Source organism: Dipodomys merriami, unplaced genomic scaffold (genome assembly GCF_024711535.1).
Source record: "Dipodomys merriami isolate MVZ:Mamm:240054 unplaced genomic scaffold, mDipMer1.0.p SCAF_261, whole genome shotgun sequence".
Lineage (NCBI taxonomy): Eukaryota > Metazoa > Chordata > Mammalia > Rodentia > Heteromyidae > Dipodomys > Dipodomys merriami.
This window is the reverse complement of record NW_027204060.1, coordinates 754,374-1,042,731: the sequence shown is the minus strand read 5'-3', so window position 1 is coordinate 1,042,731 and position 288,358 is coordinate 754,374. Positions and strand designations below refer to the sequence as shown.

The following is a 288,358-nucleotide window of genomic DNA, read 5'->3' as shown; positions in this document are numbered from 1 at the left end:
TGTGTGTGTGTGTGTGTGTGTGTGTGTGTGTGTGTGTGTGTGTGTGTGTGTGTGTTTCAGAGAATTGTAGGAAAGCTGAGTTTACTCTAGTTTGCTATGAAATAAAGAGCTGCAATCCCTGTGGTCAGAACAAACAAAAACAATGAGAAAAGCCGTGAAACTAAAAGCCAATGTCTATCAAAACAAGGGTTTAATAACAGAAAGCTTGCCTACAAAAGAGCGAATCCTCTTCTGACCAGTGATTTCTCTCTGCCTTCCGCAAGGAAACAACTGTGTTGGGAAATCAGAAGCACTAATTGCTGTGTCTAGAAACTGCTGGGATTTGTGAGTGTCAGAGGTGGAGATGCCGGTGCAGGTAGCTGAGGGCTTGTTAGCATGAACTAGCGATTGCTGCAGATACTCTGTATTAAACGAGAGGATGAAATGGGGAAAGAGCCCTGGGGAATGCTGAGTTAAAAGCTGCAGGCAGCAGGAAGCCTAGAGCAAAGCATTCATTAAAAGTCCTTCGGGGCTGACACTTGCTGACAGCCTGCTAGCCCGGTCCAATTTGTTTGTGTTCGTTTGCTTGGATTCTTCTGTAAGACAGTTGTAACTGCCCACTCTGTATGTACCCACAAGAGGAAGTTTTCCACAGGGCCTTGACCTTGAGGCCCAGGGAAGATTGAGACAAGAGATGCCCTGAACAGAAATGGGCTTTCCTCTCTGTGCTCAATGCTTGGTACATTTCTGCAGAAACTCATAGCTGCTTTCCCCTGCATGGCTTTCTTTCTCTCCAGCATGCTCAGTTTCTGCACAATCTCAGCCAGCTCAGTAGGCCCACAGGGTCCCCTGCAGAGAACAAAGCCTGTCACAACTTTCTGCAGGCCTGCTGGCAGCCCTCTAACCTTCCCTCCAGCCCTCCCTCTGTCCTTCCCTCCATGGGGTGCTTTTGTTGCACCCCACTTCCCCCTAGGTTTTCCTTTCTGACCTTGCTCTTCATGAGGGTCACTTTAGTTGTTTTCCCTTGTGACAATCATTTCTCTGCTTGGCTAAGTTGTTAGCATCCTTCAGGTTTCTGCTCAAATGTCATCTCAGCAAAATATCAGCTTCTGGGCTTCCAGCCTGAGTGGGTCCCTTCCAGCATATCTTGGACCCTTCCCCTCACAGCCCTCACTGGCTGCCCGTCTCTCAGGGGGCTGGCATGTTGTCATCTCCTCCCTGGGGAGGGACGTGAGTGCCTGGACTACCACGGCTCTCAGCCAGCAGATTCATTTAGGTTGGGGCGCAGGAGTGGGGTAGGAAGTTGGGTTGGTCCAAGCCCCGCTTCTTCCTTGGCTACAGCCATCGCTCACACAAGCTGAGGAGCAGAAGGAGAACAGATGCAGGAGGAGGATGGATGGCAGAGGCGGGTGGAGCTTACAGAGACTGGTTTCTACAAGGAAAGGGTTGACATTACAAGGTAAGATCTGCCATCCAGGAGCCCAGTGCTGTGCTTCAGAGGAGCGGGCTGCGTACTGCAGTGCTGCGTTCACCCCATGTCAGCTCTGCTTTTCTGTCCATTCCTTGGAGTCGAATTCTATGTCAGTTAAGGGCAGCATTCTACCCCAGAGATCTTGGGGAGAGGCCACTGATCATGGAGAGAACACAGGCAAAGACACAGCCCCCCCAGCACCTGCAGCATTGCACAAGAGCAGACGAAGCTAAGAGCAGGGACTAAGCTAAATCTCCTGCAGCCTCTCCCAGTGAGGGCTCCCTCAGAAGACAGTGCACCTGTCCTGCAGGGAATGGACGCAGCCCAGAGAAGGAGTGTGGGTAGAAGGTACAGAGACAAGAGCATTAATGAAGCTGGAAATGCAAAGTTTCAGAACATCCTTGACTTACTGTACATAAACATGGCAAAGACATGGTCCTTGATGCTGGTTTGACTCCTTGGCGGTTTTCAGGGCTGCTTTTACACGGCCATCACACAAGCTGCGAGCTGGGTAACTACTCCGGCCATGAACCTCAGAGCCTTGAAGCGAACACAGCTGCATCAGGACCTGCCCACCCTGGCCAGTTGCCTCCCAACATCAAGCAACGAGGGCCCCAGGCTTGTTTTCTTACATAGTTGCTAGTTCAGGAGATAATCTTTCAGTTTTTCAAGTTCTTAAGATTTAATTTCTCTTCCAAATGAATGCCTTAAATACACAGTTACTATCCATGCATCTGTGGTCAAAAAAGAGGCCAGATGGGTATAGCAGAACAGTGTGCAGGAAAGAAAGATCTTAACAACGGAGCATCTGTACTCCTGTGTTCACGCTGATGCCCCTCACAAGCCAGGCCCAGCTGCTCTGTCTGTGTTCAGGGGTCCCCAAACCCAGGCACCAGTCCCAGGCTGACCTGGAGGAATGTGCCACTACAGCCCGGAGACGGCCAGCAGAGCACTGAGACACCCCGCCAGCTCTCAGGGACGTCCGCCCGGCCATGCAAACTGGTCTTAGCCAGTCGAGTTCTTCTTCAGGGAAGTTGAGCATGGGTCAGAATCACCATGAGACAGGAAAACCTGACGCAGGTCAGGGACATAAATACTAATAAGTAAGTTGTAGCCAAATACAAAGTCACATGTAGTGAATGGGTGCAAGTAAAAGACAAAAGTGAAGGGATGAATTTTACAGCATTGTAGTCATCCAATCCGAAGAGGATTAGAACTAGAAAAACAAAGTTTAAGTTTATCTGGTGACAGCATGCCAGAACAGGAAGATGGAGTTTCATACGAGACAGGTCACAATCATAGGACTTTGAAGTATTCCTTTCAATTTAGACAGTTGGGCGTGCATGTGTGCGTGCATGCATGCGTGTGTGTGCGTGCCTGTGTGCATATGTGTGTGTGTGTGTGTGTGAATGTGTGTGTGTGTGTGTGGACAAAATCTTGGAATACAGTCTTAAGAAGTTCAGGGCTTAAAAATCGGCAATTTCTGACTCCGTCATGATTTAGGAGCCTGGTATTGTTTTCTACATCTAGATTGCTTTAGGACGAAAATGGAAGGCATCCTGGATAGCATACACATTTTTTACTGTTTTTTTTAAAAACATGTATAGTAGGACTTTTAGTCGCGCACCTATTGGGTGTTGACTTCTCTCTGAGCCTGCTCTGCCGCCCTTGCACATAGATACCGGGCAAGCGCTAAGGCAGGGCCTGGTGCTGGCTGCTTCATCTCCCTCCCGCACTGCTTGCAATGCAAACATCTCCAGGAGAGGAGGAGCTGAGTTCTCATCCCTGGGAGCCCAGCAGAGGGCTTTGTAGGTTTTCTTTTGATAGAATCATAGCATCGTCTGTGGCCAAAGGCAGAGATGGAAGAACGTGTGAGTGAACAGGGAACGTGTGAGTGAACAGGGAACAGAAGCCCCAGTGAGAATTGGGATTCTTTTCTCTCGGTTTCTGTTCTTACTTGGTTAGTGCACACTGGTTTTACAGATGAGATTGTCATGACGCTAGTATTCATGTATACAATGTGTGCCAATAAGCTTCAGCCCTGTCCCCTCTTGCTCTTCCCAAAACAATTTCACCATGTTTTGCTGACCCGTTTTCCTCCATGTGAGCACCTGCCTGTACCATGTTCACCCTCCTCCACCTTCCTGTGGTGGTGAGCCCATCACCCAGCCTGGCTGACCCATAGTTTGTATTGGCATTCTTTATGTTGTGTTCACACAGAGTTGCAATATATTTTAAAATCATCACCCTGTTTCTTTTTCTATTTTCCATTCCTTCTTCTCCTAAAGAGTCCCCTACACTCACATTCAACGCGTATCCATACATGTAATTATGTGTATGGGCATGCATTTGGTTGGTTCCATCACCTGGCTGTTGTGAGTAGTGCTGTGTACATGTGGCCATGCAGGTGTCTTTCTGGGGTATTGAGCTCCTGTCCTTCGGTCCTGTCTTGTCATATGCCCAGTCATGCCGTGGGAAGGTCATAAGGCAGATCTCGTTTTGGTATTCTGAGGAGCACTATACCGTTGCCCACAGTGGGTGCACTCATTTTATTCTCACCACTAGTGTATGAAGGTTCCTTCTACCCGCGTCTTTACGAGCACTTACTGCTGTTTTTGTTGAAGGATAGATTCTGACTGGAGGAACAATCTCAATTCTGCTTGTGGTATAGGATCACTATATCAACCATAGTATTCTGAGCCTTAGGACTGAGTATAAATGCATAAGAAGGAAGCATAGATCGAGAGAAGAGACAGAAGCAAAAAGCCTCATTTAATAAAAGAATAAAGTCATCTGAGGATCTAAAGAGGAAGGCCTCTACCTAGGCCATTCGATACACTCGAGTGGTCTAGAAACAGGAATGTGTAAAGGTGTTGCATGCAGAACAAAGGTGAGAGCTGTGGTAAGATGTTGGGGGGTGGTGTGGGTTCGTGTGCAGGTGTGGTAAAAGCCAGGCAGAGAATGGGTCAGATGCCAGGACCCGTGTGCCAGGTCGACCTGTGTTTTCAAAGGATGTTAGATAGATGACAGAATGCAAGGTGGAAAAAGATTTAGTTGGATATGACTGACAGCCAGGAAGAAGCTAGATGGTATCAGGGAGTAGAAAAATAGGAGTAGAGTGAGCAGACGGAGAGACAGAAGCCAGAGCCTGGAGCAATTCCTTTGGGGATTTCTTCAGTGATTTTGATAAAATATTTATTGAAAAAGTGAATGAATTATCAATAAATCAATGAATAGGTGTGCCCACGCAGGAATGACGGAACTCCCTTCTAAGAACTTATCCGACTAGGAAAGGGAAGGCGGGATCCTGAAAGGAAAGGGTGGTGGGGAGAGTGAACAATTCAGGAATCTTTTTTTTTTTTTGGTTGGTCATGGGTCTGAACTCTGGGCCTGGGCCTGGGCGCTGTCCCTCAGCTCTTCAGATCAAGGCTAGTGCTCTACCACTTGAGCCACCAGCACCACTTCTGGTTTTCTGAGTGGTTTATTGGAGATAAAAGGCTCAGGGACTTTCCTGACTGGGCTGGCTTTGAACCACGATCCTCAGTAGCAAGCATTATGGCCATGGGCCTCCGGCACCTAGCCAATTCAGAAATCTTAAATGGGAGGAAAAAGTATTTCTTTTTGACAATTTCTAATTGTCATACATGAACTTATGACAATTCTAATTGTCATACATGAACTCTAAACCAGCTAATCTTCCTCCTTCCTTCCTTCCTTCCTTCCTTCCTTCCTTCCTTCCTTCCTTCCTTCCTTCCTTCCTTCCTTCCTTCTTTCCTTCCTTCCTGCCTTCCTGCCTGCCTGCCTGCCTGCCTGCCTGCCTGCCTGCCTGCTTTCTTTCCTTCCTTCCTTCTCTTACCTGCACAGAAAATTAGTTAGGGAACACAGGATGACAATATCAATGAAGTTGTTCAAAAGTACTGAAATGATAGAGATCAAGTTCCATCCCATCTTCTTGGAAACCCTTTTCCTGCTATTTGGGAAATGTTCAGCTGATAGACAGAAGATTACTTAATTTCAAACTAGTTATATTTCTAAAATTACATGTAAGCTGAAGTCATAGTTACAATTTTTATTTCTGAATAAAGGTACAGCTTGCCACCGCCGACACTGTCGCTGTTTCAGTGGCCTACCAGGCCACCAAATTTGGAGACAGTCTTTGATTTTGACCTGCTTAGAATCCTTGCTGTGACAGGTGCTGTTTTCCTTGCACTAATAAATTCACCTCTATCCCAATTCACAGCCAGAAAATGAATCCCGCTGTGAGGCTCAGACAAAGGAGATACAGAACCCAAGAGCATGCAGCCAGTGAGCTAAGGAGCCGGGGTAGAAACGCCTCCTGCTGTTACCGTACACTGCCATTATGCCCGTATTGTTTCAGTTGTGAGTAAAATTAGATTAATTTAAAAACGCTTCATTTCTTACCTTTAAAAGCTACTCTGAAATGGGACCTGATTTTAATCGGGAAAATAATTGTCCTTTATTAAAAGTGCATCGTACAGATAAGTATTTAGTATGCAAAATGTTTCATAGCTTTGCTCTTGTGGAAGAAAATTAAACTTGCATTGAGCTTATGTATTTGAGGCAGATAGTATTTTCTGCTCTTTTAATGAGAGGCCTGGCACCTCACTGCTCTAAGATGGATGCATCTATCAAAGACACCTGCAAGACTTTACATTTTGTAAAATAATTTGTGCCTGGTTAATAACTGTTGGTGAACTACTATCAATTGATTCTAAGACAAAGTACATTCTTAAGTAAAGCCAATGAAATAAAATCTGTTGGCCATCAGGCAGAAATAAGCTAAAGGTGAAGCAGACATGGAAGGGTGACTCTGTGTGTGTGTATGTGTGTGTGTGTGTGTGTGTGTGTGTGTGTGTGTGTGTGTGTGTGTGTGTGTTTGAGAGAGAGAGTTTCACAAAAAGCATCCTATAGGTTAAACTTGAATTCAAACTGTGAACCATTGCTCAAAATGGAACGTAGTATTACTGTAATGTATTTTTAAGTATCTGTTGAATGAATAAATTGTGTGCTTATTTCTCTACTGTCACCGAGTTAAGTTCTAATTAGTTTTAATTGGGCTTCAAGTTTTACCCAAGAAGTTCCTGCCCATAAGACATATGACCAATCCTCTACACTGAGTGTTCATTTCCTAGATGACAAGCGTGGGTCCGGCAGGGCTGAGGTAAGGGCTGGAGGGGAGCAGAGTTATTTCTTCACTATCCATTTATTTATTGGCAGAAATGGGTTTTGAACTCAAGGCCTCACACAGGTTGTTTTAGGACGTGAGCCACACAGTCAACCCCTGTTTGCTTTTGCTTGTTTTCATGCTGGTCTGATGTTCACCCCATGGCTGGTCCAGTCTGCAGTGACAGACTTGTGCCCCCACACCCAGATTTACTATTGGAGGTGGAGTCAAGCTAACTTTTCCCCCCTCAGATTGGCCTTGAACCCTGGTCCTCCCTGTCTGTACCTCTTAGTAGTTGGGATGACTGTTATGAGCCACCATATCCAGCTTCAATATTCATTTCAAACTAAGTCTATGTAGGGGATGCACCTGTATCAGTCAACATTAATGTTGGTAATTAGTTTTATGTTTCTACTCCCCTAGGGCATGATGTCCAAATATATATTTGAATGTTATTTTGTATATTTCTGTGAAGGAGGTTTTGGTTGAGATCTACCTTTCCATCAGGACACTTTGGGAAAAGCAATTTGTCCTCCATAATCTGCTTGAACCGCATCCAGTCAGTGGGATAGAACAAAAAGCTGACATCTCCCGGGGAAAGTGAGGCCTACAGCCTGCGGTCTCCCTGCTTTGTCTGTGCTAGGTGTTCTTCAGCTGGGCCTGGGGCTCCTGGGGCAGTGCCTTCCTGACTTTCCACATGTGGCCTCTCCCGTCATATCTAGGGCTCAGCACACGATGGGCTGATTCTTTCAACTAAATCTCTGTTCAGGGACAAAGTCTATTATTCTTTTTTTCCCCCCTGGAGATTCGTGGCAAATACACTCATGTCTTATTTAATTAATAAAAAGCATGTGGAAGCTTGAATGGCCCTGTGAGTTTGGCAGTCTGTTCTTAAAATGGAGCCCACGAGACCCTGGAAGAGTCCTCTGCCCACGGGGCTTCCGGTTGAACCCCAGTTCTCTAAACAAGGACCCCTGCAGGACATTCACGAGGATTATAACCTGGGTCCAAGTTCTCTGATTTCATTGCGCTGGGACATGGCCTGGGCATTGCGGTTTTATGTTAACTCACCCAGTGATTAACCGGAGCACCCAAAGCGTAGCCCTGCTTCGAGCACTGCTTCTGTGTGAGCAAAACGCAAACTGAAGTCCAAACACAGTCAAAACAAATGAGACTCAGGAGGGGAATTTAGGAATGATAACTCATGGTGGCCTCATCCTTTAAAAGTGCCCAGCTGGCAGCTCCCATGTGCCCGCGTCCTCCTGGCTGGCAGTGGTCCCGGAGTATGCTGGCTCAGAACGAAGGAGTCTGGGTTTACACTGCCCATCTCCGTCCACCTCCCAGTGACTGGCGCACATTCCATGAGAGAGGGCCGCACGCGGGGGTCTCACCAAGCAGACCAGAGAGTACATCACCTGCCTCACGTACGGACCTTTGGTCTTGACCTTGGCTCAGTAGATTCACCTAGACATTCACCTTCTTCAATGGATTATTCTTCGCATTGGATTTATCTGCCAAACTGACATCCTCACCAGTCTCAGGGAGAAGAGACGTGCCGAACAACATAATAGCTCACTAATCTGCAATGCAGGAAGAAGAAACATGAAGTCCCACTGGCTCACATAGACAGCCATTCCTTTTCTACCTGAGAAGGTAGGACTTCGTTTATATGGTTCATCTGCTTGCAGGATTCAGTTTTGAGTATCTGGAAGAGCCTAGTTAACAAATGCGTCCTTCTTAGTAGTCAGAGCAGAGCTTGTGAGCCTGAACACCAAGCCCACAGAGGTGGTTTTCCCTCTGGCTTGTTCTCAGATGCCGAAGGCTGCTCTCATTGTGGCCACCTGCTCATCCCCTGTGCACTAGAGTTCAATTAGAAACAACTGACCTAAAGCCAGGAGCATCAAGAAACCACCACAGACATGGAGGGAAGAGCCTTGGAAAGCTACACCTTCCCCTGGACCCCACCCCTTTCTGGGCACAGCAGACCCTGTGTGGCTCAGGGAGATGCCGAAGGGGGAAATGTAGTCGTGTAACTTCCTCACTGTCCCACACACGTGAAGATGAATCTTCTTCCAGGAGACGGAACATTCTCCCCACCAGCTGCACCCATGTGCCACCACCACACCATGCACATGGTGTGATTTCCAGGACCTTCAGGAAAACACCTGATCCACCCAAAAATGAACAGAGCAGTGTGTGTCCACAGAAGGTGTTTATGAAGCATATTAACATCCAAACAGAAGGCCCTTGGGCAAGTTAAACAGGAACTGGCTTGCTAACTCAGAGTGGTCCAATCACTCATCTCCAACGCTGAGATCTTAGTAACTGTTCCCCAATACTAAAGGCCCTTTGGCAACCGACAGCACAGGCTCCACATACAGGACACTAAAGCATTTCCTTATCAAATAAAAAGGCATCAACTTCCATTTCCAAAAGTATGCCGAAGGTAAGAGACAATATTTTAAATGCACAGGTGAGTGCTCAAGAAAAGTAAGAAAAATTTCCACAAGTCGAATGAAAGAATCTTCCTGAAACTTAGGCCTCACAGCTGGGTTTCCACATATAACACCTATATCTGATCAGTAAAAGTGTTTAGGGCCGTTGCTCCTAGCAGAGTTTCAGGCAGAAGCAAAGCCTGGGCGCAGGGATGGCAGCCATTACCCATCTCCAAAGTAAACCTGTCCGTCTTTATGGTGGCGAACATGTGCTGCATGGAGTATCTCTTTTTCTTCTTTTTTTTTTTTTTTTCTGTCAGTCGTGGGGCTTGAACTCTGGGCTTGGGCACTGTCCTTGTGCTCTTCAGCGCAAGGCAAGCACACTCTACCACTTGAGCCACAGCGCCACTTCTGATTTTCTAGTGGTTTATTGGAGATAAGAGTCTCACGGACTTTCCTGCCTGGGCTGGCTTTGAACTCTGATTCTCAGATCTCAACCTCCTGTGTAGCTAGGATTACAGGCGTGAGCCTAGGGCACCCAGCAGAGTCTCCCTTCTTTCACTGACCAGCCCACCCTCAGCAAGCAGCTAATATCCCTTGGGCTCATTTCACTCACTCCTTATCTTGCTCACTGTCCAGACACAATCATTCATATGTTCTTCTGTAGTGTCAGTAGGCCTCATTCTTTCATAGGAAGAAAGTGGGAAGCACAAGAACATGGAAATGTGGCCTTTACTTTTAAAAAAAAGTCCAGGATTGTTCAATAATCTGTCAGCGAGAGCAGCCTTTCAACAAAGACGATAACACATTGGCAGTTTTATATTTCCCCATGGAAAATAATCCGTAAAAGCTTATGGCCTTGATCATTTTGAAAGAAGTTGTGGCAGAGAATTACAGAGTTAATATCCTGAATGTTCTCTATGTATATTTGAGTAAACAGATAAAGAACAAGATGTTTCAGGATTCTGAAGGATACAAAGATCTGAACATTTTCCCTCAGCAATCAGAGGCACGCATCGATTTCTTTGGTTTAAACTCCAGGTGAACTTGATTGTATTCACTTTTCTTAAGCAGAATTCTCTGTGTGGAACTCCATTTATTTCCAGACGCTAACAAATTCACTTTTCTTGTTCAACAATAATTAGATTGGCTATTAGTTCTCTCAGTGATGGTGTGTGAGAATCCTCCAAAAATCTAGCTGCTTTTCTGGTTGTGGGAGATCAGCCTCAATGCCACCTGAAACAAAAAACCTGGGAGCTGTCAGAATGTGGGGACCCCACAGTGAAGCCCCTTTTATTCCCCTAAATGTCACCCCACACAAGACATGCCAGGGAATTCGGAACACAAGTGAAGGAAAGGTTCTGTTGCCATGGGCAACTGGCCTGGAAAAACCCTTTACGGATGGCTAACCTCTTGTCATACCCATGCGAATCCGTGGTGTAGAAATTCATCTTATGATCAGATCCTTTACTCCAGTTTTTACTTTGTCGGATACTGAGAAAGTTAGGAAGAATTTATACATTAATTAAATGTGACAGAAATTTCCATAGAGTTGGCTTCTCTATCTGAGAATCCAACCAACCACAGATCAAAACTATTCTGTTCTCCCAAAGGTATTTATATTGAAGATGAATGCATATTTTGACATCATTATTTTCTAAACAATATGGATGAACAACTGTTTACAAGGCCTTTATATTGTTTATTTTATTTTTTTATTGTGAAAATACTGTATAGAGGGGTTACAATTACATGGGCAAGATGAGTACATTTCTTATCAAGCATCGTAGCCTCCTCCTTTGTTTCCCCTTCCCATCCTCCCCCCCACCCCCCCACCCAATCCTCCCCGCTACTTCCCCTCCCACCCCCTGCCCTGCCCCGCACCAAAGTTGTAAAGTTCATTTTTCGACATAACGACTTGTACATCTCATTGTTGCAATGGGTCCACCTGTATCCCTATTTAAATGATTTGTTTTTTCCCCTTCCCCTCCACAAATTATACTGACATCAAATACAGAGAAAGCAGGGGTTATTCTGTGGGGAAGGGACATACAAAGCAACAAAGAAATAATCTTATAAATGTGTTAGAAACCATCGCATGAAAGAAAAAAACATTTGAATACATATCTTAAGGTTCATTTCCCTAACATCACCTTATCTGACCTTTTCTGCTTGGCTCAGACATATACTAGATATTGCAAATAAGGGAAACCATGGGACCTATGTTTCTTTGGGCCTGGCTTACTTCACTTAATATAATTTTTTCCAAGCCTTTCCATTTCCTAACAAATGGAGTGGGCTAAAGACTTAAAGAGAAACTTCTCTGAAGAAGAAAGAAGGATGGCCAATAGACACATGAAGAAATGCTCAACCTCCCTAGCCATAAAAGAAATGCAAACCAAAACGACATTGAGATACCACCTCACTCCAGTTAGAATGGCTAAAATCAAGAACTCTAAAAACAACAGATGCTGGAGGGGATGTGGACAGAAGGGAACCTTACTGCATTGTTGGTGGGACTGTAAACTTGTTCAACCACTTTGGAAAGTAGTATGGAGGTTCCTCAAAAGACTCCACATAGAGCTCCCCTATGACCCAGCAGTCCCACTTTTGGGCATTTACCCAAATGTTTACAAACAAGACCACACTAAAGCTACCAGCACGACTATGTTTATTGCAGCACTATTTACTATAGCTAAGATATGGAACCAACCCAGATGCCCCTCAGTAGATGAATGGATCAAGAAAATGTGGTATATATACACAATAGAATTCTATGCCTCCATCAGAAGGCCTTTATATTGTATCAGATGTTTTAAGAGAGATGAATTCATGTGTAGAGGGATGTGTGAAGATTTCTATGAAAACACACATGAGACATGGGGCTTGAACGTCTGTGGATTTTTGGTTCTGAGAAGGTCCTGAACTCACACCCCTATACACATACACACACAAACACACACACACACACACACACACACACACACACACACACAGAGAGAGAGAGAGAGAAAGAGAGAGAGAGAGAGAGAGAGAGAGAGAGAGAGAGAGAGAGAGAGAGAGAGAGAGAGAGAGATTGCTAAGCTTCAAATTACATGACAAGAAAGTATCAAAATATAAGTCCATTATTTATTTAGTTAACTAGTCAAAGGACAGGCATTTTGATTTCCTATAGATGCTACACTTTGTTCAGCCTATGTGGATATATGTGTATATAGGAATGTGTGAATGCCTGTCTGTAGTGTTTGTTAGGCACAAAGGGAACAAAGGGTGAGTGAGATTTTTTTCTGATCTGGGAGAATTCAGATATAAATTGTGGGAACATCAAGACACTTTGCTTCAGAATAACCGTGATTGATTTTTTTTTCTGCTGGCTTGCCTCCAGTTTCTGCAAGTAGTGGGCTGCTTGGAGAAATATCTCTATTCTTTGCTCTTCTGTATCTTAGCTGTAGCTTGGGGGGAAAAGTTCTTTTACGTAGTGCTGTTATTAATGGAGGGAGGTCAGGCTAACTCGTGTTCCTAGCTCTAAGGCTCAGGAAAAGTGACAAATGTTCCTGGGAGCACTTTGCAAAGATTCTCTGATGCCAAAACCATTATGTGATTTGTGGACCCCAAAGAAAAGTGTCGTTCGGTGGGAGCTGAGTAGGGTGAGAGCATCGCAAGTTACTTATGACTCACTCGGGCACTTATGTAACCCCGTCTCTACCAGTGCAGGGCAGGGATAGCTTCCTGTTCCCATCCCATGCCACCTCAGAGACGCCTTTTTTTGTGAAGAGGAGCATATCTTTCTAGAGTTGTTTATAAGAATAACCATGGGTTTTTTTTAATGGTTAGATTAAGTGTGTAATCCTCACAACTCAGGAGACAGAAACTAGGCCCAAAGTTATTCAGACTCCATCTCAACCACAATGCTGGGGTTGTGGCGTGTGCCTGTGGGAAGCCAAGCAGGAGGTCTGGACATGGGCATCCTGGCCAGACAAACCTGGGAGAGCCCATTTCAATGATCACTCAAGCATGGAAGGACCGAAGCGACACGGTGCCTACTTCACCATGGTGAAATCTTATGTTGTTTATCTTCAAGATGGTTGGTTTACTTTATGTACTTAGAAAAAAATGGGAAAAAGCCTATTATTTATGTATGTAAACTAGAATTTAAATATATGACAGCATTCTCTCTGCACATTTTTGTGCAATCTTAGGGCTTGAACTCAGAGCCTGGACACTGTCCCTAAGCTTTTATCAAGGCTGATGTGCTAATACTTGAGCCACAGCTTCACTGTTGGCTTTTTAGTGGCTAATTGGAGATGAGTCTCACAGACTTTCCTGCTGGGTAGGCTTTGAACTATGATCTTCATAGCTCAGCCTCCTGACTAACTAGTCTTTCTCCACATTTTAATGCGAGGTTTTCATATTAATCAAAATGACCTTCATATTCCCCTGATATCTAAGGGAAGAAAATTGTTCTATCTTCACCACCTAGTCAGAGCTCAGGAACATTCCAGTTCTTCTCTGAACTGTCGTCTTCTGGACTCATTACACAAACACATAACTGAGTTTTCAAAGACGTAAAAGCATAAGCCTGCACACTTGACCGCACTTCTCAGACTGAAGACGATCGTGATCTTTATGTACTTGGCTCTGCATGGAAGATCTTTGGTGGCCAAAGCAGATGTGAGCAATGGTGGAGGAGGAGAGCAAGCTGCATCTCTAACTTTATGATCCTCCCAAAGACGGTCCCAGCCTGCACCCCATTTCTGACACGGGATGCCCACCTCCAGGCTACAGACACCACACTGAGAAAAGAGAGGCTTTCTTTATTGAAGGCCACACAGAGAGACGAACCCTTCATCACAAAATCAGGGTTCAATCCTCAGTCTCTGCAGAGAGGATCTGACCTATACCCAGGGTTTCTCCAAGGGTCACCACAAAAAAATGGCACTGCGATGTCTTCCATGCTTATCTAACCTAGACTGAGCTCAATTCTCAATAGTGATGGAAACAGGTGGCCAAGTTCTCCAAAGAATCGATTTGGCAGAGCCTGCCTTGGCTGTTGGCAGTGTATGCTGTGATCCTAATTCACATCTCGGATTTCAGGACGCAGCCTCATTTGTTGGGAGAAAAAGGGAGACGACAAAAGATTTGTAGGCACCAATTCATTTTTCAAAGACATAGCTGTGGAAGGCAAATTGCTTTCCTGCCTCCTCACAGCTCTAGTTAATATGCACTGCGCAGTCCCCATGTCGAACACCAGCTGATGCTGCTTTGGGAAGGGAGGGTAAGGGTGGCACTCTGCACTGAGACACCTCTGTGAGCTGAAAATTAAAATGAATGCAAGATAATAGGGGATGGAACGATGCTCTCCAGCCTCTGATTTCAAATCCAGCCCCCAGCCTTCTCGGCAGGCTGAGAGGCAAGGTGCCCAGGCGTCGTCCAGTCATGCCTTCCCCAGTCCTGGGGACAGCGAGCGTGTGCTTGCTCGTTTTCACTCGGTACTCTTGGGTTACATCGTTCCACAAAACACATCCACCACTGGAGACAAGTTCAGTGGGTATTTTTAATAAAGCTAATTAGGCAGCAGGCAGTTTGAAAAGCTTCTCTGCATAGAACATGAGCAGTTAGGTAATTTCTCCAGGGAGGAGTGGGAGGAGAGCTGGGTCTTTCAGATTTATAGACAGATCTTATTGTTGGTGAGTGTTCTTCCTCGCAATGCTCACTCCAGGGCACAGTGAGAAAGCTCGTTTCTCTTGAAAAATGAATGCTGATTCCCTCCATAAGGATCCAGGACTCAGAAATCTGTGGCTAGGCCTACAATCGTCCGTGGCCTGGCCAGTCGCCCTGTCTATGGCCAGTCAGAACATCTGTCCAGCTACTTGACAATGCCTGCCATCATCTGCAAGGGGGAGGTGCCCAGAGTGGAGAGTTCAAGGCCAGGCTCGCACCACAGGACACAGAGTTCAAGTTCTCTGCAGGACAGGCTCCTGTTCCCTTACACCTCCATCTCTCTCACGTGCTAGTGAAGCACATGGACCTAATCGCAGAAGATATCCCATGTCTGACTCCTGAAGATGTGTGCCTGGGTGTTGGAGGCCACTTTATGCCGTGGGGCTGTGTTCCTGGCTCATCGGCTCCATGCCACCCCCTTTCCAAGGTCCCTGAAGCATTGCAGGGGTACTTCGGGTGTCTCTAACAACCCTTCCAATGGAGTCTGCCTTTGCTCTCAGGGCCCCAGGGCCCCATTGGTGCCCCAGCAGGAACTGAAGGCTCAGAACTTCAGAGGTTTACCAAGCTGGAGAATGCATTCCCATGGTACTCCTTTGTGTATCTGTATATGATTTTTTTTAATATTATTACAATGGCTCCTTAATGCAGAGAAGGGCAGTCCAAAATCAGTTTGCTGTAAATGCACCAATTTAAAGTAAATATGACTTTATAAGGTATAGCTATACCAACAGATAGTTTTCAGAATCTTAAACCCAGGCTTTCATGGAGAAATCAGCCTTCAAGCCCCAGTACTGCCACAAGCAAACCAACCAACAAACTCCAGCCATCAGTTCCCAGGGGATCTCCTTTGGTTCTAAATTCTAAAAGTCTCCTGGCAGCTAGAAGGAGGCATAGGACCCTGGAAGACCCTAGGACCTCGGGCAGGCTTAGATTTCTCATTTATAAACTGGCAGGACTGGGCTGGGAAGGTGGCTCAGTGGTACAGCACTTGCCTTGCATGCATGAGGCCCTGGGTTCGATTCCTCAGCACCACATAAGCAGGGGGAAAAAAAGTCAGAAGTGGTGCTATGGCTCAAGTGGTAGAGTGCTAGCCTTGAGCTGAAGAGCTGAGGGATAGCGCCCAGGCCCAGAGTTCAGGCCCCATGACCAGACCAAAAATAAATAAATAAATATAAATAAAAATAAACTGGCAGGACTGAGCTAGGTTGATCTTGATTGGTCTTTCTAGTTTCTTACTCTTTATTCTGACGTAAAAGATTTTAGAGTGCCAATTAAACTGAGTAAGTAGAAGATGTAAAAAGAATAAAAGTTAAAACTTGTAGTGATGAGAGATGTCCTTGTGTTGAGATCTTGATCTCTATGTCTTTAATGGCCAGTACCACTGAAAAGATTATGTACTTCAGTTTTACATTTTTCTTTCAGAAATATCAAGTCCAGTGCTTATTCTTTTTCCACATTTTTATTAGCATCCATTATTTGTACATAGTGTGTGTGTATGTGCGTGCATGCGTGTGTGTGTGTGTGTGTGTGTGTGTGTGTGTGTGTGTGTGTGTGTGTGTATGTGTGTGTGGCTCCTGGGGTTTGAACTCAAGGCCTAAGCGCTGTCCCCAAGCTTTTTGGCTCAAGGCTTGCACTCTTCCACTGGAGCCATAGCTCTACTTCCAGCCACCAACACCTGGCTGGGAGATTTCAGCTTGATGTGTTTATTTATTTATTTATATGTTTATTTGTGTACAAAGAGCACTGGTCCCACTTACCCCTCCTTCGCTCACCACCTCCCTCTCCCCTCCCCAAACCAAGCCCAACAAGCTTTGTTGTTCCATTTTTACACATATACTTACAGCATCACAACTATATCCAGAACTTAAAAAAAATGGGCCCATTGTCTTTTCTGCTGTTGAATTGTAGGAATTTCTTCTATATTCCCTATGATAGACTCTTATGGGATACATCATTTGCAAATGTTTCCTCCTATTCTTGAGTTTGTTTTTAACTTCATTGATTGTGTCCTTTGAGTACCAACTTTTTCAGATATTTGAAACACAATTTATAATTTTTTTGTTATCTATGATTTGGTGTCAAATGATACATTGTCCTTGTGATGTCATGAAGTTTTGCCCCTTTGTTTTCTTCTGGTATTTCTATAGGCTTTTGAATACAATACTCTTTTAATCCGTTGGGAAGTACCATTCATCCATGGAGTGAGATACAAACACATCTTTATTTTTTTTCCTTGTGACTATCCAATTCTCCTGGTCATACTTCTTGAAGACAGTAGAATTTTCCTCCTTTCAAATGGTCTTGGCACTTTTGTTGAAAATCCTTTCTGGGTTTATTTATACACATTTAATTCTATTTCTCTGTTCTGATTAGCATGTTTATCCTTAAGCTTATACCATAGTTTGGAATGTGTAGCTTTTAATTAAGTTTTGAAATAGAGAGGCATGCATCTGAATGCTGTTTTTCTTTGTCTGTGGCACCCAGGGCGGCACAGGAACGGGAGACCGGCCGTGGGACTGTGGTTTGGGGGCACTAGGGGAGCTAAAGCATCCTGCCAGCTTCAGATGCCCAGTGTATTTATTGAGTATAGTACAGGGGAGTAGAGAGTGCAGAACTCAAGGTATCAACTTCTTTGAAGTGACAAACGCCAACATGTGACATGATTTTGATAAATGACTTCCTTGTCTTAGGGAGTGGAGGTAAGCAGGAAACAACTTACCCCCAGGCTCCCAGACAGTTTGGGGCCTGACTAACTCACACCTCAGCTGGAAACTGGAACCTCTGAACAGCCAGGATGACCCCAGTATGCTGAGAGTCTTGCTAGAAAATGGTGGTCCAATTCTCCTTCCCTATCCAGACCTTACAGGTTGGTTTCCAGCAATCCCACATTTGTCAATATTGTTTGGGCAACTGGATTAACCCCCATCCCTTGCGATTCAATATGATTTGAAGTTTGACATTATAGAATTTTGGAAGGGATTTCACTAGATCTGTTGATCATTGGGCGGGTCTTGCCATCTTCACCATACCATCTTCCAGTGAATGAATGCAGGATGTTTCCCATCCAGTGAGATCTTCCTTAGCTTCTCAGTGACATTTTTAGTTCCCAGTACACACATCTCCCACCTCTGTTGTGTCTGAATGTGTCTCCCCAGAGTTGACGTGCTGACACGGAATCACCAATATCTTCGTCTGAATAGAGAGCCACTGGGAGTTGGCTAGAGCCATCATGAATGGTTGTGTGTCCATCAGAGGCTGCAGAGATCTGTCTAGCAAGGGTTCCATCTATCAGGCAGGACACGAACTGTGGTGAAACAGGAAACAGATCTGGTCTTCCCTGATTCCTGCCACAGAGCTCCTGAAAACAGTGGAATTTCCCACGTCCACCATGACCAGTCCCTGTGACATTGCCTGAACTGATGCTGGGGAAGCTAGAAAGGCTCGGGGTAGAGCAGGCACCAGACAGACTTAGGTAGTCAGAGACCTAGAGGACTGGAACCCTCAGTCCTAGCCACTAACCTCCTGAGAGCAAATTCTGTAAGTACTTTTCAACCAAAATGGCTTGCTGGGGTGGCTGGACACATGGATACTTGGAAGGTGGCCTTCCCAGAGCCCTATGTTCCTCGCCACCAAAGCTCACCACCCAGCTCTGTGTCTGGCTACTCACTGGGCCTTTCTGCCATCCTTTCTAATACGTTGACACATGTGGTCTCTTCTTCTCTGAGGTTTGTATGCCATTCATTAACCCATTCAATAGACAGGGATTGCAGGAGCTCTCAGTAGGGCTGGTTAGTGGTCAGGTGACCTCTGACTACCTGTAGCTGTGTCTGCAGCAGCCAATCATGCAAGAGTGGGTGGTCACACTTGTGGGGTCTGATTCTCTCTGGTGGTGGTGACAAAGTTGAATTGGATTGTAGGACACTTGGCTGGTGTGTGGAAACACACGTACACACACACACATATTACACATTCATATAATATGCATAATACATAATACAACACACATAATACATTTATAACATACATAATATATACATAACATACATAATACACACATAACAACACAAAACAATATACACAATATACTCTCATACTTAATACATACATATAAATGCATAATACAGATAACACATAACACACACATAACACACCCACATAACACACATAATACATACACATATACACCCATGTATCTGGTCACAAAGTTTTCTAGGTGAATGTCAGAGTAGAAAGTTTAAAAAATGTAGTTTATTCTTTCCTGCGGCCTCACTTTATAACAGAAGTTGGAAATTCTAGCCTCCATATCCGGGAGAAATAAATCTCTGTTGTTTCTTGTTCATCTAGTCTATGGAATTGTGTTACTGCCACCCAAATGAATGGAGACAGTTTCCCAAATGCAATGATTTTCCTACATTCCTCTTGGTTTCTTGCTTGTATATATGACTGTGTTTTGTGTGTTTGTGCCTTGTAACTTGGCTACATTTATTTATTATCTTTAATAGCTTTGATTAGTGTGTTTTCTTGTTTGTGAGCACTTTGGGATGTTTAGAATCATGCTATCTGTGGACAGAGATGGTTTTACCTCTTCCTTCCAGTAGATGACTTTCCTTGGCTGGTTGCTGTAGCTGTGATTTCCAGTACCATGTGGGGTGAGCATTGATCGGCATCAATGGACTCGTTTGCTTCCTAACCTAAGGGGAAGTTCTTGATGTTTCTTACAAAGGTAGCTGAGAATTTCCAGAGATTTTTGTGCTGAGGAAGTTCCTTTCTGTTCCTAAACCATTTAGTGTTTTGATCATGAAAGGGTGCTGGGTATTGTCAAATGTGCTTTCTATACCAGTGGGACGGTTCTGTTTTTTATGTTTGTGGGTGCCTGCCACTTTTCATCGTTGATATTCCTCTCTTGCTTTCATGCTTGTTTTTCTTCTCCTTTCAAAGATATTGCTCCACAAGTGGCAGATGAATTGCCGTGAAAACCAATTGACCACTGGTTGGGCAGCGAAAGCCTAGAAATCCCCTGGTCAAATGGCTCTGGCATTGCTTTCTTTGTGGTCACAGCTAGCAGCCTGGCTGTGCATCTAGAGCTGTGAGAGGCTGTGGTTTGAAACAGTCCAGAAGATTACCTGCTTTCAGATTAATCTCAGGAACGATGCTCATTGGGACAAGCAAATGACTCCATTTATCTGGGGATAGTTTACTCTTCCATCCTACATGACGCCCTTTGTGACTGGTGAGTTTTCCCTCCAGGAGACCTCTGCCTTCTGCCTCCTCTGAGGCCACATGCTCCACAGGCATGCAGTTTCTCCTCTTTGGAAAGGGAGCCTGAATGAGCAGATGAAGTGTCTGGCGTATTATAAAATAGATGAAATCTCTAACAATATCAAATAATACGAGCATGGGGCTGTGAAGTCTAAGGCAGAGAAATGCTAGCTTTCCTTCTGTGCTCATGTTTGTCAGGTTGAGCATATTCTTCCATGCCTTGTGTATTTTCAGAAAAAAAAACATTGAAAAATTCTCAAATGCAAGGGTAGAAATGCAGAAGATGGCGGATGCGTCCTGTCTATCCAGTTGTAAGTTAAATTATCCCAGAAGCCATAGAATATTGGAGTCTTTACTATACAGTTAACAGGCTTCAGGCTGCCTGTTGTTACAAAGGCCTGCAGCATGTGAATACACGTAACACAGCTAGGAAACATGCTAAAGAGTAAAGAAATAACAAAAACAATACCAACAAACCAATTCAGCTTCAATGGAAAGCTGAACTGGGATGCCATGATGACTGGAGAGGAGCCAGGAGGCAGGACACAGGACACCATCACGGAGACACACATGGCATGGAGTCCCAAGGCTAGGCTGTCAAGGCCTAAATAGGTAGGCACAGGGGGCAGATCCTCAGGAAATTCCCAGTCCCAGGAACTGGACTGACAGATTCAGTAACCTATCAGCCAAGTGCCTGCCCCTGCCTCCAGGGGTCCGGGCATGCCTATTACCTGGGAGGCAGGTGATGGGGGTAGGGTTCCCCTCCCCCAGCATGAAGACAAGATGCCAGACCCTACCATCCACCATGTGGCCAATATGGCGCCAGCCTCCTTACTTCACAGTCACCTGACCTCCTTACTTCACAGTCACTGCTTCCTGCATCTCCCTGTTGTCCCGGCCTCCCATTGTAGACTGTGTCCCACACAGTGGCCGTGGGGTCATGCCCTTTTGTGCTCTTCCGTTTCAATCTTTTAACATGTCTCACAAGCACAGAGGCACATTTATCTTCTTCTCCAGGTTCTTTGTTCTTTGAGAGCAGAGTGTGATGTGAAAAAGAGAGAAGGTGAGATTTCCGAGTTGCACTGAAAGCATGGGGGTTGTGGGACTGCCGGTCACATGGGCCCAGGGAGAGGCTGGGCACCAGTGGAAGAGGGGGCACCCGAGCTGGTGTGCACATTTGCATTTGAATGGGGTAAGTGCTCTGGGAGACTGTGGAAGGGAAGTGGAAGTACTTTTGCTTTACAGAATAGCTTCATAATTACGTGCCCGTTGTTTTAGTGGTTCTGACTAGCTTTGTAGGATTCCTGGGAGCCAGGAGGAGAAATGTGCGGATTAAAAGAGAGGCTATTCAGTCAGTTTATAACAAAATCCATTATCATCACTACCAGAACCTGAGGAGCAAAGGCAGATGTTAGAATGCCTTGCCACTGGCCAGTACTGAATCCTAGGGCTCTTTTTCTACACACAGAGCAGAGCAATTAGACTTAACATTCATCACTCTCTCAAAAAAAATCCCAAGTAATTTCTTGTAACAGACTTAAAACCTATTTTCCTTCCCTAGCTGATTAATATGATAAATGGGAGGACTTTCCAGAACAAGGATGTACAAAAAGCCTTAATAGTTAAAATTGAATTTTTAGCACAGCTTTTCATTTTTACATTTTACATTTTCTCTAAGTGCTCGATAGAATTAAATATGCATCATCCGGAACCAAGAAGCATCTGCAGACCCAGTGCCCTTTCTCCTGTGGTGCTCAGCACAATGTCCCTGCTGACAAGTCCTGCCGCGCGTGTGTCTGTGGTGGGGTCAGCGGCAGGCTGGGCCTCCTGCACCGGATCAAGTCCTGGGGAGAGAGACAGATCTCTGCCGGCTCCTCACGCTGACCTCGCTTCAACCTGTGCCATGGCTCGCATCTCACATCCAGCAAGCAAAGCATAAGGTTAGATTTGGGAGCTTGAAAACACCGCTAGCTAAACTTATAAGCAAGTACGTGGATGCCACAAGTAGCCAGATCCTCAGGACCTGCTCAGTGTGAAAACACTTCACAGGGTCCCACTCCAGTTCTCCTACTGTACATGAAACCTCACTCTAAAACACCCATGTCTATTTTCATTTAATATTATTTTTAAGTATTGAGGTGTGCAAATACAGAATGGTTTCTATCTGATCAATGCTTCAAGTTCTAGCTGGGTGCAGGTGGCTCACGTCTGTCATCCTAGCTACTCAGGAAGCTGAGATCTGAGGATTGCAATTCAAAGCCAGCCCAGGCAGGAAAGTCTGTAAGACTCTTATCTCGAACTAACCACCAGAAAACTGGCACTGTGGCTCAAGTGGTAGAGCTCTAGCCTTGAGCTAAAAGGCTGAGGGACAGTGCCCAGGTCCAGGGTTCAAACCCCAGGACCGACAAAAAAAAAAGCTTCAAGTTCTTAAAATTAATGGATGAATAATATTATGAACCAAAGTGGACACTCCAAGCCAGGCCACCAGGAAAGTTTTCCAGCAGAGAAATTCAAATCATTTTTCCTACACACAGGCCCAATTTTCTTCCTCCATAAGCACTAATGAGCTTTTCATGAATAGGAGAGGTTAATACCACAACATTCTAACTTTTTTAAACGTTTTTGGAAAGAAGTACTTCAAAAATAGAAACCATTCTTAAACTTCCTGCCATGACTGGCCTGTCCCATGGCTTTGGGTGGTTTTGATGAGCAGGCTCTTGGTAAGAAGACAGCAAGTTGACAGAGGCTACAAGACAGGCACTGCTGGATACTGCTGCTCTGCCAGCAGTTCACCGCCACTCTGCCGGCAGTTCACCACATTGGCTGGACTTGGTGCAAACCCAGAGTAGCTAGGAAACCTCATAAGCTGAGTCACACAAGCCTTTTGATACAGCATTTTTGCAAATTTAAGCCTGAGACCCTTTGCCAAGTGATAGTCTTTCCTTTAAAAGAAATCATCTCCTTCCTGTGGTGCAGTGGCATCTTTGCCTTCACAACATTGCAGTGAAAAGGTAACTGGGTTTCAAATGGGCAGCAAACCATCCTGAAACTTGTCAACGAGTGGGAGCTGGGGCTCTTCGAATAGGCAGCGGACCTGGCTTTCTGCTGAGTGGACCTTCTCCAGCTCTGGGGAAGAGTTTCCCTGCACCGTGCAGAGCTGTGGAGCAGGAAGATCTGGAGAAGCTCTTCCGCACTGCCCCTTGCACAGACGCGGAGTGGACAGTCAGGGGGCCTCAGGCCCAGCCATGTCCATCCACCCACTGTCCCCAGAACCTGCTGCCTCACAGAGAGGAAGAGACATGGCAGAAGCCACTGAGGGTTGGAGCTCACCCTAGATTATCCGGGGGAACCCCAGTTATGTTGCACCTATCACCCCCCATCTGGATCTTCTAGAAGCTCCGATAACATTGGCCTACACAAAACATAAGCACCGTCAGCTGCCTTATACTTGCAAAACGACATTTTGAATTAAAACCCTTTTGTACAAGTAGTTAAAGATCATTTTAAAAAATACTGATGAGCATACTTCGTGTATGTTCTGGTCTTGGGGCTGGAACTCAGATCCTGGGTACTGTCCCTAAGCATTTTCACTCAAGGCTGATGCTCTACTACTTGAGCAAGGACTCTACTTTTGGCTTTTTGGTAACTAATTAGAGATAAGAGTCTCACAGACTTTCCTATTGGGCCTGAATTCAAACCATGATCCTCGATCTCAGCCTCCAGAGTAGCTGGGATTCCAGAGGTAAGCAACCAGCACCTGGCCATAGTTTCATAGCCTAAAGTCTCTGTGCAGAACATTTCAAGCAGTCCAGATCTTAGGTTTTGAACAGGTATTTTATATTCATATCTCATATTTGTATTCATGCAGAGATTTAGTATTTCAGGTAGGGTTGAAGCCAGAGAAAAAGAGTTGTATGAGGAATAGTTGATTTGTGACTTCTTTGACATCAGCCTAGCACATTCATGTTTGGAAAGAAATGAGTAGTATGTGGCTTTGGTGCTTGTGTCACCCCACTTTCCGGTGTCTGCTGAGCCGAGGGACATTCACAGGGACCTCTGTTCTTCCTGCAGAAAGCGTTTCCAAGGACATTTCCACCTCTGTATTTCAACATATCATTTTCTATTTAGTCCCACTGTGGAAGCCGTGAACTCAGTGGCTTCTTCATTCATTTAACTGCTGTTTGTTTCATGTTGGCGATGTTCCAGACACCGCTCGAGGCTCAGGAAAACCAGACAAAGCTTCCAAATTCTGCTGTAATCACGTCCAAGTGTTAGTGGAGTGAAATGCCAATGAACACATACCCAATTTATTTTTTCTATAACAGCAAATATGCTCATGACAGAATAGAGAGTAAATAGGAATCTATCCCAAACTGTGTCAGGATCTCATTTTAGAACTCATTGTTCTTCAAAATTATGTTGAGTGGCTGAGTGCTAGTGGCTCACGCCTATAATCCTAGCTACTCAGGAGGCTGAGATCCAGGTTCAAAGTCAATCTGGGCAGAAAGGTTCATGAGACTCTTATCTCCAATAAACTACTCAGAAAAAGCCAGCACCCAGGCCCTGAGTTCAAGGCCCAGAACCTGCAAATATATATATATGTTGAATGAATTAACTGAAGTTCAAAGAGACAAAGACACATGTTTTCCTCATATGTAGCAGATAAGTCTCAAATAGACACACATATGAAGCTGGATGCTGATGGCCTGCCCTTGTAATCCTCACAACTGCTGTGGTTCATATCTGAGGATCGTAGTTTGAAGCCAGCCCAGGCAGAATATCCATGAGATTCGTATCTCCAATGAACCAGCAAAAAGCCAGAAGTGGTGGCATGGTTCAAGTGGTAGAGCACCATCCTTGAGTGAAAAACCCAAGTGAGAGCAAGAGGCCCTGATTTCAAGCCCCAGCACCAGCATAAACAAAGGGAGTCACTGAAAACATAAACATTCATGAAAACACACACAGGACCATATCCATTGACTACTGTGTGGTGCACACAGGGCAGGACCTCAGTGTGCGGGACTTCTCTGAACGATTAACTGTGAGTCTAACAAATGAATGACAGGAAGCGGAAACTCATTTTGTGTGAGGGAGTAGGGCTTCAGGGGTAAAGGGATAGCACATGGAGAGAGGGAGGGTGGGCAAATACACAGGTACATCACTACTCGGATGGATGGACGGGGAGAAGGACTGAAGGCATGACATTGATCAGGACACATCGTTCTCTTAAACTGACATGTTGAATTGAAAGCTGTTAGTAAAACTTCTGAAAAGATATTAATATTAATAGTGAAAGAATTATTCTTTGTATTGTACTTCACTGGCCACAGACTGGCCAACCTTTGCCTGTCCCTCCGTGTTGCTGAAAGCAAAACACGCAGGGTTCCTGTGCAAGGTGTGCTCTTGGCAGTGGCTGGCTATGCTCAGTTCCTCCAAGGTGCAGAGGTAGCTGCGTTCTGCAATCCTTCTTGGGAAAAGTAGATCCAAGGACTAGCACAACTGTGAAGACAAACCTCAGACTATATCTGAAGTGAAGAATATAAGACTACATTTTTAGGAGATAAAAAGCCATTGAAAGTTTAGGAATGAGAAATAGAACCCAGTTTTCTGATAGATTGTTCAGGCTGCAGGGTGGAGGAGACATCTGAAGGAAGGGGCAAGTCTGGGTGGAAAGAAAGCAGAAATGAGTCAGGATGCTTGCTGAATTCCTGCAGCCACTGGTCAGCCACCCTGAGTGGCTTATTTGCTTGATTTTCTCGTGTGTGTGTGTGTGTGTGTGTGTGTGTGTGTGTGTGTGTGTGTGTGTGTGTGTGTGTGTGTGTGTGTGTGTGTGTGTGTGTGTGTGCTGGTTCTGGGGCTTGAATTCAGGGCCACGGCACTGTCCCTGAGCATTTGTGTTGGAGCTAGTGCTCTACCACTTGACCTCCACTTCCACCTTTTTATTCTTCTGATATTTAATTGGAGATAAGAGTCTCTTGGGTTTGTCTGCCCAGTCTGGCTGTGAACCATGACCTCTGGTCCCGTGTAGCTGGGGTAACAGGTGCCCAGCTTCGGCTGGGCGCTCCCAGTGCCCTTTGACGATGCAGGCAGTGAAGCAGCATGGATGAGGGAGATGCAGCCGGACTCTGGGAAATTTAGGAACAGAACACAAATTCTTGACATGCACTGACAACCTGAAATTGTCATTTTAAAGGATTTCAGCAAAACAGCTGACATGACTGATTGAGCTGGAAGCCCTGGCCTGTCGCACTGTGAACTTGTACTTGTTTGTCCAATAGTTTAATACAGAAAGAAATAACAGTATGATATATAGCATGGATTACTGTACATGCAGATATTTCAAGATTTAAAACAGAGAAAACCTAGAAACCATGGCATACATCCAACACCCAGTCCTGTATTTGAGACCCAGACCTCTATAGAAAAGTGGTTGTGGGGGGGGGGGAGGTATGGCTCAGTTGGTAGAGTGCTATCCAGTGAGCAAAAGTGTTAGGTACTGAGTTCAAGTCCGGATCTCAGAGTTAAAAGAAAAGTGGTTGGTTCCAAGACCAAATCAGGAAAACCACAAAATGAGTCTGAATTATCTCATGGCTCCAGAGGTAAGAAAATCCAGCAGAGGCTGTAGCAAAATGTCACAGGCACCAGCCTGGGAGAGCCAGCAGGAAAGCAAAGAATAATGATTGTGATCGTGACTGTAGCCAGAGAATAAAATGAGTCCATGCTGGCCAATATAAATAATTGAATATGTCAGCCTGGGGAAGGATCCCTCTTTCATGCAAAATTCGAATAAATTCACGTGGAAGGGACAAGGGAATACAAAATCACCAGGAGATCCATTCCTGAGTGACAATGGTTTCCAACAAGATCTGCCGATGAATGATGAAATCAGTGAATAACAGCTTCAAGACAAGCAGATTGTCTTTCCCTCCAAGATAGTTATTAATAAATTATAAAGAGAAAAGTGAGAACTTTACATGCAGAAACCTGGCAGACACCACCTGAGCTAAGTTATTAAGGTCAGTATGGAAGAAGGAAAGAGGAAGGAAGGGAAGGAAGGGAGGCAGGAAGAATGGAAGGAAGGAAAGAAGGAAGGAAGGAAGGAAGGAAGGAGGGAGGGAGGGAGGGAGGAAGGGAGGGAGGGAGGGAGGGAGAAGGAAAGAAGTAAAGGAGCCACTACTTGAACTGACACCCTGATTGATCCCTAACAAATTTTATTCAAAGAGTCTTCACAGTCAAAAAGCTCTTAGGCAAAATTGTATCATATATGTACCCTCCCTGTGTAATTGTGAAATGAAGATGAACGAAGCTTCTCATTGACTCCATTTTGTCACTCTGCTAAGTGCTCTCCTTCCATTCCAAGGATTTTTTTTTTGTCAATACCAGGGTTTGAATTCAGGGCTCATACTTGCTCACTTGGTACTCCACTACTTGAGCCATATCTCTAGTCCAGCTTTTTACTGTTGATTTTAAAATTAAGTCTTGTGGACTTCCTACCCTGGCTGGTTTCAAACTGTGATCGCTGATGTCTCAGCCTTTTGCGTAGCTAATATTAGAGCCACTGGTACCCAGCTTGGTCCCAAGTCCCAGACATGCATCTTTCAGGTCTTACTGAAAAAGGCTTTTGTGAGCTTTGGAGAAGATGCCAGTGAGAGGTATTAGGCAGGCAGGGTGATTCAGCCTCTTTCTTAAACGCCCCCTTGCAGGTGGTGAACTGAACTGTTGATGGGGTGTGTGGATTCAGCCGTGGCCTCAAGACACGGGTCGAGGCCTACAGCAATGGCGACAGGCCGTCCATCCACCCATCCGTTCCCAAGCCCGTGACCACTCACAGTGAGCGTTAAATGACCACGCTATTTCTAATAAACATTAAAACACACACAAATGTGCTCTTTGATATCCGTGAAACACAGCATTTGATAAACACTGCAAGTGTTATGCATACACAATGTTTCATATATAAATACAACATTCTGTCAAAGAAATAAGGGTGCATAAGTCCCCTATTGTTTGTAAAACAGCATGGCCAGTAAGTGATCCAGACAAACCTAGGTCTCATTACATACAGTGCTATTGATTGTGCAGTCAGTGTTCAATAGCTCTAACTCTGAGCAGCTGTACCTTTCATCTCAAGAACAGTACTGTCTAGGTAGGAATTACTCTTTTTCCCAATGCTGCCTTGGCTCCTTTCTTCCTCCTAAGATGACATGCATGTTCAATGGTCATTTTCCCCTTGTATTTCCTACTTCTGGCTGCTCTCTTGGCTGGGGGGAGGGGGTTGGTGGGGGTTGGTACCTCTTGTCCCAGGAAGAAGGGTGGTGTTAGCTGGCCTAGCCTTCAGCTGAGGAGGTGGCTTTGGTTTCTCCTTGAGCTTTTGAATGGAGTTTCTTTCATGCTTCTTTGCTTCATTTCCAGCTATTTTCTATGTGCTACAGATGTCCAAATACAGTGAATAAAACCATATTCGTTTTTTGGTTTTGAGTTATTAGCTTATGGTCCTTTCATTTAGATTGCACTGTGTAGACCTCTCCAGCCACTCATGGTCCATGGGAGAGAAGCACTGTTGAGATCTGCACACATCTATCTCTCTTGGAATTCTAACCAACAAAGATGTCTAGGTTAAACTAAATGTCCAGAACTTAATTAAATGTCCAGAATCTGTAAACCTTAAAAGACAGAATTGTAAGTGTCAGGTTATCTTCATGATTTTCTCTGCAAACGAATAAGAATATCATATATCATAATTGTGATATTTTAAAGTTGTTTGGCTCTCAACTTATTGTGGATTTTTCTTTCAAGCTTGTGATGTATGTAATATATATGATTATATTAATTGTATTAAATTGCACATGTAAAACCTTTAAAAGAACTAGAGCGCGTTCCGCTGGCCTTGGAGTTGTTTAACAAGCTACCATAGAGCTTGTAACCAGAGACCACCGAATTTAAAGCGCCATCAGTGTTGTTACTCATATTGAAAAAGAGTATACCCAAAAATGATAAGGCATTTTGTATAGACTCAGAGCTGCCTGTTTACCATGGATATTTCCTGTCTTTCATGTCAGCCCTGCTGCAACAGCCACCTCTATGCCTGTCAGATACTGCTGGTTATTCAGGGGCCTCTAGATGGTTAAATGACTCATTGAGCATGGCCTCTTCTCTACGATTTATTTTTCATCCACCTGCATCATGCGATGGTTGGCATCTCTTGTGAAGCTCTGTCCTTCCTTTCATAATGAGGTTCTTGGAAGTGAGAAGCTGCGCCTGCAGCATCCTTGGGGGTCATTCTCTCCTGTGTGCATGGCGGATCTCTTTGTACACAGAGCAGACACCTGACATGCTCGCCTTGACACGGGTGCTCCCACAGGTGAGGCTTCCCACTTCCTGCCGAGAAAGAAGACCTCGAAGTCGCATCTTGAGTGGTTCTGCTTCTCTTGTTTCCACATCAAACAGGAGTGTGTCAGGGACAAGGCAATAGTCCCATCATTCGGTGGCTGCTCCAGTGCGCTCACACATCAGATCACCTTCTCCTCACAGACTGGGACTGCATGCATGTCCTGATGATCTGTCTGTCTATCTGTCTGTCTCTGTCTAAGGCTCAGGCCTTGAACTGAAGGAATGTGATTTACCTTGTTTCAGTACAGCTTATAGTGCACCCCGCTTACGTTATTCTTTTCTGGTTCATTTAGCATGGAAACCATCAAGGTTACATGCTTGGCAGTCATGCCATCTTCTTTGTGTTTGTCGTTTATGCCGAACTCCAATACTGGCTAACTCATAGGGCCACACAACTCTATTCTAAGCTTGGATAGGGAAGAGTAATTTTTGTTCTAACGATATTCTATTTAGTTTTCTTTCAGTAGTAAAATATTTTTCTCTCACACACATTCTCATACACATCTTTTGTTGTAACATTAACAGCCACAAAGGAAGAAACAGCAGTCTGTTTCTCTAACCAAAGTAACCACACTGCTGAAACAAGGTCTGGGAAAGTGCTACAGTTGATTGTTTCCACTGAACTTTGCTTCTGATCATTCCACGTGATTGGCGCTTTTTTTTTTTTTCTCCAGGTTTCCATTTGCCAGTAGTTGGGGCAAAGGTGGCTTGACACAGTGTCTCCTGCTTCCGAGGCAGTTCTAATGGACAGATCTCAGTCCAGGCAAGGGCTGCTGGCTTCCCCTCCCTCGCCCCCCTCCAGGGGGGCTCTCTCTGGTCTCACATCTCCTGCGACGGAGTCTTTAGTGTGGTCTGGAAAGAGACTCTGTGTGAGGGTTCTCAGGAATCCTCGTGTTTGATCCATGCTGGTGCTCTCTGGGTATGCTCACTGCTCACTTAGTCACACTCTTACATCCACACATGTGCACCATGGAGGGGCATCCACACCTGTCCAGTCCAGCCGTGGCTGGAGCGGGCGCCAGGGAGGGCACTTTTTCTTAGAGCTTTGAAACCTGCAGTTTGATAACATTACAGGCTTATGATCTTTAGTCTCCAGAAAACCTGGAAGGCCACGCAGACACCCTGGACAGCCCACCGCTGGACTTCCTCCCCGTCTCCCGCCCTGGAGCTCACTCTGTCCGGTACCTGCCTGCTGCGGTGCTGCCCACTGGGGTGGCTCTCACCAAGCTGGCCGGAGCCTCCAGACTATAAATTCAATCAGTGCATCTCAGTCCTTGGCTTCTAGCTGTATGAATCATCTCTTCTAATACCTTTTCCTGTTTCTTTAGTGGTTCACTTAAAATCTCATTTGCCTGTTTCTCTCCCTTCGCCCAGTTCCCAGATGCTGGAATTCTCCGTGCGTTCTCTCTGCCTCTGGCTCTGTTTCTGCTCTTCTCACCACTTGCCACATCTCTGGGATCCGTCCATTGACACCAGATTTCTCTGCACTGTCTCATCCATGCTGCCAGCTCCCCGCAGCTTTGCCCCTCCCATGCGTGTACTGACAAGGAGAAGCCCGGCTCCAGCTCGCAGCTCGCTTCATGCTGTTCATGGCCACCACCTACGGCGGTGGGGAGAAGGGGGACACACCAATCACGGACAAAACTTTCAGAAATGGAAATCTTTCTGACATCACTTGGCCACTCTGCACAGCTCCGCGGCTGTCTGGCACACGCTGCTCACCCACGCGGGCCTGGCTACGTCCTTGCATGCGCTGCTCACTCACATCCCAGGCCACCTCCCTCCCTGAGGGCCCTGTGCATAGCAGGTTCACACTAGTTATTGTTGTGTCAGTATTTCCCTCTCTCAATTCTTTAAGGAAAGAAATGTATTCCATTCCTGGTCCCCCCATGCACCAGCACATAGTAGGAACACAGTCTCTGTTGAATGTACATCTGAGTCTAACTAGTTTGGAATTAGAAACGCTCAGTTTATTCGTATTTTGAAGGTCTTCTTTTCTTTGGAAAATGTGGCCGAAAGGAACTCGACTTTTGTTGCCAGTTCAAATGAATTGAGAAGTTGAATAATACAGCTCAAGAATAATGAAAAGGTCAACTTGAACACTGAAGGAGAAGGAATATTCAATGAGGCAATAAACTCATGTTTCCTTTGAGAATAATTTTATTTATTCTCTTTAAAGATGCTTTTAAGTATATTTTATTGATCTATGCCTGGAGGAGATGTTTGATCTTGCAGCTTAATTTAGCATTTTAATATCATAAAGTATGGTCAACTCCGAGCAAGGACAGGACGAAGGTAGCTGTCAACCATTCCATCCATCAACCACCACACAACCTTAGGGATGGCCAAGATGGATGTGGACTTCAATGCCTGAGATTCCAAATCATTGCACAGATAAAGGCAGCAGGGACAGCAGTGTAACTGAATTCCAACACCATCAGAAATTCATGTTTCGCCTTCCCCAGCCACCCACAAATAACGAGATCTGAAGCTGCGATTCTCAGACACGCCAAAAGCACCTTTTATCTCATCTGTGGCTCCTGCAGCCTCGAGGGCTGCTGCTGGAGATGAAATCACCATGTGGGCATGGGGACAATTTCGTTGTTTCATTTTCTTATAAACTGCTGTGTGCTGAGGTTAACGTTTCAGATGAGAGCCAGAATCAAATTTGTAATTATGAGTATATGGCTGCGATAACCAGGAATCCGTGCTTTGATATGCAGAATAGCTCAAAGCTATTTCCATAAGGGAATTATTATGGCACTAAAGAGTAAATTGTGAATTTATTGATGATTATTAGAATTTCTTATTATTAGAATTTATTCCTTATTGTATGTGAAAAATAAGATCATGATTAAATTAGTCCTGGTAGGGTAGGAAGTAAAAGCAATGTACCAAACATTTCAATATGTTAAAAGAAATTATAGACGTACTAATAATTACCAAGGGAGAATCATATAGTATTCACTGGCTGTCAGACAGCCAGTAAAAAGTGAGAGGAATGGTTAAGTCTCTCAGAGCAGCTGAACATAACCTGAGAAGGACATGGATGACATACAATGTATTTACTGAACAAATAAAGTGCTATATACATAGAAAAGAATGAAATGATGACATGAACTGGAGAGCCAGACAAGGAAATCTGCTGCTAGAAATTATGAAAAGGCTTCTGTGCAAAACTAAAACATGAATTCACATAAAATATACAAGTCTGCAACCACAGCAGTTAATTCCTAAGACCTAATCCTAGTTCAGTCTTTGATAAAAATATGTTCAAAGAACGGTTTTCCCATGTATCCTGGAAAGCTGAAACCAACCCCAGGTCCAGTGACAGGAGACTGGAGTGCCATGAGCCATGGAACATCATTCCAGAAGGTAGTTTTATCATCCAAAATACGTTTCTTAGACATTAGTGTGAATTGCCTGGACATGGGTCTCAGGCAAACAAATTAGATTTGGCTAACCTATAATGGAAGCTAAAGATAATTCTCAATGAAAACCCAGGTGTAAAACCAGTATGCATCGTCTCACACCATCATATTTTATTTATCTGGAGAAAACTAACATATGGATAGATTTTTATTTGCTTACATGTATCTGTATGAAAAACTTCTTAAAAATCCGAATACACACTCGCCGTACTGGTGTGTTTTCTGTTAGTGTCTGAATATGTGAGGCCGGTTGGGGCGGGCATGGCGGTGGGTAGGGGGCAGGGCACGGCTCACACTCTGGAGCTGGAAGTCAGGGATCAGGGCTCATTATCCGTTGCGGGGGGCTGCCCAGCATCTCCCACCCAGGTCCGACTTCCTCCATATTCTGCCTGTGACCCGGATTTGGGGAGCTGGAACAGCATGGCACAATCCTGCATGCTGCTCTGAGCCATCTCTGGGAGGATTTTTTTTGTTTTTTTGGCCGGTCATGGGTCTTGAACTGAACGCTGTCCCTGAGCTCAAGGAGAGGGCTCTACCATTTGAGCCACAGCAGCACTTCTGGTTTTCTGGTGGCTTATTAGAGATAAGAGTCTCATGGACTTTCCTGCCCAGGCTGGCTTTGAACTGTGATCCTCAGATCTCAGCCTCCTGAGTAGCTGGGATGACAGGCGTGAGCCACCGGTGCCCAGCTCTGGGATGATTTTTTTTTTTTGTCGGTCATGGGGGCTTGAACTCTGGACCTGAGCGCTGTCCCTCAGCTTTTCAGCTCAAGTGCTCTACAGCTTGAGCTACAGCACCACTTCCAGTTTTCTGGTGGTTTATTGGAGATAAGAGTCTCATGGACTTTCCTGCCCGGGCTGGCTTTGAACCACAATCCTCTTAGATCTCAACCTCCTGAGTAGCTACGATTAGAGGCGTGAGTCACTGGAGCCCAGTAGGATTTTAATTTTGAATACCTATCATTGGATTTCTCCAGTCAACCTGTGTTATTTCTATGAAGAAATAAATCTCCTTAAAATGTTATCTTGCAAGAAATAATCCAAGCTTTAATTTGATGGACAAAGCAGGTGGAAGCATGTGAAATAACGATGACTAGACGTAGTGTTCAGGGACATCACACGGATGGTTCAGGAGCCCGTACTGCCACTCTGGTCTCACCCACAGCCGTAGCAATCTCTGCTCAGCATCAGCTTCCCGCCCCATGTCTGAGGAGCCTTGATTCCCTTAACTATCCCGGAAGCCCCACGGGGACCGGCGGGTGGACATCTGCACACTACACCTGCTCTCTGTCCAGTGAGGCTGAGAGCCTTTCTCCTGACTCCAGCTGACGGCGACCCTCCCCAGGCCTCATGGACGAGTGCTTTCAGGATAGCCCTGGTACTCGCTGGAGCTCAAGGGAAAATGTGCCAATTCCAGACTCTATCCTTGGTGACCCTGCTAACCTATCAGCCTAAGCAGTTGCACAAGCAGGGAAAGCTGTGCAGCTCGGGTTATGTGCTGTCTCCACAGGCTGGACACTCCACCCTTCCAGATCTTTCCTGCAGCCCCCTCTGTCCTGCTTGGAGTTCTAAAGTTGCTTCAGTGCAGCTCCATTGCCTCCAGTTTCTAACTGGGTTCTATTCATGAGAGACCTTTGCAGGAACCAGAGGGCAGAAGGAGCATCCAGGCTCTCAGTGGCTGGGCTGGGCTGGGCTAGGCTGTGGCTGGGCTGGGCTGTGGCTGTGGTTGTGGCCATGGTCTGTGGCCATGGTCATGGCAGGCTGTGGCTGTGGTCTGTGGCTGTGGCTGGTTGTGGCTGGGCCTGTGGCTGTGGTCTGTGGCCATAGTCTGTGCCTGTGGCTGTGGTCTGTGGCCATCGCTGGGCTGTGGCTGTGGTCTGTGGCTGTGGTCTGTGGCCGTGGCTGTGGTCCTGGCTGGCTGTGGCTGTGGTCGTGGCTGGTGTGGGTGTGACTATGGCTGTGGCTGTGGCTGTGACTGGGCAGTGGCAGTGGCTGTGACTATGGCTGTGGCTGGGCAGTGTCTGGGCAATGTCTGGGCAGTGGCTGTGGTCTGTGACAGTGGCTGTGGTCTGTGACAGTGGCTGGGCAGTGGCTGTGGCTGGTCTTGTCTGTGCCTGGTCTGTGGCTGTGGCTGTGGATGGGCTGGGCAGTGCCATGCTATCAGGCCAGAGCTCTCTGGGAACACCAGGGTGGTGAGTTCTCCTCTGTCCAGGCCACAGGATGGCACATGCTTTGGCACTTGAGTGTTCCTGGCTGTTTTGCCAGCGGTGCCTTTGTTTACAAAGATTTTGTGCTTTAGGTTGATGTTGGGGCAAGACTCCTCCCTCTCCGAGGGCTGGGGCAGAGGATGGGCTCCTCTTCCTCCCAGAGCTCCTGCTTCCCCGTGTGGCCAGGCGTCTCCTCATTCTGCCATAGGGCCACGAGGGATAAAGCGGAGGGGAACCTCCCATGGTGCCCTGGCCACTGCAGTTATTCCAGTCTGCCGCAGGGTGCAAAGTCACAATCTCTCCAGGCTCCCGGTGCCTCCCTACGAACGCCAGCCTGCGGAGCAACCTCCCAGGGGAGGAAGATGCCATTTCTGCTTTAACCCAGATCCAGACATACTGTCCTGTACATTCAGATAGTGCACCCAGAGAAATGAGGTTCCGTGTGCTCCAAGTCTGAGAACACCCGGCTCCTGGGTCAACACGTGACACTGGGTATCAAGAAGAAAATGGCTAAAAATGTTTCCCTGACATACTTAAGCTCTCCTCCTATAGCTACAAACCCAAGCCACAAGGATTTGGGGTGACACGTATTTTCCCTCAAGTTGGTAAGTTTAAAAAAAAAGAAGAAAAAAAAAGCATGAATTCTCTCAAGATGTTTCCTTGAGGAAACCAGGGCAAAGTCATTTATGCCAGTGAGAAGAATTCTTGGCAGATGAAGACCATTTTCCCCAGGAAACAGACGCACTATGTTTTCTTTTGCATTTTCTTTAACTTGTATTAATGTATGAAGTTTAATCCACTTTGAAAATGGTCCTAAAATGTATGGAAGCCCATCTTGGGTGAATTTGCTTTCCTAGCCACTTGTTTAATTTCCTCTTTCAAGATGATTGATGCTTCAATTTTCCAGCCCCAATATGAATGAAGAAAGTAAGAAAGTAAAGAAAGAAAGAAAGAAAGAAAGAAAGAAAGAAAGAAAGAAAGAAAGAAAGAAAGAAAAAGAAAGAAAGAAAGAAAGGCCAGTTGGCCAACACTGAGTTTTTTTCCCTGAAAATATTCTTCTAGGAAGAAATAAAGGCATTGAAAGGCACTGTCCTAAAGGCACAGTCACACAGTGTGTGACCCTGGCCTGGGAAGCCCAGCTTTTAGAAGAAAGCCCTGGTGCATGAATTGGGGACACTGTGGTTTCTGTGGAAGGCACCCCACAGGGCTCTTCCAAGTGGCCTCTCTCAGCCATCTTCTCAGCTAGCACCAGAAATAGAGCATCTTCATTTGGAGGCCCCCAAATGGGATTTAATGCTTTGGAATTGGACAGACCCATTTCCCCTGCACAATGCTTTATCTCAGATGAGTCTTTCCAGCCCAGCACTCCATTATCCAAGCTCCATTTAGACCTGGGGAGGTGCAGGGGAACAGCCCAGAGAGGACCGCTACTGGAGCACCTCCTCACAGGCACCATGTGCCAGATGCCCAGCAGTCTAGCTGCGGGGCGCACACATCACCAGAGACCTAGAGGGAAAAGTCCTTTTAAAAAGTTAGTTTACAGATTCATTTTCGTCAACAACCCTGTAAGTAAACAATTGTATGGATACATCTCATTTTTCCTAAATGGTAATTTCAGAAAAGGCACGGGTTTGTGTTCCCATGGAAATGAAATCACCACGGAATAACATTTTCCATCATTTCACCCACCAGGTGCTTCTAGAATTTGTGATTGTGCCTTGTCCCATGACAATGATTAGGTAAGTCACAGGACACATGGGAAATGAGAGGCTGAAAAGAAAAATTATTCGCAGTTTACAATTAGTAGTGACTAAGGCACCCAGACACACGTATAGGTACACACTTCTTGTTATTTATTGCTTCTCCTTCGGCCACTTGCTATGCCAACGGCGGGCCCCTCCCTTGAGATTACTGACACCAGAGTGTAGTCTATCCTGATTCTGCCCAGATGCTGCGTTCAGCTGTCCTTCAAGCCATTGTCCTTGATGCCACTGTTTACCAAAGGCTGAAACATTCATGGGAAAAAAATCCTCGGTGATCATGGTACAGTAAGTCATTTGTTTTGTATTTGAAAGAAAGAGAAGCAAAATGGAATGTACATTTTGCACAGAATTATCAAATATGTGTATATAAATACAAAAATGGGTAATGTCATTCTTGAAGTGTAGAATAGAGAGGGAGAGCTGTTGTGAAACTTGATTAGGAGATGAAAATCAATTCTGTTACTTAATATCTTGTCCAATGGGACATATGACCCTTTCTCCATAGCTAAGACTTGGAACTTGAATTTTCCTTAACACACTAATAAACTCCTTTACCAAAAGGAGAATCTCTACATTCTGTTCCATGCTTTTCCTCTTTTGCTTGCTAGAGTCAGCCTCTATCCGAGTTCCATTCCTCAGCAGGCAGAAGACTTTGCTGTTCAGCCGACTGTTCATGCACAACTCACCAGCCTCTTCACAGAAGTGTGGTGTCATAGAACTTCAAGGGTTAGAAACAACAGCAAAGTCTACCAGAGGTAGAAATCCCTCCTTGTCTTGAGCACCATTTACTGATAGCCATCAAGTCAATTCCAACAACAGGAGCAGGAAACGGGAAGCAGGTTCTAGTTCACGTGAGGGTCTTTGCTTGCCTGCTAACTGCGTAACAGTGCAGCTTGCTAGCCGATGGCTCCATCACTTATTTGTCAGATAGAAATGAAAGCACAGTTACCTAGACACTTATTAAAACTCTTGTGTCAAGTTCTGCACTGTATGCGACATGATTTAGTTCCTTATTATTTCATGGTCCACATCACCCACTTCTCTTAACCTCTACGAATTGTCAGCCTCTCTTCCACTCTCTGAAAGAGCCAACACGTTCTCCCCAAACTTGACCTTGACCGGTACAGACCAGTTCACTGCCACCGTGGCTCTGGCTGGCCTGCAGTGTGTCTTGATGTCAGCAAGAGCAGGCAGCTACAGCTCCACCAGGAGCGACACCTGCCAGAGCGCAGTGAGTTGTGGACCTGTTTCAAAGCTGGGGCGACACATTACAGACTGTGCTAATATGTAGATGTCTTTTGTCTCCTGATTGAACATAGAGGTTTAAAATAAGGAAGGCTACAAACGCGGCAGGAGTTGGGGCCGGATACCCACACCTTTGACCACTGTGTTGTGGATTGTGCCATGATGTTAAGTTTCCCAATACATCAGAACGACCTCTGGAGATACCTCTGCCTATCTCCCATCTGTATTCACTACGATGAACAAGGTTGGAACACTCTCAGTAGCAGATTGGTGGTGGTTCAAATCCTGCCAATCCATCGGCCTACGTGCCAATGCTCCTTCCTCTAGGAGTTCTGCTCCATCCTCCACTCCGGCTTTCTCCAGTGCTGAAGTGAGCCATTGGCTTGCCTGTCTTTCCCAATGAGTCACACACACCCTGGGTCCTTGATGACATCATACATGGCAATGCAAAGAGTACTTCTTCTTTTCTCTCTGCTGGGTCGTATTTCCAACCTTCTGTGCCCTCTGAATGAGATAATATTCCTGATCCTGGCTGGCTCATCAATACATCTAAATTTATTAATACTTATTTTAATTTTAGGGTCAAAATTCAACTCAGGAAATGGTTACACATTTTTTATGTAAGGAAGCATTAGAGACACTCAAAGTTAAAAAATGATTTTTGTTTTCTTCTGGAAATGATCAGTTGTTGAAGAGATATACTTTAGTGCATATTTTTCAGAGTTAAAGAGTATAAAAATTCATAGGATAGGGGCTGGGAAGGTGGCTCAGTGGTAGAGCGCTTGCCTTGCATGCCAGAGGCCCTGAGTTCGATTCCTCAGCACCACATAAGCAAAAAGAAAAAAGCCGGAAGTGGTGCTGTGGCTCTAAGTGGTAGAGCGCTAGCCTTGACCTGAAGAGCTGAGGGACAGTGCCCAGGCCCAGAGTTCAGGCCCCACGACCTGACCCCCCCCAAAAAAAAAAATTCATAGGATAAATACATTGGATATGACTGGGTGATCTATTTACAGACTTCAGAACAATCATGTTTATAATTAAATAAGCATGAAGAAATCACAGGCTAGTGTACTATATATGTTGTGTTTATAATAAAAATGAACAAAAGAAAGGCAGTTTCTTGTTATTTTACAATTACAGAACATACAAAAATCACACCTCTGACCATCACCAAGAACAATCTTTTGGTTTCTGGAAACTCTTGTTCCTTCTTGCCTGCAGTTTGGTAGAAAGTTGTAGGTCTATAAAAACCATTGAAAGTGCAAACAGAAGCTGGTCATTGGCACCCCTAAAGAAGCTAGCTCTCCACGTGTGATTGTTAAGAAGTAACCTTGTCCCTGTCCTCAGCCTTTTGCTTTCCTTCCTGAACTTGAACTTGGGGTTGGTGCACTGAGCAGACAGTGAACACACAGAGATGCCTTCAACATGGCTGCTGGCTGAGCAACCAGGAAGTCATGATGCCCACAGTGGGCAGGCCCAGGAAAGAGCGCTCAGAACCAGGTTCCTGTAGCAAATAGGTATACATTGCACTTTGGGATTTTAAAATTGAAAAATTTGGGGGAAAAAAAACATGAATTCTAAAGTCAGTTCCAGAGAAATCTTGTTCTGAGTTTCCAAACCTGTCTTGTGCAAATATTCAGCAGTTGCTCTGTGGGATGAGGGTTTTGTCAATAAATCTGGAGGTGGCTTCATTTGCATTGTGTTCTGGCAGAAGCAGTAAAGCTCAGAGAGATACTGGCAGCCACTGGACCTGATAAGAGTAGCCCTGGGTTTTCAAACATCCACAGGCCACTGAGAAAATGGATTCAAATTCTGTAGTGCTTATTTTAAGAGCCATAGCAACCACAGAACAATTGGGGAAACAAAATATTTCAAGTTCTCTCCTTATCTCTCTCTGTATATACTGTGTATATTATATATATGTACATAGGTATGTACATATATATAATATATTCACATGGATTTATATTAAATCCAGTGCTGTGGATTTAAGACCTCTTATTAAATACATTACATCAAAAAAAAAAAGAAATACAGCATTAAATTTAAGATTACACTTAGGGTACTAAAAACCCGAAACAAGACCTTTTTTCAAGAGTCACTGGTAACTTCAAATGGAATCGGATTTTTACATGCTTATTGTTTTCAAAGTATTTATAATACTTTCAGGGGAAAAAAAGCCATTAGACATTGAGACATATCAGTTGTTTGTCTAGATTGAGTTCCATAGGTTATGAGGGATAAGAAGATAAATCACATGAATAGACCTCACTAGGAAAAATTACCTGGATTTTTCCTGGATACTCGAATACCACAGACGAAACTCCCCCACAGCCAGAAATACTGCTGATACTCCAGCTTCTGTGGTCTCGTTCAAAGCATGAGCATTATGCTTTCATCATTCAAACTAAAGGTCAAAATAGATTCTCATTCTGAACAATTCTGTAGGATTTAATGCTATAATATTAAATCATTCAGTGTCCTTTTTATTCACATGGGAAGGAAGAAGAGTGAATTCTCAAAATATAATTTAAAAAGGAGGATTCTGCTTTCCTTAAAAACACATACACACACACACACATACACACACAAAGGCTAAATGACATATGGGTAATTATACATTGGCTCACCACTAACAACTACAATGTGTGCGTGCCAGTCAGCTTTTAGTAGAATTGTAGATTACTCAGGGCACTGTGTACATAAATTTGATTATTAATAATTTTGACATCACCAAAATCAATGTACTAGTCCTGGGAAAATGATGGCTTAAAATAAGTTTAGAAAATGATTCAGTTGGAAGATGATTACATCTAAACAAAACCTCTAAGTACTGGTGGAGCATGAGTCACAATACTTTTTCGGTCACAAGTGATCCTTTTCCCTCCCAGCTTGCATGGAAGCAGCAAGATGGAGCCGAGGCCCGAGAAAGTACCAGTCCTGTGCTTGTGCTCTGTGCTGTCCCGCATGCAGGCGGGAGAGTTCCAACGTGGTCTGCGCACAGCGATAACCGCAGCTCATCGGGAGAATCCCCATGCTGCCCCCAGTGCTGCTGGTCTCCCTGGAGGGACCACCTCATTGCGAGTACTGAGGGCCTGCTCCACAGACGGGGCCCACACCACAGCTCCTGCCTTTCCTTCCTCCTCACCAGACAGCGACGCCTCTGTTTACTGTTTTGGTGTGACTATCATTCCAAAACAAAACCAATGTTATTTACACAGGATGCTGCTAGTCATCAACCTTGAAACACAAATCACAAACCCAGAATTGGTGGTCTGTGAGCAGCGGCTCACAAGGCACGGGAGCCAGACAATGAAGCCAGCACTGCCCTTCTTGTTAACTGTACTGAGTATCGGTCCGATAAACAGGTGTTTGTAAAATAAGACTTAACTGTTACTCCGGCATATTGACATAAAACAGGACAGGCACTGAGAAGAACTTACTATCTGTCCTTCCTCCAAGTTCCTACAAAACTCAGCTAAAAGCACAAAGGGAAGTTTGTGCTGCCTAATGGTGCAGACCTGTGATTTATTCTCTTCTCTTCTTTATAATTCAGTTTCTTTTTCCTTTCCTTTTATCTGGTGGTGCTGGGATGTGAGCCCATGCTTTGCCCTTGCTAGGCAGACTCTCTGGCTCTGAGCTTGGCCTCTGTCTTTTAATGGGGCCAGAAACCTAAAGAGAGCAACGTTTCTGACAGATGTTTCCAGACAACTACGAAATCAATAAGTCAGCTCAGGTGAGGGCATAGCGTCGCAACACCACGTCTGTCTGACTGTCTGACCTGGTCAAGGCCCTGGGTTTGATCTCCAGCACTAGAAGAAAAAATAAGAAGAGCAAATGCCCAGTAAATAAATCCAGGTTGATATGTGATAGTCTATTCCCAAAGTTATTCTTTTATAATCTCCACAGTTCAGTAAGTGAATTTGAAACTTACTATAAAAACAATCTCTTAACTATATAATAGAATATATATCCTATTAAGATTGATCAGACTGTGATTATTTTAAAGGTCTTCAGCATAGAAGGATAACTTTCAAGAGCAGATTCTTGGAGCACAGTGATGTGAATACAATTCCTTTCTCTCCTCTCCCAACTTAAAGCTGTTTGTCTTTGCTGGCCAAAAGCCTCATGGTATCCAGGACTCCAGGGATGTTTGGCCTTCTCCTGGCATGAAGGACGGTGAAGTGCTTTCTCCAAGTCTCAGCCACAAGGTGAGGAATGGACCTGACCAGGAACTGAGGAGGTTTCAGTGCTTAGTTTCCAAGTAGGGCTGCTGAGGGACTCTTACCAGTCCTGGAAGGGCAGAGACAGCATGAACGGTAGAGGAGACTTCCAGGGGCCCCGGGTTTGGAGTGGGCACAGCACAATCACAAAGGGGTCTCATCAGGCGTGTCAGCAGGTGAGGGACAGCCATCCTGCCACAGTGCCACCATGTCACCATGTCACAGAGGGTCACAGTAGGAACCTCTACCTCTGAAATCCAGGAGAGATCTGAAGCCAGACCTAAGTCAACAGAGGGAAACCACAAGCCCCCAAAGGAACCTCAGAAGGAATTTCCAGTGAATGGAGAAAGGGCTCTCCCACAAGACAACAAAGAGAGACCTTAAGGAGACCCCAAGATGTGGTCCCCTCTCCCTAGTCCACGGCATCTACCGTGACCCCCACAGCCCACTTCCCCAAGGCCGGCCATCAGCGTCTGCTGCTCTCCGCTCACCCCTTCTGCGAGGACAAGCCAGATCCTCCTACAGAAAAATGGAAGATTCCGGAAGGTTTGGGCACTCAACATTTAGGTTATAAATCCCTCAAAACCCTCAGAAAAGCAGAGCAATTAGGAGTGTCAACACAAAAGCCCACAGAGAACATCTCTAACAGAGATGCCGGAAGCCGCAGGGATCTCTGCATGGGAGGAGGTGGTGAGGACCACTGAAGCCCGTGGGGCCGGCCCGCGTCAGCCGCAGTTCAGAGAGTGGGGGGGGGCCGAGGCCCCGGGGAGACCAGGGGCTTCTGGGAGCTCTGAGGATCTGACTCAAGAGCCCTTCGGGAGCACTGCAGCTCCATCTAGAAACCATGGGGAAACCAGCACCTGACCACCACTCTGGAGAAGTCTGTGTCTTACAAATGTTGACGCTTAGCACCCAGCGCTTCTCAGGGCCAAGCCCGGCCTAGGGCCTCTCACAGGAAGGACAGGGGTGTGTGGAGAGGAAAAGGTGAGTCGCCCAGCAGCAGAGGGCAAAGTGATGAACACACGTTGAAATCACTGCCCAAAGGAGGGAGACCACACCACACCCTCAGGACTATAGTCCATGTGCTTTTATTTGCTGAACTTGGTTAGAGGTCTGCAAACTATAGCCCAAGGGTCAGTTGTGGGCCTGTGACCTATTTGTAATGGCCATAGGAATGGGGGAGGAGGAGGAAGCAGAAAGAGGAAGAGGAAGAAGAAGAAAGGAAAACTAAAGAGGAGAGACAAGAAGAGGAAAGGATAGAAACAGAGAAGGGCAGAAATAGGGGGAAGGAGAAGATGGAGAACTATGTGGCCAGGAAATATAAAAGATTTACTATGTCACCCTTCACGTGAACATAAACCTATGACTTGCACACAGCAGTTGTGAGCAATTTCCGACCCGAGTTAGTGCAATACTGCCCGCGAGTTCCATTATCAGTCTGCTGGACAGACACATTCTGTGCCTCCATTTGCTACCTGAGAGGAAACTGGATCATTGCCACTACCTGGTTATGAGAATAAAGGTGCCAGGTGCTGGTGGCTCATGCCTGTAATCCTCACTACTCAGGAGGCTGAGATCTGAGGATCATGGTTCAAAGCCAGCCCAGACAGGAAAGTCCATGAGACTCTTATCTCCAATAAACCACCAGAAAACTGGAAGTGGAGGTGTGGTTCAAGCGGTAGAGCACTTGCCTTGAGCTGAAGAGCTGAGGGATAGCGCCCGGGCTGAGTTCAAGCCCCATGACCAACCAAAAAAAAAGATATATAGAGAGAATAAAGGTGAAGTGAGCACTCATGTGCAAGTGGTGTGTGTGTGTGTGTGTGTGTGTGTGTGTGTGTGTGTGTGTGTGTGTGTGTGTGTGTGTGTGTGTGCGTGCGCCCATCTGTGTTGGTCCTGAGACTTGAACTCAGGGCCCAAGCACTGTCTCTGAGCTTCTTTGCTAAAGACTAGTGCTTGAGCCACAGTGTTACTTTTGACTTTTTGGTGGTTCACTAGAGATAAGAGTCTCATGAACCTCCCTGCCTGGACTGGCTTTGAACCACAAACCTCATATCTCAGCCTCCTGAGTAGCTACAATGACAGGTGTGAGCCTCCAGTGCCCAGCTCCAATGTGGTATTTTTAATTTACTTGAATTTATAAGGATGTGATCCCATCATGGGGTGAAGACATCTATATTTGTGAAGAAGAAGCTGAATGAAAAAGTGAGAATTGAATGGTGTTTGAATCAGTAATTACCAAGAAAACAAACAAGAGCGCTTATCACATTGATGAACATTGCAGCGCTTATCACATAGACCTGCACTTTCTACCATCTGTCTTCCACCATTGGCTCCAGAGAAGACAGACAGTGTGAAGGAAGTGTGCAGAAACAGGTCCCATCCTGACTGACTTAGCTGTAACCTGCAGGAGTCCAGCAGCAGGTCCAGCTCACCCTTGTTCTGCACTGTTGTGGGACTGCAAACGCAGCCTGAGGGCAGTCAGATGTGATCCTTGAAAATAACCAGAAAGTTACAGCAGATGCTCAAGACACCATTAGGAAATCTTCTGCCTGGCAGAGAAGAGATTCAAAGGGGCAGAGTTGTGAGCACTCGTTTGGAAAGAATCGCATTCTGGTGTGTCTCTGTTTACCCTGGCTCCTCCACAAACAGTCAGAACTGCTTCAGAGTGGGTTCTGCCAGTTTTGGGAAAGCAGCCCCGGGCATACCCAACTTCCTAGCGTCTGGTCCACTGGCGTCCTCACCAGACACTCGAGACACCACTATTTGCTGCAGCAGTACTTATGAAGTTGTGAAGGCTTAAAAGCAATCTTAGTGCTCGTGGGAGGTGATGGGTAAACATTGTGGGAGGTGATGAGCAACACACTCAAATAAATGGATAGAACGGCAGATCTGCTGGGAAGAAAAAGCGTAAAATATACATCAGTCTATGAAGTCTTATAAATGTCTTAATACTAAGGAAGATGTGTACTCTGCTGTTGCTCAGCATGTATGTTACAACAGAAGCAGAAAAATATGACTGGAGCCATGTACTCCAAAGAGGAGGGAGGGTGAGAAAGGACTGAAACTTTAGTGTGCACCATTAAACACAGCAGCAACAGCAAACGTGAAAATAAACCAATAATGCAAAATCAAGGCTATTTAGGGAAAAGTAAAGCAATTCCTTGCTCTCAGAGATACCTAATGTCCTAACTGCTCAAACAGCATCCCACGCACTTTCCGAACACTATAAGAACATGGGTTCCATCTTGGTCACTGTGAGGCCATCTTCCTAAGACAATGGTTTTCTCCAGCCCACAGCTGCTACGCAACCTTCTGCCTGCCTGTGTGTGATTCAAGGCCAGCTCAATAGAAGGCAACGCATGCGTGTGGCTTCATTACGCAATTATTGTAAGAGACTTGCTTGAGGAGATTCTGATATTCATAATACTCCATGTGACTGGATGGAGGCTTGCCTCTGCTCTCCAAATGGACAGTGTAACTTGACACAACACCAATTTGCTTTCCTTGTGGAGAGACTCTTTCACTGAAGGGTATGTGGATAAGAAATATGCATGGAGGGTTCTGAATTTAGAATTAGGCTCTCAACGTGTCTGCTTCTCCATTGGAATAGCCCAGAAGCCATGGGCTAACACACTAGCCATGGGCCTCTCAGATACTGGCAAAACAGCCATTCGCTGGAACGGAAGGCCAATTACTTCCCAATTTGCACTGGGTCAGATTTCTTAAAGTAGTTTTTAATGTAATTTAAGATTCTCTTAATGAGGGCAAACAACATTTTTGAAAAGTAACATGAGCAAGTTTCTCCACTAGCAAACTCACTGGAAAGTTCCCAGAATTCAATTTCTCTTGGAAATTGCACTGCCAGGAAGGTTTAAAAAAAATCCCTAAACTCGATAGCCCCAAGCATTATAATGGAACATTCATGCCTGTCCTTCTTAAAATGCAGCCACGTACACAAATTTGAAACTCATCTCTTGGGATTATCCAGTCATAAAAGAGAAAACAATCAAAAAAGACAAGAATTAGAGATTAGGAAAATATCCTAAATTAATGCAATTTTAAAGACAAGGGAACTTCAATTTATTTTGTTGATTTTCAAAAATAAAATAGATAAATATTTATTTTGTTAGGTATGAAAATACATTAAGGTGTTCAATTTTTATAAATCATGAAATCTTTATAAAAACAAATACTTATGGCATGATCTCAAGGAAGGAAGGAAGGAAAGAAGGAAGGAAGGAAGGAAAGAAGGAAGGAAGGAAGGAAGAAAGAAAGAAAGAGAAAGAAATGAAGGAAGAAAGAAAGAAAGAAAGAGGAGGGAGGGAGGGAAGAAAGGGAGGAAGGGAGGGAGGGAGGGAAAGAAAATTATTTTTACATAAAGTAATTTGGTGAGATTTTTTTCTCATGATTCCATTTTTTACCTTTGACCAATAGAATTGTTTTATCTTGTTACTAACCAGAAAAGAAGTAAGGAATACATCATTATAATAGAAGTGATTTCCATGCCAGTATACAGAATTGTTGCAAATACATCACAAATTTTTAAAAGCTCTAATGCTTTCAGTACCCAAGGGTTTTATTCATGCACAAAACCTCTCAGGTTACAATATAGAATAAGTGCTTTTAAATTCTGTTTTTCTTAGCTGGTTATGTGTTGGTGAAGGCAATGCAGGATATCATAATACCTAAACTAATGATCACTGATCGCTGAAAGATGATGTGATTGCTTCCACTCTGTCACTTGGGGTCGAATCCAGAGAGGAAAATCAGAGAGAGAAAACACAACATAGAGAATTCCAGAGACTAGAAAGATGATCATTGAGGGCTGCAAAGCAACAGAGAGGGCTGGGGGAGGGGGAGGAAGGAACTCCAGCAAGGCTGTGTCCTGAGCTTGCTGTGGAGTGGCCCTGGCTCACTGTTGGCAAAAGTAACCATACATTTGTGGCAGGAGAGCTGCGGGGCAATGTGATTATCCTAAGAGCGTGAGTCAGGTCCCACAGGGACCAAGCAGCCAAGAACAGGAGCAGAGGAGGAAGCTTGTGCTGCTGTACTCGCAGCTCCTACACCCCAGCTCTCCTCCTGCAGGCTCCTAGGCTCTTCCTGACCCACACTCCTCCCTCTGCCCACACTGCCCTTCCCCATGTCCCCAGGAGTCCTGAGTCCTCCCAAGAACCCTCTTTCCTGGCAGCACATGCACTACCCCACCTTAGACTCTCATCACTACTGTTTTGGATCCCCTCGGCCAAAGGCATAATTGGTTACAAACACATTTTACAAGACACCAGCACTGCCAGTGACCTTTCTCACCTCTTCTGGACCTGACATGATGACATAGTTTTTTTTTGCTCAAGTTGAGCACCTTTTTGGGGGGTGGTGGTTATGGGGCTTGAACTCTGGACCTGAGTGCTGTCCCTCAGCTCTTCAGCTCAAGGCGAGCACTCTACCACTTGAGCTATGGCGCCACTTCCAAGTTGAGTGAATGACTGGTGAATGCAAGGATAAAAATATTTCAAATGACAAATACTAGTGAGCACCACAATATACTTCTGAATACTGTCATCAAGTCCTAGGTGCGTGATCGTATCCATTGTAAAGTGTTTTGAAAAGCATAAAGCAGGACTTGCGTACAGTCAATCTTTAGTCTTTAGTATTTCCTGTTGCTCTCAGAAGATTTCTGCTCTATTTGAGAATGTGGGCTATTGAAATGAATGTATATTGAATTCTCATTCTTTCTCTGATAAATTAATTTTGATCAGTAGAGTTTTCTTTAGAAACTGCAAGCAGTGGTTGTATGATTAATGGTAAATTAGTCACTTCTGTGAATTTCAATGTGATATCCTAATGAATGCATGCCAGAAAAAAAAATGAGTCTTTCTTTCTTACAGGAATCATGGGTCCCATTAAAAATATAACAAAAGAAAATTCTCTCCACATGGTGAAAGCCAACTACATTAGGATGGAAGTCCCAAGTCCATAACAAATGACAGAAGATAGACAGCCATAGGTAGAAATGCACTGGTGTGTTGGTTGAAATCTGATTTGGTGACAGAGAAAAAGTCAAAAGGAAAACCAGACCCATCACTAAGCAAAGTAGAAGACTTTCTACAGCTAAGGAATCAAAGACTGATGGATTTCTTCACACGAGATCTGCCGTTGCGTTCTTGACCCTTCTTTGTTTCACCAGCCTGGGGAAGAAGAGTCTTCTAACTCCACCTATGAATCTGCATCTCTGCAGGGAATGGGGAGGGGGGAAGCTCTGCTCCTCGAATCCATTGTCTCCAGTGGGGTTTTCACTGGTGACTTGGCCCACTCCTGCTGGCGACACTGTGCCCGTGGTCCTGGTGGCTGCTCTTTCCTGTCCCAATGTGCTGTTTTGTCAGATCTCCTAAGATCAAGAGTTTACTAATCCCAGGCCTTTCTAACACACACCTGCTTTTCTTATGTGCCTTTGTTTTAGGTTCTGTTGAGCTAAAGACCAGGCCTTACCCGCAAGGAGTTCATTCCTGCTGTGGCCATCTCTCTTTGGAAATGTTTATCTTTTCAGCCTCTCTACTTGATGACTTTCCACTGCTCTCAGATGAAACCCACTTCTAAGAGCTTGCGGGGCCTCTCCTCCCACTCCCCACCCCACCAGCCTCTGGGCCTTATTAGAGATCGGCCCCTGATGCTGCATAAGCCCAGGCTTTATCTTGGTGATCTGTAATTAAGCACATATTTATTTATAAAATTATCTAGTTTATATTAGCCATGGGATGGGGCATGGTGTGTGGAAAGGACAGGGTGCGGTGCATTGAATGGATGACGGGGCGTGGAATGGGACTGAGAGCTGTGATCAGCCAGATGTCCGCACCCTTTGCCTGTCAGGTGACCATGGAAGATGGGGCTCAGTGACCATGGTGCCATTCAGCCACCCAGGAAGCTGGGGAGGGACTGCGGGCTCCAGGCCCTCATCTTGGGGGCAATTGGGACCCGAGAGATGCAGTGCTCAGACCAGGACGGCTCAAGGCAACGGCATTGGCGCAGGAGTGACCATGGCTGGTGACAGCAACACTGCTCAGCCATTACCCGCATGTGACAGTGTCCCAGTGATAGTGTTCAGGTGACAGTGTACAGGTGACAGTGTCCTGGTGACAGTGTACAAGTGACAGTATTCCGGTGACAGTATACAGGTGACAATGTCCAGTTGACAGTATCCCAGTGACAGTATTCTGGTGACAGTGTACAGGTGACAGTGTCCTGGTGACTGACAGTATACAGATGAACAGTGTACAGGTGAACAGTATACTGGTGAGCAGTGTACAGATGTCAGTGTATAGGTGAACGGTGTTCTGGTGACAGTTTACCAGTGACAGCATCCCAGTCACTGACAGTGTACAGGTGAACAAGCTGTGGCCCAAAGGAGTTATGTAAGACTTTCAGGTCGAGAAGGCCATTGAGACAGCACTAGGCCTCAAGCCAGCCCTGAGGTTTCCCTGCTTGCTACCCCCTGCCCCACTGCCCCAGGCCACACCCATGCTCACAGGGATGACTCCGGGCTAGGCACAGCCGCTGTCTCCCATTTCCTGCATGGCCACCCACTGGCCTGGCCCTCTAGGCCACTTGGCCAGCCTGAACCCTTCACTGACACCAGATGTCTGGAAAGAGCACCCTTGAAACCACACTGGTACCTTTCCCTCCGAAACCTCCATGACTATGTATAGTAATATATATTATATATAATAAAATGTAAATATGTATTTATTTCCAAAGGAAACAGTTTTAAAAAATCCAGAAGAAATCGGCCATCTCCAAATAATTGATCACCCTTAGGCTTTAGCCACTTGCATGACAACATGCCCCGGCATCCGTTTCCTAGCTAAAGGTGAACCACTCTCCACAGGCAGGTTTAATGTTTTATACTGATTTTTTTAATATAAATTATGGTTTCAGCACCCAGGACATTTTCTGAGATCAGTATCAACTCTACTCTGCACATGAAATCCAATGTTCTCCAATTTACAATTTAATAAGAAATCATGGAGACAGTGTTCTCCATCTTTGTTCCCTCTCCTACATTTTTTATTAACACTTGGCATCTGATATAAATCTGTAGCAGAATCGAGCGTGAGGGGACCCTGGGAAGCTGGCAGGGCCAGTGAGCCTGGACAGGACGTGAAGCCAGACTGAATGTCTCCCTAGCATCACCCAGGGTCTGGCCTCCTTAACACAGCCACCTCAGCCAGGTTGTGAGCAGGAAAGACCACAGGGCACCACAGGGCATCACAGGGTGGGGAGTAAGAATAAGTCGTCAACCTCACTGTGGAAAGCATGGGAGGCTAGAACTGGGAGAGGCTGCTCCACTTCCTACTGAAGAGACGGAGGCCATAGGGAAGTGGAGAGTCCCGCAGCTGTAATCCTAGTTAGCTGGGCTGAGATCAGTGGGGTCATGGTTTGAGACTGGGCTGGGCAAAGACCCATGTCGACAGGAAAAGGTAAGCTGAGCTCAGTGAAGGGCATCTGTCATTCCAATGATGGGGTCATAAATAGGAGGATGTGGTACAGGTGAACCTGTCAAAAGTGAGGCCCTGTCACAAAACAACCAGTGCAGAAAGGGCTGAGTGGTACCGCATCTGCCGAGCAAGCATAAGGTCCCACGTTCAAACCCAGTATCACACACAGTGGCTGTGTTGGAAGTGATTTGCTGTGGCTCCCTATCAGAGAGGGGTGCCTTCACAAGGAGCGGCAGGAAGCAGAGCAAGAATCAAGCCAATAGACAGAGAAGAGGGAAAGGACATGCAGGATCCAGAAGTGAAGAAGAGAAAGGACTGGGACGTTTTGAAAGCAAGTCGCCGTGTTTTGGAACACTACCCCAAAATAATGAGGGGATTGGGGGGTGGAACTTCTTCTACTTCACAAAGCCTCCTTCCAAGCCCACAAGAAGATCTCACAAGATTTTTTTAAAGACAAACTGAAGAGTGCTAGAGATAAATTTTTGAGTGGTAGGAAGGCATGCTTGTAAAGCATCCCAAATGACTGGTTTTCTATTTTAAGCAGAGCTAGAACACATTAAGAAAATTATAGAAGAACAGTCAGAGGATAATATAAATTATTATCAGAAAAACCTCAGAAATGAAATCACAGAGCTTGGAAACAACATAAATAAAACCAAGAAGAAACCAGAGAGGAACACAACAGGGACCAAAGATACAAGAATCACTTTATGAGGGAAAGCGGTAATACAAATCGGAATTATGATATACAAAAGAATTTGGGAGAAAGTGATAAATACTGGGTAGATTCAAAAGAATCCAACATTGAAGCTGGGCACTGCTGGCTCATGTCTGCAATCCTAGCTACTGAGAATCACAGTTCAAAGCCAGTCCAGGCAGGAAAGTCTGTGAGACTCTTATCTCCAATGAACCACCAAAGAAGCGGGAAGAGGATGTGTGGCTTGAGTGGTAGAGCACTAGCCTTGAGCAAAAACACTCAGGGAAAGCACTCAGGCCCTGAGTTCAAGACCCAGGACTGGAACAAAAAAAAATCTGAATTTAATGAAGATGAAAAAAATCTCTGTCTACATAGGCAAAAGTAAGTAACAGATGACTTGCAAACATGAAAATATGGGCAGACTTCTTTAGAGTGCCACTTTTTTTTCATAACAAAATGCAAGACATATAAGGAGAGAAAACCTCAGCCAAGGGGTTTGGATACAGACAAATAGTCATCAACATGGAAATTTTCAACCAATACCATCACATAATCCCTTCCTGATGAATGGAGTGGAGAATGACCATCAGATAGCCAAAATGATTGAAGATAATTAAACTCATAGCAGTAACTTTGAGACACACGAGGTGCTAGTGATAAGTTCAGGCAATGCAGATACAACAGCCAAAGCAGTGGAGAGTGAGGTGATCATATACAGAAAGTATTGTAATTATTCTCAGTAACCGTGGCGGTGATGACGGGTAATGTGACGAAGAACAATGAAGAGTAACTGGGGAGGCTGGCTTTCCCACACAAACAGGGAGCTTTTAGAACAGGACCAATGGATGACCCCAACACCAAGGCTGGAAGGGACTGACACTACCGTCTTCTGGTGCTGGACCAGATGGCTCTGCCACTGAGCTGCTTGCCAGCCCTGACCCCTGGTGTGAGGCCCAGCCGAGCTCCCTAGGATGCTGCCCCTGCCGAAGAGTATGGTTTCCTTCTGCACAGGCATCCTGCCTGGGTCACTGCTTAGATGACCACACCACCTGCACCTCAGAACCTGGGAATGAAAATGGGAGTCCTCTGCTTACTCCCGTGACTCTCCAGGGCTTGAGCAGTTTGAGAAACAGTCTCTTCCTGCCTTCCTTTCAACACATGGAGTCAGAATTTAGTCTGGGAGAGGATTTCTTGCGACTGGGAGCACCGTAAATTGTCACTTGAAGCCCTTCCTCCTCAGGGCTGTCACTCTGATGAAGCCCCTCCCACCCCGAGCTGTCACCTGAAGCCTCTCCCACTCTGAGCTGTCAATGAAGTTTCTCCCACTCTGAGCTGGCGGTTACCTTTGCCTCTCCTGCAACATTCAGTATATTCTGGGCCCAGATTATATGGCAAGATTCAGTAAATGTTCTGACCAGGTGGATGGATGCGTGGAGGGGTGAGTATGGTGAACCGAACCACGGGTTTGGTTGTCGTGTTCAACTTCATCTTCACAATACGTGGATTGTATCCAGGCAAGACAAAACCAAAACCATGTGTGTTCTGTTTCATATTACTTAACAGAATTAGAAGACTTCCCAGGAAGCCAACTGCAGCAACTACAGTTAAGTTTGTGCATAAACACAGCCCTGGCAGGATGGTAAAGAGATTCTCTAGAGTGAGAAAACCAAACACTTGTAGTTAGATCTTCAAAATATTTCCAGCTCCACAAGGTGCTGCCTGTATTTCATTAGTCTTGTTAACTTTTCGTTCCAAGATTAGTCTATTCATCTGTCCCTGTCCTATCCTCCCTCTCTCTCATTAATTCCCTGTAGTGTCCATACTCTACCATTCATCCTCCTCCTGAGAACAGGATGTAGGGGCCCTGCCGCTTATTGTACCACCCCTGTGGCTTGTCTCTCTCTCTCGTCTCGATGAGCAGACACCATTCTCCACTAATTCTCTTGCTCCTCTTCCCTTCACCTCCCTTTCAGAAACCCTAATGCTGGCTTGTTCACCTCTTTTTACCCATCAGATGGCCAAAGCAGAAGACAGACACGCCACTGAGGTCTCTTTTTAAATGTGAAAATACAAGTGGGTGTTCACCACATTGCCCTGCAATTTTGCTCCATTCTCCCGGAAAATTAGCTTTCTTCTTCTCTTAGAAAACCAATTTACACCTTCTTTCTTACACTCCAATTTCCATTATCTCCTTGCCCTTTCTCACTCTCGCCTGATGCCTTGCCTTGTATTTTTCTGAGAAAACTATAAGGAAGGGGAGGGGGGACAGAGAGAAAGAGAGAAATGGGGGGGGGAGGCACAGAGACAGAGATAGAGTCAGAGAAATTCTTCAATTTCAAACCAGAATCTGCTGAACTCCCTGCTTCTCACACACACACCATGCCTTCCCGTGTGGTAAAATGTGTACTCTCAGCTTTGGCATGCCGTGAGACCCTGAGCAGTTTGGTGACCTGTGTAGATTTTTCAGGAATATTGTTCTTAATGTATCAAATAATGTATTACAGTATAAGTTGTGAAATCATTTTATCTGATTTATAATAAATTCATAACAAAATGTTAGGTATCAGTTCGTTTAATGTAAGTAAATAATCATTACAAGCAATTATAGTTTCAAATGCAAAGTCAGAAAGGAAGTTTGGAAAACTGAAGGAAAGACGCTTTTGATATAAAAAGAATGAACAAAAATATACTCAAATAAAATAGAAGAAGGATAAGAAAAATCTCCCTAGGACAAGAGCAATCTGTTAAGAGGAACTTCTGATAACTTCCCATTCTAACCACAATTCTAGCTATGAGCCCTGGGATTATGGGGTATTAATGCAAATGAAAGTCAAACAGACAAAATACAGTGCTGACCAAAGACAAATATAGTCAGTGTAACAGGTACCTGAATAAACACTTCAGCATACTAACTCATTTCATTTGCAGCTATTCTAAATGCACATAAATATTCTAATAACTCATTTAAATGAAATGAAACTGTAAAGAAATCTTGAATCTTTAATAGATGATATTTAAACAAAATACTCAGTCCAAGTTTAAGTGGCAATAACCAGCCATCAAATCCAGGAAGATGGCTCTGTTTCCACACATTTAAAAAATCAGAATATAACTTTAGCCTGTAATAGTCAGCACTTTGCATCCTGGAAATGAGACTGGCCTCACTGTGCACCTGTGTACGGAAGCTGATGAATCATAGTACAGTGACATGGGGAATTTGCAGCTCACCTGGCAATGCCTTCCCTTTGTTGTTGGGGAAACTGAGGCCTGGGGAAACCAGAAATCTTCCCAGGATTCCCAAGCTAATTTATGGCTGAGTTGGCAGCAAATTACAGAACTCTCTCCCCTAGAACTATCCTTAATCACCTCAAATAGATACTTCATGGCTGTGTCTGTCATGTCCAACACTGCCTTTCAAAGAGCCCGCAATGCAGAGCCGTTGGGATAGGACGCCTGTCATGTCCCAAATGCTGGCCACTGTACTTCACGTCATGTGACCCCGCATAGCCAGCATCCTTGCACAACCAAAGGCCTGTGAGGGGGTGTGCTGTGAAGCTGTCCTCCTTGAGGAGGGCAGAAGAAACCCCAGCACACCATTACTCTCCCCGAAGACTCCCAGGGAGAGGCGCAAGCATGGTCAGCGGGCACAGAGTAGCGGAAAGACAGTGTCATTCACAGCAAAAGTGGTATAGGCCTGTCAAAGACTTGTGATGTCACATGAAGGCTGGCTGGTGCCGGGGTAAGATCAAGCGTGGAGCTGAGTCACTAGCTCAAGGCCGCCTGAGTCAACAGAGTAGCCTTGATATTTCCAGGTCATGGAATTCAGACATGGACCCCAACAGAATCATTTGGGAACCAGTTAAAGTTGCCCATTTTCAGAGCCTACCCAGGTTACTGGGAGCCTGGTAAGAAGAGGCCTCCGAAATAAATAAAGCTGAGTCAGTAAGCAAGGCAGGATAAATAGAAACTTTTAGGTAAAAGGCATGTACAAAAAAAAAAAAAAAAGGATTTGGCAAGAGAACCAGCTGACCATGGGGTTGTAGGGTATCTTCAGGAGCTGAGCAGAGGGACTGACAGATTTGCTGAAGACACATTGTTTCAATCTGATCCTTCTTATAGCTGCAAGTTGGTAAACCTCTTCTGGAAAGGGAAGATAGTAAATATCTTAAGATTTCTGTAGCCTCCATCACAGTAATGCTCCTATAATGCAAAGTGAAAGATGTGTTTGTGTTCCCATTCAACCTTAAAATCAGGTGACTATGTATGTATGTATATATATATATATATATATATATATATATAAAATTATTTTAGTCATTCAGTGTTTTCATTCTAGTTACCACAGTAAGGGAAACCATGCAGCCTAGGTTTCTTTGGTTCTGGCTTACTTTGTTCAACATAATTTTTCCAAATATATATATATATATATATATATATATATATATATATATTTACACATACATGCACATACCCTGGGACATGATAAATTATACAGAGCTCTAGACATTCACACACTGATGCCAAAGAGGATATACATAGGAGTGGTGGACAAAGACTCAACAGCTATGTGCAGATGATCATATAAAATAATATTCTATGCAATGAACTTGGAGAAAAGGAAACAAGAGACACTCTTTAGTTGCAATTGTTGATGTGTTTGTTTTCTTTTCCTTTTGTTTGTTAGTTTGTTTCTATGGGGAGGGGAAGGAAGGGTACATAAAAGGTAGAACAAGGATGAACAAATACAACAGTGATACTCATAATACACTGTGTGGAAAATGAACTGGATATCTTGTGAGTGGAGACAGGAGGGAAAAACCAGGAGAGATCAAAGGAAGGGAGACATGGTTCAAAAAGATTGTACTTGTTACTCATTGCCTGAATCGTGTGACTATCACCCCTCTGTGAACCAACTCTACAGTAACAATAAATAAAATGAAATATAATCAGGTAATGGTTGGTTCCTAGCATGGAGCTACTACCCTCCTCCCCATCTCTACTCCAGACTCATTCTTCCCAAGGTTTCATCTGCATTCCAGCAGCAGCCACAGTGAAACTAAACATTTGTGAGAAATGTAGACCCTCAGACTCTGCTGCAGATATCCTGGATGTAAATCCACATTTTATTATAACTGGCTCGTTGGTTTGATTGCATGTGCACAACCAAGTCTGAAAATCCACCTGAAAAACTCCAAGGTTTAAAGCACAGAAGCCGCCTGATGGCTTTGTTCCCAGCTGCAGTGCAAGTCTTTGTGACGATTCCCAGTGGGGTGTTCTTCACAACTGCTGTCAACTGGGTGTCAGCGCTAGCTCAGATCTACCTCAACCATGAAGCCAACTGCCACCAACCTAAAATGATCAACTCCTTCTGTGTTTTCATTGCTTTTCCTGACTTTTCATAGGCAAAATAATCTGTACACAGATAAGAACTTTCTGTGCATCCTTTACACAAATCTAAACAATGCAAAGCATGTTTAGAACTTTCCAGCAAAGTGAATGCCTTGGGGAAGGTGAGTCTGGCCCAAAAGCTATAGACTGTGATTCTGGCTGCCTTAGGGGACACAATCTTGTGCCCCACAGAAGCCAATTACGAGGGCTCTTGTTATGGCTTGGATATGAAGTTCCTCCTCTCATGAACAGATCACATATTGAAAAATTGGTCCCCACGTGGGGACATTGGTTGAGGAGATTCTGAGCATGTCTGAAAGGAGGGCCTGGCTGGAGAAGATTCTCTGCTGGGTACTTCACTATGGCAATGGACTCCGAATAGCACACCTGGGCAATTTTCTAACAAGTACCCTGGAGGTTGTATCTTCTCTGGGCACTGTGTGCTCTCCATCTCTTCTGTCTCTGTCTCTCTTGCACTCTTCCCTTTTTCTCCTCCAACCTGGCCTGTTATGTCCCACCCTGTCAGATGCTCTGTCTCACCCTAGCCTAGTGTGAACCTGACCACGGTGGACTGAAACTTCTGAAACGAGGCCAGAAGAAACCTTTCCTCCTGGAGCTGCTGGGTACATTGCCCCAGTAATGAATTTTTAACATACCTGCAGAATTCTCATGGTCTGCCTCTAAGCCGTAAGTCTGTTTTTTATTTTTTGCTTTTTGCTGCAAGACTCTTCCACAGAGCTGCATGACCTGAGACAGACATGTTGACTGCTTGGAGGAAAATCTAAGCAGTAAACTCCCTGATGTGTGTAAGTCTGGCCACCAGACGCATCCTCAACATTTGGTCTCATCTTGTCAAGAGACCTATACATTTCCAAACCAAACCAGAAAGTATAGACTCAGTCTACCTGGGACAATTGTGGGGAGTTTGTTGTACTCCCATTAAGACAAGCCAAAACTCACATCTGGAATCCCAAGTCAGCTCCAGTTCTCTTGACCAGGGGCCGCTGCTGTTTGGGCCTGAAGTGTCCCCCAGAGACCCAGGTGGGCCTGTTCCTAGAACGGCACCACTGCGGAGAGGCGGTGGGACCTGCATGAGTAGTGGGAGGGCTTTGATCATTGGTAACAGGCCCTTCAAGGAGACGGCAGCACCTCTACCTCTGCCTCTTCCTCTCTCAAGGTGAGGCAATTTGTTCAGCATAGTAGACTTAATATGCCACCGCTGACCCAAAGCAAAATGTCCACCTCTAAACAGGAACCCAAATAATCTGTGACTCTATAAGTTTACTGCCTAAAGTATTTGTTACAGCAACAGAAGCTGACTAATACAAGTTCATCCTGGAGGTCTCATTCCTATAACCCCGAGTCACTCTATGTGGAAATAAACAAGAGCTCCTAGTTTTCTAGAAAAAGTCTCCTGATGGGTTTCCCAGTATTTGGGGACAGGCATGTGTCTGGGATGAGTTCCAAAAGCCATAGTTCTAGGAGGCAGAACAAAGCGTTAGGGTGCAGAACCCACAGAAGGAAGAAGTGAAAGAGAAACCATCGGAGGCTGAAACCAGAGGCTGACTAGAAGGTTCTGTACAGGAGATTCTGGTGGCTTCAGGAGTCAGGAAGCAGGGCAGCAGGGCAGGACTGAGGGAGGGTGAGCAGGGGCCAGATGTGTTTCGAGTTGTGAGATGGAGGTGTAGAACTTCTGGGGGAGGAAAAACGGTTACTGTGCTCTACATAATGAACAGAAGGACTGTGTGCTGCATGTAATTCCCAAGTCATTTCAGGGACTGAAGACTGGATGCTCCACACTTTACAGAGAAAACAGCAAAGAGGGTCTCAAAACTTTCCCATGAAGAGCTCTGGGCAGCTTAAACTCATTGCTGTTAAAGGAGGGAATAGTCACTTCTCCTCCTGTCTGCCAGGCTCAGCTAGAAAAGGCCCAGCCCCAGGCCCAGGGGCCTCCCTGTGGGCTGAGGGCTGCCAGGCTCCCTGCCACACACTGCTCCCATACCATCAGAGCTGCTGGACAGAAAGGCCATCGGGGAGGCATTAGGAAGCAACGGGGCTGGCATTGTAGAAACTGCCTGTAAAAATGATACCATAAATTGTGGTAATGGAATAAAAGTGACCTTTGATTGAACACTTAGACCAGGTCTGGGAGCTCAGCGAGAATGACTTCATCGATTACTTACAAACCCCTCTCTAAAGGGAAGTGTCGAAGTGTTTCTCATGTGATAGATGAGGAGATGGAGGCAGCAAATGGAAGGCTCACTGGGATCTTTGCAACACCGCTTCTCTCCTCCACACAGTGCCGTAGGCTCCTGCCTGGCCATCCTGGCTGCTGATACAACCATCTGTCTAATATCAAAGTCATAAGCAACCCTGTGCTAGTAAAATAAAATAGAAAGTATAACACTTTTAGTTAAATTGGCAAACTTTTCAGCTTTCAATGACAGACCATTTTTCTTATTAATCCAACATCCATGATGCAAACTGTTTTGAAACCAGCCAGGGGAGAAAAGTCGGCTAGACTCCATCCCCAAAAATAGAAACCAGCAAAAACACAGATGCCCAGTTACCAACACAGAGTCAGTACAGTTTCCTAATACATGCAATTATCAGGGAAAAGGTAAGTCATTTGCCAAATGTCACGGCTAATAGGTTTTGGAGCCAAAAATTGAGGCCAAAGCTTTCAGATCCCAAAGTCCGTTCTTGAACTCTGCATTCAACATTGATGTTAACATCAGTGCTGGGAGTGGAATGGCGGGCTCCACAAACACAGCTCTGTTTTCTTGACTTTGGAACCTGTGGCTGTGACCACAGTTGGAAAGAGGACTTTGCAACGAAGGTAGTCAAATAAGAATCTCAACATAAGGTGATCCTGGATCAATCAATCAATGGGGTGTTGAATCAATCACTGGGGCGTTGAATCAGTGCCACCTCTCCTTACAGGGGAGCACTGAGGATGGAGGTGCAGAGATGGACACAAGGATGAAAGCAGGGTGATATGGCCCCCAGCCAACCCCGGAACCACCAGAGCCCTGGAGCTCAGCCCAGTGATCTCTTCACATCATCTTCAGCTTCCAGACCTGCTTTAGATGCTGCCAAGTTTGTGGCAATTTTCATGGCAGTCCTGAAAACTAATATAATATAATAGCTCCCTGTCCCCAGGCCCTCCACCTAGGAGCACATTAAAAAAAAAAGAAAGAAAAAAGATCTTCCTGAGAAAATCAACTTAGAGTAATCAGACCAACTATTGTTCATAAAAATTTCTTGATGAATGGTATTTAACGAACTATTACTAAGAACATTTTAGAAGGTTAAAAATGGCATTTTCATTTGAACTCAATATCAAGATCTCATAAATAATGAGCAAGACCTCATAAATAATGATCAAAACAATGGCTTTCAAAGAAAGCATTTGATTACCATTTATAACAAATGCTTTTGCAGAAGCAGTACATTTTCTTCTGAAATTTCAATAGTCTATAGAAGCATTGTCTTCTTCAATTAGCTCTGGTAAAAGTTTTTCAAAAAAGTAATTTTATTCAGTCATATTGAGGGATGTTCTCTCCTCGGGTAAAGCCGACTCTAGTTTGGAAATGTGTTTGTGTTGTGATTCCAGAAGCGTCCTGTGGTTAGCCAGGCACCGGTGGCTCACACCTATAATCCTACTCAGGAGGCTGACATCTGAGGATTGTGTTTCAAAGCCAGCCCAGGCAGGAAAGTCTGTGAGACTCTTATCTCCAATAAATCACTAGGAAACTGGAAGTGACACTGTGGCCCAAGCGGTAGAGTGCTCGCCTTGAGCTGAAGAGCTGAGGGACAGCATCCAGGCCCAGAATTCAAGCCCCATGACCAACAACAACAAAAAAAAGTGTCCTGTGGTGATCCTGACCAGGGCTTCCTCCACGGGTCACATGCAGGCTTTTACACATACCGAGGAAAGACTTGCCATCTTCAATATCTAAAGTTTACTTTTGTGTTCTTTTCGTAGGCCAGGGATATGTTTCTTTGGTGAGACACTGAAGGAAGTACCCATTCCCTCCTGAAGTCTTCCGACAGGCCAACTGCACTGTTCCAGATCATAAAGGGTCCATGATTTCTTGCATTGCATATGTGCTTGTCTTCTCTTTCCTTTTGTGATATTAAATATTATAACTCATGCAGTGTAATTATGCTTGGTTTTGCCATGTTGCAGTGGAAAAGTTGCTATTGTAAACTGAATACACTCACAGTGTGAGGACCTAAGGGGTGAGAAGGTGGAGGAACTTGGGGAGAGGTGGAGAGGTCTGGGGAGAGTCGGAGAGACTTGGGGAAGAGTTGGAGAGCCCCTCAGAGAGTCGGAGAGGCCCAGAGAGAGGCATAAAGCCCTAGGGAAGAGGCAGAAATGCCTGCAGAGAGGTGGAGAGGCCTGTGGGAAGATGGAGAGGCTTGTGGAGAGGTGAGGCCTATAGGAAGGAGGAAAAAAGGAAAAACAATTTGCCCCCCAGGAGGCTGCAGCTACTCCTGGTTCTGAGGTAACCCAGGGCAGGGTTGCATCCAACTAATAAAACTCCTGTGTCACCTTTAACTGTGCCTCCATGGGTTTTCTTGCTTGGGGTTATTATAATACACTGAACATGAACATGTCACCTGGTTAACAATGCTTCAGAAAAAGGATGGATGCGGCTTTTCAGAGGCTTGCATCCATCCATGGGGAAGCCTCCCTCAGCCACCTCCCCATGATGCTGTGGCCACTAGGTGTCCAGGCCTCCTATTCAGGGTCTCTGTGCCTCTTACCCAGGGTCTCTGTCTCTCCTACCTGGCGTCCAGGCCTCCTACATGGGGTCTCTGGGCCTCATACCTGGGATCTCCAGGCCTTGTACCCGGGATCTCCACCTCTCCTATGCAGTGTCCGGGCCTCCTATCAAGCACGTGGCCCTGGGTTCTGGCCCCTAGGAGTCCAGCCTGGACAGCCCTTCCTGAGACTGCTGGGCACGGCCCCGTGGCAGCCTCCTGCCTGGAAGGTGCAGCCCTTCCCCCCCAGGACTGATCCATGGGGGACCTGCCTCAGATGTCACCAGGATGCCACACCCACGGCCACAGAGGCTCCCACTCCACACAGCCCTGGCCAGGCCTCTGCGTCCTCAGCCATCCCGTCTCCTGCCTGGGACCCCTACCCCCCCAAAACCTGCATGGCCCTCACTTGGACTCTCCTCACAGTCAGAGAGGCTTGAAGGAAGCTCAAGGCCTCTGGAAGTTGGAGTTCCTGCATTTGAAAAGAAATGTCTACCACTGAGGAAAACACCTGAAATGCTTTCATGTGAAAAGACAGGGTGTCTGGACTCTGAACCAAGACAGGTTAAAGGGCTGGGCTTGGGGCTCAGCTGTCATCCTGACTACTCAGGGACTAGGTTCTGAGGATCAGGGTTCAATGCCAGCCTGGCCAGGAAAGCCTCTGAGATTCTCATCTCCAATAAACTACCAGAAAACTAGAAATGGTGCTGTGACTCAAGTGGTAGAGTGCTAGCCTTGAGCTGAAGAGCTGAGGGACAGTACCCAGGCCCTGAGTTCAAAGCCTAAGACTGGCATAAATAAATAAATAAATAAATAAATAAATAAATGTTTAAAGGGAATTAGTACAACACAAGAAAACATCTTAGACCAGAATCTGATCATTGTCAAAGTTAGGTAATTCATTTCTACTTGTGAATGTATTTCTAAAATTTTCATAATAAAACTGTTTTTGCTTAAAGTTCTTTTTTTTTTTTTTTTGCTGGTTGTGGGGCCTGAACTCTGGGCCTGGGTGCTGCCCCTCAGCTCTTCAGCTCAAGGCTAGATCTCTACCACATGAGCCACAGCACCACTTCTGGCTTTTTCTGCTTATGTGGTACTGAGGAATCAAACCCAGGGCCTCATGCATGCTAGGCAAGCACTCTACCACTAAGCCACCTTCCCAGCCCCTTATTTAAAGTTCTTAACCTTGTTGACTTCCTTTTGGAAAACCTGTATAGCTGGAAACACAATTCTAAGGATATTAAAAAGGCATTAAAATGAGAAAGTATTTCTATGACCCCTGATTCATAAAACTGACATGGGACTTGAAACAATACACATAAAAATGACTACATCAAGGGCTGGGAAGGTGGCTCAGCGGTACAGCACCTGCCTTGCATGCATGAGGCCCTGGGTTTGATTCCTCAGCACCACATAAGCAGAAAAAAGAAGCTGGAAGTAACACTGTGACTTAAGTGGTAGGGTGCTAGCCTTGAGCTGAAGAGCTGAGGGACAACACCGAGGCCCAGAGTTCAGGCCCCATGACCAGACCCCCCCCCACAAAAAGTGACTACATCAGATCTGTCCAATAAACAGGTATTTTAAAAATCTGCTTAAACTGTGTAGCCCACAATGAGTATAACAGAAAAGCAAAGCGGAATCCTACCGGATGGTGGAAAGTTGAGATACTGCCAGGGTCTCCAGACGTGCCCTCCTACTACATCTTAGCTAGTCAGGAAGGGTTGATGGCCATGACACAGGGACCACTCCAAACACATCGCCTTAGCTCACTGCCTCTCCCACCAGCCCCATGGTATGGATGTAGTCAGGTCCTTTCCAGAGCTGAGGAAACCCAGGAGCTGCTGACAGATACTGAGGGGAGATGTGGAGAGCCAGAGCTCTGTTCTTAACTGTTAACATCATATTGCTTCTCCAGCATGAGAGTAACTAAAGACATGAGAATCAAGTTGAAGTGAAGTTAGAAACAATTTCAAATTGTGCTGCGTTCAGATGTTTTCCTAATGAACAAGATGGGCAGTGGAAATATCGAGGCAATGTTAGTCAAGAATAATGTCAGTCCCTCATAGAAATCTCATCTGTATTGCCCAGAGTTGGTTTAGGAATGAATCTATAAGGCAGTTTTAGTCAATATTTTATGAGAAGACAAATCAATCTTTGATTACATACAAGAGTTTACTCCTGTGCAGGTAGATGGTTGTGTAACAGTTGCATGGTAGTATCTCAAGACCCTACAGCTCTAAGAGACAGGAACACACTGGGAATAGTAGAGCTGAGATGGGAAGGGCCTTGGGTCCAGAATAACGTGTTACAGGATGACGTGGAAGTGGTGACCCCCACCCCCACATGCCCTTAGATGAGTGGCCTTCAACAACTTCACTTCTTATTGTACATGGACCATGTTTCAGGATCCCACCAGCGAGCAGCCATAGTGTTCCATCCGTCTGTGCACTCAGATGTGGAGTAAAGCACTAGAAAAAAATATCAGGTGAACCAAAAGATAGCACAGGCTTCAAGCACTGTCTCAGAGTCTGGATTAGCCTCGTTTTGTTCCTGATTTTAGAGGAAATGATTTTATATTTTCTCTTATTAGTTTGTCAAATAGAGCCTTTAATGTGTTAAAGCATGTTCCTCCTGTTCCTAGTTTCTTCAGGGAAGTTGGATTTTGTCAGAGGCCTTTTTCTGCATCATTTAGATGATCATGTGACTCTTTATTTTTGCTTGTATGCTACATTTATTCTCCATTTATTGATGTGTATATTGAACCATCCTATTTCTGGGGGGGGGGAAACTATGATTCTATATGATCTTTTCAATGCTTTGTTGAGTTCTAAGAAATTTTTGAGGATCTATATACTTATTCTGTTGTGACCTTATACTGGATGTGTAGAAGGAGCTTTGAAGCATTTTTTTCCATTTCTATTTCATATACTAGCTTGAGAAACTTGTTCATTTTTTGAAATCTAGTAGATTTAGCAGTAAAACCTGCTTTGTAAGGTGACCTTATTTCAAACATTGTTTATATTATATCTATTTAAAATTTTTATTTCCTCTTGCCTCAATTTTGGAAAGTCATATATGTCCAGAAACTTATGCATTTTTTTTTACAGATTTTCCAACTTCTTGGTGTGCAATTTTTCAAACCATTCCCTAATGGTGATCTGGATTTCAGTAGTACCCATCATCATATCCCCTTTGTCATCCCGGATTTTTTTTTTATTAATTCTGCTCTTCTTTCTTTGGTTTAATTCAGCTAAAGGTTGTCTTTATCTTTCTTAATTTAGTTGGTTCCCAAGAAACTGACTCTTTGTTTCATTGCTCTTTTGTGTTAGTCCTTTGGTTTCCATTGCACTGATTTTGGCTCCAATCTTTATTATTTCTTTCATTTTACTATTTGGGAGTTGGTTTGCACTTGTCGTATGAAGGCCATGAAGTACATTGTTATTTCACATTGCTCTGATTTTTTAAATGTAAAAACTCATCGTTACAAGCTTCCCTCTTAGAACTCAACTGATTATGATAATTGGTACTTTTACATTTATTTGGTTCTAGAACATTTTTAATTTCTTCCATGATTTCTTTGGTGACCCGCCGATTGTATAAATGTATAATGTTCAGCTTCCAGAGTGTTTTTTTGTATGTCCTGTAGTTTTGCTTGATGTTGACTTCTCGTTTTATCCCATTATGGCTTGATCTTCATTCTTAGGACTTGCTATCATTTTAATCTGTGGCTAAAATGTGATCTATTTTGGAGAGAGTTCATGGGCTGCTAGGAACAGTATGTGCTCTACCGCTGATGGGTGGACAGCCTTAACACTTTCAGTATCTGAGTCTTCTCAACGCAAATCCCAAAAAGCTTTATTGTCCTCCTTCTTTCTTTATCCCCACTACTACTAGAAGTGGAATTATCTGTGCTTTCTTGTCACTCAGGTGGTGGATACTCACCCAGGTCTCCTAAGTTCACACTACCTGTGTTTAGAACCTGATTCTCTCTGTCAGTTTAAACTAAAGAGCTCCCAGCTAGATGACAAGCAAGTCATCTCTGTGTAACTACACCTTATTTTGGATCGGCAAACATTCAGGTAAGTCTGAGCCTGCAGGAGGGTTTACCACAGATTCAGGGTGAGCCAGAGGCAGGGAAATGAGATGTGGAGAGTCACTAGGAAAAGAGGGGCAAAGACATAAAGCATCAGCAAGTGGTTACTGACTTTCCATCAGCTGAGCAGAATAAAGAAATTTCATAAACCTCAAATGTTTGCCAAGAAATTAAAGCATTACTGAAAATCGAAAAACTTGGAAATGAGGCCAGCTCTGCCATTAGCTGGCTCCTGGCCTCTCTGGGCCTTGATGTTTCTCTTCTCCACAATAAAGGCACTGCCTTGTGATTTCACAGGTCCTTCCCGGTGATGCAGTCATTGATTCTAGAGGCAGAGTGAGAAATGAAGCTCTTCAGAGGATAAGTAGAAGCTTCCTTGTTAATTTATTAAGCTATTACAGGAACCCTCTTTCTCACATTATATGCAATAACACTGTCTGACTTCTAAATTCATTCTGTGTTTTAGTCTTTATTCATAATGATAGGCACACGTACATAATGTACCAAGGCAGTTATGCACTACTATTCTGTAGTAGCTACGACAATACTAAGAGTCCTTAAAGGGCTTTTTAAAATTTAATCTAGCCTGAAAATACTATAAGTGCTTATACAATTCCTGAACAATTTACCAGCAAAACCTCCTCTCTCCTCATCCGGGTGCAGTTGCTCTCAAGGCTTAAAAACAAACAATAAACCAATAAAACTGCAAACAAAACTCAGCCACTAACTGATGTAACAGATAATATTGCAGTGTTTTATATATATATATATATATATATATATATATATAGAGAGAGAGAGAGAGAGAGAGAGAGAGAGAGAGAGAGAGATTGGTGTCAAACTAGGTGTCAATGGTGGAAATATGTCTGTTTCACTGTCTCAACCTATCAGTCTCACTCTTTGCAATAACACATTATTTTATCAAAGTGTTTTACTATCAAGCTCACTCAGCCCATCCTGTGCTATGTCTTATTGTCCCTAAATGAAACTGTAATGGGCAGAAAAGTTCCCCACAGGAGGGCCCACACTTAGCTCCAGGGAAGTTTGTCATTGGATTTCAGACTCGAGTAGATCTCCAAACACAGGCAAACCTCCAGGGTCCCCGTCAACAATTAGTCACAGTCCAGCTTCTGCAGAGTCATAAAAGGCACAGTGTCAGAACCACAGGACGAAGGCAGAAACCAATTTTTTATGCTGTTCACTCCTCGAGGAACATTTTTCAAGTTGTCAAGATCTCTAACGCCCTGTAAAATTTCATGCATCTGTCAAAATCAATGATAAATCAATGGTCTGAACATGAAATGAGTTTCCAGAGACTGAAAGTCAGTTTTCTCCCATATGTACTTGGGGTTCATACTCCCAGTGTTGAGTATTTCTCAGAAGTACCAGAAGATCAAGGTCATTCATTAATTCCTTAGCAGCTGGGCCCAGTTGGCATACAACTCACATTAAGTGAATCTAACTCAACACACAGAATCCCAATCTCTACCCAGTTTTATTTGAAAGTATAGCTGAAATATTTTGTTTCTGAAATATCTGTACATGTGTTTTCATGACACCACTGTTCACACAGTAGTAGAAACCTCCCACATATCTGCCAGGGGAGTAAACAAATGTAGCATATATAAATAAAGCAATGGAACAAAAGCCTCGAAAAGGAGTAGACTGTCTCACAGCTACAGTGTGAGACAATGGGTTGAATTATGCAAGGTATCTATAAAAGGATGGAGGCTGTATGATCCCACTGACATGAAGAGTTTGCCTCCTTGGGAACTAGGATTCGGTGTGAGGCACCGTGCCCAGCTTGAAAACCTCTGGATTCAAAGTCTATGCTGACTGGCTAACCCTGTGCCTTTTGGCACCTGCTATTTGCATGGAATGCCTTTTTATAGGCACACAAATTAGTGTATCTGTAATCACAGAGAACTATAATTTGTAAAACTCATTTCTAATAATATACGGATGGGCTTGGTGCTGGTACTGGTACTTGAACTCAGAACCTTGTGCCTTTTCCTTGACTTTTTTTGCTCAAGGCTAGTGCCCTACAGCTTGAACCACACCTATACCTGCACAGAGATGGACTATGATAACAAAAGTTGTGGCACAATTCCCTCAAAATAAAGAGTAACACTAAGATTAAATATTCCTGTCCCAATTCTCTTCCATAACTCCAGAAACACTGGAACCTGTCAACCACAGGGTATTCCTTTGCTTTCTCTCAGAAAAACAAGGAAAACAACAGATCAAATGAATCATTTCTGGAATGAGGATGTAGTGTGTGCACCTAGCATGCGAGGCCTGGCATTCAATCTCAAACACCAAAACAATAGCAATTTCTACTTCAAGTAGTTTCTCCTTCTATGTCTCATCTTTGCTATAGAGCCCAGTAAGAGATTGCTTTGTAAGAACAGCACAGGCTTGCCTTGAGTGTCTTTTAAGAACAAAACATGGCTAATTGTTTGAGGTATGAGGCAGTGTGAGGTAGTGTGTGCAGGCTGTGAATGGGGCACAGACAGGATGGAGACCTGAGTAAGAAGGAGAAGCAGAACTGTCTGCCTGCTGCCAGATCCTGAAGTGCCTGCTCAGCGGCTACAGAAACAATGCCACTTTTCACCTCTGCCAGATTTTTATTTCTCAGCCGACACCTTCTTCTATTCAAGGTTTTAAAGTCCTTCATTCATTACCTTTGCACTTCAAACACGCCCCAAACCCGTGGTGTCTCTCCTGCAGAGACACAGGGCCTGTGAGTAGAAGAGGAGTTAGGACACAGGGCGTTGAGGCGTAGTCCACCGTGGTGGCCGACCTCCAGCTCACTTCCCATGAGTGATTTGCTCTCATATGCTGACTTCTCAGCTTTAGGGAAACTGCACTGCCCCTGGGAGGTGAGAGCTACTGAGGTAATTTCCAGGAAGCCTTTGAAGCTTAGCGGCACTAGACAAACAGAGGGACTGGGGGGTTATCTTCATCATCCGGTGACGGATTTAGGGAGTAGAAATATGTAGAGTCTCGGTTCTCTTCCCCGGCAAGTCTTCTGATTTATTAAGGCAGACAGGATGTTGGCAAAGGGAAGACATCTAGAGAACATACAGAAAAATGAAGTGTGCAGCCTTCTGCCACTGTAATCATGCCTGTCTCTTTATAACCAAGTTCAAACTCTCATCCCTTTGTTAGCTGGCAGGCTGACTGGATGTAGGGTTACTTTCTCTCTGCCTTTGCTGCTTCGTCTATGAACTGGCCTAAACCTGACATACATGCCATGAGATTGTGAGATTAAATCACTTAATCCACATAGGGACAGACTAACTAATAAATGTGAATCTAAGAATGTCAGCCCCATTGTAAGAATTCAATAAATGTTGGATGCTGTGGATATTTTCACCATTGATGTTACTATTCATAATTATTTATCATTTATAGCTAAGCATGTAGGATGTTTCTAGATAGCCTGAACATTCTACCAATGAGAGAAATAAATGTTATTGAAATGCTGCTTTTTAACTCAAATGTCAATATTTTTCTGAAAAAAAGAAGACTAAATAGAAAATCCTTTTGGTTTCCTGGCTCCTGTCTCTTTCATAACGACTCAGAATTCACTTGTTACTGAAACTGAACGCTGCTGTGTGAAGATGTCATGGGCAGGCTATGGCTGTGAGCCCTGAAAACTTCAATCAGACAAGATGGACTTGCAGGTTGCCAGCCCCTAAAATAAAAGCAAGAAACGTCTCAAAGCCAGCATTACTTTTACCTGGTGAGGGAAGCTACGAACTTAGTAAGAAAATGTCTGCGATCACGATGGTCCTGAGGAACGGTGGGCTGGCTTCTCCATGGACAGAGGCTCAGCCAGAAGCAAGACTGTAGCTCTGAGCACAGAGAGAAGAAGCGACACCGGAGCCCATGACTGGCACCCGTTGCAAACAGCAGCCATCTTTGAGACTACAGATGGTGAAGTTTGGGTGCTTACATCCAGCATTGACTAGTAACAGAAGGAGAGACTAAGTCCCCAGTGAGAGCACCAAGAAAAACTTTAAAGGGGACCAGCACCCAAGCCCACAAGGGGCTGGGACAGTGGGAAGAGTGACACCTCAGAGAGGACCATGGTCACATGCCTGGACCACGCAGACTAAGAGAAAGCTGGCATAAGGCAGTAAAAGAACTATTCTCATAGCTTGGTAGGAGATTTCTGGAATCCCCCATGGATTTTAAAAAAAAAAGGACATCTAAAAACGAGTGTCATTTATAGTGATAGAAGTAAGTTGTAACAGTCTTTCATTGTTGAGAGAATGAGGTGTTGGGACTGATTTGTTTTTTCATTTGAACATTAATCATTTCGCCCTTGGGGAGAAAGGTTATTCCCAACTATACAAATGTAAGAAAGACAGTGGGTTCTAATGATTCAGCCGTAAGATTCAGAAGAACAGGAGCTATGCCATTCAGTGTACCCACTTACATACATTTCTGAACTTTAGGCCCTCAGGTGCTGAGTAGATGGGGAAATGTTCATGATACACATCTGTGTTTATGGGAACTCAATAGAAGTTATACTTCATTCTATGGAAAGGGTTCAGCCACTTCCAATCCATACAAGAGCTTCGCATGGTGCTCTCTCTCCATCACCAATTGTCTTAAATCTATGATGGAATGGAAACCACATAGCTACCCATGCTCAGAGATCTGTTTGGAATGAGTAAAATCCAATAAATAGCAACTGCTGCAAACATACCCTTTCATCTCTAGCTGATCTACATTCACACAATTTACACACACACATTACAAGTGCACAAAAATGCCTGATTTTCAATTGGCTTACCCATGGAACAGCCCAAAAATTTGTCTCAAGTCTCCCTCTTGAGACCCTACTGAAAAGATTCCCAGTAATGTCCATGCTGCCTTCGGGTTGGCAGGTTTATCTGTTGGGTCCTAGAGAGTATATTTACCTAATTGGTCTTTCTGGCATAGAGACAAGTTAAATTGTCCCCTTCCTTGTAGTTATTAGACATTGCAAGGAATTATAGGATACTGCAGAGACAATGAAAAACAAGGCAATAAATCAGAGCATCTGAGTTCTTATGACACAAAATCAACAGTCTCTATCTTGGAACCCTATCCACTGATGCAGGGCATGGACACATGCTATTACAGGTTACATACAATTACATGCACTCAATATATACACTGATATATGTATTATGCATATTGTATGTTATCGTTTGTAATATATGTTATACTACATATGGTATTATAAAATTATTGGCTCATTATATACAATTAACTTTAAACCTTTATGTTTTGTAATGTATGTAATACACTGATATATGTGTATAGAATCATGAAGCCTTTGAATTTTAGATGAATATATACTATTTTATAGTACATAATGAATAAAGGATATATGAATAAAATAAATACAAAATAATAAAATGAATAATACTTTTAAAAAATAAATGAATATAAGATCTAGGTTAGCCTGGTGCTGGTGGCTCACCCTGTAATCCTATCTACTCAGGAGGCTGAGATATGAGGATTGCGGTTCAAAGCCAGCCCGGGCAGCAAAGTCTGTGAGACTTTTATCTCCAATAAACCACCAGAAAACTGGAAGTGGTGCTGTGGCTCAAGTGGTAGAGCACTAGCTTTGAGCTGAAGAGCTGAGGGACAGCGCCCAGGCCCAGAGTTCAAGCCCCAGGACTGACCAAAAAAAAAAAAAAAAAAGATCTAGGTGTGATAATGATCTACTCCTGTGCCTTTGACAATCAGGATACTGAGGGTATAAGTTTGGAGCCTGAGAGAGAGATAGTTGATAGCTGGATATTAGATAATACACACTATTAATTATAAAGTCTAGTAAAATAAACTTTAGGCATTTCACAGATGCTGCTCAGAAAAGGAGCAGGAACACCACCTTGTGCACCTTTCTATCCACTGGGAAGAAGCTGAGGATGGAGTGAGTGTGCTGTGACGGAATGCAGATGCAGCTGTGTGTGAAGACCTGGTCTGCCGGAGTGCCCATGAGCCCTGAACAGCTACGCACCCTGCTTGTGTCTGTGTTTCAATCAGTGACCTGTCCGCATCTGTGTTAGCCTAGCATGTGGATGGTTTGAGTCTTACCTCATTTATATATTGACCAAGGTTTCTAGTCCTTCGCAACCAAGAAAGAGCAGCATGGAGTCCACGAGCGCACATACACACGCTGCCACCTGTTATTGGATGATCTTGTTCATTACTGTGAAGTAGTCAGACAAGAAAATCAAAATAAAGTTAATCTGAACCTTTCAAAAAGAATCATGCAATTCAGAATTGGGAAGGTCTCTAAAACCCAGTCAGGGGCTGGGAAGGTGGCTCAGTGGTAGAGTGCTTGCCTTGCATGCATGAAACCCTGAGTTCGATTCCTCAGCACCGCATAAATACAAAAAGCCAGAAGTGGTGCTGTGGCTCAAGCGGTAGAGCACTAGTCTTGAGCTGAAGAGCCAAGGGACAGCACCCAGGCCCAGAGTTAAAAGCCCCATGACCAACCGAAAAACAACAACAACAAAAAAAAAAAAACAGTCAGGCCTCCTTGTAATACAGAAGCAGACATCCAGAGAAGAGATAGAGATTTTCACTTAGGTTAGCTAGCAGCAGGAGTGGAATGGAACTCAGCTGTCTTCTCCCACCCTTCCTGGCTTCTGTTCCACTTCCCACCTTTGGACACCATGGCTCACATATCTGTATGGTGCTGGAGGACAGCGCGGTGGCTGAGTCCCCTTTCCACTCCAAACCTGTGTTCACCAAAAACTCTATAAAGGGTGGCAGCAAGACCCGGAATGTTCCAGGCCAGGGATGCTATTCCTGCAGCTGCTGTTCAATACCCTCCTTCCCCCCCCCTCCCCCCCTCCCCCCCTCCCCACCCCCCCCACCCCCAGCTTGCCGACGTGACTGAAAATCTAAGAGAAGCTACCATGATGAAGAGCATTCTTGCTCGGACCAGAAAGGGTAAGCCTCGTGGAAGAGACACAATGGCATGCTTCTCTAAAGTCATCTTAAAAGCCGGTGTGCTCTGGGGCTCTCTGGATCCATTTGGGGTGAGATTGCACCCGAAGCTCCTGCGCCCGCAGCAGGGCTCTGTATCCGTGACTGTGGGGTAAATGCGGAAGGGGCTCGCGGCACAGCATGGGGTAAAAACGCACCGGGCCTCGCAGCACAGCGTCGGGTGGAAGCCACGGGCCTCCCGGCACAGCCAGGGCCCCTGCAGCACAGGTCTTTTCCGCGGGCTCGAACTCAGGCTCAAAGTGCAGGAGCACTGGCCTTGCTCCACCGGGGCCGGCTCGGGAGAAGTCCCGGCTTCTAGTGTCCTGGGACACGAAAACACCCCACCAAAGGTGGGCCAGGCCGACTTCGAGCCAGACGAAATCCAAGACAAGACTAGCGTCCCACCGCCCAAGCCGGGTAAAAAGGCCTGGCCAACGTTCCCCTCCTCCCCTCCCCTGCCCCGCCCTCCCCGGCCCCGCCCCGTCCTGCCTTTCCCTCCCCTGCGCTCCCCTCCCCGGCCCTTCCGCTCCCTGACCGCCTTGGGTGCTTGCAGATGCCGCGGATGCCCCACTCCGTGGGCGAAGGTCGCTGCTGGGACACCTGGAGGAGCAGCCGCGGAAGCCAGGGGTGTGGGAGCCGCCGGAGCCCTCCGGAGACGTGCGGGGCGGGCCGAGCCGAGCGCCCACGCCGAGGGGAGCAGCGGGCGGGAAGTCGAGCGCCCCATCCTCCCCGGCCCCCTCCGCTCCCCACCCCGGCGCGGCCTGGCTCCTCCCCTCCCCCCCTACCCCCCCCCCCGGCTCCCCGACGCGGCTCGGAGCCGCCGGGGCTGGGACCGCACCCCACCGCCGCTCCCGCCCGCTCTCCGCCCGACCCCGCCCCGGCGCTGCTTGTCTGTCTGCCTCTCTCGCTAGCTAGCTCGCTCTGTAAAGCCCACTTGCCTTTGGCTCTGGACCCCGGCGTCTCTCGCTCTTAAAAGTGAACCCAGTCCAGCCGCCGGGCACCGGGGACGCAGGCCGCCGCCCTCGGGGCGCAGGGGCGCCGGGGCTGCTTCCCGCCGCGGAGGCGCTCCCGGCCGGTGTCCAGCGCGGACCAGTCGGTGCTCGGGCATGGGTTGAGCGGGGTCCGGCGGAGCCGCGCCTGGCGGTCTCAGGGGCGCGCGGGGGCGCGCGGGGTCCGCCACCCGAGGACCATGGCTGCTCCGCACAGCAACTCCAGCAACGGCTCGGACGCATGGCCCGAGGCGCTCAACTCCACGGCGGCGCGCGGCGCGCCGGGCGCCCCGGACGTCGCCCTCTTCTGCGTGACGGGCGCGCTGGCGCTGGCCGCGCTGGCAGGCGGCGTGGGCTCGCTGGCAGCGCTGCTGCCCGTGCCTCGCCGGGGCGCGCTGCCCGCGCTGGTGGCCGCCTGCTCCGTGGACGACCTTGTGGGCGCCGTGGCGGCCGGGCTCTTCCTGCGCCTGCAGTGGCCCCGCGACGCGCCCAGCCACGCGCGGCCCCTGTGCGCCGCCGCCGCGCTGCTCTACACCGGCCAGGGCCTCTCCGGGAACCTCAAGGCCGCCCTCCTGGTGGGGTATAGCTTTGTCAGCCTGCGCCGGGCGGCGGGGACGCCGGCGGGCTGCCGGGGCCGTGGCAGGGCGCTGGGCGCGGCGCTGGGCGCGGGCGCTGCGGGCCTGGGGCTGGCTGCGCTGCCGCTGGGCGGCTGGGGCGCCTTCGAGCGCACGGCCTGGGGCTGCCGCGTGGCGGGGCCCGCCGTGCCGCCGCTCTGCGCGCTCTACGCCGCCGCCCTCGCGCTGCTCGCTGGCCTGGCCGGGCCACTCGCGCCGCCGCTCCTGTGCTCCGAGGCACCGCCGCGAGCCCAGGCCCAGTACCGGGCGATCGCCGGCGGCGCGTCCGCCCCGGACTCCCCTCCGCCCGAGCGCCGCGCGGTCTCTGCCCCAGGGTCCCCGCCCGCGTCTCCGGGACCTGGCCCGCCCGACGCCCCTCAGGCCGGAGCCCGCGAGCGCCAGAACCCGTGGGACAGCCGGAGCTTCGAGCACAGCGTGGCGCAGCGGCGCTTCGCCCTCATCCTGGCGCTGACCAAAGCTGTCCTGTGGCTGCCCATGATGGTAAAGGCTCGGGGAGGGCGCAGGCGGGGGGACCCGCGGCCGGAGCCCTTGGCCTGGGCGGAGGGGCGCGCTCGGGGCCCGAGGAGACTCGGTCTCCCCCGGGGTGCGGCGCTGCGGGGGATCCCATGCCCCTCGGGGGAGTTCCGCGCGCGTGGGGCGGGGAGGGAGCGCGCGGGCGCGGCGGTAACTCGCGGACGGCGCGGGCACGGGATGGCGAGCTCGGCCTCCCCGCCCCACCGAGTCCGCCCAGGCCCCTGTGAGCCCGCGGGCGGCCAGAGCAGAAGCCTGTCACCGCCACATAGGTAAGGGGCGGGCACGTGACTCCACCTGCGATCCCAGCTCCTCGGGAAGCGGGGAGCCGAGTGTTGCACCCGGGCGGGGAGGTCTGAAGCTCCGGAAAGCCGCCCGAATCTGAAGCGGAGCTGTGGGTCAAGTGGTAGAGCGCCAGCCTTGAGCAAAGAAGCTCGGGAATGGTGTCCAGGTCCGGCGTTCAAGCCATAGGACACAGACAGAGACAGACCGACAGACAGATAGACGGACAAAATTAATGGGGAAAGCAAAGGAAAACAAAGATAGAAGGTTTTCCTTCCCGCCTCCTCTTGCCTCTTTCCCTCTGCCTGTTGAAGAAGCCCCAGCCCCCGCCGGAGGAGAGGCAGGGTAGGGGGGAGAAGACGTCCATGCCAGCCTTGGCCAGCCCTGGCCAGCCCGGGAGGGGGCGGCAGCGCCTGCGTGGGGATGAGGGCGGCGTGGGGATGAGGGCCACGTGGGGATGAGGGCCAGGGATGAAGGGGAATTTGGAGACGTGCGCAGTGCCCCTTCCCCGTGACCCCGGCTGGGGGCGGGGTGACCCCATCTGTGGGGGGGATGACCCTGGCTGGGTGGGGTGACCCTGGCTGGGGGCGGGGTGGACCGGCCCCCTTGCTGATGGAGTGACGGTACGGGCCGGGGTCGGGAGCGGAGAGCTCGGGGACCCTGGCACCGGGGCGCTGAGCCCCAGGCCGGCCTGACCGCTACGTGTCCGCAGGCGCACATGCTGGTGCAGCATGCGGCGGGGCTACGCAGCCCCGGCCTGGAGACGCTCGGCTTCCTGCTGACCCTGCTGGCCGCCTCCGTGACGCCGCTGTTCGCGCTGTCCGGGCGCTGGGCACACCTGCCCTGCGGCTGCGCCGTCGACTGCGGACGGAGCCCATACACCGCGGCCTCGGACGGGAGGACGGGTGAGTGCCCCAGCCTGGGGCCGGCCCAGGGGTGAGCACGGGGCGGCGCCACGGGAAACACGGGGTGGTCCCATGGGAAACACGGGGCGACCCCACGGGAAACAGGGAACACGGGGCTGCCCCACAGGAAACACGGAGAACACGGGGTGGCCCCATGGGAAACACGGGGCGACCCCACGGGAAACACGGAGAACATAGGACCCCCACGCGAGGCAGAATGAGAATACAAGTGTCGTTCGCAGCGACTGCGCGTGGCCAGCGGCAGGGTGGGTGGACTCCCCCGCGCGGAGCCCCCAAAGCTGCTCCCACATTAAAAATCTAGAATGTTCTTCGCTATGAGAACGCCATGGCCTAACACCAACCAGCCAAAAAAGTCCGCCTGGGTCTGAGGAAGGCTCGGAGGCCTTCGTTGTTCGGTTCACACGGAACCCAGCCAGGCTCCTCAGTCCGTCGTTTTGCGTTCTCAGGAGCGTGCCTAGCCTAGGACTAGGACAAAGCTCCACAGCGCGGCAGCCCAGGAACCCTAAACCTGGAAACCATTCCGCGAGCTGCGCACTTTTACCTGCTACCAGTCAGACAACCCGACAGAAGTTAGGAATTCCCAGATCTGGTCACTCACTGTGCTGCATTAACTGTCGCCTTCCTAGTCCTTTGCACAGCCGGGCACTGGCGGCTAGCGCCTGTTATCCCAGCTACTCAGGAGGCTGAGACACAAGGATCAAGGTTCAAAGCCAACCTGGGCAGGAAAGATCCAGAGATTCCTAGCTCCAGTTATCCACCAGAAAACCAGAAGTGGAGCTGTGACAGGGTGTCAGCCTTGAGCAAAAGAGCGCGGAGACAAGTGCCCATGCCTTGAGTTCGAGCCCCTCAACCTTTGCTCAGAATAAGCTAGCGCATGATTCTTGCACAAAGAAGATGAGATGAAAGCAGTTCACCCGGGGCCATTTTTCAGTTGTAGAAGTTAATATCCGTGTACAGTCAGCAATCAGCTTCATGGCAGAATTACTTTAGAAATTTTCATGACCCGCTGACCGCGCGGCTTGTTCCCTGTTCCCCCCTAGCCAAGAGGAGAGGCTTCGAGTTCAGCCTGTCCTTCCAGCAGAGCTACGGCATCTATCGGCTAGCGCGGGACGAGGACTGCGCCCAGCACGGCCCGGTCCCGCCCGGCGCCGGCGGCCCCGGGGCTGACTCCAGAACGCACGGCCACGCCGCGGGCCGCGCGAGCCCGGCGGGGATCAGCACCGGACCCGCGGACAGCGCCGCGCGGGAGGAGGTCAGCACCGGGCCCGCGGACAGCGCCGCGCGGGAGGAGGTCAGCACCGGGCCCGCGGACAGCGCCGCGCGGGAGGAGGTCAGCACCGGGCCCGCGGACAGCGCCGGGCCGGGCGGCCGCCCGGCGGACGCGCGGGAGCCCGGCAGCCGCCCGGGGGCAGGCGCGCTTCCCAATGAGGCCCACGGAGACGGCACCCCGCGAGACGGCCCGGAGAGACGACGGTCGCCCGAGGAGAGCCAGAGGCCCGGCCTATCCGACTGGGAGTGGAGCCGGAGCAGATCGGAGAGGACCCCGCGGCAGGTACGGTGCTGTGAGGGCGCGCGTGGCTGTGGCGTGGTGGAGGATATGCACGGCGCGGTGGGGGTGCTCACGGCACGGTAGGGGGCGCGCGGTGGGGGTGCGCACTGCGCTGTGGGCACGGCACGGCCGGAGCACCGCCTGCCCCACTGACCTCCGCCCTTGGTCTGACAATGCACGGCCCTGCGGTGGCGGTCCAGTCTTGGCGCGGCCCCAAGGCAGCAGTCCTGTGTTGCGCGGCCCCTGGGTGGGCCCACTTTTATGGCCGGTGGGACGATTCCCTTCCGGGTGTCGTCTTGTACTTGGCGCCATTAAGGGATCCTGCCGGGCGGACAGGTGCTGGCTTTGGTGTCACGCACCCTCCTGGACCAGACCAGACCCTCGGAACCCAGGCTTCGGGCTCAGCTGTATAGCTCCCAGGCTCTGCTCCTCTCCCGCCACCCTGAACAATCCTGGGAGTCCAGAGAGGGCCACCCTGAGTCATGCGGGGAGTCCAGAGAGAGCCACCACAAACCATCCAGGGAGTCCAGAGAGAAGTTTTCTTTTTAACCCAAAGGGGAATATTCAAAAATCTCTGGTGGGGAGAGCTGGCATGTCCTCAGCCACAGCTCCCAACCCGCCTGTCTGTTGCTTCCAAAGCCAGATTTATTCCAGAATGCACCCTAGGGAGACACAGGTGCCCTGCCACTTAGCCCAACCTCTTAAGTAAGGGGAAAGGGGCTGGTAGTGTTTCTTTCAAAAATGGAAAGGGTTTGCACATAGTTTTATCTCATTCTCCCTCAGATGCCAGCCTGCTGAGAGTGATCATGGTTCTTCCCTTTTTGCATTCAGTTTGCAGGGTGGTATTGATAGTATTTTTCTTTCCTGCTACCTTGGGTCTGGTCATTAAAGTTCCCCCTGTCTTCCTCACTACTGATTTTCTGGGTAAGAGAGGCTTTTAGCACGTGATTGAGTGGCAGTCTGTGTCTCCTTCTACCTGCTCTGCAGGGTCAAGAATGTAATTCCAGAAGTATTAAGATGGGAAGAGGCATTCATTGATGAAGGGGTTGGCCACCCGTTACCAAGTAAGCGGAATGTGAAGAAGCGAAGTGCGCACGCGCGCGCGCGCACACACACACACACACACACACACACACACACACACACACACACACACACACACACACACACACACACACACACACACACACACACACACCACATTATTAGACAAGATGATGGTTATACTATTTAGCAGTTAGGAATTTCAGAAAATAACACTATTTGCCAGGGAAACTAGAAGTCAGATGTTGCATATTTTTAGAACAAGATGATTGGAGGAATTCCACTCCATCATCACCAACGTGGCTGGTGTCCTGATGGTGTCCTTGCCCTGCAAATCAATTGGTATTCACGTGGAAGGGGTTGCTCTTGGCGGGAGGGGGGGCGCGGAAGGAGACTCTCCACCTGCAGCTGTGCGGTGCCCCCTTCCCTCTCCTGATCAGATCACAGTGATGGAAGATCTTGCTTCTCACTGATCAGGAGCACATGCAGTTCTACCCTCCCTTCCCCAAGATGGCGCTGCCCAGAGGCAGCCTCCGGGAATGTTGTTGAACTCAACATTGCTTAAAAATAACTCCATTTCCTAAAATGCATCTTGTCAGAGTATTGAGAATTGTCATTTAAGTTTGAGTTATGTTTGTAAAGTATGAACAATTGAATTTCACTAGAAGAATAAGACAGAATGCGTCAGAGTTCACTTACGTTATTCTGTTCTATGAGAATGGTGAACTATGGTTTGTTCCCATATCCTCCTAAACTAAAAAAGTGACTGTGTGTGGAACACATGAACTGCCCTCAATTGGGGCTTCCCTCCACCATAAATTCACTTTTCTAGTATTCTTCTACTGTAAAGTCTGATGAAACATTAATGTTTTAACCTCTGTGGTAAGCAATAGGTTAGGAAATTTATCCAACATGATAGCTATGAGAAAAATAACAAGTATTTAATATGATGTTTGAGAAAGATAGACTTGTATAAGAAAGTGGTTGAAAATAAATAGTATTTTTTAAGCAGTAGTAAGGAATCATTAAATCATGGAGTGTGTGTGTATGTATGTGAGTGCGTGTATGTGTGTGTGAGTGCATTGTGATTGCGTGCGTGCATGCGTGCGTGCATGCGTGTGTGTGTGTGTGTTATGTGTGTGTGTGTGCTATGTGTGTATGCCTGCCCTGGAGCTTGAACTCAGGGCCTGGCCACTGTTTCTGAGCTTTTTTTGCTCAAGGATAGCAGCTCTATCTCTTGAGCCATAGCTCCATATGTGGCTTTTGGGTGGTTAATTAGAGATAAGTCTCACATATTTTTTCCCCCTGGGCTGGCTTTGAACTGAGATCCTCAGATCTCAGTTTCCTGAGTAGCTGGGATTACAAATGTGACTCACGGCACTCAGCTTAAACCATGCATGTAATGAAGTTGTTGGCCTGATACAGCCCTGGCAAAACTGCTTGTGGTCTTTAAGGGTACCACTAAATAAAATTGCAAAGTATTATTATTTTTGTTTACAATGCAATGACACCTTTAAAATGATCCTAACATGTTAATGGAATGTATTTGGAGTTGACAAGCCTATGAGAGCCTTCCTTTAGCCAAACAGGCCTTCACTGGTAAATATGCCGACTCAGCACAGGCTATATGCAGCAGAAGTGGAGGAAAGTTTTTGCCCCTTTCTTCAAGGAGATGGAAGCCGTATTTTCTTCTGAAAAGTGTCAGCTCGTATAGCGGTAACAGTCCACACTTTAGAATATTGCAGTTGCAGTACGAAAGCCTTAGCTATTGGGTTTCTGTGGCTCTATTTCTAAACATTTAGTCTGTGTTTCTGAGCTTATGTCTAAGGATACTAGGTTGACTACTGTTATTTTTGTTCTTGTGGTGGTGGTTGTTTTGCTAGTACTGACATTTGAACTGAGGGCCTCATTCTTGCTCAGCTTCCTGGCTCAGCCAGCTCTCTACTTCTGCCATGCCTCCAGGTTAGCATTTTGCTGCTTATTTTGAAAATGAAGTCTATTGGACATTTTTTTTGCCTAAACTTCCTTTGAATTATGATCCTCTGGGTCTCAGTCTCTACATAGCTGGTATTACACATGGGAGCCACTAGTACCCAACAAGTAGTTTGTTTTTGTACTGAATATTTAAAAATTAATAGCTTTGATTTTAAGTGTATTTTATGAGCTCTAATTGATTTACACAACATCTTGCTTAATCTTTATTAAAGTTTATATTAGTCAGATTCTTTGTATCTTGACAGAACTTATGGTCAGAGTGAGAATGTCACATCAAAGTTAATGTGTATAAAATGATGTTATTATAATATAATCACTTTCAGAGATTTGAATAATGGCTGGTAGAATGCATGAATTGAGGGTGTTTGTAAGACTGGAATTCAGGACTAAACTTGAATGCATAATTCCTTCTTTAGGAAGAATAAATACTTCATGGTTCACTGTTGAAATGTCTGAACGAATTACTCAGAAATGTTTGTCAGTTTAAAAGGTTTGGTATAGTATGATCACTAATGTATGACTTTGCTTCTAAGAGAAATGATGGTTTCTAGAACCCCATGTGATTAATGATCATCTATGAGTGTGGAAAACTGAACTTAAGATAATTTATTTTTATTTTTGTATTTTTTGTGCATTCTGTGCTTGAACTCAGGTCCTTCGTGTTATTCTTGCACTTTTTTCTCAAGGAGAGCATTCTGCCTCTTGAGCCACAGCTTCACTTCTGTCTTTTTTTGTTTTTCATAGTTAATTAGAGATAAGAGTCTCAAGCGCTTTTCTGATTGGGCTGGCTTCAAATGTTCCTTGGATCTCAGCCTCCTAAGTAGCTAGGATTAACAGGTGTGAGCCACCATTGCCTGGTTGAACTTAAAATAATTTAAAATATTTTTTCCTGTTTCAGTGATAAACTCAAAATTATCCATGAATCTGAGTGAAGTGGTTTATGCCTATAATCTTAGGTACTGAGGAGTCTGAGATGGGAGAATCATGGTTCAAGCCCAGCCTTGGAAAAGTGCCCATGAAACTCCTTCTCAACCAAATAACTGAGTGGGGCATATGCAACGGTCATCCTTGATACAGCAGGAAGCCTAATAGGATGAGAGTCCACAGGGGCCCACGCAGGACATCATACCTTATCGTAAAAGCACCAGTGCAGAAAGGGCTGGGGGTATGGCTCAGAGGTAGAGTGCCGGACTCCCTGAGTTCAGATCTCCGCATCACCCATGTAAGTGCCAGGGGATGCCAATTGATTTTCTTTGGATATCTTCTCCTAGGGTTCTAAAATTCCATGCATCAGGAGCAGATACATTGCATCCCTGCCATGCAGATACATCTATACATGCACGATACATCTATACATGATGATACATGCGTGATTATGCGACCAGAAGTGTGAAAGAACTTCCTTCACCCTGACAGTAGAGTAGAGAACACAAACTCTGAAACGAAGCAGGAGAAAGTGGTTGTGTTTGAGTCTGACCACAGACACTCAGCCTTAGGAGTAAATAAAGCCAAAAGGAACATGCTTTTCACTCACTTGAGAATAAATCTTTTTTTTTAATTTTGAGGAAAATGTTGTCTTTAAAAAAATAAGTTAACAAAGCAATTCATTGTCAGCATCTGTTTCTATAATTGCCTAGAAAGCACTATTATTTTCCTAATGAGTTTTCATGGAATAGTAAGTAAATAGCTTAAAGTTAGCTGGACTTTGTATGTTCATATGAGTTAAATGGTGATTATGAAAATACTTATAATCCTAGCTACTCAGGAGGCTGAGATCTGAGGATCGAGGTTTAAAGCCAGCTTTGGTGGGAAAAATTGGTGAGACTCTTATCTCCAATGAGCCACACAAAAGCTGGAAGTAGAGCTGTGGTTCAAGTGGTAGAGCACTAGCCCTGAGCAAAAAAAGCTCAAGGACAGTACCCAGTTCTTGAGTTCAAGACTCTTGACTGGCACCAAAAAAAACAAAAAACACACACACACACAGAGAAAAAAGAAAATTTGGGTTTTGGTCCTACTGACTATTTAGCTGTAGTATAAGAACAAAATCAATTATTTCAATTATTTATCTTCTCAGATAAAACAGCTTCTTGTGCCTTTCTTTTTACTCTACTGGTACTGCATCTAGAAGAACAATTCTGTGTGCAACATAAAATAAAAATACAAACAGCCGTGCACTTCAGTGTTCATATCCCACTTTCTCCAAGTAGCAAAGCGAATGTGCTTTGTACTGAGACGCTGACACCATGCTTGGTTGTACTAAGGCACTGACACTGTGCTTGTTTATACTGATAAGCTGACACTGCACTTGGTTGTACTGAGATGCTGACACCGTGCTTGATTGTGCTGAGAAGCTGACACGATGCTTGGTTGTACTGAGAAGCAGACATTGTGCTTGGTTGTACTGAGACACTAACACTGTGCTTGGTTGTACTGATAAGCTGACACTGCCCTTGGTTGTACTGAGATGCTGACATTGTGCTTGATTGTACTGAGACACTGACACCATGCTTGGTTGTATTGGGATTCTGACACCGTGCTTGCTTGTGCTGAGAAGCTGACACCGTGCTTGGCTGTACTAAGGCACTGACACTGTGCTTGATTGTACTGAGACGCTGACACCATGCTTGATTGTACTGAGGCACTGACACCGTGCTTGGTTGTACTGAGAAGCAGACACTGTCCTTGGTTGTATTGAGATTCTGACACTGTACATGGTTGTACTGAGATGCTGACACCGTGCTTGGCTATAAGGCACTGACACTGTGCTTGATTGTACTGAGACACTGACACTGTGCTTGATTGTACTGAGGCACTGACACCATGCTTGGTTGTACTGAGATGCTGACACCGTGCTTGGTTGTACTGAGACATTAACACTGTGTTTGGTTGTACTGAGATGCAGACACCGTGCTTGGTTGTACTGAGACGCTGACGCTGTTGGGTGTGTTGAATGGTGGCAGCTCAGTCTTCAGCAGCAGCTGTGTGGTGCACTGGGCACAATGAAATAAGCACCCACCATGGATCACTCAATGGCCATGTCTGGCACCAGAGGCCCACAGATGCCTGGGGCTGCTCCTATTCCTAAGTGTTCCATCTTCCCTATTTTCACTACAAATGAAGCTTTCACTAGCATCACGGGTGTGACTGGCTCTCCTTGTGTGCTTTGAGGGGGTTTATTGTTGCCTAGTACTTTTATACCTAAATTATTTATTGCTAAATTAGTTTTGTACTATCAGTTTTGGAGGCATGGTATAACACTTGCAGAAGTGGAATGGAGACTACTTTTTTTTTTGTCACCAAGTCATACGGCTCCCTTTTCACTTTCCGCCTGACTGTACTGTGTTGGCTACTTCTAGACTGTGTATGCTCTGAGGGAAGCAGGCGGCATCTGTTCCCGGACCTTCGTGGGGAAAAGGCTCGCATGTGCTCCCATTAAGGAAGCTGCTGGCACTCTCTACCTGGGAGACGGCTAACTTAAACTTTTGGTTAAGATGATGCAGATAATCGTGACAATTGGTGATGAGATGGTGATTAGGTAATTACTATGTTTCACCAGAGATTCTAAATGCTCTGTATAATTGCTCATTTAGCATTCATGAGGACTCTGCGAGTTAGGCATGGCAGTTGAGTTTTATATGGGAAAAGCAGACACGGGGAGGTTAAGCCTGTGGTGTGTCAGATCCAAGGAGCAGACACCAGAGACAGTTGTCCTATTCACTAGTCTGTGACTTCAGAGAGAGTTCTGATGGCCAGCAAATCCTTCTACACTGAATTCAAATGCATTCCTGTCTCAGTAGATGAATATCACCTGGGAAACCTTTAAAACGGTCCTGACCCCATCAAAAATTCCTATTTCATTGAGATTTGGTTGTCTATATGTTTAAAATTCCACATGGATGAATATTTGCAACATATATAATCAACCGAGAACTTGGGTTTAGAAGGTGTACTCAAGCACCAGTAAGTAATAAAATGATCAATAAAATACAAGCAGAGCATTCAAATAGTCATGAATATGCAAAACTACACTTTGTCATTAATAATCAGGAGGTATTAATTAAAATAGACACTAAAATAGTTGAAGTTAAAACAGTCTGACAACTGTGGAAAAATGTAGGGGGCCTCCAAATGCTGGGGGCATAGTGCTGGAATCTGTTGTGGCACACAGGTGTTAACCATCCAATCTCCAAAAGTGAACATGAATGTGCCCTGAGCTTCCCAGGGCTGTGCAGAATCGCACTTTGCATTTTAGTAGCAACCTGTCCCACCGGTTATTTAAATCCAAACGGATTAAAGTGTTAATAGCAATTTCCTCAGTTGCAGTCCCTTAAGTCAAGGGCTCAGTCTCTGTCCATGGTGAGCAGAGGGGCTGTGGGGGCTTCTGCTGGGCTGAGCTGCAACACATTCCTGCTTCCGGTGGCGCTGCCCTTAACACCCCGACACTTCGACGTAGTCCAGCAGCGGACAGTGAAGTCACACTCTCGGTCTCCTGCTTCTTCCCACTCGCTCTTGCTGGCTGCTCTCTTGTGATGCATTCTTTGCACACATTTTGTAAAAGTAACCGGACAAAAAGATTTCTGAGTTCTTTTCCCCCCAAAAAACCCACAGTCATGGAAAACATCAAGTGTCTCAAAATCTGGTTCTAACCACGGCTACGAAGAGGCAATGAAGCTTAAACTGAACCCACAGCCCATAAAATGAGTTTCACAAATACAGTGATATATTCGTAACGGGAAATAAACATACCCTGTAATAGTGACTAAAGTATGAAAGCAGACACACTGGAATGGTGTAGGGATGTGAACACAAGTGACAGCGCTGGAGGGGCGGTCGGAGTGGAGAATGGATGAGCAAGCGCAGGGCGGGGAGCCCTGACACAGAGCCATGAAGCCTTCCCCTCCCACGGGGCTCTGGCTGCACCCTCATGACTCTGTGTTCCATTTCTCCATTTTCATCAAGTTAAAAATGAGTGCAAGTTGCCTAGATCATTCTGCAGCACACCGCTTGCCAGGACCGGCTTCTGCCTCCCAGCCCACGGAGACAACTCTGCTGCCGCTGCACCGCCTGCACAACCAGGTCCCAGGTTCCCTGAGACTCCAGGCCCTGGAGGCCCGGGCCCTACTGTCAGGCACGAGGACACATTGCTCTTTGAGCTGTTGCTCCTATACCGTAGGTTGTCATTGACAAATCTAAATTCAGTTTCGGGGCACTATAGGCAAAGTCAGAGACGTGTCAAAACAGCTAGCAAATTAACATCACATACTAACAATTATTACTGACTTGTGATAGGCACCAATTTTAAGCTGTTGGAGGAATTAAAAGGAAGGAAAAGAATTTCTGAGAAGAATGATTTCGCATATCCTTCTCAGTAAAGATAATGCTTGAAGCTGGCCTTTCTTCCCGTGAATCATAGAACCGTAAGTGGTAAACTCATAACACATTTATCTGGCAAGAGAGTCGAAATTCTGTGGTATTTTTCTACCTCTTTATTAGCATCAATTAGTTATACAAGAGGCTTTCATCTGGGCACATCTGATCATACTCAGTCCTACATCACTCTGCCTTCTCCCCCTCTCCCTTCCAGGACAACCCCAGCAAGCTCCACAGTTCCGATCTCATGCTTGTACATGAAGCATTTTGGCCATATTCTCTCTCTCTCTCATTCTCTTTCACACACACACACACACACACACACACACACACACACACACACACCTTCTCTCGCTTCTTCCTCTCCCTTCCCACTAGTACCCAGGGCCAGAGTGGACTGTCATTCACTGTATTTAGGGTCTGTTAATTGTTTAAAGGATTTCACTGTGGCATTGTATGCATGCACATACAGACTTCAGTCCTCCCCTGCTCTCCACCTCCCATCACGCACAACGCCATCATCCAAGGTCTTCCAAGGCATTTCGTTTTGTTGTCCTCACTCACAGACACCTTTCAGTAATGCTCACTGTCTCATACTGTCTTTCTATGGCATTTTACTTTGTTGTTTTACGGAGCACTTTACAGATCTGTGTGCCACCCTTGGGCTGTGCTGATCTTCTCTGTGTGATTCCAATCTTAGTTCACGTTCTGTAGTATTTTCATCTAACATTCCAGTGTATATCTTACCAACCTAGAATGCTTTAGGAATAAACATTAGCCTGGACAAAATGGCAATTAATGACCGTGTTGGGTCTTTTGACACTGTTACAAAATTCCTAAGAGAAGCCAGCGTACTTCCTGGAGGATTGCTGGTGTGGGCCTGCAGCTTCAGAGGGTGCAGTCCATGGCCTGCAGGCTCTGTGGCCTGGGGAAGGGGTGGAGTATTATGGAGGCCACCATGGTGGTGGAGGGCAGCCAGGAAGCAGAGAGAACATGCAGCTAAGGGCAAGATAAGCCTTTCATTTCACAGCGGCTCCCTCATTTCCTCCAGCCTCCTGACTCCACTACCTCTCACTAATGCCATCAGATGATGAGCCTGTGGATGAGTGACTCCATTGATGAGGCAGAGGCCCAGTGGCTTGGATCCGACAGCTGCAGACCGAACCCTACCTGCACACACGCCCAGGAAGAGTCCAAGCGGATTCTAAACACAAAGTAATGTTTATTACCCCAAGTCATGACTGACAGTTTTCAAATACTGGTGAGAAACGAGAGGCCCAATTTAGCCATATTTATCTTTGAAACAGTAGTATCGTACAATAATATAGTTCCTTTTCAGTGTGACTTAAGCTCAACTTTCACATGAGGATCCGTTTTCTTTATAAAAAGAATAATAAAAATCACTGAGGCTCTACTCTTTTGCAAGATCTTCTGATTCTGGATGTGGCCTCTGGTGTATGTCTCATGAGTCTAATCTTGGGAGAAGAGGCTTCTAGAGGAACACATCCCACTATCTGGGCCTGTGAGTCCTGTCCCCTCCTGGACATTAACATTGTATGAGGAGCCTTGAGAAAGTGCACACTTCAGAAGCAGCAAATGAGAATCAGAGCAGGCTGGCGCTGGCATTTGATGGTTTTTAAGTAATTAATTCCAATGGGAAGCTTCAGCTGAGCATCACCAGCCCAGAAACCAAGGTGATAAAGCAGTGGTAAGAGGAGCCCTGGTGCTCCTCACACCACACCTGCTCAGTTCCCAGTGCTGGAGTCTCACTAGCCAGCCATGGGATGGATGAACGCCTTGCCATCCTCGGGTCTGGGCACAGGTGCATACCACAGGGCTGCCCTCAGTCTGCCCAGCATCCTGGGGCCAGGCCAGGAGCACCCCAGAACAGGGTCAGTTCCCACCCCAACGGGGTGCACGTGGCCCTGGTAATTGTGTGAGGTCAGGAACACCACGGAAGAGGCTCGTCACATCCTTTCCACTGGTGACTCCACGTGCTTCATTTCCCCCGTGACGCTCGAGGGGGCCATGTTTTCTTTCCTTAAAAGTTATGCCCGTCGACTGCTGTTCCCAGCTGTACATGTTCGAGACCACACTGGCTTCCGTTATAGGAACAACTGTTCTGATGGTGTTGCTTTGTGCCTGTGAGATGGGAGAATGAATGCTGAAAGCAAGAAAAATACCAGAGACAGGTGCGATTCATACACTGTCACTGACTTCCCCATGGAGCCTTGGAGGAGTCAAGGTTCTTGCCTTTTAAAGTCTTTGAGGAGAGTGCAGACTGGAAGAAATCAAGAGATTAGCATCTCCCCGCCATTGTGCTAACTGCTCTCTCCTTGGTGGTCAGGAGCCAGGTAGACAAACACTGCCACACAGCTGCGAATCACTGAGGACGCTTCCCCCGGCTCTCACCAATTGATGAAAACTCCACAAGTGTGACACTGGCCCTGTGGGAGCACCATTTACAAACAACATGAGACCTCTTTATTGTGATTTCCATATAGTCACTCGAAGTCTCAGTGACACCTGACCCAATTTTGACCAAAATCTTGCATCCTCAGACAACCCTGCAGAGCCAACTCATCACTTCTGTGCACTAATTCCTAAGACAAAACTCACAACCAAGACATGTGAAGTTCCTGCTTCAGGGACATGAGACTTCACTCCCATCAGATAATATCTCTCAAATTTTCATGTTCTATGCTATTCGTGAAGCAGTTCCTAACACGGGGCATGCTTTTACTTTTCACATGTTTTGTTCACATTTTTTTTTTTTGCATGACTTCCGAAACTCTTGGCTACCAGTAAAATGAATCAAGCTCCAATATGTAGCATTTGCTGCCTTTCTTGGTGTGCATGGTCTCCAGGGTTAGTTTCACAATGCCAGTGGGAACAGAGTGGAAAAGAGATATACAGTAACACTATAGACACAGTAGGGCAAAAAAATCCCAAAGTGCCAGACAATAACAGAATAGAATAAAGTGGAAGTTGTAGGTTTTGATTTCTTGTCTTTCTTTTGAATATAGTTTATTAATATAGGTATATATTATATGTATTCTATATTTTAACATACTCATTCGAACTTACAAAATGTAATGTGCAGTCTGTATTATGTTAGTATAATATAATATATAACACATGTTTTATATTATGTATATAATATAACTTTTACAACTGGATTGCAGGATTCCCAAGAATGTTGTAAGCCAGGTGAGGCTCTAGTACCGCTTTCTTTCATGTGGCTGAGCAGCACATTCAGTGTCTGGAGTAAGCACTAGGTGCAGTCCCTCTGTGGGCTGACCTGAGCCTCTCTCCCCTGACTCATCTGACACTTTCTGTGTTCCTGTGTGTTTACTGTCATGAAATGGGAGCGGTTATATTGTCCCTCACTCAACAAATAGGAATAAGAAAGCAAGTCTGGTTCAAATAGAAGTTTTATATGCAATGTATAAATTGGAGTTTATAAATATAAATATAAATGTTTTGCCTGGAATGCAATGATCTAGCGAGTACCCTTCAGCACCTAACTCATCTCAGTACTCGAGATGTACATTCAGAAGTACATTCAGAACTAAACTCCGTCATTCGCATACTTAACACTCTTGTTACTCCTAGCTGAGCCTAAGCAGTTTGGAAAAGTCTTCAGTGGTTCAAGAAGTTACAGATTTAAAATATTGAATAGTTGTGAAGTCCCTGTGTTTGCTTTCCTACCAAGAAATCACTTCTAATGATGCTTGCCTTCCCATGTCTGTTTCTTTTCTTCTCTTTTTGGTACCATCAATGCTCTGGAAACGTTGCCTTTTCTTCTTAGACTGTATACATTTTAGGGTGTCTATGGACAAGGCTTGCTATGGGAATTATTACCAGGCCTGGTCATAAAGGTGTTTCCCTAGCTACTCCTTCAGCAAGTGCCCTGTCTGCCATTTGTCAGCCTGGTGTCTCAATCTTCGAGCCTGCTCGGGCTTCCTGGCAAGTTAATGCTTGCTAACTCGGTAACCTTCCCACTTCAAATCACTTCTTCCTCATTTTTCACATATGTGAACTATAGACTCTTTCCTCTGTGATGGTATATTCCAGCCTTAAAATCTGCAAGGAATCAGTGATTATTCTTACAAAACAAGAAGGGAGGAAGTCCACTTGAATGGTGGAGGATAAACAGAAGCCTTTCAGTGAGTGCCACAGAGAAGATAATTACCATCACATTCTAGTGCTTCATAGCTGTAAAATAGAATTTGTTTAAAGCACTTGTATTTGGGTTTAGGTGTGCTATGTCCAGTTATGTTCTAATATAACTTACTAACTTAGCTAATCCAAACTGGCTCTACCATCTCAGTTTTCTGCGACCAGCCTTATATACTCTAAACATATACTAATAATACAGTCATGAGCCATATATACCTGCTGCAGAATACTATTAAATTCACAAAACTTACCTAAAACATGCTGGACATCAGTGGCTCATGTCTGTAATCCTAGCTGCTCAGGAGGCTGAGATCTGAGGATCATGGTTCAAAGCCAGCCTGGGCAGGAAAATCCATGAGACTTATCTCCAATTAACCACCAGAAAACCAGAAATGACACTGTGGCTCAAAGTAGTAGAGCACTAGCATTGAGTGAAAGAGCTCAGGGACAGCACCCAGGCACGGAGTTCAAGCCCCACGGCTGACAAGAAAAAAAGAAAAAAATTATGCAAAACTTAAAAGTATTTCTTGTTTTATTATTTTAAAAAAAGTGCTTGTTACCTTCCATGAAATTTGATTACAAATGTTCCAGATGGATCGAGATGTAGATGACAAAAACAGACTAGCCGTGATTTAAATTTTGAAAAACAGTTTTGTGATTGACAGAACAACCTTGTCATTTCCCTTACATACCTCATTTTAGGATAATTAAGAATGACGGCATTATGTCAGCACCACCACATTCTTCTTATTACAATTAGCAACTCTAGACACAAGCCTGAAAACCACTAGCATTGCTAGCAACTTGTTCTGGCAAGTTTTTCCCCCTACATTTTGCATTCGGTATTTGGGGAACATGAATACATTTAACACACAAAAAGGTCCGAAACAGCACCACAGCTATAGAAATGTGATTTATTAATTTAGTTTTTAACCTTTGGAGTGAAATTTTGGATTTTTGCACTAGCCACATTTCCAACACTCAGTGTTGCATGAGGCTGGTGGCTGGCAGCTGGGCCGTGAAGTGCATGCTTATCAGTGCAAAACACTCTGTTGACTGGTGTTGACTGGTATTGATTGGTGTTGACTGGTGTTGCTCAGTACCTTCTCTGTGATAAACTTCATTTGATTAGCGGAATTTTTTTCTCAACTCAAATTGTCAAAATTAAGAGGTCATTCAAGAAAATAGAGAGACCCAGGATTGAATTTCCCAGCCCTCCACAGCCCGTCCAGGCTTCACACCAAGGCTTCACACCTGGTGGCATCTTCAGAACTCTTGTTTTGTATGTAGTCATCCAGAGGCATCAGTATCACCTGTGTTTATCTACAGGTCTGTGTTTAACTACATGCCTGTGTTTATCTGCAGGTCTGTGTTTATCTGCATGCCTGTGTTTATCTGCATGCTTGTGTTTATGTGTGTACTTATATTTATCTGCATATATATGTTTATCTCTTAGGAGATAATGTCATTTCCTAAAATCATTTGGGTCCATTTTCCAGAAAACTTTGGTGAGTGTAGATTATCCTTAGCAAAGGCAATTGTTCTTTATGTGTTTATTTCTCAAAGACTAGTTGACCAGATATGTAGGAGTTTTATTTCTTAGCTCTCTGTTTTGTTCTATTGGGGTACATGTTTTTCTTAATTCCAGTGCTATCCAAATTAGGTTATGGTAGAGATTTTAATATATTTTGAAATTAGGAAGCACGATGCATCCAGCTTCCTTATTTCTTTCGAGACTGTTTTGGCTTTGGGGATCCTTTGTGATTCCACATGAATCAGGATTCATTTTTCTATCCACGTATAAAGATACGCCATTGGGACTGGCGGAGGGGTTGCCTTGAATGTGTACCTTGCTTCGTGTAGTGCATAACAATGTAAAGTCTTACCATCCATGAGCATCAGGCATCTTTTCATTTGTTTCTGTATTCCTTCATTTCTTTCAGCTGCATTTTGTAGTGTTCGGTTTACCTTTGAACCTCCTTAGTTAGGTTCATTTGTTAAGACTTCTGTTATGACCTAAAATGTGGTTTATGATGAAGACGCCCACATGCACTTGAGAACGTGCCTTCTGTTGTCGATGTCTGCGGGGCTTTGTGCAGGCCTACAAAGCCCTCATTTTCTACAGTATTCTTTATGTCCTCTGTTTTTCTTTTTTTGTCAGTCGTGGGGCTTGAACTCAGGGCCTGAGCACTGTCCCCGAGCTTCTTTGCTCAAGGCCAGAGTTCTACCACTTTGAGCCACAGCACCACTTCTGGTTTTCTGGTGGTTAAGTGGAGATAGGAGTCTCATGGACTGCGATCCTTAGATTTCAGCCTCCAGTTTAGCTAGGATCACAGGCATGAGCCACTGGTGCCTGGTGACTCTTATTCACATATTGTTCAAATATTTTACCCATTACTTGCTATAGAAATACAAGTCTCCCACTATCATCCCATTGTCCATTTCTCTCTTCAGTTTTCTTAGTTCATGGAGGGCCTGGGATATCCAGTGCATATGTATTTATGATTGTTATTTTGCTCTGATAATTGACCCTCATGGTCATTTCCCTCATTCTAAAGGCAAACACTGCCCAGACTTTTTGTGATAACCATTCACCTCCCAGATCTTTATGATTTTGTTATATTTTCATATGTCTCTAAACTATGTAATTTCATTAAGTCTGTCTCAAGCTTTATTTATATAATCACTGAGCATGTATGCAGCAAAAATAGAGTGAATACCTTCCTGGTTTGGCTTGGTTTTTCTTCTCCGAGTAGATTTTCCAACATTCTGCAGCTTACTTGATGTGATGGTAACAATGTGCTACAAGGAAGTCTGGCTCATTAGGTTCCCATCATTCCTCTGAGGCAGGAAAAGGCACAACCTTTTGAAGTTTAATGAGTCAGCCAGAGATAGTAGACAGTTGAACCTGGGAAATAATTTAGGCTCACTCACTCAAACCCTTCCAAAGGTGTTTAATTTTGTGTTTCCCAGGAGTGATTTTCTCACATCGAATTCACACTCTCTGTCAGGCAAGTCCTGATGGAATCAAAGTGGGAAACGGTCTCTCCTGAGGAATAACACTCGGTGCCTGAGAGAACTGATTACACCACAGTGGCTTTCCTTTGCAATCAGATGAGCACAGGGTTGGCCTTAGAACCCTGGTGTTTTAGAAAATATCTGTGCCTACAGCTCTTTATTATGATTATGAAGTTACACTGTGGGACTGTCCCCTGTTCACCCTCAGCAGGGTGTGCTCGAAAGACCGGGTCTCCGGTGGGGTCTTGTCAGGCTGAGCTCATCCTGGTGTAAGCCAAGGTGCACAGGCACTCCGGATCTGTTGGCTGTTATGAAAGTTGTCATTCTGCACCTCTGGGATCCGACTTGGGTACTTCTAAGATGGTGCTTTGTGCTTCTGATTGACAGCTACTGCCCAACTTCTTTTTTTGTTTTTTGTTTTTTGTTCGTCGTGGGGCCTGAACTCTGGGTCTGGGCACTGTTCCTCAGCTCTTCAGCTCAAGGCTAGCACTCTCCCACTTGAGCCACAGTGCCACTTCCGGCTTTTTCTTCTTATGTGGTGCTGAGGAATTGAACCCAGGGCCTCATGCATGCAAGGCGAGCACTCTTCCACTGAGCCACCTTCCCAGACTCTGCCCGACTTCTTTATTCCGCTTATAGGGTATTGGGGGTCAAACAGGTACCTTTTAGATATTGGGTTTTTGTACTCATTAAATATGTATTTACTCATGCTCAGTATTTTTGTGCTCTATTACTCATTCTCCTTATCTGCATTGGATGAGTCAGAGTTACTAGAATTATTGTATGAGGTATTGCAGTGAAGCTCACTCAAAACTTGACTGTTAGGAGCTGGTCCCTTAACCCAAGTTCACATGTATTCTTGGTGGTAAGCAAACAAACGAAAACAGAGGTCCCCTAAAACAACGCAGCTAGGAAACTGTGTCGTCATGATTCTACCCCAATGCACGCCGGGGCCTAGAACTCACTTGCAACTCTGTTATTACCCCCCTTTGTCACTTTGAAAAGACCAGGCGCTAATTCAGTAGGAGGACCTTGCTCATTGTGTCTAATTCAGATGAAGAGCTTACACCCCAGGGGCACGGCGCCCGGTTACTGGCTCTCTTCTCGGGTTTAAGCTTCTGGTGCTCACACCCATGACAAAAAACATGAAAGCCCACTCTGGATTCTCCATCCCAGGCATCCCCAGGGATTGGAGATGACAATCTGATTAATGGCCTCCAGACTTCACCGTCCTTGGCCCTGCCTTGCAGTAGTCCTCCTGCAAGCTTCTTTCCTGCAAATTCTCTCTCTAGGTCATAATAGGTAAACTCCACATCAACAAGAGACAAACTAGGCCAGATCGAGTTCACATGTCTGAATGTGCTGCACATGTGTATCCGGTAAGGACACACATGTAGTGTAAATGTGGGAAATGTAGTCCATTTCCCACAGTGAGGCATGTGCTCAGCCATAATCACAAAACAAAGGCTATCCCCGTGAAGGCCATGATCGGTTTGCATGTGCATTTGGGATGAGCTCATAGAAATCGCTTAGTGAGCAGGTGAAGAGTGTGTAGCATTACCTTACATATCTTCCTCTTTCACAAGTGGTCATCCTAGTGTGAAATTCCAAGAAGAGATAAAGAATTCGCTCTATTCTGGCATAGAATTAGTGCACAGTTAGGCACAGAAGCCCTCAAGCCTGATACGACTCTCTTGTTACTGTCCAGTAATTGGCCTTGCCACTGATTAGTTATGTGATATGTGGAAAGCTTGGGTTTTTGTTTGTTTGTTTGTTTGTTTTTGGACAGATGAGGCATTTGACATGAAAAGATCCTCCATGAAGGTAGGTCTTTATCATCCCCAAGTGCTGGGGTCTGTAATTCTCTCATGTATCGCACTGGCCTAGATGCCACCGCAGAGAAGCTCCGCTTCTCTGTGAAAACAGAATGAAAAACCTGTTGAAATTATTTTCAGAAAGTGAGGAAGAAGGAATGCTAGAGGGGCTGAGATTGTTTGGGATGTATTGTAAGTATATGTGGAATCCTAACAATGAAAGCCATTCTGTGCAGCTAAGGTCAGAGCATTAAAAAAAGGCTAAAGGATTGTCTCTTCCAGAGTTTCTCTTGCTACTATATCAACCAGCTCCTCACCTCTGTGCTAACTTCTCCAGCTGCCTGCGCTGGCATTTCTTCTGGAGCTGTTTGTATTTGTCATGGAGCTGTATACTCTAAGGTGGTGGCTGATGAAATAAATGGGTATTTGTTTGAAATAATTTTTACATTTGAGATGTTCCTGGTTGCGTTTCAAAGTTACAGCATCTTGGAAATCCAGACTCATAGAAAAATGATGCTGCCATAGCTGGTGGCCTGGCTTACAAACTACACCTCTGACCCTTCACAGTGTTCTAAAATCCCTTGGAACTTTCAGCACGCCAAGGCACTCATCCAGAATCTTGTATGTGACTTTCTTTCTGTTTTACAGTGATTGGACTGCTGTAACAAAATGCCATAAATGAGGCAAATTTAGTTCTCCTGGTTCTGGCATCTGAGTGGTCCAGAAGAGAGACGCTGTATCTGCTGAGAGCCTGCTTGGGCTCCTAGAGACCAGCACCTCTCTTCCTTTGTAGGACGGAGGGCAGAGCTGCTCCTCCTAGCCCACCTGGTGAGGATTTGACTCTCCTGAGGGCAGATCATGCCCCAGGTGCCCCATCTCCCAACACCACCTGGAGAACTGCAGTTCTAGTGTGTCCAGGCAGCAAACGGTCACAGATCCGGGCATGGCTGCGCAATTCACCATGAGAGCAAAAATCAGAACTCTGTCCTTAGAGAGGCCATATCTGATTTAGAGAGAGCCCATGGGTAACTAAGCCATTAGCAGATTTCTTTCTCTCTCTTTTCTTTAAATCTGTTTCACTGTGCCCAACGCTCAACTCCAGAATCACAGTGAAGGACTCAGACAAAATCCAAGTTAGAAATACACTTCCTCCCTAGGGAAGAAATCTGTCAACAAACAGGGGTCAGCCCCAGCCAAAGGCTACTGGAGTTACCTCCTCCCAGGGCTCCTGTCCCACCCAGGACTTCCAGGGAGCCAAGACTACGGGCTGTGGCCAGAGACATGGTCTGCTCTGAGGGAGACCATCCTTGTGTCTACCTCCCTGGCCTCCCAGGCTGGGCTCATTCATGTCATCTCCTGCAGACACAGACTTGCTGTTTTGGGGGCTGTTTAGGACATAAATAAGTAGCCACGGCCCAGTGCTTCCATCTACACAGGCTTTTTATAGCCTCCCTTCTCCTGGCCCCACAAATAGGGCGCAAGCCCTGTGTGTTGAGTCGCCCTGTCTACCGTCCAAACTGAGGCCATTCCTCACTCACTTCAGACCTTGTCACCCATTCCAGAATGAAACTTGGTGTACTCCCACCGCGAGGAGCACAGAACCAACCCATCTAAAGTCTAGTCCCCCAAGGAGCAAATCTTTGGACAGCTAGTTTACTGGATTTAATAAGTGTACCCATCTACCAGCAGTTTGTTTCAAGAAACTGGGGAAATTCCTATCCTTTTGGGTAGGCAAGAAAATAGATAATTTTAACAACCCATTGCATTGATTTGGATCAAGAATAATATTTTCCCTTATTCCTTCTATGAATGAATGTATATTTCTCTTGCTCTATGAAGCAATATTTTTTTTCTTCCTGCCCTAGAGTTTGAACTTTAGGCCTGGGCACTGTCCCTGAGCTTCTGTTGCTTTAGATGAGTGTGCTACCACTTGAGTCACAGCACTACTTCTGTACTTTTCTGAGTAGTTTATTGGAGATAAGAGTTTCATGGACTTAGCTGCCCAGGTTGAAGTGTGATCTTCAGCTCTTAGCCTCCTGAGCAGCTAGAATTACAGATATGACCACCAGCACCCAGCTCTAAAGGAATATTTCTTTTTAAATGATATATAACCCAATATTAAAATTTAATTATATACTTAATGTGACCTTACTGTTGTTCCATAATGTAATTGTAATTATAAGTATTTTTCTTCAATTAGACCTTGGTAAGTTATTAAGATATTTCTACAATGCATCTCAGTCTGTGTGATGTCCTATCTTCCACTTCTACCATCACAAAATGTAATGACTTACAGTAAATACAGTAAAGCAATTAAATATTTCTGTTGTGCTATTGACCATTTCAAAATAATTACTATTTAAGAGAACAGATTAAACCCTAAAAATTAGAAGACCAAAACCAAATTATTAATATGTCAAATCAAATCATAAGATCTTATTTTGTTATCACTCAAGGAGAATATTTGGTGAAAAAGAGATTCATGCCAGGTGCCAGTGGCTCACACCTGTAATCCTAGCTACTCAGGAATATGAACTCAGAATTGTTCAAAGCCAGCCTGGGCAGAAAAGTCTGTGAAACTCCCATCTCCAATTAACACCAAAAATCTAGAAGCAGAGCCGTGGATCAAGTAGTAGAGCACACTAGTTTTGAGAAAAACAAAAACAAAACCTCAGGAACAGTGCCCACCCCTGAGTTCAAGCCCCAGGAGCAGCACAAACACATAGATACAGTCTTCTCTCTCTCTCTCTCTCTCTCTCTCTCTCTCTCTCTCTCTCTCTCTCTCTCTCTCTCTCTCTCTCTCTCTCTCTCTCTCTCTCCCTCCCTCCCTCCCTCCCTCTCTCTCTCTCTCTCTCTCTCTCTCTCTCTCTCTCTCTCTCTCTCTCTCTCTCTCTCACACACACACACACACACACACACACACACTCCCCCTCCTTCCATTTCTCAGATATGAACTTTTATTTGGAAAAATAGTCGCTTAAAATCACTAGTATATGTCTAGGACAAGAAGAAAATGTCAAAAGCTATGTACCTATGACCATATAAGATGATGCTAAGTGAAATGAACCCCAAGATAGAGACACAAGTGGTTTTTTTCTTTCTTGCTATTGTTTTTTATTATTCTTATTTTTTGAGGGGGGGGGTCCGGTTGTGGGGCCTGAACTCTGGGCCTGGGCGCTATCCCTCAGCTCTTCAGCTCAAAGCTAGCACTCTACCACTTGAGCCACAGCGCCACTTCCGGCTTTTTTCTTTTTGCTTATGTGGTGCTGAGGAATCGAACCCAGGGCCTCAGGCATGCAAGGCAAGCGCTCTATCACCGAGCCACCTTCCCAGCCCCTCTTGCTATTGTTTTTAACTTACTTATAATGTACTATGTGATTTTTTGTTTCTTTTATATGTTCTTCCCCCACGGTATAACCTCTGTTTAAACTGTATTTGATGTCTGTGCCCTGCATCTTGTATATACATTTTTCTAATTTGGGGAGGGGAAAAGAAATAACAAAATGCTGAAATAAGGATACAGGTTGACTTATTGTAACAAGGAGATGTACAAGACACTATGTTGAAAATGAACTTTACAACTTGGGGGGGGGTAGGGAAGAGTTGGAGAGGTGAGGAGGGAAGGGAGGGTAGGAGAAAAACAAAGGAGGAGGTAACAATGCTCAATAGGAAATGTATTCATTACTTTACTCATGTAACTGTAACCCTACTGTACAGTATTAAAAAAAAAAAAGAAGTGGCTTATGTTGACTGCAGGTTTAGAATTACCTGGAGCATCCAGTCCATACCAGCACTGATTATAGACACTCCCAGGATGGAATCCTGAAGTTCATAGGTTCAGGGATCCAGGAAAACTATTCATCATATTTGAAAACAAGGATTTATAACATAAGCTCTGTGACATCAAAAAAATCTACAGTTCTCCCTCAGCTCTCCCCCTGTCTCCTGAGCTCAGCCATTAGCTTTGATGCTCTTGTTTTTAAGATTCTGTCATTCGCTTATTATTCAGAAAAGCAGAGCTCATGTTTCCTTGAGATGTTGACACCTAACCTAATTGCAAGTGATGGACTTTGCATAACATACACACATACACACTACATACACACACATTACACACATACATCCACAGAAATACACAAACACACATACACATACATATATGCATGCACACACAAACACATGCACATATATGCACTACTCATACACACAGATACCCCCATCACACACATGTGCATAAGCACACATGCACACTCACAAACACACATACACATCTATACATAAGCATGCATCAAGGTTTACTCCATGTTTAAGCTTTGAATTTCTTTTCCTGGAAAGGAAGTTATAAGCCTACAAAAGGAAGAACAAGAGAACTTCAGGATTTAAGTCACCTGATTTTGAAAACTTACTACAGATAGAGTATCTACACACATACATACATGGATGGACAGAGAGAAACAAAAACAAGCAGGGACCTGGACAGAAGGCTGGATAGAGAGATGACTCACTACAAGAACCTGCCTGCACTGTTACATCAGGCTGAGAAGTCCCATGCTGTGCCATTGTATTGTGGAGAGCCTGGAAAACCTTTGGTGTAATTCAGTCCACGTCAAAAATCCCGACAACTACAGAAGACAAGAGTTTGGGTCCCATCCCGAGTCCAAAAGGCCTCAGAGCTGGACAGTCTGCGTACGTCCTGGTTCAAGTTCAAAGTTCCAAGACACAGGAATATAAAAGTGTAAAGGTAGTGGAAGGTGAATGTCACAGCAAAAGCAGGAGACAAATTGGTTCTTTCTTAGCTTCCTTGTTCTGCAGAAACACCCTGGTAGGTACCCCGACAAATAATGTTTTATGAGCTATGTGGGAAGTCCTTCATCAAGCGATAGATACTCGTCACATAAACATGAACATGCATCTGCTTTTAGCATCCATCGATAATGAGCTTTGTTAAGGCTGACAGCCACCGAGAAACATGAGTTATGACAAAATAAGATTTAATTCATGATACATTTCATTGTTAGGATTGGCTCATCATCTTAAAAGCTAATATTCTGATTAGTCCCATGGCAAAAATCGTGTTCTGATTTCAAGTTAAAACAAAATGACCAAAAAGCACTTTGGGCCACATTCTAAACAGATTTAATATTGAGGAGACCGTCCTGTGGCAGGCCGTGCTGACGGGCTTCACTTGGGAGAGTGCATACTCATAAGACGAGGAACATCATTTGGAAGATGACAACATTCACGAAGACAATGCTCTTGGCAGGGAGTTAAGGACAAAACACTCTCCAATCGTTTGTTCAATGTTTTAGGCTCATATTTCCTAGTTAACTCAAATAAAATTGCCTATTAAGACAGTATGCCTTGGTAGGAAAAAAAGGGGGGAGGAACAATATTAAAAAGTAGTTCTGAGGTGAACATTTGGATTAAAGTTTTATTACAAACATTTCCTAAGGAGCGCCTGATATTTGAATTTCAAAATGAACATCAAAAGCTGCTAAACGGCTAGTTTTAAATATTCAACTTTTCTCCAAGTGCACTGCACGATCGTGCTTGGAAAGCCATCCAGAGAACGCCGTGGCTGAGGCTATGGCAGGGTGGACTGTTGGGAAGCAGGGCTGACAGGCAGACATGCCCACGTGTGCCCATCCAGGGCCTCTCATGCTCAGAGCCTGCCGTCTAAGGCTGGTACCACGAAGACACCTTGCAGCTGGCAGTTGGCTGCCCATGTCTTCCCTTGCTCACTCACGCTTGTTAGGAATGACTTCTATAATATTCCCTCCCGCCTTTATATTTCTAATCCAAGTAATTCAACCAGTCAGCCTCCCTCTTGTTTGTTATTAATAGACTGAGATGTGACTCTTTGGCCAGCCCACCCTTGTCTGAGAGTGCAGAACAGCCCTCTGTCCTTAAGTGTCATGAGTCCTGGAGGCTTCCGCCACAGCCTGACCTGTGGCCGGGCTCTGGGAGTTATTAAGATTGTGACTAGTGCTTAGGAAACGGACAACACTGGCGCTTGTCAGGAATCCTGTTCTCATACCTGACTGGCATGTCTGTGAATGAACCAGGAGAGCATTCCCTCTGTGACATCTCAGCTTTGACCCTCTGCAGTGCTGGTTCTCAGATCCATGTTAGAAACATCTGGAGAGAGATCTTCACTAATATGCATTCGTAGTTCTAATACTAAACCTACGAAATTTGAATCTTCCCAGAGTGATGACGGTGAACCTACATTTTACCCAGCTCAGCTCATAATCCTGTGGTTAGTTAAGCATCAATTCCAAGACTAGTGTTTAGAAACTGACTTAAAGAAGATGAGCTGTAAGCCTGGGTCCCTGAAGGAGGAAGTTGAACTCTATGCATTTAATTTTCTTCAAATACCTTTATCATCTACAAACCATTAGCTCTGAGAGCCTAGCTGCTCTGCTCCAGTTGCCTGAACTGCTTGCTCAAGAGAGTCACTGTACCCTGTCACCCTAACAATTTCTGATGAGAAAAGTCTGCTGCCATGGACTGGCCCAAATTTGAAACAACCAACAAAGCAGAATAAAACCACAGACTGCATAATACCAGTAGTTCCCCCCCACTGTGAAATTATTAACTGCATTTGCACATGGGGGTTTCTGTCCGTTATGCAAGTAACTAATGTGAATTTTTTTTAAAAACATAGAAATTTTAAGTTACATATTCTAGAAATACCATCAGTTTACAAAACAAATGAATAACAACATCAGCAAACCACCACTATCAGTCGTACTATGAGGAGTCAATATTTCAGCCCAAGGACTTTATCCTAATGCTGTATTAAGTGTGCTTGATTCCTTTTTGCACAAATTTGCTTTCCAGAGTTTTCATGTTCTGCAGAAACCTCAGTGCAGAACATTCAGTGGAAATTGTAGAAAGAAACAGATGATACCAAGACGATTTAAATTGAGTGTTCCTCTGCGGAGTGATGAGGTCTGGGCCTCCCCTCCCGCCCTGTGTCCAGAACCCAAGCCACCTGGCCACCCAGTCCCTTAGGAGCCCTCTCCTCCTCAGGCCCCATGTCCATATCAAACTCATTTTATGTAGGAATGGCCCAAAGCACCCGGGTAGAGATACTGGTGATGGACGAGAAGCCCCACAGCACGCCCTTCAAAGGAAAAGGAGAATGTTCTCAAGGTAATGATGCAGAAATGCTGTGGTCCCTAAGGTCTGTGATAGGAGCAAATTGTGCAATTGAAACAAGGAAGACATCAGTGCTGGTTTTGCTCTCACACTTCAGCCTGCGAATATTAATGCCATAGGGAGCACTTGTGCTTTGGTAAAGATGGAAAAGCATTTGAGGTGTATAAATCTGAATAGGAAAAGCATGACAGAGGTTCAGGGTCCAGTACTTTCTGTAGGAGTCATGGGATGGGGCGAGGAGGGGCTTGGTTGGGAGACAGCTGCAGGCATCAGCTATGGTGGTTTTCAGAGCACTTGTTCTCGGCAGGCAAGCGCTTAATTTCTGAACACTGTGCATATGAATGATGGATAATTTTACCATTAGCATTTTTCTTTTTGAGATTTAATAATGTGAGTAAGCCTTGGAGTTCATTGTTTTTCCAAAAGTTATTTGTTCCCATGTATTTTAAAATAGGAATGCTTTAATATTTGCTGAGTAGTAAGGGAAGATTCTGAAGCCCTTGACTTGTAAATGAGTTTTAGAAAACAGTTCTCCACACGTCCTGTTTCTTGGGTGTGTAAGGAGTGGGAGGAATAGCGTTTAAGAGTCAGAAGAAAGGGAGGAGGCAGCCTTTTCATCTTCTTTGAAGACCTGAAATTTTACTTCGCATTTTCTTCATAAGCGAAATGAGTTGCATTCAGTTTTGTCTTGACTTAATTGTTTTTATATGAAACAATGACTTAATTGTTTTATCTAAAAATAATGACATAATTGTTTTTATATAAAAATAGCCTATCTTATTAACATCCAAACAGTACAAAAAGGTACTGAGAGAGACAATTGAACAAAAATTATGCTGCCAGAGACTCACACATCATTCTGCATGTAGCAGTGGGTGATGGATAGACAGAGGGACGGTCTCCTCTGCCAGCTCCTAGAACAGGGCCTGGCTTACAGTAGGAACTCAGTTAAAATGAATGTGTCACATTGTTACTTTTTTTTTCTTTGGTTCCTGGGGTTTGAACTCAGGGCTTGGGTACTGTTTGAGCTTTTGTGCTGAAGGCTGGTGCTCTACCACTTGAGCAACAAGGCTACTCCTGGCTTTTTGTTGTCATTGTTTTGGTTTAGTTAGTTTGTTTGGTAGTTAACTGGAGATAAGAATTTCATGGGCTTTCCTGCCAGGATGACTTTGCACCATGATCCTCAGATCTCAGCCTCCTGAGTAGCTAGGATTACAGGCGTGAGCCACCAGCACCCAGCTTCTTGTAATCATTTTAAATAAGATTTTCCAAAGTGATTCAACATTCCATGATGTGTGTCTGTGATTATGTATGAAAAATGTGTGCCCTTGGAGATTAGCCCTGGGCCTTGCACACACTGGGCAAGTGTGCCAACACTAAACACTAGACAAGTACTCTACCACAGCACAGCTGAGCTACACCCCAGTCCTGAAGAAAATGATTTCAATCCTTGGGATTCACTTACTTCTTGTGAAATCTTATTTTTCTAATTAGTGCATGTTTCCTTTCAAATTAATTTATTCTCTTTTATCTTGTTAGAAAAGCAGGAAAATGGATAATCCATGGAAATAAACTTGGGTATGCACACTAGCTAAGTTGTAATGTCACTTTAGAGGTGAGATTTAGTATTTTACTAGAGCAGCTTGCCTAATGAAAGAACAGACTTAAATTCAAACTTCCCATATGACTTCTCATACCCTCATATTGTGAGGTATGAGCTCATGCACCCAGTGTTATGAACTGAAAATGTAAGAAAGTGAATTTCCATCTAAAAAGTAATTTTAACAAAGTGATACATTTATTCCAGAGGTCCTATTTTAGCTGTGAGTCAGTGAAAATGAGGTTTCATGCTTTAAACTTGAACTTTTTTTATCTGAATGGTTTATCTCTTGCAACATAAGTGAAATTTTAATTAAGTTTTGGAATATATTGAAAATATTTGAAATATAAGATTTTTGGTTGCATTCCATTGAGCTTTAAGGTTGCTTCATGGATGATTTCTATATTCTTGCAATAAACATCTGTCTTTGTCTTCTCTAAATTATTAACACTATAAAATGTATTTATTTATGTACCTATGTGATTTTGGTACTGAGAAGAGTCAAACAGATTCTATATCTCTGGCTTTCATTCTTTAACCAGCCACCTTAGCATCACTGGAGAGCTTTGAGTAATTGCAGAATTTTTAGGTCCCATCATAAGCTACTATGGAGTCAGGTTTCGTATTGGTGCCTAATAAAGGTACTGGTTGTGCAGTCTTGCTTAGATCAGTCATTAGTTCAGAGGGGTTTTTTTGTAGAGTCTTTGAGATTGATTTTATATGGACATGTCATCTGTACTTAGCTGCAGCTTTATTTCTCCATTGTGACTGATATTACTTGCTTCCTCTTCCAGGTTCTTTTTTTTTTTTTTTGCACTGGCCATAAACGTCCAGTACTATGTGGAATAAAAATGATAAGTTATGACATCATTACCTTGCTTGACTTGGGGAGAAAGAGTTTTTACAGATGTTTGTTATGAACCTGAGGAAATATCCTTCTACTCCTACTTTTCTAAGTTTATTAAAAAATCATGAATGGATGTGGAATTTTGTTAAATACATTTTTGTGTCAATTGACATAACCATGCAGTTAGTTCTTTTGTTTATTCACATGAGGGATTATATCAATCACTGTTTGAATTATAAACAACCTTACATTTCTAGAGTAAATTTCACTTGGTTCCAGTGCATATTTATTTATTTATTTAGTTAGTTAGTTATTTAGGGTCCGGTCGTGGGGCCTGAACTCTGGGCCTGGGTGCTGTCCCTCAGCTCTTCAGCTCAAGGCTAGCACTACCACTTGAGCCACAGCACCACTTCCGGCTTTTTTCTTTTTGCTTATGTGGTGCTGAGGAATCGAACCCAGGGCCTCATGCATGCAAGGCAAGTGCTCTACCACTGAGCCACCTTCCCAGCCACATATTTATTTTTATAAATTGCTAAATTCCATTTGTTCAAGGTGCTTGCATCTATATTCATGGGTTATTCAATCTGTAGTTTTTTGTTTGTACTCTGTGTAGCTTTAGTACTAAGATCAAATCAAGTCTGTAACATGAAGAAGGGTGTTTCCTCTTGTATTTTCTATAAGAGATTATATAGAATTGAAACTTTTGTTCACTAAATATTTGATAGATTTCTTCATCCTAAAGATACCTTTCTCTTTTTTTTTTCATTTTAAAATCATGATTTTAATTGTGCTAATAGTGACAGGGCTGTTTAAAATTTTTTTCATTTTGGATGCATTCTGGTAGCATTTGTGTTTTTCAGGGAGTCAGTCCATTTTGTCTAAATTGTCAGATTTCTACTCCGATTACTGAGGTTTGTGATTCTAAAATGCACTTCTCTCCCTGCTCCACTCTCTCCTAATTCCTCTTTTACATGATCTCCAGTTGTCTCTTGCACGGTAGGAAGATGATAGAAGGTGCGTTTAGATGAGGGTCCAGCCCTGACCTTCCCATGCAACCTGGGCAGGTTGTCTCACCTCTTCACACCTACCTGACAAATTACGTGTAAATGACTTCATACTCTCAGAATGCTCTTACACTAGACTTGCTATGCAATGTGCAGAGTGTGGACTGTGCACAAGGTGGAAGTCCACATGGCTTCCCTTCCTTCTCTTCTGTATCTGTGGAAGTGAACAACAGAGGCCTGCTGGTCTTCTGACATGCAAACACAACGTTTCCTACTGTTCTGGGCTCTCCGAGGAGTCTACCCTCTGTTTCTAGCTCCCTTTAGCTGCCTCTGGATTTCTCCAAACCCCCATTTACCTTTGCACTTCCTTATCCTGAAACACATTCTTCCCATCCTTCTCCCTACTGAGATTATCTTCTAGGGTTGTCTTAAGATTTTCTTTAACTACTTTCTTCTTCATGTAAATATGTCCCTTTTCTGGCCTTGTTTCCACAGGACCCTGCAAGGTTCTCACTGAAGTACAAGAGTGAAATGCTCTTCACCTTGGCTTCGGGCTTCTGGTTGGGTCTGGAGAGTCAAGTGTCATCCACATTTTTACTGTGCTGTAAGCTAGCATCATTCCTCAGACCAGTGGGTTTGAGACAGAGAAGCTTGGGTTTGGAATCGGCTCTGACGTGTACTGACTTCTGTCACCTCCTGCAACTCGATCAAACTGTCTATACACTTTGGATAACTTAGGTCTCCATTTATAAAATTAGTGTGATGTTAAATAGGAAACTCAGAAAGCCTAGTAAGAAATCTGAAACATGGCTCCTGCTCAGTAGTCTCAGTAAAGTCTTAGGAGGTCAGTCAAACCACAGGTTAGGCTTTGCACTGCTGGAAAACAGGCTTCATATACAGGCCTGAGTTCTGAGGAGCTTCAGTGTGACACACACCACACCCTTGTTCTCTTTGCCCACTATTGTCTCCTGTCTGGAGCAATTCTTGTGTCATCTGATTTTACCTCAGTAAACATTTAAATGAGAATGATCATACAAGGAATATCTTGGGAACTGGACGTAGGCAAATGTAGCAACCCCGTCATTTAATATATTGAGCAAAATTCTCCAGAATAAATTATTTTAAATCTACTTTTGCTTTATTCAGTGTTCTGTCTTTTTTAGTGTCATTTTCCAATCAAACCATTTTTAAGATGTTTTTCTTTGACTTAAGTTCTTCAATGTGTATACTTTTCAAGGCCTCGTTCTCAAAAAATCTACTAGAGGTCACCTGTATGCGTTTTACTAGTGCTTAAATTGCTGGTCACTGGTATTATACATGACTTAATGATAAAATTCTAGCTTTCAGCACAGAAAACCTTGACCTGCTCCACCGTCTCTGATAAAGGCTCTGATCCTAAGAGCTGTAATGTTGTTTTTCCTGAGTGATTTAAATAATCAACAGAATAGCTAACCTTGTTAGGAGACAAAATTAGAGAGGCTCTTTATAATTTCACCCTGAATTCACCTTCAGACTTACACTGAAGAACTATAAAAAGCATTTGGTATGCCCAAGGCCAATGAGTTTGAATCAATTATCATAGCAGCTTATTTGTGCTAATGTGTTTATATGGTGAGCTCTCTTTCCCTGAAGTATTTGTGTGATCTAGAGACTGCTTTTCATTTCCAGATAGAAAAGCTCCTAGCCACCCACACTCAGGAATGCAGCAATAATGGATTATCATTATTCCTGGCAGCATATGCTAATTCATTGACTTTTAAATGGAAAGAAAACACACATTGAAATGGTTTTATGCTCTAAATACATCATTCTGACCATGCAGTAAACTTTCAGGTCCAATTAAGTCTCTTAGACTTTATATAAAAAGATTGTTTTAATATGACTTTAATGTACTTATAACTCTCATTACTTATTATATAGGGTTGTTAAAATATAAACATCAAAGCTGGGTGCTGGTGACCCAGGCCTGTAATCCTAGCTACTCAGGAGACTGAGATCTGAGGATTGTGGTTCAAAGGCAGCCCAGGCAGGCAAATCTGTAAGACTCTTTTTTTTTTGTGATTCACTAGTAATTTATTTTTATTTTATTTTATTTGTGAACATACTGTACAGAGGAGTTACAAAATCTGTAAGACTCTTATCTTCAAATACCACCAGAACACTGGAATTATGTGGCTCAAACTGGTAGGGTGCTAGCCTTGAGCAAAAGAATTCAGGGACAGTGCCCAGGACCTGAAGTCAAACCGCAGGACCAAAAAAAAATCGAATGAAAATATTTTCAGAAGTAAAATATAGAATCTAAAAATATATAAGGTCAGTGATATGTATTCATTGATTCATATACACTGATCATTTAATGAATATTTTTGAGGTGCTTTTGAAAGTAAAATATAGAATCTAAAAATATATAAGGGTCAATTATATGGATTCATTGATTCATATATAATGATCATTTAATGAATATTTTTGTGGGCCTGTCATGTTAGGCACTTAAAAGTGGCAAGGAAAATAATTATCCACAAGAACTATTATCCTCCTTTAAGATTATATTTTCTGTGTATTTGGCAAAACTGACCATAGACCTAGTCTCTGGTAGCAAATAGACACTTATAAGAATTTACAAAAATTCACTTTCATGTATATTTTTGTACTGTTTGCAGAAAACAGTGTACTGTGTTTGTCCCCTAGAGCTACTACTGCAAATTACTGTAAACATGGCTGTCATGCCACTGAATCTGTTCCAATGAAATCTATTTCCAATGAAATAAAGGTATCAGAGGGATGGGACAGGCTGGGTCAGGGCAGTCTCTCCAGGTTCTCGGGGTCTGATACTTCCTTGATTCTCAGGGATATCCTAGCAGTTCTGGAAACGGAGGCCTGACTACAGCCCTTGCTCCTTCCACCACAGATCAAACCCCCTCCACCTATGCCTGTCCAAACCATTCCCTCAGAAGGACACAGCAGGCAGTGAATTATGAACTAGGGAGTAGAATCTCATCTTAGTGTGACTGTACCTGTGAAAACTACTTCCATATGAGCAAACATTCATGTCTGAATTTATATGGGTGACACTACTCAGTCAGTACAAATGTGAACCCAAACAAAACCAGTATTAGCATATGTTATATTATCTGCTTTTTTCTTATAAAAACTTTTTAAAAAAATAGATCTTGAACTTTTGTATGATTTACACATCCATGTTACCATGTAGTTTGTGACTTAGCTTGTTTAACATTTCTTCCTCTATTTTCCCCCATGAGGGAAGACTCTAAATGATAAGTTCAGGTTTATATTGACTGTTGCTAGAACCATTTTTTTTTCCTGAGGAGCCTGCCTTGGAGACTCGGACCACTTTGATAGTGCTACAAATCTTTGTCTGACTAGAACTAGAGGACTATTTGAATACCTTTCCCTTTTGGATAATTTAAAAAAATGTACTAACATTTTCTAGTTTTGCACAATACAAACAAGAAATTAAATTGTATACCAAACTGAAACTGTCATTCTGATCAACCAAGGTATGGAGGCCAAGTTTCTAGAATGCTCTTCTCTGCTCCATTTAGAAAAATGATATATCCCAAATATGGGATGAACTCCAGTATAGAACCCTGGAGCTCCGGACACAGGCGGTGCATGGCAGGTCCCCACGTCCCGGGGGCTTTCCTGGCAACACTGGGCCCTATCTCCCTACTACCAAATAAATATCTGCTGGCAAAATCCTGACAATAGGAAGAAAGCAGTAATAACAGTCATATGTCCAAACTGTTATTTTTTTTAATTTACTGTAGAGGTGATGAACACAGGGGTTATTACAGTTACATAAGGTAATGAGTACATTTCTTTTTGAACAGTGTTACCCTCTCCTTCATTTTCTCCCACTTTCTCCTCTCTGACTCCTCTTCCCCCCAAGTTGTATAGTTCATTTCCAATGTAGTGTCTAGTGAGAACCACTGTTACATTGGTTCACCCTTTGTCCCACCATTTCTGTAATTCCCTTTCCATTCCCCAAATCGGATGAACCTATATACAAGACAAAGGGTACAGGAAAAAAAAAAACCAGAAACAAAAACAGGGACAACAGGAAACCAAAAAAAGAAAGAACTGCAAACAGTATACTAATAAAAGCCTCAATTCCATTTCTTGGATTTCATGTTAATAAGCATCATTTTATAAAATGCAAACTGTATTTTCCATGGTCCCTCATTCAAGGCAGGAGTATAATGCAAAGACACTCTAGGGAAGTGCCTGGTTCACTTCTCTCCAAGACTCATTTGCACAAAAGAGAGCTCCACTGCCCTGGTCCCAAGCCTTCCTCACATCTGGTAGGTCCAGATCTGAAATTCCCATGACAAACAGGGTGCTCAGCCTTTGAACCTTCATCTCTATGATCACCTGCTTGGGATTTGAGCATTTCAGTTCTCAACCTCAGAAACAGTCACTGGGAAATTGGGAAGGTTAATTACCCAATTAGTAACTAGAAATCCAGTAAGCAGCCCCAGGATTTCCAGGGAGGGGGGACATGTGTCTGTTAAAGCAACCCACTTCCCCACTTTTTCTGGACTACAACTTCTTTTTAAAATGAGAATAGCGTGTCTCAAATTTTATCACGTAACAGATTCACCCAGAGGGCTTTTATTTGAAATAAACTGTTGGCCATTGGGTCCAGAGTGTAAGTTTAAGTTGGGCTTAAAAAAATCTGCATTTGTAACAAATTACCAAGTGACAGTACTCTAGTTGTTGGACTTGGTTTTGAGAACCACTACTGGGAGAAATTTTGCATTCTTTCTTCTGAGACCAGCAGGTTGGGGTCAGGGGACTGTATGAAGGCACAAACAGCAATACAGAGAGACAAGGCATGAAACTCCACCTGCTTTTAAGGGTCTCCTGGTGGTGACTGTAGTTCTTAAATACAATCTACAGTGTGTGGTCAAGGCTCAAGGCTGGCAGCGGCGGCAGGGGTGTGGTGTTTCTGTCTGCTGTGGGGATTACTTTAATGTCTGATTCTCATGGGGAGGACAAGGGCACTGCAGTGCAGCTCCACTGGCCTTTTGTCCCCGTGTATGCTCAAATCTAACAGCTGAGATTTCCTTTGTACTTCATTTGAGTTACTTTCACACTATTATACTTTCTTGGAAGCAAAGTGTGTGCTGTGAATATAGGCTGCAGTTCTTTCCATCCATCCAAGCTTTTAAATTAAACTGGATAGGTGACAAAAATATAAAACCAATTTCAGATTGGGACAAAGAACTTCATTTTAGGCCCACATTCTGCCCTCGGAATCATCTGTTGCTTCCCCTCAGTACACACATTTTGGCTTTACCTGTGGAAATACTTCTCTTATTTTCGATGAATTGCTCTTCTTTTAGGTGTTGGATTTGATCTTGGAGAAACGGAGCTGTGGGGCTTTGGTGTCTGGATTTAAATCCATCTGAAAAGTTGCTGGGGAAACGGATCTGAGAAGTTTACCATTCTAAGGGGTAACAGACTTCCCTGTCCCCCTCTCAGAACTGTCCATAACTATTTTGTTTTGTTCTAGCGTTCGGGCGGCAGCCTTGCCACACCCCTGTGTGCATTCCAGGGGATGGTGTCTCTCCAGGCACCCACCGGAAAAACCCTGTCCCTTTCTACCTATGAGGTCAGCGCAGAAGGGCAGAAAATAACCCCTGCCTCTAAGAAAATAGAAGTCTATCGATCTAAAAGTGTTGGCCACGAACCAAATACCGAGGATTCTCCTTCTACGTTTGCAGACACCAGTGTCAAAATACACTTGGAGGTTCTTGAAATTTGTGACAACGATGAGGCCTTGGACACTGTGTCGATTATCAGCAACATCAGCCAGTCCTCTACCCAAGTGAGATCACCATCGCTGCGCTACTCACGCAAAGAAAACAGGTTTGTGTCCTGTGACTTGGGGGAAACGGCCTCCTACTCCCTCTTTTTACCCACGAGTAACCCAGATGGGGACATCAGCATCTCCATCCCAGATACCGTGGAGGCACACAGACAGAACAGCAAGAGACAGCGTCAGGAGAAGGACGGCTACCAGGAGGAAATCCAGCTGTTAAATAAAGTTTACAGGAAGAAAGAGGAAGAGAGGAAGGGCAGCGAGGGGTCTGCTGGTCCAGGCGGAGCAAGAGAGGCCACACAGCCTTGACCTGGGAAAGGAGCGCCTTTGTGTTAAGACCATTTCCTTTTCTCTGTTGTTCACATGCCCTGCAGTGGTTTACTAGTTAGCTGTTTTCAGTGTGGATGGCTGGCCTTGTGTGGACACCAAGTGCATTCTATGTGTTACCTGAAGATCACACACTGGTAATTGAAAGATTTTATGTCTTGTCCAATTTCTAAAAAAAAAAAAAAAACCTTTCTAAAATGGATCTTGTCCTAGTTCACTCCCATTTCTGCCTGCAATTGTCAAATGAATATAAGCTTGCCATACACATTTCTACACAGTGTTGGCCTGCAAGGGGGAAACAAGTAGCAATGCTTGAACTATATTTAAAAAGGCTTGCCTACGTGTGGCTAGCAGTGAGTTCCTCCCAGCTGCTGCTTTAGCGTTACAAGTCTGCCTAGAGAACATTCTAGAAAAGGCAAATTCATTTCTCTAACTTGGAACACACATACCCCTAAGTCTTAGACACTCACTTCATTTGTAAAATATGCGATTTAACAAGTGGCTCTTCATTTCCTTAAGTATATCAACAATGCTGCTATCTCATCCTGACACCATGGCTCTTAAACATGCTGGGTGTTCCAAATGAGAAAGTTTCATTGCTAGCTTTCCTCCACGATAACCAACATCCAAGATAGTCAACTTGGCTCCTCCCATGGTGATCCAGGGAGTAGAAGAAAGTGGGGGATAGGGCAGGAGAGTGGGTGAGAGTCCCACCGGCCCTTCAGCAGTATACCCTAATGACCTGAAGAATTCCCAGCAAGCCACATCTCCAGAGGTCCTGACTTCTGGGGACCAAAACTTCACTAAGTGAACCTTTTGAGATCCAAACTACTGCAAGCCACATGGTACCCTGAACTCCCCCTAGGATTGTTTTACTTGAATAGAAATTTGGAGAAAGACCACCAGAGAAAGCCCTGAGAGGGGCACAACCCTGAGGAGCAAGCTTTGGCAACACAGAGTAAAATCCTGAGACTAAAACAAAAGTGCCAAGATTCTGGTCTCTCCTCAGATCTTATCTTTCTTCTTTTCAAAGAAGAAGTGTCTTTCCTAAGGCTGCACTGGGCAGACTTTCTTATCCATTCTTGAGACACAGAAAAATTTATTTCACAAAGGATTTCATGAGTCAGTGTGCTTTGCTTCTTCCCCATGGGCACCTATGGGGAAGATGAATACGCAGTTCCATGTGCACTTTGTTAAACGACTGTGAGGTAATCATTTCAAGATTAATTTTAGAATGCATTGCATTGAAAACATGCAGGAATCACCTTGTAAGAATATTAGTCATGTATACTTGAAATTTTATTATTTTTCTTCAAACTGGTTCATTCTAATATTTCTGTACAGATATATTAAATATGTTACTTAAATGTTCAATGTTCATTTTCCAAAGTTATTGTTTTGTATGGTCTTAGACTTTGTATATCCCAACTCACACACCTTATTTAGTTAGTTATACATTGAGTGATTTTTAGAATAGTTGTTTTTCATTTCTAGTTCAATATACTGAATGAAAAGTCTAAGTCATTTTCAGATTGTTTCATCCTTAAAGTGTTTTTGCCACCAAGAAAAATCATTTTAAAACAATTATCTCAATGAACTTTCTTCATCTGTCATAACTCCTCAAATACCTCATCAATTTAGGAGATACATGTAATGTCATTCAGGATGTTGTGAAAGTAAGCCTCAAATAATGCATAATATGTAAACTCAAATTCATGCATTCTCTTTACAATATAGTTCATTCTAAAATATTATGTGTCACCAAAATTAAGAGATTTTAACACAATGATAAGCAAATCTGTTTGATGGTGAAAATCATTATGTACTAAATGTGTACATGTACAAAAGAAAATGGAAAGTAAATATTCTAATAATTCTTGTAAAATGTTTTGACAAATCTGGATCCATGATATTCTGAAAAGGAAGGTGACTGACACTGCAGCTTTTCTGGCAACAAAGGAAACAGGAACATAGCAAAACTAAGAGAACAGGAAAGAACTGGATGTAAGAAGTCTTAACCACACAGCCCTCTGGATCAGAGTAAGATGATAGAAACCAGGGTGCAAAGCGCATAGGATTACAACGCTCACAGCTGTAATCCTAGTTACTCAGGAGGCTGAGATCTGAGGATCATGGTTCTAAGCCATCCGGGCAGGAAAGTCCGTGCGACTCTTATCTCCAATAAAGCACTGAAAAAACTGGAAGTGGCACTGTGGCTCAAGTGGTAGAGCACTAGCCTTGAGCTGAAGAGCTCAGTACTGTACTGCCTAGCAATGCCTATCTTCCTGCTTGTCTTCATTTCTTTTCAGCAGATGTGGGCTAGGCTCAGGGAACTGGAAAATGACGCTCTATGTGCCCACTTCAAGCCCTGGCTTGCTGAACTACATAATAGACCTACTTTAAAATTCCACTGCATTGAAGCATTGCAGGGTTTCTTAGTCCAGAGATGTGGGTTGAGAGGTTAATCAGTATCATGCTACTAACTTAACACTTCAAACTCCATGCCTGAACATGAGTGTGTAACAAGAACTTGTGTGGGCAGTGTGTGCATGTGAATGGCTGCTTCAGTTCCTTGTAAAGAGAGGGAACGCTAACTGCAAGTTCATTTAGGTTTACTCCTTAGTGTGCTCCTAATGCTCAAATAGGAAATGGCCCTATATACACTTCATGCTATATCCGTATTTCTAACGGATATAGTTACACAGCTCTTTTTAATATAAACATTGCAGTTTTTTTCTTTATAGATTGATGTCTGAAGATAACATCTTGTTAAATTAAAAGATGTCACCATCTGGTGGTGACTCATGCAAACTGCAAACACAAAAGGCTCTCATAAGAAAAATAATCCTTAAAACCTCCCAATTTGTTTTAAGACAGCAAGCAAAGATGTTTACTCAGACTTTAGTTAAACAAACAAACAAACTTGCCAGGTGCCAGTGGCTCACACCTGTAATCCTAGTTACTCAGGAGGCTGAGATCTGAGGATCACGGTTCTAAGCCAGCCCGGGCAGGAAAGTCTGTGCATGCTTATCTCCAATAAAGCACTGAAAAAACTGGAAGTGGCGCTGTGGCTCAAGTGGTAGACCGCTAGCCTTGAGCTGAAGAGCTCAGGGGCAGCACCCAGACCCAGAGTTCAAGCTCCACAACCAACAAAAAAACAACAACTTGATTTTACATTATCTATAGGCTCTCAACAAACTTCTGTAGTAGTTAATCTTATGAGCACATTTTCTCTTAATTTCTTATGCTTTTGATGATTTTCCTCTTGGTAGTACCAGGGCTTGAACTCAGGGCCTTAGACTCATGTAGCATGCTCATCTGGCACATTATCACTTGAACCATGAATCCAGTTTCCTTTTGCTCATTATTTTGGAGATGGAGTTGTACACTTTTCTACCAGGTTGACTTCAAACCATAATTCTCCAAGTCTTAGCCTCCTGAGCAGATAGGATTATAAACATGAGCTATCACATCTAGCCCTAGTCACTCATTCATTACTATTTTATTTTAAATGACTAATTGTTTTAATTACTCCAAATTATAACTGAGAATGGAAGATAACACACCTATAAATATATACATCTTATGAGTTCAAGCAAACTACAAGGTTAGTTTAACATAGTCCACTCAAGATTTCCTCACTCCTGGCACCAATTGCAATCAACTAGATGGGTTCAGGTACCTCGTGGAAAGCTGTGAACACATGGTTACACTTATACCAGGGGAAATAAACAGGATAATGCCAGCCAAGGGAAGCTCAGTAGAAAAGGGAGTTTTCTCAATGTGGAGTTTGTGCTATGAGTCCAGGCAGTGTTACTTTCCTGGCGTAAGCGTGTGCCAGCTGGGAGATATTATGGGATCAGCTGGGGGAAATCACAGCCCAGCAAAGAAAGCATACATTTCCTGAAATAGAAACAGCCTGCTGAATGCTCCATTATCAAGGAAGTTGTAGGAAGGCAAAGGAGGGAAGAAGTAGCTGGAGACTCAAACACTCAAAATTATTGCTGCTGTACAGCAACAATTGCAACAGCACTCCAGAACTCTGTCAGTTATCACATAGCTGGGATGTAGAAACTTCTGTGTATTGCATCGGAGATAAGGATGTAAGTGATGAGTCTAGTGAGCATTCTTGGCACTGTTTATTACTGGGATGAAGCAAGGTGAGCCAGTATCTGACACCTTCGGGTGCCAATAAACCAACTGGGAATAATAGCTAACTAAAATGAGATCCCAAACACCAACTGCTGAGCTGAGCGGGATTGGCCATGGACATCTGCAAAGCTCTGATGGTCATAAGTTGAGTAGCATAGACTATTAAATCCATGCAACTCTAAAGTAGAAATAACTTCCCTCAATCTCCTACATCAAACTTCATCTTAGGGAAATAGGAAGAGATAGGAAAAGGCTAAGAGAGAATGGAACTTCATGATTAACTCAAACAAGACTGTCTTGAAGTGAACAAGAAAAAATTGCTGGCAATTTTAAGATATTTCTATTCCCTTGCCTAGCAAGGAGAGGACTTAAGAGATGTATCAGGGATGATACTAAACTTGAAAACCATACATTTTCCTTGTAAGCAAATGGAGACTTCACTATAACAATTATAGTCTGGGAAAGTTGTCCTTTATAACTCAAATTCACTTTCAAGATAACTAAAATTTTCCAGTTTGTTTCAAAATGGCATGATAGGACAGTAAGCGTTTCCATAATCTTCCTTATGTATATTTTACCATTCCTCCTTTTCTGTTCCTCTCCCACAAACAGCTTGACTTTGACATTCCAGACAGGTTCCGGATCACCCTTAGAACCCTTCCTAGGTCTGATCCCCACTTCCAGAGGAAGTCAAGTCAATTAAGTTCCAGTGTCCACAGGGAGCACTAAAGATACTCAACACTCCGGGGCTTAGAAAATATTAACCCTCAAATAATTACTATTGTTAGGAAAATGGAGAATGGAAAAGGAATAGACTGGACTCCATCGTCAACAGGTTAGGACTGTTTATTGCCAGGAAGGGGCACAGACCTTTCCGCGGGTTTGTGGGTTGTGGGAGGACCTGGATCTGGGGCCAGGTTTATCTGGGGCTTTAACAAGGAAGCAGAAAATAAAAACTAGGCTAAGGTCTCCCGGGGTCCCAGGATGGTGTCCTTGGCTGGGCCCAGAGTAGAATGCTCTGCCTAGAGGGAGGGGCCTTTCGGCTGAGCCCCAGATGAGCGCCTACCTGGTACTTCGCTTGACCTGGGTGAATAAGGCAGGAGTCAGTCCTTCCATACGGTTATGTCTTGTCCTGAGAGGAAGAGTATGGAAAGCAGGCCAGGTGCTGGGGCTGATGCCTGTAATCCCCACTACTCAGCAGGCTGAGACCCAGCACATCCAAATATATACTTGTTGGGTCTTCATCAGTCCCGGAAGACAGACAGGGTCGAGGAGAGAGGTAAGTGCCCCACTTGCCCGTTCCCCAGCCTCCCTTAGCCTCGGAGACAGACACAGCGGGGAGTCAAGTCAAGCAGGAACTCGTTTATTACCACACAGCAAGCACTTTTTTAAAGCAAAAAACCACGCCTCATGGAAGGAGAGGAAAAGGAACCAACCAATCACTGCAGAGGTCACCCTATCGGTGCCTAAACTTTCTATACTTTCCCTGCTGTCCATGAGGTGTTCAGCACTGACTTGCCTGGTTGTGGTATCCAGTCAGTTTAACATAAACAACTGGCGCACTGCCCACTCAACTCCCTCTCAGCGCCATCTTTGCTGCCCAAGTGCCCCACATATACTTGCGTAGACGTATATACAAATAGACATATGTATATATGATATCACAATTACGCGTGCATGTACCTCATTGTGTATATATGCACATATGTATGTATATATAATACTTGATTGTACATGAGGACGAGGCAGGAGAGGAACGAGTTCACCGCCGTGGACCCCGCGCCGAGGCACGGCCTCGGTGAAGTTGGTACCGACTGCCCTGCGCCGCCGCGTCCCGCGTCCCGCGTCGGACCCACAAGCTCCGACGGCCTGCGCCCAGCCCACCGCCCGCCCCGAAGGAGAAGCCACGAGCACCGCATTCCGGACCGCTTCCGTCCCCGGCGTGTGACGTCACCGGAAAGCGCGCGGGTGACGCCGAGCGGACCCGCCCCCTTGCGCTGGGCGCCGGAAGCGAGGCGGAAGTGGCCGCGCACCCGCTTCCGGGCCCAGACGCCATTTCCAGCGGCGGCGGCGGCTTCTCACAGCTTGCGGCGCGCGGGGACCATGAGCTTCGACTACCACCAGAGCTGGGGCCGCGAAGGGGGCACCCGCGGCTCGGGCGGCGGCCACGGAGGCGGCCGCGGCCCGGGCGGAGGGCGGGGCGGCGGCGGGAGAGGCGGCCGCGGCCCGCACCCCGGGCACCTGAAAGGCCGCGAGATCGGCCTGTGGTACGCGAAGAAGCAGATGCAGAGGAACCGGGAAGCCGAGCGGCAGGAGGTAACGGGGGCGGCGCGGGGTGGGGCCCGCGGGCCGCGGCCTCGGTCCCGGCCCGCTGCCTTGGCCGTGCCCGTGCTTTGTGAGGCGCGAGCCGGCGCGCGCGGCGCGAGTGCCCGGATGTGCGCGGGCCCGGAAGTGCGCGCTCCTCCGCTCAGTGCTTGTGGGAGCCGGGAGCGAAGGCGGTACTCGGGTTCCCGCCGCCGGCTCCGCCCTCCCCGCGGGGTGCGGTCGGGTTGGTTTTGATCTCCGCGTTGACCCGGGTTCGCGCCGCTGGCCCCCCGAATTCCGAGTCCGCTTCACCCTTCGCCTTTGGACCAGGCCCCGTGGGATGGGAGGTTCCCCCAGACACCGCGCACCAGGAGAGGAAGCGGCGATGGGACGCGACTCGGGGAGTCTGCGGGGCCTGGTCGGGCTGACCCGCGTCTTGCAAATCCGTAGTAGAGGACGCAGCAGTCCGAGGCCCATGCGGACCAATGATAGCATTAAACAGGCCCTCGGTGCGGCCTTATGCCGCTCTGAAGCCACCCGGAGAGCACTCGGGACAGTGGAGACCAAGCGCAGTTTTCTAGTTTAACTCTCCTTAAACCATGTGATTTTCGGTCACGTCTCCATGTTCATGGAAGCCATTGGAGACCTTTTTAAGTTTGTTTTCAGTTGGTCACATTCTCTTTGCAAAGCAGGGGAGACGGGGGTGCGGGGGGGGGGTGCCGAGGCGTGGGGAGGAAGCATTTCCCCCGCCCGGCTGTGAGGTCCCTCTTCAGTACCCCTGTGCAAATAGATATCTGACAGCAACCAAATAAATTGTCCTATAAAAAAACATGGCTTGAAAGTCTGGGTAGGCACATCTAAATGTTACTGAAGGGGCTGGGGAAGGTGGCTCAGTGGTAGAGCGCTTGCCTTGCATGCATGAGGCTCTGCGTTCGATTCCTCAGCATCCCATAAGCAAAAAGAAAAAACCGGACGTGGCGCTGTGGCTCAAGTGGTAGAGCGCTAGCCTTGAGCTAAAGAGCTGAGGGACAGAGTTCAGGCCCCACGACCGGACCAAAAAAAAAAATGTTATTGAAATTAGAGGAGTATTTGTGTCATAGCTGAAAGGATGTAGACCGTAATCTTATCCACGTCTTTCCTTGCCCTGTTTTTAAGCAGTGCTGTGTGCAGGTCGCTGTAGGAATCTGAAGTGGGATATTCGGAGTGTACAGTCCAGTTGGGAAAAGACTGGAACAGATGGAGCGTTAAGTCAAGATGCTCATTGCTTTCACATAATAAGCCCTAGATAGTATGAACACAGCAAGATCTCAGCCTGCATCACCAAACCTCCATTTCAGTAAACGTTGCTACCATCTATTCACTTGGCCACATGTGATAAAAATCTTGACTACTTTTTCATTTAAGTAAATCTGTTCGACTTTCTGAATACTTCCCATATCCAAACATTTATCTCTGCGGAAATTTTCACAGAACAAGCTAGTGTTGTTTTGTGTTTAACAGCCTTTCTGACTAGTTTTTAACTTCCACTCCTGCATTCATTCCATTTTCTCTGTCAGTTATATAGAGCTACCCACATTGTAATCTTTTAAAAGGAGAAATTAGATCATTTGATTCTTGACCTCACTACTTGAGATTTGGAACTATGTCATTTCTTTTTATCACTTTACCTGTTTACTTATCTATTATTTATTTAGCTTGTCCTGGGCCTTGAACTCAGGGTCTGGGCACTATCCCTGAGCTTCTTTGTGCCCAAGGCTAGTGCTCTATCACTTGAGCCACAGTGCCACTTTTAGCTTTTTCTGAGTAGTTTATTGGAGATAAGAGTCTTATGTATTTTTCTGCCTGGACTGGCTTCAAACCACTATCCTCAGATCTCAGCCTCCTGAGTAACTATGATTATAGAACACTGGTTCCCAGCTCTTATTTTTATTGGAAGTGACATTTGAACTTAGGGCCTTTTGCTGGTTTGGCAAGGTACTGTGCCTCTGAGCCGCCATATTTTTTGCATTACTTATTTTTGAGATAGGTTCTAGCATCCTACAAGGATGTGCACAGTCCACCTTCTTTAGACTTCCTATTATAGCTGCCATGAAGAGGGCACCTCCAGGCCTACCTTTTCCCTTTGAAGTGGAGTCCTGAATTTTTTTTCACCTGGGCTCCTCTGGAACTGACGTTCTCCCGATCTCAGAATCTTATGACCTTTGGATGGCTGGTATGTGTCACCATACTTAGCTGTTAGTTGAAGGGGGTCTCATGTGCTTTGTCTTAGATGGCTTCTACTCTGATCCTTTAAATCTCGCCCCTGAGTAGCAGCTAGATGACCACTGTGAGCCACCCCTTCCTGGCTCATGTCTCATCTTAACACATTATGGTGTCACATTGCCTTGTTTTGGGGGAGTTTTGGTAATCTGGTTTCAGCACAGAAGGTTTTCCTTTATGGACTTATTTTTCCCAAATCTGATGTCACCTTTGTAAACATACTTTATTTTTGCTTTTGATTGAGTCACATCATTTGGCTGTCTGACATGAATCTATCCATCATTAAATAGGAAAAATTTTCTTTGTCTTATTCTCTTATCTCTTCCCTTGACTCCTTTTTAGCTTTGTAGGCTTATGTCTCAATCCATTTCCATAGATTTTACTTTAGAAATAATCTTGGTCTTTACAAAATCAATTCCAATGATAGCATTCTTTCAGCAAATAATTTATGGAGAATAGTATCTTATGCATTGTAAGATAGCTAGGTACCCACTTTACAGAGACATTGGATGTTTGGGTCTGTATCCAGAATGCAATGTTAAAACAGGATAAAGGGAATAAAGACTGCCACTAATTAAGTGATTTTTTTTCTTTTTGTCAGTTGTGGGGCTTGAACTCAGGTCCTCGGTGCTGTCCCTGAGCATTTTTGCTGAAGGCTAGCACTCTACCACTTTGAGCTACAGCTCTACTTTGGGTTTTCCGGTAGTTAAATTGGAGATAAGAGTTTCATGGACCTTCCTGCCCAGCTAGGCTTTGAACTGAGATCCTTAGATCTCAGCCTCCTGAATAGATACCATTACAGGCATGAGCCACCAGTACCCAGCAGATGAAGAGATTTTTTTGAAAAGGATTTTGGAGAGGCCTTCTTGTTAAAACTGAAGCTTGAAAAACAGTAAAATAACATTTTGGTCTGCGTATGTTGGAATTCTGGGGTTTGGGCTTTTTTTTTTCAGGCAAGCAGAAGCCCATGACACCACAGATATGGAAGAGTAGATTCTAGGGACTGGAAGATGAAAGCAGGTATGGAGTTTTGTGAGACCAGAGTAGTAGACCACTTTGGACATAAAGGGATATATTGTTTTCTTTGCATCCTATTTACCAAACAATACATAACTGCCTGTACATTACTGTGAGGTGGGTTATTTGTTTTCTTGTTATTTTTCTTTTCTATTCTTTTGTTAATGCAGGCTGTGAATCCTGTATTTTCACAATAACAATAGCTCTGGTAGAAAAATAATTACAGCCTTGAAATTAACAACTTTCCCCAAGAAACTTAGCAAGCCATTGAAGCATAGACAAAGAGTGAAAAGACTGGATTTTTAACTTAAGACTTATTTAGGTAGCAATGTAGAAAGTATATTGAAGAGAGGCAGTCGTGGGACAGCCCAGTTCCAAAGAGTCCTGTTAAGATGAGAAATGGCAGCTTGTGTTGAGTTGCTGGCAGTAGAGATGGCGAAAGTAGGCAGATAAAAGTAGACTCAAAGTAATTTAAGGATTGGTTTTGTCTGGGGATTTGAGGCTAGCAGGTCTTAAGAGGTGACACTTTGATGGGCATATAAAGATCATGTTTGTCAGGGGAGGATGCTGGGTTCAGCAAAGAACACTGAGTTCAGTAGTGTTACTGGGCATGCACGTGAGGATTTCAGGATGGATCTGATATCCAGAGAAAGGTACACAAGAGCTGAGCATTTGGCAGTATGGGCCCTGGTTTGTCTCTTCTGAGAATGGACTCAGGCCTGAGCTCTGTAGAACATTGCTGTTCTAAATAGAATATGTATAGGAGCCTCCAGCCCAAGGTAAAACATAGAGCTGGGATTTTCAAGTACTGGGCCTAGCAACCTCATTTGCCCTCTACTACTACCACTCACGTACACAGATGCACAGGGATACATGGCTTCTACCGCTGCCACTCATGTACTCAGACACAGGGACATGCACATGCACAGCCTCCTACACTACCACTCACGTACACAGATGCACAGGGACATGCACAACCTCCACTGCTACCACTCATGAACACAGACACACAGGGACATGCATGGTCTCTACCATTACCACTCATGTACACAGATGCACAGGAACATGCACAACGTCTACCACTGCCACTCATGTACACAGATGCACAGGGACATGCACAGCCTCCACTGCTACCACTCATGTACACAGACACAGGGACACGCATGGCCTCCTCCTGGTGACCTTTCTGGTCTTCTCTCAGCCTGCCAGGTACTGTGTTCAGGACAACTGTTTTGCTTTGGTCTTTTTTTTTTTTTTTTTACTGCTTTCACCTTTCTCCCTCTGCATTTCTTTAATCTGTAGACTTAATTGTTACCATTCCCCTTGTGCCTCTCATTGCCTGTGGATTCAAACAAACATTAAGTCTGGATCATAAAGAGCCAGAGAATTTTATTGGCCCTTCGTGTTGGAACAATATTTTTAAACTTTCTGTATCTAAAAAAAAAACAAAAGTCTCTAAGAAGTGGTTTTGTCATTCTTTTTTTTTAACCTTGGCCTGTAGTTGTATCTTGTAGGTACATATGATTTAAAGTTCCTAAAAGTTTTCCTGGCTCCCTAAGGATCTTGAAGTGGTATCTGAGGGTGTTGGCCTGTTCCGTGGTCACATGTTTAGTGGATGCCTCACTTGCTGTCTGGTGGCCTGCTTTGTGATCAATCGTCTTCCCAACTGCTACTTGCAGTGTAAGACTTTCAAATGATCATGGCCACCAAGTGTCCACTCAAGGCTAGTGGCTCACCCCTGTAATCCTAACTACTCAGGAGGCTGAGATCTGAAGATTGCAGTTCAAAGCCAAGCAGTCCAAGCAGGAAAGGCTGTGAGACTCTTATCTCAAATTAGCTACCAGAAGTGGAGCCGTGGCTCAAAGTGATAGAGTGGTAGCCTGGTAGCCTTGAGTGAAAGAGTTCAGGGGCAGTGCCCAGGCTCTGAATTCAAGCCCCCCTTCTACCCCCCTTCCCCCCTGCCTTCCTCCTCCCCCTCCAAAAAAAAAACCTTAGAAGTCTTACAGGAGAACATATATAGTAGTACCTGAGAGCAGCAATAATGGAAGTTGTAAGAGGCAAATAAGCTTTACTGTCTTTATAGATCCCTGATGGGAAAAAAAATCTAGAAGGATATATACAAATGGTAATGTTAATTAGGTTTAGAATGTGGAACTGGGATAATGGGAAATTTTATCTTTTATACATGTACAGTCAAGATATATCTCTTTGCCTTTATTTTTCCTTGTAGTTATCAGATACTTTTATGGATGCTTATGAAGATCCTTTTTCTTTTGTATTATAGAGAGCTGTAGTGCATATGGATGAAAGACGAGAAGAGCAAATTGTGCAGCTGCTGAACTCTGTCCAAGCTAAGAGTGATAAAGACCCTGAAGCTCAGATTTCCTGGTTTGCTCCTGAGGATCATGGGTAAAACAGCAACAAAAACTGTTCTTTTAAGGAATAGGCAAAGAATAATACCTCTTATAGCATTGGCAAGAAAAATAGTTATAAGAAAAATACCATGATTAGGTTTTCCAGGGAATGAAAGTCAGTCTTGCCGGAGAAAAAATAAGAAGAATTTAGACTGCATGCAGTCTGTGTAGGTATGAGATGTATGTTACTTGTATTTTGTATTCACAATTTTTGGTATTTCTGAAATTCTGGTGGGAAGGGTTTCATAGTTAAATTGTGCTGTTTTAGTAAGGTTACTAGAACTATATCTTGTATAGGAAAAAATTAGCAGTATTTCAGGCACTATATAATGTGGTATCTTATTTATAGCTAAGAAAAGAATATCTGGAAGAAAAGATGTGAAATCCCACAAAATCAGAAAAAGAGAAAACATTAGATAGCTGCAATAGGGGAATGACTGTTGGATTTTTATTTTTTAAACCAACCCAAGGGTGTATGGCAATATTTGTGTATGAGGAGGGAAAAATTTGGCTCTCTTCTAAGAATATACATGCTTCATAGCTGCTTGGAGGAGCAGAGAATATAAGCTCTCCCTGGGCTGGTTTTCAGATACTTAGACAGGTAGTGGTTTGTTTTGGGCTTGAGTGGCTCTCACCTTTTTTCACTTTTAATATTGTCAAACTAGATATGGTGCTGAAGTTTCTGCTGCGAAAAAAACAAACTCAGAGAAGAAAGTTGACAAACAGGAAAAGAAATTGATGAGCCAAGAAAAAAAGATACTTAGAATTAGGGATAAATCCACCTTTGAACGAGATTCTGAGTATCTTTTGCAAGAAAATGAACCAGATTCAACCTTAGACCAAAAATTACTGGAAGATTTACAAAAGAAGAAAAGTGACGCTCGGTATATTGAGATGCAGGTAACAGAAAACTAGATCATTCACTACTTGTATGTGAGGGCTGAGCAGGTATATTGATGTATAGAGTTCCATTAAAATTTTCAAAATTAGTAGAAATCTGTTATAGAAATAAAGGAGTTAGTCCCTTTGTAATATTCTAGTTTAACCCATTGTAATGTCAATTGCTTAGTATCTGGTTTATGTCATAAAGTGTTACATGCTTTTTAGATGAAGGTTTTTTCATTGATGGAAGAATCTTTGAAGCCTTTTTGCTTGAGTCTGGCTTCCTTGACATTGCAGTTGTGAAATGAGTTCTGGGTATTGAGCTTTCCCTTACTCTCCCAGGCAAGCACCCTAAAATTGTCTTCAGTCTTGATCCTGTGCCTGCTGCACCAGGAAATGGTACACTGATGAGTGGGGAGAGGAATATGATGAAGACCAAGTCTAGGGGACATACAAAACACATTCAAGAGTGATAAAGTAGTGAGTGGTGTATCACTGTTAGATGATAGTTCAGATTTAACTTTGAAGAAGAGTTTCTATTAGATATGATGGAACTGTATAAATATTTCAAAAATGTGATTGTTTTTTGTAAGGTTTTTTAAAAGTCTGATATGTTACATATTCCTTATGGTAATGAAAATACTTTTGGATTCTAGTACATCTAATATATCCTTTGATTGTCATTATTATAATCTGATTCCATTTATTTTGTGAAAGTTGAAAACTTCCTTTTAAATTTCAGCGTTTCAGAGAAAAGCTGCCTTCCTATGGAATGCAGAAGGTAAGTTGCTTTGTACTTGTTAGCTTGATGTGCAAAATAGAGCACTTTCTAGGAGAGCTCTGTGCCAGGAAAAAAAAGTGGATGTTAATGAACCTTAAACGGAAGTCAGTCTAATTTTAGTGGTTTTGGGGTAAAATGGAAAAAAAAAAAAAAAACAGTCATAAAACAGTTACCTGGAAGATTTCCGTAATTTTAAATCTTTAGAGTTTAGAAATAGAACTTTCTTACATGATAACATGAATACTTTGCTCTTAATTCACAACTGAACACTTGATGAAAATCAAAATGCTGCTAAGCTGTAGCACTTGAATTTATTAGTGACCCTTCATCATAGCTATTATATAGAATAATGTCCTCTGTGCTGCTCGGTCCTCCCAGTCTTATTTATTTTATTTTTCTTTGCTTTTCATAGCCCACTTATTGCCACCTGACATCTGTGTCTTCCCCTCATAGTCCAGTGTAAGTTCTTGCGGACAGGGTGTTTTGTTCTTTTTCTGTCTCTTGAATCAGCAGTACCTGGTGTTACGTAGACATCAGTAAATATTTGTGAGTGAATGCATTCTGCTTTGTAGCACAGCCATGCCCTGGTGTCCTTGCAGGCTGGCTCTAAAATCTCTTAAGTGAAATGAGAGTGTTTGTGTGACGCCCAGAATAGCCTCTTGCAGTCTTCAGGTCTTCGTTATTTTATTTGTACAGAAGTGCTTAGGAAATGATAACAAAAAGGGGTTGTACCCTACAGGTATTGGTTCATTGCTTCAAACTTGGTATGGAGGGCCAACTGCATGTACTGGCCATAGTGTCCGTGTTCCCACTGAAACTTCCTGGCACATACTTTGTTAAATGGATGAGAATTTTCTTTGTGTGTGTGCCAGTCCTGAGGCTTAAACTAAGAGCCTGGCCACTGTCCCTGAGCTTCTTTTGCTTAAGGCTAGCACTCTACCACTTGAGCCACAGCACCACTGAGGAAATGAACCCAGGGCTTCATGCATGCTAGGCAAGCACTCTACTGCTAAGCCACCTTCCCAGCCCTGAAGTAATCTTGAAAGCAGGTAGCAGTTGGTTGAGTTTCTCCTTGTTGAAACAGTTCAAAACTTGTCCAGCAGCAAAGCCGAATCTATGAAATATGTAATGACTAGTGACATGCGCAGAAGCTGCTCAGGCTGAGGATTTGTCTTCTGTCCCAGCATCTCAGGTCTCAACATATTTTCTAGTTTTGCATTAATATGATTGACAGAACTCAGGTTTTAACACTGTTGTTTTGAGTTAATACAACTGACTGCACAGGGGGTATCATCCTGGTCTTTTCAGGGCATTTTTCTTCAGCAGTATCTTAGTTCTGTGTTTCATAACTTCCTTATGTGAAGTAAATACTTAACTATTGAAAAGTGGTAGAGCTAGATATACAGCTGCCACCTATCATTGGATAGAACTCTGATTAGCACCTTTTATGACATAGTCAACGTGATATCTTTTGCTTATTTTAGGAGTTGGTGACTTTGATTGATAAGCATCAGGTAACCGTGATAAGTGGTGAAACTGGTTGTGGCAAAACCACCCAGGTCACTCAGTTCATCTTGGACAGCTACATTGAGCGGGGCATGGGCTCTGCATGCAGGATTGTCTGTACCCAGCCACGGAGGATCAGCGCCATCTCTGTGAGTAAGCCTGCACTCTCCATGTCCCCTCCCTGGAAGGGGTTTCACTAGAGCATACTCACTTTTAACATTTGGAACAAGTCTTAATGAGGGTTCGGATTTGTTCCTGTGTGAGCAAATAATTTGATAGTAAAGATCAAAAGATTGGAGTGTCATCTCTCACAGATTAACTTGAAAAATGTCAATGTAAATTCAAAAACAATGAAAAGTTAATATAAAAATGCTCATATTATTAATGACAAGCTCTAAATAATCTTAATCAGTAGATGCTTTAAATTCTGCTACCTTAGACTGAATGTGGTGGTGCATGCTTGAAATCCCAACTCACAGAGATTGGAAAGATTGTGGTTTGAAACCAGCCTGGCCATATGGTTAGTGATACTAGTTCTCAGCACAACAAGCGGGGCATGGTGGTGCGTGTCTATACTCCCAGCTGCGTGGGACTCATAGGTACGATGCTGACCAGGGCTGGGCCAGGGAATAAGCTGAAACAACCTGAAAAATAGTAAAGCACAAAGGATGAGGAGTTTAGAGAGCATGCTTTGAAAGCAGGGCTTCCTAGGTTCTAACCCCAGTACCACCAAACAGGAAAAAATGTTTTGCCATTTGGCTTATTGTTTTCATGTCTTTGATTTTCAACACATAATATACTGGGAGGAGCTAAAGTGAGAATCCTTTCTTTATTTATGAAAGGTACATTTTTATCCCCAGCAATAATTAAAAAAAAACTCCAACTGTGCAATAAGATTGCTTTTTTTTTTTTTCCCCTCTAACACCAGGGCTTGAACTCCAATTTTTACACTCACTTGACTTGCTTGCTCACAGCTGGCATACCTTCTGTTGGTTAATTGGAAATGAAGTCTCAGGACTTCTATACTAACTAGCTCTGAACTTCAGTCTTCCATATCTCAGCCTCCTAAACAGCTGGGATTACAGGTGTGAGCCACTAGATCTTGATTTCAGAAGTCTATTATAACAAAAACTAGACCATTGTTTATTTAAAATGATCAGCATCGCTGATCAGTGTTAATCCAAAATTTCAAAAGAAAGGCATAAGTTATAAGTACATGTTACACAAATAACCTTTTGATGGCCTTTTTGATACTTTAAAGTCTTCTAGTTTAATTGTAAGTTTTATACTGTAAAAATGTTTGAGGTTTTTTTAGGATACTCAGTGAATTTATAAGTCTTTCATAATTCCATGTGCATATAAATTATGAAGATTTTTGGTTGTTCTTATTTTTATTTTTTGCTGGTCCTGGGGCTTGAACTCAGGACCTGGGCACTCTCCCTGAGCTTTGTGCCCAAGGCTAGCACTCTACCACTTAAACCACAGTGCCACTTCCAGCTTTTTCTCAGTAGTTTATTGGAGATAAGAGTCTCACAGACTTTATTGTCCAGGCTGGCTTCAAACTGTGATCCTCAGATCTCAGCCCCCTGAGTAGCTAGGAGTATAGACCTAAGCCACCTGGCTAGTTATTTTATTCTAGTAATTGAGTATAGAATTTGTGGCTAGGAACTCCATTACTGATTATGGCAATAGACAGTATGCATATGCACAGTGTACATTAAGTAAACTAACAATCTAAGCATTGTTTGGGGGAGTCATGTACCTATAAAACACACAAGACCACAGAAACGTGAAAATTGTCAATAAGCAACTATATAGCTACATAAATATTTTCATTGGTGGTATGTGTGTGTCAATCATGTATTGATAGTGAAAAAATGCTACATAGATTGTTGTGATAATTTTTATGATGAGGTGGAGTATAATGGTACATACTTGTCCTTCCAGGTTTCAGGAGAGTATGTCAGCCCACGCAGAGTTAGGTAGAGCCTGTCTCCAGAGCAGAATGTGATCTAAAGGGCTAGGGCTGGTTCCAGTGGTAGCTAATGTGAGGCTCTGGGTTCAATTGACAGTATTTCCAGGAGGGAAAAAAATGAAAGAAGAAAATTCACACAGTTTGAGATATCTTAGATTTTAATAAGTATCTCTTTTTAAACTCTGAAAATCAGAACTTGCATTTCAGCAATTCAGGATTTTCATGAATACTCAGAATATTTGGCCTAAACAAGTTTATATTCATGTTTCACTGGAATTTCAGGTTGCAGAGCGAGTGGCTGCTGAGAGGGCAGAGTCCTGTGGCAATGGTAATAGCACTGGATACCAGATTCGTCTCCAGAGGTAAAGAACACCAGCTCCTGTAGACTGCACAGTCTATAGTTTCTGCACAGGAACACCACCTGTTCTCACTTTGATTGTTGATCTACAGTTAACCCTTACAAAAGCTGTACTGTAGGGAGAGAACTTGCTTCCACAAATGCATACCATAAGCTTTGCCCTTTTGATGACTAGAAAGGTTTCCTCTTTTTTGGGGGGCGGGGGTCTGGTCATGGGGCCTGAACTCTGGGCCTGGGCACTGTCCCTCAGCATTTCAGCTCAAGGCTAGAGCTCTACCACTCGAGCCACAGCGCCACTTCCGGCCTTTTCTTTTTTGTTTATGTGGTGCTGAGGAATCAAACTCAGGGCCTCATGCATGTAAGGCAAGCGCTCTACCACTGAGCCACCTTCTCACCCCAAGGTTTCCTCTTATAGAAGGTGGTGTTCAGGATTTCTTGTTACCACCCTGATTGGTTTTGTTGTCTTTCTCCCTCCATCCAGAAATAACATTCCCAAACGTATTTGTACTTCTTCAGTAAATACTACCTTTTTTTTTCTGTGTTTGTGCTGGTCCTGGGGTTGATTTCAGGGACTAGATGTTGTCCTTGAGCTTTTGTACTCAAGACTAGAGCTCCACCTCTTGAGTCACAGCCCACTTCTGGATTTTTTTGATAGTTATTTGGAGATGAGAGTCTCACAGGCTTTCCTGCAAAGGCTGGATTTGAACTGCCATCCTCAGATTTTTAAGCCTACTGAGTAGCTAGGATTGTAAGCATGAACCATCAGTGCCCAACAATATTATTGTTTTGTGTGTTTTAATGACACTGTCTAAATTCTTTTGTGACATGGTCCCTCAAAATCATGTGTTAAAGAGCTAGCCACACTGGGTTATGACATTCATGTAGGAGGAGGAAATTTCTGGGTCATAGGGAAGGCAGTTCTAAGAGAGTACAGTACAGAAACAGTCAGTGTTCTGAGAACAAAAAGATTCTTGCAACTTGTGAGGTCTCTTGTATAATTCCTTAGTTCTTGAGCTCAAGATCCTTCTTACTTAAACTAGCAGACTTCGCAGTCACCAAACCAGAAGGTTAGAGCTTAGAAGTAGTGTTATGTTTTCTCTGAATGTTCTTGGTTGTACCTTCCAGAAGAAACCATTGTCCTTGTGTCGTGATGGAATGAATGCAGTATATAAAGAAACATCCCATCACTCCATTCTGTAGGTGGATGGTGTTGCAACTTAAAAAGAAAGTGTGAAGGTTCTTCAGTAAATTATTAGGAAAGAAAACTAAAAACCTATCTTTCATTCACAGTCGGTTGCCGAGAAAGCAGGGTTCCATCTTGTATTGTACCACAGGAATCATCCTGCAGTGGCTCCAGTCAGACTCGTGAGTATGTTTCAACTGAAGAATTCCCACACTATCCAGAGATGCGATGCCATTATTAAACAGAATCCTGCTAGTTTCAGGTTTATATTCTGGCTTAAAAACTTCACACTTCTCTTTCAGGCTTTTGTCCAGTGTTAGTCATATTGTACTTGATGAAATTCATGAAAGAAATCTGCAGTCAGACGTTTTAATGACTGTTGTTAAAGACGTTCTTAATTACCGATCTGACCTAAAAGTCATTTTGATGAGTGCAACATTGAATGCTGAGAAGTTCTCAGAATATTTTGGTAAGTAAAAACTGCACTATAGGGACTGGGAAGCGGGGCTCAGTGGTAGAGTGCTTGCCTCGCATGCATGAGGCCCTGGGTTCGATTCCTCAGCACCACATAAACAGAAAAGGCTGGAAGGGGTGCTGTGGCTCTAGTGGTAGAGCACTAGCCTTGATCTGAAGAGCTGAGGGACAGTGCCCAGGCCCAGAGGTCAGGCCCCATGATCGACAAAAACAAAAACAAAGCATGGTACTACTCAGAAAAAGCAAAAGAAAACTTTCTGGAAAACTGATAGGATACTCAGCGTAGGTGAGTCCAAAGAAGTGATTAGTAGTTGATTTTACTTCAACAGTACCTTGCCCACTAGTTTCCAGGGTTAGAGAACTGGGTTTTTTAATGGCTTCACCTTTGTCTCACAGTAGATAGGGGAGTGAGGTTATTCTTGGTGAAGCCATGAGGTAGTGAAGTGGTGCCACAGAAGTCAGAGTGACCTTGGATGAACCCCTGAGATTCCCTGTGGTTTTTTGTACTGTGGTCACAAGCAAGGCTGGCAGTGTGCTGCCAGTACTGCTGGTGATCAGGTAGGAAACTGCCAACTGTGCTGGGGAAGGGTGTTTGCCACTGTCTGCATTCGTTCTTGGAATGCCTGGCCAGGGAAGTCTTCTCCTTACCTGTCACCATGAGAAAGCAGCCTGGTGACTTACCCAGGAGGAGAGATGATTCCTGTCTTCGTGGTTCTAGTTTCAGTGATATAAGTGGGGAAAGAGGAAGGAAAGTATTAACATAGAATACACCTATGTTAATGATCTGATTTTTGGCTTTTCAAAAGTGTCTCAGTTAATCCTTAGAGATTATGAGATGAGTTGAGGCAGGTGTCCCATCCTTTTTAATGAGCCCTCCAGAACTAGCATGGAGATTTATACCAGATCAGTTTTATACAGATCATCATATTTATGCAGAGGCAAAGTTGTGGTAGTAGCTCAGGCATTTTGACCCAATGCTGTATTGTGTTTGTGTTGTGTGCTGCTTAAAAAAGTTTAAGGTAAAGTTAAAGTTTAAATAAAAGATGCTGAGACAGCCATATTTAGTTACTTTAAAGTAGTAGTAATTTAAGATTTGTTTGGGTCTTGTTTTGACCCGTTTTCCCCTGTGGGCTATGCACGAATGACACGCTTGATTCAGGTGTGCATTGTCATGGCAGCAGAAGGAAAGAAGGAGACTTGTGATGGTTTTCTGAGTTTAACTTAAAGTGGCTGCATTCTTTGACGTTCTGTGCTGTGTAAAACTATGAGATGTGTGTGTGGTTCAGAAGCAAAATCCTAAGTTAGGCAAGGCTGCTGATTTGTATTGCACTAGATAAGGAACAGTAGAGATAATGCTGCTGTTCATTATGCTGTTGATGGTGTGTTGATTTCTCCTTTGTCACCAGAGGTAACTGCAATGATTTCTTCTTTATCACCATAGGAAACTGTCCAATGATACACATTCCTGGTTTCACTTTCCCGGTTGTGGAATACCTTCTGGAGGATATCATTGAAAAAATAAGGTAAAAAGATTGGGAAATTAAAGAAATGAGGAAGTAATGGCATGTCACCTTTCTCGTCAGAAAGTCCCAACCTGAGTGTTAATCTTTTCCTTCATTATTTTTCTATGTATTGGCTTTGTGTTAAAGTTACCTCCAGTTTCAAAATTCCATTTCTTCACTTATACTCTATATTTTAACTGCTTTACAAAGTTGTATGAGTAACCAAGAATCAGGTTTTTGTTGTTTGTTTGCTAGTTTGTTTTGGATGAATGTTTGAGATTAAACTTAGGACCTTAATAGCCACAGTTCCAGTCTTTCTGTTTTTCACATAGGGTTTTGTGCTTGAGTCCAAGCTAGCCTAAGACCCAACATCCCTCTACCTCTACCTGCCGAGTAGCTAAGATTTCAGGGTACACGGCTATTTCCAGCTTCTTACCCAGGCCATCTTCAAACCTTATTTCTCCTCTTTCTGTCTCTCGAGTAGCTAGGATTATAAGTGTAAACAACCATGCCTGGCAGAAGAGAGTTTTTTTTTTTTTAAGGATATTTGAATAGGAAAGTTTGGGATCTGTCTTGGGTGCTCATACTTCTCGTTTGGCTGTCCTGCCTCATCTTCATTCTCTCTTGTTGGCTTTCATTGCCCACCCTAGAATTTTCATTCTTTTCTCCATTTTCACTGTTTTATGTTTTTCCTGTGACCTTGGTTCTGTTTCACAGCTCCTTAGTGCTGTGGCTTTAAGATGAATTCTGCTGAGTAGGGTGGCTCAGTCCTCTAATTCATAGTTAATTGGGAGATGGTGATGAGGTTAGTGAGTTAGGATTTGAGGCCAACCAAGAAGTGCTCATCTTCCAAGTTTACAAAACTTCATCTCAGCCAGTGGCCGAGCCTGTCATCCCTGGGACAATGAGCCATCTAGTGACAGGTACAGTGATGTGAGCCTGTCATCCCAGGGAAAATGAGCCATGGAGTGACAGGTACAGTGGTGTGAGCCTGTCATCCCAGGGAGAATGAGCTGTGCAGTGACAGGCACAATGGTGTGAGCCTGTCATCCTAGGGACAGTTGAGCCGTGCAGTGAAGGGTACAGTGTTGTGAACCTGTCATTCCAGGGACAGTGAGCCGCGTAGTGACAGGCACAGTGGTGAGAGAAGTACTCAGGCACGGTGGGCCTAGCGTGCACTCCCCCACTCTACCACCCTGCCTGACTGCTATAACAACCCTTCCCTTCCACTGTGAGGTCTGAGAAGCTAGGGCGAGGAAGACAGTGGGGCAGAGGAGAGGCAAAGGGAAAGGAAGCTGCTTGAACCGTGAAGCTTCTCGGTATCTGGGAGACCGGGCAGAGAACAGGCAAAGAATAGGCAGAGGGCGGGAGTATAAGGCAGGATGGTCTGGAGAATGGGCAGAGGGCAGGAGTATAGTACAGGATGGTCTGGAGAATGGGCAGAAGGCGGGAGTGTAGGGCAGGATGGTCTGGAGAATGGGCAGAGAATGGGCAGAGGGGTTTTGGGCAGGATGGTCTGGCAGGTGTGCCTAGGGCTGAGGTGATGGAGGTTACTTCTGGTGTATGGTGATGTGTGAGCTCTCTTGCTCGCTTGCTCTCTCTCACTCTCTCTCTCCCTCTCTCTCTCTCTCCTCTCTATCTCTTACTCCTGAGCTTGGTACCTTAGTGCTAGGGGAATGAGTAAGAGGGACTGACACTTTGTGATGTCTTCTGTGTATCAGGCACTGTTGCTGCTGCTTGTTATTGCTAGAAGAGCATTAATCACTCAATCACCAAAGGCTAGAAGTTGAATATTCATGTGGGTCGCACAGCCAGCCACTGGTATAGCTTGGGACATCTATCTGGCTCCAAAGCTCATGCTCCACCCCCACTGCCCATTCTCTGCCTGTTTCCTGCCCAGTCTCCCAGATGTTGAGGGGCTTCACGGTTCAAGCAGCTTCCTTTTCCTTTGCCTCTCCTCTGCCCACCTCTGTCTCCCCTGCCCCAGCTTCGCAGACCTCACTGTGGAAGGGAAGGGTTCTTATAGCAGTCAGGGAGGGTTGTGGAGTGAGGGAGTACGCACTAGGCCCACCATGCCTGAGATTAGGGTGCTGATTGTGATCTCCATTTGCTCTGATGGATGGACCTGTGAGCAGAAGGATGGTGCTTCAGCCTATGTCTCTAGGTCTGCAGTAGCACTGCATCTCCTGTATTGCTAGTAAGCAATCAAAAGCGAGCGAGAAATGCTGCCTCAGAGATTCTCATCTGCATTAAAATGCAGGTTTGGACAACTCCTGTTTGTAAAGTGTGAGTCTTTCTAGTAGGCAGGCATTAACTATCACTTTGGACCTAAATTAATACTTTTGCTTTTGAGCCTAAAGATGAAAATTACTATTTTTTAAATTTTTGCTGCCAAAGATGTTCTAAAAATTATCATATATTTCAGTAGAGAAATTATCTGAAATGTCAAGTTTTATGTACTAACAGAAACTTAGAAATAAGTTATTTTAACTACCATTCACTGGAAAGTATAGTAAAAGTATTCTTTATAATCTTTTCTTCAAAATTCTTAAGGTGAACATTTTTTAAGAACCTTGCTGGACAGGCTGGCACGTGCTGTGGCTCTAATCACTGCACTCAGGAGTGGAGGAAGCAATTTCGAGCAAAGTACTTTCTCAGGTTTTTTTTCTTTTGCTTTATTTTAGATATGTGCCAGAACAGAAAGAGCACAGATCCCAGTTTAAGAGGGGTTTCCTGCAAGGCCATGTAAATAGAAGAGAAAAAGAAGAAAAGGAAGCAATCTATAAGGAGCGCTGGCCAGACTATATACGAGAACTGAGAGGAAGGTAAGGCCACATTCCAGGTGAGAAAACCATGGTTGAAATAGACACTGTTGCCTTCCCAGTTCTGAATGTTCTCAATAGTGTTGTGCATCTGATTTCACCCTAATACACCACATTATCCCTGTAATCCTTCCCTCTGTAGATTCTATTTCTTGGTTTAAACTCTCATAGAGACTTAAGCAAAATTACAGAGTATTTGCTGGTTTTCTGATTAACTTGGCAGGTATTCTCCAAGTACTATCAGTGCTTTGGAAATGATGGATGATGATAAAGTTGATCTGAATTTGATTGCTGCTCTGATTCGACACATTGTTTTGAAAGAAGAGGTGGGTTGTTGCTTTGCTTTCTTTAGATAACGCAATTTTACTTTTATTACTGTATTAAAGTTGTGGAAAAAATGTTTTTTAAACTTTTTTAAAAAACACATTAAAAAAAGCGGTGGGCTTGAGCCTGAGCTGGCCCATCTTTCTTAAAGTCTGCCTGATCACTTTCTGGCATGGCCACTTAAAAAAAAAACAAAACAGGAATAGATTGTGAAAGAATGGTTTTTGTTTTAATACTGAAGTAGCCTCACGATATTATTGTTATTTAGGCATTTTATATATTAACAAAAAAAAGACTAAACAGATGGAATCTCTGTGCTAAAACCTTACCTTTTTTAAAGTGCTCTGTACTCTCTTAGGTGATATCCAAAATTAGCAGAGTTGGAGTGCCCCTTCATGAGTCTGGTGTCTATTATGTGGCCATCTGAGCTGTTGTGACCCTCGGTTATATGGGCCTCTGAGCTGTTATGGCCCTTCATTACGTGATCTTCAGAGCCGTTGTGACCCTCTTATGTCATCCTCTGAGTTGGCCTGGCCCTCTGTATATGGTTCTCTGAGCTGGTGTGTCCCTCCATGAGTATTGTCCTTGGTGATAGTTATTTCCTCCCACGCAGGATGGAGCGATTCTAGTCTTCCTGCCTGGCTGGGACAACATCAGCAGTCTACATGATCTCCTGATGTCCCAGGTGATGTTTAAGTCAGGTACGTGTGAAGGTCTTGTACTGCAACCTTGGTGAGCAGTAACTGAACCATATGTAGTACATGCTGCTCCTCTTCCTGCTCCCATCATTTAAAATGATGAAGTGTTACTTCTGCGGCTGCCTCAGTATAGGAATTGGGTGGGCTAAGCCCAGCTATGGCTTTTCTGGAGGAGGGGTCTTCTGTGAGCTCTGAGTCCTAAATGAACATGGGAGGTAGGTTCTAGAGTGTTTACTTAGCAGTGTGAAGCTACCATATTACAGTGTACCTCTTACCTTTGAAAACTTGCCTAGTAAAATTGAGCCTTGTTGGCCTTTGTGATTTTTTTCATGTTTTTTACCCTGTAGTAGTTTAATAATGAGGATAGAGTAAGTGATTCTGCTGATGTGATCTTAAAAGATGGCCTGTTACTTGAGCACTCCTTAAGAATTTGGAGGAATTTGTAAAACAAAACTTGTTTTTTTTTAGAAAACCAAAACAATTTTAAGTTGTTGTTCTGATTGGGTATAGAAATGCAAATGAATGACTAGGGAGTTTAGCGAGTGTATTTATTGTCCATACCTGGTTAGGGAACTTTTCTCATCTATATCTTAAACGTTGTTTTTAATTTTCAGATAAGTTTATTATTATCCCTCTACATTCACTAATGCCAACGGTAAACCAGACACAGGTATGTATTAGATTTGTTTTTTTTTTCCCAAATGAGCCTAAATTTAAGGATTGTTTATTGTATTTTTCTTTGTTTCCTTTTATTTCTTAATGAATATTTCAAATAGGCATATAAAATATACTTCTTGGAAAATCCTTGTGAGGCTATAGGATGATTGTATAAAAACTTAACTAGCAAATACTCCACAAGTCATGTTAGTTTTGTTAGCATTAGGGAAATGCATGAATAATTGCTTAGAGATATTGAATTAAAGAGAAAGATATGTGACTATCACTAAAACAGTGTAATCCAGATTTTTTCTGTGACATTGGAATTTGATGTTAGAGATTGTGATTTACCACAATTAGTATATTATCAGCTGGTATTTGCTGCTTCATCGCTGATGCATTGTAAATATTTGGTTCTGTCAGTACATGATTTTCCTAATTAGCACAAGCATTTCAAGAAGGACAAAACGTATCAGAAAATCCACATTTCTTCTCTTTCAGTTTCTTCACTTTCGTTCCTATAAAAAAAGTTAGACGTTGTAATACTTATTTTGCTGCACCTTGTTCCTAACAAAGACCCAGTCAGTTGAAAAAGATACAGAGTATGTTTGTAGGGGACCTTGTATCTTTGACCTAAACCCATATAGAAAGAGAGAGAGAGTCTTGAAACTTGAACTCAGGGCATGGGCACTGTCCCTGAGTTTTTGGTGCAAGACTAGCACTCTACCATGTGAGCCCTAGCTCTACTTCTGGCTTTTTGGTGGTAAATTGGAGAGACGAGTCAAGATTTGCTACATAATCAGTTTGTATGAATCTCATTTATGTTATTTATGTTAAAATTGTGCTGTGTCATCTTGGGAGATGCTTTATCCAAAGGCAATGTTGAAATTGATGTATACTTTATAACTAGTAATTAACAGATACGTATGTCAACAAGTAAACACAGAATGCTAAAAGTGAATATTATCTGAAGTAATCAATAATTGTAATTGGGGACTTTGATGTATTTATTCTTACTACAGGTGTTTAAAAGAACTCCTCCTGGTGTTCGGAAAATAGTAATTGCTACCAATATTGCAGAGACTAGGTAAAAATGGTTATAAATATCAACTATTAATGATTACCCATTCATTAAAATATGACAGTCTTCTCTATGAGATGCTTCGTAATTTCTTAAAAATATTTTCTTTTTTTTTAACTAGCCATGATAGTAAACTTTTGTCTTTTTTTTTTTTTTTTAAACTGCTTTGGCCCACTTTGTCAATATGCCCTTTTAAATGCTTTCCAGAGCGTTCCTAACTTATGTGGAAGCTGGGGTGTCTGCTAGTAGGGTGGAGTGATGTGCCTAGCTACTTATGAATCACAGTTTCCTTCCCTCGATAGTGCCAATATGCGGTGCAATGTAGTCCCTGAAAGATTTTCTGGAAGCTGACAGTAAGCCATGGCCCTTGGGTCCTGCAGGGCTAGATACCAAAAGGCATCAGGAGAACAAAGCATTTTGGCTTGTAGGCAAATGATCCTTTAGTAGGAGATTTTTGTTGAGCACCATACTTCTGCCCTTTGGGGTATAGGAAAACCTCTGAATTGCACAGATGCTGTGATCAGTAACAGTGTACTAGAACCCCACTGTGGGCCCACTGTAAGTGAGGAGTGCTTTTTATGTGTATTTAGTATTTTTTTTGTCTACTTTCTCAACAGCATCACCATTGATGACGTAGTGTATGTGATAGATGGAGGAAAAATTAAAGAAACACATTTTGACACTCAGAACAACATCAGCACGATGGCTGCCGAGTGGGTCAGTAAAGCAAATGCCAAACAGAGGAAAGGCCGCGCTGGCAGGTAGGGTGGGGACTGCACAGAGCCTGCAGAACACCTCAGGGGGGGGGGGGGGGGAGTAGCAAACCTGTCGCTATGACCTAATGATATTGTTTATTGGGAGCATTATTTTTCATACTTTGGTGAGCTTACCACACATTTTTAAATGGGAATTTAAAAAAATTATGGGACTGAAATTAGAATGTAGTAGGACTTGCTAGGCAAGTCTACCCCTTGAGCCATTCTTCCAGCTTGTTTGTTTTAGCCCTGGCTGGGCTGGATCAGAATCCTTCTATTTGTTTCCTTTGTAGCTGACTAACTGACTGAGATGGGAGCTCACTCATTGTTTTCCTGACCACTTTGAATGGTGGTCTTTTTCATCTCCTCCACCACCTGATTAGCTGGGATCACAGGTGCGAGCTACTGCATTGGGCTTCAGGTTTTGGTTTTTTTTTTTTTTGAGACAAGAGTCTCACTTTGTAACTCCAGCTTCCTTCAACTCTTGACCTCATGGTCCTCTGGCCTCAGCCTCCCAAGCACTAAGATGATAGATGTGTGGGACCACCGGGCTTGTCATTAATCTATCTGCCAAGCTTTCTACTTCACCAGTGCTTGCTTCACCTGTTCATTAGGGCCAGCGTTTTTGGTTTCTTACATTACTATTCCTTCTTTGAAAATATGTATTGCCTAACAGTATTTGAGCATTGGCTTGTCTCCTGAAACTGTGAATTATCTTTGCTTAAGCCTTAGCACATGCTGTGAAGGGACCATGTTATCTCATTTAGGAGTCAGGAAACTAAGACATAAAGAAATGGTAAGCAGGGTGCCGGTGGCTCACGCCTGTAATCCTAGCTGCTCAGGAGGCTGAGATCTGAGGATCACGGTTCAAAGCCAGCCCGGGCAGGAAAGTCCGTGAGACTCTTATCTCCAATAAACCACTAGAAAACTGGAAGTGGTGGCTGTGGCTCAAGCAGTAGAGCACTCGCCTTGAGCTGACAAGCTGAGGGACAGCACCCAAGCCCAGAGTTCAAGCCCCATGGCTGACCAAAAAAAAAAAAAAAGCAATGGTAATATATCACATTTTATGGAAAGCTAAGAGTTTGCACACAAAGTGAGCAGATGGAAATGTTTGTTATCATTACACAGTACTTACATATATTACAATATCACACTGTGCTCTGTTATGTGCAATTATTATAAATTAATTGAACAAAAAGTTGAAAAACTGGGTCACAAAAAGCAAAGTAATTTTGAAGACATTGAGGTGGGATGTTCCTTTTCAAACAGGAAGAGAAGGAAATAGAATTATTTCGTTAAATCTCATAGAAATGAAGTGAATATATGTGATCATCATGTGGCTTGTGAGACTAGATGCTCTTTAATTTCCTGTGCTACTTGTTTTCTGAGTTTCTGCACCATGGGTCTTGGTGCTCATTGTTTCTGTCCTTTCATCTTGAAGAGTCCAGCCTGGTCACTGCTATCATCTGTATAATGGCCTTAGAGCCAGTCTTCTAGATGACTATCAGCTGCCAGAGATTCTAAGAACGCCTCTGGAAGAACTTTGTTTGCAAATAAAGGTAAATTAGGTGGGGAGGTTTAAAATCAGCATGGAATGGTGTTCTTATTTCTAACCTGTAGCCCTCTTACCACCAAAAATATCTGTTAATTTAAACATCTGTATATGTCTTGGTATAATTAATCCCATTTTGAAGACAATCAGTAATCAATTTTGTTGAGATTTTAACTAGCTACTTGTATTACCAGTAGAGTTGTTGGTTTAAAAAAAAAAAAGTAGGAAGTGGCGCTGTAGCTCAAGTGGTAGAGCGCTCGCCTTGAGCTGAAGAGCTGAGGGACAGTGCCCAGGCCCAGAGTTCAAGCCCCGCGACCGACAAAAAAAAAAAAAAAAGTATATGGGAGTTAGGAGCCTGTGGCTCACACCTGTAATCCTAACTATTTAGCAGGCCAAAATTTGAGGATTGCCATTCAAAGCCATCCCAGGCAAGAAAGTTTGTGAAATTCTTATCTCCAATTAATCACAGAAAAAGCCAGAAGTGGCACTGTGGCTCAAGTGGTAGAGTGCTAACCTTGAGCAAAAGGAGCTAAGGGCCAGTACACAGGCCCAGGGTTCCAGCCCCAGGACCAGCCAAAAAAAAGCATATAAGCCTTTAAACGTGTTTTTATGAAATTACAAATATAATGTGGACTTACTTGTATAAGAGAACTAACTTGAAAATGCTGCGTTTAGGTGATGAGCACAGAGAGCCTGATGTTACTTTATTCTTAAGTATAGTTTGATTAACTATGTTTGTCTTCCCCAGATCTTAAGGCTTGGTGGAATTGCTCATTTTCTGAGTCGGTTAATGGACCCTCCGTCCAGCGAGGCAGTGCTGCTCTCCATAAAACACCTCATGGAGCTGGTAACTGATCCCTTCAAGTTCTGACTTGGACTAAGAGTGGTCAGGCGTGCAAAGCTGCACTACTTCATAGGAGGCCAGGGAGATGCTGTGTAGGATTTTATTCTTATTTGACCTCCAGCATAATGCATAAAAAGTGGTGACGATTCTTTTGTCATGTGCGAATTCTTTATATATCTATATCTATCTATAGATATCTATAGTTATCTAGAGATAGATAGAGATAGATATAGAAATTTTTCTTGAAATGAACTGAGTTGATTTATTCTCTTCTAATTGCGTACCATAGTATTTTTTGATAAAAGCAAGAAATTTAATGATGGCATGGACATTTAAAGGCCATATTTACACTTTATTTTTTGAGTGAATGCTAACAGGTATCCTCCCTCTGGAATGCTGTAATTCCTCAGGCTGTTATTCACTCTTGGCTTACTTCCTTAGGATGAGGTTTTTTACCTCAGAGCATCCTAGAAGTGGCGGCATGGTGGCAGTCATTTCTGCACAAGAATTTGAGAGAAGCAACTGAATTCTTGCATAGAGTAGGGAGAAAGGCACAGGGATGAGCTTAGTGCAGCAAACATGTACCATTTAAATTAGAAATTAAAAATTCAGGGTCTCAGTTCCATTCATATTTCAGCTAGCAGGAAAGACTAAGATCCATGTTGGTTTTTAAAAATCTTTTCTTGGAAATAGGGCATATACATCCAGGAAGACTGAGCAGAGTGAAAGTGTGTAGCATCTGGACTTAGCCAACAGCAACTAGTGTCAGCCCCTCTTTGCCGCCTCCCCCTTTCCTAGTTTTGCAGTTGCTCCAGCTCCCCAGGTGCAAATGTGGCCTTGGTCACTACTTCCTCATAATCGCCTGCTGTGTTTGGGGTAATTTGCATCTCCCGGAGGCTTGAGTGGTTTGAGCTTTGCTTTGGGTAGACACACCCAGGCTGCAGTAGAGCATGCTCTGGTTTCTTTCACTAACTGGGATAGGCTCTGCATTGTTGCTTTTAGCTTCATTTATCACATTTTCTTTTGCAACTATTAAAAACATTTGTACCTGTTTGAGGCTGTTGAATATAATTCAGGTGTAAATATCTTTTACTGTTGCATGTTTCCTGGTGCACACAGTCAAGCATCTGGATGTGTGCTTGGTTGTGAATTGGCTGGGTCCAGAGGAGCATGTGTGATGGTTGGGGAGCCCGCCTGACAGTGCGAGGTGGCGAGTGTGGCAAGAGGACTCTCCCTGTCCTGTACCTGACCCACCTCGCTTGCATCTGTAGTTTCACCCACATTTCCAGGACTGCCATTGAATGTGTGAGCAGCTTTTTTTCCTCTCAATTGTTCATTTGTAAGGTTTCTTCCGTGCTTGTTTCTGTGAGATTGTAAATCATTACTCATTTCTTGAGTACTCTTCATCTGAGACCTCTGTCACTTGTAGATTACACATAACTATTTTTTCCTTTTTTCTTTTTGTTTCTTTTTGCACAGTCCTGGGGCTTGAACTCAGGATCTGGTTGCTGTCCCTTGAGCTTTTGTGCTCAAGGCTAGTGCTCTGCCACTTGAGCCACAGGTCTTCTGGCTTTGGGGGTAGTTAATTGGAGATTAGAGTCTCACAGGTTTTCTTGCTTGGGTTGCCTTCAAACCTTGATCCTCAGAGGATCTCAACTCAGGTATGAGCCACCAGCACTTGGTTCCTTTACTCTTTTTAGATTATTTTTTTAAACTATATTTTTTTGGTCTTCTTTCCCTTTTTTGGTGTAGATGATCAAACCTAGGGCATTACACTTACTAGGCACACACTTTTCCATTGAATTGCATCCCAGCAACTTTACTCTTTGTAAATGTCTCGAGAGAAATTTCCAATTTCATTGTCAGATATGTGGGTGTGAAAGGTTACTGCTCTTGCCCCTTATAAATCTATGCTAGTATCATAAAGGTTTTTTAAACTTGTTTTATTTTCCACACTTAACATGTATAATCTATCTGCATTTTGTTTTATGTGCATGTGTGTTGAGATCTACTAAGTAGATCTCTTCATGGAGTACAATTCTAGAAAAAAGTCACCTTGTTTCATTCTTCAGCCCTGTCACGTGTTTATATCACAGATTATGTGGTTCTGGATTTGGGTACATGAGGTTTGCTGTCCTGTCTTGGTCTGTCACAATACATCATCCTTTAGTTAGGTATTTTCTTGTAAGTCTAATACAGAAATGGGATCAGTTTTGAATACTGCCCTTATGTTCATTGATGTTGTAAAAGTGATTTACTCTAATAAGTGTACAGTTTTTCATTATACTTTTTTTTTGCTTATGTGGTGCTGGGGAATCGAACCCAGGGCCTCATGCATGCAAGGCAAGCGCTCTACCACTGAGCTACCTTCCCAGCCCCAGTTTTTCATTATAAATGTATCACATTGCATTGATGTTTCATATGTTAAGATATTTTAACTTTTGAAGTTGGGTGGTGGTGGCTCATACCTGTAATCCTAGCTACTCAGGAGGCTGAGTTCTGAGGATCACAGTCAAAGCCAGCCTGGGCAGGAAAGGCTGTGAAACTCATACTCCAATAAACCACTCAGAAAACCCAAAATGGCACTGTGGCTTAAGAGGTAGAGCATTCTTGAGTTGAAGAGCTGAGGGATAGCACCCAGGTCCAGAGTTCAAGCACAACTGACAAATAAATTTAACTTTGGAAATAAACCCAGTAGCAGAGATGTTTTAATTCTTGTTTTACATGTATAAAATAATTTAATAGTGTTTCTCAAATGCTCTTCTCAAAGTTAAATAACAAGATTAGGAAGTCAGAATTTTGTTCTTAAACAAAATAGACTGTGGGCATTTCCTCTATAAATGTTTTGAAACCTGTGTCTAATTGTACGTGCATAGCTCCTTTTGTTGTTATTATTGCTTTTATTGTTTCTTGTTTGGATCTTGGATATCTAGCATAGTTACTTTAATTGTGTACTAAATATTCTATGTACAGAATGACTTGTTGACAGAACCCAAAGCCTTGTCTGGTCTTCTTGCAAACAGCAGTTACCTCAGGTCTGCCAGGAAAAGACCCCTAATCTTGTAGTGGCCACCCACCCCTGAGTGGCTGTCCTTGCCCACATTCTGGTTTGGAGTTCATTGGTTGTTGTCCCTGAACTGCTGTTTTAGCTGTTCTCTGTATTGTAGTTGGACTATATTTCTCATTGTTCAGGGTTCTTAAAAAAGTTTTTAACCTTTGCTCACATTGAACTGGTGTTTTTATGAGGAAAACTAAAGGTAATATTGGGGTGTTTGGGCTTTTTAAAAAAAAAACTAAAATAGCTTCAAATGTAATGCCTTTGTATGCTTGTTTTCAAAAAACTCTACAGAATGCTTTGGACAAACAGGAAGAATTGACCCCTCTTGGTGTCCACTTGGCCCGATTGCCAGTTGAGCCACATATCGGGAAGATGATTCTCTTCGGAGCTCTTTTCTGTTGTTTAGACCCAGTGCTCACTATTGCGGCTAGTCTCAGCTTCAAAGATCCCTTCGTGATTCCATTGGTAAGAAAGACGCTCTCTTTCAGTTTTACGTGCTGAAAGTTGTTGATTTGATACATTTTTCCTGAGGTTTTTATTAGAGTGGTTTTATTTATTATAGTATGGTTCTATTTATTCTAGTGTCACAACAATTCATTTCACTTTCTGTCTTTTAGGGGAAAGAAAAGATTGCAGATGCCAGAAGAAAGGAACTGGCAAAGGAAACTAGAAGTGATCACCTGACAGTTGTAAATGCATTTGAGGTAAAAAAGAAAAGGCTTGTCCTAGATTGTGGCACATTATTATTCAGTTAGAAACCTGATAATAGAAAAAAGGAATGTAGTTGATCTTTTGAAGTACTATAAGGAATAAGTTGCAGGCAATGGTCAAAACAGGTGAGAAAATTCATTATCAGTTTTCTTTTACTTTTAATTTTTATACATGACTCAGACATGAGAGTTTCATTGTGGTAATTACTTTATAAGTTCACCCCTCTACTACAGTCTCTTTGACCTTGTCCCTCCTCCTCCATCTCTACAGTGTTTGTCGTGCTCTCTTCATTTGTTTATACACGTACATGAACACACATGTGTGTGCAGTGTGCCCCTACCACCAATACACTGCACATGTTCGTCTGTATGTCTCCTCATGGTAGGCACAGCCTCCATGTATACAGGTGGAAGCTTGACTTGTCCACTTGTATTTGATCCAGGGCCCCCACTCCATCCATTGTCTGTACAGCAGTTTCATTCTTCCTCTAACGAATGTTTCATGGTGTGATGATATACCATGTCTTTACTCATATATTGGTTACTGGTCACCTTGGCTGATGCCAGCATTTATTGTTGTGTTCAGTTCTGTGAAAGATGTAGTATGCAGGTGTTTTTCTGGTATATTTGCTCATCGTTAGTTTTAAGGTTATAAGGAAGGTTATAAAGAAGATATGTCTTTAGTCTTTTCAGAGACCTCCTTGCTGACTTCCATAAGTAGTCTATATTTCTCATTGAGAACACATGAAGTATCTTCCCTCTCCCCCCCAAAAAAATCTGGTTATTGTCCTGACTTTTCCTATCCTGCTTGTTGTGTATATACCAAAAAGCTATTGAGGTTTTTAAATATGTTAATTTTGTATCCTGCTGCATCACTAAAAATATTAATCAGGTCTAGGGTTTATTTATTTTGGGGTGGGGGCTTAATCTCTAGGTTCTTTTAAGTGTAGAATTATATCATTTGTAAATAGAGATGATTTGACTTCTTCCTTTTCTTTTCCTTCCTTATTGATCTTGCTAGGAATTCCAGTGCTGTATTGAAAAGGAGTGGAGACTCTTGTCTCAGTCCTGGCTTGAGCATATTTCAATTCTGTTTAGCTTAGTGTTAGCTATAAGTTTGTTGTGTGTGTATAAAATTTATTATATTGCAGGCTATCCCCCATCCTAGTTTCTTCAGAGCTTTTATTATGAAATGATACTGAATTTTGTCCAAGCTTTTCCTACATCACTTGGTGTGGTTATGTGATTTTTGTCCTTGATTCCATTTATATGCTGGCCTTATTGATTTGTGATGATGAATCATCCTGGCACCCTTGAATGAGATCAAATTTATTGTGATGTGTCATCTTAAATATATTTTGAATTCAGTTTGCAAGTAAATACTTGCAAATAAATACTTGAGAACTTTTAGTCTAGGATTTTTATTTTTGTGTATGTACTCATCTGGTTAAATATTGGGGTAGTACTGAATCATAATTTCACATTTCTTATTTTCAGAACCCTAGAGATTTGTATAAAACACTTAAGGCTCAAGATGGCAGCTATCTTATCACCTTGTAAGATGTGGAGACCAGCAGAATGTCCCTTAGGATTATAGGCATGAGCTGCGGTGCTCAGCATGATGCCACGTTTTAACATTACTAAAAATGGTTTATATCCAGTCAGGTACCAGTGGCTCATGCCTGTAGCTACTCAGGAGACAGAGCTGAGGATCACAGTTGGAAGCTAGCCCAGGCAGGAGGGCCAGGAGATTCTTTTGTCCACTTAATCACCAAAAAGTTGGGAGAGGACCTGTGGCTCAAGCAGTAGAGTGCTAGCCTTGAGTGAAGCAGCTAAGGGACAGCACCCAGGCCCTGAAATGCAAGCCTTAAGCCTCAGTGTTGGCACATGGACACACAGCACGCACACACACATCCATGTACATAATTCAGATCAGGAAGATATTTTCTGTTTTGAAGTGTAAGTAATTATTTCCATAAAACTGAACTGTAATTTGCAATTTATAGAGGCAGTGTCTTTAACTGTTCCTCTGTGTTTTGTACTTCATGTTGCTCAAAAGATTTTTTTTCCTTGGAATTTATTCAGTTTGTCTATTTTACCCTTTTTGATGCTTTCTGAGAAGAATAGTTATGAAACTGAAGATAACCCCATTGAAATTTAGCAATGTGCTTTGCTTTTTTGACCAATACATATGCAATATGATGTTACTCTGAATAAAATACTGTAGGCATATAATTTGTGCTCACCTATATAGAAATCTTGGGCATCATTCCTCTGTCCCTTTTTGCATTATTTTTATATAGGGTCTTGAGCCCTTTTGCCTAGGCCAGCCTTGGACTATAATCCTACATGCTGCCTCCTATGAAACTGGGTTACAGGCAGACACCATCATACTAGATGCACAGATGGAAAGTGGTACGCAGTCTCAATGGTATAAACAGATTTTCCTTTTTCCCATAGGGCTGGGAAGAAGCTAGGCGGCGTGGGTTCAGATACGAAAAGGATTACTGCTGGGAATATTTCCTCTCTTCAAACACACTGCAGGTACTGTAAAAATATTGAGTAATTTGTATATTGCTAGGTTAGTACAGATATAAATCTTTTCTACATCTGTATATGTCATGTAAAGTGAAAAATACACAAAGTAGATATTATATGAAAAACACAACATCTAATAAATCTCAATGAAAGTACCTGCTCATTAGCAGACTGAAAAGTAAGGTTGCAGCTCTGAAAGATAACTGCAGCCAGAGGAAATGGAAGGGACACAGTTTCTCAGTAGAGGATGCCTTAGCTGCCCAGCAGGAGTGTTCCTTCAGGAACTAGTGGGAAGACAGGACTGCCGAACTCATATTAGCGGGACAACCAGGAGAAAGTGGTGGACATGTGGCAGTAAGTAGAAATGAGAGGAATCACGGAAATTAGGGCTGATCCATCATGGGGATGGTTGGCATCCCTGTGTGGTTTTGAGTAGTGATCCAGAGAGAGACAGAAACCATTCCAGTGATTGATCCAGAGACAGACAGTCCCTTCCAGTGATTGATTCACAGATAGAGACCATTCCAGTGATCCAGAGACAAGATGTCATTTCCCTGAAATGGAAAGGATAAAATGAACCAAAAGTATGAAAATGGCTGAACACAAGTGTCACTTGAGATGATCAATTTAGACAATTTAAGTGTAAAGAAATAGGACAAGTATTAAGAAAACACTTATGAAGCAGAGTTCTGAGTTGAAAAACTCACTGGCAGTGAAAATGCTGCCTATTAGAATATGAGAGGAATCAAAGAGAAAAAAATCTTAGATAGTGCATGATGAATCAATCAACTGATAGTATGCATGGGAATATTTAAATACTGTGCTAATTCAAAATGTGGAATTCACACATGCAGAATAGCATTGAAAATGATAGTAGTCCTAAAAGCAAGCAAAAGACCTCTTGTGGTTATAAAATGGAGATTATGTGGTCATTCACACTCATTTCTGCAACTAGAAATGAATTGACGTGGAGGTACTTTTTTGTATGGATCTCCTTGATAGGATACATTTTTTCTGAACTCATCTTTGTTTTATGTATGTATAAACAGTCTTGTTTAGTTGATGTTATTTCTCAAGATTTGAGGTGAGAGAAGGCTCAAAGGGCTTGTTCAGCAATTTTGAAAATTCTGTTTGTCAGTCTTAAGTATTGTTGCTTCTGACAAGGGGTTAACTTTTTCTGTGAAAGACCATTGATCTCTGGGATAGTGCAGAAGCCGCCATTGATGAATGGGTATAGTTGACAGAACAGTTTTCCAGTTTGCCAAACTTTTCCTTCCAGCATCTTGTGTTTCACAGTTCCCCTAAAGCAGCAAGGTGTGCCAGGTCGCCCTGTCCCCGGGCTTGCCTGTGCGACGCCTTCTCTTCTGCTTGCTCTGTAGATGCTGCATGACATGAAAGGGCAGTTTGCTGAGCACCTGCTTGGAGCTGGGTTTGTAAGCAGCAGGAGCCCCAAAGACCCCAAATCCAATATAAACTCAGGTAAAGCACACCATGGTTCAGAGATGGCCCTCACTGCCCACCCTCTCAGTTTTTTACTTTGTTTTCTCTGCCCACATCCAATAGATAATGAGAAGATAATCAAAGCTGTCATCTGTGCTGGCTTATATCCCAAAGTTGCTAAAATTCGACTAAATCTGGGTAAAAAAAGAAAAATGTAAGCATTGAAGATTATTAATGAATATTTGCATTTCTTTAACTTTGGAAATCCTCTAAGTGTACCAGGGTTCTTGCTGTAAATGTGTTTTTCCATTTAGAATAAGGCTGCCTTTTACCTCAGTGTAGCTGTGGAGTCTCCTCTGCGGTCACCTGTTTGTCCCAGAGTGTTAGTTTAAACATATGACCACCAGTGTTAAGTCAGCCGTTAGAAATCAGTAGAATTGGCTCAGGAGAAATTGATGTAGATTTTTTTTTCTTTCTGTCCTTGCAAAGTGGTTCTTTTGGCAACAGCTCCTTGAATAAATTACGGTAGTTTCATGGTTTTAAAAAGTAAAATATAACTAGTAAGTATGTATGCAAATGGTGTCTGATCATTGGAGACACAGTAGTGAGGTATATTTCTGCCTTGGAAATGAGCCCACACTGTTAAAGCTTATTCTGACAGAGAAGCTGTCAGAAGTAGCTACTCTTCAGAAAGCCATCATATGTTCATGTTATAGGAAAAGTGATTAAAATGGTCTCTGGTTCAGTTGCCTGATGTGTATACATTTGTGTGTAGGTGCGTGTGTGCGTGCATGTGTGTTGGTGGGTCCTAGAGCTTGCACTTGGGGCCTGAGTGCTGTTCCTGAGCTTTTGTGGTCAAGACTAGTGCTCTATTACATGAGCCATAGTTCCACTGCCAGAATTTTGGCTTTACTATCAGGCTAGCTTCGAACTGTGATCCTCAGATCTCAACCTCCTAATTAGCTAGGATTATAGGTGTGAGTCACTGGTGCCCTTCATTAGTGCACATTTTGACTTGAGAAGTTTATCCTAAGGAAGTATTTGCAAACAGTACAGCAGTCATTAGCTGCGGAATCGGTTGTGTAGTAACGTGAAGTATAGTTGGTAGATAGCCTGGGACTAAAAGCACAAGAAACACAGACCCATGGAAGACATCTTTTCCTGGGCACCGGTGTTCAGCTTGGGTTGCCTGGAGATGTTATGGTTGCTGTATGTCAGGATAGACATGTGTTCTCAGAAACCTGGAGTGTCCTGCTACGTGTCATGCAGTGTGCAGGACAGCTCCCCAGGAATGAGGCCCAGACCCGTGTCTGCACTGCTGAGTGGGCCTGTTCCAGGGTGAGAGGTCATGGCTACATGGATGAATTCATTACTGTGGCTGGATTTCCATATCCTAAATGGTACACGTGGTTCACGTGCTTTGCTCTTGTGTCAGTATTTTATCAGGTTCTGTCTTTACATCTAACTTCATACAGATACCTGTTTGAATGCACTGTTGTCTTCCTTTGTCACCCTGGGAGGATGTGTGAAAAACAGGGTGCTTGGTTTTGTCCTAAGTAGAGGGTCACTGAGCCTCGTCTTGCAGACCAAAGCTGTTTTCAGTGGGTTTGTATCACTTGGTCCTGTTGTTGTCTGCCTGTTTCCATCCTACACTCTCAGAAGTGTTTGAGATCACAGGGTCCAGAACCTAAAACCTTGACTGCCCAGGCCTCCACAGTCTGCCACCCACCCATGTGGGCTATAGGATGGCATGGGTTACACTGACCGTGATAAAAAGAGAACTTCTTGTTCTATTATGTGTAATCAGTCTTAACTGGTTTTGGTGTAAGAAGTACAACTGCTTGAAAAACTTGAAAAGCTAATGCCAGTGGTTCATGTCTGTAGTCCTAGCTACTTACTCAGGAGGCTTAAATCTTACCATCGTGGTTTGAAGCTAGCCAAGGCAGTAAAGTCTGGAAACTCTTACCTTGTATTAGCTACAGAAAAGCCTGAAGTAAAGTGTTAGCCTTGAGCAAAAAAAGCTGATGGATAGTGTCCAGACTGAGTTTAAGCCCCAGGAATAGGTGTACTTTCGCACACACACAACCAATTTGGAGGGTTTATGGATTATTAGCATATATGTGCTTTCCTAATAGAAGAAGTTAACACAACTGTATAAAAGATCAGGCTACCAAACATCTCCCTGTTGCATAGTATTGAAGATTTAAAATAGACTGAATCACTTTATTTTGGGCAGTCTTATTTTCCCTTCTGTAGTATAGTTTATGTTAATACTCTGGTATGTTGAGTAACTCCACCTGTAAGAGAATTTGCTATATTGTTATTCAGATGCACTGGCAGTCTTAATGCCATCCTGAGATTTCTACTCTGCTCACATACTAACTTTTAAATTGATACAGTGAGCATACCTGTGAGGCTTTTGTGCTTGTTTGAATTTTATTAAAACCTTCTTAATCTTTGAAGTAGTGGACAAGAGAACCCTTAGGAGACTTCATTTTAAAATCTTGTTTTAACTTGTTTTAAAGGGTGAAAGTTCATACCAAGTCTGATGGTCTGGTTGCGATTCACCCCAAATCAGTGAACGTGGAGCAGACCGACTTCCGCTACAACTGGCTCATGTACCACCTCAAGATGAGGACCAGCAGTGTGAGTGCCTGCCGAGTGCTGCCTGCCCCAAGGCCCCATGTCTCACTCCCCACGTCCCACAGCCCATTGCTCAGTCTGTGGCTTTGGACTTAGAAACTTTGCAGAACGGTGGGCAAGATTTTCCTGTTAGGAATTGCAGCCTTTTGAGCAGATAAGCTGTACTTCAACATTGGTCTTTTACAATTAGCCTTTGTGTTTTTACCAAGTTGGAGGGTCATGAGGTTTGAGTCATATTCTCTTAGTCTCTGAAGAAACCTCAAGGGTGTAGTTGGTTAGCACATTTGTGTTTATGCATTCAAGAAAGTATTTAGTGGGTTCTGTTTGTTTTCTTTGGTAGCTAATTCATGTTTGTAAATTCTGAAAACATGGATAAAAACAGTTTCAGCTATATTAGTGTTTTTGATACTCAAGAAGTACTTTGTTCAAAGAATAGTGCTACACTTTAAATTAAAAACATGAAACCTTTTATGACTTAGCAGAGAATGGTCACATAAAGTATTTCTTGTAAATCAGCCGGTGTAATTTGGCTCACATGCACACACGTCTCAGGAGGAAAGCACTGTGTGTGCTTCCTGTGGTGGGTGCGTAGCCTGCAGTGACCGGGCATCCCCTTTCCCCCCACAGATCTATTTGTATGACTGCACCGAGGTCTCCCCGTACTGCCTCTTGTTCTTCGGTGGCGATATCTCCATCCAGAAGGACAATGACCAGGAAACCATCGCTGTGGACGAATGGATTGTGTTCCAGTCCCCAGCCAGAATTGCCAACCTCGTGAAGGTGAGTCAGGAAGTGTTTCGTGTTCTATTTTGACAGCTGGTTATGTTGGAAAGCTAACGCGATTTTCCAGATTGTTTTTGTGGTGGTGGTAATACACTTTTCAATGGCTCGGTCTGATGAAAGCTTGCTTTCAACTTCCCTTGAGTGGTTTGCTCACCAAATGTGCATGTTGTTATAATAGCTTGTGGCACTCCTCGTACCAGTCAATAATGCATCTGTCCTTGCTGAACGTGTCACTTTTCCAACCTTAGGAGTTAAGGAAGGAACTGGACTTGCTGCTGCAGGAGAAGATCGAGAACCCTCACCCTGTGGACTGGAAGGACAAGGCATCCAGAGACTGTGCCGTGCTCTCTGCTATTCTGGACTTAATCAAAACCCAGGAGAAGGCGGTTCCCCGGAGCCTGCCTCCCCGCCACCAGGACGGATGGAGCAGCTGACAGCTTCGCAGCGCATGGTCTCTTCCTCACACTTTAACTCAGCCCAGAGCCCTGGAGCCTGCGCGTGGCCCTGGTAGGTCAGAACCTCGAGTAGGTAGTAAAGACGTAGTGTGCACGTGTCCTCCCCTCGCCCTCGTGAGTGCACAAACACAGTCTGTCATACTCCTGGCTGGGCTTGTCCATGGGGAGGTGGGGGGGCATCTCTGTGAGTGTTGTGCCCGAGAGGGTGTGTATTCTCTTACAGGAAATGAATCTTCCACCCATAATGATTAAGTGTAGAACTAGGAAAAGCAACGTGGTTAGCACAAAGCAGCATCAAGAATGTGAACACAACCACATTTTTAAGAATAAACTTCTTCTAGAAGTACATTTCTTGTAATTAAAGCCCAGTATTTAATAAAATATGTAAAGCTCAGCTAACTTCTTGGCTTAGTATCCACATGTCCACCTCTCCCTGGTTTCATGTTTTTACTTTTAAAGTATTGTTTCCATTTCTTCTGCAGCAGCATGAGCACCTGAGTCGAGTTAGCACCTGATGACCTGAAGTTCGGTCCCATTCTGATTGTTCCTAAATGTCTTGGGTGTGTTGCTCGTTTTGTGATTTACTTTTCCTTGTCTCTATCCCAGTGGGGACTGTGGGGCTGAAGTGTCAGTAGATGCAGAGCGCACAGGCTGCAGCTTGCTGCCACGTCGTGTCCTCAGTCTCACCAGTCGTCCCTGACAGCATTTTGCTGCATAATAGTCTGTGACATAGGACTTCAGTGCCTCATAGCCTCCGACTCCTCCGTGAGCAGATGTCCTCTGTCCAGTCCCATCCATCGTTGAGGTACTCTTGGTTGCCAGCACCACTTTGTCACTTTTTGTTGCTGTAGCGTCCCAGCCTCTGTCATGTCCTCAGCAGCTGGACCTGCTTCCTAAGAGCAAACCCTTGCATAGGCCGGGGTGCCTGCCCTTGCCTGTGTGATTTACAGGTGGGCTGCAAGGGGCGGGGAAGGTTCTCTCCTGAGTAGACTTCATAGACGGGACTTCACTGCAACGTCCTTCACCAGTACCAGAGTTGGGCTGGTGCTCCTGATCGTGTGGAGATGTACAGAGTGCCCAGGTCTAGTCCTGCCATCCATGTGAGCCTACTGTCATGGTTTAAGCCACCTTAAGTAGGCTTATTTTTACATTGGCAAAAAGCATATTCACTGAAACACACACTCTCCATCATTGAGTGACTCTGAGGCCTCTTTCTGATAATTACTTTATGACAGAACAGCTGGAGCCCTTCTGTGGGTTAAAAGTGATAGAACTGGACACTACTGCAAAAGGAAACACCCATCTGTCTCCTAAAAATGGAGATTTATTGTGCTTTCCAGTAAACGAAAGGGAGCCAAAGGAATGGGATACACGGGTGACAGTGCTGGTTCAGTAGCTCCTGTTTCTGGGGAGGTGTGTTCTGGCCGGCCCACCTGCCTTGCAGTGCTCGCAGCATGTTACGCCTCGTCACAGTGCTGAGGACGTACAGGCCATCTTTAGCAGTTCTCAAAGGTGCCTTTTGTATTTTTCTTGAATTCATTGTTTAATTTTCAGTTCACATCTACCAAACACTCCTGGAAAAACAGATTTAAAGACAAATTTGTAAAAGATGCATGATCCCATGTGGTCATTGTTTGCTTATTTCTCCAGGTGAGTGGAGAAATGCTCCTGCTTTGTTGAATGGCAGTGAAAACATTCTGTCACCTGCTTGCAGCTGATGAGGATGGAAATCTTAGTTGAAGGTGCTGTTTGTTGTTTCTTTAGTTTACAGAACTGGGCATTGCCGAATGACATGCATTCCAAACTAAAAACCCACTGACTCTTCAGTAATTTTAAGAAATAAGACCTTAAGTTAGAAGGGAAATCTAGGCTGGGCACTAGTGGCTCACACCTCCAATCCTATTTTGAGGCATTGGTAGGATCAGGCTTTGCTGGCCAGTACATGGTGGTGTGGTGCCCTCCTGCCTGTCCCCAGCTGTGGGGAGGGGAGATCTGGAGCCTAGTGCTTCCTAGCTAGGTTGGACAGAAAGATCACTGACTCCACATAGACAGGCTGAGTGTGTTAGGGCATGCCTAACTGGTAGCTGGCCAGATGTATCAGGAAGTGTGGCTAGGAAGATGGTGCTCCACACCTACCAGAGTCCCCAGTGCAAAGGGGACTGGAGACGTGGCTCAAGTGGTACAGTGTCTGTTGAGCCCTGAGTTCACACCCCAGTATAACTATTTTTTTAAGGAAATCTACTTGTCTTAAAATGATTCTTGTCAATATAGAGAGTAAATGGGAAGAAATAAATTTAAGGGGGAATTAGAAGGAATAGAGGAACCAAGTAGGCAATGTAGAGTGCATATATAGCAAATACAGTAGAAAGCTGAAGCTGAATTTATCCTACTTAATCATGAGTCTTGGTTTTTGCTGCATTTTTAAAACAAAGTATGCTAAAAGTACTTGTGGAAAACTTTTAGAGAGAATGTATTCTCATTTCCCTAATCAGAATAGTGGCAAATTTCCTTCCATACTTACCTTTGAGCTTGTATTTTTACACAATTGTTATCATTTGTATATTCGTGATTTATGATAATGCTAAAATTATTTTTTATTCTGGACTTACAACATATGGAAAAATACTTGGCAGTTCAGCCTATAAACATGCTACATTTTTGATGTATTTCCATGTTTTTTTGAAAGCTTTTGTTTGTATCTAATGAAGTGATTTTAAGTGTGTCACCTGTGTAGAATCTTGAGCTTTGTTTGTAGAGCATCTCCTGCGGGCAGCTCCTGCTCTCCTTTAGTGCTTTGCTATTTTTCTGGCCCATAGTTTTGCCATATACAATAAATGGAATTGTAGGCAGTCGTCTGTATCCAGTTGCTTTTACTGAAAGCTTTTGACATGAGTTGTGTTACGTGTCTCTTCTGTTTACTATTGTGTAGTGCGGTTTTACTCGTTTATTCTTCCATCAGCTGATAGCTATTGACTTACTAAGTTTTTTTGCGCTGATGAATAAAACTGATGCAAGTGTGTCTGTAGTCTTTGTGTGGCTATGTATTTTCACTTCTCTTAGGAAGTCCCTGAGATTGTGTGATCTGTTTCCAGAGTCTTCAGAAGTGACTAGAGGTGGTGCCCAAGTGTTTGATGCTCTTGGCAGAACTGTATTGTCAGTTTTATTCTGTTCGTGGCTGTGGACTGAGGTATGATTTTGCCTTTAGTTGGTAGTTATTTATGTAGTTGTGATGAACCATCTTGATTTTCATGTGCTTAATGCTGTTGCTTTCTGCCATCTGTATGTTAAATGGAATCTGAAGAGGGAGAATTACCCATTTTATGTTTGCAAAGTTGTTACTTACGTGCATTCCTTGAAGTTCATTGCAAATCTGAGCCACTGAAATCTTGAGCATGAGCTTGCTCCTGGCCTCAACACAAGTTCATTCTGGGGTGAAGAGCTAGGCAGAGAAACCCACTTCCAGATGGGGGAGATCCTCGCTCTTCCCACCAGTGCCAGTGAGTCCTGAGCAGCTTCACACTCAAGGCCGGCAGTCCAGGCCACCTTGTGAGACAGAACTCACCAGAAAGTGTGTTCTGTTGCCCTTCTTCTTTGGTCCCATTGGGGCTAGAGAACATTTTGGTGCATTCCTGTTCCTTTGCATTTCTCCATTTAGGATCTAGAAAACATCTCTTGCAATGAAGACTGACCTGTTGTTGGGTGGAGTGGCTGTTATACAGCTCTTGGGCTCCTTTTTGCATTGTTTTTCAGAGAGGTCTCATGATAACTTCCCCTGTAGCTGGGATTGCCACCCTTGTCCACCACACCCAGCCTTGTAAATTCACTGTAGATCTCACCGGTTGTGGCCCCATTATGCTGCCAGCAAAGAACTTATTACTATTGTTAGTCCTTTAAGAATTGTTTACACTTGGTGCGGTTCAGGAGAGTTAAATGTAAATACCTTATGTGCTTGAAAAGACTATGTTCCATTTTCACTAGGACTGGATTCAGGACCTTAGACTCATACCCAGCTGCCTTGTTCACTACTGCCATGCTAATTACTTGATCTCCACTTCTGGCTTTTTTTTTTTTTTTTTTTGATAGCTAAAGCTGTAGATTGGTTCGGGCTGGCTCAGAACAGTGTTTCTTAGATTTCAGCCTCCTGAATAGCTAGGATTATAGATATGAGCCACCAGTGTCCAATAACTCCAAGTAACTTTCTAATGTGAAGTTAAACCCAGTTCCATACTTTCCTTCTCTGTGTTTCTGCTGCTGTTCTTGTTACTCTTTGTAATTTTGTTGTTCTGTAAAATGTGTTATCTGTTGCTGTCACTCTGGTTTGGATTTCAGTCTGGCTTCTCTGTACTATCCCCTACCCCACTGTCATGTTAGTCCTCTAGAGGGGTTTGTTTCTACCAGGACTTCAGTGAACTAGAATCCTAGAAGGCAGGTTCACACTCCAGTCCCCAGGGTTCAACCCACAACTCCTCTGCCTGTGCTCTTCACTCGTCCAGTGCAGCAAGAGTTGTGCTTGGCTGCTTCCCTGAGGCCTGGGGAGATGAGGGCCCTTCTTCCTTCCTGCTCATTCTCCTGCAGCTTCCCCCTCCAGTTCCCCTCCTCCCAGGATCTCACTTTGATTGATGTCTGCCGACAGACATCTACTGTCATCTACTGTGGCTTCAAAGAGTGTTAAGAAGCTGGGAAACAAATAGCCTCTTAGATTTCAGGTTTCCCTCATCTCCAGAGGTTTTCCAGTTTGCTCTTCCACCCCTTTAAATACAGCTGCAGAAAACCATAAAAGAAAAATAATTTAAAAATAGTAATGACACCAGCATGAAAATACATGTACAAAACCTTCATAAAACTCCCAGACTTTGTTGGAAGTGTACAAGTAGTCTCACTGTATTGGAACAGAAATGACATTTTTGTTTGCTGTGACTGAAGAAACTACAATTTAGAGAAGGTATTTCAACAACCAACTAGTTCTAAAAATACTGTTTTCAGGCACAACTTGGGGCTGTGAATGTGTTAAACACCTGCTACACATTACCTAACAGACTATTAATCTGCTAATGAGGCCCTATCGACACAGGCATTGCATATTTCAACACGTAGTCATCCTACGTATAAATTAACCCACTGACTCCATAAGGTTGCTTTTTAGGTTCAATCTGGTATTAGCAAAGTAATACCCCAATAATCCCGGGGCTGGGAAGGTGGCTCAATGGTAGTGTTCACCTTGCATGCGTGAGGCCCGCGGTTCGATTCCTCAGCACCACCTAAGCAGAAAACCCATGAGTGGTAGAGTGCTCACCTCGAGCCGAGGGACAGCGCTCAAATCCAGAGTTCAAGTCCCACGACCGACACAACAAAAATACGATCCCCTCTGAAGCAAGCGTCCGGCCTTGCTAGCCTTCCCTGCTGCCCGCCCTCGGCCAGAGGCCGACGGGGACTGGCGGGGTCCCTCCCGCGCGCTGGCTCTTCTCACAGGAGCCAGGCGCCTGGGGCGCGCCCCGGTCACCAGGTCCGGCCCCTGCTCGGACCAAAGTCCCGAGTCGCGGCTCCACGTCCGGGGAAGAGGTTTGAAGACACCGCGGCTCCCTCTGCCTCTTGAGTCCGAATCCGGAGGCGCCGGGCCGCTGCAGGCTACACGTGCGTCTCCAGCCCCAGCAGCCGTCCCATCCGCTCCACGTTCCGGTCGATGGTGGCCCGGCATGTGATCTCCCTGGCGCACTCCGCGGGGAACCAGCCCCGCTCCCCGTCGCGGAGCCGCTCGCCCTCGTACCAGCCTGTGCGGAGGAAGACAGCAAGGAAGATGGCTCCACATCGCCGCCACCACAGGCCCGCCACCACTCGCCCGGCTCGGGGCATGCTGGGAGGGAGCGGGGTCACCGCCGGGACGCAGGGGGCGGGGCGGGGTCACGGGCCAGCTGGCTCACCGTCGCCCACGTGCTGGTAAGTGAGCACCACGTCGGCCACCTGCAGGGAGAGCTCGTCGGGCTGCCTGGCGGTGAAGGAGCGCACGACCTCCACCTGCGTGAGCGCTGAGGGACGGACGGTTCTGATGGGGTGACCTCACGGGGTGACGGGGGGGGGGGGTTCTGACGGGGTGAGGAGGGGCAGGGGGCGTCCGGCCCCCCCCGCCTCGCCGAGAGCGTGCTGGAGCTGCGGGGGCTTCAGCTGGGCTCCGCTCACGGCCCGGCCCTGCGGTCACCGGACCAGACGAAGCCGCCCCGGGATCGGCTCGGCGCTCCCGCTGACTCCGCAGAGTCAGGGGCCGCCTGCAGGGCCCGAGGGAGCCGGGACTCACCAGTTCGGTCCAGGTGCCGCCTCCCGCCGCTGCCGCCACAGCCACCACCGCTGCCCAGCGCCGTCACCCAGCGCGCGCGCTCGCTCCTAGACAGGACACGGGGACTGAGGCCACGTCCGCTGGAGACCCGGGACGGAGACGCCGGGGCCTGCCCAGGGCTCCCTGCTCCACCCCTCCCCTCCCAACCACGGCCACGCCCACTGAGCTTCAGCAGCTCTGCGCCTCAGCCCCGCTGCCAGCCCAAGAACCACCAGCTAGTCAGGAGGCTGAGAGAGGAGGATCCGGGTTTGAAGCCGGCCTAAACAGGAAAATCCAATTAATTACCCAAAAGGCAGGAGGAAGGAGACGGGGTTCAGTGGTAGAGTGCTAGCCTTGAGAGAAAAGGCTCTAAGTTCAGGCTGACACACACACACACAAAACAAAGGGGGGGGGGTCTAGAAGTGTGGCTCAGAGGTACAACTGCCTCATGTGCACAAAAACCTGAGTTCAAACCCTTCATGCTGAAAATGAAAAAGCAGAAAGCGTGGGTGAGGATGGGAGGAAGGAGCTCATCTGAAAAATGGGGTGGGCCTGGAAAGCTGGGGTTACACAGATGGTGGACTGTCTTATTTATCAGGCAAAAGGATTCACCATAGCTTTGTAAGGACAAAAAATGGCTTAACTTCCTTTGCAACAGTCGTTCAGCAAACACTGAGCTGGAACGTCTCTGGGTGGGATGAGGGCTCTGTTATATTCAGGTACAGGTGGAAATCTCCAAATACAAATTCTAGCTACTCAGGAGGCTGAGATCTGAGGATTGTGCTTCAAAGCCAGCCTGTGCTTATCTTTAATTAACCACCAGAAAACCAGAAGTGGTGCTTTGGCTCAAAGGAACAGCGCCCTGGCTCTGAGTTCAAGCCCCACAACCAACAATAAAAATTATAAGCTAGTATTTCACTGTCAGAAGAGCTAGTCACCAGGGGAACCTGTGAGGCTTTTTGTGCATCAGTCAACAACGCTCAGCACCGGGTTCCCACAGTGGTGTCTTTACCAGCGGAGGGGGGCAGAGAGGAGGATGCCTTCAAGGAACACTCTGGAACCATCTGGAGCCCAATTCTGCCTGACATGGGCAAAGGTGAGGCCTGGTTTGCTTCTCCCAGTGGGCACTGCCTGGAGCTCACTGCTCTCAGACACATCGGCCCCTGACTGGGCTCCCGTCCACAGCACAGGAGAGTGCTTGTTGCCTGGCTAAAAGGGTGGCCTCTGGACATGCTTGGGTGGTGACCCCACCCCTCTCAGTAATGTGAGCCCTACCACCCCCCCACCCCCAGCCCTGCAAACAGGAGCAGGGAGTCCGGCTGGCTCTCCACAGCAGTGAAGGGGACACAGGCTCAAGAGACAATGTAAGGACAAGAAACACCAGGACACAGACACCATTATTAGCTATACTCTCAGACCCACCATGTGTTCACAGATGTCTGTTTGTAGCAAGGACAGTGTGAAGCAAGATGGATTTCCAGTGTCCTGTATACCCTGTCCAGACTCTTCCCCTGGCCCAGAGCACCAGGCTCAGGCAGCCGGCTGCTCCTCTGGGCATATGGTGAACACCTGTATTCCCAGCACTTGGGAAACTGAGCACTATGGGTTCTAGGACAGAATGGGCTACATACTTTACTAAATCTGTCTCAAAACAATAGACAATGGAGGCCCTGTGCTGCGGTTATTCCTCCTCTCAGCCCTCACTCGCATTGTGTCAGGTTAGTAAGATGAAAGCAAGCAGGATGGGATCACTCGATCCCAGCAGTCAAGACAACAGAGCTGACAGCAGGAAACAAACTGCAAACCCAAGGCATGAGTTCGAGCCATGACTAAGCAGTCTCCTTAAAATACCCGTGACCCAGGAGACTGACAGCTGACAGCACCCAGGCCTTCGCCCCAACAGGCTGGTGAGTCGCAGCTAGGGAAGAGACCTCCTTTATCCTTCTAACCTGGGGCATACAAATTACCTTGTGCTACCTTTAGAAACTTCTCTACCCCCCTGCCCTGGGGTAGGGAGGGCAGATGAAGGCAGACCCAGACAGCCTGAGCAGCAGGACGCAGTCCATGTGTCACGCCAGCCCCACTCACCTAACGTAAAACACCTGACCCACGTACAGCAGTGTTCCCTACGACTATGGTCCAGGGTCTGTGGCATGCCGCACAGCCTGCTCTGGAGACTCAGTCGGTGGGAGCTGCGTGGCCAGGTGCAGGCAGCCTTGGAAGGCCCTGCCACTGCCGTCCTGCTGGTCTGGGTCAGCATGATCCTCACCAGGACACAGAAGCTGCGAGAACAACTTCTGGTGACCAAAGCTGCAGCTGGCTGCACCCGTGCTGCGCCTGGTGCACTGTCACCTTCCCACCAAGAGCGGGGTGGGGGTGGGGGAGGGACAGGGAGGACTGGCCACCAGGCTGACAAGTCCACAAAAGCCCCTGCTGGAGAGAGGAGCACAGGCACAGGGGTGGGGTGGGGTGGGGAGAAGGGGGCAGATAAGGAGGGCAGGTGTGGGGTGGAGGGCAGGGGGAGAGGGAAAGCTGACAGGGCCCAAGGCTGGGACAGGAAGGAGCTGCAGACCCTTGTGACAACATAGCACCGTGGTTCGAGTGTGGAGCTGCATGCTTCTGAGGAGTGTCTGAAATACTTTTATCTAGTTTTATAGACAAGTTATGAAACTTTCATTTTCTTTTTTCCCCAGCTATGTTGTTAGCACACATGTCCAGGAACTCCTGAATTTCCAGACCTCCAAAAAGCAGGGCTTCCTATTCTAGCACGAGCGTCCTCGGGTTGCTAGTTCTGCCATTTTCATTTCATGGCCTGGAAGACAGGCTGGACATGGAGGAGCACGTGTGATGTGCCCGTGAACTCAGAGGAAACCATGCAGATCTTCCCATGAGGACTCCTTGGGCCTTCTCTGGGCACTAGGGTTTTGGCATTCCACCCCAGAAGGCATTTCACACCGCCCCCAACCCTCACCCTGCCATGCCAAGCAGGGGGAAAACCATGTCTTTAATAAGACTGGGTGCAGTGCAGTTTGGCTTGGACAAGAAAGAGGGTATACTCTCAGAGGTACCACCGAAATGTCAAGGATCCTTCTTGACAGTCTAGATTCAACAAAGAAGAAAACTATGACCTCACAAATACATGTTCACATAAACTGTCTTTGATGCATTGTGATGGAGTCTGGGACACTATTTACAACTTTCTTCCATCCCTGACTTCCTGTTCTTAATTGAATCATTAACAGAAGCAGGAAGAGCACAAAGATTCCATCTAAACAAAGCCCCTTTATCAGAGGCCTGGGACCTGGATAATGGCCTCATTCATGAAGCAGGCATGTGGTCTAGACTGTTCTATACTACAGCTACTACATGACAGCTACGCATCACCAGCAAAGGTGGCTTGTGTCCGTCCCTGCACGTGAGCCCATGACATCCAAATTGCACTGGAAACTGGGCTGGCTTGTCGGTGCCAGCTGCAGCTGTGGCACATCATTTTAATGAAGGAGGACAAAGGACGCCTGGGCTCCCACGTTCTTCCTGAAAAGCCCAGAGGGAAAGACAGGACCCAGCAAAGCCTTCTTCCTCATACACTCAGTATTTGCCTGGTATTTTCTAGCAGCACAGTGGGTAAGATCTGAAACAGGCCAGCAGACGGCAGTGTACATGGCTGCATGCTCACCCTCAGCACCACGTATAATGAGCTCCTCTGTAGCCAAGCAGCAAACAGGTGGAACCTGTGGAGATAGGCTCGGGCAGCAACTGGAGCTGAGGAAAAGCAATTTCCTGTAAGTGCCTCTGTCTACCTTGCTGTGGATGTAGAAAAGCTAGTTACACAAATTCAGGGTGAATCTCTGAATTAGTGTCTACCCTCAGACAGGGGTGGGTGTACTGGGGGCAGCGGGCAGGGAGTGACTAGGTCCAGCACCTGCACCTCTGAAAAGCAATGGAGTGGATGCAGATGTAGGAGACCACCGAGGAAAGAGCACAGGAGAGACGCTAGGAGACAATGGCACCACAGGGCCTGTCTACCGGCCAGAGCTTCCCACTCTTAGAGACTAGACTGTCAGTCAGCAGGATGGCTCCTGTCAGCAGACAATGCCTGGTTCTAGATCCAACTTTGACAGCAACTCACTTCCTGGGTGACTTTAGACAAATCATACCTTCCTGACATTCATTTTAGATACTATGTAAATGTATATTGTACATTTCACTTAGTGTTGTGTCACCCTGTCTCGTATTTCATTTCGTAGAACTATATATATTCATAAACTCAGGGTTCACACAGATACTACTGTCTGAACAGGATACCTCAGAAAGTCAGAGTGGCTTTCCTGGTGGGATCCTGGGGAAACCAAGTGACATAGCTGCCTAGCCTGTGTGCTTCCTTCTCTCCAGGCCTCCCTAGGACCCTTGTTTGTGTTCTGTGGCTGGATCTGTGCCTGGCAAGTCCGGGCACCCACTCAGTGTCTGTTGTCCTGCCTTCTCCGAGTCTTCCTGCGGTCTTCATGTCATCAATGCCATTGGTCCTTCTTCCACAACTCACTTCCTTCTGCTGTCCTGTGCCAAACAGCTCCCCATGCTGCTGACCTCACTTCCTGCCAATCCACGTGGGCTACCCCTGCTGCTGACCTCACTTCCTGCCAATCCACGTGGGCTACCCCTGCTGCTGATCTCACTTCCTGTCAATCTACGTGTCCTCCACAGCCACGGTTTCTCAAGGGAAACAGACATTTATGTGTGAACACTGTTCTTTTTATGTCTAAGAATCAGTATTTAAAGGATTAGTCTTCAGTTCTGCAATAACTGAATGTCTCAACTAGACTCTGAATGGATTGTACTGATCAAGACAGAAAATGGAGAAAACCTACAAATGCATAGCAACCCCTATGCATTTTACAAATCTTAAAATAGCAAAAAATGTGTTTTGCATGGACTAAAGGCAACCTACACAACCAAGAATGATACATGCTTGCAATAAATATACTTAACTTGACTTAAACATTACACAATATATGTACTCTGATCACTATAGATACCTGATTAATATGTCCAGCTCTGTATTTTCATGTGTCAGTTTAGTGGTTTTACACACACACACACACACACACACACAGAGGCAGTCCAGTGCTGACAGGCAGATGTTTCATCACATTGCATAATAATTTCCTAGTCTTTTAAACAACCTTTTCTGTTGTTGTTGTTGTTGGTTATGGGGCTTGAACTCGGGGCCTGAGTGCTGTCCCTCAGCTCTTCAGCTCAGGGCAATCACTCTACCAATTGAGCCACAGCGCCATTTCTGGTATTCTGGTGGTTTATTGGAGATAAGAGTCTCATGGATTTTCCTGCCGGGGCTGGCTCTGAACTGCAATCCTCAGATCTCAGCCTCCTGAGTAGCTAGGCATGAGCCACCCACACCTGGCTTAAACACCATTTTTTTCAAGGAGATTAAGTACTGGTGTAATATATTGTTTTGAATGACAGTGGTATTTGGTGTCTTGAAATGTTTGTCAATTTATTTCCCAGAAAAGGGGAGAAGGAAGTAGAATAACAGAGTCCTGCTCCCCTTTCTGGAATGTTCTCTTGCTATTAAAGAATCATGAATATGAGTCATTTGCAAGTGACCCAACTCGTCTGAGAACCATAGACCATTGGTCCACAGCAAGGACATAGCAGGCCTGTGAGCCGGTGCTGCACATCCCAGTAAAGAGTGGGGTTTGGGTGTAAAACCAACTAAAAAACTTGGTCTACTTTCTTGGAATAATCTAAGGAATAAGTGGTGGAGATTTCATAAATTATGAGATGATGGGGAAAAGCTGTGGGCAAGTTCTGAGTAAGGAACAAGCAGCCTTGTGAGGGAAGAGCCAGCTGCAGGCAGGATCGCGCAGTGCCCCTCATTCCCTGCACCAGAAAGCTGGCTGGCTGGCTTCTGAGGTGTCCCCAGAGTCTGTACAAGTACTCATCCTCCACATGCCTCACACCTTTCACTCTGCCGCTGTGTAAAATCTAAAGCTTTCTTGTGTTCGTTGCTCTGATTTCCTTATTTTTTTTAAATTAAATACCATATTGTAAAAACCCGTTTTCATCAAACAAAGCAATGCTGTCAGGAAGGTCAGGAATTGTCTCTCCCAGCTCACTTCCGGTGTGACTTTGGGCACAGTACTTCACACCTTCCTGGAAAGAAGTTCTATCAGAGGGAAGTAAGATGTCACTCCTATCAGAGGGAAATGAAGTAAAATTCCCACCAGAGGGAAATGAAGCAAAATTCCCAGAGAGAAATGAAATTCCCACCAGAGGGAAATGAAGTGAAATTCCTACCAGAGGGAGGGGCCAAGGACTTGCAGGGGGAAAGCACCTTCTTGCCTCAGGCCTGACCCTGGGCCTGTTGCCCCAGGTGACTTCACAGCCTGGAAGAAGTACACCACTACCCTACTCTGGCCTTCCCCCCAGAGCAGTGGACACAGGAGGCCACGCTGGCCTTCCCCCCAGTGCAGTGGACACAGTAGGCCACGCTGGCCTCCCCCAGTGCAGTGGACACAGGAGGCCACGCTAGGATTTCTCAAGGGCTGTCAGTGGCGTCAGTGGAGTATCTGTCTGGGACCTGAAGGATGACTTTTCCTTCTTTTCCCTTTTGTTTTCTTCTGTTAGAAACAAACTATTAAACACTCTGGTATGTCAACCTGTTCTTGGTTTTCTGCAGCCATTGAGAAGTTTCTTCTGCTGCCAGCAAACAGGAGGTGAACCTTGGACATTCTGTATGGATGCCTTGAAATTCTGTTTCTCTTATGTGACCCAGAAACATGGTTAGAAATCACTCCCAGCAGGTGGAGTGTGGGCTTCAGCATCGTTTCTCCACGGTTTACCTGCAGCCCTGGGGCTGTTCACCAATTGCAGATCCATGTTAGCCACGCCACGTGGCAGTGTGGGTAGGCATGAGGCCGGGATGTTCGCAGGACTGAGAGAGGGGAGCTTCTTTTCCCTCTGCTCCACCCCTCCCCAACCCAGCCACCAACAGCCATCTCCGAGGGGAAGCTTCCTGCTTCTGAACATATTAATTGACCAGCTCTCTAGAATCAAATCAAACCTCCGGGCAGACCTCACAGCACAGTCCCTTCCCCTCCTCTAGTGTGGGGACGGACAGCACAGGACCGGCTCTGCCTCTGCACAGCTGCGCTTTTGGTGATTGAGGAAATGACTAGTTCCATTGTCTCTGAGACCTCACAGCCAGATGCAAACTACTATTGAGTACTTTTACTGATGGCTGATGGGGCACATATTTGTCAATAAAAAAAGAAGATACTTCTTTAGAGTTACAGAGGTTTGAACTCAGAACTTTGATCTTGATGGACCAATGACTGGGACAGGCACTAGGGCCCCCCATTTTTTGCTGGGTATTTTTGAGATAGGGTTTGCTTCCTGCCCAGGTGTGTGCTTATTCCTAGTCTGCCTATTTTAGGCTTCTGTTCAGAGCTTCAGCCCATATTCTTTTACTGTGACAGAATCCTGTAGTCCTTCCTGCCCAGGCCTGGCCTCGAATGGCCATCCTCAAAATTCCAGCCTCCTATGAAACTAGGAGGACAGGCATGCGCCAAGCCCAGCTATTCATTAAGAAAGGGTCTCACAAACTTTTCTGCTAGGGTGGCCTACAGCCTTAATCCTCTGCCTCCCAAGTAGGCAGAACTGTAGATGTGAGCCATCCGAGTCCAGCTTAAAATGTTTCCAAACCACTCCAGAAAAATAAAACTCATCAACTCACGCACAATTCATCCATCAGGACTTACAAGAAAAAAAATATGACATGCCTCTCTGTAGCTGCTGGGGTCACGGTAGACAGAGGAGCACCTCCCCATGGACAGAGGAGCACCTCCCCGTGGACAGAGGAGCATCTGACCATGGACAGAGGGCATGTGGTACCCAGAATGCCCTTGCCCACAAAGGAGACAGCAGGGTCTGCAGAGCCAGGGCAGCCTGGCTCTCACCATTACTTACTGCGTCTCAGCCCCCAGCAGCATCTCCACTTTCTCGTTGGCATGGTTACTGAGGATGGTCAGTGTGAAGAGGTGACTGGCTGAGCTCTGTCTGGAGTACAGTGCGGTGGAGCCATTCTTCCCTGGAGAGTTCAGCTCTTCACTGTCACAGGGTTCCACCAACAGCTGTTCTCTCAGGGAGTAGTCGTTGACATTGTAACTTTCTTCACTAAGAGGAAACAACACATGGGATATTCAGTACACTAACGGTGCAGGCTTTTAGGCCACACTTGAGGAGCAGAAGGGGAGGAATGACCTGTGTACACTATGAACGAGAATCAGAATGCACCGACTTACTACGTACTAGTCGCCACCTCCCACTGAGCCTGTCAATCACCATGATGTGTGCAACACACTAAATTGCATCTCAGTGCCAAGAGAAATGCTCTACTTTCACTTGGTTCTGAGGCTGCAGCAGGCATCTGCCAGTTCTCAGACAAGGCCCTCTGCTCCCAGCATGCACAGCGCCATCCACAGAAGGAAGAGGAACGGAGACTATGGGTGCTCTGGGTTCCTCCTGCTCGAGCACAACACCCTGCCATTCTCTGGGTTCCTCCTGCCCATCCACCCACTTCAGAACCGCAGGGCTTAAAATCCCGCCATGCCCCTCTCCTGGCCACCCCAGGCCTCAGCTTCCTCTGTTCCTAAGACCCTCTGGTTTCCCCTTGGCACTGTGAGCATAGCTCACCTTCCTCATTCTCTATGGCTCTAACACCTCCCACCGTGACCTCCCAAGTCCACAGACACCTGGATGTCAGCTGGTCTCTGCACTTTCCCTCTGTGCCTCCTTGCAGGTGAGTTTCTCCTCTTGGGGAGGACAGGGGACCCTGAGTCCTCTGCCTGCCTAAGAGCGATCGCCATGGTGGCCTCAGCCTTGGAGTCCATCCTTCGGTCTCCCACCTCAGGCTTGGGGCACTTCCCCACCCTCAAGAGCTGGCTGATGCTGGTTCCCGGCCTCTCTCCAGGGCTACTTTCCAGAATTTCCACTTGAGGATCCTCCTGTTGCCCTGGTCTCCTAGCCTTGACTTCGTCATCTCCAGTGATCTTCAGTGATGTCCATGATCTCAGTGATATCCAGTGATCTCTGGTAATCTCAGTGATATTCAATGATGTCCAGTGATCTCAGTGCTGTCCAGCCATCTCAATTGATCTCTGGTGATCTCAGTGATCTTCAGTGATGTCCATGATCTCAGTGATGTCCAGTGATCTCTAGTGATCTTAGTGATCTTCAATGATGTCCAGTGATCTCGGTGATATCTGATGATCTCACTGATGTCCAGTCATCTCAATTGATCTCTGGTGATCTCAATGATGTCTGGTGATCTCAGTGGTGTCCAGTGATCTTGCTCTTGGTCTTCTATGGCCACTCATCCATGGACATGCCACAGTTCCAGCAAATGCAACTTCTCTTTCCTCCCAATGCAGACATACCAGGCTCCACGCAGTGGCCCTGCCAGTTCTACCCCAGTTCTGTCCCTCCTGCCTCCTTCATGCACATGAGGTCACAGTAGTGCTGGGGGAGTGTGGGGGAGGAGAGGGGAGCAAAAGCAGAGGAAGGAGGAGGGAGGGTGGGAGGGGGAGGGTTGACAACCGGATGCCTCTATTTACAGCCCTGGATGTGTCTGCTGCTTTCTCACGCATGTCCAGCTGAGTGTGGTGGGCTGGAAAAGAAACCCCTTTCCTGGGGGAAACTGATGCTAATCACACTTCCTCATGTTTGTCTCCACCATCTCACAAACATATGGCCCACAGAGTCTCCGACACAATTTAGATCGAGTAATGAGGAAGCTAAACTGCTCAGAAAGCAGCAAATGGCAAAACCACCTTTCCTCCTGTGGAGGAGTTTACTTGGAGACTTCCGGTCATTGTCCCCCAGGGTCCCAGGTCCCCTCAGGGCTGACAGCAAGCAGGCAAGCCCAGACCTCTGCAGCTGAGTGCTGGGGCCATCTTTGAGCACTTTGTTCTTTCTTTCTACAGACTGAAGAGCCACCATTGGAGAACGGGGTACCACGATCAACCTGCCTCAGGAGGAATTCTCAGTCAGGCAGCTCAACGTGTGGCATCACCGAATAACCTCCTCGTGAGCATCTGGCTTCTTTTTCTGTTAGGTTGCTGATCAACCCCAGGGCCTCGTACACACTGGGGAAAAGCTCTAGCATTGAGTAACACCTGTCATCCTTGCTTTCTCTTTCCACATCTGTATAAGCATCAACTAGTCATACAAGAAGGCTTCATTTTACATGTCCAGATGTGCATGCCATGTACCTTGATTGGACTGCCTTTCCATAACTCTCCCCTATCTCCCTCCCTCCCCACTTCCCAAGCCAATCTCAAACTTCACACAGGTATGGAAAGTATCTTTGGTCCTTGCTTTTTAAAAGAGATTACTACAGAGCAATTTTAACTTCCTCTCTCACAATTTTTATATAAAGACTTGAATCGCTCACACTAGGCATGTATTTATGTGTTATTTATATTTTTAAATCAGAAAAACATTGAAAGGCTTTAAAATACCAAACCCGGGGCTGGGAAGGTGGCTCAGTGGTAGAACACATGCCTGAGGCCCTGGGTTCGATTCCTCAGCACCACATAAGCAAAAAGTAAAAAAAAAAAGCCAGAAGTGGCGCTGTGGCTCAAGTGGTAGAGCGCTAGCCTTGAGCTGAAGAGCTGAGGGACAGTGCCCAGGCCCAGAGTTCAGGCCCCATGACCAGACCCCCCCCCAAAAAAAACCAACCCAAAGTGCTGGTGGGTGCGTGCATGCACATGCATGCGCGTGTGCGTGCGCGTGCATGCGCGTGTGCGTGCGCGTGCACGCACATGCATACACACACACACACACACACTCTCTCTAACAGCAGTGATCATAAGCACCAATAGTTCCTTTACCAAGAGGAAGATATGAAGTAATCCACATTCTTACATCTTTTGTTGTTGTTATTTAAAAATGGGATGCCTGCTGGGCACTGGTGGCTCACACCTATAATCCTAGCTACTCAGGAGGCTGAGATCTGAGGATCACAGTTCAAAGCCAGCCTGGGCTGGAAAGTCTGTGAGACTCTTCTTTTCAATTGACCACCAGAAAACTGCGAGTGGCGCTGTGGCTCAAGTGGTAGAGAGCTAGCCTAGAGCTGAAGAGCTGAGGTACAAACACCCAGGCCCAGAGTTCAAGCCCCATGGCCAAATAAAAAAAAGGGACACCTAACTTTACTATGTAAATCTAGACAACAGGCAGTTTAGTGTTTGATAATCTGCTTTTTGTTTAATCAGTGTTATAAGTAAAAGTGTAAAGAGAACATTTAAAAGTCATCAATGCCCAGCTGTGGGGACTGCTGTCATTCAGGGTGAGTCCTGAGCAGGCGAAGGGTCTTTTCCTTCTGCAAATCACAATCCTCAAATGACAGCAGGTAGCTGGGTAAAAACAAAGCCCTGCTACACACAAACATACATATGTATTTTCTATATAGCTAGAAAATGCAATGCACTTGTTTAGACTACCACAAAACCTGTAATTAGGAACAAACTGAACAAGCTTTATTTTCTATTCTGAAATGACCTTAAAATGTGTCAGAAATAGATGTGAATTAATAGGAAAGCCTAGTATTATCAAGGTACCTATTTTTCCTAAATAAACCTGTAATTTTAATTAAAATAAATATATTTTGGGAGGTGATGGAAAATAAACACAAGGAAATATCTTGAAAATCACGGAAGCACCTAAGGATGAATGAGCTGGTCCTGTGAGAAATCTAGAAATTCCAGGACGGGAACCAGGGCCCATACTGTGGGTGTAAGGGTGCTGGAGTGAGCGCCCGGACTGAGTCGGACATGTGAGAACTCCACATGCAGCACAGGGGCTCTCCCCCGTGTGAGCCACTCAGAGTCACTAAGTCATTTGAGGAGATTTGTGGAAATACCCCATCTTACTAGCATTTAGACGCCAACCTCCCTCCTTCCCAGGACACTTGCCCCGGCTCAGGCTAGCGCACAGAAGGTGGATGAAAGGTAGGTTCAGGCTGTGCTCATGGTCAAAGAGCTCTTCAGAAGGCATGTATCTCCGTGCTAGACGGCACAGGCTTGAACTCTCTTTTAAAAAGCCCAATGTGAAAGATAGAACACTAATCATTCTTTGTTTTGAAAAAGAGGTAAGTTTGAAAGGAAAAAGTACCACCGAGATTTGCCCACACCCGCAGATAGGGACTCAGTGCATCCTCAGGCAGCGCCTCCGGTGTGATTTTAACAGTTTCAGCAGTCCTTTTTCTGTTGGCTGTGTTTAAAACTCCCACACGCCAGATGGCAGGTGCCTAAGTTAGCAGGACACTCTCTCTGGGCCAGTGAAATGTCCTCAGGGTCACTGAAGCCCAGCTCTGACCGACCCCATCCCCGCTCAGACCCAACTTCAGCCCCTGGGCTGGGACATCTGGCTCTCTGTCTTCTAAAGCCATGGGCATTTCTAAGGCCCCCTTCTCGAAAGGTACTCTTGTCTGCTAGGGGCTTCACGGCTTCTTCCTGACACCAGAGGGCGGGGATTCATCAGATTACAGGGGTTCTTCTCATTCAGCTCTTCCAAAACCTGCTTCCCTTCTAAGTCTGCATTTGTGACCTTGTGCTTAACTGGAATGACAATTCTCTAGTCACTGGACTGTCCTGAAATTTTCTCCAAGTTAAAGGACTAAAACACCCGCCAACTGAGACTGGTTTAACTTGTGAGCACGTGTGTGCATGCATGTGCATGTGTGTGCCTACATGATGCTGGGACTCAAACCCAGAGTCCTAGAAATGCTGAGCAAGCACTGTACCACTGATCTGCATCAGCCACTTTTTTCTTTTAACACACTGGAAGTCCACGGGCAGATGGGGGAAGGGGCCACAGAGCCCAAGCTCTGTCCCCTGGAAGTCCATGGGCAGATGGGGGAAGAGGCTATCGTGACTCTCCTCTAGATTCTGACATTGAGCAAGGGATTCTGAACAACTTCAGAGCACTTGAGCACTCGCACCAGTGTTCCTCTCCATCTAGCAACACTGCAAAGTACTTCATAAAATTCTGCACTGAAAGGGTGCTTCTTAAACAACCAAAAAGTTATAAGTTTCTTCCAAATGACAACAGGGAATAGGGAGAAGATGTTCTATCAAGATAAAATAAAAATGAATGAACACAAACTGAGCTTCTGGGTCTTTTTGACTTCAAGCTTTTAGAGGATTTTCTGTAATAGATGCCAGGAGCTTAGAAGAAGCAGACCAGAGGACGATCCCACTGGCAGGTCCTGAAAAGGATGCTGGCTGAGTCAGCCTGGTCCAAAACCTTTGCACCTGAAATGTTTTGGATCTGGGATGTTTTTGGATTTTGGAGTATTTGCATAATGAGGTATCGTGAAGATGAGACCACGTCCTCATCCATGTAGCTCACACTCGTGAGGTATCATGAAGATGAGACCATGTCCTCATCCACGTAGCTGATAGGCAGAGCCTGAAGGACTCACATTGCTTGGTGGCCTGGCCCTGGGTCCCAGCTGGAGGAGGTGTGTGACTGGGTGCACCAGGGGTGCGGCTTAACTGCCCCTCACCTGGGTGCCGTATACCCCCACACCACGTGGTCTGCTCCTGTGGTGGAAAGAAGCTTCTAGTCACCATCCAGCACAAAGAATGCATGTCCTCACAGGGCATGGTCCAAGCACGTGAGTGTCCTTTGACATTTGGTAGAATGTCAAAGTTATTTAAGAATAACTTAAACGCGGCCTAATGGAAGACGCGAATGAAAGCTTCCTTTTAATATGAAGAAAAAGTAAACATTCTTCCCCTAGCTGACCCCATGGACCCAGCCATGCCCTACTCTGTGAACAGCGGTAGTAACAGACACAGTCCCGCTAGGGCCCCACCTGCGAGGCCCAGTGAGACCTGCTGAGCATGGTGCACCTGCACATGCTGGGGAGGAGGGCGGCCACCTCCCAGGACCCCCTCCCATAGCTGTCATGGGCCAAGAAGCCCTGAGCCCCAGCAGCTAAGCCTCTTCCTGGGCCCTAGAATAGGGCAATAGGTGGCTGGCTCCGTCCCACAGAGCTGGCACAAGTCAGGATCTCTTATCTCCACTTGGTAGCAGAGTCTACGTTTCAGCCTCCCTGGAAGCTCCCATCTCCTCTGTTGTGGCCTCTGGTATGCAAAGCATCTGGGGTTATCTCCTCGCATGGTTGGGCTGTGCGCACTGTGCACTCACCCAGCTGGATCAGCAAGGGCTTGGCTCACCTCCACCGTGCGCTAAGACCAGGCCATAAACCTGCGCAGCTGCACGACTCCCTTGTTCAAGAGCACCCTTGAAATATTCTGGACTAACGGGTAAGGCAAGAAACTCCCAGTTTGGGTCAAAGTTAATTAGGTGCTCAGGTGGGTCTCTTCTCTGTCCTGAGTCATATAGGTTCAAGTAAATATGAACTATGATGGTACCCTGGATGGAGGCTCGCACACACCAACTTCTTCCCACACACCAAGCCTGCTCACTGGCTGCTGCCGAGCAAGCTCAGGGTAGGGTGTGTTATCCTGGCTTAAGTATCCTAAGGTCAGCACCAAGTTACCAAAACTCACCATGAAAACATTAATAGTTTACATCGGCTCAATCCTGTTAGTATTTATTTCATTGTTTGCATCAAAAGATCACTTAAAACTTTGACCCACTGAGAAAGGAAAATACTAGAAGTATAGGATTTGGGCATTTGGGCCCAAACAAAACATTTTCAAGAAAGCCAAGGAAACCTGCTGTCATAGGAAACTAACACAGACATAAAAAGAATACAAAAACTTTAATTTTTGTGCAAACCTTATTTATGAAATTTACTGAGTTACTAGAACTATTTAGGTAATCTCAGATAAGAGAAATAACTTCATCTTGGAGATGCAGAGCTAGGATTTTGCTAGGTATAAGTAGAATTAATTGGCACTTGATGTGTATATCCTACACAGTGGAGATCCTGGGGCAGACCACACCAACTTCCACTTCCCAGAGAGCTGCACTGCTGAGTACATCATAGCACAGTCCAATCAGAAAGAAAGTTCCACTGGATTTCATGTTACCTTCAAATCAAGCTACAAAATCAGCAGCTTAGAACTAGCAATAGAATACATTTCCTGTGATACACATAAGCATTTTCCTGGTCTTTCCATCAGGGTCTATGTCTACAGACCCCATTGCTGACACTATAGTATGCAATGCCTTGCCTGTCATGGACCACCAATTCCGACTGTCCCCATTCCCTTCACGTATGGAGATGACACCTGACAAGTGCATGGCTTCCCCCATGACCACATGCCACCAATTCTGACTGTCCCTTCTCCCCTCATGTACAGAGATGACACCCCACAGGTGCACGGCTCACCCACATCCACATGCCAGGAAACATGCAATTAGCACAGGGCTGGCCGAAGTATATTCCTCCTTTCTCCGTGTACTGGGTCATTTAACAGACATGCTCCTTTGGGGAATCCCAGAGGAAGGTGGCACTGAGGACAGGTGTGTGCGTGCACGTGTGTGCATGCATGTGTGCAGGTGCATGTCTTGCAGGTGGGAACAGTTTGAGAGAACAGTACTGTAAAAGGAGGCTCGTGTAGTTTTCTGGGCATCTATCTGGAATGGGACTTGATTACACCAGCAGTCGCCTCCCATAAGAATGAACACTCCAACTGACAGCCTCCATACCCTCAGAGCGAGGAAGGCTCACACCTTCCCGTAGGGGAGCTTTTTAAGAACCACTGCGCGTGAGCTGTAAGCACACACTGCCATCCACATCAAGTGGACCAGCCCATCCGCCACTGCAGCGTCACACAAGCCCCAGGATGGAAATATGGAAAGCACTTACTATAATGGGAGGAGGAGCATGCCGCCCAGTGAAGGCCAGAGGTCTGAACGCTGCACAGCATTCAGCTTTGTGCCTGACACTGTGAGTGCTTCCCAGAAGCTGGTGAGCAGGAGGGAGGCCTTAGGCCCAGGCAGCGGACACCGCACAGGAGGAGGCCATGCTGCGGGCAGACCGCACGCCTAATACTTTGATGGCAGCGCCTGCATGAAGGAGAGCTCGCCCCACCCCAGGCTCACCTCTTCTTCTTGGTGATGATGAGCACATCGTTGAAGAGGAAGAAGTAGACCTGCTGCCTGGACGTGCGCCGGGAGAAGAGCACCGTGTCCTCCACGTAGGCCGTCAGCTCGCCTCTCTTTACCAGCCACCGTGAGGAGGAGACCAGGGGGAAGGGCTGCCAGGAGAGGATGCTCAGTGTGAGGGGCAGTAATTAGTGTTCTTTGATAAGGGGATCAGAAGATGGCTGGGGGCGTGGCTCGTGGTACAGCAACTGCCCACAAGGTGCAAGGTCCTGCCTGAGTTCAAACCCCAGGACCACCAAGAAGATTAGTAGAAGATACAGGAATTACAAACTATGTATTATGGAATGCACCACTATTTTACAGGTATGTAATAAAATAGCAAAATGCAATTAGAGATATTCATACCTTCTTTCAGACAACAAAAAATAATTGAGTTTTCAATATAGTAAACTATTAACTTGACATTATGATGTTAAAGATGAGGAAATGTTACCAAATCAGAAAATCCTAACCATTCTATTAACTTTTTTTTTCTTGTGCCAGTACTGGGGCTTGAACTCAGGGCCTAAGAGCTGTCTTATTCTACCATTTGAGCCGTGGTTTTACTTCCTTTTTTCGGTAGGTTGAAGATAAGAGTTTCATGGATTTTTCTGCTTGGGCTGGGTTTGAACCACAATCCTCAGATCTCAGACTTCTGAGTAGTTAAGATTACAGGCATAAGCCACTGGGGTCCAGCTATTCTATTACCTTTAAAAATGAAAAGAGGAAATGAAAATAAGGAGTCATCTTAAGTTTAAAATAATGAGTCCTGGAATCTAACATACTAACTGCAATTACTTTACATAACTCAAATCAGAATTTAATCATTACCATAGACAACTGTAGTTACCTAGAGAACAAATGTCTGCATTTACTTTCTAAATTAAAAAAGCTATTTAAGAGGACAAAACCCTCACAAATTTATGTTTTTCTGCTTCTTACATTACCATATTCCTCAAAGCACCTATTTTTTTAGGGGAAGGATGGCTATTGGGGTTAGAACCCAAGACCTCTTGCTAGGTAGGTGCTCTACTGCTTGCTTGAGCCATGCGGTCAGCCCTTTTTAGTGTTAGGCTGTTTTCAGATGGCATCTCGTGTTTTTTGCCCTAGCTGGCCTCAGTCACAAGTACTCTCAACCTGGGCCTCCTGGGTGGCTGGGATCATAGGCTTGCTGCCCCACACCCAGCTTGTTTGTGGAGATGCCTGGGCTCATGACGTAAAAAGTGGCTTGTGTGACTTGAGGGTAGGGGTGGAGGGGAAACGGGGAGAACAAAGCTGAAGGAGTGACACTGACCAAGAAGCACTGGACTCATAACCTGACTCATGGAATTGTAACCTCTTCACACACCTACATCGTGATGATGATGATGGTGATGGTGATGATGATGATGATGAAGCCTGGGCTGGCCCTGAACCACAGTCCTCAGGATTTCCACCTCCCGGGTGCCTAATGTTCCAGGCATCTGACCCCATGCCTGGCTCCCCTTCCTAACTTTACGGCCATCTTCTCCTGTCTCCTTCCTCCCTGAAAGCCTCATGTGGAGTTCTTCTGGGATAATCTACAGAACTCATAGGAAAGGCTGTATCTGAGGAAGCACATACTGCTTTTACCTTCACTCAGTTTTATCCAAGCTGACTGGAGAATTCTCAAACTAACCCTGGCCCTTGAGGACTCCTCTCTCTCTCTCTCTCCCTCTCTCCTTCTCTCCCTCCCTCCCTCCCCTCCTCCCCTCCCCTCCCTCTCCTTCTCCCTCTCCCCTCCCCCTCTCTCTCTCTTACCAGAAATGCACAGTGCCAAAAATGTGATCTAAAAACAAAACTCTGTGTCCATCAAGTTCTTGGATACAGAACCCATGAAGGCAGTGATAAGACAAAACGTCATCCTATTCTGGGAATGATTAAATAGGAAACTGAGGGACACTGGGAGAACTGGGGGGCTAAGGAAGGGTTGTGTAGCTGTTTCAGACCGTTTAGAGGGCTTTTATGAAGGTTGTTCGCCAGTTACATGTAAGTCCAAAAAGGAAGATTGAAAATGATGGTCGAGGGTCTAGGAAGGTGGCTCAGTGGTGGAGTGCGTGCCTCGCATACATGAAGCCCTGAGTTTGATTCCTCAGCACCACATAAGCAGAAAAAGTAGGAAGTGGGGCAGAGGCTCAAGTGGTAGAGCTCTAGCCTTGAGCTGAAGAGCTGGGGGACAGCACCTAGGCCCAGAGTTCAGGCCCCATGACCAACCAAAAAAAAAAATGACAGTCGACCCCAGACTTTCCAGAAGTCATTATTCAGTGAACTTGGGGAATTTCTAGCCTCCAATAACTTGGACCAGACTATTAGCTAACAGGAGCAGCCAAGATCTAAAGGGGCAACAGTGAGATGTGAAGAGAGTTGAGAATGAGAGAGGGGAGGAGAAGGGAGGGAGGGAGGGAGGGAGGGAGGGAGAGAGACAGACAGACACAGGAAGAGACCCAGCATGGCTCAGGAGGCCCTGGCACACCTTGCTCATGTGTCAGCCATGTGGCTCTACCACTTCAGTCTCGGCTCCATCTTCAGTTTTTTTGCTCGTTAATTGGAGAGAAGTCTCTCACAGACTTTCCTGCCCAGGCTGACTTCAAAAAGCAATCCCCAGATCTCAGTTTCTTGAATAGTGTGGATTACAGGCGTGAGGTACAAGTTCCTACTTAAGCTCCTCTGTGGCAAATGCAGAAATATATTCCAAAGTCAAGTGAGAGTGGTCCTGATTCAAGTACCAGTGCTGGCACAATACCCAGGAAGCATTTTATTGAGAAAATTTGCTTTATTTCTATCAATCTTCTATGGGTTTTGGTGTCAGGTTTCCTGGAATGAGTTGCGTCTCATTCCTTCCCTGTTTCATGGTGTACCCCAGGAGCACTTCTGTTAGTTCTTGACTCTAGCTACTGCTTCAGTCTCACTACGTGTTCACAGATTTAGTTTGATTTGTCTGTGTTCAATTTTGGTAGAAATGTATCCATTTCTTCTAGAATGCTATCCATTTCTTCTAGTGTTTCAAGCTTGTTAAAATACAGGATTTTAAAATATTTCTCAGTGATTCTCTGAATTTTCTTGTTACTTGTTGTGATATCGTCCTTATAATGTCTAATTTTATTAATTTGGGTCTTCATCATTTCTCTTTTGATTAGTTAGGGGTTTACCAATCTTTTCAAAGAATCAAAATTTTTATTTCATTAATTCTTTGAAATATTTTGAGAGCTCCATTTGATTAATTTAAACTACTTGTTGTATTATTTATTATTTTATTCTGTGTGTGCCGGTACCAGCTATTATTCTACTCTTAATTTTCTATCTGCTAATTTGGATTTTGACTTGTTCTTAGTTTTGAAGGGTGTTCATTAGACCACCTCTGTGAAACCTCTCTGTATCTAATGCAGATATGCATGGCTACAAACTTCCATCTCCACACAGCTTTCGTTTCATCCCAGATGTCTTCTTTCAATTCTAGGAAGCCTATTTCCTCTCTTACTTCTTTGAGGACACACTGTTTACCCAACAATGCATTGTTCAGTCTTGGTGCCTATGAGTATTTCAGCAGTGTTTTGTTGCTCTGACGCAGCATGCTTACCTAGCATCCTCACTTTCCTCCTCCCCCAGTTCCTCTTCACTCCCCCCAATCTGGACCCTGAACATCACAGACGTTATGCTTGCTGCCCTTCTGGTACCCTAATTGTACAACACTAAATGTCTGCAGTTCCTGGGCACAGGGGCACTGTCCTGTCAACCTTCTCAATCTTCCAGACCCCTTCTTCCTTACCTTTCAAGGTTAAGCGCACACACACACACACACACACACACACACACACACACACACACACACACGCACACACACGCACACACACACACACACACACGCACACACACACACACACACGCACACACACACACACGCACGCACGCACACACACACACACACACACACACACACACACACACACACGCACGCACGCTTGCTATGGAGCCATTCCTGAATTCCTGAGTGCTCCTGGCGCTCAGCTCTAGAGTGTGCCCCCTCCTCTCATGGGCATCTCCCTGGGTTCTTCAAGTCTGCTATCTACCTACTCACCAGCTGTGGGCCAGGCTGGCTCCAGAGTTTTAAAGAAATGTTGTAAAATTGTTATTACAAAGCTGATGTACAAAGCTGGGTGCCGGTGGCTCATGCCTGTAATCCTAGCTACTCAGGAGGCTGAGATCTGAGGATCGAGGTTCAAAGCCAGCCCAGGCAGGAAAGTCCATGAGATTCTTACCTCTAATAAACCACTAGAAAACCAGAAGTGGCGCTGTGGCTCAAGTGGTAGAGCGCTCACCTTGAGCTGAAGAGCACAAGGACAGCGCCCAAGCCCAGAGTTCAAGCCCCATGACCGACCAAAAAAAAAGGTGATGTACAGAAGGGTACAATTACATAAGTCAGATAAAGAGTACATTTTTTGGGGGACGATGTCACCCTTTCCTTGCTCTGGGTTTTTCCCTCCCATCCCCACGCACAAGTTGTGTAGTTCATTTTCAACATGGTGTCTAGTGAGTGTCACTGCTGCATTTGTTCACCCCTTGTCCTTCCATCTCTGTGTCCCCCCACCCTCCCAAAGACAGATAAATGGACAAACAAGACAAAAGGGAAAGAAAACAAAACAGCAACCAAGATAAAACCTCTGTTCCCATTTCTTGGAGTTCATTTCGATAAATATTATTTTATATAATCAGATACACATAGTTATTACGCCTTTGTGATCCTTTCCTAAATGTATCCTTCTTTGGTCTCACTATGTGTGAATGCCTAGGATCCTGTATAATTTATATATTTTTATTTTGTTTAAGTATGCAATGTGTTTACTTGTAGATTTGTAGGCACATTCTAGCTACCATAAATGAGGGAAGGCACGCAGCCTTTTTTTCTCTGGGTCTGGCTTACTTCACTTAATATAATTTTTTACATGGCCACACACTAAAGCTACCAGCACAACCATGACCACTGAAGCATTATTTATGATAGCCAAGATACTGAATCATCCCAGGTGCCCCTCATGGACAAATGGATCAAGAAAATATGGTAAACCACACAAGCAGAAACAACAACAACAAAAAAAGAAAATGTGGTACATATATATAACAGAAGTCTAGGAATCAACCAAAAGGAATGATATTGTACCATTTGTAAGGAAATGGAAAGACTTGGAAAAGATTGTGTAAGTGAAGTGAGCTCCCAGCAGACTTATCTCCCTGCTCCCAGAGGACAGACACAAGGGTTTTGTTTTCTAGATGAATTCTAAAATGAAGGTTCTTGGCCAACTTGTTTTAATAATGTCTGTGCTTGGACAAATTATGTCACCTCCAGCCTCTACTTTCTTTTTTGTTATGGGTTGTAGGCTTGAACTCTAGGCCTGGGTGCTGTCCCTCAGCTCTTCAACTCAAGGTTAACACTCTACCACTTGAGCCACAGCACCACTTCCAGTTTTCTGGTGGTTAATTGGAGATAAGAGTCTCATGGACATTCCTGCCTGGGCTGGCTTTGAACCTCAATCCTCAGATCTCAGCCTCCTTAGTAGCAAGGATTACAGGCTTGAGCCATCAGTGCCTGCTCAGCCTGTACTTTTTTATCTTCAAAATGAATTGAATGAAAATGACTGGCCATTGTCATCCACCAGCAGTCAAGGATATTGCAAATCTAACTAGTGTAATTAGCATCTCTAAGAGGTGTGAATGAATCATCCCCTCTGTTCAGTGAGTGCTGTATGTACATCCACACCACAGGTGTGTCCATCTGTACTCACATCCATAGGCAAGTGAATGCTGCCAGCTCTGCCCTGACTTTACCAGGCTGAGAGCCACGTTTCCCTCTTTCATAATGTAAGGGAATCCCTGCACCTCTCCATGGTTCCCCCCCACCCCACCCCAAGAACTACCTTCCACGGAGCACCATGAAAAGCAGATCAATTAGATTCACGTTACCTAAGTTAGGTGGAGTTTTACTAGGAAACCATATGGTTGCTTTAAACTGCATCATTAAACTTGTGTTTTGGAATGAAATAGAATTGCAATAGTGAGCTCTGATTTGGTTTGGGACACACTCTGTCCCAGCTCATGACACTGTTTTTTGTGGCACTGGAAAGTACCATAGGCGTCTCAAACTTCAACGCTGAACTTCAGTTCCAAACACAACTGTTCCAGGGCTGGGGCGAGGGGAGTGGGGGGGGGGGATTGGGAGGAGGGAAGGCCAGCTGAGAGAGGCTGGACTCCAAGGCCGAGAGAGGCCCTGTCTGGTACTGCCAGAGCAGGGTCACCAGGCATCACCACACCTAGCAAATACCTTCAACCACCTCCTCTTATTTAGATGAGCTTCCCACTAAAGCAAGCAAGGACAAACACAGCTACCTTGATCTTGAACTCCAGCTGCGAGTTGATGGTGTACATCATCTCTGTCCTCTCCATCTTCCTGGCTCCCTCGTTGCAGAGCCGAACCAGCTAGGAACACAGAAGAGGGAGGGTTGAGAGTCCCCACAACTAAATGCAGATCGCTCTTGGGAAATCATGAAGCCCTGGGAAGCCCAGGGGTGCATTTTTTTAAGGGACAGAAGTTCAGACAGGACTCAGGCCTGTAATCCTAGCCACTCAGGAGGTGAAGATCTGGAGAATGGCAGTTCTAGGCTCTGGTCGTCTCTGTTAGCAAATAATTTTGAGGGACACAATCACAGGTGGTGCTCTGTATCTTCTGTCTCTCATTTAGATTTTCCATATTATCTGGTGCTCACACACAGGAGCCTGGGCATTAATGTGAAATCCACATCTCAACTCACCACTGGATGGGGTAGCATGCGTCTGCTGTCCTAGCCATGTGGGAAGCATCTGAAAAGGGATGGCCAGCCTGAAGTGTGTGTGTGAGGAAAGCAAACAAGGCCGGGGGCTCACTCAAGTGGTAAAGCCTTACCTAGCCAGCCAGAGACCCTGAGAGCTGAGTTCATCCCCAGTAAGAAAAAAAAAATCCAAAGATTTAGGAGAGTTCCCAGGTAACTGGTGCCTAATCTCACACAACCCCACCTTAGGCTCCAGGCCTCCCCTGCTGTGTGGCCATTTGCATGTGTGTTTCCTTGTCTGACCCCACCTCCACCCCTGATGCTCAACCACCTGGCTTTCAGGACTCAACCTGCAAGAAGTCCAGGGCGCAGCGTGTAGACACACGGTGTCCATTATAACCAAGCCCAATCAAAAAATAAGGCACAAATCCCTTAGAGCCATCACTGTTTATAAATGAAAGGAAATGGCATTATTTGGTCTGAACGAGTTGTCCCTGCACTTCTTTTGCTCAAAACTGGTGTTCTAACACTTAAGGCTCCACTTACAATCTTTTCACCAAGAGTAAGAGTCTCACAGACTTTACTGTATGGGCTGGCTTTGAACTATGATCCTCAGATTTCAGCCTTCTGAGTAGCTAGTATTATAAACATGAGCTGCTAGCACCTGGCTTTCCCTTATTCTTAATATAGAAATTTATGTTAGAAAAATAAACTAACTCAAAATATCCATGATTTTGTAATCACTGTTAACAATCATCAAGTCCTCCGCCATTTGCCAGGCCATTCTAGTTTTTCTTCTTTTTCTCTGGTATAATTGATTGACTAAACTGTTGCCAGTACTGAGGTTTTAACTCAGGGCCTCATGCTCTCACTCAGCTTTTTCTGCTCATAGATGGTGCTCTAACAATTGAGCCCCAGCTCTGCTCCTGGCTTTTTGCTGGTTGAGGCATGACGTCTCATGACCTTTCCTGCCCAGGCTGGCTTTGAACTTCCACCATCAGGTCTCAGCCTCCTGATTAGCTAGGATTAGAGGCGTGAGCACCTGGATTGTTCTATTACACTCTAAGACTTCTCTGCTGGTTCCTGTAACTATTGGTTCCCCGTGGGCCTTAGATCCAAAGCTCTCACCCTCACCGCATTCCAAACCCTCCCTAGACAATCCCACCTACATCCCAACCTCCAAGAAGGCAGCTCTTGAATCCCGTCTCCAAGTTGAATCTCTCGGGAGCTTCTGACTTCTTTACTCAGTCAACTTCCATATGTTTTAAGCCCTCAGTTACAACATATTCACACGAACTCATCAGCACCTGCCTCTGTTACTGGTGCCTCTGTTCCAGGCATAAATAAGAGCATCCACCCCATTTCCCTGACACCTATTCCCAACTGTGCTCAGTCAACCCATCTCCAAGACACTTACCCCATGCACTGGTCTATTTCCCTCTTCCTGTCAGGCTGCTCATCGTCTCCCAAATCAGCCATAATAGGGTCCATAACTAGGTTCATAATGGGTCCCATCTCTTCACAATACATGAATTTGTAGTTTTCACATCACTCCCCAACATGGTAGGCAGGGGCCCACACAGCTGGCCCCCAAGGCCCTTCTCTCTTGGATAATTCCCAGCACTTACTCCTCAAGCACATGAATGTCTGCAATCTGAGACGTTGCTCTTCCAGGCTTGGAAGACTCTGGCTGTGTCTCAGCTGGGACACTACTGTGTGCTGTCCTGTGTCACCCACCATCACCACTGTAACTTTCTTCCATGTCTGCCTTCCACACCATGAGAGAAGTAACCACATCTCTCTATCCGTTGCCCAGTGTTCAAGTCCTGGCATTATGCCTGGCAGCACAGTTGATACCCAATAAATATTTGTGGAAAGGGAGGGTGAATCAGCAGCTATTCACACACCAGAAGACAAGAAGGAAGCTACAGCTCCTTCTTGTAAACTGTCTGACACAGTCCACAAAGCAAGTGCACTTGAGCATAGCAAATGCTGTTCTGTTTCCAACAACCTTTAGAACACTGTGCAAATGTTGCCAAAGTCTGTGGACTGTGTAAACACACAGGCAGAGACTCGCCTGGCTCAGAGTCCTGCCGCGCTTACCTTGCTCACCTCCTTCAAGGCCCTCTTGCAGACTTCGTACTTGGGAGAGTCCTTGGGTGTCTTTTGGCAGATAGTCTGCAATGAAGTAAAAGCAGACACAATCAATATGTTCACCCAATTAAAAATAAAACCAATAGTCAATTATTTCCTCCTTTTCACAAAAACTTAATGTGGACACAACACTGAGGATGATGATCACGCTAATATTAAGTCGAATTTGAAGAATCAGGAACTGATCTTTAAACATACAGGCCCTAGGTAGGCCTGGGAAATAAGAGGTCAGACCTGTCACTTAATCTGGGGACTTTACAGGACGTGCATTCATGGGGCAGAGTCGCGAGGGTCTATTTTGTCAGCATCTAGGGGCAGGTGTGGCGGCTCTTACGTCCATGAGCAGTGGCAGGCGGGTGACCCGCTGCATGGGCAGGATGAGAAAGGAGATCATGGGCAGGTTCCTGCAGTCCTCGTGGGACTCGATCCGAGACAGCACTTCCTTGAAGGAGGGATTGGTAGCCCTGGAGGAAAGGAAGCAGAGCAGAATGGACTTCAGAATGGCTCCCTTGCTAGCTCAGACACCAAGTTAAACTGAATCATAAAATGCTGCAACCCCTTGTCCACAATGTTTAAATGTATGGAAACATACAGAGAACATGGCTGCCATCGTGGGACCGAGGGGACAGAAAGGGGGAGAAAAAGAATGTTAGAGGGTAAATAATACCGAAATAACACTGTGCACCTGTGAGCGAGGATGGCAAAATGAGGCTCATTGAAAGCTGCTTGACTATCTGGGGGAGGGAGGGGAGAGCAGGGCAAATCGGAGCTTCAATCTGATGGAATGCCATGTACACCTGTGAAATACCATGGTAAAACCACTTTGAATAATTGGTGTATACTAAAAATAAGGCGAGTTACACGAATGGAGTTCCTGGGGGGCAAGAGGTAAACAGAGTGGGTGAAGGAGATAAATAAGGTCAAAATACTTTATATACAAGGGTGAACACAGAACAGAGAAGCTTGTTCAAGTTGGGGAGGGGAGGGGTGGGAGCGCAATGGAGGGTGGAGTGTGATCATAGATCATATGCATGTGAGGACATTAGAAGGAAACCCCTTGTGGGAAAATATGCAAACACATTATAAACACATAATGACCCGGGCACACAGAGGGCTTGTGTGCATCTTTATACTCCAGGTTGAAGATGCAATATCACTCAGTAATATTAATGGCAAGGGAAGATGCATGAACTAGAAATTTGTAAAGCTGGCCTAAGATAGTACTCTGAGGAAGGGACATCAGACTGGAGTTATTAAGAGTCTTTTTGCTTTTTTTTTTTTAAGAGTCATACTTGTCAAACAGCTGCTCTACCACATGGGCCACAGCCATAGCCTTGACCCACAATCCTGCTGGTCTCTGCCTCCTAAGTAGCTAGCGAGGATCACAAATGTGAGACAACACACCTGCCCTCCTTTGGTTTTACAAAGAAGCCCCCCTTTTAACAGCCAGGCAGACCTTCTCTCTCCATGCTTCTGCTCCCCAGTGCTAGTATGCCAGGCACATGTGACCAAGCCAGCCAGAAAACCTCTGACTACAGTAGCCAGAACACTGCTCCTCCTCTTCTGGTGATGTAAGAAGTACACTCTGACAGAGCTGAGCAATCTCCCCACACAGCATCTCCAGTGGGAACAGCCACATGTATGTGCAGAGGGGCTGGAGAGGACTCACTCCAGGCCGAGAGCAGGCCCAGGAGGGGTCCAGCTTGCCACAGGATGCAGACACAGGGACTGACTGAAGCCAAGTCTCTGAGTCTCTGTGCAGTGCTCCTGGGCACCCTTACCCAGCCCTGATATCTTGGGAAGAGGGATGAGGTGGAGGGAGGGACAGGGAGAGGGTCAGGGAGGAGGGAGGGACAGGTGACACCAGGCACTGCACACCAGGATAAAAAGAGTGGACAAACAGGCCAGCAGCAACACTGATTGTTTCTCCAAGAGATGACTCGAAAACTTTATGATTTTGTTCAATGCTATGGACTGAAAGTAAATTGAGAAATACAGGGGATAGTAAATTAAGAGAAATTACATAGAATTATCTTTTTGGTTGCTCAAACTGAGAAGCTGTATGCTTTCCCTGAGATTTAAAGACATCTTCTGATGCTCCAGACCACCCAAACTCCACCTTGGCGGGGAGCTTCATTCCCTGCTGCCAAGGTTGGGATTTGAGTCTGGTGTCCCAGCTGGTCTGCTCAGTTCCTGGTTCCCAGGCTCTGCTACAGGTGAGTTCACACATCGCCTGCAAGGAAACCCCTGAAGACACAAGTTCTAATCTCCAGGTCTGACTAAGGCAATCAAGATAACATCCCTATCTGGGGAGTCCCATACACACAGCATCACTATTCACACTTGTTTCAATCCTGCAAAATAAGAACAGCCCTCGGCGCTGTTGAGTTGGAGACTCAAGGCTTTGTTTTCAAACATGACCTGTGTCAGTGCTGGTCACAAAACAACTCTGTGCCCGGTCAGGGAGCCCAGGGCTTGGGGAAGTGTGGGGGGGACATTTCCCCCGGGGCACCTGCCCTAGCATCTGGAGGCGCTCCGGTACTGAGTTGACAGAGGCCAGGGATGCTGCTACAGACCCCACAGTGCGCGGGTTGGCCTTACAACCAAGTCTTCTGGTTGCTAAAGTCTGAAGCATAACAAACTTTCACACTAACACCCTGGCCTTGAGCAGCTGTAGGATTTCCACCTGGCCATCAGAGCCTTTCCAGAGGGTGCTGAGAGGATGGAACAGTCGGTGCTCAGCGGTCAGCCCGCCTCAGCCAGGGGGCTTCTCCAAGAGCGGAGAGGCCCTCCTCTACCAGTAGACCAGGGCCAGAGAGGGGTTACCCTCTCAGAGCTGATGAGCCCCCCATTGGGGGCTGGGATCTCTGGGGGAGGGGGAAAGTCTGGCACTTCCCCAAAGTGTGTTTCCAGCAAGGAGCAACTACTACTCATGACAAAGCAAATTGGGGCAGACTGTTCAACCATCTTCCAAAGATGAGGTGGCCTCTATCTCTTATCAAAACTCTGGGACATAAGAAAAGGTGTTCTGAAAATTTAATGCTTGGCTCTTTTTTATTGTGGCATAATTAAAACCTTCAAGAACATCTTTTTTCTTTTCCTCATATACCCTTCAGCTCTTTGGCCCTAGCTACCTAAGTGGGAGAGAGTGGGAAGTCAGTTCTCAGAGAATAGGTAATATGGAGGTTAGATGAGTTCGAAAACCCTAATCTGAGCTTCTGGCTCCATCTGCTTAAGAACTGGCCTCAGGCAAATCACTAAATTAGCAGTGTGGGGTAGGGGAGTGACCATCACCCACTTTGTCTGGTGACAGCTAAGGGGGAGAGACAAAATAAGCCAAGGACAGGGCTGGGAAGGTAGCTCAGCGGTAGAGTGCATGCCTTGCAAGCATGAGGCCCTGGGTTCGATTCCTCAGCACCACATAAACAGAAAAAGCCGGAAGTGGCGCTGTGGCTCCAGTGGTAGAGCGCTAGCCTTGAGCTAAAGAGCTGAGGGACAGTGCCCAGGCCCAGAGTTAATGCCCATGACCAGCAAAAAAAAAAAAAAAAAAAAATAAGCCAAGGACAGAGACCAGTTGCAAGCCCCTAAGTGCCTAGAGACCAGACTTTCTTCCTCAAACATCTCCATCCTCAAAGTGGTCCTTTAAAACCTCTCTCCCCTGGGAGAAAAGGTTCCATCAGGAGGAACTTAGAAATCTCCTGTTATCACTGTATTTGATTTTGGTACCCTAGGTATTGTACATGCATTTATCTGAATTAGAGACGGGAAGGGGAACAAAAAATGATGAGACAAAAGACAAACGAGGAACCAATGCAACAATGGTACTCACAAAACACTATGCTGGAAATAATCTGTACAACTTGGGGGGCGGGGAGTGGGAGAAAAATGAGGGAAGGGGTGACAGGTTCGACAAGAAATGTACTCACTACCTTACTTATGTAACTGTAACCCCTCTGTCCATCACCTTGACAATGAAATTAGAATTTAAATTAAAAAAATCTGATTTAGGAGATGAATGAATTGCCATCTGTGAGCACTGAGGAAGGATGGAGGGAACCCTGACGCGAGTGTGCGGGCGAGCCCCACTCACGGCAGGCCCTGTGAGCACTGAGGAACGGTGGGGTGGTGGGAACACTGACGCGAGTGTGCGAGCAGGGGCCCCCACTCACAGCAGCCTCTGCAGAGTGCGCTGCTGGTAGACTTCATTAGTGCAGTACTTCACATAGGGGTCAAACGTGGATGCTGTGTGCTTCTCCACAATGTCGCTGATGTCATCGATGATGATGCTATTCTGATGTCTTGCTTCCAACTCTGTAAAGAATCTGAGAAAAACAAAGAGAAGCCTTTATACGCTTCCTTCTATATGCACTAACAGACCTCACACCAGGCTGTAATGGGAGACGTAAAATATCAACAACACACAGCATTGACTCAAAAAGAGCGAAAGAAAAAAAAAGCCTATGAAGGTTTTGTCTAGAGTCAAATCCAGCACACAGACACATTATTACCTAAAGCTCAAATGGACATTTCTGTCTCTAGGTCCATTTAAAATAAACCAGCCAGGCACTGTTGGCTCACATCTATAGTCCCAGCTACGCATGAGGCCTAGACCAAAGATGGTGGGTCAAAACCAGCCTGGGCAGGAAACCCCTCCATACACCATTTCTAATCAACCAACAAAATTCTGGAGTGGAACATTGCTTAAATGGTAGAGCACCAGCCATGAATAAGAAAGCTGAGTGAGAATGTGAGGCCTCAAGTTCAAATTCTGTCTCCAGGACCTGCCCCCAATAACAAGAACAAACAGCATATGTCACTATTTTCAAGAATAACTTCAAAACAGAGAAGGGAGCAGTTCAGGCTGTGTATTTTATTATGCTGGAAAATACATAAGCAAACCACTCTAAGAAAAAACAACTTCAAAATAAATCTAACTCTGCATGTTCTTCCCCTGAAAATAAAAACATTAACATACATGGTATTTAACTGTTTCCATAGTTTATTTAGATTGAAATTTAGTACAGACAGATAGGTGAACAGCAATTTAGGGTTGACAGATTGGCTATGTGAATGCATCCGCACACACACAGTATATACACAGTAACACATGTGTATACCTCTACATACATGTGTTATGTATACACACACTGTACATGCACATTAATGTATTGCATACCTCTACATACATATTATCTATCTTCTCTCTCTCTATATATACACATATATACATATATACACATACATACATATATGTATATAATATATAAATATATATAAAACCAGTGAGTCAGCAAGTATCCATTTGTAAACCAGAGAGTATCCATTTTTAAACCGGCAAGTATCCATTTGTGGAGATCTAGGTGGTTTCTACCTTCTGACCAAAGCTACACTGCTATGATGCCTGTATCTGTTTGAGTCTCTTTTCAGATCTCTGGGGGATAAACATGGAGACAGATGAGGCAGATGATATCATAATGCCAACAACCCACACAGACAAGTCCAGCTGCAGCCAAGGGGCAGGTGCATGCTGGGTGGGGGCTGAGCAGGGGCGCTCTCTCCCTCTGGGCACTCACAGCTGGGCAGCTCACCGTTCGGTCAATGGCATGGCAGAACAAAAGGTGATTGCTGACTTGCAGCCCTGGCTCCTGGCACACATCCCTGGGCCCCTTTGGTGCTGAGGAGGTAGGGGGTGGGGCTTCGTGGGAGGTTCAGGATGGGGCCTGGCAGTCAGAGCTGGCAGGCTGGAGCTCAGTTTCTTTCTACTCCCGTCTAAGGCGAAAGAGGGCTGGAGTCTGAGTTCATTCACCAAGGGCCTAGGACTCGCCATACCTGTGAACCAACACCTTTTGAAACCTCCTCAGCAGAAGGGGCTGGAGGCCAGCAGGCCCTGGAGGACCTGGGGCTCTGTGGCCCTGAGCACCCTCTCCCTGGCCTCCCTGAGCTGCATACTTCACCATATAGGGGCAACTGTAAAATACCTCCTGCATTCTGGGAGCTGATCTAGAAAGCAATCAGGCCTTACAGTAGGGCAGATGGGGTGGGCAGGACAGAAGTGCAAGGCATTTGGAGGCCCCATACTTGCTACTGGCTTTGAAGTTAGGGCTGTTTCATGGAACTGAGCTTGTAAACTCCAGGGAGCCGGGCTGGCTCTGTGAAGTTCACCTGAGAACAGTACACATCCAGCTAGCACCTACTGATCATGAGAGGAAAAAACTGAAATATTCATTTAGTGTCAGAGGTGTGGTGACACTGGTAAAACAATGGCAATGGCACAGGGAAGGCTGGGAAGCTGCCCGACAAAACCCACGTGGCACAGGGCAGGCCGGGGACTGGCTGGTAATAAACCCATGTGTTACAGGGCAGGCCGGAGACTGGCTGGTAATAAACCCACGTGGCAAGGGGCAGGCCGGGGACTGCAGGGCAAACCCAGGGCAGATGGTGATCTGGGTGACAGGCCACCAGGAGACCAGGATGGCTCAATGGAGCCTGGGCCGCTCTGACTTGTGTAAGGCAGGGTACAGTGCACAAGAGGCACAAGCAGTGGTGAGGGAGACTGCCAGGGTTCCTATGGGTACAATGAGCTAGTGGAGGCGTGTGGAAAATAACACATCTGTGATGCAAAGACCCACTTTGCCCGGTTCCAGGTGGATAAGCGGATGGCCGGATGGCCAGCTGGATTCTAGAAAGACCCAGCAGAGGGAAGTTGAAGAAGATGCTACCATGTCTAGCCAAGCATCCTTAGTGGGGACAGGGGCGTGGGAGGAACAGGAGAAGCAGGAAGGATGTGCATGTGTCTGGAAGGAAGGCGGAGAGCCGACATCTGTGAGAACACAGGGAGCTGCACAGGCAGGACCTCCAGCTGCATTTCAGAAATGTGCAAGGTATTTGCAATGTGTTTGTTTGTTTGTTTTGGTCTGGTCGTGGGGCCTGAACTCTGGGCCTGGACGCTGTCCCTCAGCTCTTCAGCTCAAGGCTAGTGCCCTACCACACGAGCCACAGCGCCACTTCCGTTTTTTTTTTCTTTTTTGCTTATGTGGTGCTGAGGAATCGAACCCAGGGCCTCATGCATGCAAGGCAAGCACTCTCCCACTGAGCCACCTTCCCAGCCCTGCAATGTGTTTTAATTCCTCTTGGTTTTCTAATGCAAGTCTTAGGGAAAAGCTCAATGAAAACAGAAAAAAGAAGAAGCCATTATGAGAAGCTACCTTTGGTGAACCACAGCCCACCCAAAGGATGCCCTGCCTCACCAAGGCTCTGGTGGGAGCTGGTGATAGATAACGTGCCTGCAGCCAGTGGGAGGCCTGGTGTGGGTTCTGTTAGGTATTCTGGTGTTGGTTCCAAACAAACAGCAGCTAGTCACAGGAAGAGGACAAGATTAACATTCCTTCCTTGCTCCAATCTCAGGAAGGAGAAGCAGAATCCCAGGGAACCAGTCTTCAAAGCGGAGAATTCATGTACGCTGTGATCAGAAGGGAACAGGTAAAGCAAGCTGAGATTCTACAGCTTGAGCATCTGGGTCTCCATGCACAAGGCCTTTGACAAGCCTGGGAAAAGATGTTCCCTCCAGCAGCAAGTACAGGGAGAGAACTGGAGACTAATAATTATGTATTTCCCCTCCTTCTGTTGGAAAGAGTATTTTTAGAGCACTAGTATGTATCTCTCAGAAATATGATAGAACAGTCTCCACATGTTTTTTTCAGTTGTGGGGCTTGAGCTCTGGGCCTAGGTACTGTCCCTGAGCTTTTTTGTTCTAAACTAGCACTCTACCACTTTGAACCACAGCTCCACTTCCAGTTTTCTGGTGGTTAACTGGAGATAAGAGTCTCATGTATTTTCCTGCCCAGGCTGTCTTTGAACCATGATCCTCAGATCTCAGACTCCTGAGTAGCTAAGATTACAGGTATGAGCCACCAGTGCCTGGCTATATCAGTATTTTGATTGCTTAATTAATAAATGAGTAAGATGACATTCTGATATCCTAAATTTATAAGACTACATATCCTGATTACAAGAGTAGTTTTGTGGATATAAGCTACACATTGGCAGGGAAGACAGACAAGGGAAAAGTACAAGTTCAAAACAGAAGTCTTTCAACGTAAGGTCCGGGGTGGCATGGGCAGAATGAGGTGCCCAGTTCTGATACTGCCCATTTCTTAAATCCCAGCAGACAGGGAGTCTTAAATGAGTCTATCAGATGCTCCAAAAATGCAATACAACATGGCTAAATCTGTGGCACAGCTTTCAACAGCAGCCTCTACAGCGACCTCAAAGAACACTGCTAAGCAAAGTCCACGAGCACACTTTTACCAGGCATGCACCTGCACTGCCTCTTCCGCAGGCAGTGCAGCTGGGGTCAAGCTTCGTACTGCAAGGGCAGACCAGCCACTGAGGGCACCCTGGGACATACCGTGTAGGGACACACATTGCACACAGACAGCCCAGAGGCCTTCTCCAAACACACAGCAGAGGGGGGACAGCAAGAAGCAGATAAACACAGCTCCCATTGTGCCCCGTGGGGCATTTGTTCCGATTACTTCTCGGCTGGAAAAGGAATTCCAGTGCTCTCCCGATACAGAGACAGCTTTTCTCACTACAAAGCGACTTTTGTCTGAGTCCCCCACAAGTGACCAGGTCAGTCTTAGCCAATCTTGACATTTCTATGGACTCTTTCCATCAAATTTTTTTCCAAGTCGAAATCATTTCCTGAAGCCCTTTGAAATCCAAGGAAAACATTGTATAGACAAAATATCTGTTAAGCTCTTTTACATGCCACTCACCATCCACACTCCTCAGGATATTTTACTGTATGTTTTATTTTAAAATCTACAAAGAGGAGGCAGGATGGTTAAACATTATAGAGAATGATCACAGTAAATGCTGAACTTATACTTGACACAGTATTTCATTTGCCTTCTCAGAATATAGAGAGTGACCTCAGAAGTTTTAAAGAACATAGTATTTTCACATCCTTCACAAAAAATTCAATTTTGATAAAGACTGTTTGGTGCTTAAATTACCACCTAAGCGTCAAGGGATTCTTTCACTTAGTCTTGAGAAAAGACGTGCAAATGTTTCTTCCAAAGTCTATTTGGGAGGCATCAAATTTTTTTCAGACCAAGAGATGGAAACCTATCAACTGAAGTCAGTGCATTCTTGATGCAGAATTCATCATCAGAGCACTGGACAAGACAAGCAGCTTAAGGAATTGGACATAAATCATTTAGGTATTTTTTAACCAGACGGATTATGAACTGTGGGGCACAGGCTGGTCTGCAAAAATGGAGAGAGATTCCAGACTGCTTGTGATGAAGCCATGGGATAGCAGCCCTGCCCTGTGTGCCAGGGAAACCAGGAGATACACACTCTGAGATGCTCACAGAAACAAGATGCTCTTGCCACCCCCATTTGAGGTCAACAACATTCCAACAGGAGCCGTGAATATGTGACTCTGGTGAAAGCAACATCTATTAATTTTCCAGAGATGTAATTCCTAGCTGAACCCTAAAGTGACATTGAGATCTTTAGACTAAACTCTTCTCTGCGTTTAAAATATTATACATGAGCTACTCAGATGGCTGATTTCTGAGGATCTGAGATCTGTGGTTCAAAGCCAGCCCCACTAGACAAACTGGTGAGACCCTTATCTCCAACTAACCAGCAAAAAGTTGGAAGTGGAGCAGTGGCTCAACTGGTAGAGTGCCAGTAAAAAGCCAAGCAGGAGCTTGGCTTTTTGAGTTCAAGCCCTTGTGTTTACTCTTGCACATGTGCATGTGTGCATGCACATACACAAAATTAAACTGTACACACATGTGTCTGGACAAACAGTCTCTGGTGAATGCATTCTGAAGCATCAAACCCCACAAGTTTCAATCCCACTGAAGCAAACTTCAAGCAAAGCCACAAAGTTGGCCTGGATCAAAGTCTCCTTACTGAAAAGGGGACACATCGCTTTCTTCCAATCCTGGGAGGAGTTAAATCCAATAGAATAACAATAATGCTTAGAAAAACACAGAATCATTAGAAATAACACTCCATGACAGGGAGGCCACGGCTGGACCCTAAAGAACTTGCTTTAGAAACTTCATTCATCACCTTCTTCCTCACACTAAATCAAGGGCTTGAGGTTGGCCAGGCCACTGTGTGTACATGAAGGCTTTCCCCAGGTAGGAACGCTGTGTGTACATGAAGGCTTTCCCCAGGCAGGAACACTGTGTGTACATGAAGGTTTTCCCCAGGCAGGAAGGCTGTGTGTACCTGAAGGCTTTCCCCAGGCAGGAACACTGTGTGGTCCTGCTCCCTTCACTCATGACTGGCAGAGTCAGAAACCCATGGAATGGTTGAAAGCCCATAGTTGAAACGCAATGCAGATGGAATACTGCAACCAAACTCCACCCATCGCTCCTTTTTCCACAGATTTCTGCTTTGGCTTAAGACTGGGAATGTTGGGGCTGGGAAGGTGGCTCAGTGATAGAGCACTTGTTGCCTTGCATGCCTGAGGCCCTGGGTTCAATTCCTCAGTACCACATAAGCAAAAAGAAAAAAGCCAGAAGTGGCGCTGTGGCTCAAGTGGTAGAGCGCTAGCCTTGAGCTGAGGGACAGCGCCCAGGCCCAGAGTTCAAGAGTTCAGGCCCTACGACTAGACCCTCCCCCCACCCCCACCAAAAAAAAAATTGGGAATGTCTAGTGACTTCGCTTGGTAAGACTTGAGTCTGTGAATACCCATTGGGTTTACTTTTAGATTTATTGGCACATTCTAATTCTTACAAATGGGGGAAGGTTTGCAACCTATGTTTCTTTAGGTCTGGCTTACTTTGCTTAATGTAATTTTTTCCAAGTCTTTCCATTTCCTTATGAAGAGGGGAGTACCATTCTTTCTGATGGAAGCACAGAATTCCATTGTGTATGTACACCACATTTTCTTGATCCATTCATCCACTGAGGGGCATTTGGGTTGATTCCATATCTTAGCTGTGGTAAACAATGCTGCAGTGAACATGGTTGTGCTAGTAGTGTTAGTGTGTCCTCATTTGTGGTCATTTGGATAAATGCCTGGGAGTGGGATTTTCTTTTCTTTTCTCTTTTTGCTGGTCTTGGAGTTTGAATGCAGGGCCCAGGTGTTGCCTCTGAGCTGCTTTTGCTCAAGAACGGCACCCTGTCCCCTGATGCACAGCTCCACTCTTGGCTTTTTTGGTGGTTAACTGGAGATAAGAGTCTCCCAGACTGTCCTGCCTGGACTGGCTCTGAACACTGATCCTCAGTTCTCAGCCTCATAAGTAGCTAGGATTACAGGTATGAGCCACTGGCACCTGGCTTGCTGTTTATTTGTGTATCATTTGTGCAAAGGGGTTTCTCCATGGCATTTTGCATGTGCACACTTTATCATTTAGTCAGATTACCCCCTTCTGTTGCTCTAACCCTTGCCCATCGCCCAGCGGCTGGCAGGGAGTGTCCCTATGCACCTTCTTACACAGACATAATGGGCCGTGATGAGCCTATTTGTTGTTAAGTTTAAAAGGTACCAAATACTCCTATTTTCACTTCACATGATCAGGCCTCTCCAGTGGTTAAGGGTCAGAGATCCTGCAGCATGGAATTCTTCATGTGAGATGGCGGGAGGAGGTCGAGAACAGGTGAGGTACCAACAGTGACCCAGGGCTGACCCAGGACACAAAGACTGTCCAGGTGTTGGGTGGAGCCATGCCTGTGCCATGAGAGAGTGGTGAGTTCTGCCCTCCGAACCCCATAGAATCGCAGACCGCCTTGGTGTCTGCAGGATTCCAGCTGCCTTCCCACCATCCTGACTCACTCTCGGTGCCAGGCCCAGGACACAGAGACAGAACATGAGCCTGTCAGCCACAGAGCAGACTTCCACAGCAGAGGGATGGGAGACCGATCCGGGTCCTGAGCAGGTCCTGGTCTCCTCCAGCTAATGCCCGGAGAGTCACTGGGGCAAAGAGCCCCAGGGTAAATGCCCATTGCTACCACCACAGTTAACCCAAGCCACACCACCCAGACCCACAGCAACAATACAGCTGGGACCAAACCCACGTCCCAGCTCCAGTTTTCTGGAGTTCTCATATTCTTTCTTTCACTGAATGCTTCTGCTTTTCATCAAGGCCTCAGGCATCCAGGTTCCAAAGATCTTTCCAGTCAGGTTCTTCCTCCCTTTGGGGATGCTGGCAGGACCCCAGAAGTACTGGCTATTTCTCTCATGGCCTCACATCCCTAGCACCTCCCTCCAATGCTAGCCCTGCTCTGTCATAAGTGCCCACACACCACCCTCTTACTGCCAAGTCCTCTAAGTGCCCACACACCAGCCTCTGATTACTGAATGAATGTCTCCACATTAGCAATGGTGAAATCCTTCAGTAAAATGAGAGGACGCCATCTGTTTTCTTGTCTCTTGGTTCTGGTTCTGGTCGGGGCCCTTGCACCTTCCCCTGCACCATGACCCACGCCTGCCCTGTGGGAGGAAATGCCCTGGCCTGGAATGATTTGCACACAAGCTGGGTGTGTACCTTCAGCCACTCATGGCCCCAGAGGACTACCAGCCACAGGACCACCAGCTGGAATGTTCTAGAAAAGGAGGCTCCATAAGTGTTGACAGAAAGAATGCTTTATAAAGGAGAAAAGAATTCGGTAGGAACATTCCACTGATAAACACACACCCAGGGGCAGCGATATCTGTTCCTGCAAGGACCTCTTTGTATTATTTACTGGCAACCATGAAAGCCCTGGACCCTTGGACCTCAAGAGCCCTTGTTAACCTGGATGTGCAGAATGTTCAGACAACTGCACTGAATATGCCATAGCCTGGCTGTGACGGGAAGAAGAAAGAGTGTTCTTCAAGGCAGTTTCTACTTGCGAGCCACCCCTGTGCCACGTGTAGTGGCACAAGCCTCTAATGCCAGCACTTGGGAGGCCAAGGCAGGAAAATGACATGAGTTCAGGAGCAGCTGGGCTGCACAGAGACCCTGTCCCCACAGAAGGAAAAGCCACGCTTGGCTCCACAAGCAGGCATGTCTGCACTAGGCCACAAAACGAGTCTGACAAGTCTTCTGATGACTCTGAATTTTACAAAGGCGGTGTATGAACTGTTTCAAGTAAGCCATATAATGTGCCTTACACTGACACAAGATTGTCCAGTGAAGCTGGACACCCTTGGCTGGAAGATAACAAGAGCTACACACCACAGGCAGCTACCCAAAGTAAAGCATTTCAAGTGAAAACAAAACAGCAGTGTAAAGGATACAGATACTTCTGGCTTTATCTTTTAATGGAAACTCAGAAGTCTATGGAAAATATACAGTAATAGCTGGAGAGTCTTGCATATTTTATAAAAGACTTCTCAGAAGGGTGAGAGCTAGAGGACTATGGTATGAGGCTAACCCCTGTATCAAAGTCCAAGAGACTCCCTCTCTAGCTAGCCAGCATAAAGCTGAGTTGGGGGTGTGGCTCAAGTGGTAGGGCATAGCCAAGCAAGCAAGATGAGCAAGATGAACCCTAAGTTCAAACCCAGTATGTGATAGATATGAATTTAAAGAAGGCTGAGAAAACTTGTGTGGATTCGATTTCCACTTCTCTACGAAAGGGAGTAGATACAAAACTCCATTTATATGTGCTCACCCTGAAGACAGAGACAAACCTCGTGGAGATTGGTTACGTGAGGAAGGAGCAGCTGTAAGAACTAGACTACTTTTCTGTAAGAATTGTTAAGTTCTTTGGAGTTTCAATTGATATGTAAAATTGCTCATATTTACCCTTTATGTTTGTATAAGTTTGGAATACCTATCAGCTTCTTTGAACATGTCTTGTTTTACAGATTTGAATTTGTTTTACTTTGTCTGGCTTTCTATCGAAACTAAGTCTTTAAACACTCCTGTACACCAAAGACAGCAGAGAGGTGGTGCACGGCCAGGCCTAAAGCGGGAGCCTTCACACCCTGAAATGTAACATAGCAAGAAAATAGCCAGAGACAATTGAGATTGAAACTCAAGCATTGATATGTAATATGACTTGCACTTTGTCATAGGTTATACTAGTAGCTGGAGGTTCATTTCCCTTCACAGAAATAGTCCAGCTGATAAGTGAACAAAGAGGGATGAACTCGAGTGACACCATTTTGCAATCCTTAATGAATTCATAGATCTGATATTGATCACCAACAGTACACTGGGCCTCCTGGGTGCAGCTATAGCACATACAGCCTCGGGTCCTCAATAAATGCGCAGTGAAACAATCTGAAAATGGGATGAGAAACTATGGCACAAGTGTGTCATGACCTGTGAGACTGTGCCGGAAAAGTAAAGGGAGGGCTGGGCTTACAGTATGCCACTATGTATATAAAATGGTGTATTTTCTTATATAATCATAAACTATCTAAAAAGATAAGCAGGAAAGAAAATGCTTGCTCCAGTTGTTTTCCAGGTGGCCAATACACTGTACACAAAGGGATTTTTACAACAGAACCTCTGGATCTTGGAATTTTAAAACTGCCACTATTATTCCCCTATACACAAATCAATCGAATAAAATCATAAATGATCATACCTAACAAAATGAATTGTCCGATCCTAACATAGTGTCAACAGAGAGAATACTTAAGTATTTATGAGAAAAACATCATGCATGCACACTTGGAAACATTTAAGCAAAAAGAGAAGAGAAGCAAATTCAAAATAATTGTTCATACAATTAGGGCTGGGAAGGTGGCTCAGTGGTAAAGCACTTGCCTTGCATACAATTTTGAATACATGACCAAGTACCATTTTATCTACTTTTTATGAGAAAACATGAAGCACAAAATAAATGCAAGAAAAATAAAGTACTATCACATTCTGGTGATTATCTAGAATTCATATTCCTGATACATACTGGCCACTGTTAGCCATTTACTAACATGGACAGAACCCCAGAGCAGAACCAACCAAGGGTCTCATGGACATTATCAGAAGGAGGAGAGTGAGTGGATGTGGGAAGAAAAGGGAGAAACATCAGGTGGCTGTGTGCTGAGACCATAACTAAGGGCTTTGTTCACCAGCAACTCAACCCAGCCTTACAGTTCACTTCCAGGAATGAGAACCACAGCTGGATGAGCAATGGATGTGAACTTTACAAGCCCATCTCCTTTTGCGATAACCCAGGTGCTGGTCACTTACTTTCTGCTTGCCTCGCAGACGTCTGAAATATTGGAGAAGAGATGGTGCCTCTCAGTTTTGGTCATGGTGTCACTCAGCTCTTTAGAATTCTTAAACATTCGTATCAAGATTTCCAGGCTGAGAAGGTAAGAATGTTCAGATGAGATGACTTCAAAGATTGCCTGGCAAGAAGGAAGGAAACATAAATGCCTTATCATTCAATTGAAGGACTAAATAGCGTGCTTTTTGGGCTGCAAGAATAGCATATTATCTTAAGAAGCAAAATTATTGCCAAAATACTGTCTTTATAGAAAAGATATATTCTAAACCTTGAGAAACCGTGAGTCTATTGTATAGATACTTTTGAGAAAAAGAGGAGAGAAAAAGAGTATGACCAGCTCTGTATCCTGAGGTCCGGCCTTTGCTGAGTAGAGCTGTGGCAGGAAGTCAGGCATGTCATAAAATCTCAGGGTTAACCTCCAGGTCACCCCTCAGCCCTGCCACCAAAGCACACTGCCGTGGAGTCTGTCAAGACCAGGAGTGTCACACATCTATCCCCTTGCTCTTTCTTGCCTTGTGTGTGTTCGGGAGTGTCACACATCTGTCCCCTTGCTCCCGCCTTTTGTGTGTGTTCGGGAGTGTCACACAGCTGTCCCCTTGCTCCAGCCTTGTGTGTGTGCTTTCTCTCTTTGTATTTTAACCCGGCTGGCCTGCAGTCAGGAACGGCAAACACTTTGGTACAACTGGACCTGCCCACAAAGTCTCTACCCAACCACAGGAATTCTTTTCTCCACACTCAGGCTATGAAATCACTCCGTCCAGTCAGACAGCCTCCCTGTCCTCAGCATCTCAAGAAGGAGCAAGGCCCCTCTGCGGGTGCCTTTGGTGTCAGGCCCATAGTGGTTTCACTGATAAGGGGACTGGTAAAATGCCAGCTCTGTCTGTGGACAGACAGACACCAACGCCCTGCATGAGGAATGCATCTAACTTCTTAACTACATCTAATTTGGATTCCCCAAGAACAGCAGCACAGGGAGCACTCTCCTGGCTGGTGGGTAGCACCCTTGCAGGCCTGAGACTCGGGGTCATCTTCAGATCTCTCACTGATCGCCACTCCACTGACCTCTAGGGCTCCTGCCTGCAAATCCCGACCCTAAAGCAAGGAGGACGCTGGAGGCACAGATCAGGGGAGGCCTACCTCCCTATGGGTGGGCTGTCTCTTGGGCCTCAGGGCAGTAATGCTAACCTCAGCACTCAGCTCCCCTCTTTCTCTGTGAGCTATTAGAAACCTGGGTCATACAGGTGCTGGTCTAGCCCTCAGCTGTGCCGCAGGTGCCCTGTCTGAAGAGTAAAATGTCAAGACCTTAGTCTCACTCTGTCAGCACCATTCACCCAAGAAATACTAGGTGACTAGAGAAAGTCCTTCCTTCCTGACCAAAAATCATGGATGTCAGGCAGTTCGTGGATACAAAGACCTTCAAATATTTCCAGCAGCAAAAGCTTTTATCTTTTATAATCAAAGCCAAGATATGAAGACTGACACCTCCTTCTCTACTAAGAAGACCGGATTAATTACACAGAATAGTCCCCACGCAAAAGTGAATAAATGGTCATTCCAATAGAGCAAGTTTAATGTGATAATTGCTAAAATATCCTGTAATAGAGACATTAAAAGCAAATCAGGTTGGAACTCCTCAAAGAACGAGGTAGGAATAGACAGGACTGATGAAGTCAGATTGGAGGTTATCATTATTTTTTGTATGGTAAATCTGAATATTTTTAGGATATAACAGAAATTGATAATTCCAAATTGATATGACTTAAAAGAACAATAGTGTTTGAATGTCCTTAAGACCTTGGAGAAGTTCTTCAATTTGTCCACAAAGAGAGAGAAATGTGTATGCCACAATGTCAACAAAAAGGAAGAAGTTACTATCCACCATCCACCACCCAGGAAATAGATACAGAACCTAAGAGGTGATGTTTACAGAATGGAAAACTACACAGTGGTTGGAACAAATGATTAGATGAGCAAACACTGGCATTGGTAAATCTCAAAAGTAATGTTGGATAAAAAAAGCAGAGCATTATGCACAGAGCTGCATCACATGGGAGCCATAAGTGGGGCCGTACCTCTTGTCTTTTTCTTTCCTCCTGGCTCACTGTCTGCGATAACCCATTTGTTTTCACCTGGAAGAAAAAACAAAATCAAGTTGAACCCACTGACTTTTGGCATTTTTACAGAAGGCCAAAGCTTAACTCTGCTTGTCGAGAAGGAATTAAGGACTGGAGGCATGGCTCAACAGTAGAACACCTGCCTAGCAAGCTGGAAAACCTTATTCAAATCCCCACAGTGCCAAAAAAAGGAAAGAAATTATTCAAGATATTGAGATAGACACATATTAATTTTTGGTCCTCAAAGCTCTCAATTAACAATTAATCCTGTTAATAAATTGCCATCGTTACACAATCCTTTCAGCCCGATTTTTGTGGTTACAGTCTTGGGCTACCTACAAAATACAAATCAAGTTAACCTCCCAAATCAAAATTGAAGGAATCTGATACTAAAGAAAGGGAAATGATGGCCCTGAGATTTTACAGTCCAGCATTACACAAATGTCACTTAACCCTATTTCCCACCAAGACACCAATGGAATGCCAGTGCTTCTGAGAGAAACCCGGTCCAACAAGAAAACAAACTCTCCCCCATTTCAACATGGGAAGCCTTGTGACACACTTAACTTCCTTTCACTGTGTTTAAGCTTGACCAATAAAGAGTTCAATCTGATATTGTCTGGAACAGTAACAGACTGACAAACACCAGCACACACGAGGAACCAAATTTCACTACTCAGAACTAAGTCTTGAAATGCCCATCTCAGCTGATCACCATGCTTTCCTTCATTTGACTACTGCAGACCCCAGAACGTGGGGTGATCCAGGGACTCTAGGGACTGGCTCTGTTCCACTTCTGGCACAGAAGTGACATGCGACAGACATCTGTGTTTCTCAGCCAAGGATGAAATAAGCAAGCCGCCGATAAGTAAGTACTCAGAAAGCCTGCATAGAGTCCAGTGTGCTCCTCCCAGTCAGCAGTGAAACCTAACAATGGCTTTCAAACTTCTTTTACTTCCTAAGCATTTTTTTAAAATAAAAACAATCCCGAGGCATTTATTTATTTATTTATTTATCATATGATGATAACACTAACAACGGGGTTCATCAAACAATATAAACAGATGTTTTCTTAGATCCCCAGCAAATAACACTTAAAAAAAAAACTGTATAAGATTCTTAATAACTTCTCACTTCATTGGTCATTTCTAGTTGGGAGACACTTTGTAGTAGAGTAATATTATCTCCTTTTAACATGATCCGATCCAGTTGTTTTCTTGACTTTGTTTTAGAATGAACTTCTTCTGCATCATCTAATATAAGGTTTGTGTATTTGTCAAAACCAGCGATGTGGCCCTCTACCAGCATGTTCACTTGCTCAGAGAGCCACACCTGAGTCCGAGATGTATTCTGTGAACATGTGAAAATGAGGTTGATTGGCTGCACCATCACCTCCTGCACCCTTTGTCCCTGGCCGTGGTATGCCATGGTGGAATCTTACCTACTTCTTAAACATTTTTTTAAATTTTTTATTGTAAAGATACTATACAGAGGGTTACAGTTACGTGAGTAAGGTAATGAGTACACTTCCTATTGAGCATTGTTACCCCCTCCATTGTTTTTCCCCTACTATCCCTTCCCTCCTTACCTTCCCTGAGGTTCTTTTTTTAAAAAAATTGTGATTAAGTGATTACATAATTTCCCAAATTTCACAATATTGTGGAATAATGATGTTCATTTAAAGTCACAAGCTCATTTTAACTTCCTAAACATTTTTAAACATGCTTTCTCTATACTTGTTTTTAAACTTAAAAGCTTTCATCACTAGTGTAAAGAACTAGACAAATGTATGTTCCTGCTGTTAACTCTAGACTGTGATGTGTTTTTATACTTCTAAATGCATCCAATATAACATCATCAGATGACCTCTTCTCTTCCACTTAATACACTTTCCTAACAGCTTGGGGCTTGCATTATTCTCTTCTCTCCTTGAAATCCCCTATACCATCAGGGCCCCAGGGCCCCAAGATAACACAATGTTGGGTGTCAGGGAAGTTGATAATAATCTCTAAGTACCATCAATAATCTATGTCTGGAACAACACGATTACTTAACATTTTCATTCATAAAATATTCAAAGCAAAATTTTTTCAAGAATGGAGCCATTGCTGAGATTCAGGAGATTCTGCTGAGACTTTGCCCTCTTCTGGGTAGGTTGGGGGCAGGGCTCCTGCCCACCCCACAGAGACATGAGAGGGGAGAGAGAGGTCCCTCCCTGTGAGGGCCAGGGCCAGACCACCTGTGCAGAAGTGGAGGGGCTGGAGGGTGGCGTCCTGAGACCACGCCCAGTTCTGCAGCGCCTCCATGAAGCCCCAGCACCACACACGCCCATCTGAGGACCAGCGTGCACAGGTCTGGGGCACGGGTCTGGGCTTCTGCCCTGTTGTGGAAATTGAATACAATCACACAATTGTCTCTAGTTTGTTTTAGAAAACAAGTTAGAAAGCAATTGGTAGAAAGAGTCCTAAAGCAATCACGTACTGAGCATTTTTTGGACACCAGAAAATGTGTTAAATGTTCCATTTCATGCTCCTTTCCATTGCATCAAAATGCAGCCTTCTTTCCTTCCCTTTCCCCTCCCTCCCTACCTCCCTCTTTCCTTCCTTCCTTCCTTTCCCCCACTCTCTCCTTCTCTCCCTCTCCCTCCTTTTCTCTTGGCAGTACTGGAGTTTGAAGTCAAGGCTCTCGCTGGCTAGCCTGGGAAGGTACTGCTGAGCCACAGCTCCAGCCCTGGTTCTTGCTGGTTCCTTTCAGGACAGGGCTCCACCACCTTTCCCACATGGGTGTGAGATCCCCCCACAGCGGGGGTACCACATTGCTGGGATGACAGGGGGACTACTGTCCAGTTTCCGTTCTTGCCCCAATGTGGCCTGCTACTATGAGTCTCTGAATCTCAGCCTCCCGTGTGGCTTGGGAAGACAGTTGCACCATGTCCAGCTATGTATTAAGACAAATGTCTCAAAATCTCTTCTTCCCTCCCTGGACTGGCCTTGAACCACCGTCCTCCCCTTCTCAGTCTCCCAAGTGACTGGGATTACATCAACACCTGCTTTTGTGTGTGTGTGTGGGGGTGCTGTTCTGGGGCTTGAACTCATGGCCTGGGAGATGTCCCTGAGCTTCTCTGATTAAGGCTAGTGTTCTACCACTTGAGACACAGCTCCACTTCCAGCTTTTTTAGTAGTTACTTAGAAGAAAGTCTTATGAACTTTCCTGCTTGGGCAGCTTCAAACTGTGATCCTCAGATCTCATCCTCCTAAGTAGTTAGGATCACTGGTGTGAGCCACCACTGCCCAGCTGGGCCATGCTTTTTATCCTACTACAGGAGTTAGGAACTCCTGGTTGGGCTTCCATCACTAGGCCCTTACTCCTGCTGGATCAGGGCCAATATGTTACACTTTTTTGGGGGGTGGAGGGGATGGAGGAGGGTACATTTATATCATGGAATGTTCTTAGCCTTACCACCCTGCTGACCCTGAGCCAGCCTCTCAGCACTCACTCAGGGCACAAAGCCTTCTTTTTATCTGTGTTTCTTCAATAAGGGAGGAGACTGGCCAGATGCACCAAAGCCTTCAGTGCTCCATCTGCTGAACCTCAGCGGGAATTTCAAAGCATTTCCTGCCGGGCACACAGTTCTGTGCCAAGCCCAGCGTTTCTGCAGGTGAGATCATGAGCAGGACTTCCTGCACCACTTGCTTCCCTGCCCATGGGGCACAGGTCTGGAAGGCTCCTGGGAAGGATGGAATATCTGTGCCGAGAGACCTGCCAAGGTCACAGCTGGTACCCCTGGGGTCAGGGGTCCCATCCTGGCACCATGGGTCCGACCTCAGCTAAGGGGCTGCTGCTCTGAAGGGAAGAGAGGTACTTTTGAGAAAGGTAAAGCAGCTATGCCTAGAACTATCACTCACTACCAGCACTAACTCAACAAAGACTAAAAAAACATTCTACTAGCCAAACTCCTGCAGCCTATGCACAATCACTGTAACAGGGAAAGAAGAGGCTCGGGGAACGTTCTTGAGTCGTGACTAAGGAATCTAAGCGGGAGCTGGAAGGTGGCAGCTGGAGTTAGGACAAGGCAGTCCCTCATGCTTGCCCCTCACTGCTGCCCTGTGTCCCCCAGCGGCCTGGACAATACGGTGCCGACTGCTTCCACCAGAGAGCTAGCGCCATCACCTCCTTCCACGGTGGCTGGAGGTACAGGTGACAAGAGTCAGGGGAGGGGAGGGACTATGACCAGACCAAGGAGAAAAAGAGTCATCTGCTGGACACTCTCAGGAAGCAGTAGAGACAGAGAACAGAAACAAAGAAGAATGTAACAGAACTACCTCAGGCAGAGATGGACTGAGAGCGAGGGAGGAAGGAGAGACAGAGGAAGAAGGGGAGGAGAAAGGAAAAGACAGACAGTAGAGGGAGGAATGAAGAGGAGAGAGAGAGAAGCCAAGAAATGGGAATGAAACAGCACAACTTCAGGTACAGATGTGGAGGAAGCGGGGAGAAAAAAAGGGGAAGAAAAAGAACACGTACAATTATTTTCATACCAAATACCTCTTTTCCTTTGTTAAACAAGGACACTGTCTGGAATTTTTCTCATTCAAAATGGTGACATTATCAGTAAACTTAATTCAAAGTCACTTGAAGACACAAGGTGAGTTTGGACACAAAGTATCCAAAATGTTTTATCTGAACAGTTTCAAGACATACAAGCTTTTGGCATCTTGCAAACATTTGCTCAGATGGTCTGAAGGACATCCAGTCCAGGTTATCACATGCCCTCCAGTTGTCATAGAGAGAAAACAAGCCAGCAGCCTCTCAGACCTGGGGTTCAATGTGGAGGGAAGGAAAGGCTTCCCACAGGGAGACTCGACCGCCATTTCTTACTTCATTTCAGACTCCTAGCTCCAGCTGGGCTCAAATGAACTCAGACAGCCAAACAACCCAGCTTGAACTTTCTTATTCCTCACTGGATTAAATTTAATTTCAAATGTCATCAGTAAGTAGGATTGCACTTAGGCATGGTGCTTAGCCTGTAAGCTCAGTTACTCAAGAGAAGGAAAACAGGAGGGACCAGGTAGAAAGCTAATGAGACACCCAAATCATCCTCAATCAATAAACTGGATTCCGTGGTTTACACCTGTAACCTCAGGTACTCTAGAGAGGAAGACTGGAAGAATCATGATTGGCAGTAAGTCAGGGAAAAATGTGTGAGACCCTATCTTAAAAAAATAATAGAGTGAAAGGAGCTGGGGCTCATTGGTGGACCATCTTGGGAAGCAAGAGGCCTTGAGTTCAAACCCCAGAACCCCCCAAATTAAAAAGTAGAACTGAAAATTTAGAATAAAAAAGCACTGAAGCCCAGATTCAGTTTGGGGCTCTTGACTTTATACAATCTGACTAATTCATGAAACAGCAGACTCTAGACCAAATTGAATCCACATTAGTATCTAACACTTCAAGTAATAGAAATTACTCCAAAGAAAAGGATAGAGTATGCAGGACTCCAGTTCTGACCTATTTAACATATGGAAGTATTTCTGTGGCTTGTTAAGATATGAACTTAGGGAGTACATGCAGCTGTTACAGAAGTTCTAAATTCACAACCATAAATTGTACAGTCACCACCACAGAATTACAGTGACCTATATATTCTGCATCTGAAAGAGATAGAAATTAGCATCTAAACTTAATGAAGAATGCTGTCAGATACATCTATACATCAGATAATGTGTAGTTATTTCCAAAAATGCAACTTATAAAACTTGTAAGACAATAAATGTCCTCATGCATAGTTCATCTAGAACACGTGCTAGCTTCCTTCTCCGCACCTTGTTCTGTGGTCCGAATGCTGGTATTAACCCCCATGCTCGGATGCTGAAACCCTAACCTCCAAGCTGGTGGGGAATGACTCCCATGAAGATAGATTCTTCCTCACTGAGATCAATGCCCTTATAAAACAGCCCCCTGGGAGACCATGCACAACAGTGGAGAGCGTCCATCTATGAGGCAGAAAGCAATACAAACACCAGACTCTAGCTTTACCTTGATCTGAACCCCAGCTGTCTGTCCAGTTAGCATAGAGACTTCTGCAGCAGAAGCCTCCCCAGACTGCTCTGGGAAGGCCAGCACCGTCCTGCCCAGGGTCAGCAGGAAATCCAGATTTTGCTCAGGGTCATAGAAGTGCCATGCGGAATCCTGCCGTGGCCACTCTCAGGGATGGGATACTGCCTGTGCAGAGCCCATCCTGCTGGGGAGAGGCTAGGGTGAGAGCCCTTGCCCCGACTCCAGCGGCTCACCCGTCCCTGCAAAGCACACATATGCTCCTGCCCGCTCTCTCCATCCCTGTGAAGCATGCACGTGCTCCTGCCCTCTCTCTCATACTACAACCTGACAGTGTTTCTGGACAACAGTCTTCTGAGTGCAGAGATAGTGAGAGGACCCACAGTGGCTACCACCCAAGACTCAAATGCAGCTGGTTAAAACAGGTACCAGGCATTTACAAGGGAGATCACACTGGCAAACCACCACCTACACTGGACGCCCAGCAGAGTGAAGCCCTTTAAGTTTCCACAGTTCATTCACTTGCTGTGACTAGGCTGATTATGCCTGCCTCATGGCGATTCTCAGCATGAGTCCACAGAGGAAGAGACTGCAAAGAAGAATTGCACGCTAGCTCAGCATCACTCCCGGCTCCTGCCACAGAACCCACGCCCCGCAGCCACCCTAGGTGAGGAAAACCTGGAATTCCTTCACTGAAGGTCACCCACGGGGATGATCAGATGGCCTCTGAAGTTCTGAAAGAGAAGAAGCTGTCCTCTAGAACAGACACCAGGGGTTCGTTCCAGCCTACCTCATCCACAGAGTGGGATGCAGAGACACTGCTTGGCTTAGCTCTGAGCCACCCAGACAGCTCTTTCAGAGGGACAGCACACAGCTCACTGTGCACAGACCAGATGGGAACAGAGCCACTTTGTGGCAGAGGAGTGTGAGGAGAGGAGGGGCAGGCAGGGAAGGAAAGGACAGGAGGCGAGAGAAGGAAGGTAGAAGAAAAGAAGAAAGAATGAAGGGAGGGAGGGTGGGAAAGAAGGGGGATTATAAGGGCATTTAATAAAGTCTTACCCCATTTTAATTAAAAGTAAGTCAAGTAACAAGACAGCGACTTCCTAATTCATCTGCTCAAAACACTGGTCTGACTGTTCACTTTTTATTGTATAATTCTCATGGAAGTTCTTGAGTCTCAAGAGGCCCCAAGCAGGGAACATCAGGCTATGAGAAGGACAGTGAGACCGTCCAAGCAGCTTGGCGTTCTTCCTGACTCGTGTCTCATAGGCAGAGCCCAGGCTTCTAGAGGAGCTGAAAATACAAGTAGGGCAGAGGGATGGCCAAGGGTGAAGTGCTGGGCTTGGAGGGGTCCGGGAGGTGAACGAGACAGGAAGCGTTCCCTACTCCCCCAGAGTTGGCCTCCGAGACTGCCAAGCCCTGACTCTTTGACTCTCACTTATCTCCCAAGCTTCCCTGTGTCCAATGCTAACCACGCAGAGACACTGACTTTCCAGTCACTGCACCTCTGAATCCTGTAAACGATTCCCATCCCTTACAAATGAAACCACACAGAAAAGTCTGTCCTTCAAAGCCAGGCCTTTAGCCTACCTGGCCAAGACCACAGCTCAGACTCCTGCCCCTTCTCCAAACCTCCCGAGCTGCGATCTGTAACTACCCTACACTAAGACCACCCCCTACCCCCCAGACCCCCAAACCGCATGCATCCCTCTGGGTTCCTGGCCACTGCTGGAGTGAGGGCTTCAGAGTGAACAGCTCCTTGGAGATTTAGCCAAGGATCATTACTGGGCTCATGGCTCTCCACTTCTGTGAGACCACACCTCTTGGCCTGCGCCCACAGGACAGGGAGCACGGGGGCTGGCGCTCACACATCTATCCAGTTACAAGAGAAGGCTGATGGCACCAAGCACAAAGAGGCAGGAACTGCAGGGAGTAGGCGATGCTGTCTGGTTATCTAGGGAAAGAGAAACCAGTTCCCAAAGCACAGTATTTAGCTAACCAAACTGATGGTCCAAGCAGGTGTAACCAGCTAATGGTGGTGTGGCCATGTATAATCAACCAATCAGAATGTTTCTGAATTCCTTCTGTGGTTCAAAAGGTAATATAAAGAACTTCATCAGCTTTAAATTTTGACTTTTAAATGGAAAAATGTGGAAACAAGCTAATGACTAAAAAGGGATTAGTTACAAGAACCAAACAACCAGTTATTTGCTGAAATCATGTAGAAGCTTTACCAAGGTGTAGAAGGAAGCTTAATGTCATGGAGTGGCACTGGTGACATTGAGAAGAGCCTGAATCACACTGTGCAGCTTTAACCATGTGCAGAGGATATTACCACATGGCCAAAGGCAACAAAACCACTACTCTGTTGTAGAAGTTTTGCTTAAGAAATTACTTCTACAGCCACAATATCTCTCTCTCTCTCTCTCTCTCTCTCTCTCTCTCTCTCTCTCTCTCTCTCTCTCTCTCTCTCTCTCTCTCTCTCTCTCTCTCTCTCTCTCTCTCTCTCTCTCTCTCTCTCTCTCTCTCTCTCTCTCTCTCTCTCTCTCTCTCTCTCTCTCTCCAGTCCTGGAGTTTCCACTCCAGACCTGGCCACTGTCCCTTAGCTTCTTTTGCTCAGGGCTAGTGCTCTACCACTTCCAAGGCTTTTTCTGTTTATGTGGTACTGAGGAATTGAACCCAGGGCTTCATACACGCTTGGCAAACACTCTACCACTAAGCCACATTCCCAGCCCCTACATCCACATTTTCTTAAGAGTTATAAATCAAACTGTCAACAGTGATTGGAGGGGTAGAGGTCCAACTAGACTTTCTTCCTATTGATATTTCCAGGCTTTACTCTTACAAACATGCTTTGAAAGAATCACTTTCACTAACATAAAATGTATTTCAACATCCTCCCTCTGAAAAGAAAAAAAAGCCAAGTAGAATTGTCTAAACATAAACTGTAATTTTTGCGTTGCTTTGCTGTGGCCTGAAGGGAAGCCAGTGAGGAGAGGTGGCCACCAGCCGATAGAAGAAAGAGAGACACTGAGGTCAAGGGAGAAATACAAAAGATTCTGGGTCAAGTCCAAGCTGAGCAAATGCTTATGAGGCCGTGCTGAAAACCAGAGATGACAGACAGCCAGAAGCATGAGAGAGAAGAGAAGGGAGACCAGGAAAGGCTCGTACAACTGGGCAGGATGCCGTGACAAGTTTCTATGTGGTGGCAGGTGGATAGGAATGGCAGACCCCCCACCCCCAACAAATGATCATTTAGAACAGCACAGGTTACTATAAAAATTCAACGTGAACAAAACCTGTTTCAGAAAAATGGATGATAAAAAAAACAATGGCATGCATTAGATGTACAAATGTACAATGATTTGCTTGGGCAGGAATGATGTCATTGTACAGATACCTGAAAAACTGGCACAGAGTTACCTTTCTTCTTCTACTTGCCTACATTTCAGACTTTATTCACAGCACTCAAATCTGTGCTGGTGCCCACTCTGTCATTGGCCAACGGGGCTGGTCATATCCTCCAAAAAGCACTCTTCTGACCTTTATGCTCTCTGATCTCTGTGTCACTCGCTGGCATTCTAAACAGAAGCATTTTACATGCCTTATTTGTTTTGCTTCCTCAGCCACATTCTGGAATATAGGTTGGGTTTAGGCCCATGGCTTTTCCTACATTGAATACCATGCAGTAGAAAACAGGCAGTATCAGATATGAGCATTTTTCAAACTACAAGTTATTACCTTTTAATGAATAAGACAATAAAGTCATGAATCTCTAATCATTGTCTATTAAAGTAACAAAAGGAACAGAATAGAGAATACCACAATAAATTCCCAGTATGGAGGACAACTTCTGCTTTGTCCAATTCTTATTACACACACACACCACTCACACACGAGTTGTAATACAAGATGAAATATAGTTCTCAGTCACTAAAACAGACCACTGTTGCAATGCCCATTCTACATGCAAATTGGCACCAGACATATTCTGTCAGTCATGTCACTTAACCCACTCTCAGAGTGGGTAACTCTGAGGACAGGGAGTCACATTACCCACATCTTCTGTAGAAGAAACTGCCCACTGCAGCCACACTTCAGCACATGAAACATCATAAAGCCAAAACTGAGCAGAGTAGAGCTCATCAGACACCTTCCCATGTTCCAGTGACTAGTCCAGGGTGAAATGTGGCTGATCCACTATGATTCACTCTCTAGACTGTAAATGGGCAAGTTCTACCTGCAAGCTAAAAAGAGAACATGAGGGAAGGCCAGGGCTATGCCAGCCAGTGTCAGGTCTAAGCCATGCCACAGCAACTCCGAGTGCACAGGAGAAGGATAGGCACACTAAGCCAGCTTGTGAGGAGAGAAGACTGTCAACAGCAGTCACTTGGCTGGTGGAGATCCAAGCAAAACATGGAGCCTGATCTTCCAGAGCCCTGGGCATAGGTGCCCACTACCTGGGCACAATTCAGAGGCTCTGCCGCAGCACATTGCAAAACCTAACCAGAGGACCATAGGTAGCAGACTCCGCTGCCTTGACATACAGAGAGAAACAATTCCTGCCGGGCACCAGTGGCTCACACCTGTAATCCTAGCTACTCAGGAGGCTGAGATCTGAGGATCACAGTTCAAAGCCAGCCCGGGCAGGAAAGTCCATTAAACTCTTATCTCAGGGACAGCACCCAGGTCCAGAGTTTAAGCCCAATAACCAAAAAAAAAAAAAAAAAAAAAGATTGCCATTGTTCTTGAATATAGCCTACCCGCCTGCCCAAAAGATCTACCTAGTTGAAAATGAGTTGGTTATTAAATTTGATTTCCTAGTAGGTAATGGCTTGGAAGTCATCATATTACTACACAGAAGACAGCCAGGGCCCCAACCCAGGGCCCTCTGAGCCCAGGGCCCTCTGAGCCCAGGGACCTCTGCATCCAGGGACCTCTGCATCCAGGGACTTCTGTGTCCAGGGACCCTTTGCCATCCCAAGATTAGAGGGACGAGCAGCAACTCATAAGAAGCCCCAGATGAAGCTGGGCACCAGTGGCTCACATCCATAATCCTAGCTACTCAGGAGGCTGAGATCTGAGGATCACAGTTCAAAGCCATCCTGGGTAGGAAAGGCTGGGAGACTGTTATCTCCAATTAATCCCCAGAAAATCAAAAGTGGAGCTGTGGTTCAAAGTGGCAAAGAACTAGTGTTGAGCAAATAAAAGCTCACGGACAGTTCCCGAAGCCCTGAGTTCAAGCCCTATGGCTGTCAAAAAATAAATAAAAGTCCCAGCTGGGAAGCCATATCTCACCCCCTCACCCACTGTCACCTCAAAGGTTCATGCATGTGACATGCACTCAGCCTCAGCTTCCTCCACCCTGTCCTGTCAACCCCATCCAGGCACCTGTCTCCATACTTTTCAAATGTCAGAGGACATCACTTTCATCAACACCTTCCCTCCAGGATGGGACCTGTCCCAGACAGACCTGACAGCAGAGTCAACATGCTGCTCCTGACAGCACTGTGATTCTGTGTTTACTCATGAAATCACTTGATATCTGATGTTCCTGTCGCCATTTATGTATTTTCAAAGACAGGAGCACAAGGTGGAGTCTGTTCTTGCTCTATCTCCAGTGCTTAACATAGGTCCTCAATGAAGACTTGAAGTCCTTCATCTGCTTCTACACAGTGCGGTAACCAGATACTCTTTTAGGTCCCAGGTCTGTTCCTGGCCGAAACATCTCCTTTTGTGGTTATGCTCAACAAAACTAAATAACTGTGTGCCTGTCTCTTCCCACTTTCTTGAAGCACTCTGCTTTACCTGGGGAACATGACACAAACACAACATCAATTGTTTTGTTCTCTCAGAACCATCGGTAGCACAAATACTGACACACTACCGGTCAGCTGCCTCGGTCACTCAGCTCAGCCAGAGGAGCTTTGTTTCTATTTTTCTGTATTTTTCAGAAGGGGCTATGCAAAGTTAAGCACTGCTGTAATTCAGATGAGACCTTTTTATTTGTCTTGGTGCTCAGGATTGAGGCCAGAGCTGCATGCACGCATGCTCAGTAGGTGTTCTAACATTGAGCTGCACCACCAGCCCCAAGGAAAGCTTTAAAGATATCCACAGCATGCAAACTGTACTCAATGTACTGTAGCTCATGTGTAGACATGAAATGATGTGTATGACATATCATGCAGAAAAAGCAACTGCACGTGCATTATAATCTATATTCTTTATGTAAATAGATGTAATTTGTATTTTTCTTAAGAGTGTATGTGGAAAACAGACCCAAAGACCAATGGAATAGAAGATCCAGAAATAAATCTACAGGCCTACAGCCAGCTGATATTTGACAAAAGAGCCAAAGACATACAATGGAAGAAACACAGCCTCTTCAACCACTGGTGCTGGGAAAACTGGGTGGCCACATGCAGAAAACTAAAAGTGGACCCCAGCCTATCACTATGCACCAACATCAACTCAAAATGGATTAAAGACCTTAACATTAAACCTGAATCTCTGAAACTACTGCAGGACAGAGTAGGAGAGACACTTGAACTAATAGGCACAGGAAGGAACTTCCTGAACAGAGTCCCAGGGTCACAACAAATTGGAGAGAGACTCGACAAATGGGACTACCTTAAAATAAAAAGCTTCTGCACAGCTAAATCTATCGCAACCAAGCTAAAAAGACAACCAACTAATTGGGAAAAAATATTTACCAGCAATATATCAGACAAGGGGTTAACATCCAGTATATACAGGGAACTCAAGAAACTAATCCCTCCAAAACCTAACAAACCAATTACTAAATGGGCAAGGGAACTAAAGAGGGACTTCTCAGATGAAGAAATAAAAATGGCAAAGAAACACATGAGGAAATGTTCATTATCCCTGGTGGTGAAGGAAATGCAAATAAAGACAACCCTGAGATACCACCTTACTCCAGTCAGAATGTCCCACATCCACAAATCAGCCAACGACAAATGCTGGAGGGGATGTGGAGAAAGAGGAACGCTATTACACTGCTGGTGGGAATGTACACTTATACAACCACTTTGGAAAGCAGTCTGGAGGGTCCTTAGAAAGCTAAAGATTGACCTCCCTTACGACCCAGTCATACCACTTCTAGGCATCTATCCTGAACAACAGGAACCAATATACAAGGACACATGTACCTCCATGTTTATTGCAGCACTGTTCACAACAGCTAGGATATGGAAACAACCCAGATGCCCCACCACAGATGAATGGATCCAAAAATTGTGGTATCTACACACAATGGAATATTATGCAGCCATTAGAAATGACAAAATAATGGCATTTGCAGGGAAATGGATGGAGCTAGAAGGAATCATGTTGAGCGAGGTAAGCCAAGAGCAAAGAGACAAACGGTACATAGTCTCCCTGATAAGTGGATGCTAAATCCAAAATGTTAGGTGATATGACAAAACTAACAGGACTTAAGAAACAAAGAACTTCCACTCATCTGGTCAAACCACTACTAAATATCCCCATGCTGCTGATCACATGTATGGTGTATAACATGTGTACACCGTTATATGTTATAGACTGTGATAGACAATTTGCTTCAGGAAAGTTAGAATGAACTTGTGACTTTAAATGAGCATCATTATTCCACAATACTGTGAAATTCGGGAAATTATGTAATCACTTAATCACAATCAAAAAAAAAAAAAGAACCTAGGGGAAGGTAGGGAGGGAAGGGACGGTAGGGGGAAAACAATGGAGGGAGTAATAATGCTCGATAGGAAGTGTACTCATTATCTTACTCATGTAACTGTAACCCTCTGTATAGTATCTTTACAATAAAAATTAAAAAAAAAAGTGTGTGTGTGTGTGTGTGTGTGTGTGTGTGTGTGTGTGTGTGTGTGTGTGTGTGTGTGTGTGTGTGTGTGGTAGGGGGAAAACAATGGAGGAGGTAATAATGCTCAATAGGAAGTGTACTCATTACCTTACTCATGTAACTGTAACCCTCTGTATAGTATCTTTACAATAAAAATTTAAAAAAAAGAAAAAAAAGTGTGTGTGTGTGTGTGTGTGTGTGTGTGTGTGTGTGTGTGTGTTGAGAAGAGTGTTGCCAAATGAAGAACAGCATGATCTACAGAGCAGGGGAGAAAGACTGGGATTGCAGACATGATCAGAGAAGACCTCCATCCTATCTGAACTACTTGGCTTCTCTTCTGCACGTAGCACAGTCACATCCTGCTTCTGTAAGAGTGAGTCTTCAAACATGGTAAGAGAGTGCCTCCATCTATTTGTACTTCGTGGTTAGAGAGTGCCTCTATTTATTTGTACTTCATGGTAAGCACCCTCAGCATGGGACAGCTGACCTCTACCTCATCTCAGAGCTACAACAGGATGATAATTAGCATCTCAGGTCTAGGCTCATGATAAAGACAGGAACACTTGAGAAGTCACCGCCCAGAATGCAGTGTGGTGTGCATGTGCCTCAGGTCTAACTGTATCCACCTCTGGGGGTAAAAGTAAGCCAGATGTGAAAATGAAGGTATTTTTTGTTTTTAACACAAAAGATACATAGCCCAGTGCTAGTGGCTCATACCTGTAATCCTAGCTACTCAGGAGGCTGAGAACTGAAGCTAACCTAGGCAGACAAACCAAAGAGACATCTTTATCTCCAATATGAAGCCAGATAGAATTAAAGATATAAATTAACGATGGTAAAAATAACTCTGAGGTTGTGGCATTAGACAACCAAAAATGAAAAATTATGTGAATGTAGAAATTTACTATTTTAAGCGATTCATCACTGAACCTCTGCCTATTCATATGCATGTAAAAATGTAGGGAATGGAAGTGTTCTACAGCCATTCAATGCATTAAGCATCCCTATAAAAATGATGCTATTTCAGTTTCTGTTTGTTGAGCAACAGGGTGTTAGCAGAAAATGATAATGCTAACAATAAATACAGCTTATACCCTAAAAGAAAAAGTTGTACTCAACTGCTAAGACTCTGAAAAGGTCTGGGTTTTTTATTTTTTGAAGCAAATGAAATTTTGTTTATGGACTTCTCATTTTTCAAATGTTCATTTCCCATTCTGCAATTCCAAGAAAGTTTCCTAGAGAGAAATGTATGCTTTGAAAGCTGAGGTTAGCACGAAGGAGACCCTGGTCTTAATTCTAGACCTCTATCACCCCAATGCCAAGCATGCATGATCTGTGCCTATCTCCATCAGTCTTGTGCTAAAGATATGAGAATGCACCCCCAGCTGATTTTTTAAAATCTGCACATAGGCTGAAGAAACATTGGAAATGCTATGCAGTCACTAATTTAGTCACAGGTTGGCAAGCACAGAGAGAGCTGAGCTCAAAGATGGCTATATTAGGTGTGGAAAACACTCCAGCCACTGCGGCCTATGCCTCTGCCTCTAGAGCCAGAACACCCTTTTCAAAGGTACCTGGCATTTCAAGGTGGTAGAAACTATACAAACACACCCCATGGCAAACAAACGGGATCAGGGCATGGCTGGCAAGCAGGGCTCTGGTCCTGTCACTGACCTTAACAAAACAAACATGGGTTTCACAACAGTCATTGCTTAACAGGGCAGAGCAGTAGGAGCAGGGAAGGGTGGGGGAAAAACAAAAAGTTAAAGGAACTCGAGTTCATCCAAAGAGGCAGCCAGTACTTCTGGGCAGACCTTCGGGGAAACTGTGACACTCACTTTTCTCTCAGTACGCAGCTGGCCGAGCACCTTGGCGTTCCTCTAACAAGTACCCGGTGTTCTGTCCTGACAGACACAATCGATACCTTTCTACAAACCCACAAGCTTTTCCCAGAGACCCAAGAACACTTGGCTCACTCCACAGGCTGCCAGTGTGGGTAGATTCACCTGTGTGACTTGGGCACTCTTCCAGATAATTCTCCTTCCAGGTGAGAATGACTTCTCAAATCCAAGACTCCCAAGGCCCTTCTATGTATAACCATGTATAACCTTCTATGTATAACCATGGCCACTTCAGTCATTTCAAATGCATTTGTGTTCCCAAGGCCTCAAGTCTAGCACCAGTTACAACACTGGAGTCAACAGCCCTGCAGGTCATACACCACCAGAGACAACAAATCTTGTGGGTCCCATCAGTAAACTCCGACAATCCAGAGAACTAAGGCAAAGCCTGTCCCTATCCCAGGAGATGAGGGAGAGCCCAGGATGCATTCCTGCTGCATGGCCAGCTCCGCCTCTGCATGGCCAGCCATCGAGGCTAAATACACACACACTTAATTCACTGTGGGCCAGCTATGGAAAACTGTGGCCATTAAGTGCTCCTGACCCACAAGGCACAACTAAGTGCCCCTCTGACACAGTGCTAGTCCTCCTCTATTCCCAGATGACCACAGCTGTAGCATTCAGTCTGTCCAGTGCTTGTCCTCCTCTATTCCCAGATGACCACAACCCTTGCATTCAGTCTGTCCTGTCACGTGTGCCTGAGCACTGCATTACCCAACACTGTCCTAAGAAACCAAAGGAGATGTAAATAAACACACTCCAGCAAGTTAAACTACACAATGAGGGTTCAAAAGCCTTATATAACAACTATAACTATGGCAAATTGCTGCACATCAAGAGACTAGAACCTGGACCACTTCTGATAGTCAACTAATAAGGGCATTTCACCATCTCAGGAGCAGCAGGTGTTTGTAACAGCAATAAGAGTCTTTGGAAAAGCAAACAATCAACCATGGGTAACACGTGGGCTCACTCACATGATCCCCTCTTAACTAGATAGATGCTCACCAAGGTGAGACCAAACCCACTGCCAGAAAACCTTCTCCCTCCTTACTCTGCAGGCAGGGTTAAAGCCTTAATCACAGAAGAGGCTGGTATCGAAGGGACACACCCAAGATTCAATGGGCCACCCTAGTAAGTTCATGTATTAAAAGCTAGGTGTGGGAAAATGATGCAAAGCACATATCAACAGTGGAAGTTCTAAGAGCTGCCCTTTGCCCCACAGCTCATCCTCAAAGAGGGAGGACAGGAGCAGAGACAGGTGAGGAAGGTGCCAATGGCATACGGGAAGCACCCTCACAACCTGCAACTCCACACTTACTACCAGGCTAACTTCTACAGAAGCAACAGCTATGTTTTGGTATTAAAATACCCACTTTCTTAAAATCCAGAGGTGGTTGCATTTTTTGGATGGGCACTGGGCAGAAAAGCCATATGGGAGGGACAGGGACAAAGGAGAAGTTGTAGGATGGTGATTATTCCCAGGAAGGCAGGCAGAGAGAAGAATGGGAGAGTTGGGGATGCTGAGTGGGTCTTTCAGAAACCAGAGGCTGAAGCAAACATCAATGATAGAACTTTATCCATTTGTCCTGTCTGGGTAATGGGTACCTTTACTTTTCTATTTATTTAAATCATCTTGGAAGTACCTCATAGAGGAAAATTTAAGTAAATTGTAGAAATAAAAGACACAAAGAAAATGTGTGTTCATACCTAAGCAATGCTAACAGGCAAAGTCCATCTGTGCTTCATTGATTAAATATGATTACCAAGCAACACGATAAATACTCTCGTCTCTGGGAAGGTTACTCCAAGGTCATGCACACTCAAGGCTGATCCCACTTTACAGCTCTCCCTTCAACTAGCACAGCTTCTGATGTCACCCTGGTGATGAACATCTCTGTACATTTTTCCTCTGCTGGATGAAAATACAAGCTCACATGGGAAGCTGTACTGAAGGGTGACGCTGGAGTCCAGGAGTCTGCCCATGGTGGCATTGCATGCAGAAGCTTCACTGGACCCCTGTGTCAGTGACACCGGCATCCATATTCTGCTGATACTCAGAAGCCAACAGCTGTTATCGCAGACAGAAAATGCCCCAGATACACAGCCTCCTCCTCCCGGGTCCCTACCAAACGGTCCTCACCAGCCCCAGAGAGTGTCAAGGTGGCCTCTGTGGCCCGTCAGCAGTCTGTCCAAATACCTGCTTGGATATCTGCCTTCCGTGAGGACACCAGATTAGGAACACAATGCACGAAGCCTAAGGAGACGTACTACCACCTCACCACATTAAAAACACACAAATACCACAGAAGTAGCACACTGCTGAGGCCCAGCCCACAGATAAGAGTACAAGATTCCTATGTTTATTAATAAGACTGGCAACATTGAGCCGTGGCAGTTATTAGCCTGAGCTAAGTGGTAGGGGCTCGATTTCCACAAGGCCTGCTCACACAGCCTACCCGACCATCACTAACTCACTCCACTTTCCACACAACATTTTGAAGGTACTGGCACCTAACAGATTCTCCACAGAACAAAACTGGAAGGTGGGAAGGAGACAGAGGGAAAGGAGCTGGTTTCTGGAGCATTCGAAGAGGGAGGAAGAACGTGAACCAGAGTCATCCTCACCACCGGCATGCCATGGCCCCACCATGACGCTGGCCACAGCATTCCAACCCACATAGCTCTTTTCCGATGCTGAGTGCCTGCTCCAGACTCTCTGTACAATACTCTGTGTGGCTTAAAGGGAACTCTGCTCTGACTTTGCCTCAGGACTACTGAAGGTGTCCTGGCTTGTTTTGGATGCAATGTGACCCCTACCCAAGCCAGCCATGAGAATGCCTTCCAGCTTGCTAAGGCATGAGACACCCATAAAGGCCAGGCCCAAACTATGAAGTAAATTCAGCACCACACTGTGACGTTTTGTATGGCTTTAGAATGGAATACAAGGGCTGGGAAGGTGGCTCAGTGGTAGAGCGCTTGCCTTGCATGCCTGAGGCCCTGGGTTCGATTCCTCAGCACCACATAAGCAAAAAGAAAAAAGCCAGAAGTGGCCCTGTGGCTCAAGTGGTAGAGCGCTAGCCTTGAGCTGAAGAGCTAAGGGACAGCGCCCAGGCCCAGAGTTCAGGCCCCACAACTGGACCCAAAAGAAAAAAAAAATAGAATGGAATACAAGTCAGATATACACACAAGATGCCCAGAGACTGGATGTTCATAAACTGACTTCAAGAAAATATCCACATCCAAGGAATCTTAGGAAGAACTGTACTGCACTCCTTGTGTGTAGACAGAGCAACTGTGATAAGGCTCAGAATGTGTCACCCTTATATCATACACTGAACTCAAAAGAAGCAGGAACAGGTGCTGAACAAGGAGACTTTCCTGAACCCACAGCCTATCAGTCTTAAGACAAGTCATTTTGTCAAACCTACCCTTTGGCATTAGTGTCAGAGTTTGTGGTCATATTAGTGTCTGCAGAGTTTTGAGAAACCCTGCAACCTAAAGAGGCTTTCTCCTTAGGGTTACAGGATCAATAGGCCACATTTATGCCTAATTCCCACAATGTGGTCTTTTGCTCCCACAGATTAAAAAAAAATCAGGGAATCCAAGCATGGAGGCTCATGCCTATAATCCTAGCTACTCAGCAGGCTGAGATCTGAGGATCACAATTCAAAGCCAGTCCAGGCAGTAAAATCCATGAGCCTTTCCAATTAACTACCAAAAATCTGTAAGTGGAGCTGTGGCTCAAGTGGTAGAGTGCTAGCCTTGAGCACAAAAGCTCAGAGACAGTGCTCAGGCCCTGAGTTCAAGTCTCAAGACCAGCATGAAAGAGACAGAGATAGAGGTGGGGGGGAGGGAAAAGGAGAGGGAGATGGAGAGAGAGAGAAACAGACAGACACAAGAGAGGTAGAGAGGAAGAAAATCAGATATAGAGATCCATGAATGACCTTCAACAAAATACCCACACCTAAGGAAGCCCTCACTCACCGCAGAGAGCTGGCTCCAGGTGGACCTCAGGGGCTTGTGGTGGATCACAATTTTCCCTTCTGACTTCTGTTCTCTGGGCTCGGACTCTTCATCAGAGTCAATGTCAAGAGCCTTTTCTTTGTAGTTTTGATACAGGACTGCATTTTCTGCTAGAAAACAAGGCATCAATGACTCCCAAGCATTAGCTCACTTGTTCTAAACCTTCCTGTTCACATGTTGGCCTCTGCTTTAATGAGTGACGGAAGAAGAGTCAAAGATATTCTATCACTGAAGAATGACATAAGATGTTCCAGTTGAGAAGCCCCTGTGTCTGTACCCTGCCCCCAGGGCCTCTGACCTCCTTGGTCAAGCTGTCCAGAGAACATGGCCCCAGTTCCTCCCATCCACCACTTCTTATCTGTCCAGCAGCATGGCTACCAAGTCAGAAAGGAGAGCAAGACACCTCCCAGGCCCTCAGGAGCTGGGATTGCAGTGAAGAAAACCGTCAAATTCATCTGCTGACATTAGAGAATGACTCTGCATGCCAGCCACTGCTGCACACTGGGAGCATGAGGAACAAAAATCTTAAAAAAAAATCTCAGTCTTCATGTGGCAAACTTTGGTGGTGTTTTAGGCGTGGATCTATCTGTCATGGTGGGGTGGAGAGGTCTGAGGACATGCAGATGGTAAGGAGCATCGTTCAGACAGCCTAAGGCAGTGGACATTTATGACATGACACAGAGGAGTGGGAGCCAGGCAAATCCAGGGAACAAGCAGCTCCCAGGAGCCAATGACAGGCTTGAAGGCTATGGCAGGATCTGCTTGGTAGGCTGTACGTACAGAAGAGCAGGGAGGCTGGAGAGGCTAGCGTGTCATGAGGGAGGGGATGGACAGGATGGAGGGGAGTGAGAGAGGAGGAAAGGGTAGATCGTGCCTTGGAAAGAGCTTTGATTTTTACTCTAAGTGTGAGAATAAGCTATTGGAGGCCACAGCAGCCTGACATAAATACACACCTACACAGGGGAGGAGGATTTATAAACATAAGCCCTGAGATCAGACTGTCAGTATAACCTAGCTGGGGGTTAGAGAGGGGTCAAAGAAGAAAACCCCAGATGAAAATGTCTGTCAGCAGCAGAGATGCAGAAAAGGAAAAGCAAGTATACAAACTGAGAGGCCAGAGCAAGCTCTAAAGAAGTAAGGTTGGTGGGGCTGCAGCTCAGCAGTCTGAGGCTAAACAGTGCAAGGCAGGTTTAGGGAGATGAGCCAGTCCACATCCAACAAGGCTTTTTCTGGCCATGAGGAAGAATGGGACAAAAAGACTGAGCTTGTTCACAGTGTAAGGATTGTTATCTTGCCCTGACAACTGAGTCCACTGGAAGAAAAGATCTGCTTAGACTGGAGAGTAAAATACTAACTACTTAAGGGAGTAATTAGGGTGCATTTAGATGCCTAATGAAAACTTGACCTGTTACTTGGAAAGAACTCCTGAAAGCCGGGCGCTGGTGGCTCACGCCTGTAATCCTAGCTACTCAGGAGGCTGAGATCTGAGGATCGCGGTTCAAAGCCAGCCCCAGCAGGAGAAACCGTGAGACTCCTATCTCCAATAAACCACCAGAAAACCAGAAGTGGTGCTGTAGGAGAAACCGTGAGACTCCTATCTCCAATAAACCACCAGAAAACCAGAAGTGGCGCTGTAGCTCAAGTGGTAGAGCGCTCGCCTTGAGCTGAAGAGCTGAGGGACAGCGCCCAGGCCCAGAGTTCAAGCCCCACGACCGACCAAAAAAAAAAAAAAAAAAAAGAACTCCTGAGATGCTGGGGGGTGGGGGGAAGGGGCGGGGGACCAAGGGGAGCTAGAGGAGGGAGGGGGAGCTAGAGGAGGGAGGTGGTAAGAATGGTTCCTCAGGTAGGAGACAGTCAGAAGAGAGTGGGGATTCAGGTTGACTGGGGAAGGTAATGGATTTGGGATTTGGAGAGTTTACAATCTGCCTCTATCACCAATTGGTTTTCTAAACCACATGGTTTTCTAAAGCCATGCCAGAGGCCATGCAAGGCTGCGTTGTTCTCCAACTGTTCTGCATATGAAAACCAGATTTGCAGGCTGGAGTTTCCCTCCAGTCTTGGAAGGTCTTTGCTCGGTGCCAGTCCTCTGACAAACAGAAGCAGGTGGGTGACCCGTCCTTCAGACAGGGACAGGCACAGGTCCTCACTGCTGCCCTGCCCATGCTGCTTCCTGAGCTGCTAAGCATCCTGTATTCTCTGCAGACATGTATGTGAGAAAGAACTGTCTGGGTTCTTGACATTCTTTGTATTACCCTGTGTTCCAGTTCCCTCCATGATAAGATCTGGGCCATGAGTTTGCCTCAGCTAGCTAAAATACTAGTCTAGATCTCTCTACATAGCAACTGTTGGTCGTAAGACAGGTGTAATGAGTGAATTTTATAAACCAGTCATCTTTACATGCTCCAGTGACAAAGCCATCTTCACAGAAGTTATTTAGGGAATTGTGCTTGCCAGCATCCAGGTTACACAGTTTGTAATTCTGGGGTCTCACATTAGCATTACTGGTCCAAGGGTATGGTTTCCATCTTTCTTTCAAGCTTTTAAAACATGAGCATTTCAAAGCATGACAGAAAGTAATTACAATCCTTAACCGGGGGCTCTCTAGCCCCAGCAGGGGGCAGCTGACAGGCTCTTCCAGTCCTTCAGTGGACACTTCACCCGTCTATTTACAGAATGCCCACTAATCTGATTAGGGTTCTGACACCTGGTGGAAGCTGCCTTTGTTTTCAAAAGCCTTCATAGAAATACTACAGAGGTAACAAATCCTTCAGAAGATGTGTTTGTCAGCCAAGAGAACTCTATTTCTCCAAAGCTGAAACTTGGTAAGGAAACGGGAAGTCAGCAATGAAAATAAAACCTGGAAATACGGGGAAGAGAATATCAAATCAAAGGAAATGAGACTCAAGGAAACAGGCCATGAGATCCAAATGCCAACTACAAAGTTTTTAACAAAAAAAGGTGCAACTTGCTCTTACTTTTTCTGATGTTTTGAAGGAAATGGGATGGAAATTATCTGGAAGAGTTACCAACATACAAAAATGCCAATGTTTCATATGTTGTTGGCAATTAGTAGAAAAAGAATCAGCCTCCTTGCACAGCTTTGTAGTATATAATGTGGGAAGAGCTTAGGCATATCATTCATCACCTGTGGGTTTTTTTTTTCTGCAGTTGGATTTCTACGAATAATTTATATTCCACATTGAAGCCACAGTAAAAGTCTGGAAAAATAAATGCTTACCTTCTCCATCAAACGTTCCTTGTCCTTTCAGCATTTTTTTCTAAGAGACAAGAAAAGCAGGGGAAAAAAAAGAAAAGAGAAAGAAAGAAGAAAGCAAAGCAAACTGTATGATTGAGTCCACATAAAACAGAGCTATCACAAGTAAAGTAACTTCTTTGTGGTTGCACTCAGCAAGGCGGCAGGGCTGTGGTCCCCTGAGGAAGACAGCAGAGGCCCGTGCCCCTCCCCACCTGCAGGTCCTCATCTGGGGCACAGAAGTGAGTGCAACTCCTGGGCTACAGCAGGCAGTAATACTCTGTACCCTGATCTGAAGTTCTGAGCTAGTCGTTTGTTAAACACACCCAAGGATTAATGGGCAGAAAGCGGGAGGGAGGGGGGGGGTGCTGAACCAAAGGCCATGGTGACAAAAGCACCGAAAATGACAGTATCCCAGATCTTCTGTGACTGGTTTTAAAACTGGTCAGGAAACCAGGAGCATAGCAGAAGTGACCGAGCAGGCTGACACGGGGGCCAACGCTGACCTGTGCCACACACCCCCACCCCCCGCCGCGGGGTGCGGGGGCGGGCCACCCCTTTGGCTCTCTGAATGGGTCTGCAGCCGATTCTTACACGTGCTGGAAAGCTCTGGTCCCCAGACCTTAGTTCAGAAGTTAGACAAGGACGCTTCCCTTCTTTCCATGAAGTTGCATTAACCCCTTACCCGGGGGCCCCGCCGCGCGCGCCCACCCACCTCACCTTGACCCGGCCCAGGCTGGAGAACTTGTCCCGGTCCTCCGCCACAGCCTTCAGCAGGGGCTGGGACAGCCGGTTCTTCTTCTTGGAGCTGGTGGGGTTGTCCAAGTCCAGGCCACTGACCACGGCCCTGCGGTAGGAGGTGGAGCGCAGGCCCCGGCGCAGGGTCCCCGGGCTGTCCGCCTCGCGCTCCGCGACGTCCGCATCCACGTCCGCGGCTCCGGCCCCGGGTGCCTCCGCCAGGCTGCGCACCTTGAGCGCCCTCCGGTGGGGCTCGGCGCCCGGGCCGCCCCGGCTCTCCGAGGCCAGCGCCCTGGGGATGATCTGCCGCCGGCCCAGCTTGAGGGCGGCCGGGCTGTGCGTGCTCAGCACTGCCGCGGGCGGCTCGCGGGGCGGGTCCGGGTCCGGGTCCGGATCCGGGGCGGGCGACCCCGACGGCGAGTCCGCGGACGGCGAGTCAGCGTCCCGGCACCTCCGCGGGGGGGTGTGGCCGGGGCTGCGGGGCCCCCGACCCGGGTCCTGCGTCCCCGCACCACCGGGCGGCACGGCGAGGCCGGCGGCCGGCGCCCCGGCGGGGTCTTCCCCGGGAGTCCGCGGCGGCGGCGGCGGGCTCACGGCGCCGTTCGCGGGCGGGCTTGCGCGGGAGGCCCGGGGCCGGCGGGGCCGGGGGGAGGGGGCGCGGGGCTCCGGGGAGCCGCGAGGGGCGCTGGGCAGCGGGGGGCTCCCGTGCCCCTGCTGGCGGTCCGCCCCGCCGTCCGCCCCGCCGCCCCGGGGCAGCGCCCCCAGCTCCTCCAGCGGGAAGTCGGTGACCAGCAGCCCGCCGGCGCTCTGGTAGGACCGCGGCCGCGGCCGGTTCCAGCTCGGCGGCTGCGGCCCGGGGGTCGCCCGCCTCCGCCACAGCGGCGCCGCGTTGGGGCCCCGCGCCTCCACTTGGCTCTCGCCGTCCATGGCGCGGCCTCGGGGTCAGCCGGGCACCGAAGCCCGGTGTCGCCCGGAAGGTGGGCCGTCCCGGAACTCCGCGCCCCCGACTCCGGTCCCGGGCCCCGGCTCCGAGCCGGGTCGCCGAGCCGCGGCGGGGACACGACCGCTCACTGCGCGGTTTACACCGCGCGGCCCGGAGGAAGGCGGGCGCCGCCGGGGCGGGCCGACCCGACCCCACCGCGCCCCGCCGCACCCGGCGACCACCCGCGCCGCTCGCCCAGTAACAGACCCGCCCGGAACTCCGGACGAGTCCAGCTTCCTCAACAAGTCGGCCGCAGGACGCTCCCCTCCGCTGCCATCCCGCCGGCGGCGCCCCAGCTGTCCGCGTTACCCCTTAGGGCGCGCAGACCCGGCCGAGGAGCACGGCCTGCCGCCGGTGGCTGGCTGCGGTCGGGATCGTGGAGCCGCGCAGTCCACAGCGTTTCGCTGCCGCCGCCCGCGGCGCCGGCCCCGCCCCGCGGGCAGCACCGCCCCTGGGCCAGGCCCTGCCCCTGTCCCGGCCCCGCCCCGCCCAGTCCCGCCCCTGTCCCAGCCCCGCCCCTCCCAGGAGCCGCGTGGTTCCCGCCTCTAGGCCAGGTCCCGCCCCTGTCCCGGCCCGGTCCCTCCCAGGAGCCGTGTGGTTCCAGCGTGTAGACCAGACCCCGCTCCCCACCGTGAGCCGCGCGGTTCCCGCCCCTAGAATAATCCACGCCCGGCCACGCCCCCTATAGTCCCCGCCTCCAGATACAGGACCCCGCCCCTTTCAAGTCCCCGCCCCTCGTCTCGGCCCCGCCCCTCCGCGGGAGCCGCGCCGTTCCCTCCCCTCGTCTTGGCCCCTTCCCTCCACGCGTGTCCCGGAGCCAGGCGGACCGGGCAAGTTCCTGATGGTTCGAGAACCAGACCCCGAGCTGGTGGCCTAACGGGGACAGGTGGAGGAGGTGGGGTCGTGATCAAGACACTGCGTGGGAAGGAGCGAGGGCTCGTGACCCCACGTGACCCGGAGCCCGCAGACCTCCACAACGCCATGTGAGTGCGTCCCGCAGTCCCCGCGGTGCGTGGGGCGGGCGGTCTCGCGGTTCCCGCGGTGACTACAGCAGGCTGCACCGGGAAGCAGCGTGGCCTGAGGAGCTGGGCCCCCGCCCCGTCCTCCGCACCCTGTCCTCCCCTGTCCAGGCTCCGTCCTCCCCCGCCCCGTCCTTCCCCCCCCCCCGCATCCAGGCCCCATCCTCCCCGTCCAGGCCCCGTCCTCCCCCGCCCAGGCCCCATCCTCCCCCCCCCTCCGGCCTCCCTCCCCGCTTACAGCGGGGGGTCCCCGGCCCGGAGCCCTGACCACTGCCCGCCACCCTCCACCATCCGCAGGGATGCAGCCAGGTCTGGTGAGAGGCCCAAGTGGGGCCTCTCGGGCCTCTCTCCGTCCTGCCCTCCCTCTCCGCGCGCCCCTGTGTGCGCACGTGCATGTGCATATGTTGCCTGCGCGTGCCTGTGAGTGTCCTGGGCCTAGCGCCCCGCGGTGCCCTCCGGCTCCTGATGGTCCGCTGGAGGAGAGGCTGGGCCTCTGGCGGGCTGGCCCGGACCTGAGCCGTGGCTCTGGCTCCTTGGTCCCACTTCCCAGGAGGCCTAGGGCGAAGAACCGCGGCCCGGGAGCGCCCGGGTCAGCGCTTCCCTGGTGAGCCTGGCGTCAAGATCAGCCCTCCCTGTGCGTGCGGGACCCTGGCGGGTGCAGGGAAAGCCAGCCACGCGTCCATGTCCATCCACAGGTACCTGGCTGGAGGCGTTCGTCACACCCCACGCCCAGTCACACCCACGCCTGTCCACAGGAACAGCCAGGAACCGGCTTTCCCCAGCAGCCTACCTTCAGAACATGTAGGAGCTGCATGAGATGAGTGTGTGAGAAGGTGGTGTGCTGCACCCAACCACGGGTCTAGTGTTACCCGGACAGGACAGCAACTGGCACTGCCTTTGTTCCCCAATGACCCTGCTCTCAGAAATAAGAGGAAACATGGGCCAAGTGATCATTTAAAAAGCACAGTCCTTCTGCATTAGTGAAAAACACATAAATCCGCAAAACTTTAGGAATATTAAATGGAAATTTAAGATTATTTAAATGTATATTAGGATAACAATGTTAATAGGAAAATAATCAGGAAAAAGAAAGGAAATATGAACAGCCTGAGAAGCAGCATTTAAGAGAGGATACCAATCTCCCTTACAGAAATACACTGATACTAAAAATATATTCAGCCTAAGCAATCAAAACAAACAAAAAGGGCAGGGGGTATAACTCAAGTGGCAGAGCACCTGCCTTACTTAAAAACTTAAAAACTGGCTGTTTATGGTAGGAAATTAGTTAATGAGCCACACAACCATCAAAAATAGTGGCACTCAGCCTGGGGCTGGTGACTCATACCTGTAATCCTAGCTTCTCAACAGACTGAGATCTGAGGATCAAGGTTCAAAGCCAGCCAGGGCAAGAAAGTCTGTGAGACCCTTTTCTCCACTAAACTACCAAATAAGCTGGAAGTGAACCCACAGCTCAAGTGGTAGAGAACTAGCCTTCAGCAAAAACAACTCAAGGATAGTGCTCAGGCCCAGGGTACAAGCCCCCCACCCCCCAAAAAAAAGTCACAATAATTAATATGTAGTTATTTGTGTATAACTTCCAAAAAATGCCAACCAGTGAAAGACTTGCCTCTGAACACATTATACTAATGTGCTTTGCGTTTTCTAGTTATTTGCTATCATGAAAATAATATGTATATGTACTTAGAGCTTAGATTTTCAATATTGACCAGATTTCTACCATTTACCAGCTTTACCATTTCTACCTGTGGACACCAAAGCGAAAGTGATCTTTTAGTTTTGTTTTACTGTGAAACAAGTTGCCAGACAGTGACATAAAATACAACTTTTATTAATTTTGTTTCTCATGGGTCTGTGGCTGCTTTGGCATTTTTTCAGCAGGAGCATCTGGGTCCTCTGGGGTGGCCAGCAAGCCACGGCCTAGCCTGGTCAGGGCCTTGCCTGGGCCCACAGCGAGCTGCGGCCTTTCCTGGTCGAGGCAGTGGAGGCTACCACCTGAGTCCACAATCCTCTGGTCCTCAAATGTCCAACGTTCTGGATCAGATTGTGTCCCTGATGCCTGAGACTTTGGAGTCATAGGTCAAAATGGCAAAGAAGAATCTAGAAAGCTCCCTGGGGATTTTTGGAATTGACTAGCTCTCATTGCACAAAAAGAAGTTCATAAAAGGAGACTTTCAACAACGCAATAATGACATACACTGTACAGTATTTTAAAAAACATTTTTTAGAATTTGAGATTTTTTAACTCATCCAGGCCGCATCACTTATGAGGTAAGAACTCTCTTCATTTCACAGGGGAGGCCAGGAAAGCACAGAGAGCCTGTGTCAGTGCTACTACACCATGTTGCAATGGTGAGTCCATTTTTCATTATGATATTTGAAAATGTAAGCATCAGCAGTCGGACTGGCTCCTTTCTCTATTTCTCACAACTCTTTTATAATAGGTTGATCACTATAGGGTAACAATCAGAATTATCAACAGGAAGAGCAAGAAAGGTCTTCCAAGAAGGAAGAGGACCCTAAAAGCCAAAGGAAGGACAAGGTACATGAAGAATCCTGTTAGTGCCTCAACTCACTCAACTGCTTGCTGGCTGCAGGCCCAGGGCTAGCTCCCAGTACAGTGGTGAAGAATGCTGAGGCTTGCTGTGGTCCTCCAAGAAAGACCAGCCTGGAGCAGTGTCTGTTGTTAGCAACACCGCTCAGTTCATCCATATCTGGGGTGGGAAGCCCAACATTGAGCTGAATTTAATGTGAATGGCAATAGCCAGCTAATCTCTTTGCAGGGACACCTTCACACTTGATGGACGTGGACTCCACCTTGCAGGGCACATGGAAAACACACCCAGAGAGCAGAGCAGCATCTACGGCAATGAAAAAAAGGAGAAAATAGGGCAGAAGCTAGAATGCGGGGGAGAAATAAGCAGTTTTAGTTTCAGTACTGGAGATGTTTGTCAGGAAGTCTGGAAGTGGGTTTCAGTTTGAGTTTACCACTTTCCAGCTGTGGAAATGAGGACAAGTCATGTGACCCCCCAGGACCACGGATTCCTCAACCACAAAAGTCGTGCCTCCTTGCCAACACAGCTGGGGAGCACTGGTACAGATTAGACCAATTTAGATGTGGTTGGCCTCGTGGCTCAGAAAGCAAAACACAGAAATTAGGAATGGAATCGGCCTGGAAAAGACCTGGCCAGGTAACTGCAGAAAACTCAGTTTTCAGTTAATGTTCCCCTTGCTTGGAATAGCGAATATAATAAAATCCTGTCATTTCTAACTCCAGGGTAAGAAAAAAATGATTATAATGAGAAAAGGGTCAGAATTCATGGAAAATGGCCAAGAGAACTCTTGGTGGGAACCTAAGGGAGATCTTAAAACCTGCTGTAAGGAATGGTTTGTTCTGTCTGGTCACCTCTGCCCAGAGCAGCACGCTGTTGGCTAGCCCAGGATCAGGGAGAATCGTTCAGATTTGATGTGGTGAACCTCCAAAGACTATCATTATTTGGAGTGGTTATGTTTCCAGATAAACCACAATGTTAGTGGAGAGAAAACTTTGCAGGGCTGCTCTGGGAGTTCTTTGAATTACATGGCTTCCTCTGAGCAGTAACTTTTTTCATTTGTCTCTCCTCTGAGCTCATGGTATGGCTGGAATAGAATCCTCAGTTCTTTCAATAGTCATTTCCTGGTGGTTTTGGTTTTTGTATTGTTTGCTGTAATTTTTTTGATGAATGCTTTTGGTAAAAAGAGGCAGAACAACATTTTAAAATTCTCTCTTACACTCAGTCCCTGCTTCCCTCCTTGCTCCTCTTGAAGTCTCTGCTTCCTTCCTAGGTTCTTCTTGAACCCAGCCATTAAGTTTATTGTGTTATGCAGATAAGCTTAGGTATCCCCATGGACTGGACCATAAACACTACTAAGAAACTGTGAAACTGCTGTTTTTGTTCATCAAAAACAGTCAAACCCAGGCATCAGTGGCTCATGCCTGTAGCCCTAGCTACTGAGGAGGCTGAGAGATGAGGATTGCAGTTCAAAGCCAGCCTGGCCATCTCTAACTACCAAAGAAGCCGAAAGTGGAGATGTGGCTCAAGTGGTAGAGCGCTAACCTTGAGTACAAAAGCTCAGGGACAGCTCCTAGGCTCTGAATTCAAGCCCGAGGACCAGTATAAAAAATAAATTAAAAAGGCAAAACCCAACACATTGAAGACAGGAGCAAACAGAGTTTCACTGGGTTCTATCTGCATTAACAACGGCCAGTCAATGGTAAACTGCTGCAGAGACATCTTCTGAGCTGGCCTGCTCCTCTCTGGAAGTTAGCTCACAGGCGCTGTTGCTTACATCTCCCTTCTTTGGGCAGTTACTCCTCAGTGCTTTTCCCCCTGCTTTCTCTGGCTGAGCAAAACAGCCAGGTGTGTGTGTGTGTGTGTGTGTGTGTGTGTGTGTGTGTGTGTGTGTGTGTGTGTGTGTGTGTGTGTGTGTGTGTGTGTGTGTGTGTGTGTGTGTGTGTGTGTGTGTGTGTGTGTGTGTGTGTGTGTGTGTGTGTGTGTGTGTGTGTACAGAATCACAACTCCTGTTTCATGAAACCAGGTAAGTAACATGAACAAAGAGGCCCCAAAGAAAGATTATTTTCTTGCTGTTCCTTCAGGGTGAAGGTTTTGGAATTTGCAAAAGAACTCAAGATAAAACAAATTCTGGTGTGTGCATTCCGTTTTCCAGGTAAAATTGTATCAGGAATCACGTGGGAATACTTAAGACAGACCAGGCCTTTCAAGTTTTCTCTTGCCCAGATTTCTTTGGAAGAAATCCAGTCTTACCTAACTCAGAACTCTAGCAGAAAAAAAAAATAGCTGAAATAAACTAAGCCCCTGGGTTATTTGGTTGTGTGTTTACCTAGGTATTCTGGCATTTGGCTCTCAAGATAAAGCTTTTCAGACTTGTTATTTGAACTCAGGTTTGCCATAGACTTTAGATTGGAAGAATGAAAGCATGTTAACAGTCAGTCTCTCTAAACTGTGTACACCGGGGTCACTACCACACTGCTCAGGTCCTGCAGCATTAACAGAGGAGGAAACATTTTTCCCTGACTGGAGATCTACCACCTAGCAACCACTTTGAAATGTGTTCTGTTCTTCCCAGAACTCACAAAGCCCGGTTGTGGAATGGGAGGATTAGAACTTTGTTTTCAGGACAACGCCATGCTGATCAGGAGGACTGTTTAATTCAACTGCTCAATTGATTGTGGAGTAGGCTTCGCAGATACAGACAGACAGGAAGAGTACAGGACATCAGATGTGCCACACTGGAAATACAGCCCTCCAATTCAGTTGGGTATGTTGTGTTTCTGCTCATTAAACATGGCCCCTCTGTTTTGGAGAAACTTTTGGAGGGCAGAGCAGATGAGGGCTAGTAAAATATGGGTCACATATATTAATGGGATCCCTTCAAGGCCCCTGACCTTGAGCACTTAGCACACCTTTCTCAGAACCCTGACGATTAGAACCTGAGCATGCAGCCATGAGTGTGAGCAGCACAGGGACTCACAGAACAGATGGCCCCATTCCCAGGATGGTTCCTGGGAAAGCTGAATGGAGGCGCACCAAATAGGGGTCAGGCTAGGAACTATTGGATCACAATTGTAATTCTATCTACTAGGGCCACAGAGATTGGGAAAGTCCTGAGGCAAGCCCAGGCAAAAAATTCACAGGATCCTCATCTCAAAGAAGAATGGAGTGCAGCGGTTCACATCTATCATCCCAGCTATATGGGAGACTAAAAGTGGGAAGATTGGGCTTCTAGGTCTCATCTCAGTGGGAAGTGCTGGGCACATCAGCAGGTACATGCCAGCTACTCCAGGAAGCAAAATACTACCCAGGGAGGGATGGAGGGAGAAAGTATGGAAGAAAGGAAGGGAAGGATTGGTGAGGAGCAAGTTAAAGGTATGAAACCCCTCCGAGGGAGATGGTCTGTGGTAAGGAGTGAGAACTACTCAGGAATCTGAGAGGAAGCAGAAGTGGCATGACATTAACATCTATTTTATTTTTTAGGTATTTATCTGGCTGACACTGGGGTGTAAGGGACAGACATGAGTTCCAGCTCCACTGCTCTAGCCAGGCCTCCAGCCTTTTCTGCATGTAGGTTATTGTTCAGATACAGTTCCTCACTATTTACCCAGCGCATCATCCTCTTGTCCAGCGGGCACGTGCGCCAGTACTGGTTTGCTGGTTAAGATGGGGGGGTCTCCCTAACGTTTTGACTTGGCTGGGCTAGAACCACAATCCTCCCAATCTCTTCCTCCTCAGGAGGCTGGAGTTCAGACAGGATCTCCAGGCCTGGCCTAGTGTGCCAGGAGGAGCTGTTTTGTTGAAGAGGAAGGAGCAGAGCAGAAAGCTCCCTCTGACACGTCATTAAGGTGGTGGCCTTGCACCTAGCCATGTTGCTGGAAGGCCTGCCAGCTGCGTCCACCTGTCACCAAGCAGTCCTGAGCCTGGGGCACCGGCAGTGGCCAGGCTGGGACCTCAGAGGCCTCATCAGGGCCCTGGCAGCTTCACCTGCTCCCGCTCAAGCTCAGACTGCTTTCATTTCTTGGGATAAATTTCCTTCCTGGAATGTTGTTGTTTTTTTATGATACTTGACAATAATACCTTCCCTTTGGACTTGTCCTCCCTTTATTTGACTATTGAGCATTTTTTCTTGTCGTGCTGAACTCAGGATCAGAACGTGGCCATTGAAACTTGGCTTTATAGTCTCTGAGGAAAGGCTGAGCAGAATGCCATTTTCTGTTGTTTTCTGTGCTAGGTTATTGAATTAATGCTGCAGATGGAGCTTCTCAGTTGTTCTGACTAAGCACTTGCTCTTCTTAGCCATAATTTACAGCTTTTCGTTTCTTTTTTCTTTTTTGCCATGTGGTGTCCAGAGTCCGTCCTGGGTAAGCAATCATAGCCATAGCAAGTGTGCACACAGTAGGTGGGCAGGTTCGTCACCAGGCCTAAGACCTGGTTGGAGACTAACAAGTCCACAGATGCAAGGTGGCACAGTGTGTGGGCAGGTTCCCGGGGCTGGTGGCATGGGTGTTCTGCAGCTGCTTCAGGGATCCGGCAGAATTCCCCCGTGGGAACATGCACCGAGCCTTGCCCGAGGGAAATTCTGATTCAAGAGCTGCCAGAAATCCAGATTTTTCTAATGCAAATTTTTTCCCAATTTTCTAAACATTGGCCAAAAAATGAAAATAAAAAGTAAGTATTTTGTAGACCCACACTGCTTGGTCCTAACAAACCCCATCTGTGTCCCCCCCCCACTGCCCCAGGCCCCTCCACCCCAGGAGTGTTCCCGAAGGGAGGCATGGGTGCAGGGAAGTGTGCTCAGTGGTCACTAGATGAGCTTCACACCCAGACGCCCAGCTTCACTCTCGCAGCCGGCAGTGGGGCAGCTCAGGTGCCTTCTGCAGCCAGCACCCAGCTGCTGGAACCCTGTCCTCCCCTGAGGAGGGAAGCACAGAGCTCTGAGTGCAACCGGTGGTGCTCTCCCTCCCCGCTGCCATCGCCCTGGGCCCTTTTGAGCCCAGCAGCCCCATCCAGGCCTGAGCAACCAGAGAACAAACCATATTTCCTGCACAGGCCAACCAGCCAGCAGGGACCTTGCCAGCTGGGGCATCAACGCTGTAAGGGACACTGGAATGAAACCACCAGGGACGCTTCTTTTCAAAAGAGCCCTGAAGAAATGACTTGGTCAAGGCCCTGTGGCTGTGTGGTGGTAGAGCTGAGGCAATATCCAGTTTCCCTCTCTCTCTGTAGAGTTTATTTAAATTATACTCCCTTTAAAAACCAACACCTTCCTAAGGGCTATTCACACTGACTTTCCTCTTGCAACCACTATTATTGAGGTACTCTAATAACAACTTGATTCTTTTCCTTGTACCATAGAAGTGAACCCCACTTCAAGATATATTGTTGATACTTTGCAATGAAGACTCTTCTAGTGACTAGAAACAGGAAATCAATCAACTATCTCTAGCTAAGAACCAATTGCTTCTCAGAAGCGCTGGCAGCTCTGGCTTCAGGCACTGGCTGGCTACAGGGCTTGGTGGTATCCTCTAGTCTCTTGATCTTCCCCTGCTTGCTGTGATTATTTTCTTGCTGCTTCAGTCTCCTCTCCTGGAGCCCACCCTCCTTCATTCACCTGGCATCATGGCTGCCAGCATACCTGGCTTTAGGACCCTTCCTGGGTCCTGTGTCAGATCCTCGGATGATATCGGTGGCCAGAACAGCATGGTATTAGACTGAAGTTAGAATGGAAGCTTTGTGTTTTCTTACCTATCAGGGAGAAGGAGGAATGAATCAAAAGAGGCCTCTCCATCGGACCACATAGACTTGTTCCCTAAAATAAAGGAGTGAGAAAGCAGACAGATGCTTTTAAAGGAAGAATGGGAGTGGAAAAGGGTATTGAACAATTAGAAACAGTATCTATGACTCTGCAAGCAGCCAGCTGTGCTGCAGCCTGCAGCGGTTGTGCAGGGGAACTAGAGTGGGGCCCTGCTCAGCCCCGGGATTTCTGGAAGACAGACCGTGTCCAGCCCCAGTCCCAGGACAGAGTGGCCAGTGCTAGCAGGGATAGTTACTTACAAGAGAAAACCAAGAATGTCCCAAAGAGAGGCTTAAAGCCCTGTCAAGGGCAAAATCACAGGGAAAAGGCTAGGGACCAGACAGGGGGATTGTTGAAGAGGTCTGCACAAAGCCTGCATGGTTATTTGTCATCAGTCCTAGCACAGTGCTCCCTACAAATGGAATGTTAAATGATTAGGAAACTCCTGATAGAGAACATCCAGTTTTTATGATGCCGTTCTTAGAGCAGTTGCTGGAGGAAAGTGTAAATGGGTTTAAACTTTCCCAAGTTTACAGCGTGTGATTCACGCAGCTTTTCCTGCAGAAATGTCCATCCTCATTGCTGTCCTAAATAGTTGAAGGATGGAAGTGACCTAAATGTTGTACCATAGGATTAGATAGGCGGAGAAGTGACTTCAGACACAAAGGAGTACATCAGACTCATTTAAAATGCTGCTGTAAGACAGTTTTAAAGGGTTGGACTGCTATTCATATATACTGTGATGTAATCAAATAATTTCCAGACTGGTTTAATATAAACTAACCTTTATCCTGCTCTTCTGTGTGGCAGTCAGTTTCATCAGCTGGTTCTGTCATTACAACCAAGTATGGTAGACGTCACAACATTTCCCCCAATAAACCTCTCTGAGCTTCCTTTTCTCATCCATCAGTGGTCCTCATGTTCAGGATTCAGAATTATTCACAGTCCTCACTCGGAACCAGTTACTTCTTTCACTGCAGGCCAATAGAAAGATATTTTCCCATCTGTTGAATAATAGGGTAAAGGAGGGATCAATCTGACTGTAGTGCTGTCCATGCATGTGTGAAATACCACAGGGAAACCCCTCTGAACAATTAGAATCACTAAGAAAATGGGTGACAGGAATTTACAACGATCATTTATCTAAGAGAGCAGACGAATTCATTCTGTATTTCATTATATGCTCAGTTGTCAATGGTGGCAGTAAAGAAGTTAGAGCTTTGCTCTGGGAGTTGGTGGAAACTTTATCGACTGAGACTTGAGACATGTCAGCCTTCTTTGAGTTGCCAGTGTTAAACACTAGCACCAGGCTTAGGGGAAAGAGAACTGGGCTGAGACATGGAAAGACATAGCAGTGGACACACTGGCTTCAGGCACGGTTGGGTCCAGGTGTTCAAAAAAGCCCTCAGCAATCTGATTTTGTTGCTATCTTTCGGCTACACTTCGCAGCTTGGGCCTCCTCCTCCTCCACCAGGCGCTTTTGAAATAGTGGCCTCTGGCAATTTCAGCTCTAAATCTAGAAGAGGGAGAAAGTTTGTGTTGCCAAAACCCAACGAAGTCTCCATCCTGGCTCTCTTTGCTTTCCCTTGCTCCTTTTCCAGATCCGACAACTCCTAGCCACGGGGTAGGTCTCTGTGACGGCGCATCCCCACGCCCAAGGAATGGACAGTAGGAGGGTCACCAAGAAAGTCACAAAGCTGCTCCCAGCAGGGAGGGGAGCTGGAGACAGGTTGGTCTGCTGTGGGCAAGTCCGAGTTTAGAGCCAGACGGGGCTGTGAGTCCGGCAGGCAGACAGCAGACACCCGTGGGAGGCCAGTGGTGGTCCCAGCGGAGCAGCTGCCCACAGCAATAACAAGAGAGCGTCCAGGACCGGTGACCTAAGTTTTCTGTCGGCTGGCGTGTGAAGAGAGATCAGCACCCCCTGAGGTGAGGAGGAAAAAGAGACCTAGAGCACAGAGTACTACCTCACTGAGGTAAAAATGGATGATTCCGCAATCCCAGCTTCCCGGGGGGCTGAGACTGGAACTGCAGTTGGAGGACAGCTGGGAATATATGTGAGACATCTTCCTAACCGACACCTGGGCCTTGTGGCACACACACACACAGTACACAATGCTAAGCAAAACTGGAGGTGAGATTTAGATGACTGTGTTTCCAGGCCATCCAGCCAGAAGCGTTGGAGAGTCTCCATCCCAATGGGAAGAAGCTGGACATGGTGATGTGTACCCACTACCCCAGCTGGTGCAGACGGCCTAGAGTGGACAGATCGCAGTGGCAGGAAATAACTTCTGTCTCAAAAGTGGCCAAAGTGAAAAGGGACTGGAGAAGGGGCTTGGAAGTGGCATTCCTGCCTAGTGTGCTGAATTCAAATTCCAGCACTGCCAGAGGATTAAAAATTAAAAGGCTGTGTTAGAATGTGTAGGGTTGTGTGTGGGTGTGCGCGCGCACACACACACACACACACACACACACACACACACACACACACACACACACAAAGAGCTCTGGGTAAACGTCTGTCCCTTGCTTATAGGTTCAGCACATGTTTTCTGGTTTATGGGCCAGAGACAGGTGTGTACAAGAGAGTGGGTGTGGAGTGGAGGGTGGGGTGAGTGGCCAATGCGGCATTGGCCATCAGTCCTACTGGAGCCATTTTACATGTGTCCCGCCCTGCAGGGGGCCAACACCGTGGGAGCTGTGGGAGAAACGTGTCATGTTCCTCTGATTAGCAGAACAGAACTAATTAGAAACAGAAAATCCTACAGAATACTGAGTACTGAGATTCCAAAACCCCACCACTCAGCATGGAGAGCAGCATGGAAGTGATCTGAGTTAGTACGGATTTTGTTTTAAATTCCGTAAATTCTGGGTGAAAAGCTGTAAGTTAAAGTAAATGGAGAGACTCCAGGAAGGAAATGGTTCCCCAGTGCAGATACAATAGCATTTATTCAAAACAAACACAAAATAAATAAAAACAGACAATGAGACATGATTCAAAAATGGATTTATGAAGCAGGAATGGTATGAATTTCCTTTAGACATAAAATTCATTTTCTTTTATTGGTGTCTGAGAACAATCTAGCTCTGCCCTCTAGTGATCATTTGGTTTGAGATTGCTTTATCAGAGAATTGAGAACTTCCTAAAAAGTTGACCTTGGTCTTTGAGGTCCGTAGGAGGAGAGGTACTGTGAGGAATAGTGCTCTACTGCAGCCAGGGGTAGCGGATGAATCCCAAACTTTCTTCTTGTTCTTGGATGTTCCATTTTCCTTCACTTTTTTTTGGTTGGTCATGGGGCTTAAACTCTGGGCCTGGGCACTGTCCCTGAGCTCTTCAGTTCAAGGCGAGCACTCTACCACTTAAGCCCAGCACCACTTCTGGTTTTTGAGTGGTTAACTGGAGATTAGAGTCTCATGACCTTCCTGCCATCTCAGCCTCCTGAATAGCTAGAAATACAGGCGTGAGCCACCAGTGCCTGGCTTCCTTCATGTTTTATAAAATCCTTTTTAAATATATTTTTTCTGCCATTGTTAAAGCTGATGTTTCAGTTCAGTCATCAGGAGATTATACTTAAGGACAACGAATGTTTCATAGATCCAGTATTGCAAATACGGTGGATCCAATGAGGGCAATTATTTTGAAGGGGCTCTTAATTTTCCCTCAATAGGTGTGCTACAGGGTGCTGTAAATACTCTGTAGCAGTCTTCATTCAAAGTTGACCTTGGGGTTAATTGACTTACTGAATACATATACATATATAAAAACTTCTTTTCTGGGTTATAAATTCCTTGTTCCTGGATCTTATGGCTTCTAGAACTTGTATTTTGTATCCTATTTCGAAATACACTTCCCACATAGAAGGTTAAAATAAAGTATATTAAAAGTAAAACAGTATCAAACTTGTGGAAAAGTTGCTAGTACAAGGAACTAATTATTATGTTATTTCTGGACCATCTAAGAAGAAATTGTGATGCCCTTTGCTCTGTAAGTATTGTATGTGCATTTCCCAACTGCCACAGCCCTCACCTGACCCTGGGATCTCATCCAAGTTCTGTCAATTCAACTCCACATCCTACTTTGCAAAACAAATCTACAGTTGAGTCTCACATTCAGTAGCTTTATCGCGTCAGTACTCACTTAGAGCAGCTTTTCAGCCTTGGTGCTTTTGGAGATTTCCAGGAGGTTACTTTGTGGCATCTTGTTTGTCGGTGGACTTGCAGGGCCTGCCCCAGACTGACTGTCTCCCACAGCCGCCCTGCGGATCACAGTGTCCCAGCATGCCCTGGGGCTGGGATTTTCACACTGTGTCTTCTTCACGTGGTCCCCTCCGGTCTCCTCCCTCTGAAGGCATTAGCTGTTCTCTCATTTCATAAACACTTTGTTAGGAGGTCAGTTAGACTTTCATCTTTAAGAGGAATGGTGCCTTGTTCCTCACCTATGCTCTTTTGCCTGCATCGCTTTGGATTCCTGGCTGTACTTTGTTCAGTGAGCTGCCATCTGTTCATATCATTATTTGCTTTGGTGATCAACAGTCCCCTGTTTGGTTAACAGGGTCCCTGCAGGCTGATTTCCAAGTGAGTCCTCCTGACTCTATCATTTTTGAGTCCTTTAGATGTTTTCTTGTCTGAGCCCTGGAATCTGCCATTTCCCAAGAAGTCTCTGTTTTCTTCAGTGGAGAATTGAATTTGAAAACAAAGATGAGATCAGTGCAGTAGGCACCCTGTTGTCTCCTCAGAGAACAGAGATAAGGAATGTGTGTGTGCATACATGTGGATGCGCGTGTGTGTGGGTATGCACACACATGTACATCCTTAAGTTTGAACTAATTTGTCACACAGTAACAGAAAATAAGTACAAGTATATATATGGCGAATCCTTTTAAGGAAGGTCTTTGGGTGGTACTCTGAAATTTTGTTTGTCTTAAAGGCATTCTCTCCTATGTTTGGAAAAGCAATAAAATAGTTTGTCTATGTGCCCAATTGCAGTTCTTCTGTATCACTAAAACCTTCATGGGTTTTAGCTTCTAGCTAATGATTTTTTTTGTTGGCAGGTAATGTATCTTTATATATTTTATATTTTTCTTAAAACCTTTTGTTGTTTACGCATTTATAAGATTATCTCTTTGTTGCTTTGTATGTCCCTCCCCCACAGTATAACCCCTGCTTTCACTATATTTGATGTCAGTATAACTTGTGGAGGAGATGGGGAAAAACCAGTTGTTTAAGGATACAGGTGGACCTGTTGCAACAATGAGAAGTACAAGTTGTCATGTCCAAAACGAGCTTTACAACGTCGGTGCGGGGGGGGGGGGGGGGGAGGGGGAGGGAAGGGGGGGGAAGGAGAAGGATTGGGATTGGGGGGGAGGGGGGAGGCTGGGAAGGGATGTGAAGGGTAAACACAGGAGGAGGCTGCAATGCTTGGTAAGAAATGTATGCATTATCCTGCCCATGTAATTGTAACTCCTCTGTACAGTATGTTCACAAATAAAATAAAATTAAATTTAAAAAAAAAAACCTTTTGTTGTTTATCTCTGATGCCCTTTAGCAAGAATGCACTGGGATAGATATCCCCACCCCACAACCTGGCTGGTGTCAAGGTTTGAGGTCAGGACTTCCCTCTTCACTGGCAGTCACTCCAGCACTTGAATCACACCGCCAGTCCTATTTGCTCTAGTTATTTTTGAGATAGGATCTCAGTTTTTGTCCAGGCAGGCCTGGAAAAGGACTCTGTTTTTTTTTTCCTTCCTGAATAGCTAAGATAACAGCTGTGTATCACAGAACCCAGCCTTTTCTGTTGCGATAGTCTTAAGAACTGGTTTCCCAGGTTGTTTCCTCTGGATCCCAGCCTCCTCAGTATCTGGGTTCACAAGCATGAGCCACCAGGTCCCACTTCTTTATTCTCTCCAGGCCATGTTCTCAGCGGGGGTGGGGGTGGGGGGGTGTCTTACTTTTTTGTAGCTGATGGCCAGAGTGATGATAAAGATTGTCATGCTCTCAGTCTAATATTTCTTCATCTAAAAAAAAAAAATTCTTCCTTCTAATGCTGACTATGGCGTGAATGCTTTTCCATCCTGTTTTTATTTAAGCGCTTCTTTTACTTATTTATTTATTTATCTTTACTGTAAACAGGATAAAGAATAAGCAGGCAATCTGTTGAGTTTTCATTTTATTGATTGTATTTTTATTAATGATACGGCTAATTTTTCTTCTCGTTGTCTGTCATTTTGCATGATGGCTGTTTTCACAGCAGTGTTTTTCTGTTTATTCTGGATCACTACTCTGTTTCTAGCTGTAGTGTATACGTCCCTTCAGTGCATTCATGTTCTGAGTTCTGATTTTGCTTCCCCAGGTTCCTAGCCCTGGGTTTCTTCCCGTACTTTGGAGTCAGATGCCTAGGCTCAGTTTGACTGGGCAATTCGTTCTATTGTGTTCCCTTGCTTGTGTTCTGTTTTCCCTTCTTGCTGAGGTCTCGAAGTTGTCTCTCCAGGATTCTGTGCATGCAGACAGGAGCCAGGCTGGGTGACATGGCTTTGGTGGCACTGGAGGTCCAGCCCCAGTTGCCCGAAACAGCTCCTGGCCCCAGAACACACCCATGACTTATCATGTCCACGGTCCCCACCACACTGTCGTCTTTGGCAGCAGAGCAGGGACCTCAGTCTTGTTGTACTGGTGAGGGGACCCCATCCTTGACAGGTGCTCAGAAGTGAGTGCAGACACCCTGTCTCCCAGGTGAAACATTTGGAGTGGCCATTTCCCAGTGGAGGCTGGAGATCCAGGGCCACGGCTGCTCTGTTCCTGGGGTCCCCGGGGCCACAGGTGCAGTTATCCGTGGAGCCTAACAGAACGGCACACTGCTTCTCACTTGGTATCCACTTCTGATTCAGATGTGAATTTATTTGACCATGAAGATTACATATTCATCCACCCTTCTTTGAACACACATTTAACAAGTACATATTATGTGACAGGTATCTGTGAGTGAAGAGTGCATTGCACCTAAATTCTGTTCTAAAGAAACGTAGTATCCAGTAATTGAGAGACAATAGATATACCCATGGATAATTGGCATTTTACAGCGTTCCCCTTTCATCTGTGTTGATTCCCCTGATCTCCATAAAAACACAATGAGGTGCTGCTATACTTATTTGTCCTCCAATTTTTCTGCTTCGCTTTGGGGAGTGTTGGGGGTACTATGACTAATGTACCCAAGATGGCAGACATACAGCTTATACATGGTGCTGGGCAGCTGCAGATGCCAGAGGCAATCAAAAGGAAATTCAGCTGGGACCAGATGATTGAGTGGCAGGCACTGTGACGGCTGTGCTGTAGTGGATGAAGAAACACATGAAGGCTTTGCACAGGAGTGTGCTCAGAGGTGTGCAAGGTGAGGCTGGGTTTAACCACGGCAGGCAGCAGATTAAGAGAAACTGTGGAGATGAGTATAAAGCAAAGTTGGCCCTGTGGGCACAGTGGCCCTGAGAGTGGCACAGACATCACAAAACCGTGCTGAGTGACAGGTTAGAGCCAATGGAAAGGGCAAAATGTCGCCAGGAGCACACCGGGGTTGTGTGCCAGTTGTTGCCTGCCTTAGGGACTGGGAAGACCCCAGGGCTGGGTTTGGAGGACAGTGATTTTTGAGCAAGTGAGACACATTTCTGAAACAGTTCTTCAGAGCAAATCCCAGCGCAGAATCCGTTGTGTGTCTGGAAGCATCTTGGCCTGGTTTCGATCACTGTCCCAAACCACCTAAGTAAATTTCCTGTCACATCTTGGTAGAAGCCAAGGGTGTGCTGGGCAAATTGAGCTTTGCCAAAACTCCCATACTGTTCATTTCCCAAGTAAATAACTACTCTGAGCCCTTCACATGGAAGTTCGGAAGCAGCCACTAAATGTCATTTTCCAGAAAAGCTTTAAGAATTAAGTACTTCTCCCATCTCCAGTCTGGCCTGGGCGTTATCAGTAGAGTCAATAAAACCTTCGTAACAAGGACAGAATACACGTGGCTGGGTATGCTGGTCTGTTGGAGCGGGCGTTTTGACAATGGAAGAAAAATATCAGACTCTGTGTAGCATCTGGCTTAGGTGTGTGGGGAGGACTTGTGGTGAGGCAGGAGAGACCTTGGGCGGTAGGCAGTAATAGATTAATGACTGTATCCTGGAGGCCCTGGTCCTTTTCCTACGAGAGGTCATGTGGCACCCATTAACTTGGGGTGATTGTTCAACTCATTTCAGTGCGAAATAGCCAGGGCTGTTTCCTTATTTACAATCAAAGAGTCTTGATTTCCAGGCTCCTTTCTGCCCTGCAGTGTGGTGTAGGTAGAATCTTTGCAGCTGACACCCAGGGATGAGATTTGGATTGCGATGGACCCTCACCTGAAAAGCAGTGAAAAAAGAGAGACTAAGTTTACATTCCTAGCTTTGAGCAGATTCTACACTTTGGTTTCAAATGTCCAGGGTGGTGAGATTTTATATATATATATAAAACATTTAACACTTTCAACTACACAGGACTGGTGAAACTATGGCAAACTCATTACAGGAGTCAAGGAAAACATGGATTCAAGAAGTAGGGAGCTTGCATAGCATGTGCAAGATTCTTTTTATTTTATTAAAAATTTAAAAAAAAACATCGTTTAAGCCCTAAAGAGTGAAATCAGCTGAAACAGGGCGACATGCTTCTTGTAGTTGAATCAGAAAAAATTTTTCTTTCTTTACTTAAAATATGAGTTTTGTGTGTGTTTCTTTTGTTGAGAAATATGAAGCTACCTACATAAAACATTGAAAGCTAATTTTTAATATTTCCATGCTCTGGTTATGTTAGATCAAGGTTGTGTAACTAATACTATGGGAATATGGCAAACAGGGTGGAGAAGGAAATAGTTTATAAAGTTTAGAGTCGATGCAATTAACAGAAGGAAATACACAAGCCATATTCGTGTAATTGAATACACATGGGCAGTTAGCGCATGCATGGGTACGCATCTCAAGGAGACACAGACTAGAGAAGGAGCCAGCTTCCAAGATGTTTATTATTTTGGCATATGAGGGAACATGTGGGATTAACTACGTAGAGCATGCATCTGAAAGCTAAATAACTTCACCAGCGAGGTAATATTCACTGCTTTGAGGGCAGAGAGAGTTTTATTCCATTTTCAGTTGTTTCCAAGAGTGCTCGTTACAGAGGTATTTGGTACATTTTGGAAGAGGTATGATAGCCTTTATTCATAAAACAGTTGGGAAAAGGCTCCCCGTGGTTTGAATCTGAAGGGGAACAAATCATTTTCAGAAAGCATTAATAACCCACAAATGAGAGGCAGATCACTCTAATGTGTGTGCTTGAAGCTCCTCTTTCAACAAGCATTTATTCTTTCTCTCCAGTATGCTTACTAATGTACCAAGGCTGAGATAGCTAAGAATAGAGAACAAAAAATAAGGCTCCTCTTGCCCTTAGGGAATACTGGATCCAACTAAGGAGATAAAGTTGCGTCATAAAAAGGTCACAGAACACATAAAGATTGGTTATGTCAGGGAAATGTTCAAGGGAGGTATAAGTTTTGGCTGATTAAATCCCTATTACATGCTAGCACTTTAAAAATAATTTCTCTCACATGGCATATGTTATTGTACTTGCTTCATAATGACGAAATGGAGACTCAGAAGGGCATTCATGTCAAGAATTTGGAGCTGGTATTTTATGCTGGATATATGGTGAGTATTTATTTCTCCCTAAGACACATGCTTTTTAAATTACCACACAATGCCTTTCAGGATCGGAGAAGTTTAATGTGGGAAGTAGCCCAGGCTGGGCCTTGTCAGATGCTGTCCCAGTGGGGGCCCATCCTGCAGAGCTGGCCCCGGGATTGACCCTGAGGCCTGGGACCTCCATCCTCTGCAATGGCTCCTGCTCAGCCACACCACCATGTCCTCTCCTGGAAGTCCTCAGAATGAATCCTAGAGAATGAACACAGTCACTGCCCGTGGGGTACTCTTGGGCCTCTGTCCCATGCTGTGTAGGAGTAGATGACCATCAGAGGGTAGAGGAAGCCATGTGCCAACAAGAGTAGACAGGAATGAGAATGGCACAGACAGAAGGGGGAAAGAAAGAGAGGGGGGAAAGAGGAGGGAAGGGAGAGAACCATTTCTAGTCATTGTTAGGCCTGCGACCCTCTCCTCCCTCTGCCACAGGAAATCCCCCTGCATTCACCCAATCTGTTCGACTAACTTTGCTCATTTGTGTCTCTACTTCTTTCAGCCAAAAGAGGTAGTCTTTGAAGACATACAAATACTATAAACAGAAGTGGCGAAAGGAGAAGTCTAAGAGACATCTGAGCTTGAGATTTCCAGCAGACGAGCTGGAGGTGTGTGGGACACCTTACCTGACTAGAGGGTGAACTTATGCATACTTATACAAGTACACACAGACATACAGACATGTATATATACACACATACACATGTATATGTAGAAACTTAAAGTCCTAAGGAGGCTGAACATATGTCTTTTTTTTTTTTTTTTGTCGTCGTCATGGGGCTTGAACTCTGGGCTCGGATGCTATCTCTGCACACTGCTTGAGCCACAGCACCACTTCTGATTTTTCTAATGATTTATTGGAGATAAGAGTCTCACAGACTTTTCTGCTCAGGCTGGCTTTGAACCATGATCCTCAGCTCTCAGCCTCCTGAGTAGCTAGGGTTACAGGCATGAGCCACTGAAGCCTGGTTGAACATATGTCTTTTAAAATATTGACCTTAACAATCATTGAGAGCAGTCAAAACATGTATTAAAATTAAAAGACACAGATGGTTAAGTCTGTACTCTATTTGGTTTCATCTACATAAAGCAAGAAATGCATTAATATTGCCACTTGGAAGGAATCATGTTTGAGGAAGCAAGGAAAGATTGTCAAACAATGACATTTTTATCTTGTCAGAAAACAACCACATCAGAAAATGGGAAAAATTATCTTGAGTTCAGTTGACCTTCATTGGTAACCAGGCCTTGTATTTATTTTTCGCCTTGGAAAGTGGGGCTGGCCTCTGTCATATGACATCACTGTCTTTTGTTTGGTCAAAGTTACAGATATTATCTTCATCAGATTATAGGCAACTTTTATAGTTCAGTGGCAAAAGTGACCAAATGTCTTAGCAATGCCCTTGAAAAAAACCTTTCAGATGTCAATCTTTTTGAGATCTGAAATTAATTTCCTTTTTCATGAAAATGACAATATTTTGTTTTTAATAGTGACAGAAGCCATTAGAAAGAAAACGGAATAAATGTATAGTTCCAAAGCACCAAATTAACTTGGCACTTTACCAAATAATCATTGATGAATACTATGGAAAACTTGAAACAGAGCCACTCATGTGTTTTGGTGCTGGAGGATGAACGCAGGGCTTCCTCATATTACCCTTGAGCAATACCTGTGGCCCATCAACTATGTTTTCTTCTTTTTCTTTTTTTCTTTCAATAAAAAACCCAGGAAAGCAGCCTTTTAGGGACCATCCCTTGACAGGAGACAGTCTTCAGGCCTGAGAATCTGCCTCTCAGATACTCACATAATTCTGATTTCAAAGACTACTTCTTGGTACTATAAAATGTTAATACTTTTGGCTTTGGTTAATTCATAATTTATAATAACCAGATGGAACATAGAGTAAAATCTGTTCTTGAACCATTTAAAAGAGGGGTAGAGGATTCTAAAACAGCTTAAGATTATAAATCAGATGAGATGTTTAAGATGATAAACAAAGGAACAAGTTGTTCTCAAACACTCTCAAAGTATGGACATATGTAAACACATGAGCCATGGGCCAATTATGTAAAGCTGTTCTAAATCTTCTCCTACTTAGAACAAGCTTGAAGGTTTACGCAGTGGTATTTGACTTTCATTACTTTACACATCTTCATTTGAAAATACTTTGCTTAAGATAACACTCGTAAATGATGAAATTACTTCTCCTAAGGCATGCTATAGTTTTTACAGCCCTTTTCAGAAAAGAATTTAAATCAGCATTTTACAAAATAATGTCTGTAGATTAGTTTGAATAGCTTTATTTAACATGATTTCAAAATTTTTGTGCTTTCTAAATGTTTGCCTTTAAAAAAAAATTTTTTTAAAATCTGGCCTCCCTGGAAAGCTCTGGCAGGCAGGCCAGGGAAGACAGTGAAGCTGGAGCCGGGCCTGACACTGGGCCTGTGACCAGACCTGGGGGTAGGGTGGTGTGCTCTGACCCTTCTCATCCTCACAAGTAAGAGTACCCAAAGCAGTATGGGAGAAGACCCAAACCAGCTCCAAGAGGGCATTCTGGGAGATCCGTGGGGCAGAGTAATAGGAAATTACCTGATCCCCGATGATCAAAATCCCAAACAATTGTCTTCTGGAGAGTTCGCACCTTCAGTACCCAGATTCCTGTAGCAGGCTAAGACTTGGTGCTAAATAGTGTGAGCAAGAAGGCAGAGAACCGTGATAAATGACGATGGGGGTTGAATCATGGAGGAGAAGACGGGGCTGTGCCTCTGCTGCCTATCTGGGGGTGCTTGCCCACACCACGTGGCCTCCATGCCTTGGGTGTGTGTTAGTGTGCTACTCAGGCCCTCTGTCCAGGCTCCCTCCCTGTCTTCCTAGCACAGGTCTGCTTCGGGAATCAGCCACACAGTAATCGTGAATGGGATCCTACCCACCTCCTAGGGTGAACCCTGACTAATCCCATCGGCACAGTGTCCACGACCTGAGCTGGACCACATCTAACGGGCACCAGGACTTGAACAGAGATGTTGACAATGCAGACGCTCTCATCTGTTTCTGGCTCCATTGCAGTTGGTTTGGGTTCCACGAAGGGAAACATGGGGAGGAAAACCGTGGCTCAGAACCTGTCAGACAACTGAACATGAGGCGTGAATGTGAGGCTAGGGTTGACCTTGGCTGTGCGGTTCCTCATGCTGGCGTCTCCTCTGTGCTTTCACCTTGCCTGGACAGAACATTCTCTGTGAGTGGCTGGCACTTGTGCTGGGTTTCCTGTCACGTGTGTTTGGCAGGAAGTGCTGCACCTGATGTTGTCAGTGGACAGCGAGAAGAGTGGGAACCACATTGTTGGAGGGCAACTCACATGTGCAGACGACTCAAGGATCTTTTGGGTACTTCCTGCTAGAGGTCACTACACGTGAAACGCCAAAGTAATGGAATGTAAAGTTGCCATGGAGATTTCCTTTGCTGAAGGTTAGAATGGAGGCTAGAACTTAATATGAAAGTTGAGCCTGAATGGACAGCAAACTGAATGGAGAGAATATGAGTTTCATTTACACCGCTCCTATGTCAGACTCATTCTTGGAATTGGGACCAAAGTCTCTAAGTAAGACATAAGTTCTAATTTTATGAAGTATGACCAATAAAAACACAAATAAATAGATAAAAACCCTTCTTAACTAATTTTTATGCCAGTACTGGGCTTGAATGGGGGACTGTGTGCTAGCTCTTCACCATGTGAGCTATGTCTCAATCCCAGGTTTTTGCTGGTTAATCCGAGATTGAATTCACAGATTTTTTTCTTGTAGGTTGGCTTTGAACCACAATCCTTCAGGTTTCAGGCTCTGCGTGTCTAGGATTCATTCCTTTTGCTTTCCTTCACGATGTTCTTTTCCTTTTTTTCAGGGTCTGGGTGCTGTCCCTGAGCTTTTGTGCTCAAGGGCAGTACTCTACCACTTGAGTCACAGCTCTACTTCCAGCTTTTTTGGTGGTTAATTGGAGATAAGAGTCTCACGAATCTGCTTGAGCTGGCTTTGAACTGTGATCCTTTTATCTCAGTCTCCTGAGAAGGTAGGATAACAGGCATGAGCCACTGGTGCCTGGCTTGTTCTTCTTGTTTTAACTGGTATCAAGATAAACACATGAGATTAAAAAGTTTGTAACAACCATTAGAGACTACATTTCTTTATCCTTTTTCTGAGAGTCTATACCTATCTGTTTTATTTTTTGGTGTCTAATGGGTTTATTGTTTGGCAAGTTGAGCAGATAAACTGGTTGTTGTACTTTGGGTTTCTCCCAGAGCTGCCTTTTGACACAGGACCTGAATAGAAAAAAATTTATTTGGATATAAACTTAGACAGCCAAGCAAGGTGGCAGGGAGAAAAAAAAAAAACCCATCAGGAAGTCTTCTAAGAAGCTACTATTTCAGCTACCTGGAGTCAGTCCCTGTAGACACCTGAGAAGCCACGCTGGGTACGACTGAACCGTGGTGAGGCAGAAGCTAGGGTTTTACCTACGTTGTCCCGTCCTCCACTGGGTGGGCATCGATGTTCTTCCTGGAGATTCACTCATCTATTCTCCGTGTCCTTCTGGCCTGGTAGCCAAGTTCCCACAGCAGGAAGAACGCCTTCAGGCAGAGAAACGGGAGCCAAGAACTTGGGATAGGAGGCTGTGAGTGTGCCAGACACCACCTACACAGCGCTGAGAGGACTCGGAGCCGGGTCAGGAGGGCGCACGTGGGCACCCGAGGCGTCAGCCACCCTTGTCATTGGGACACTGGTCAGTTCCACCCCGCCCTTGTTTCTCCTCCACTCATTCGGGTCCTGACCTCTCTCCTTCTTTTGGTGAGCTTATGCTTCTCCAAACAGTGCATGTATGGAGTGTGTGCTGATCAAGAACTGCTTGAGAACAGGTCGAGAACAGGTCGAGAACGGCTCTGCTCCATTGCAGTGTTCTTGCCATGGATGCTGACACAGAGGATTGCCTTTTCCGGGTTCATCTGACAAGAACGCTCCTTCATAACATGAAATCTAGACCTAAAGTGATACTGATGATGATGATGATGGTGATGATGGTGATGATGGTGGGGATGAGCAGGAATGTAGAAACGAGACACTGGGCCTTCAGAACCAGGGGCTAGGCAGCAAAGAGAGACTGCAGGGCTGGAGGGGGAGAGGACCAAAGCAACTTACACTGCATCTTAAAATAGCATAATGACACCTGCCAAATATTGTTTAAGAAAAGGAGGGGCACACGGGTTTAGGGGAATAGAATAGAGAGGGTGAGCTTTTACACAGAACATTGCACATGTTCATGTTCATACCACAATGAAACCCTTCGGTATGCTATATGCTAACAAAATAATAAATTAAAAGAAAAAAATATAACCTTGGATTTTGTGTGTTATTTTTACAGATTTTTTAAAGGAAGTTTTTTTAAACCAAATAATGCAATTAATAAATGGTTAGTGAATTGAACCAATAGTTCTCAGAATAAAAAGCATATATAGCTAATAAATACACACAAAAAATTCAGTGTCAATAACCATAAAATACAAATAAAAATACACAGAAATTTTATCCCACCCTGATCAGAAAATAACAAATGTTGTGAAGCAGTGGGATTGTTGGGGGAGATGAACTAATTCAGCCACTATAGAAACTGGTGTGGAGAGTCCTCAAAAAATTAAAAGTAAAACTACTCTGTAATCCTGATATACTAGTTTTGGACATAAATCCAAAGAATGTAAGTCAATGTACAGTCAAGATAATCTGCTCACCCATGTTTGTATTGGGACTTTTCACACTAGCTAAACTTTAGAATTGGCCTATAATACCTATCTATCAGTGAAAGGATAAATGTGATATGTTTATACAGTGGACTATTATTCAGCCATCAAAAAGAATGAAACTATGTTGTTTGCAGGGAAATTGGTGTAACTAAACATTATCATGTTAATAGAAATAAGCCAGACTTGGAGAGGCAAATATACTACACAGTTCTTTCATAGACACAATCTAGATCTAAAAAAATCACATGGGTGACTGTTTGTTCTATTTTTCTTTTTTAGTTTTTGAAGTAGGCACTCATGTCTGAATTTTCTTCTCAACACTGCCTTTGTTGTATCCCAGAGGTTCAAGTAGATCATATTTCCATTTTTTGTTATTTTTTTTACTTTTTATTTTTTGAATTCAGGGCCTGTATATTGTCTCTGAACCTCTTTGTGCTCAAGGATAGCACTGTACCACTTGAGCCACAGTGCCATATCTGGCTTTTTCTGATTAGTTTATTGGAGTTAAGAGTGTCACAGACTCTCCTGCCTGGACTGGCTCTGAACCATGATCCTCAGATCACAGCCTCCTGAGTAGCTAGGATTACAGGCATGAGCTACTAGCACCTGGTTTTTTTTATTAGTTTCTTTAAGAATTAAAAAAATTCTTTCTTCCTTTCTTCAGTGATCCACACTGTTAGTCAACAGTATGCTTTTCTATTTCCCTGGGTTTAAATATTTTGTGTAATATCCTTTGCTGGTGAGCTCTGATTTAATTCCCTTATGATCTAATAGAACACAAGGAGTTACTTTCTTTTATTTTCTCAGACTTGCTGTATGTCTTAAGATAACTGTTTTGGAGAAAGTTTCATGGACTGCTAAAAATATTCATTATGTAACTCCTAGCTGAAGTGCTATGTATCTGCTAATTCCATTTGACAATTTTTAAATTGACTTTTTTGTTTGGATGACCTATCTGTATATTAGTGAGAATGGGGTATTTAAATATGCAATTATTATTGTGCTGGGTTCTATCAGCACTTACAAGTCCAGAAGTATTGGCTAATTAACTTGATGCATGTATGTTGATAACTGTATCATAGATCATTCTCTTTATTTATATTAAGTAGTTGCCTTGTCTCTTCTGATTGCTTTTAAGTTGAGTCGTTGGTGAGATATAAGTGTGGCCACTCCTGCCTGCCTTGGGGTCCATTTTCTTAGAAGGTTTTTTCTGGCCCTTTGAGACTACATTTGTCTGTCATTGGGATTTGTTTCCAATGGCAACAAATGGTTGGATCTTGTTTTTTGATTGGAGAGTTAAGCTAATAATATTTAAAGCTAATATGGAAAAGTATGCTATATTTCCTGTCATTTTATTGTTTTTGTGATGTTGGTTTCCTTCCTTTGCCCACTTTGCTAATCTACTCGTCTAATAAGGTTTATCTTTCATGTATTTTGCTGTTATTTTTTGTTTTGTTTGTTTTTTGTTTGATTTAGGATGAGCTATTTTAGAATCTTTTTCCTGGAAGGTTTGTATTTCTCCATCAATTGTGAGGGACAGTGGACAGCTTCCCCTCGGTAGAGTAGCTTAGGGTTTCTTTCAGAGCTTGAATTAAATCTTCCCAAGCACTCCTTGCATTTAGAGTTTGTGTTACGGAACTTGCCGGCATTACCCTGTATCTGTGCTTCTTGCCTCTGCACACATTTTTTTAAGGCTCAGCTTAACTGTCATATTCTCCCAAGAAATGTTCTTGGATCTGTCAGCCAGCACAAAGGAATTCGATAACTCTAAGGTATTCAGAGTAGTGACTATTATGTAATCTGTTATTTTACCAAGTTAAATTCCACTTAACAAGTCTCCATGTGACAGCATTGGGACGTGGATTTGTTCCTCTCCCCTCTGCAGACGGACATGCTGCTCTGGGGTTCCACAGATCCTCGTGGGAGTGTGTGGCGTGGGATAGCTCTGCTCTCCTTCCCAATTCCACAGCGGGAGTGGCTATGAGGATGCAATCCCTCCTCTCACTGGGGCTCTGATGGTGCGGCGCGACCACAAGCCCGTCTTCAGGCCCTCACCCTTAGAGGCAGCAGCCGTAGCGTGCAACCTCTAAAACCAGATCGGGAAAGAACACATGCTTCGCTTTCAAATACTTTCCACTGCCATCCCCCCACTTGTTAAGTGAAGTCTTTTCATGTTCCAGCTCTAAGAAAGATTAAGCACATTCAATCTAATTATGCAACCTACTGGCAGAAGCGCCCTGAATGGGAATGACGCGGTGGTTGTATTTTACAGTTGCCACTGGAAACAGAGATGAGTTTGGAAAACTGCATAGTGAATTCTGCCCAAGCCTGGGTATTACCATGCCTCTGTGGGAAGACGTTCATTTCCTGGGTCTGTTTTCTTTCCTCCACCACTTGTATGACTGCTGTCTGCATCCAGCACATTTCTTCAATGAAAGAAAAATGAATTACCACGAAGGGAATTAAAAACTCAAGGAAAACAGACAGTAAAAATGCAAGAGAAACCCTGAAAGTTACACAAAACAACCACTCCCTAATAAAAAAAAATAGCTTTCCAAGGAGTCTGAGACTCTTCTTTCTGTAGGTAGATGAAACGTAAGTTATCTGATGTTAGTGAAGCCCAGTTCCCCTGGCGTTTGAAATATTCCCAATTTTGTTTCTCCCCGAAAGTGCCCTCAGATGAACCCCAGCACTACAAATGAGAGCTATTAGCTGTGCCTTTTGCTTCTTAGTCATGGTAGAGTGTTATATTTAGAGACAGGGGGAGTTATTCTCTTTCAAAAAAATTAATTATTTATATTCACTTTAGATTACAAGATTAAACTGTTTTCTTCCTAAAAATAATCTCACTGATTATTTTGAATTATAGATCAAAATATCTTGGAAGTAGACAACACACACACAAAACCAAAAACCTGCTGGCATGGGTGCAGGGAACATTGAAATGCACGGAGCAGTGTCCTGCAAGCCTCTTGCACGCTGGGCAGGCGGCCAGCCCAGCCAGCTTCTGGCCTTCTCTGGGCTCTCGTGGGTCTTATCTGATGGGAAGGTCTCTGCAAAGAGAGAGCAGGAATGCCAGCAGAGCCCTGCGGTGACGAACTGCGCTCTGTATTCACCTCTCCGTCATCTCTGAAAACCCAGGGTTCATCTGGCAGCATGGACAACGTCCCTGAGCCCTCACTCCTCAGCAGACGCTGCTCGGATGCGCTCTGGGGAGGGGGTGGGCGGAGAGGGAGGGTTGGCAGGAGAGAGGCCTGCTCCCTTCGGTTTGCATGCTGAGGCCTCGGGGAGAAGGCCCACCCATGGGGCTGTTGGAATAGACGTTTACATTTGCACAGATCTTGAAATCATTATAAGTTGGTTTCTGCATTCTACTTTCCATCTTCATCTTGTACTGTGTCCTCCACCCAAGACCTCCTGCTTGGAGTTGCAGTCTCCCCCCAGCTGCAGGATCAGCTCTATCGCCTCTGCTCCCTCTGTTTAGTGGATGTGTTTGCTGTGCACATGTGGTTCGTGAGACGCAGCGCTGTGTAAACACGGGTGACAGAAGTGGTGGTCCTTCCCAGGTAGTGTACAGACAGCTGACGCAGAGCCAGAGCCTCGAGTGCTAAGCCACGTTATCTGTAGGGAAGACAGCCTGTCCGGTGCACTCGGGGTTGGGGAATGAGTGGCAAGTTCTCCGAGATCAACCCTGCTTCTCTGATAGGAGCTCTGCAGGAAGAGTTGGAAGCACAGAGGATGGGTGGAGCAGGAGAGCATTTCATGACCAGGGCCCGCTCAGACCTGCTCTGGCAGGATGACTTGGGGAGGCCGGCGTCTCCCAGGACCTAGAGATTGCATGACAGGTACACAGAAAACGAGAAAACACAGGAGTGGGGTGGCACTCTGGCGGTCTTGGTTTACATTACGGAAGGATTCTGATCAGAGACTACAAAACAATCGAAGGCTTTAAAACCCATCACCTTGGCTACTAAGTTAACAGTTCTGGTATTTTGAATCCAAGGCCTGTGCCTGCCGGGCAGGTGACTCGGATGAAAGCAGTCCAGTCCAGAGGCCAGCCAGTGGCAGGAGATCTTATGTCTCTGCATCCATGCGTGGAGCTGAGGAATTCAAGAACATGTGAAATACAAGAAAGAAAAAATTGGGGGTGTTCTGAAGCCGGGCTGCCGGGTTGGAGCAGAGAGAAGAGGGTCCATACTCCCTTCAGGCAGGGGGTGGGGGGGAATGAAACCCATCCCGACTGTGCTCTGGGGAGGGGTTTGCATTTCCCCCCATGCGTCAGAGAGTCGAAGGAGAAGCTGGAGGTGAAGGCAGAGGAACGCTAAGGAACAGCAGCATGTGGTGGAGACTGGAACTGGCATCGTTGTCATAGGTCTAGCGCCAGCGGGCAGCCTGGACCATACCTGGCCATCAGGAAACATACTCTAGTTCCATACCGGCTATGATCCTGTCCTTCATTTGCTTCTCTCGGCAGCAGTCTCTTGATAAAAGTAATTAGTAGTTCATTTAGTGCGAATAACAACACTAAATGGCTTCAGGATTCTTCACTTGTAAAATATTCGCTGCAAAGGTAAAATTGATTGAAAATGACTAAAACCCGGTTTTGAGATGTGAGGAGTTAGTGAAACATGAATAACGAACCCATCCTATAATTATTGTCCACTTCTTTCTTTCAGAGTTATTGTTGAATCTTATAATCCATCAAAGCTGAAAACTTCCCTTTGTTCTGTGATCTTCCCTTGAGTTTGCTGTGCTGTTCTGCACAGCTCCTGTCTGAAGCTTCTCTGTGCTGAGAAAGTTCTATCCGTGAGTCTGGGGCCTGAGTGACTAATTAAAGAAGTGTAAGTAGCGAGTTCTGAGTTCATTTATAAGTTTTAAGTGACTCCCGTCCAACGCTCCCTATTACACGCCTGCAGCTTCTCACTGCTCACCCGAGTGGAGTCTCTTCTTGTTTGCTGGGGGAAACTTTTGGTTTCCCTTCCTCTTCTTCTTCCTTGTGTCCTGTGTGTGTTAAGTTGTGGAGACTATTTTCACCTACTTGTGTCCTGTGTGTGTGTTAGCTCCTGTTGTTTCTGTGTCCTGTGTGTGTGTGTGTAAGCTCCTGTTGCCTCTGTGATGTGTGTGTGTTAGCTGCTGTTATCTCTGTGTGTGTAAGTGTGTATGTGTGCACATGTGCATGTAAGCTCTGGAGTTGCCTCTGTCCTCTGTGTGTGTGCACGTGTGTGTGTAAGCTCCCATTGCCTCTGTCTTGTGTGGGGGCGTGCAGAGGCTTTATTTCACCTGTCGCGTGCTGGGAAAGCAATGTGCACTTTGTGTCTGATCTGAGTAGGACTCTATTTGGTGAGAACAGGAACACTGATCATGCCTATCTAAGTCTGCTAAACACCCTTCTGGTGTGCAGGGGATCAATAATTTACAGATGCATTTTAGCACTATTATCTTGAGTGTTGTGTGGATACCAAAAGATAGATCTACACAAAGGAGTTTTGGATATCCAAGAAGGAGTTTTACCACGGAAGGCCATAGAAAAAGAGCTTTAATCTAGATTAAGGATTCAAAGTCTGTCCCGGTACAGTGCTTCAAGCTGCTTGGGAAGCAGAACTGAAAGGACTGTATCTCAAGGCTGGCTCAGGAAAAATTTCATGAGACTTTCATCTCAATGAAAAGTCTGGGCATGGTGGGGCATGCCCAGCATTCCAACTGTGTGGGAGGCATCAGGAGGAAGATCACGATCCAGAGCGTATGTGCAGGACACTAAAAAGGAGCGAGGCCATGCACTGGGGGCATGGTTCATTGGTAGAACATCTGCCTCACAAACAAGAGGTCTCGAGTTCAAACTTCAGCACCACAAAAAGAAAAAGAGAGAAAGAAAAAGAATTCAAAGCTCATAGGTTCCAGTTCCAAACAGTTGAAGTCTCCAAGTAGTTGTCTATATTGCTAACACTATTTTGTACTCTTTTTTTTTACAGTGGGTATAGTTATTTATACTGTGTCACACATTTTACAAAATAGTTATAGTGACTATTACTTTAATAAGGCTTCTCATAGAGCAGAAATCCTGTGAATTTAAAGAGACCTACAGAGACAGAGCACATTGTCATCTGTGGAACTGGATTGGAATTACCCTTCTGGCTTAGCCATATATTCTTGCTCAGCCTGTGGACTGGCGTGTGGGTGCCAGCTTCCCAACTGCCTTTTGGTTACTGTAAATTCCTAGGCTGGTTTCTTCATTATACGGACCCTCCCCATGCACTATTTACACTTGTAACAAGAACACACACGGAGCAAGAAGGGCACTGAGCTTGAGAAGCATTGGAACATGAAAACTGGTCAGTAAATATGATCATTACTGTTAATAATAGTTGGCATATAGTTCTACTCTCCTCACCAAGCATAAAACCCACAGGTTTTATACTCATGAATATTTAATTTTTCTAGAGGACTCTGATGGCCTCTTGCAGGGCTTTTGCTGCAGGCTCCATGAAGATCCCCAAGCATCCAGTCTGGACAATGGAGTCCAGTCAGGTTTTGAAAAACTATAATATAGAGGCTGGGAAGGTGGATCAGTGGTAGAGGCTTGCCTTGCATGCATGAGGCCCTGGGTTCGATTCCTCAGTACTACATAAGCCAAAAAAGCTGGAAGTGATGCTATAGCTCAGGTGGTAGAGCACTAGCCTTGAGCTGAAGAGCTGAGGGACAGTGCCCAGGCCCAGAGTTCAAGCCCCATGACTGACAAAACAAAAACAAAACACTATGATATAGACTCTGTTCCTGAAGCAGAACCAACTCAGAGCATACACACGTGTGGAAGGCACGGACAGGCAGCACCCGATCCCAGGGTCTTGTACCCACTCCTCCCCCAGGAAAGGGAAATGTCTGATGTGGAGGGAAGAGCCTGACCTTTGACATTTCCCGCCTCATGAGCCCCCAGAACAACTGCTAGAGGCCATCTGGCTTCTTTCCCCACTGCCCTTGGCTGGACTGTTGTTTGGGTGCCAGGACAGGAACGGATGCTTTGCCCCATCCAAGTGTCCCATTTATGTCTGCTTAGAGACGTTCTGTGGACTTGCCTGGCAGTGTGGCCACCACACCGTCAGGAGGATATTAAAAAAGAATTCTTGGAAAGGAGGAAAGGAAAAAGACAGAAGAAAAAAACATACCAGTGCAGCACTAATTTCTGCCAAACATATGCAAATATCTTTTATTATGTCGAGAAAGCTAATGAAAGAATGTATGTGGAAACATTCTGACAAATGGACCGTAGCCCTGGATGTATTTGATTCCTGTTTTTCAAATTATAGTTTTCAAATATCCCGAGTGAGCTTTATGACAAAGACACAATCTCCTCTAGACAGCTGGGTTTGCAGACACTTCTTGTATTCCTCTGTCCTTGGAATTCATTTCTGGCAGAATGAGCAAGATAATGTCTTACTTGGAGGCTGAGCTTTGCTTACTAAAAGAAAATTATTGTGAAGAAAACATAATTAACTGGAACTGTGATTAACTGTAATTCTAGAGTGGGATTTGGCTATGATTATTGCTCAATTAATAGCGTGCATTTTCTTTGAAATGAGCAAAATATGATTGATCCGCATTCTGTTCCACCTTTATCTAGGACACTGAAGGAAATCATCAACAGTGATAAGATTAAAACCTTGACTATTTCTCTATAAGCAAAGCAAGTGTTTCGGGTCCTCTTTTATAGTTAGCATGTTTATTTTCCTGTCTAGTACAACATCGCCATCCTAAGTATGAAGAGATGGGCCGATAAGCTGGTGCTTCTCAGTAATGCTTCTCAGTTTGGGGACCACTGGGAGGAGGGAAATATGGAAGGATTCTAGTCTCTGCACAGTTTGGCCCACGACTAGCTGAATCTATCTGTGACTTGGCTGATGGTTAAGGTACTGTCTAGAAAAGCTCATCCGCTAAAACTATGGCCAGAGCACAGCATTCCGCCACGCTTACCAGAGCCTTGTCTCCCAGGTATATCTATCTGCATAAAAGAAGAGAAGGAAGAAAGAAAAATTTGTAAAAATGCAATTTGTGAAATATGATGACCGAAAGCTTAAAAAAACTGATCAAACTTGCAGATCTGTAGATTGAGTCATCACAACACATTCTCATTGTGCTTGGATACATCATGGTGGAAAGAAATGTAAAAATGAGATTTTTAAAACAGGGAAGGACAGAATCTATGAAGAATGACAAGTAGAGCAGTAACAGATTGTCAGAGGCCTCACCAGACTCAGGAAACAGTGGGATAATTTGTTTAAACTGTTGGGAAAAATAAATGTTTACCTTGAATTTTAAGCTTGATTAGATTTTTTGTATGTTTTTTATTGTAAAAATATTGTACAGAGGGGTTACAGTTACATGAACAAGGTAATGAGTATATATCCTATTGAGCATTGTAGTTTTTTTTAAAAGAAAAAAGCACAATACATGTTCAGGCATTAAACAAATGAAAAACTTGATCACTAAGTTTTTACTAAAGGAAATTTTGCTTCCAGTCCTGGGGCTTGAACTAGGGGTCTGGGCACTGTCCCAGGGCTTCTTTTTGCTCAATGCTAGCACTCTACCATTTATTGCTTTTTCTGTCTATATGATACTGAGGCATTAAACCCAGGGCTTCATGCATGCTAGGAAATCACTCTACCTCTGAGCCACCTTCTCAGCCTAAAGGAAAAATTTAAAAGATGAATTTGAAAGTTCAGGGTTCCTTTTGGGTGATCATGAAAGTATTCAGAAATTGATTATGGAGATGGTCACACAGCTCTAAGTATACTGGCTGCCGTTGAATTGCATGCTTTATTCCACACAAATGGATGGATTTATGGTTTGTGTAGAGAGTTGAAAGTGGGTCCCCAAACTCACAGCCACCTGGATTCCATAATATGAGCTTACTTGGTTTGCAGATGTAATGGGGCGAAGAGCTCAAGAGGAAATCATTCTGGATCTAGAGCAGACCACAAACTCAATGCCTGGTCCTTTTATAAATGGTTAAGACGCAGAGAGACCAGGTAGAAGTGGTGCTTTTAATTAACAGAAATTGAAAGATGTTCTTCATTTCAAACAATGCCAATGGCTTACACCTGTAGTCCTAGCTGCTCAAGAGGCTGAGATCTAAGAATCAGGGTTGAAAGCCAGCCCAGGCAGAAAAGTCTGAGAGACACTTATCTTTAATTGACCACCAGAAAGCTGAAAGTAGAGCTGTGGCTCAAGTGGTAGGGCAGTATCCTTGAGCCACCCCCCTCCCCCCAACAATAACATCAAAAAACCCTCAGGACATCACCCTGGCCCTGAGTTCAAGCCCCATTTCTCTTTTTACATTTCACCATGGTCCATTTGATCCGTTTCAATGTTTTCTGGTTTTTTTTTTTTCACCTTTCCTATTTAATGGACCAGCTCAATCAATCAATCAATGGGATGGATGAAGTGGTGACCCCAGGCAGACGTCTGCTGTCATCTGTGATGAGTTGCTCTGACCTCGGCAGGAAGGCGTGCCCTGCTTTCCCAGCACCTGCAGAGCTGAACCCCCCCCCCCCGCCCCGATCGAGAGCAGTGGACAGGAGCTTTCTCCAAAGAAAGGCTCCTGTGTGTTCACCCCTGTAACGGATGACGAACTTGCCAGCACCCTGTGTTTCTCCTCAACCAGTGGCTGCCTTGCTGGAGCTGAGCCATGTGTGTTTGGTGCACAGAGCATCTGAGAATGGACACAGGGTCCACTGAAGCAGAGCTGCTTGCTACCAGGCCCTGATTTTAGACTTGTGACATTAAAAGGCTCACCGGCTGGGCTCATAGGTATTTTTTTCACATTTAAATCTGGTTCCAACTTGGAGGCAGAGGGTTAAGAAACACATTCTAACACTGACCAGAGAGAGAACAAACTGCTTAATCTCCCTGCCCTGTATTTGACCTGTTTTCTTCACACCCCATTTCAGTAATCCAAAAAGTTCTTCCTGCCACCCGATATTACCTACAAGGCATTGCAGCGTTGATGGCAAAGTTGTTTATTTTTTCTGGGGTCAGGGAAGGGCTAGGAATCCTGGGTCTGGATTTTACTCCCTTCTAGGTCTCCTGAATCATCAATTGCATCAAAATACTATTTGGAGTGGATATTTCTCCATCAGTGCGTCAATGCACTCCGACAGGTTGCCCATGCGTGTGTTCTCAGCCCGCCTTCATTAATGTGGGCAAGCACTGAGGAGATCAGCTTTGCATTTCCACCCAGCATCCCTTCAATCTAGAAACAACCTTGTCTTCCCTCAGAGACGGTAGGGTTTCCCCTGCTGACTTACTGAACCACAGGATCTGCGGTCCACGCCAGTGATAGCCTGCGTACAAGCTGGTTGTTCTTTCTAAGTGCCCACGGGTCCATGTGTGTCGTCCCAAATTCACACGTGCAGCTCATTTCTGTTCTGCTGAATGGAATGAGGCTCCGCCGTGGCCAGCAGCCGCTGTTCCCAGAACTTATCTCCTGAAGCCCAGCCACCACCAATGGGTCCCAAGGGCACTTGCTGATATCCACTAATAGCTCGCCTCTGACCGAAGCGGGACAGGCCTCACCGTCTGTCTCTGTGGCTCCCTTGCTGTAAGGACAGGAAATGAAGGTCTCTGGCATCTTGTCCCTGCCACGCAGCCAGACTCTGCTCACCAGGGAGGTAGAATGGGGTTCCCGCTCAGAGAGAGGTGGAGCAGGCCCACGCAGGGAACGGGGGCTTGGAAAACGTTTCCTTACCCTACGTGAGGCGTGCACTGGCAGTTTAATCGTGATATGTTCATGCCTACACAAAACGCACCCCACTCACTACTCTCTCCTAGGCCTTTTCACTGTGATTTCAACATAGCCTCATTGTGCTATTTCACAAATGCATATAAAGTACTTTAGCCACATTCACCTGCGTTCACCCTGACCATTTGCCCTCACCCCTCCTGCTGACCCTAACCCTCTTGCTGACCCTCATCCTCCTGCTGACCTTCACTTCTCCTGCCAACCTCCACCTCTCCATTGAGCCTCACCCTCCATTGACCCTCACCCTCCTGCTGATCATTATTTTTGGTGTGTATTAATTGTACGTAGGATTTTTGCCATATTTCACAGATGTACCTATTTTATTTTAATTAGATTAATGCCTCTTTTTTAACCTTTTCCCCATGTTCTACAACTTTGAATGAGGGGTGGGATTTGAACTCTGGTTTTCAATGAATCCGCTTGATGCAAGGACCATCCCTTTATTTCCTGTTTTCCCAGCCAGGAGATTTACATGTTCATTTTTCTTACCTGAAGCTATTGCATTGGCTTTGTAACTGAAAATGTCCCGACTAAAATAAGAAGCAACAACAAATTGCAATGAATGTCCAGAAAGTTATTTTTGAGAATTTACTAATCCTTTGAATTACATAAAAGCATTTTGTGAGTAGGGTGTAGATCTAGACAGTTTCTTTTATAACTTGGTTTTATATCAAGATCCCTTTCCTCTTCATGCAGCCAACATATACAAATTATTACTTCTTGACTATGGAAGTAGGGAACTCAGAATGTTCAGTTTAGATAAATCTCAGAAAAGTAGATTTCCAGAAGAGTCTTTCCTTTAGGACTTGGCTGAAGTTTTATGTTAAGGGTTGGGAGCCAAAGACCAGTGTGGAGAAGCCAAGGAACTGAGTAGTTTCTCAGACACCATGATTCATGCCTCTATTTTTTTGGGGGGGGGTGTCCAGTCATGGGGCCTGAACTCTGAGCCTGGGCGCTGTCCCTCAGCTCTTCAGCTCAAGGCGAGCACTCTACCACTTGAGCCACAGCACCACTTCCGGCTTTTTTCTTTTTGCTTATGTGATGCTGAGGGATAGAACCCAGGGCCTCAGGCATGCAAGGCAAGCACTCTACCACTGAGCCACCTTCACAGCCCCGTTGCCTCTATTTTTTGAAAGCAATTCAGGAGGAAATTTGCATTTGATGCAAATGAGATGTTGCTTCAATGCCTATACTTTCTGCAGATTACAGGGAAGACATAGTGGGTGCTGCACACAGATGCATCTCCCTCGACAGCCGGGCCTGGACAACACATGGATAGCAGGGCATGCTGGGTAAAGACCGCCCGTGGTCACCTGAACTAAACATGGCTGACTCTTCCTAGGCCAGCAGTTTGTAAACTGCTTCCCCTTTAGAATTGTCTGGGAAATTTAAAAAAACAAAAAACAAAACAGAGAATCAACTGTAGTCCTTCTGTACATCACCTTTATAATTACAATAAAAACATTTTAAAAAAACCTTAGGAAACAAAAAAAATACAGAATCTAGGTCTCGATCAATAGTTTGAAGTTATAGGAATTTCATTTAAAACTTGCTGTGTGATTCTAAGATGGGTACAGGTTTGAGGAATCCAGCACAGAGACTCAGCATTCGCACTCACATATATAAACCCAACTCTCAGAGGCAAAGATGTGCTCCCTCTTCTGTTAGTAAGGCGTGTGATTTTACGCAAATAATTTTCTAATTTCAGTGGTTTCATCTGTTAAAAAAAAAAAAAAGGCGGTGGGGATGGGGTTGGGGGTGGGGCGGCGGTATCCACAGTCATTCTAAGACCTGTTGAACTCCAGCACTGAACCAACCTGATCCTTCTGAAACATTCTTCAAGGGATTAAAAACCCTTGCAGTGGAAATCCACCTGCCCGCACTTAGAGCATGCCATGCCATTGCTTGGAGCAAGGACAAACCACGCTCATTTTTTCAGGTCTGACCATTGTTTTCAGTCTTAAAGATTCTTATTTTTTGACCAGAGTTATAGTTAGAAGCTCTCAGAAGCAGCCAGGCTTTTGTTCTCGGCAGTCGGTTCCTGGCATTTTCCTTTGGCTTGCTTTATCATCCTGGCCAAAAGTTCAGTATGTATTTTTCCTAGTGTTGTTTCTTCACAGCAATGCACCGGTCAGGTTAATTTTTAAAAGCCAAGATCTGTGGCATTAGTGCAATGAAAGGACATGCTGTTTGAGAACACATAGGTGTTTGCATGCCCATTGGGAGAACGCGAGACCTACAGCCCACAGGTGATTGAGTAATCTCAGCAATCTAGTCCAACGCTGTATCTGACCCCTGAAAAGATCACTGATGCGGTGACTTTTCCCAGGAAGAACCTTAACTAGGAGGCGTTGTGTTTGGCGAGTCCTGATAATGGCCTTCCTTGTTGTGTTTGTTCTATGAGTGAAGACAAAATGGGGTGTGTGTTTTGTCAGAAGTAGAGGGCCGGTGAGCACAGTAGTGTATTTTCTTGCATCTTTTACGATTCGGTTTCTCGTTTCCTTTGAGAACAAGCTACCTCAAGGCTTAAGGATGGCATTGAATCTATGAATTGCAACCTCTTCTCTCCGCTGGGTTGGTGCGGCAGGTAGAGTGAGGCAGACCACCCCTCCTGGCCTCCTCACCCCCACACCACCAGAGACACCTAATCCTCCAACTCACCTGCAGGAGATAACCTCTTCCCTTCTCGACCAACCAACAGGAGAGGAGCCGCCTGCCTCTTAGCATGTCATTCCCAAGTTCGTCATAGAGTCTGTTTGTCAAAACCACTTTAAAGTTCTGACTAGATCTTCAGCAACATTTGAAGAGTTATATTGCTGCAGGTTTTTTTTTTCTTACATTTCTCTATATCAGCCATAAAATAATTTTCTCCTTCTGCTCAAGTCTCAACTCACTAGAACTTTCTCTCTTGGCAAGGGTATCACCAAGAACTGGGAGGGGAAAAAAAGATTAAATTCATTATATTGTTTATAACAGGCAGATTACATTTTTCTTGGCGGGACAGCCCCACATGCATTCTATCTAGCTGCTTGCAGGTTTGTTTTTCCCTCTTTCTGCATGAATGGTCACTGATATATAATTCTAAATTTTTTCTCTTTAATTTGTGTGCGTGTGTGTGTGTGTGTGTGTGTGTGTGTGTGTGTGTGTGTGTCTGTGTGTGCATGCCAGTTACCAGGGCTTGGACTCAGGGCCTTGCACTTTCACTCACCGTTTTCACTTATGGCTGGAGCTCTGTCAGCTGAGCCACCCATCAAGTTTATACACACAACAGCTTTTGAACGTTGGCGTGACTCTCGCACTTGGAGCAAGGTTTAAAGCCTCCTCCATAAGAACATTTAGCTCTTTTTGAAGCACTGATTTTTGAGAAGATTGTCTTTGAGAGAAACAAACCCAAGCCATTTCTGAGAGTCTCAAAGTGTGTTCAGAACGTTTTCCAAATCCTTTCTTTCGAAAATGCCAGCAGTTCTTAATAAATGAAAGGTCATGTTAAGAGTTTTGGCATTTAAATCAGCAGTTCTAATGTGATTAATTGACTTGGCATTTCATATGATTGTACTTACATTCCACTGTTATTATATGGAAATACTGGATCCAGAAGAGTATTAAAACAATTATTCATTGATTATAATTGTGCTAATTTCCGCATTCAGTTTTCCTTCATCAGTGTAATGACATGAAGTAACTTTTCTGTATAAGATGTAACCCACTTTGCATTTTAGCTTATGTCTTTGATAAACAAAGGTTCAGAGATAGTCTCATGCTATGACATTCCTATGTGAGAATCATGTGGTCACCCCCAAGGCATAAAGTTTTTCAAAATAATATTTATTTTCAAGGAAAAAAATTGCAGAAATGTAAGTTTTACTCTGTTGTCCTTGAGAGATGGACTGGGCTAATTTAGATAATAGAAATTCTGTTATGTATTTTATTTCCTATCTTTTATATTTGGAAGAATGAGATAGCTGACTTTTGAATAAAGCACCAGCAGCTGATTAGACCTGTACTTCCTCAGAACATTTGATTCTCCTTAGTGGTATGTCCTGAGCAGAGTGTCTAACTTTATCATTATGGTGAATAATGCTTGACTTCATGCAACACTCGAGTCCAGCATTGCCCCTTTTAAAACAGCCTCTGACTTTCCTTTAGGAAATCCTTCAGCCCCTATCTTAGGTCTTTGTCCTTTCTCTATGCATCAAATACTCTCTGCCTGGATAGAAGCCAGTTCAGACTGATTTATTCTTTGCATTGATACTCTTGAGAGATTGCCTATCAATTTCTACTTTCTAGGTCCTTCCCACTACTTGCAAAATCCTTCTACTTTCCTGAAGCTTCCTAGATCCCTGTCCTTCCTGAAACGGTGCCACAGCTTTCCCTTTAATGTTTTGAACCTACAGAATTCTAGTCTATTTCTGACCCTCCATGTACCAAGAGTTGCTTTCTACTGGTTGTGGCCAGACAATTTGTGCACTTATTAACTATGCAGAAATTCTGTCCATACCCACGGGAGCTATCCCGTACATATGGCATTCCTGCCCTCAAAGGCCCTGCTTTGAGAGGAAATGGGGTGGAGTCTGCTTTCATAATTAATTAGTGGCTCAGATGCTGACACACAGCAAGTATATTCAATATACTTTTTCTTTTCATTTTAGTGAAAACCCAAACACTAGTTCTGAAAAATAACAAGAGACTATGGAGAACAATCCAGGTGTTTTATTTTATTTTATTTTTTTGTACATCAGCCATGTCAAATCATCTAGAAGGCTGAAGAACTTCCACAAGTTATGAAAGTTAGATGCAGGTGTCCATTAGCCCAAGGCAGACCAGTTCCAGAAAAGTCTGGGCTAACACCACACTGTTACATTTCTCAGATATTTGTCATAGTTGACTTGCATTGGTATCACACTCGGAGTTTCTAAAGATTACTATAAGAAATGCACAAATATTTCTTTGTGCTTTTAGCTGTAAAAATATCTTATGTGAAATTTTAGTTGGCTTTAGAAAGAAGCAAACCTTTTTTTGTTTATTGTAAGTTATATCCTTGCTATAATTCATCATAAAGACATATTATGCCATTGCGGTACTACTGTAAAAATTACATTTGTAAAATATTTCATTGCACACAGAGATGTATTTGACAGATGGTAGTAAGATTTATAACTGAAGAAATCATGTTATGAAATAAAAACCAATTTGAAATGATACAGATAACGAAAGAGAGAAGGTCAGGGTATGGGTGTAGTGAAATGTTTTAAACTAGCAAGTGGAGAGGGGTGTGGTGTTGGGGAGCATGGCTGGCTGATAGGCAGCAGGCCGCGATTCTTCATCATGGTTATATAATGATTTTAGTCATTTTCTCAGTGGGACTTGAAACATTTGCACGCACTGTTGTGTTTTTTCTCTAGCTCCATCACATCATCATGAACTTGAACTCATAGAATCCAGGATGGTGGCTGTGGGCTGGTGTCACGCCCTCCACCCTCCACCTGTCTGACATTTTCTCTCGTGGGTTCTTGGTTGATTTGTTAGGGTATTGATTAGTTTGTTTTAATTTAATTTTATTGTCAAGGTGATGTACAGAGGGGTTACAGTTACATATGTAAGGTAGGGAGCACATTTCTTTCTTTCTTTCTCTCTCTCTTTTTTTTTTTTTTTGGTTGATCATGGGACTTGAACTCTGGGCCTGGGCGCTGTCCCTCAGCTCATCAGCCCAAGGCAAGCACTCTACCACTTGAGCCACTCTGCCACTTCTGGTTTTCTGGTGGTTTATTGGAGGTAAGAGTTTCATGGACTTTCCTGCCCAGGCTGGCTTTGAATTGTGATCCTCAGATCTCAGCCTCCTGAGTAGCTAGGATTACAGGCGTGAGCCACGGGCACCTGGTTCTGTGAGCACAGTTCCTGTTGAATTTGTTTTTGATGCTTTAAAAATGACTACACAATCCCAAGTGACAGTTGTAATGACATCTGTCAGTAAGCACAGAGGTTGTGTTTGGGGTCAGCTGAGCAGGGCTATGTACAGGTGTGCTCCTTATCCAGGCTGGGCCTGCTGGGCCTGTGAGGAGCCTTAGCTGGCACAGCTCTGAATCGTGGCTTTCTTTTCTGGGAACCGGGATGGATTCATGTAGAGAAGAAAAGTTCCATCTCTCGAAGCCAAGCCTTAGAACAGCGGGGATTATTTTGTTGGCCGAAGTAAATCCCATGGCTGAGCACGGTGTAGGAGTGGAGGCGCAGAGCGCATTTCATGCAGATAACGCGTGCGATGGCTACAGGAGGTGGGAGAATTAGGGTCTTTGAAGCAGTTTGCCACTGACAGAATGATACCACACCACGGCTCCTCATTATAAGGGATGTTGGAAAAAGGCAGGTTTTTACCTGGGGACATTGAACTTTTTCTTCTTTCGCCCTCCCTTCTTCCTCTTTTCGTCTTCCTTCCACTTATGTCCTTTTGCAAAGTAAGGGAAATAGAAACAGATATTAGGTAGGGAGTGGACAGCCGGCCACCGACCTCTACTCTTCTAGCTTTGTGGTGGGAAGCAGCCTGGTGCATGCGAGGATCTTGTGAGGGTTGGTGTAGTTGGGCACAGAGAAAGACGGGAGGAAGGGCTGCCCCAGCTGGACAGCTGACATTTTAAAGACAATATCGGAGGCAATTTGGAACCATTTGGGGGGCACCGTACTTTGATGTTGTTTATGTATTTCTTAGGAAACTGAAGCTGTCTATCAAATCTTAAATAATAGGTTGGTTCTGTGCTCTTCCCAATATTTTGGGCTATGTCAACTATAAATAGGATTGTTAACACCAAGTCAGATCTTTGGCTATCAAAAAGGATTCTAAAACTATGGCTTAACAACTACGCCTTAAAAACAACTTTTAAAAACCAGATCAAACAATTTCCTCTCTTTCCAAAATTTAAGATTGCTAAGCTTGTCTTGGAATCCTGGCCACATCCAATCAAGTATGTTTGTATTTACGGTATAAATGGTGATTAAAAAGAATTAACCATAAAATAAAACCAAACACTAATTGAGAGACCTGCACATGTTCTTGGCTGTCCCACTAATATGCCATGTGAATTTATATGTCACACAGTGTCTCTGGGGTCTGTTTACACATCTGAAAAGCTGACTGTGGAATCATACCCTTAGTAATTTATCTTTAGCAGATGAGGTGATTATAAATTATGATCAAATTCATAAAAATTCATAGTAATAAAGTCACATGGTATTGACAGGAATTTTGTCTTCTCTAACCCCTCGTTAACTTCTGTTCATGATCAGTAGTCTCTCTGACCATACCATGTGCATGGTCGGTAGTACCAAGGTGCGAGCACCGGAATTCTTCCTCCTGTGCAGGTGGGGAACAAGGGTGGGTCACTATGAATCTGCTGCCCAGTGCAGGACGCCCAGGGGCCAGCCCTGCAGCTCGGTCTTACAGCCGAGTTCTCATACCGCATCCCACCCTGTTAACCCCCTTGGGCTCGGTTTTCTTTCCTCCAGTGTTCTGGCTTTGCACTCTGACCTTGAACCACAGTCTGTGGCTGGCTCTGCTGAGTCCTGATGGTTTTTTCCCCAAGCCAAGCACCACTTTGCACCCCATGTCTGGGCACACCCCGTTCTTTTCAGTTCCAGCCAGTCTCCTCTGGGCACTGGGGGGGGGTACTGCCAAACACAGGGATCATGTCATGTGAAGATGCCTGATGGCACGGCTGGCTATTTTTGGTCTGTGATTTTCATACGCACCCTGTACAGTTGGACCATAAATGGGCACCTCGGGCCCGCGCGATCGTCCGGAGACCATGACTCAAGTACGGTGGTGTATAATTCATCCCTGAGAGCTTCCCGGCCTGGCCACAAACCATCACTTAGGACTTTATAAAAGCAAACAGACTGTTGGCTGCCTCTGGGTTCCAGCTCAGAAGCTCCAGGAACTGACATAAATGGAGTGCAGACACGCCAGCCAGAGCGCTCGCTCTGTGTGAATTCCAAGCCCTCCGAATATTGACAGGCCTTTCCCCAGAACCTCTCCGGGAGTGATGCTTCTGTGCCAGCTGACCCACAGGGTAATAATCACGTGGGGCTATGATGTCACCTTTGCCAACCTTTGCTCAAGTCTATCTTCTCCTGAAGTGATCTGTAAGGACTATCGGATAGCCCACTGCTCAGAGAACACAGGGTGTGCACAGCTATTCCCCCCAAAAGAAAATAATATCGGAAAGATATTTAAGAAAGTGACTGCTTTCCACTTAGGTGGTAAGTAGAAGCATGAGCTCCATCGTGCTGGGTGTTTGCCAGTGCTGCATTTACTAATGGCAGCTTTTGTGACTTGTGTGACTCTGTTATCTACAGAACTCTCGCCTATCACGACATCATAAAAATACTCGCTTTTCTTTTTCAGGTGTTTTAAAATTTCATTTCAACATTTCCTTGGGATTTATTCTGGTATGTGGCATAAGGTGGATCTGATTTAATTTTCTTTAAATTAACTTTGAGATTTGGATTTTTTCTTTTTTGGGTCCGGTTGTGGGCCTGAACTCTGGGCCTGGGCGCTGTCCCTCAGCTCTTCAGCTCAAGGCTAGCGCTCTACCACTTGAGCCACAGCGCCATTTCCGGCTTTTTTTCTTTTTGCTTATGTGGTGCTGAAGAATCGATCCCAGGGCCTCATGCATGCAAGGCAAGTGCTCTACCACCTTCCCAGCCCCGAGATTTGGATTTTTCTTTACCACGGGATTATCAATGCCCCAGCTACTGCTCCCCCTCCCCTGACACCACCTTGCCTAACTTTATCCGCTGTACATGGAATGAAGACCTCCTGTCAGACTCAGCTGTCCCCAGGTTGGTAATGGTCCGTCCACTCTAGGATCTGCTCCATACAGGTCTGTGCTAGGAGGATGGATGGCTTTAGCTGATGAGTGGAAGACACCCCCCCCCCGTAAACCCCCGCTCCCGCCCTGCTGTTCTTCTCCCCACCTCCCCAGGACAACCGGGCTGGCCCTTCCAGCCTGCCTGCTATTTCCCTGAAATGCTGGGACCCTCCCCCCCTCCACTTCAGTAGAGGTGGAAATTCTCTGCTGGACCTAGATCTCAGAGCCGCTCCTCACATTCTCCTATTGTTGTTCTGTTGCTTTCTCCTGGGGTATTTACTTATGCAGATGTGTATGTACTTCCCCCCTCTAGCTTGAACTTGCTAGGTGGGTGCTGTATTCCTTGAGCTATGCCCCTAGTCCTTTGTGTCCTGGGCATTTTTTTCAAATAGGGTCTTGCATTTCCCTCAGGCTTGTCTGGGTCACAGTCTCTGATACTCTTCCTGGGGCGTTGGGTGTGTGCCACGGGATGCCATTGGTCGAGATGGGGTCTCATGGGCTCTCCCCCAGTCTCAGCCAGGTGTGAGTCTCCACACCTGGCGAGAACATGTTTTCTGGTTGTCTTACACTGTGTCTTTGACATTGTGGAGAACAAAGAAGGGGGGTGTTGCACGTGGAACTGCACAGCTTTCTGGTCAGAAGTCCAGATTCACACTTTAGAACGATAGATAAGGAATACACTTTTAGTGGCTCAGTGTACACAGAGGCTGAGACATAGTTCTATTGGGCCATTCCAGGAAGCGGGTAGGGAGCCTGGGGTGGGAGCCATGAAGGAGGCAGGAGTTGCAGGGCTCTAGCCTTGCGCCCAGGAAGGGGAGAGAGGCTCTTGGTGGGCCTCTGCTGCCCCCTGGGGGCTTCCTCGGGAATGGAAGGGAGTGGGTTGGCTTACCCGGGAGGAAGGACTACCACAGCTTGCTTAGTGTCCTATCATGTGAGGTAGGACATCTTGGGAAACAGTCTGAGATGATGTCCCAGAGAGAGACTCGTCCACATGGGATGACAGAGCAACTATTTAACTGTTCCAAGCGAGGAACCGTTTTCCACGTCAGCACTCTCAGTACGTTGTGCGAGCATTTTCTGCGTTATTACTCCATTCTCCAGGATGCACATGGCCAGAGAAGGTTTTTCTCTTCTTGTTAGGGACCGCATCAGGAATTATTCCAAAAGGTTTTGTTCTAGTGTCACCCATACCACTGGCTTTTGTTTCTTCTCATCTGACTCTTCAGCAGAACTATCTTTTGAGACAAGGCCTTGTTGTGTAGTTACTCCAGCCTCTCACTTGAGATCCTCCTGCCACAACCTCCCAAGAGCTGCGATTGCAGGAACATGCTACAAGACCTCCATTACAGGTGTTTGGATCACATGAAAACATGTGCCTTATGGAACTTAAGGAAGCAGAGTATCAGGCAATCTTTTAGAAAATGAACATAGGCATTGTACGTGTAGGTGCGTGAACTTGTTTGGGTCTCCGTCAAGAGAGCATTCTAAAGCATCTGTTCTAAAGGGAGTTTGGCAACGTCCTTGAATAATCACAGATAGCCACTTCCTTCTTTGTGGTTCCGCCCCCAAGGCAGCTCATGGGGCTGTGGATTCAGGGTTGTCCTATGGGCTCAAGCCAACACAGATAGACTGCCTCTCGCTTGCTGTAGACAAGTTGGGTGAGGCAGGCTGGTAGACGTCTGGTGTGCTGTGGACCAGTGGGGCAACGCTACACAGCTCCACCTCTCTCTGTGAGGCTCTGAGTTCAGATGGTGCTGGTCCACACGGCCTGCAGAGCTGACACCCACGTGTCTGCCTGTGAGAAGCGACCTGTGTCGGGCCATGAGGCTGAGATACTAAGATCACACTCTGTCTTCTTGGAAAGACAGAGTCTGTCTGTCATTGTCCCTTTAATTATTTAGAAAAAATTTTTTTTGTTAGTCCTGGGGCTTGAACTCAAGGCTTTGGCATTTTCTCTGAGCTCTTTGTGCTCAAGGCTGGTGCTCTACCACTTGAGCCACAGTACTACTTCCAGCTTTTTCTGAGTAGTTTATTGGAGATAAGAGTCTCATGGACTTTTTTGCCTGGGATGGCTTCAAACCTCGATCCTCAGATCTCAGCCTCCCGAGTAGCTAAGATTACAGGTGTGAGGCATTGGTGCCTGACTTTGAAATATTTTTAATGCTTCATTATAAGATAATGTATTGGCCGCAGAACTGATTTACATTGAGGGTTAGCTGAGCTCTTCAACACATACACATAAACACATAAGCAATACATTGGTTATTACTTAGCAATCTACATAAAACCTATGTTCCGTGTCTCTGTATTTGTAAGTTGGGAATGCACATTCTCAAAGGTTCTTTCCAGTATTATAGGTCTTCCAATTGCAAGACAAATTTAGAAAAAAAATCTCATTTCATTTCAGATGCAAATTATACCTAGGAAACAAAAAGCATATAAAAGCACAGGCAATCTCCCAGCCATCTCAGTAACTCCTGCCCCGAAATGTAAAACTGTCAAAGGCAAAGATGGTATCGAGTAAAGTGTATTTCTAGGAAGTTTATCAAGTGTTTGTTAACTTTCATCACCAGGAGGAAATGGAGTTGAGTGGAAGTTGAAGTAGAGCGATGACTGGAAAGTCACTCATGAACGTGACTGTACTCCAGTTACAGGAGACAATTCAAATCTAGTCAGTGTAGGTAACTGTGATTGTTGTTGAATTTTTCCCTCTAGTGAGGAGGAGATTCATTGTCTAGGAGGCACAGCATGGAGAACAAACAATTCTCTGTCTCCTGTAATCAAGGTATAGGAGGCAAAGAGAGGGGCTAAATGTTGAGAGAAGGTAGAATGAGCAGGGTCCCGAAACCATGCTCAGCCGACGAGAGCTGCCAAGACGGAAAGAGCTGGCAGGCTTTCAGAGGGGTGGAGGTGGGCAGGAGCACATGGAGGCTTGGAGTGAGTCAGACTTTATAAAAGGAGCACACAGCAGAGCGAGCGGGAAGCTGCTGAGCACAGACGGCTGCCTGGGCGGAGGGGAAGGGAAGAAGAGGTCAAAGCCCAAAGCAGAGCCACCACCAGTCCAGTGCTCCCCGGAGAAGCCACCCAGGAAAGAGGCTGCTCGGGGGACTGGGTCAGTCATGGATGGACGGTCCCTAGCAAACCGAATCCACGCATCCATCTGAGCTGGAAAATAGGACCTCCGGAGAGCAGCCAGGGGGCAAAGGCGGATGTGGCAAGGAGCAGGGCGCCAACAGCGCTCGCACATTCATGGCTGGAGATGGGGCAAGACCACAAGTGGGGAGCATGCACGCCGTATGTCTACATGCTTTACAAGTTCCTAATCAAGCCACCAATGGCTCTGTGCAGTGTCCTGTCCACCCGTCCTGACACAATGTCCTCTTAAACACATGCCAGGCCAGGACTGTGTCTTCAGTTCTTTGACTTTTTGGGGGAGTAAGACAGAAGGGAGCCATATCTGGGAGCTGACTCGTGAGCAGAGCCTGGGTTGGGTCCCCTTGGTGTACAGACATATCACACGACCTGAGCACACGTTTGTTGTGCTCACCTGCTCCACGCCTCTGTGTTAACTCTGCCTTAGGACTTGGCTCACAACTGCACCTCTTCCCCCAGTGACACCCGGGGTTCTCAAACGCTTCTCAGCCTAGGACCCCAGCTCATGCAGAGGCTGTGAACACTGTGGCATGGGAATTTTGTCTGTGAGCCGATCCTGAGTGCCTGGTCAGGTGAGAGGAGGGTGGGAAGGACAGAGCACACTGGTATCTGTTCTATGGCCGCCATCTTGTGTGACTTCATGCCTCCCCCGCTTGCTGTGGGTGAAGATGTTGTATAAGTCACCTGAGCAGTGTGTGTGTGTGTGTGCGCGCGCGCGCGCGCGCGCGCGCACACGTGCATGGTCTTCCCAAACTCAGAAACCACTGCCCCTGCTCTGACTAGACACAAACATCTATCAGTGCACCGTCCTGCAGTTTTGCACACCACTTGTGCATAGCACTAAACAGGTCACGTGACCTTGTGAAGGGCTTTCATCTAGGTTTCACTTGCTTATAACTCTAAGCCAAACCCAGAATTCCTACAGGCCGTGGTGTATTGCCTTTGTGATATGATTCTGCAGCCATTTCCTGACTTCAACCCGGAGAAAGCCCCATCCCGGAGGGCAGGTTGGTACAGCATACCTTTCTTCCTCTTGTACTCAGGATGGCTGTGAAATGGACAGGATCTGCATCACAACCATCCTTTGGGGGCTTTGAATTTACCTTTTGATCTCATACTGTGGGTTGTTTTAAGAAATTTCTCCTTTGGGGCTGGGAAGGTGGCTCAGTGGTAGAGCTCTTGCCTTGCATGCATGAGGCCCTGGGTTCGATTCCTCAGCACCACATAAGCAAAAAGAAAAAAGCCGGAAGTGGCGCTGTGGCTCAAGTGGTAGAGCGCTAGCCTTGAGCTGAAGAGCTGAGGGACAGTGCCCAGGCCCAGAGTTCAGGCCCCACGATCGGACCCAAAAAAAAAAAAAAAAAAGAAATTTCTCCTTTGATGCTTTAAAAAACAATCTGGTTAATTTGTGCTTATAGGTAAGGTTGGTGGCTCACACCTGTCATCCTAGCTACTCAGGAAGCTGAGATCTAAGAACTGCAATTGGAAGCCAATCTGGGCAGGAAAGTCCATGAAACTCTTCCTCCAATAAACTACCAAAAAAGCCAGGAGTGGAACTATGGCACAAGTGATAGAATGCTAGTTTTGAACACAAAAGCTCAGAGCCCAGGCCCTGAGTTCAAGCCCCAGTACAGAATGAAAAAAATAAAGCATATATTTTCTCTGTATTGAATATACATAATATAATAGCAATAGTAATGATTATGTATAGTGTGATATATTAATATAATATTGTATAATTTCAATTAGCATTATGCAGTTATAAACATAGTAAATAATATAAAAATTATATAATTATAGCAATACAATAAATTTTATCATATGTATTATATACATAATATTGCAAACAAAAGAATCATTGCTCTCCTTACCTTCTTTTCATAAGAATAAAAGGATATACACATAAAAAATAAAAGGATATACACAGATCTTGCATTATGATGGTTTTTAAAGGTCACCTAAGCTGGGAGTGTATCTCAGTGGCAAAGCATTTGCTTAACATACATGAAACTCTTAGCTTGATCTCTAGCCCTGAAGAACAAAGAAACAAATCCGTAGACAAAGCTACCAAACTATTATTCTCCTTCTCAGTCAGTTTAAATTCAATTCCACAAATACTCTCTTGACCCCATTTATTGAGAAATACCACGGGCCCTGTTCTCAGCCCGAAGTTGATTGTTCATCTGCTTTTTTATTTTTTAAAATAGTTTTTATTGTTTTATATGTCAAGTTCTTCATATTCTTTATAAACCACTTATGTGGTTCCAAGGAATCAACCCTAGTCAAGCACTCTACCACTAAGCCATATTCCCAATCCCTACACATTCTTTTATGGGCATGGAAAGGCATGGGAAATAGTGCACTTGTGTCCAGTATAGTGGTGCCCAAAAGAAAAAGACTGCTTTCCCTGGGCTTCGTGGTGGGATCTTTGGCTTTCTCCGGGCTTCGTGGTGGGATCTGGTATTATGCAGTGTTCGGTCACTTGCAGCAGGGGAAAGAGGTCCCTAGGGGAGACCCTTAGGGGCAGCCGTGTGTTTGTTCCTTGTGTCTTGTGGGCAGGGGCTGAAGCAACTATTCCTGCTCAGATCTGCTTGCCAAAATGTGGACCCTTTAAAGAGGGTCTGGTTGCAGAACTACTCACCACTTGGGCTGCCAGGAGCGAATTTACCACTAGAAGGAGCTGCGTGCCTTCTTTTTAACCATGTGTTCTATAGTTGAGAATTTGTAAGCAAGCGAAAAGAAGGAAAAGGAAAAACTGTGAGTGACAATATGTCTCATGAGATGGACTGTCCTAGCATCACACTTGGTATGATTTTTTTGAAATTTGTTATTTATTCTCTGCTTTTTAAAAATTTAATTTTGTTGTCAAGGTGATGTACAGAGGGGTTACATATGTAAGGTAGTGAGTATATTTCTTGTTGAACTTGTTACCCCCTCCCTCATTTTTCTCCCCCTGCTGTTACTTTTTCCTGTGAAAATAGTCCATTTTATAAGCACCAATTTGCAGATTAGGTCATGTCACTTGTTTTATTGACCCAGGAATATTTTACAACTATGTAGAATACACTTGTAGAAATAGATTTCAGCCAGATTCAGCTGATCAGAAACCCAGTTGACAGAACCCTGAATGCTTCAGGTGTGGTTGAAATTTGTTCAGAGAAAGGAGCTGATCAGAGCTCGTGATTTTTCCATGTGTCAGTCACTTTTACTGTCCACGGGTCTCCTGCCCCAACCCATGGGCCTCACCTTGCACAAGCAGCCTGGTAGCCCCTGGGAACTTGGTGCTGCAGATTACCTGGTCTGTCCTGAACCTTCTGGGCCCATCACTCTGGGGTGGAGTGCTGCAGTCAGCGTGTAAAGTAGCTTTCGGGGATTCAAAGGTGGTGAAGGTCTGATATTCCAATGGAAAGAGGAAGTAAGATAAAATAAAATAAAATAAGAGGGAGAAAACTGGCCATGTCCCAGAGAATGCCCGTGGAACTGTGATTAATCCTCCCAAAGACATCTAGGGGACTGCGGTGGAAGAGGACAAGCCCTCCTAGAAATTAAATGTATAGTCAGCACCTAGGTAAACAAGCAAAATAATTCCTTTTGATGTGAACTCAATGAATTGAAAATACCATAGAAATGTTTGAAGATAAAGTAAAAAACACCAGTAAATGAAAAACAAACCTAAAGGGTTGGGAAGTAAAGACTCAATAAGAAAGCTAGGGGTAACATAAGAAGTTCAAGTTCTAGACAATGTGGGAAGATTTCTGAGGTGACAAAGGTAATGGGATGGAAATGGCGCTCAGTTCCCAGCCTATGAAAAACTCACTGTGCACGAGGAAGAGGGAATTCTAGGAATTGAAAAGTCAAAGTGTCCCATGAAAGTGAAGACGGAGTTGGGCACCTGTGGTCCTCGGTGCCTAGGGGGCTGAGGCCTGGAAAACTGAAGGTTGAAGCCAGCTCGCGTAGAAAAGCCCTGCGGACTCCATTCCAAAGTAACCGGCAAAATGCAGCACCCGGAGCATGGCTCACGAGGCTCAGACCGCATGCCAGCTGGGCAAACAAGCCACGCAGGTAAGCTGAGCAGCTGGGAAGGCTGGAGCTCAAACCCGGCAGTGGCAAAAAGAAGAAAAGGGTATCCAAATGGCATCTGAATGCTCATTACATCGCAGGATAGAAAACTGACCCGCAAAGCTCGCAAAAACTGGAGTGAAAACAACTCTCCTCCGTGAGTGTCTGCTGAGCCGCGCTCCAGTACTGCTGAGGACCAGAGACAGTTCCCACGGGACTCATCCTCAGACCCCAAACAGCAGATTAATAAGGGAAACTATGTTTAGTACAGCTTCCTGAAGACTCCCAGCAGTGTCTCAGGAGGGGGGTCAAGCAAGATTTAATTGAAGGGCGCTGGACTCTGAGATTAGTGGTTGGAAGACAGGATTGGGCCGGGTAATAGGGTAGAAGGGTCACGAAGGGCGTCTTGGCGAGTGAGTTTGGTGTGACGAGCAGGCGTTTGCTTGGCGGAGCAGATTCTCACGTCTGATCATTGCTGTGTGGAGATTTCCCAGAGCAAACGCTGAAGTGAGCTTTCAGAACATCAGATCTTATCTTTCCCAGACTAATTCATGTTCAATTAGGTAAACGCAGTCTCAGCACTCATATCTTTGGACTGTTCTCATCCCTGAGCTCCTGGGGATGTTTTGTGTCTTCAGAGTGGGATTTGAAGAGGAAATGACGGTGGACAGCCAAAGACCGGAAGAGCCACTGTTAGAAGGTGGACCGCACGTGGCCTCGCGAGAAACAAGGATGACAGAAAACACTACTGCACAGGTGTGTGAGGCCAAGCTTCCGTCTACAGAACTCCCAGACACAGGCTTTGTCTTCCCTTCCCTGGAAAAATGAAACGCTGCTCTTCAGCAATGGAAAAAGAAGTCTCCTTCCCCTGTGCACAGACTCCTCTTCTGTGCGTTAGTCAGGCCTGGTGTTGGAGGCTGTGGCAGACAAAGGGAAGGAGAAGAGAGGATGTTGTTCAACATCAATGCTACTGAAAGGAAGCCAGGAGAGGACATTTGAATGGCCTGGTCGGGGATGAGGAGGAGAGCAACAGGACTTCCAGTGTGGCCCCCTGGTGTGCTGCCATGTTCTGGAGCACTATCAGAACCCATTCCACAGGTTGTAAGATAAAATACAGCTTCTTCACAAATCTTGAGGATGTCATGCTTGGCTAAACGCAAATCCAAGGCCATAGGCTTGAGAAATGCTTTCGTGTTTTAGGTTAAAGAAATGTAAGTGACAGGGCTAGGAAGGTGGCTCAGTGGTAGAGCGCTTGCCTTGCATGCCTGAGGCCCTGGGTTTGATTCCTCAGCACCACATAAACAAAAAGAAAAAAGCTGGAAGTGGCGCTGTGGCTCAAGTGGTAGAGCGCTAGCCTTGAGCTGAAGAGCTGAGGGAAAGCGCCCAGGCCCAGAGTTCAGGCTCCATGACCGGACCCCCCCTCTCTCCCCCCCCTAAAAAAAGAAATGTAAGTGACAGAAAATATAGGCCCTGCAAAGCCAGGGCCACAGCTAGGGTAATATTTCTATCCTGAAAGTAGCCTTGGGAGTCTGTGTCTGTGCTTGAACATCTTTCTTTTCTCTTTTAAATCTTGGCTCTATGGTAATTCATGTTTTTGTCTTTGTTTTTGAAATCTACTTTTAATAATATGTAAATTTATTTGTTAATCTGTCAAGATTCATCAAATTTAACCCCTTCCTTACAAAACAAGGTAGGATATTTGGAAATTACATGATCCCTGCTTGAGAGTTAATATTAATATTTGAGCTCACAAATGCTTGCACAGGGTTCTCAGGTCTGTGGACTAAGACTTTCCAGACTCACTTTACATGAAAAATTGTGGTACTCCTTGATTAAATATATGGATTCAACTCTATCTGGAGGCACACATACACCCCCTAAGTCTGTGCGAGGTAAATACCAATGCATCCAGCTGGAATTTGGTCCAATTATACTCTAAAAACAATTTAACTTGGGCCAAATGGAACTGACTAGAACTCAGGAAAGTGGAGAGATTGGCCAGTCCTTCTGCCTTTCTCTTCTGAATGCGTCTTCTTTTCTAAGCCAAGATTCTCTTTCCAGAAGAGGAAGGCGTTTGTTGCTGTGACTTCCAGGGTGAGGAGTACGTACGTGTATGGTGCTTGAGTTTGTGGAACTAAAATGTTTCTTGCCTTGATTTTTTTACACCAAACTAAAAATGGCCACATTTGACTTTCTGACAAGCCCTAGAACATAACATTCTACTTGTTTTGCATTAGTTCCTCATTGGCTGGATGGATTTTTTAAACATGAGGTAAATCAGGCTGGAAGATTAGAATCAGATGGTTTTTCAGAGCCTAACAGTAATGAGGGCTAAGATGGGGGGCCTCTTCAACTGCTTATTATGCTATTCATTTTAAGACTTGTTTTTAAGGCCAGAGTAGAAGAGTTGGAAAATATTGCCTATGTCCCAAACAGAAAGCATTTCTTAGTCATTTCTGTAGTGAACTTTGAATCTGCAGATGTCTACATGATCAAGTAGGTTTTTGTTTCTTCCAAGAGTTTGTGGCAGAGGCCTCTCAGGCACTGCGTCTCTGGGAGCTCATGGGAATTTTACCCTTGTCTGACTATGTCTGCAGAGGGCGGCTGCATTCCTTCTAGGTGTGGGGGAGACCTGGTCTCAACCCTGCTACACAGATTTCCTTCTGTGTTTTTATTTATTTATTTATTTTTGTCGGTGTGGGGCTTGAACTCTGGGCTTGGGTGCTGTCCCTGCGCTCAAGGCGAGCGCTCTGCCGCTTAAGCCACAGCGCCACTTCCTTCCTTCTGTGTTTTTAGATGTTGAAGTCCTACTCATCTTTAAAGGTAAATGTGTGCATCCAAAGTTATATACTATGTATTAGAAGCTATATATGTATAGTAAATATATATACTTATATAGTATATAATGTATGGAGTGTATCAGGAGGCATCAAGCAGGTTATCCCAATTATTGTTAATGACATGACTGCGATGATTAACATACAATTATAACACCCTCTCCCCCACTTAGATCTCCTACAGAAAGCTTTCTGTCTTTGTCAGCCCAGGCTCTGCATCCATTCATGATGTAAAATTAGAAAAACTAAATGATAGAGGAGGATGTGAATAAAGGTGCAAGAACAGGGGAAAGGCTGGGACAGAGTCCTCACCATTGTACTTCAGAGCTGGACTGTGAGTGACAGGAGCCCCCCTGCCACACCCCCGGGGGGGAGGGGTATGAGGGAGAGGGGGAGGACTGTGGGGCGGGACTTCCTGCAGCTCCAGAATTGTCTCTTGTGGGAATTGCCCATGGGAGACAGCCTCTGTGGGAGCTGCTGAGGACCACATGTAGCAAATGTGACAGTAACTGTAAATTCAGTTTTATTCTAATTAATGTAACTTTAAGCAGCCACATTTGGATGAGGATGCTTTATTGAGTGATCAACTCTAGAAAGATCTAGGAGATGAAATCCATGGGGTACTGGAGAGCAGAAGGGGAGATTTCCACAAGAGCTGACCTGGAGGGTGAGCTAGATCCTCCCTGGTTTTCTTGAGATATGCACCTGAGAGTGGGGCTCTCTCTTGACGTTAGTTGTGATAGCTGGGTTACAAACACAGTGTGTGTGTGTGTGTGTGTGTGTGTGTGTGTGTATGTGTCTGTGTCTGTGTCTGTGTCTGTGTGTGTGTCTGTGTGTGTCTGTGTGTGTGTCTGTGTGTTTCTTTTTCGGGAACTGTCTAACATGTTACAATAGGCTTTGCACCAGACATTTCCCGTTTTATTTCTTTCTCTGCCCTGAATCCGATAGTTCCTCATACAAGCACTGTTCACACCACCGCAAGGCTTGAACATACCAGGCCTGTGCTGTCCATGCCTCTCACCCCGTCCAGTGGAGAAGAGCATTTATCCCTTACTTTACTGATGTAATTTGGGAACTAGAGACTCAAACATGCCGGCATAGCAAGAGGGCCGTACCAGCCTCTTTTGTCATTTTCTTTCAGATATTTGAGCATTTAAACATACACAGGCCTCTACTTCTTCTCCTAAGTCTCCCCTCAAGTCACAATCCTCTTTTCCTCTTCTGAATGCTTACCAGTGTGCGTGAAGCATGAAGATATAAATGAGCCATAGAGTGTGGGACTTCATCTGCTCACTCTGTTTTCATGTTGCGGGACCTAGCGTCCTGTCCTCTCCAGTCTCTGATTCATCCACACCAGCAAAGTTCATATCATAGCCAATGCCGCAGGCTGACAGAAAACAACCCTGGAATCATGCCGGTTGTCTGAATAGTGCCTTCTCTTCTTTTTGACAAGCAGTACTGAAAGCATGGCCTAGAACGTCTTCCCTGCACTTTTCTTTCTCCCTTTTACTTCGGACATTTCCATGCTTTCTAAGCTGGCTGCAGGCCTTCATCTTACAACTGGCAATCCTTTCAAGAGTCTGGGCTGAATGCAGCGAGCTGAGCTGTCAGACAGCTGGGCAGGAAAGGGTGTAAGTGACAGGCTCGGTCCCCTGCGGGGCAGCTCCTTTTCCCTCCTCTCTCCCTCGATGTAAAAAGACTTGGGGCCCTCAGATGCAAGACTGTTCATGTCTCCCAAGAAGCCGTATGCAGGTTGTTAGCAAATCAGAACGTTCTGATGAAAGCCCTTCCCATAGGCAAGGTGTGAAAGCTTCGCTGCCGTGTAGTCGTTGGCTCCAGGCTCCACCAGGCCAGCGAGCAGCCCCTGCACAAGAGCTGGAGTGGCACTGGAGCCCAGGACAAACCTACCCATTACCACGCTGTTTCCTGCAACTTCTCTTTCAGTAGAAAGCCAGATTCCTGCTGTGACTCCCAGAAGAGCCTCCGAAGACGCCCGGGCAGCGGCCAATGCCTAGACGCGTAGGCATGGATGTCTGAAGGGAGACAGGCTCCAGTTTTGGGTAGCTTAGCGTGGTGACCCTGTCAGCCTGTGCAGGAGGGGCTGGGATCCCGTGTGGCTCTAAGTGGTGTTACGGGCTGATGCACACCTGGGCTGGGCATGTCCTGTGGAGTCAGGACAGGTCTTTGCGGGGCTTCTTCAGGGAAGGTGGGAGGAGTCCCTCCCATCACCCAGTGCCCCGACTTCTCCTGTGCAGGTTCCCTCGTCGGAGGGTCAGTGTCTGTTGGTCGTTAACTTAGTGTCAGCTTCTCAGCCGTCAAAAGAGCAGATGACAGGATGGCATGTGTTTGACGGCCATGCAGCCAGATCGAAGCCTGCTGGCTGACGTCAGAGCCATCTGGCTGTGGAGCTGAGCAGGCCAAGTTTCCATCAGTTGCAGCAACCTGGAGAGTCACTGGCAGGAGCTGGAGCTGGGTCGCTGGTATGGAGGATGAAGGGCGATGCAAGCACTCTCTGTTCTGTTCTGCTGGTGTCTTCACACATCTCGATGGCTTGCATAACCATTTTCCTGTCTCCTCCAGAAAGAATAGACGTGAAAGAAGCTGGATTTCATCTTTCCACTGTTTCTCAAACTTAAGCCACTTCTGAATTTCTTTCTTTTTTCTTTTTTTGCTTTTTTTAGAACTATGCACTTTGCTGAACGTAGATTATGTCCATTAAGCACAAAAAGATGATGGGAAGGGGACAATTTGGCTGTCAATTACAGGACTGTCCTTGGAGTTCTGGATGGGGCAGAGTCTAGGATCACCCCTAGCTCCTGAACTCTTTTTAAATATATATTTTATTATTATCTTTAAGTAGTTGTCCACAGCAGTTTATCAACACAGTGCAATCTTGAGCAACGTCATTCCTGCTTCTGAATTTCTAACCTAAGTTTTCATCAAAGCAGTGCTGAACTATGGAATCGCCTTCTCTGTTTGCAATTCTGATTACCAGCAAGAAAAATTTGACAGATGCTCCATTGTTACTCAAAGTTTCCTTAAAATATTGAGTGTTCACATGGGAATTTGTCAGTGCTATGCTCGGAAAAGTGCCAACTATACCTGTTTGGTTTTGGTTCCCAGTCTCCACGTCTTGCTCAGTGCTGCCCTCTCTCTGAAGGGTCAGATGTTATGACAATCACCCCATTTCACAGATGTGCAAGGAGGCTCAGAGATACTGAGAAACCTGTTCTGGGCTCTCAGCTGGAATGTAACTTCCAAGTTTGATGCTGGAACTGAGCTTTCTTTTCCATCCTGAAATGCTTGAGAGGCCTAGTGTTCAGAATTTCTGTGTTTCCTCCTGGGTCCGGTGGGGCTTGTGGCTTTGAGTGTATTTGTGTGATGAACGGGAATAGTGCATACAATTACTAATTTAGATCTCTAGGAGGTAGAAATAAAGTACAGTTTAAGTTAACTATGAACAAACATTCATTGAATCTAGGTTTGTCTGATTTCATTATGATTCTCAACATTTTATTTAGAGTTTTATTTTCACCATGTCAAGCTTCCATAAGCCTTCATCAGGTTTAGAAATAATTTTATTCAAGAACCCAATTCTTCTGGATAAAGCTAAATGCCATGATTCTACACAAACAGTATAAAAAGCAGGAAACAGTAATAGCAAGATTACTTCTGGGGAAAAATGATTAAATGGCTTATGGCTTAGAGGAATATTTTGGGTCAATGAATTCCAGTTGCTTTTCAGTTAGAAATAAAATTGGGCAGTTGAAAATTCCCAGAGGGTAGCTTTGGAAAATATTTTATAATGCAATTTTCAAAGTCTAGCAAGTTTTCTTAGCAAGAAAACAAATGTGTTGGTAACCACTTTTATAAATGATCTCAACTTTCAGTTGGGCTGGGGGTGGGGTGGGATTATAAAGTCTGTTGGGATCTGGAGCTTTTAGCCTGTTAAATGGTTTGAATAATGGTATGGTTTTAATGCTTTATTAGTTTTTGTTTTTCATTAACGTAAGCTTTTTCAGTGGTCACACTGAATCTTTGTGTGTGTGTGTGTGTGTGTGTGTGTGTGTGTGTGTGTGTGTGTGTGCACAGGCATGTGTGTGGGCATGTGCTCATACTTAAACTAGGTTGAATTCAGGATCTTGTGCTTGCATTTAGCTTTCTTAGCTTTCTGTGCTCAACGCTAGTGCTCTACCACTTGAGTCACAGCTCCATATCTGGATTTTTGGTGGTTAATTTGAGATAAGAGTCTCAGGAACTGTCCTTCTCAGCTGGCTGGCTTTGAACTGGGATCCTCAGATCTCAGCCTTCTTAGTAGCTAGGATTCCCAGCACCCAGCCAGCAGCTCTTAACGTGACAGGCATCATCTTCAACCTGGTGGTCATTGGGGGAACACACATATGACTGGAGGAAGACAATCTCATAGTATGTCTGGAATGTTGGCTATGATGGAATGGCTAGTGGAACCAGGTAATGGGGACAGGGACTTGTTTGGGCTCCCCTGGACGTCTGAGGAGATCCTGGGACCGTGCTCAGGGTCTAAGCTGAGCAGGCTTCTGGCCTGGGCCACTGGTGGTCTGGATAAACCAGTTTGTGGGTCTCCTAGGGCTCTGTCCTCTTAGCTTCCACCCACCTTGACTTCCCTTACATGCCTGATGCTTCTTACCACCTAGTCTGTGGCTGGAAGGGTTCATTCTGGAATTCAGGGTTTCAAGCTTGCTTGGGCAGCAGCCACCCCAGCACTCCTCTTTTGAGGGACTTGATTTTGAGATAGGTCTCGGGTCATGTTCAGGACCACTTCCAGGATTGTGATCCTCCTATTGTTCACTTCCCACTGTAGTTGGGATGTCAGACAAGCATCACCACTCCTAGCTTCTTCCACTGAGATGGACTCTCATGGATATCTGCTGTGGAACCAAAGTCACTTTCCTCTCAGCCTTCTGAGTAGCTGGGATTACAGGTGTCCACAGCTGGCCCCTGGCTCAAATCTGTGCTTACAAAGTAGTACAAATTCCTCTTAGTGCATACAGGACTTCACAGACTTCTACTCTAACCCCAGTACTTATAGACTCACCGCTGTGCGCTGAATTAGGTGTGAGCTGCACCACTGGGACAGAAGTGCACTCCTCAGAATGGGTCTTCCTTACCAATCGGATTATTTGGTTATTTAACAAAGCATATGAATAGTTCTGCCATTTTAAGACATGATCTTCACTTTCCTAAAAGAGCTGTCTCCTTTAACAAGAGTATTTCAAGTACTGGTATGTCCCCAGTAGAAGGAATGTTGAGATAATTTAGTCCTGTAATGACAAAGCTCATGTTTCTTTTTAATGCTAAATTCTACTCTGAATTACAATTACGAAGCTAATGCGATGTCATTATTTAATGAAGAGATAAGATTCCAGGAGGTTAAAGCTTGCATGGCTAATTGTTATAGGATTAAGAACTACAGGAAGATTTTCCTTCCCTAAGAATGACTGTTTTCTTGCCCTAAAATGATTAAAAATGGCATACCTGTGCAGAAAGCACCGGAGAAGGCATAGGTCAGTAGAAGGTAGTAAAAAGCCCTACCTGAGCAGAAGTCACTTTTTTCCCTAACGGTATTTTTTAAAAGCGAGGATAGATTCATAAGTTTTTAATTTTCCTTCTACTCTCTCTGACATGCTGTCTCGTCACACAGCTTTTCCAGAGCCCATGGGAGCCAAAGCTGGTCACAGCAACAGGGACATCACACGTGCAGTGACAGAGCTGGCGCCTTCGCAGGCGTCTCTCCATGGGGGGCCCGCCATGGCCCCCTCTGTGGCTCTCCATCCCTCTGGCGGCAAGCTGCATGTGGCTACCACCTGCCAGGCCCCCGGCCCACAGGGTCTGTACAAAACTCTCACAGAGTCGAAGATTAAACTTCAGCCTCGTGCTCTCTCATACCTGGCCCGGGCCCTGCCTCTCCTCGGAAAATACTGCCAGAGTCATAGTTCTGTCATCTCCTTCCTTCCGTCCCGTGGTCTTTGTGCCACATTGGGAAAATGAGTTCTCCTCTATTTTAAGAATCTGTTAAATTTTTTTTAAAGGAAAGACAGAAGAGAACTCCTTCCCTTTCTGTCTGTCTGTCTCTGTCATCTCTCTCTTACACACACACACACACACACACACACACACACACACACACACACACACACACACACACACACACACACACACACACACCCTCAGAATCAGAGAATAACTTGCAGGGCAACTGACAAAAACAAACCTTTTCAAGATTCCAAAGGAAGGTTGCTTAGATTGTTTTAACATCTGAGGTATGAAAACTTAAGTCTAATAAAGGATCTAATTGCATAACATATTTATATTAAATACAATTAAAAGTTTTCTTTAGTTCTAGATTAGTGTAAAAAAAAGAGGTTTTTTTGGAGAATAATGAGGTTTATACCTTATAGTAAGAATCATAGCCTGTTTAGACTATGAAACACCAAGGAAGCATTTCATAATAGCTAAAACTTCAGTACAGCTTTGTATTATAAGAATCCTCCTACATGGTGGTGGTCTCCCTCCTGTCCCCTCTGTCTCCAGGGCTCAGTGTATGACCAGAGTGGAAGAACTGGCAGTCACCTTGAGTTCCTGTCACTGAATCTGCTTGCTTATACAAACCCACACTTGCTTTTCTGTGTTCCTTCCAATTTTAGCTCTGAGCTCCTGATGGGCCTAATGAACAGAAAAGGCACACCCATACCCTGCATGTATGTCAAGATCATGTCTGCTCCTTTCTGAGTAGTGCAGTCCAAAGTGACTTTCTACCAAGACACGTGTCAGGGCTACGTTGCTTGAGTGGCCAGCGGGTTGAACATGTACATGTCAGGGCTGCATTGCTTTGTATGGCTGGCAGGTTGAGCATGCACGTGTCAGGGCTGTGTTGCTCTGCACTGCCGGCGGGTTGAACATGTACTGTGGGATGGCGTAAGGTTATTCCTACAAAGCAGAGCTGATGCTATTGGATCCTGTATATGAAGGGTCTACCTGCTCTGAACAAGAAGACAAAATGGGAAAATACAAGGACAGGTGGTATTTCAGCTCTAAAGCAAATCTGGGAAGCTGGACGGATGTGTACCAAAGAGGAAACCAAGGCAGAATGAGACTCTTGCCCTAACTGCTCGAGTGAGTGGGAATATCATCTCTCACTCGGAAACTTTGAAGCCCCAGA

General features: G+C 45.4%; 4 protein-coding genes and 2 long non-coding RNA genes across 12 annotated transcripts; 3 read left to right on the top strand and 3 right to left on the bottom strand.

Annotated features, from left to right (window-relative positions):
• The first annotated feature begins 72,860 nt into the window (after window positions 1-72,860).
• Window positions 72,861-111,835, top strand: LOC138837099 (probable G-protein coupled receptor 149). The gene is made up of 6 exons (XM_070035889.1): window positions 72,861-73,161; window positions 73,298-73,401; window positions 73,730-74,848; window positions 75,873-76,065; window positions 77,127-77,638; window positions 111,210-111,835. The coding sequence occupies exons 1-6, from the start codon at window positions 72,861-72,863 to the stop codon at window positions 111,825-111,827; spliced, it is 2,847 nt and encodes a 948-aa protein (XP_069891990.1). The 3' UTR covers window positions 111,828-111,835.
• A 6,190-nt stretch (window positions 111,836-118,025) lies between these two features.
• Window positions 118,026-153,406, top strand: LOC138837090 (ATP-dependent DNA/RNA helicase DHX36). 2 transcript variants are annotated; one of them, XR_011375173.1, is made up of 26 exons: window positions 118,026-118,313; window positions 123,862-123,986; window positions 124,657-124,891; window positions 125,616-125,654; window positions 127,139-127,309; window positions 129,418-129,497; window positions 130,784-130,858; window positions 130,979-131,145; window positions 132,592-132,673; window positions 135,337-135,477; window positions 135,698-135,800; window positions 136,412-136,499; window positions 137,111-137,166; window positions 138,176-138,240; window positions 138,852-138,995; window positions 140,431-140,548; window positions 141,290-141,388; window positions 144,735-144,908; window positions 145,061-145,147; window positions 147,614-147,697; window positions 149,071-149,170; window positions 149,255-149,345; window positions 151,657-151,777; window positions 152,402-152,554; window positions 152,806-153,064; window positions 153,236-153,406. XR_011375173.1 is itself a non-coding variant. In XM_070035875.1 (25 exons), the coding sequence occupies exons 1-25, from the start codon at window positions 118,101-118,103 to the stop codon at window positions 152,989-152,991; spliced, it is 2,997 nt and encodes a 998-aa protein (XP_069891976.1). In that variant the 5' UTR covers window positions 118,026-118,100; the 3' UTR covers window positions 152,992-153,406. The 2 variants fall into 2 exon arrangements, 1 of the variants encoding a protein (XP_069891976.1); XM_070035875.1 differs by having other exon boundaries at window positions 152,806-153,406.
• On the bottom strand, window positions 147,841-226,955 carry LOC138837091 (rho guanine nucleotide exchange factor 26-like). Of its 6 annotated transcripts, none has more exons than XR_011375175.1 (15): window positions 225,550-226,952; window positions 224,815-224,854; window positions 221,538-221,686; window positions 201,699-201,755; window positions 199,587-199,747; window positions 188,598-188,750; window positions 184,763-184,892; window positions 184,378-184,452; window positions 181,856-181,945; window positions 175,418-175,572; window positions 167,303-167,509; window positions 159,302-159,387; window positions 158,931-159,035; window positions 158,306-158,780; window positions 147,841-148,245 (listed from the first exon to the last, which is right to left on the bottom strand). XR_011375175.1 is itself a non-coding variant. In XM_070035879.1 (14 exons), the coding sequence occupies exons 1-14, from the start codon at window positions 226,492-226,494 to the stop codon at window positions 158,638-158,640; spliced, it is 2,487 nt and encodes an 828-aa protein (XP_069891980.1). In that variant the 5' UTR covers window positions 226,495-226,954; the 3' UTR covers window positions 157,865-158,637. The 6 variants fall into 6 exon arrangements, 4 of the variants coding, with proteins under 4 accessions (XP_069891980.1, XP_069891977.1, XP_069891978.1 ...); XR_011375174.1 differs by lacking the exon at window positions 147,841-148,245 and adding an exon at window positions 153,501-154,586; XM_070035879.1 differs by lacking the exon at window positions 147,841-148,245 and having other exon boundaries at window positions 157,865-158,780; window positions 184,387-184,452; window positions 225,550-226,954.
• On the bottom strand, window positions 202,860-203,184 carry LOC138837083 (small nuclear ribonucleoprotein E-like). The gene has a single exon (XM_070035855.1). It carries the CDS (start codon window positions 203,166-203,168, stop codon window positions 202,860-202,862), a length of 309 nt encoding a protein of 102 aa, XP_069891956.1. The 5' UTR covers window positions 203,169-203,184.
• Window positions 226,956-235,798: 8,843 nt separating the features above from the next.
• On the bottom strand, window positions 235,799-240,244 carry LOC138837088 (uncharacterized). Its single transcript, XR_011375172.1, has 3 exons — window positions 240,071-240,244; window positions 236,720-236,939; window positions 235,799-235,886 (listed from the first exon to the last, which is right to left on the bottom strand). It is a non-coding gene; the product is annotated as an uncharacterized lncRNA (long non-coding RNA).
• Window positions 240,245-249,988: 9,744 nt separating this feature from the next.
• Window positions 249,989-251,001, top strand: LOC138837078 (uncharacterized). The gene is made up of 3 exons (XR_011375170.1): window positions 249,989-250,162; window positions 250,275-250,452; window positions 250,542-251,001. It is a non-coding gene; the product is annotated as an uncharacterized lncRNA (long non-coding RNA).
• The last annotated feature ends 37,357 nt before the right edge of the window (window positions 251,002-288,358 follow it).

Excerpts from the sequence above, each read along its gene's own strand:
- LOC138837099 (XM_070035889.1), top strand. The coding sequence starts at position 72,861 with ATGCGGAAGGGGCTCGCGGCACAGCATGGGGTAAAAACGCACCGGGCC. Across the intron at positions 76,066-77,126 it reads GGCCTCGGACGGGAGGACGG|CCAAGAGGAGAGGCTTCGAG; the intron begins GTGAGTGCCCCA and ends GTTCCCCCCTAG. Across the intron at positions 77,639-111,209 it reads CGGAGAGGACCCCGCGGCAG|CGTTCGGGCGGCAGCCTTGC; the intron begins GTACGGTGCTGT and ends GTTTTGTTCTAG.
- LOC138837090 (XM_070035875.1), top strand. The coding sequence starts at position 118,101 with ATGAGCTTCGACTACCACCAGAGCTGGGGCCGCGAAGGGGGCACCCGC. Across the intron at positions 132,674-135,336 it reads GATATCATTGAAAAAATAAG|ATATGTGCCAGAACAGAAAG; the intron begins GTAAAAAGATTG and ends GCTTTATTTTAG. Across the intron at positions 137,167-138,175 it reads CAACGGTAAACCAGACACAG|GTGTTTAAAAGAACTCCTCC; the intron begins GTATGTATTAGA and ends TTCTTACTACAG.
- LOC138837083 (XM_070035855.1), bottom strand. The coding sequence starts at position 203,168 with ATGGCATACCACGGCCAGGGACAAAGGGTGCAGGAGGTGATGGTGCAG.
- LOC138837091 (XM_070035876.1), bottom strand. The coding sequence starts at position 226,494 with ATGGACGGCGAGAGCCAAGTGGAGGCGCGGGGCCCCAACGCGGCGCCG. Across the intron at positions 184,893-188,597 it reads CGCACTCTGCAGAGGCTGCT|GGCTACCAATCCCTCCTTCA; the intron begins GTGAGTGGGGGC and ends CCTTTCCTCCAG. Across the intron at positions 167,510-175,417 it reads ATCATCACCAAGAAGAAGAG|TGAAGAAAGTTACAATGTCA; the intron begins GTGAGCCTGGGG and ends GTTTCCTCTTAG.